The sequence below is a fragment of the Zalophus californianus genome, chromosome 17 (genome assembly GCF_009762305.2).
Source record: "Zalophus californianus isolate mZalCal1 chromosome 17, mZalCal1.pri.v2, whole genome shotgun sequence".
Classification (NCBI taxonomy): domain Eukaryota; kingdom Metazoa; phylum Chordata; class Mammalia; order Carnivora; family Otariidae; genus Zalophus; species Zalophus californianus.
Genome location: NC_045611.1, coordinates 42,028,893 through 42,317,250, shown reverse-complemented (window position 1 = coordinate 42,317,250; position 288,358 = coordinate 42,028,893). Strand labels below are relative to the sequence as shown.

General features: G+C 49.3%; 2 protein-coding genes across 9 annotated transcripts; both read right to left on the bottom strand.

Moving 5' to 3' along the window:
* Positions 1-114,899: 114,899 nt before the first annotated feature.
* Positions 114,900-131,391, bottom strand: KCTD15 (potassium channel tetramerization domain containing 15). 5 transcript variants are annotated; one of them, XR_003524301.2, is made up of 8 exons: positions 131,253-131,391; positions 129,492-129,590; positions 127,832-127,924; positions 127,022-127,197; positions 121,889-122,033; positions 119,077-119,382; positions 116,931-117,834; positions 114,900-115,121 (listed from the first exon to the last, which is right to left on the bottom strand). XR_003524301.2 is itself a non-coding variant. In XM_027620046.2 (8 exons), the coding sequence occupies exons 4-8, from the start codon at positions 127,895-127,897 to the stop codon at positions 117,676-117,678; spliced, it is 852 nt and encodes a 283-aa protein (XP_027475847.1). In that variant the 5' UTR covers positions 127,898-127,924; positions 128,283-128,440; positions 129,492-129,590; positions 131,253-131,391; the 3' UTR covers positions 114,900-117,675. The 5 variants fall into 5 exon arrangements, 4 of the variants coding, with proteins under 4 accessions (XP_027475847.1, XP_027475848.1, XP_027475845.1 ...); XM_027620046.2 differs by adding an exon at positions 128,283-128,440 and having other exon boundaries at positions 114,900-117,834; XM_027620047.2 differs by adding an exon at positions 128,283-128,440 and having other exon boundaries at positions 114,900-117,834; positions 129,492-129,587.
* A 26,226-nt stretch (positions 131,392-157,617) lies between these two features.
* On the bottom strand, positions 157,618-284,205 carry CHST8 (carbohydrate sulfotransferase 8). Of its 4 annotated transcripts, none has more exons than XM_027618526.2 (5): positions 283,765-284,205; positions 246,951-247,312; positions 221,382-221,597; positions 159,730-159,767; positions 157,618-159,163 (listed from the first exon to the last, which is right to left on the bottom strand). In XM_027618526.2, exons 3-5 carry the CDS (start codon positions 221,509-221,511, stop codon positions 158,057-158,059), a joined length of 1,275 nt encoding a protein of 424 aa, XP_027474327.1. In that variant the 5' UTR covers positions 221,512-221,597; positions 246,951-247,312; positions 283,765-284,205; the 3' UTR covers positions 157,618-158,056. The 4 variants fall into 4 exon arrangements, with proteins under 4 accessions (XP_027474327.1, XP_027474328.1, XP_027474330.1 ...); XM_027618527.2 differs by having other exon boundaries at positions 247,257-247,312; XM_027618529.2 differs by lacking the exon at positions 246,951-247,312.
* Between the last annotated feature and the right edge of the window lie 4,153 nt (positions 284,206-288,358).

Sequence of the window (288,358 nt, the reverse complement as noted above, 5' to 3'; positions counted from 1 at the left end):
GTTCACCGGCTTGGCTCTGCTGATGGGTAGAGCTCTTGGCTGGGCTAAGAATTTAGAGCATTTTACCGTGTGCTAGGCACTGTACCAAGCACTCTGGAGACATTACCTTATTGAATTATTTTAACAACACTGTAATTAGTCCCATTCTGCAGATGAGAAAACTGAAGTTGATAGTAATTAGGGAGCAGGAGTGAGAGGAAAGGAGGGATGCTGGGATTCAAATCCAGGGCTATATGATTCGAAAGCCCCATGTTCTTAGTCTCCATGCCTTTCTGTTTTGTTATTTCAGAGACCTCTGTCAGTCTCTTCACAGGTGAGATCATACAGATTCTTAGTTCTAATGGCTTCTCCTTAGCTTGGCATCCTTTGTCTTGGTCATAGAATTTACCATTTCTATGGGGCAGGTTAAAGGGGACATATCTGCTGTGCAGTTTCTGCTGTTACATACAAACATCACAGAATCACAGACACACTGTTACAAAAAAATCTTTAAATATGCCAGTATCTGGGGGAATCTTCTTTGAAGTATTCCTATTTTAAAAACTAGTGATAATTCTATTTTAATGAATTTTTCACTCTTTTTTTTTTAAATTTTGCCAGAGATTCTATCTACATGTCAAGCCTCCCAAAAGTCTATTAATGTCCCCAAATTGTAAGGGCAAGAAATCTCTCTTCTGCTCAAAGCCCTAGTATCTGGCAAATGTGTCAGACAAGTCAAGTAGGCTGTAGGGAGGTGTCAGAGATATAAATGAGAAATGAGTCTGAACTTAAAAAGCAGGGATCAGGTGCTAATTGTATTTAACAAGGCAGGAAAGATCGAGATGTTCCCTCCTAGACGTGGATGAAAGGGGAGCTAGATTAAAGGGATCACCTCCTATTTAGTAAGAAATTATTTAGTTATTTATTTCCATGATTGCAACTCCTCATTTCAAATGTTGATTTTAATTGGTTTCTAAGTCAGAGCATAATTCATATTGCTAATACTTGTTTGTCCCCAAATAATTATATTTTACTAGGCATATGTTACTGATCTTGGAATACGATTTGTTTTTTTTAAATTGTGTGTCTCGCCTTGTCATTCGGAAAAATCGGTGATTTTTTTTTAATATCTCCAGTTTCTCTTTATTTTCTCCAGCTTTATTGAAGTATAATTGACATCGGTGATCTATTTGAACCTTTCACATAGCATAAGAGGAATGATCTTGTTGAAGACCTTTTTTTCAGGAGCTGTCAATGTCCCAGTCCAAAAGAGAGAACTCTTACAGTGCTTCCTTAAGTCTTGTCCTATCTGTTTCTCCCCCAACCTCATGTACACTGCACTGAAGACCCGTTCCCAGGGCCGACTGCGTGGGTCTGGTTGACCTTGTCTGGTCGGCTTCTATTTGTGGGGAAGAAAGAACAGACCTTGTCCAGAAGGGGAACTGAATAGGAAACCTCAGTTAGAAGGTTGGGTTTTATCTATTTGTTTGTTTATTTATTTATAATAACTGGTCTTTTGTTTGTTTGTTTATTTAAAGTAATCTTTAGGGGTGCCTGGGTGGTGCAGTCGATTAAACATCCGACTCTTAGTTTCGGCCTCAGGTCATGATCTGACAGTTGTGGGATCGAGACCCACATCGGGCTCTGTGCTCAGTGCGGAGTCTGCTTCAGATTCTCTCTACTTCTCCCTCTCACTTGCTCTCTCAAATAAATAAATAAATTCTTAAAAAAAAAAGTAAAAGTAATCTCTATGCCCAACGTGGGGCTCAAACTCATGACCCTGAGATCAAGAGTCAACCAGTCAGGTGCTGTGGGTTTTATTTTTTTTTTTTTAAGAGAGAATTAATTAAGGCAAACGTGTTTTGGAAAGGCTGTGGGTGTATCATTGGGGACCATAGTGAAGTACCCCAAGAACTTGGAAATGATGGAGAGAATGACCTCAGGGCTAGGTGGTGAAATCTACAGGAATTGGATTAAAAGCTGAGTTCTTCAGAGGCAGCTTGTCAATAGGGAGGGTTCCTGGGACTAGCTCAAAAAAGACATGTCTCTTAGAAGCATGTCTGGTCCCCTCAAGGTTGTCAGGGATTGACTGTGAGAGACCCCTGGAGGCCCCTCATCCTCTGAGCAGGGCTGCCCCTGCTATGGAGATGGGGACCAAACTGAGTTGTCCTGAAACACGTGAATCCACACTCTCCCCACAGCTGCGTGTCCACCTCGGGGAGGGCAAGGCAATATGCAGGTCATGTAGACCCAAGCATCATTCTCTCATTCTCGCGGTGAGCGGTCTCTATCAATAAATGGGCACGCTGATTGTTTACAGTGGTCCTCAGAGCTTGCCTCACGGAACTGAGCTGCTGAGAGATGGATGTACTCTCCACATGCCAGCCACACCCAGTTTCCAAGCCTGCAGGGCCAACAGGCAGACGGTGGCAGTGGTTGTTCTGCCAGCAGCCTCCCGGGAGGCCTGGCAGCAGGAGTCCAGCCCCACACTTCAGCTCCCTGCCCAACCTCACCCTTGGAGACTTTACTTCAAAACCAGTGACTCTTGACAGTTTGTGTCCCAAAAAAGATGTTGAAGTCTTAACCCCCAGTACCTGTGAATGTTCACCCTATTTGGAAATAAGGTCTTTGCAGATGATCAAGATGAAGTCATCAAGGTGGACCCTAATCCAATTTGGTGTCTTTATAAATACGGGCAATTTGGACTTCACAGATGTCAAGGTACAGAGACAACACCATCAATAAGCCAAGGAATGGCTGAGACCACTGGATCTCGGAGAGAGGTGTGGGATAGGCTCACAGCCCTCCCAAGGAGCCAATCCTGTTGACACCTTGATTTAGAACTTCTAGCCTCAGAACTGGGAGATGGTAAATTTCTGTTGTTCGAAGTACCCAGTTGGTGGTACTTTAGGCAGCCCTAGGAAAGTAATATACCCCATGCTAGCCATTTCACCAGGGAACTCAGAATTAAGGCCGTTCATTAGGACTCCCCATTCAACCCCCATCCCTGACATTACCTGTTGCTGGAAAAGCGATGCCCTAAGAATATGAACTAACCATAGGCACGGTTGGTGTGGCCCCAGGAGAATCTCTGGCCACGGGGAATTTATTAGCAGGGATGGGTGTTCTACTGGGCTGGATGAGTGCTTTTTTATTTCTAAGTTCTTTTCAGATCAAATAAGTATTTCAGGCTATGCATCTAGAAGGCTTGAACACCAAAAGACATTCCTAAAGACAAATTGTAATTTACTTAATGCATCTTTACCATTCTGCCCCAAACATAGGTAAACTTACTCTGTTGATTTCATTGCCTTGCAATCCTTAAAAATTTACTTTGGAATTTTTACTTTTTAACTACATACTGACTTTCCAGACAGTTAAAACTATTTGCACAAAAATTATAATTTTTTAAATGAAATGTAAAAATTTGCATGTTTAATGTAAAAACAGCTTTCATGGGTTCCCTCAGGTGGCTTGCTTACCTCCACAGGTTAAAAAGACAAATACATTTGGTATCAAGCAAAAAAGTAACCATCAAATTTTGACCAAGTGAAAAAACATGGCTTATAATGAATGTCATATATATATTTTATCTATAATGGTCACTCCAATTGAATTTTGACCAAGTGAAAACACGACTCATAATGAATGTCATATATATTTTTTATCTGTAATGGTCACTCCAGTTGAAATAATTACCTAAGTTTCTGAAATAGTCCTTGTTTCATAATTTGGCATTACATTTGTGCTTACATTCGGCTAGGCTTTCATTTTTTATGGATTAATTCTGGAAGAAATCCAATGAGGTTGACAGATTTTCTCCCATTTTGTAGGTTGAAAATGCTGGGACCTGGGAAAGGCCTCTTGTCCAAACCCATAAAGAATACAAGCTGTAAAAGGAACACATATCACGCTTTTTGGCTTCTCATTCCTTCCACAAATGTTCATTGACTGAGAGCAACATTCATGTTCAGATTCTTCGTCAGGTTTGGGCTCGTGCAGATGAAAGAGACGAAATTCTTGCTTCTGGCTAACGTTTATCGGGTGACCCCTGTGCTGGGAGCCCCAACACCCACTACTTCATTAAACCACACCTGTGAGCCACGTATGGTTAACCCCCTATTATGGAGGAAACCGAGGCTCAGAGGGGCTTGGTGTCCTGCTCAAGGTCACATAGCTAGTTTGTGACTGCTTGGGGTTGGGACCATACATAAGCAAAGCTCAAATACATCATTAAAAAAAAATTATACTAGGCAGTCCCCAAAATTAAAAGAATTTTTGTTAAATTACTCCCTAGCACCCACAATATGCCAGATACCACATGGAGCCAGTACATAGCTTTATCTCATTTCCCCCTCTGCAAGGTAGGAGGTTATTTCTACTTTCTCCAGCTGAGAAAACAGACATTGAAGGATGTAAATATAAATAAAGTGGTGTGGCCGGAAGTTGGTAGAGGCAGAATTTGAGCCCAGGTCTGACTCAGCTGAAAGGATCATTTTGTTCTGCTGCATGGATAGCAGTATAGTCTGAAGCCAAATATGACAAGTCTCAAGAAAGTGCCTTCAAGAAAGTGCCATCAGGGACGCCTGGGTGGCTCCGTCATTTAAGTGTCAGCCTTCTGCTTGGGTCATGATCCCAGGGTCCTGGGATTGAGTCCCACATCGGGCTCCTTGTTCAGTGGGCAGCCTGCTTCTCCTTCTCCCTCTGCTTGCCACTCCCTCTGCTTGTGCTGTCACTCTCTCTCTGACAAACAAATAAATAAATAAAATCTTTTTTTTTTTTTAAAGAAAGTGCCATCAGATCCCCTTGGGATTCAGAGTTGGTGATGAGGGTGATCAGGAAAGCTTTGTGGAAGAGTGGGTCCAGGGAGGTGGGCTATAATGGCCTCTATGGGCAGAGCTGGGGGGGCAGTCTGGGAAGGCAGGGGAGAAAGGTTTGCCTTCCTATCCCCTTGGGCACTGCTGTCCTTGTGGGCCAGTCTGTGCTGGAAACTCCTCAGTGCTGGCTTTGTGCTTAGGATGAGAGACTACATAGATAAACCTGACGGTGAATGAAGAGTTGAAGCAGGAAAAGGGGGCATGTGGAGAGGGGTGTTTGCTTGGATGTGGAGAGAAGCCAGTAGAAAAGTTAAACTGGGAGCCACCATGACACATGGCAGGAAGGGAGCCCCAAACCGCAGTGGAGTGAAGCAGGTGCATCCTCCCAATTGGCCATGGTGTCCCTTTACCTTCTTTTACCTGGCCCCCTTCTCCTTACTGCTATGCAGATCTTTTTCATATCTGCCCTGAAAGACTCTTTCACGAGGTTCAGTCTTTCAGGGCAAGTGATGGTGTGGAGGAGGAAGGGCTGCCCTTACGAGGGTCCCCACATTGGCAAACCCACCACTCTTATTTCTCTCTAGAGAGGGGCAGAACGATTGTCCATTGCAAAGACCTGGTGGCTTGCTCAGCGGTCTTAGAGTTTACTGTTGTGACTGGCCTTCGTTTGAGAAATGCAGGGAGTTTTACAAAGGGACATCTTTTGGCCTGCCAGTCAAGACCCAGGGAACATGAATCTGAGGGAGGAGAGGGAAGAGAAGTGCAGGTTGGGGTATAAACCCAGAGTCCACTGTCTGCTTCTAGAGGCATTTTCTGAAGGACCCATGGCACCTTTTTTCACCCTCCTGATTGCCCTGTTTCTATGACTTTAAAACAATAGTAACCTCAGCACCTGCTCTGGAGGAAATGCCCCCCACGGTCTTTGGCACAGAGCTGGGGTCTGGTAGGTGTGGCATACAAATCAGAGTCAGTCAGTTCTCCACCCGCAAGACAACTTAACCCTGAAGCTAAAGAAAGTACCTTTCAAGCTACACTGTGGATGCTGTTAGAATAGAAAGAACACAAGCTCATTCACCATCCTCAGTGAGGTCAAACCCACCAGGCTGCCAGGTGCCATCGGTTAGGAGGTGAATGTGAATGGTGGTGTCCCCACTGACCCACAGTCACACTGTACCCATGAAGCTTGACTTGAGGCAGCAGGAAGCTCCTCCGGCGGCTGCCCTCCAGACCCCTCCCCAGTTGCTGGGCACCCTCAGAAGGACTAGCTAACAATCGTTGGCCATTAAGTAAAGACAGGTAAAACCAGGGCAAGGGGCTAGGGTGCCACCTGCAGCCGAGGCTCCCCTTGAGGCTTGAGCCAGTAACCAGGTGTGGCCCTGCGTGGGCTCCGCCCCTCTGTGGAGAGCGGGAGTTTCCATGTATTTCTGTCCCTTGGGGGCTCCTTGCTACGGGTCTTGCGGGACTGAGCAGCTCTGCGTACGTCTCCAGAGATGGTTTCCCATCAGCCATCTCCAATTTTGGGAAGAATCAGGAATGAGAAGTGGCACGTACTACCTACTGGGCTAAAACACACACAAATTGATCATAAATACCAAACGAAGATGTTGATTCTTATTTCAAGCAAAACAAAACAAAACAAAACAAAACAAAAACAAAAAAACCTGCCCGCTTTGCCTGGAAAGGTTGCACAAAGAGCTGAGGGGAACCCTGTCTAACCAAGGAGCTAGTAATCCCTGAGAATGAGCAAGGAGTACACATGAAACATGAGAATGAAAATGAGGTGTTCTTCCCCTCTACCCGCCGCCCCACCATCTTACTTTTAATAGTTATTTAGCAGAAATCTGCATTTTTTTCCCTTGGAATGTGCTGTGCCTTTGTTGACCAGCGATGTGTACCAGTCTGCCTGCCTGTTTCCGCCAGCTTGTCATGCTCACTAATTAGAGAGCTGCCGCCTGATTCACCTTGTTAATTAGAGGGACTTGCACACGGAGCCCTTCGGGCAGTGCGTGCGAGAGCCTCGCACCAGTGCCCCGAGAACGATGCGTCTGTGAAGTCATTCTTCTCATCTACCTTCTATTTTTCATTTGAAATGAATAAATCATCGAGATTTTCCTTGTGGAGCCAGAATACAAGAACTCACATCTTTGTAAGATGTAAATTACATGTGATCAATAGGAAGGCATGACTCATGTATTGTACGTACATGATTTCCTAATTTACTTCTTGTCAGTGTATGAAAAATGGCCTGGGATGTGTGTGTCTCCTCTCCGTGAATCAGTGTCCTTCATCTGGCGAAAGAGGGTGTTGAGTGAGAAATGCAGCTGCTTTATCTGAGCTGTCGGAGTCTGGTCTGAAGGTTTGTTGTTCGCTCGCACAGAGGGAGGGAGGCCTCTGAAATCCAGGCCTCCGAGGAGGGTGTTTGACCAGAAACTTCTCCCCAGCCTCCCCCAGGGCCCCCCCCTGCTCGGGAAGAAACAGGGCACAGCAGGTAATTATGACCGAGACATTCTTTTGTAAGAGAGAGCCCACTTATTAGGATGGGGGAGTTTAGATGTAGCATGTGTCTTTAAAATTTTTTTTAAACTGTAAATAATATTTTGGCTGGACTAGACCATGGACCCAATGACAGAAGCAGCAGTGTCTTTAAACAGCATGTTGCCTCCTTGTCCTACCTGCATAGGGTACGTCAGAAAGTAGTTTCAGTGGCTTCCTCTCCAGCTACTTGGTGAAAATGAAGTGTTCTAGTTAAAGGAGAGTAGAAAGAGGCAAGAACCCTCGTTGGTTGAAAGGCAGGTGGTAAACGGATAGCTTTCCCCTAGGTAAAGAAAGGGATGGGGCTCAGCCCAACCCAAACCTGAGTGTCTCTGCTGAGGAGCCTGATTAAATAACCCCGTTATCAGTTTTTGTGGTTAATTACTATCTTAAACACAGTTAACCTTTTTACTCATCTACAGCATTTGCATGAATCCTATATGCTCAGTTGCAGAGATTTAGGCAAAAGATTTTCAAATATTTCTTAGGAAAAGAAAAGACTTGTATACTAGCTCCTCCTGGGAAGGGCACGGACCGTGGTGGCTGTTTTCTAGAATGTTCTTCCCTCCGTTACGAATACCCAATTTTGTGCCCACAAGCACACATTGAGCACTTGCTGCATGCAAAATGCTGCCCCGGCCCCGAGGGAAACCCCAACACACAGAGACCATCCCTGTCCTCAGGACACCATGTGCAGATGGAGGAAGGAACCAGAGAAGAAGCAAATCATTACCACCCAGAGTTGGGGTGATCTGGAGCCTGCACAGAGGAAGGGAGGGGGGGGGCTGAGGTCACAGAGGGAGGGACGTGTGGAGGACAAGGCCGTGAGGGCTGCTGGGGAACCAGCAGAGCTTGCCAGGTGGAGAAGGCCTTGCAGGCAGGGAGCACAGCCCGCACAAAGGCATGGAAATGCACAGCCCGTTGCAGGGGTGCGAGTCGCTCCCAGGGCTGGAGAAGGAGTGAGTGAAAGAAGAGACTGCTGCAGGGGCACGGGGGGCACCAGTCAGGTCCCAAAGGCCAACATTCTACTCTGTTACTGGGGGTGTAGTATTACTGTTCACACTGTTCACCCAAAGTGTGGCTGCCCCACACTCACGTTCTGGCTCTGCAGGAGCCCAGGCAGGTCTGGAGGGCTCCAGAGGAGGACGCAGAACTGGGCTTGGCTTCTTGGGCACGTTTGCCCTCCACACAGCTCCAGCCCTCAGTGCAGGAACCAGCAGGTGTAGGGAGTCGGGAGGGAGGCAATGGTGGTTACAAGTCTGCCAGGAACTTCACAGGCGAAACCAGCCACCTCTCTTAAGAGCCTCAACCTGCTTGACCTTGAGAATTCTACTGAAGGTTTAGGTTGCCCGCAGCAAACGCTTAGTTCAGTTCCTCAAACATGATTTGAGCACCCGCCTTTTGCTAGGTCGGTGCAAATAACCAGAGAGGAAAAAGACACCATCTCCTGCCTTTAAGAAGCTTCCAAGAGACAAGCCAAGTGACGCATGTTTGCAGAGACTAAGTTTCAAAGCCGCAGTCAGCAGAGGGTGACATCACAGGGGAGGGGACACTGGCACCGAGATTTCTGGGATGAAGGGACTGAAGTGGCGCGGCGGGGTTTTCTAGACAAGGAGCAGCAAGTGCAGAGCCAGGAGATGCGAATGTGCACCGTGTGTACGGGGGCTGTGAGGATTCGTCCGGGTTCCAACTCAAGGCATGAGCCTGGGGAGTTTGCAGCAGGGCCCAGGGTGAAGAGGATGGAAGGATTTGGGGCAGGTTTGGATTTACAAAGAAGGCTTTTGCCACCCAGTTGTACACCGAGGGGCGCTTCTCACAATGCTTTCCAAGGTTTCGTGCCATGAGATGGCAGGGGCTCCTTTACCATCCAGGCAAGAGCCAGTTAGTGTCCGAACCAGCACAGACTGGGAGGAGGTTCTGAGGTTGAACAGTCGGGGCCTGGGTGATGGGCGGGCGAGGGCTGGCCAGGGGGAGGCTGCCAACTGGGGGACTAAGCATCAGCGTGAATTGATCCCTGCTATTCGGAGATCTAGGAGTTGCAGCTCGTAACTGTGGGAGACTTCCTGCTTCACAGTTACAGGGTTCCAGCCATGGGACGGTAATTCCAGCCACGTGCGCACCCACCATCCAGGTGGTGTTGGACACGATAAATTCATCACCACCAGAATACACTGCTGCTTCTAAATTGGTTGTAAAATGACAGTTGCAAGCTGTCCCATCCCTAACAACTTCATATGGTGCGCCCCTCTATTTTTTAGATAAAATCCCTCTTCCATATGTTGGGTGGTCAGGCTTGCGCCAGGCAGGAGACAGAACCAGGGGACCCGGACACCTTTCTAACTCAGGAATCCCCAGGCACCACCTCATCTCCATGGATGAAATCACCTTCTTCTCCTCCTCCTGTCTATGAAGTGAGCATTTCAGATCCTTGTACGAGGCTGAGGTTTACGGAGATGTCTAAATATTGACTTAGTGGAGTCCAGCAACCCCCATTGCTCAGTCCTCTCTAGCAAGTCCTCAAGAGGCACGACTCTGCTCCGTCTCCAGGATGCTCACAACTGCCATTAGGCTTTGCCGTTTCCAGGGTTAGAGTGGATGCTTGGATGAATCTGTGATCCATCAAGATTTAATCAGTGCCACTTATGTACGCCAGGAACTGAAATGGTCCTGCACAGAGCCAGGGCACTTGGGAGACAAGGCTTCTCTGGAGGGGCCCTGCGGTTGGGGTCTCTCACAAGCCCTCAGTGCTCCGATGGAAACCTGGGTCTCCCTGCATTTAAAGAACACACTCGTGCCAAATTTTGTTCCTTTAGCAAGTCATTTGCTTCAGTAACATGAGTGATAAGGAAATGAAGATGTGAAACACACACACACAGACACACACACACAGAGTGAAATGAAAGCAGTATTAAAATAGCAGCTGAAGGGGCGCCTGGCTGGCTCAGTTGGTTATGCGTCAGACTCTTGGTTTCGGCTCAGGTCATGATCTCAGGGCCGTGAGATCGAGCCCCATGTCGGGCTCCACACTCGGTGCAGAGTCTGCTTGAGAATTCTCTCTCTCCCTCTGCCCCTCTCCCTGCTGGCCTGCGTGCTCTCTCTCTCTCTAAAATAAGCAAATAAATCTTTAATAAAATAAAATAGCACCTGAAAGCGCCATAAGGTTTTCTCCTGGGACAGGAGACCCTCTCAGCCCACCCCACCCCGACTGGCCTCACCCTGTTGACTGCCCACTCACCATGGCCCCCACCGTGGCCTGAACCCCACACTTGGTGCTCCTATTTTCCAAGTGTGTGACAAATCCCTGCAGGGTCGTCCTGCCCACCTCCTATTGTCCCCCCACCCTTGCCACCCCCTCCCAACCCGAGTCCGACAGCATTGTGGGCTCTTGGGAAGCCTCTGCTCATTGAGTTAACAGTTCCTCCCCACACTTAAAAATTTCATCCTCTTTGCTGGATTCTAAGGGTAATGTGTGCTGATGGCAGACAATTTGGACCATGCAAAGCTGCTCAATTCTGTTTCAGGAGCGACTGTTCCAGCTTTTTTAGGCCAAATATATGCTGCCACCCCTCCCCAAAACCCACCTAGAACAATGCTCTGATTGATTTCACAATTTAATTTCTGGACTTGGGCTTCATTACTTTGTATTGGTTGTTGTAAAATGAACTCTTTTAATGGGCTTTTTGGGGGGATGAGGGAAACCTTCTCTGCTTTGTGGTGTTCCTTTACAGTAATCATTAATACAAGAGTACCAACTCCCAGCAGCCTGATTTTCCTAAAGTGGTGATACCTACCTCCTTCCTTGTAGGGGTCTGGGATGCTATGATGTTAAGTAAGGTCAAGTTAGTATACACAAGGCAGCAAAGTGATTGCCATTCACACTCATAAGAAGTGGTGCACTTAGGGACGCTTGGGTGGCTCAGTTGTTAAGCGTCTGCCTTCGGCTCGGGTCATGATCCCAGAGTCCTGGGATCGAGCCCCGCATTGGGATCCGTGCTCGGCGGGAAGCCTGCTTCTCCCTCTCCCACTCCCCCTGCTTGTGTTCCCTCTCTTGCTGTGTCTCTCTGTCAAATAAATAAAATATTAAAAAAAAAAAGAATTGGTGCACTTGGAAAAAGGGGTGTGCATACCTGTGTGCAGATGGGTGCAGGTGGTGTCCTGCCTGCTGAAGGCAGAATGGCCTGCTGAGTGCCCACAGCAAACCATGTACAAATCAGTGAATAGTGAATCAGCCGAGAAAATGCAGGCAGCATCTTTTTTTCCCCCCTGTCTGTCCTTTGCTGGAGTAGACCAAACAATCCTTAAGTCTAAATTTAAGAGTTCATTTTGGAACGACTTTAACCCATATTTATACTTCCAAATTTGGTGACTTCGTGGCTATGTTCTGAAAATAAAACAGTGGATATTTTCTTAAGGGCGAAGACATAGTCCTAATACTCAAATATCCGCTGAGCCCCCCGTTGGGCCAGATTTTCTGCCACTAGAGGATTCATCCTCATCTTTGAGGTGCTCATAGTCTGGAGGAAGACAGAGCCCCACAGGCGGGCACCATCCCTGCAGGGGGATGTGAGCTGGGGCAGGAGTTGGTCCACCAGAAGCACAAACTAAGAACAAAAGAGAGCGGGGGTTAGTCAGACTGGGAGCATCCTGGGGCTGGGGCAGGATGGTCAGGGAAGTGTTTCCAGCAAAGGGGTGAGAGCAGGCAAAGGCTTGGGGCCAGAAAGGAGCCACATGACCTAGCTGTGGGGCAGAGGTTGCAAAGGGGCAGCTTGCAGACTGCTTTGGATAGCCTGTGCTGTTACATTTTTCTTTTTAAATTAGCTGCCAACGTTTAAATATTGCAAGGTTTTACATTCAAAACCAAACCAAAAAAACCCTGGATTTTTGGGGTTTTCTTAAAAATCTGACATCTGCATTCCTGCCTATCAGCTGGGCTACTGAGCCTCCCTGGCCCCCAAGGCATCTGGGGCTGGAGCTGGGGAGCAAGGGGCCACGCAGGGGGCCTTGGCCTTGGCTAGGCCATCGGCACCATGTCCACAAGCAGCAGAAAGCCATCCGCGGTCTGTGAGCATGGGGATACCTGAGCAGGTTTGCCTTCCAGAAGGGCATCTCCGGTTACTGCCTGGAGAATGGATTTGATGGATCCAGAAAGGAGGCCATTTGCAATAGTCGTGGGAGGGGTAACGGTAATATTGTGATGGTGGAATAATGCCCCCCTCAAAAGATATCAGATTCTAATCCCTGGAATCTGTGAGTGAATGTGACCTTCTACGGCAAAAAAGGCTTTACGGCTATGATTATTCAGAGATGAGAGGATTATCCGGGATTATCCAGATGGGTCCTAAATACCATCACATCTATCCTTATAAGAGGGAGGCAGGGGGAGATTTGACACACACAGTAGGGGAGGAGGTGATGTGACCAAGGAAGCAAAGAGAGGAGTGATGTGGCCACAAGCCAAGGAACGCCAGCAACCACAAAAACTGGAAGAGGCACGGGCCAGATGCTTCCCTGGAGCCTCTGGAAGGAGTGTAGGCCCGCTGACCCCTCGATGTCAGCCCAGGGACCCTGCTTCCTAACCTCTGACCTCCAGGAGTAGAGAGAATACCTTTCTGTTGTTTCAACCCAGCGAGTTACAGTAGCCACAGGAAACCAGTACAGACAGTCAGACAGATCTAGGGGTGGAATCCGCTAGTCTAGGGGCTGAATGGATGTGTCTGTTGGGGGAATTGGCAGCACCTGGGAGGTCTCCAGGTTGGGTCTTGCCGCCAGCAAGCCTGAGACTCAGCTATGGGAGCAGGAGTGAGTCCAGGAAGCAGAGGCTGAGCCCGGCGGCGGCAAAGCAGAGAAGGGAGAGACTCCCAGACAGGTGCATGACTGAGCTGGTGACTTTGGCAGGCTGAGAAACCATGTGGGGTACTCCTCATATTGTCCCTCGGAAGGAACAGGAAGCAGAGGTGTTTATCCGCTGGCTCCCATTTCCCACTGGTTGATGGTTGCCTATATGAGTCAGGTTCTCCCGAGAAACAAAACCAATAGGATGGATATATATATAAAATAATGAATTGGCTCGTGTGATTATGAAGATCGACTATGTGAAATTCCAAAAATCTGTGGCCAACAAGCTGGGGACCCAGAAAAAAGCCAATGTTTCAGCTCAATTCTGAAGGCAGGAAAAAACTGAGGTTCCAGCTCAGATGGCCAAGCAGGAGGAATTCCTTCTTACTCACGACAGGATCAGGCTTTTTGTTCTATTCAGACTTTCAACTGATTGGATGAAGCCCACCCGAGTGAGGGAGGGCAATCTTCTTTATTCAGTCAATCAATGCATGTGTTAATTTCATCGGGGAAACACACTTACACAAACGTTCAGAAGTACTTTGACCAAACGTCTGGGTACCCCGTGGCTCAGTCAGGTTGACACATAGAATTAACCATCACATTGGCCCAAGGGCATTATCCCTCCACTTCCCCCTAATGGCCTCCTGGGGCCACTGCAGCGTAACAACGTTGTGCAGTGACAGAAGGTAGCTACACTCGTGAGCACAGCATAACAACAGCAATGTGGAATCACTGTGTTGTACACCTGAAGCTAATGTAACATTATGCGTCAGCTACACTCAAGTAAGACAATGTTTTTAAAAAGGACTTTTTAAAAACAAGATTATTCCATCCGTCAGTCAGCAAACATTACCGAGTGCCTAATGTGTGATAGTCCCTGAGGATATAGCAGAGATCAACACAAACTAAGCTTCTGACCTTGGAGAGTAAACAAGTAATAAAAAATAATTGTAGATATGGATGAGATGCATGAAGAAATACATCAGGACGATGTGATAGAGAGTGACAGGGCTACTTTAGCTGGACTGGTCAGGGAAAGCCTCTCTAAGGAGGTGACAACAGCACTGACTGTGGGTGATGAGAAGGACCCAGCTGGGCAGAAGACTGGGAGAGGATGTGTCAGTGCAAAGGTCCTGGGGCAGGTGCTCAAGGGAGAGGGAATAAGCCAGGTGCCTGTAGCAGTGAGAGAGAGGGCTGGTGGGAGGGATGAGATGAGGACGCTGCTGAGGCACATCCTGCAGGGCATGGGAAACCATGGAAGCTTCGAGGTGAGTCTGACAGTCGCCATGTGAAGCTTTTGGAGATTTTGAAGCAGGGAATGACCTGATCTGATCTAATTTACATTCTTAAAAGGTCACCCTGGCTTTCATGGGGGAGAATGAACTCAAGGAGGGCGGGGAGGCTAGTGAAGAGGCCCCCTGGTTGTTCAAGCGGGGGGTAGGAGGAGAGATCTAAGCAAAGTCAGGTTCCTGGGGCAGGCCTGTCTGGATTTTCTGTTATAATCATTTAGGATTCAAGTGATGCACAGAAGGACGAAATTGCCACTTGTAAGATGATTGTGCCACGGTAGTGATGTAAGGTGTTGTATTAAATGGAGTAGGAACTTGCTAATTGCCTAGCACCAGTTCATAGGTAATGTATTCTATCAGATGTGTGTTTTTAGCGGGTATTATACCTGTTTATGAGGACTCCATCAACTAATGAGCTCTTGTGACTGGGTCATGGAAAACATGCCTTTAACAGAGGTTGACTGTCCACAGATTCACCGGGGATGGAGGTGGAGTGTTTAGAGGGGGAGTGCTTCCCTGGGCAGGAGTCAAAAGCCGGGGCTAGGGGGGGCAGGCCGGCTCCTGGGACAGTGAGTCCTGGCTGTCCTGACCCTCACCCAGTGCCCCTGGAGGACTGATTTGAAGGGAGACTATAAACTGGCTCTTCTGGTGGCCTGGAGGGCAAGGCTGTCTGCTCACCTTATGTCCTCCAGTTGGGGGAGGAAGGTGTCAAGGCCGTGGTGCCAAAGAGCCGTGCCTGGGGAAAGGGCTGGCTGGGGGCCAGCTCCCCAGCAGGGTGGGAGTCTTGTATAAGCCCCTGGCCACCTGAGGCAAGCTTTTGGAATGTGCCATTTCTTCTCTGGATTTGGCGGTGTGTGTGTGCACACTGGGTCAGCTGTAGGTAACTCAGTATGAAGAGGCCAGATCGCTGCTCCTCACCTGACTCTGGACCTCTTAGGGCAGGTCTCCGGCTGCCCTTGGCGAGGGATGGTCTCCGTCAAACCTAAGAAAGGTCCCTGCTCTACCTTCGTGAGCCTCAGTTTCTTCTTCTGCTAAATGGGAACGACCGCTGATGTGCAGTTCAAAGAGGCTTCCATGGAGGGATCTCACGGTCCTAGGATTGAGACCAGACAGGGTCGGTGCTCAGCAGGGAGTCTGCCTCAGGACCCTCCCTCTACCCCTCCCCTGTGCTTGCACGCACGCATGCGCTCTCAAATAAATAAATCTTAAAAAAAAAAAAGTAAAATAAAAAGACAGAATAGCACCTTCTGATGAAACTGAAGTGGGGTCCCTGGGGCTGCTGTGGGCGTGGGGAGGAGGTAAACTCAGTGCAGACAATTTTGAAAAAAAACTGTTGGAGATGAAAGCAGAACCATATTCCCCGTAATCCTAAGTTGTCTAAACATTTTTTAAAAGATTATTTATTTATTTATTTATTTGACAGAGCACAAGCAGGGGGAGCAGCAGAGGGAGAGGGAGAAGCAGGCTTCCCGCCAAGCAGGGAGCCCGATGCGGGGCTCGATCCCAAGACCCTGGGACCATGACCTGAGCTGAAGGCAGATGCTTGACCGGCTGAGCCACCCAGGCGCCCCTAAGCATTTTTTCTTTATAATGTTTCATATAATTTTGTACCTGGCTTTTGTGGTAGTGGTTGTTTAGCATTGTTTCATAAACATGTTCTCCTATCTCTAGAAACCCTTTATATAAAATAACACTGCAATCGCCGTTAACATTCTATCCAATGCCATCAATCGCTTGACCGATCCCAAATGCTGGATGTTTCAGGTCTTCACGATTCTTTGCATTATAAACAACACTGTAGTCAACATCTTCGTGCCTAAATCTGTCTACACCCTGATTCTTTCCCTGGGGGAGATTTTGAGAAGTAAGCATCCTCGGGTATAACATGGAGCCCTCTTAGAGGTTGCCCCGTGGTGGCAGGTTGGTTCCCAGAGAAGGCTGCACCTTTGGCCCTTCCCTCAGCGCCCAGCCCATCTGCCGTGTCCCAGCACTGCTGATTGCACATGGGGAGAGGGGGACGTTGACTCCACATGCATCACTCCCGAGAGAGGGGCTGCTGGTCCCGCTAGTGGCGGTCATGGAGCTCCAGGACACCAAGCACAGTAGGCAGCAACCACGCAGGTGGGATTCGCAAGTGGGAGCAGATGTGAGAGCCCAGCTCCAGGCAAAACAGCCGCCAGCCCTTTCTTTTCTTCCTTCCTTCCTTCCTTCCTTTCTTTCTTTTTAATTATTTGAGAGAGAGGGAGATTGAGAGAGCACAAACTGGGGGGATGGGGGTGCTGAGGGAAAGGGAGAAGCAGACTCCCTGCTGAGCAGGGAGCCCCATGCGGGGCTCCATCCCAGGACCCTGGGATCATGAATGGAGTTGAAGGGAGATGCTTAACTGACTGAGCCACCCAGGTGTCCCTCAGCCACATTTCTGAACCTCAGTGTGCCTGTTTCCCCATCAGTAATGGGGGCTAATAACGCTGATTTCCAGGGGTTGTGGTGAGGATTGAGCTCATGGATGTCAAGGCTCCAGGCCTAGCCCCGCGTGACTGAGCAGCACCGAATAATGGGCCGGCCTCGCGCTCTCCCTCTGCCACTCACAGGACAAGCAGACCTTCCTCCTCCAGCAGGGGTGGGGAGGACCCTTGTCCCCAGTCCTCAGCACGGTGGACATAGGATGGTGTTTGCAGTGCCCACAGCAGGGAGGGCCTCTTGGAAATGAGAGCTGATGCTCTGGGGAGCTCTGCCTCCACCCTCTTCCCTGTCCCTCAGCAACAGGCTCTTCCTTTGTGCTTGTGGCCTGTGGAGCGCACCCAGCCCCCACATGTCAGCTCTGCAGAGTTCCCCACTGCGTTGGAGGCCTTTGCTTTCTTGGTGAGCCTTTTTAGCAAGTTAGACCCTCACCTTAATATATTCAGCAGACATCTGATAATTGTGATAACCCTGATGGGTGGTGAGCAGGGCAAATTAGCTAAAAGATGATTGATTTTTTTTATGCGCAATTTTATCTTCAACCTTTCCTAGCAACGTGCAATACCAGAGTAATAATTTCTTCTCCCAGGTATTTGCCAGTATCGAGACTGCACATCTATTTACAGTTGCCTGGAAGCCTCATAATTACAATACAGTCCAAGTGCCCATTTTCTTTCCTTGACTACAAATAGGGATCAATCGAATTTTAAATGACTGCTCCGGGGCTCGCTCCGATCGTGACCTTTGTAAATGATTAGAGCTCACCACTGTTGCTGTCTGCCCAGAAAGAGCATGTGGGTAGAGCTTTCTAACTGGCATTTAATCTGGATGTGGGCCAAAGATATTCCAGGTGAAAACCAGCCTGTAGAGAAAGGTCGTGGGGACTTTCTCTCTGCCCCCCCACCCCGGGGACACTTCCTGTGTGTCCCCCACACCCCTCTCCTTTGTCTGAGTCCCTGGTTTCTGCGGCTGGCTCTTTGCTACAGAGCCTCTGGACAGAGCTGCCCTCATCACCCCCCAGGGACTGGATTCAGCATAACCCTGTAAGTTTTTGACCTGCAGATAGAAATTGTTATTTGTCGGAAAGAAGTTTCTTTTCCTTCTTTCTTTTAGTCACTGAATTTGGTCACAAATGCTAAGCTTTGGATTGTGAAGCCCAAGGAAGCTGCAGGGTGAAACATTCTTCCAGAGGAGGCTGGGCCAGGCCTTGCCTGGAGCTCCCATGTAAGGCCCAGATCAGCCTCAGAGCCCGGGTTGCTCAATCAGAAGTCAGCTGCAGTGGTTTTAGTGCCACCGCCCCCAGGCCCCTGGCGCCGCTTGAGGGCGGACAGCCAAAGGCCAGCCACAGAGCCCCCCAGGACCTCAGGCCTCCCGCATTTCGGGGGTGAGCGGTCAGGAAGGCTGTTCCCACCCCCCCACCCCCACCCCCCGATGGCCGTGAAGGGCCGCAGGGATGGTGAGAAGGTATTGTCCTATTTGGGCGCCAACCCAACTCAGTTTCTTGAACCACTGCTGTTAGGAATGACCTTTGTCTGTGGTTAGGGTGCTGATGGTGCCACTGAAATGACTCTTGTTGGTCTTTCCAGTGTCTTATTCTAGGCAATAGCAGCATGTTTCCTTCAGCTGTCTGCCGCTGCCACTGTCTTGGGTTTCTTTGTCTCCCAGGCTTGGCACCCACTGGTTCTCTCTTGCACCCGCCTTTCCCTCCCCAGCCAGGCCAGTCTTACTGGGGCCGCCCCTCCTGGGCACGGGGGCATCAGCTGCTACCTATGCAACGCCCCAGAACACTCCATCACTACCCACTCTCCTCCTTCGTCCACCTCCGTCCAGCCAACCTCTGGGCTGGCCTCCCTGAGCCCTCCGGAGAGCAGGGATGGCCCTTGCTCAGGACTCAGCACTTGGCCTGCCCCTGTCCTGAGCACCCGAGTGTCTCTTTACAGACACTGCAGCTCCTCATCATCCGCTCCGCTACCAACCCACGAGAGTTCTCCTTGGCTCCTAGACACCTGAGGTCCCAGGAAGAGCAGTCGAAACCCGGGGAGGGGATAAGTCAATATGTGCTGGCAAGTCAGGCTTGATCCCATGGTTGGCCTGCTAGCGTCTCTCTGTGGCACCGTTAACAATTCCCAGAAGTGTGAAGTCCTTATCAAGAGCTTGAGATTTAAATCCGGGAAAAGTCTGAAGCAAACCACAGTGTTGGCCTGCTGTGGAAGTCTCTGGAAGGTGCGTGCTGAGGTGATGTCCCCGCCACGGGTCACGAGTACTCGTGTATTGGGAGTTGTACGGTACTTAGGAAGGGAATCTGGAGGACCCCTTTCTCTCTGCCCCAGACACAAAAATAGGAGCAAGCACTACTGAAGCCAAGACAGAGAACTGAACCACACCGTCAGCCTCTAGCCCTTGAAAACCCACGAGCTGAACTTACCCGAGCTCTCTCTCCGGGAGGAGAGGTCTGCACTGGCCTGTGTGAATGCATGATTTCTTCCATGGCCCACGCCTAAGCATTCTGTTTGGCCTTTGAAATGCAGTGAAAACAAAACACCACGTGTTTCTTTTGTCATCTCCTTTTATTTGTAGAACAAGAGAGTGTAATCTCAGAGGTTAGGCCTTTCCAGTTGCCCATAATTGGGTTTCAAGTATAAATCCTAGCAGGGCCCCGGGAATGCAAGCGTGGCATATTGCAAGATATTTCTGTTATGGTACATTCAAGGATTACAGTTCGAAGCAATTGATTTAATTCCCAAACACCATGTCAGTCTGGAAGCATGACGCGCGCTTTGCGTGCTGTCTGGGTGGGCTCTAAAATGCGTCCCTGGCCCCCCGCGGCAGTTCTGAACCCAGAGCCGGAATCCAGGAGCCCAGACCTCATCCGGCATCAGTCAATACACAATTTGAGCTGGTGAGCCATCTCGACTGTGAAGATAGCTCTGCATCTTGATTTGTTAGGTACCTTTTGTTCACTCCCCGAAGAGCAGCAACTTTGCTGATTTCAGTTTAGTTTATTTTCCCACTGTTAACATGTGTACATGTAAGTGTTTTTGAAGATGCTTACATTAGTGTCATGTTTTGCGGATGATGTATAACAGTAGGATTTAGGTGAGAATCTTTAGTGCAAAATCTCTTGCTCCCGGTAATGAAGGAAGTGCGTGGTCGTCACAGGGAGGCATGGTAATTGATCCCACCACAGGCAAATTGTATCTCTTGCATTTCACTTTTGTCTTGGCACAGAGAGTATTAGTAATTATTCTGATTAGAATAATGGTCTGCATTTTTAAAGTGGGTAATTTGCACTTTTTTTAAAGTCACCGTTCAACCTCCACGGTAATGTCATTTTTGTAGCATTCTGCTGATCCTACAGACACCCAAAAACAGCAAGTGAAGAAACAGGAGTCTCTGCTCATGGGCAGAAAGTGTTATCCCCACTTCTGGCATCTTCTGGGACAGTTAGGAATCTGTGTCTATAAATGATGAATACTTGATTGGGAATGGGTTAGTTTTCTAAATTCTTTTCTTGATTCCTTATGGTTAAGAAAGGGAAAAGCAGTGCCTAAGCACCCAAAGATTCTGGAACAATTGATTTTTGTAGTCAGGTAAATCTAATCTCGTGTCCAGACCACCCGGCATGGGCAAAACCAGCAAAGCAGATGGCTTTCATAAATGAGAATTGAGCCACAACGGGAGAAGCAGGCAGCCTGATTTCCCGCTGAGTGTTCTGTGAAACACAGGAGTAGTTGAAAGGGAGCTCCAGCATAAAAGGGTTTCATCATCAAGGATGTTTGAGAAGTGCTGGGCCGAACCGTGTAAATCAGGGTTCTTTACTAACTGACATTGTGCGTCTACAAGAGAGGGATGTGCTCTGCTCTATCCCCTCTCACCTGGACAAATGCAACGGGCTCCAGTGGGCACCCTGTCCTTCTTTCGTCGTTCTGCATACACGGCCAGAGGGGGCTTTTTAGATGATTTGGCATGTCATGCCCCAACTTAAAATCCTCCAGTGGCTTCCATCTTGCATTCAGTGTAGACCCCAGCCGGCCTGCCCTTACCCTGCCTCTCTTGTTCTGTTCTCCTCCTTCCCAAAGGCTTCAGCCGCCCTGGCTTCTTCCAGTCCTTGGAATTCCTTGAGCCCTTTCCTGCCTCAGGGCCTTTGCGCTTGCTGGTCTTGGTGTTCTTCTGCCTGGAAATTTCTTCTCTTTAACTTCATGCCTGCTTCTCCTTGTCATTCGGATCACAGCTTAAAACCGCTCTATGAGAAGTGCTTCTCCCAAGCACCAGCTCTGTCCTGGCCCCTAGCCCCTGTCACTTTGTATTCATATTTGTAATGTACGTGTAAATGTAATGGCCATTAACATTTATTATTTTCTTTATAACATCCATTGCTTTATTGTCTCTCCCTGCCTGGACGTGAATCTCACAAGGACAAATCCATGGCCTGGTCTCTCATTCACACGGATCCTTTATGTTTAGAACCATGCCTGTGACTTGGAAGACTCTAGAAATACTTGAGTAATAGCATGAATGGTGGGCATATGTTAGAACCACGAGGTGCGGGCCACAGGCACTCACTGAGATGTGCTGTGTACTTAAACCACGTGCAGGCACTGGCCCAGGTGAAACCCCACCACGTGAATGTGTTCAGTGTTTGAAGAATGGATTAGAATCCAAGGGTTCAGAGCCACAGCCATTCTGAAAGTCGCAAGCCCAAATCGGGGACCTCAGGGGTGGGTGTGTGTGTCAGGTGCCCCTTCAGTCACCTGGTCCTGATTGCAGATGTCCCATACTGCTGTTTGTGCTGCAGGCAGAGTCCTTTCTGGGTGACAGGGTCTCATGTGGTTCCTGTCTCTGGGATGTTGCCCCCCCCCTTTTGCTGCTCCCATGCCTGTAGGCGTGAGCTCTCATTTCACCCACATGGCCTAAGGGGTTTGGGAACTTGGGGCCTTGAGAGAGAGTACTGGTCAAGCAGAGCAGGCACAGGGACTCTGCCCGACCATGAGTCACCAGTTTTCCCAAACTGCTGTATCACCAGGCCTGGAAATTCTTCCAGTCCAGGGCCTCCCATGTGGCCACGAGACTGTGTCAGCAGGGTCGATGCGGATGGCCACAGTGGGGTAGGAGTCCTAGGATTCTTCACCAGAGAGGGGGCGTCAAATGATGGCAACCTCCCAGCCAAAGCCAGGACCCCAGCCCTGTCAGATAATGGGGCCTCAGAGGGTTGGCCTCCCCCCTCACTCGGAGGATGCCAGCCTGCCTCCCAAGCTCCCATTCTAACCCCTGCACATCTGTCTGGAACCTCTGCCCATTGTCCCCTGTCCCATCCTCTGTGCTGCCCCTTTGGCCTCCTGGGTCCTTCCTCTTCTAGACTTCCAGAGTCATCATTCACTAGTCACTAGTCAGGGATGGCTGGTCTTGTTCTTCCTCCTCGCTTCTTACCTCCCATGCCAAGTTCTCCAGCTTCTGGGGGCCATGCCCTCATCCATCTCTCTGTCACTTGTCTTGCTTCGCTGAGCCCCTACATGGCAACCAGAGAAGGCGTGGTGCGTTACGGCTAAAGTCAGACTGTAGTGTTCATCTGCAGAAGGGAAGTTTCTAGTCACACTCTCTAGATGCATGGTTTTTTAAATGTTTACAACCACCAGGCTGCAAAACAGGAACGCGGGAGTGCCAGCAAATCCATGAGGGAGACCCAATGTGTCTCTATGGTGTGAGAGCTGTTTCTTTAGCTTGTATGGAATATCAGTGGGGCAAGTGTTTGTCGGCCAAAAGCTGTGGCAGGAGGAAGCAAGAGATGTGAAATGTGAATGTCCTTATTCATGGACGGAAGCATCTTTCAGGACAGTCGCCGGGGCCAAGTGAAGGGGGAAGGACTTCAGAAACACTTGTGCTCACCTTTGGTATTTGCTCTTTCTCTGCGGACACGGGGGTCTCTCAGACACGGAGCTCTGACACAGGTGGCCATAAATGGCATCTTTGACAGGGGGTTCTGGTCGGCACTGAGAGGTGGCCTGCAGCATCCTGGGCGGGGGGTGTCACACCACTAGCAGAGGCTCCCGTCAGGCACAGGAGACTCCCTGACAGAGGAACCCCCCACCGAAGTTGAATTCACAATCATAAATTGCAAACCACCATGAGAGAGAGTCTGTGCAACAAATGGGAGAATTGGCCTTCCAAGAACCAGAAGTCCTAGGACAACAGGAAAGAGATTTTTGAATGTGTTTAAAATATTTAGAGATGGCTGAGTCTGGATCACTACTTTTTTTTGTATGTTTGAAACCCATGAGGACATTTATTGTTTATTTTTTTAAAGATTTTATTTGAGAGAGAGAGAGAGAGAGAGAGACAGGGAGAGAGAACAAATGAGCAGAGGAGGGGGAGGGGCAGAGGGAGAAGCAGACTCCCCGCTGAGCAGGGAGCCCCACGTGGGACTCGATCCCAGGACCCCGAGATCACGACCTGAGCCAAAGGCAGATGCTAAACCGACTGAGCCCCCCATGCACCCCGCAATTAGGACATTAAAAAGGAGACTCGAAGAAGGAAGGCAGTCAACAGAGTACATGAAAAAGTGACAAGAATTTTAATTAGAAATTAGAGCCTGCACCTGCCGACACCAACCCCTTTCATTCTGTCCCCTCTTCTTCTTGGTAATCCATGCTGGAGAAAGCCAGTTTGTAATGCAGGTCAGCGCTCAGAGCACTATGTGATTGTCTTTATTCAAAACTCCTGAAATAACATGGCATCTGTCTCATCAGACAAAACTATGAGGACTTATTTCTCTGGGATAGATAGAACAGGTATGAATTTCCATTTGCTCAACCAGAGGAAAGTAAATGGTTATGTGTGATTTCATATTCATTTCTTCTACTCTGTAGCAGCCAGATACTTAATTTCCCTGGAATGCTATCCATAAACAGAAGTTGCTTGTTGCCATGGATTTCTGCTCTCAAGTTGGTTTTTTTTTTTTTTTCTCGTTGCCTTTTCCAAGACTTGAGTAAAGCCAGTCTAGCTGAGAAAATAAGTGAGTTATTTTTAGTTTTTTGAATGGTTTTTCATGAACTCTTTCCTTCCTTCGGTCCAAGGCCCCCTGGCCCATCAAAGACATTTTAAGGTTGGAAAAGGAAAAAGGTCTTTGCTGGGCCACTTCCCTGCATGCCTGCTCCTTCACTCTGGGCTCTCCCAGGAGACAGAAGCCCTTGCTGTCATTTACTGTGTCCTTGCAAGGAACACATTGTTTTCCAGACATCCCCAAGGTACTTCAGACATTTAAACAGAGACTTCTGGGTTCTCCTCTTCATTGGAGAGGGAGGCCCACCAGAGCCAGGTGCCCTGGGGTCATCCCCCAAGCATCCTTCCCCAGCCACTCTTCATGCCATTTCGGTTCTAGTTCTCACTATACGCCAGATGGAAGGAGTCATGAAAAGACATGGAGGCACCTTTAAATGCGTATTTCTAAGGGAAAGAAGACAAGCTAAAAAGGTCACGTACTGTGTGATTCCAACTAGATCACCTTTTGGAAAGGGCAGAAGTGCAGAGAAAGTGAGAAGATCAGTGATTTGGGGGGGTTCGGGGGGACCAGGGTGAAGGGAGAGATGAGTAGGTAGAGCACAGGGGTTTTTAGCGCCCTGAAACTAATTCTGTGTGATATTGTCATGGTGGATAAGTGTGAAAACCCATGGAATAACGTGCAGCACAAAGAATGAAGCCTAATGCATACTATGTAGCTTTTAATTAACAATAATGGATCAGTATTGGCTCACTGGTTGTACAAATGTATCACAGTAATGCAAAATGTGAGTAATAGGGGAAATTGTGTGGGAGTAAGGGAGTTGATGACCCGCATCTCCCATGTTGATGGGCCTGGGCCTGTCCTAGAGATGGCCAATGGAGAGCCCCTGTGGTTGGATAGTGGGCTAGTCACCTGCCCTCCTGAAATCAGGTGTTCCTCTGTAAAAACAGGGTGACATCAGCTGCGTGGCCAACTCTCAGGAGTATTGAGAGAAAGGTGAGTAAAGTGAGAGTCAAGGGACTCCTCTGAGTGAACTTGAAACCACTGCAAACTTCCTACTGGAGATAAGAGGTGACCTTCTACCGCTCTGGTTGGGTGCACCTTGGAAGATTTGGTTTGCTTCATCTCCATCAGACGGCCAACCTTTTGAAGAAGATCCAAGGACAGGAGCCTTTTCTTTTTCTCTTGTGATTTTGACCTGGTGCTTTCACCAGTGACAGTCCATAGTACCCAAGCCAGGCTGGGACCAGACAGGAGCTCAGGTCCAAGACAAGAATGGGTGTTGTAGTCTGCCTTGCTCTGCATTTCCTCAAGGAAAACATAGGTTGGCCACTTACTCTATTTTATTTATTTATTTATTTAAAATATTTATTTATTCATTTGAGAGAGAGAGAGAGGAGGGGGAGGGGTAGAGGGAGCGAATCTCAAGCAGACTCCGTTCTGAGCATAGAGCCCCAGATGGGGCTCAATCTCACCACCCTGAGACCACAGCCTGAGCGGAAACCAAGAGTTGGATGCTTAACAGACTGAGCCACCCAGATGCCCCTATTTATTTTTTAATTAAGAGATTATTTTATTACTTTAAAGGCAATGCCGTTGATCCATTGCTGCATGTCTGCGTCTAAGGTTTCAAGGACATTTTCAGAGATGATTGTGTAAAGCAGCAAGCATGTGCAAAAGGTTTAGGAGAAAATATGCAAGCAAGGGATGCGTTCTGAAAGTCTACTTCTGAAGTATCAGAAGCATGGTTTGAGGTATTGCACAAAGCCTGCAGGACGCCTTCAGAGAAACTGCACCTTAGCAACGACTGATCTCTGCATCCAGGGATGGAGGAACAGATTAAACCTGAACCTTAGTTAAGCATTATTAAGGAAGAAGGATACCTTAGTGATGGGAGGGCAGCAGCAACTTCCCAAATGTATCCCACACTTGCATGCACTCTCTGTCTAGCAAGAGCATCTCCTGGTCTTGCAAAAGGACAGCAGAGTGACCATAGGAACCAACGGGCCTGACTAATGATTGTTTCTCTATCATAATATCAAGCTTTAAAAAAAATCCTAAAAATAGATTTTATTTATTTATTTATTTATTTATTTATTTATTTATTTATTTATTTGAAGGGGGGAGGGGTGGGGGGTGGAAATCTCAAGCAGACTCCTTGCTGAGCATGGAAACTGATGAGGGGCTCAATCCTGCAACCCGGAGATCATGAGCTGAAGAACCAAAACCGAGAGTCAGATGCTCAACTGACGGAGCCACTCAGGTGCCCCTAAGAGTAATTGGTAATAAAGATTTTATTTTTTATTAGTTTTAGACTTACAGAAAAGTTGGGAAGGTAGGACAGAAAGTTCCCATACCTGAACCCAGTTACTGACATCTTGCATCATCATGGGACATTTGTCACAATTAATGAGCCAATATTAAGTCAAGTCCACACTTGATTCACATTTCCTTATTTTTTCATCGACCATCCTTTTTTTTTGTTCCAGGACCCCCATCAGGATACCACGTTCTATTTAGCTGTCATGTCTCCCTAGGCTCCCCCTGCCTATGACAATTTCTCTGACTTTCCTTGTTTTTGATGACTTTGACAGATTCAAGGTCAGGTATTGTGTAGAATCTCCCTTAATTGGAATTTGTCTGATGTTTTTCTCATGGTTAGACTTGTGGGTTTTGGAGAAGGACACCACCGAGGTCAAGTACCTCCTCATCACATCCTAGCCTTGATCACCTGATAGAAGTAGTGTTTGTCCGGTTTCCCCACATAAAGTTACTCCCCCGCCCTGTCCATACTGTACTTTTTGGCAGGAAGTCCTGATGCTCAAGGGGTGAGCAGCTATGCCCCACCTCATCAGGGCAGGGTACATACATAAATTGTTTGGAATTCCTCTGCTGGAGATTTGTCAATTCTACCCCATTTGTCTAATCAATAATTTCTTTATATTATATGGACTCATGAATATTTTTATTATACTTTGAGTTATAATCCAATACTACGTTACTTATTTTGTTGATCAGATTGTTCCAGCTTTGCCACTGGGAGCTTTTTCAATTGGTTCCTGTGTCTCTTTGACAATTTCACAATTGTGCCTTTATGGAGCACTTTCTTACTCTCTAGCACTGTAAGATGCTCCAGGCTCATTTTGTATATCCCGGTCCTAGGCTCAGCCATTTCTCCAAAGAGCCCTAGTTCCTTTTTATTGGAGAATGATCGTACAAACTAAGATCTGGGCAATACGTGCATTCATTGCTACTGGGGTCCTATCGTTTCTAGGACCTCTCAAATGGCAGAGCAAGAAAATGTATCTGTGTATTCAACTTGCGTATATACATATATCTGTAAATACTTTGATATGTAGCCAGATGTGTCTATATGAAGCTGAACATGGATCATACTGATGTCTCCAACTCCAATGTATTACACTTGGATCATTCTAGCTCCCTTCCCTTGCTTATCTGTAAACTCCCACTTCAGAGTTATGTAGGTTAGCACGCCCTTCAGTTGTTTCATACATTTGTAATACAATTAAATTCTTTTGTCATCATCTGTGTTCCATCCTGAGATTCTCCAAATTCCTAAGGGATTTTAAAAAAACGTATACAAATTAAGGTGCATTCTGCGTGCCATGACATTCTATGGGTTTGATACGTGCATCGTGTCATCTATCCACCATCACAGCATCATAAAGAAGAGTTTCACTTCCTTAAAAAAGAATCACCTGTGTTTCACCTGTTTGAGCTTTTGTCCTCCTCAAACCCCTGGCAATCATGGATCTCTTTACTGTTTCTGTGGTTTTGCCTTTTCCAACATGTCCTATGAATGGAATCATACAGTATGTGGCCTTTTCAGACTGGCTTCTTTCATTCAGCCATATGCATTTAATATTCATTCACATTGTTACATGTCTAGTTTCTTTTTATCACGAAATAATATTACATGGAACAGATCTACTACTGTTAGTCCTTTCACTTAATTGGAGAACATCTTGGTTGCTTCCAGTTTGGAGTGACTATGAATAAATCTACTATAAATATTCATGTACAGACTTGTCTTGTGGACTTAAGTTTTCAATTTAATTGGATAAATACCTAGGAGCATGACTGCTGGGTGCGATGGTAAGTCTATGTTTAGCTTTGTAAGAAACTGCCAAACTGTCTTCCCAAGTGGCAGCCCCAGTTTGCATCCCCACCTACAGTGTGAGTTCCTGTTGCTCTGTATCTTCTCGCCAGCAACTGGTATTATCAGTTTTATGGATTTTAGCCGTTCTATTATGTGTGTAGTGGTATTGCTTTGTTATTTTAATTTGCACTTCCTTAATGCCTAATGATTTTCTTTTCATAGCCTTATTTGCCATCTGTATGACTTCTAGAGATATATTCTTTATTTTTAAATAACTTCAAATCAATAGAAAAGTGGCAAGGACAGTGCAAAGAACTTCATTATTCTTTAACAGTATGAAGATAAATTTCTTACTCGATGCCCTGTCACTCCCTAAAACTTAAATATGTATTTCCTACAAACAAAGACATTCTCCTACAGAACCTCGGTAGATAGCTAAAATTGGGAAATTAGCATGGATCTATTACTAACAGTCACTCCTCAGACCTCATTCAAGTTTCACCAGTTGATTTGATAGCATCCTTTATGGAGGAAGGCTTGAGTCCAGAAATGTGTGGTGTACGGACCAGGTAAAATGAAAGGCCTGGCATTTATCCAAGATCCCAATGGCTCCTGGATTGAAATTTTGAATCCTAACAAAATGACAACTATTATTTAGTTCTGTGAGAATACTGCTTTGCGATTTCAGTGAAGACCTTGTGGGAGGTAAAAAAGGAAATGGTGTGATTCAGGACATTCAGATAACAGAAACATCTAGGACTGAAGAATCATTGTCCCAATTTAAGATTATTCTGAAGTCCACTCCCCTTTCCTATTTCAGCTATGTTTTTCACCTAACTGTTCAGTCATTGTGATTTTAAAGTAGTGCTTTGTCTTATGTCCTTGAATTTAGTTAAAAAACTTTACTTTTTAAGGTAATAATTAGAAGAGTTCCCTTCAGAGGCTGCATTTGCCTTCTTTCTCCTAAATATGATTTCTCTACAAGTCTGCCTTTGAATCATCATTCTCAAAAAAAAAAAAAATTAGAAAAAAAAAGCAATGTGTGGTGCGTTGAATTGTCAAGTCTCTCGGTTATTTAATCTGGAGCTGTTCCTCAGCCTTTCCTTCCCTTTCATGACCTTGGTTCTTCCGAAGGTCACGGGCCAGTAGACTCTCCCTCAAGTTGGTTTGACTGATGTCTGCTCACATTTAGATTCAGGTTTTGTGGTTTTGGCCAGAATGTCAGAGGTGACACTGTGCTCTCCTAATCGCATCTTATCAGGGGGCATCTGACCTCCATTTGTCCCGTTACTGATGATGGTAACTTGACTAAAGTGTATCTGTATCTGCCATCCTTTTTTTTTACTACACAATTACTCTTTTTACTTTTGTCATTAATGAACATTTTGTGGGGAGGTGCTTTGAGACTCAGTGAATATCTTGCTTCTCATCACACGTCTATGCACTGGTCCTAGCATCCACCAGTGACTCTTGGATGAATTTGTTACCATGATGGCTGCGAGGTGATGATTTTCTCACTCTGTCGTTCCTTATACACTTGGCTCCCCTATCCTACTGCAGGGAAGCATTCTGTGGTTCTCCATTTATTGATTTGTATCACCATGGGCTTTATAGATTTCTGTTGCAGTCAGTGGATTCTAATTTCCAGTGGGAGCTCCTCCCGTGTCCTTTGGCATCTCCCCATCATTCTTTGAACACATCCTTATTTTCTGGTGCAACAAGATGTCCAGGCTCATCTTGGGCTTTCCCTGACCTGTTCACTTTATGGAGAATGATTTTTAGAAAGTAAGACCTGGATGCTAGGGGAGCTCATGACTTTTGGGGTGTCTCTGCTCCCGGGGACTCTCAGTCAACACAGATAGGAAGTACATGAATGCATAAACATACAGGCAGACATACACACACATATTTATATACGTATACCTATATTAACATTTATGTTTAGTTTTATATCTATCTTTATGTATCTTGAAGACCATGAATTGGTGCTGATAACTCACATTTTCATCTCATCCTAAAGCATTCTATATGAGTTTGCTAGGGCTGCCACAGATTGGGCGTCTTGAACAACAGAAGTTTAATTTCTCACCGTTCTGGAGGCTGGAAGGCCAAGATCAAGGCACCAACAGGGTTGGTTTCCTCTGAGGCCTCTCTCCTTGGCTTGCAGATGGCAACCCCACCCTCTGCCGTCTCTTCACATGAGCATCCCTCTGAGCACCTGAGCCCCTGACGTCTCTTTGTGTGTCCTAATCTCCTCTGTATAAGGACACCTGTCAGATGGGATTAGGGCCTACCCTAATGGCCTTATTTTAACTTAATTACCCCTTTAAATTACCCTGTCTTCAAATACAGTCATTCTTAGGTACTGGCAGTTTAGGGCTTTCACATATGAATTTGGGGGGAGGACATGACTCAGCCCATAACAGGCTGATGATTTTAGTTTTTTCTTCCTTTCCATATTTAAAACTCCCTTTTCTAACAGTGAGGAATGTGGCTCCCATTTTATCCATATATTTACATATTAGATCAGTGCCCTCTGTACATACCAATCTCTTGCCGCCGCTGCTTCTGCACACACACAGAAGCCCTCCTCGTCCCCCTTGGGGTCAGAAAACCCACACTGTGCATCCCCTACCCCCCACTCCACACAGTCGCCTGCCTCATCCCATGAAGCCTGCAGTTCCTCACTCTGGGCACCCTCCTTGTTCGGCTTTTGTCCACTCTCCCCATGACACACCACTGCTACTGCTACCCTCCCCCCCAGCCCCCCACATACCTCCTCATCACACTGGGGCTCCAAAACCCCACACCAGACTTCACCAATGCCCCTTTGCCCTGCTGGGCTCTGGTGTTCGGCTGCTGGTGCTCCCCACCCCCACACTGCAGCAGATGCTGAGTTTTGCCCCACCCCACCTGGTAGCTCTTAGATGGAGGGAAGGAAGACTGATTCCCGAGGGGTGTTGGGTCCTCCCAGATCCCAGGCGAAGGGCATGGCTGGATCAACGGGGGCTCTTTATTGCAAATGACAGAAGCCTACTCTGGCTAATGTAAGCAAAAGAAACGATGATTATGAAAAAGACATGAGACAACACAAAGAATCATATAACCCCTAGGCAGCTGCAGGTAGGCTGGGAAGCCAGGTGGCCAGAGGATGTGGGGGCTTAGGAAGGATTTGGGGGTTACTGCCATCCGAATGGCTGAGCACAAACCGTTTTCCTCCATTTAAAACTCAGATTCCTGGCAAGGGGTACGTGTCAGACCAAACTCTGGGCCAGGGAGCAGGTACTGGAGTTGACTTCCCACCAGAAGCACATGAAATAGGAAAGTCAGTTTCCCAAAGAAAAAGTGGGGCCTTGTGGCCCACGGCAGGGCAGGCCATGAGCACCTGAGAACGAAAGGTTTAGAGTGACTTAAACAACAGAAATGTATTTTCTCACGGTTCTGGGGGGTGGAAGTCTGAGATCAAAGAGTTACCTCCTTCTGACAGCTGGGAGGGAAGGATGTGTTTCAGGCCCTCTGCTAGCTGCTTGTAGTCTGGGGCGTTCCTTGGCTGTAGATGGTGTTCTCCCAAGGGCCTCATATCATCTTTCCCCTATGCGTGTCTGACTGTGCAGCCAAATTTCTCCTTTTTATAAAGACACGGTCATATTAGATTAGGGCCCACCATACTCTAGTTAATTACCTCCTCTTAGCTCATTGCATCTGCAGTGGCCCCATTTCTGAATAAGGTCCCATTCTGAGGTGCTAGGGGTTAGGAGGGGAACAAATTCCACCCATAACAGTCCTTTGGGGACATCCAATCCAGTGTCTCCGGAAAGACTATGTTCCAGATAGTACCTTTTCCCACCCTGGTGTATCTTGCTCTGTCCTGGAAGAAGCCTCTATCTGGACAAATTGGAAAACTGAAACTATCTTCCTGGTAAAAAAGAAATCCACTCTTATGGGAACTTCACCTGAATTCACGGCTAGAAGTCATCCCAGTAGCAGAAAAATGCATCAGGGGCTGATGCCTCCTTCTTCTGCTGGAGGATGCATGGCCATCTGTGCACAGCTGACTGATTTTCAGATATCTGCAGTTGGCATTCTGATTAATAAGATCCAGGGTAATTTTAAGGTGTTCACAAATGCTTTTAATATTTTGTCTTTGCTAAACTGACACACACTAGACAGCAGCTATTTTGCAGGTCAGCAATGTTTTGGATATTAGAAAGGGATCTTCTTACTCAGAAAAGAACAGGAACTTTAAGATTCACTATGAAATTGTAGTAATCAAGACAGTGTGGTACTGGTGACAAGATTGAAAAATAGATTAATGAAGAGGACAGAGGACCCAGAAGCAGATACTTGTGTGGAGCCCCGAGCTGTCAGTGAGAAGTTCAAGGATTGGTCCCTTGATTTCGACAAAAATGCCAGAGCAATCCAACAGGGAAAGAACAGTCTCTCACAAATGGTGCTGGGACGACTGGATATCCATATAGAAAAAAAAAAAATGAACCTCAACTCTGGTAGCAGTTAGGGTTTGATGAGAGAAGCGGAGTCACTGTGAACAAGGGTTTTATTATAGGAACTCGACCCTACCAGTTGTGAGAGCTGGTTAAACAGTCTATGTAAAACTGTTGCTTTTGCTTCTATGTTTGGCCTGAAATCAATGGGACTGGCAGACAGGAAGGAAAGACGTGTGTGAGAAACGGGAGGACAAGGGTAAACCGGACCCATGAGGACAAATTGACACCTGCATCTGTCTGTCAGCAACACTAACCTCAGTGATGAGGATGCCCTATGGAAGAAGCTGGTGCCCTTGACCATGGAGCTGAAGGCTCCTGGTCCAGGACTCAAGAGAGCAGGACGAGTGTATGCCTGGCTGGCTGCACAAAGTCAGAGGGACCCGACAGACTAGCGACCATGTGCCTGGCTCTGTGTGGATCACTGGAGCTTAGAGCTGGCACTTCCTTCACTTCCACTTTCCAAATATGACACACATTTCTCTTGTGCTCATCCCAAACCCAGAACCATACAGGGAAGGGAAATGTAGTTCATGCTGAGCTTCCTCAGGAAAAAGCTCCCAGAGCCCTTACCTCACACCACATTAAAAGATTAATTCCACACGGCTCACCCACCTAAGTATAAATGCCAAAACTTAAAGCTTCCAAAGGAAAACATGGGAGAATATCTTCACAACATTGAGGAGACAGATCGCTAATCTATCACTAAAGGAGCATACCATAGAAGAAAAAACAGACAAAGCAGACCTCCTCAAAATTAAAATCCTCTGGGGGCACCTGGATGGCTCAGTCGGTTGAGTGTCTGACTCTTGATTTCGGCTCAGATCATGATCTCAGGGTCGAGAAATCGAGCCCCGTGTCGGGTTCCCCGTGTCAGGCAGCCTGCTTGAGACTCTCTCTCTCCCTTTCCCGCTACCCCTCCCCCACCTCTCTCTCAAATAAATAAATCTTTAAAGAAAATTAAAACCTTCTGCTCGTCAAAATATGCCATCACAGGGTACCTGGGTGGCACAGTTGGTTGAACATCCAATTCTTGACTTCCACTCGGCTCATGATCTCAGGATTGTGAGATCGAGCCCCACATTGGGGTCTGCGCTCAGTGCAGAGTCTGCTTGAGATTCTCTCTCTCCCTCTCTCTCTCTGCTTCTCCCACTCATGCGCTCTCTCTCTCTCTCTCTCTCTCTCTCAAAATAAATAAATAAATAAATCTTTTTAAAATGCCATCACAAAATGAAAAGATAAGCCACAGACTGGGAGAAAATATTCATAAAACATATCATCCTTACTAACTCAATAATTAAAAAGTCCAAAAAATGGGCAAAAGATTTGAAAAGACACTTCACAAAGGAAGCTATGGTCAATAAGCCCATGGAAAAGTATTCGATATCATTAGTTAGAAATGCAAATGAACACCACACTGAGATACCACTACACGCCAACCCCAACAATGAAAATGTAAGACAGTTCCAAGTGTTGGAGAGAATGTGCAGCAATCACATTTTCGGTGAGGAAGCATAAGGATATCAGTAACTTACTTTGAAAGGCATCAAAATTTGGATAGTGAGGCAGACTTTATTTTCCAGAAGTGACCACAGCAACATCTTCCTTCCCACCTGCTCTCGTACAGCCGTGGCCATCAGGGGAAACTGGGCCACACCCCTTGGTGGACAGGGAGTCTAATTGCCCTCCCCTGGAATCTAGTGTGCATGTGACTGTAGAACCATCGAGTCCAGTGGGAATGATGCGGTAGAAGTTCCAAGGCCGGGTCAGGAACATTCGAGAAACTTCCACTTTGTCCAACAGGAACACCTGTGCTTGGAGTCCCGAGCCGTCAGTGAGAAGTTCAACTACGGTGAGGGCGCCGTGCTGCCGTGAGGCCAACTCAACTGAGTCTTAGTCACTCCATTCTGTTGTCTCAGTCTGCAAGTCATCCTAGCCCAGGTTCGAGACATGTGAGTGAAAGACCCTCCCGCTATTTCCAGCTCTGACCCATTTCAGGAGATTTCCAAGCAGGACAATGGAAGTACCCCCTGGTTTCTTTCAGCTGTGCATCCTAAGGAATGGCTAGAGAAGAGAGAGAACTAAAGAAAGAAAGAACTGGTTTCAAGAATTAAATTTAGAAGAGTGTAGAAGTCAGGAGTAGCTGGATTCAAAAACAACTTCTCATTCCAAGTTTCTCCCATGGAAGATTCTCAAAGAAAGAGCTTCAGAGAGAAGAATGAATGCAAGGTGCTGCCAGGAAGACATCTCAGGGTAAAGATGAAGACACCGGGAAGTTTTTAGGTGGTGCCTTGCAGCCCCTTCCCACCAGACAGAAGTTCTCTCTCTTTTTTCTAAGATTTTTATTTATTTATTTGACAGAGAGAGACACAGAGAGAGAGGGAACACAAGCAAGGGGAGTGGGAGAGGGAGAAGCAGGCTTCCTGCTGAGCAGGGAGCCCAGTGCGGGGCTCGATCCCAGGACGCTGATATCATGACCTGAGCCAAAGACAGATGCTTAAAGACTGAGCCACCCAGGCGCCGCCAGACAGAAGTTCTCTTAAAGATATTAACAGCATGCCTTGCAAACCCTCTGTGTTAAACAATACAATGGCTAGCGATCCTGAGGAAACTGTCCCACAGCAACCTCATGGAGAGCCCAAAGTAGAAAAGGGCTTAGTTTGAAGAGATTTGGAACTATGGCTTTTGTTTAATGGATTGGATTTACGGATTGATACAGAAGAAATCCACAAAGGTTTTAAAGGAAGTGAATTAGATTGGAATGAAAGGGAAAGAGACAATTCAAAATGAAAGGAGGCCTTTGAACTCCCATGCTTTTATGGGCAGGGAGCAGTTTCAGAAGGCTTACTTAACAATGCAGCTCATTTCTTATGGAAGAGGAAGCATGACTCAGAGGGCAGAGCCAAGAACCATGGAAAGCAATTCCCAAGGAATTGGCAACTGGTACCCAGCCAGATTTCAGAATTGTTTTGGTCCAGTGTCACCTGTGCCTCCCATTTTCTCCCTCTTTGAATAGGAGTATCTCTGGTGATTATCCTATTTCTGTTCTCATCTATGTAAAGGGGTGAGGAGGGTGGCGGGGGTTGGGGGGCAGGTAACATGTCCATTTATTCCACAGGTCTTCAAATAGAGTACCCAAGGGATCATACTTGAGGGGCCTTATGCATGCCTGGACCTGATTTATTAAAGGAAATCTTGGACTTTGAGCCCAAGCCTGACAGCTTTAATGGAAAGAGACTTTGGGGAGCTCTTAGGGTGGGCATTTTGAATAGGAGTTGTTATGACCAAGGGACAAATGTGGCATCTCCAGCGATGGCTGCAACAAGAGCTCTGGTCCATGGGATCTTCTACAAAGTGACCTTGCCACGTCACCATCAAGAGGGGGACTCTAATTCTCCTCTTCTTGGATCTGTGACTACTTCAGCCAATAGGAAATAATGTAACTTCCAGCTATGTAACTTCCACAGCTGGGTTACATAGGCAAAGCAACTTCTGCCTTGTTTGCAGAACTCACACTTAGAGCCCTGTGCTGCCATGTAAAAAGTCTGGCTATCTTGAGCCTACCATCCTGGCAGGAAGTCCAGGCTCCATGAGAGACCACACACAGGCTCTCTGTTGGCGCCACCCAGATATGGGAGTGAGGGTGCTTCCAGATGATTCTAGCCGCCAGGCATCAAGTCTTCCCAGCTGAGGCCCTAGACATCATAGAGCAAGAACAAGTCAACCCTTCTATGCCCTGTCTGAATTCCTAACTCATGGAATCCATGAGCATAGCAAAATAGCCGTTGCTTTAAGTCACTACGTTTTGGGAAGTTTGTTCCACAATAGTAACCAGAACAGATGGATTGCTGAATGGACAGAGGGCTGGATTGATAAACAGACATGCGATAAAGCAAATTGAATAAAATATTAATTGTAGAGTCCAAGTGAAGCATGCATGGGTGTTCCCTCTACAATTACTTCCATTCTTTTTTTTTTTTTTTGTATATTTGAAAATTTTTACAGTAGAATGTTGGTAAGGGAGGAGGAAAGAATAGAAAGCACTGAATGACAGCAAAAGCACTAGTTAGCATTTATCTTGTATTGCCATGTGCCAGGCCCTGTGCCAAGGACGTTTATATTCATTTTCTCATTTAATCTTCTCAACAGCCCCCATAGCCTGGTGGTGTAATTTTTTCCATTTTACAGATGAGAAAACTGGGTCTCAGAGACGTGAAGTCACTCACCTATGGTAACAATGCTCGTAAATAATAGAAGCAGGACTTCAGGTATGTGTGACTCTGTAATTGAGGCTAACTCCCTCAGATCCAGAGCACCCCGCATTCCTGTCCCCTCCACCCATTTCTTTGATAGAAGGTTAAAACCCAGCAAATGGCTTCTAAGGACTCCTTAATTTTCACACGTCTCCAGTACTGGATTGTACTTTTATAGAAGGGAAATAAAGTGCTTATTTCAGTTTTCTTCCTTCAGGGATGGGATTGTCTTCTTGCCAGCAATCTCGGCTGCTGCACATTCTTCTCCCCGTGCTGAGAAAACTTGCCCCACCTTTGGGGCTCCAAAGGTGGCAATGAGTTGTCATGTTTATTGTCCCCTCCCATTCCGACTGTACTCGGAAGGTAGGGCGGGCTCTTTTTATGAATGAGAACACTGTGAGGCTCAGAGATTTTAAGGTGACCAAGGTCACATAGGATTACAGGCTGGACAGACTTGCCCGGTCAGGAAAGGGCCCCTATTCTGCGGAGAGGGGGTGGTGCCTCGTCAGTCCGCGGGGTCGGCGGGGCGGCTGCCTGGGCAGGGGCTGGTCTCCCCGGTGCCTTGACACCCACCGGGGCAGAGCTGGGGACCCTGCGTGAGCCGGCTGACAGATGGCTCGTGCGCCCCCAGAGCCGCGCGGACGCGGCCCCCACCCGGCGAGGCCTGGGTCCTGCCGCCCTACAGCTCCGCACCAGCACCCCGTTTGGAGGCTGCGGCCTCCTGAGGAGGGGTGGCTGGGCCGAGGCCGTCCAGCTGGCGATGGCAGGGCCGCCACCCGATCTCCGGGGCCCGGAGGCGCGGCGGAGCTGGGGAGTGGCTGTCCCGCTTGCCCGCGGGCCTTTCATCCGCAGAGCCGCCGTCCAAGGTTCTTGTCTCCGCCTGGGGTCGCCTGAGCGCCGCAGCTCCAGAAAGCCCTTCTTGGACGATAAGGGGGCGGGGTACGGGGGCTGCAGGAGAGGCAGCTGCGCCAGGCTGCTGTCAGAGCCCGAGGCGGGGGTCCGGTTTCTTGGCAACGGGTCCCCTGTTCGGGTCGGGTCCTCCCCGCCCGGGGCCGGCCTCTCTCTCCCCTCCCCTGCCGAGGCTCCGCGGAGTCCCGGGCCCGGGGACCCGAGGCCGAGCCCAGGTGTGGCCTGGGGGGCGCGGCCTGGGGGCGGGGCCGGCGTGGGAAGGGGTGACCCTGGGCGGCCACAGCTGCCGGCCGCCGTTTCTCCGACCCCGGCGGGGGTGCGCGGGGTGGGGGGGGGAGGGCAGGGACCCGGAGGGCCCGCGGGGGGACGACAAGTCTGTTTCCGCCCGGCCTCCGCCGGCTCGGGCTGAAACGAGTCTTTCCGGTGGGGCTGCCCAACCCGGGCCGCCGCGCCCAGCCTCCCGGAACCCGCCCGGAGTCGTGCCTGACCCCGCCCAGGCCGAGGGCGAGACCAGGGTGAGAGGGAGAGGCGGGAGAGCCCATGGGTCCCAGGCGAGCTTTGGGCCTTTCACCCCCGCCCCGTACCGTCCCCCATCCGATCCCGTGGGTCCCCAGGGGCACCCTAATAGAGCGTTTTGGAAAAGCTTCCTGAGTGAGTCTGCAAATCAAAGCTCCCGTCCAACCTTATTACTTTACCTGCGGAAACCGAGGCACAAATAGATTGTACCAAGGCCACATGGTGAGTTAGCAAACCACAAGGGAGCCTGGTGAAAGCCTATGAGGAGCGACCGGACAGAGGCTGGGATTTTCCCAGGGCCTAAGTCCTGGGGTTCTGGATGCCGGCTGCTGGGACAGCTCCACCGGGTGGACAGAGCCAAACCTCAGCGGGGGTCCCGGCCTCACGAAATTTATGAGGGTGATGCCTTTCTTCCCTCAACCAAGGAGTAGACATGCGTTTAGCCTCTGCAGACAGCAAGACAGGGACCACTCTCCCTCCCAGCCTGGCGCCAGCAGGGACCCGAGGGCATGTTAACAGGAGCCAGGAGTTGGAGGCGAAGCATCCTTCATTTCCTCGGCGGTGGAAGGGGAGAGGTCTCTGATTGCCAGGGTCTGGTTTTTCAAAATCACAGCATGCTAAGACCCAGGAGGTGGGGATACCCTGGAGGATTCTTTTATCTGTTCAACCTTGAGTCAGACTTGCAATGAACATTTGATCAAGAAACTTGGTCAGTTTCTGAAAATGCAAAATCAATCGCTGATTTTACTTTTTTGCTTGGCATTTCCTTGGGATATTCCCAGTTCTGGGAATGAAAGATTATCAACTATTGTCTTAAATTCCGTCCTGATTAGGATCCTTCCTCAATTCAGGATTTCCCTGGAGCTAGATCTCGGCAGCTTCAGGATTATGACTTTTTAAAAATATAATTTTGATGAATTTGTATCTGTTCCCCAAATTAGAAACTTTCTTAATTATAGGAGAAAACACTTTCAAAGAGAAAGGGTAGATCTTTAGAGCAAGCCCTGGAGCAATGCTTCTAAAGAAAATCTCAGGGCAGGCAGGTCCTCAGCCGACTGGTGAGGGAAGAACCAAGCCAGACTTTCTTTTTTGCAGCTGTCAGGTCTACGGTCTTCCAGTTAATTCTTGGCCAGAAACTAAAGAATAAATGAAGGTTTCCTTAAAGTTGTTCATGCTCCTACTTAGGATTCTAACTTGAGAGAAAACTTGGGTTTAGTTAAGTAGTTTTAAAATTGGGTTTGGGTGGTGAAATGATAGATGAGGGGAAATTTCTCTCTCTCTCTCTCTTTTTAAGATTTTATTTATTTTTGATAGAGAGCGAGAGAGTGTACAAGCAGGGGAAGCAGCAGGCCAAGGCAGAGGGAGAAGCAGGCTCCCTGCTCAGCAGGTAGCCCAATGCGGGGCTCGATCTCTGGACCCTGGGATCATGACCTGAGTCGAGGGCAGATGCTTAACTGCCTGAGCCACCCAGGTGCCCCAAAATTTCTCTTTATAAGCACTTCCAGCTCAGGGGCACCTAGCTGGCTCAGTCAGTTGGGCATCTGACTCTTGATTTCAACTCAGGTCATGATCTCAGGGTTGTGAGATCAAGTCCCACAGCAGCTCTGTGCTCCATGTGAAGTCGGCTTGAGGTTCTCTCTCTCCCTCTGCCTCTGCCCCTCCCCCTGCTCACTTCTCTCTCTCTCTCTCTCAAAATAAATAAATAAAATCTTAAAAATAAAAGTATTTCCAGCTCCTAAATGAAGAGAAAGAATGATAGACATTACCATTTTGCATCCCTAATGAATTAATGGATCTAGGCAGATAAGCTAGCCTACTAACATCATGAAGAGAGAACCTGGTAGGGGCGCCTGGGTGGCTCAGTCACTTAAGCGTCTGCCTTCGGCTCAGGTCATGATCCTGGGGTGCTGGGATCGAGCCCACATCGGGCCCCCTGCTCTGTGGGGAGTCTGCTTCTCCCTCTCCCCCTCCCCCCACCACTCATACTCTCTCTGTCAATAAATAAATGAAATCTTAAAAAAAGAGAGAGAGAGTGAAAACCTGACATGATGTGCCTTCTAGTGGAAAAACTCAGCACCAACTGTGAAGTGGTCTTGACATTCCTCATGCTCCTGCCCCCACACACAAAATCAAACCTGAATCTGATCCAGCCTCATCAAGGTCAACTATCATCTTACAGGAAATACAAAGTGTAGGGATCGTGTTAAACAACACTATGGGAACATAATCAAAGCTATCCAGATCTTGTGACACTACAGGACAAGTGACCCACTTCTTCAGTAATTAATTATAAGGAAAAGAATCACACTTAGATTCCAAATCAAACAAATGGCAAAAAGAAAAACAGGTGACACCCATAGAACACTTGTAAATCTGAACACCAATGGAATATTTGATATTTAAAAAGTATTGTTACATTATTTCAGAGTGATGGTCTTACATTTTTAGATATTTAAAAAGTATCTTAGTGTATTTTTCGTGTATTTTAGAAATACATCCTAAAATATTTATAGATGAAATGATATAATATCTGGAATTTATTCCTAAATAGTTTTAGGTAGCAATGAGGAAAGCAGATGAAGGTATTGTTGGAAACAAGATGACATCAATCATGGGTATATGGGGGTTCATTATATTATTCTGTTTTATATTTAATATATTTGAAGTTTTTTAATCTTTTACTTTTTGCACTGTATTCTCAAACTTGGGAACTGGCATTGAAACCTGACCAGATTACCTGGGCTGGAGCTCAGGATGATTGGCCCATGTCTTCCTCTGTGACTTTGTGCACATTGATTCTCACTTGTCCATTTAAGAAACATTGAGGACCCTCTATTTGCTTGAGCTTCTGAAATTATGGAGCTCACACTCTAGATTAGAAAATGATAAGGAGGGAAGCCACCAAATGGAGGTGTGGAAGGCTTTGCAGAAGAATTGATTGACAGATGAAAAGGAGTTCCCTGGATGGTGTCAGTTCATCTTCTAGAAGATAAGATGGTGAGACTAGATCTGCAAGGAGGACCCATTTAGTCCTAATAGATCCTGCAGTTATAACCTGCCTGCAACCATTTTTTTTCCTTGTGTGTGTGTGTGTGTGTCTCTAGGGAGTCAAGAGACCCCTATGGACTTCCTGTCATCATCCTTTATCTTGTTAGCTGAAGCAGTCCAGCTTGAGCTTTTGTTCTTGAATCTCTCAGTTGTTTTGGAGACTAAAGCATTATCGAATTAGCCAATCTATAACCTTCTGAGGTAGTGGTCTCTTGGGCTCACAGATTTATTTCCATCCATCTAGTTCCCAAGGCATTTTATTTAAGTAACCTTAGCTTTACATTTGCTGGTAGTTATGCCCAGCGTTGGTAATAAAGACCATTTACTCATCAAAATGTGAGGGCTTGTGGTTGATACCCTTATCTTTCCCGACTGCTCTTGTCTCCCCTCTCTCCCTGTAGGACTCGGAGTTCAAGATATAGCAGCCTGGCCTTCACGTTCACTAGTTCATCCTGATCCTCTGCCATAACAGATTGTGCTTTGATGGCCATTTTGCCCATGTGACATGAGCCATCTGCTAGGGCAATGCTTGAAACAGCAGTCATTTGACAAGTAGTTCACTGTATCATGTCTATTATAGAAAATTATGTTTGTTTGTTTTTTTCCTATTCTTTTCATCATCTCAGTTTTTATGGGTACTTGCACTTTAAAAGAACAATTTCTGAAACTTTTAGAGAAGAAAAGAATCTTTTTTTTTTTTTAAGATTTTATTTATTTATTTGACAGAGAGACCCAGTGAGAGAGGGAACACAAGCAGGGGGAGTGTGAGAGGGGAAGCAGGCTTCCCGCTGAGCAGGGAGCCTGATGTGGGGCTCGATCCCAGGACCCTGGGATCATGAACTGAGCTGAAGGCAGATGCTTAATGACTGAGCCACCCAGGTGCCCCAGAAAAGAATCTTTAAATTTGGTTGCTAATATGTTTGCTGAATGAGTTTTCCTGAGTTATGCTGCAGAGTCAAACATATTATCTTCTTAGGGATCTAACAGACATCTTTTGGTGTGATTCAGAGCCTGGTGGAAGGCTGGCCGTGTTGGGAGCTTCTCTAATTTTTGCCGCTATAAACCAAAGGTACACTTCTCTGTAGGAAAAAATATTGGGAAGTTAGCTGTGATATATTGTATGTTTCCAATGACTGCTCAAAAGCTTCTTATACTAATTTAATTAAAATAATTTACCTTAATAGAAAACTATAATTTTCCACTTTTTCCAATCAGCTGAACTAATTTGTACTTTATAAATACCCATCCAGATGGAATTTATTACTCCAAAGCCAATACTCAAAACCTTAGTTTTTGTGCTAAACGTCATTATAGCTGGGGCATTATGGCAAAGGAATAGTTGAGACTTCTGCTTCTAGCTCTGGAACACAAGCCTGGTTCAAACCAACCCTCCTACCTCAAACAACTAGAGCAGCTGGAAAATTTTTAAAATCTGTCTTAAAACATCAGAGATCTACCTAGGTAGTAAGAACTTTAGAGGACAAGATCCTGGAGAGAAGGGAAGTATAGATAGTTGAGCCTGACATTTGACAGTTGTCTCAGTCAGTTTGGGCTGCTAAAACAAAATACCATAGGTTAGATAGTTAAACAACAGACACTTATTTCTCACAGTAATGAAGACTGGTAGTCCAAGATCAAGGTGTTGGAAGATTTGGTGACAGCTCTCTTCCTGGCTAGCAAATGTGTCTTTACATGGTAGAGAGAGGAAGCTCTGATGTCTCTTCCTTTTCTTACAAGAGCACTAATCCTATCATGGAGGCTTCACCCTCATGATCCCATCTAAACCTAATTACCTTCCAAAGCCTTCACTTCATTTTGGGGGTTAGGCATTCAATATATGAATTGGGGGGGAGGCACAAACATTCAGTCCATAACAGCACTATTATTCCCCTCAAGGCATTTACATCTAAGAGCAGTGACTTAAAGGCTAAGAAGATGAACAAAGCTTTGGCAATCTCAGAGAGAGCCTAGTAATGTCCTAGGCTTTTGGTTAGGACCTCTGAAGATTATATCAATAGTAAGCGTACACCAAAAAAGGACCAATTCTCATAAAGATACAACTTTCACCAGATTAAGATGATCTGCCTCCATATTAACTGCTTTATGAAAACAAAAGAAAATCTCTGGAGAAAGAGAGCATTACCCAAAATATCACATTGGTTCTATAATTTTCATATACCACATGTAGCATTTGATCAGAATTTACTAGGCACACCAGGAGACAAGACCAAATGATGCAAAACTGAGAGAAAAAAATAGATAATAGAAACTGACCCTAGGAAATCCAATTATTAGAGTTATCAGACAGACTTCAGGATAACTCCTGATTGATACGTTCAAGGAGATAAAAAACAAAATGGAAAATTCGAGCAAAGAATAGAAATTTATTTTGAAAATCAATGGAAAATTTATGACTGAAAAAATAATTAAAATTAAGAACATATTAGATGAATTCAAAGCAGATCAGACACAGATGAAGAGAGGATTAGTGAATTGGAAGGTAAAGCAGAAGAAAATATGTCTCTCTTTTTTTTAAAGTAGGCTCCATGCTAGTCCACCACAGGACTTGAACTCATGGCTCTGAGATTAAGACTTGAGTTGAGATCAAGAGTCAGATGCTCAATCAACTGAGCCACCCAGGCGCCCCAGTGCTATCTTCAGATATAGTCACATTCGGGCATTAGGGCTTCAACATATGAATTTGTCGGGAAGACACAATTCAATCCATTACATACTTTCTAGGGTATAGCCACTAAAGGAATGGTAAAAATATATAACTAACAAGCTAATAATAGAAAGTAAAATGAAATGAAAATAATGACTCCAAAAGAAGACAAAGAAGGTGAGGCAAATAGAAAAAGAAATAGAAACATTGTAGATTGAAACCCAAATATATAAGTAATTAAATTAAACATAAATGAACTAAATACTGCCATCAAACTATAAAACCTGTTAGGATAAATAACCAAAACCCAATTACATGTTGAGACATACCTTAGGCATAAGGATAAGAAAGGTAGAAAGTACAAAGGTGAAAAAAGATATGCCATGCAAACAATGACTAAAGACAGTAGGAGGCAGAAAAGTAAATATTTCAGATATGACCACACAAATTTGCCACTATCAATAGCAGTTAACGGAGAATGTACTTTTTTGACTTTCACTGAATCAAATCGGCTATTCCAGAATGCTTTTGAGGCCATTTTCTTTTTTTTTCAATAAATTTTTATTGTTATGTTAATCATCATACATTACATCATTAGCATGTGATGTAGTGTTCCATGATTCATTGTTTGTGCATAACACCCAGTGCTCTACACAGAACGTGCCCTCTTTAATACCCATCACTAGGCTAACCCATCCCCCCACACCCCTCCGCTCTAGAACCCTCAGTTTGTTTTTCAGAGTCCATAGTTTCTCATGGTTCATCTCCCCCTCCGATTTACCCCGCCTAATTCTTCCCCTCCTGCTATCTTCTTCTTTTTTTTTTCTTAACATATATTGAATTATTTGTTTCAGAGGTACAGACCTGTGATTCAACAGTCTTGCACAATTCACAGCACTCACCATAGCACATACCCTCCCCAATGTCTATCACCCAGCCACCCCATCCCTCCCATCCCCCACCACTCCAGCAACCCTCAGTTTGTTTCCTGAGATTAAGAATTCCTCATATCAGTGAGGTCATATGATACATGTCTTTCTCTGATTGACTTATTTCACTCAGCATAACACCCTCCAGTTCCATCCACGTCGTTGCAAATGGCAAGATCTCATTCCTTTTGATGGCTGCATAATATTCCATTGTGTATATATACCACTTCTTCTTTATCCATTCATCTGTCGATGGACATCTTGGCTCTTTCCACAGTTTGGCTATTGTGGACATTGCTTCTATAAACATCAGGGTGCACGTACCCCTTCGGATCCCTACATTTGTATCTTTGGGGTAAATACCCAGTAGTGCAATTGCTGGGTCATAGGGTAGCTCTATTTTCAACTTTTTGAGGAACCTCCATACTGTTTTCCAGAGTGGTTGCACCAGCTTGCATTCCCACCAACAGTGTAGGAGGGTTCCTCTTTCTCCGCATCCCCGCCAACATCTGTCATTTCCTGAGTTGTTAATTTTAGCCTTTCTGAGTGGTGTGAGGTGGTTCTCACTGAGGTTCTGATTTGGATTTCCCTGATGTCGAGCGATGTTGAGCACTTTTTCATGTGTCTGTTGGCCATTTGGATGTCTTCTTTGGAAAAATGTCTGTTCTTGTCTTCTGCCCATTTCTTGACTGGATTATTTGTTCTTTGGGTGTTGAGTTTGATAAGTTACTTATAGATTTTGGATACTAGCCCTTTATCTGATATGTCATTTGCAAATATTTTCTCCCATTCTGTCGGTTGTCTTTTGGTTTTGTGGACTGTTTCTTTTGCTGTGTAAAAGCTTTTTATCTTGATGAAATCCCAATAGTTTATTTTTGCCTTTGCTTCCCTTGCCTTTGGCGATATTTCTAGGAAGAAGTTGCTGCGGCTGAGGTCGAAGAGGTTGCTACCTGTGTTCTCCTTTAGGATTTTGATGGACTCCTGTCTCACATTTAGGTCTTTCAACGATGTGGCGTCTCTTTTTGTGTGTGGTGTAAGGAAATGGTCCAGTTTCATTCTTCTGCATGTGGCTGTCCAATTTTCCCAACACCATTTGTTGAAGAGACTGTCTTTTTTCCATTGGACATTCTTTCCTGCTTTGTCAAAATGAGTTGACCATAGAGTTGAGGGTCCATTTCTGGGCTCTCGATTCTGTTCCATTGATCTATGTGTCTGTTTTTGTGCCAGTACCATACTGTCTTGATGATGACAGCTTTGTGATAGAGCTGGAAGTCCAGAACTGTGATGCCGCCAGCTTTGCTTTTCTTTGTCAACATTCTTCTGGCTATTCGGGGTCTTTGCTGGTTCCATACAAATTTTAGGATTATTTGTTCCATTTCTTTGAAAAAAGTGGATGGTATTTTGACGGGGATTGCACTGAATGTGTACATTGCTCTAGGTAGGATTGACATCTTCACAATATTTGTTCTTCCAATCCATGAGCATGGAATGTTTTTCCATTTCTTTGTGTCTTCCTCAATTTCTTTCATGAGTATTTTATAGTTTTCTGAGTACAGATCCTTTGCCTCTTTGGTTAAATTTATTCCTAGGCATCTTATGGTTTTGAGTGCAATTGTAAATGGGATCGACTCCTTAATTTCTCTCTCTCTTCTGTCTTGTTGTTGGTGTATAGGAATGCCACTGATTTCTGTGCATTGATTTTATATCCTGCCACTTTACTGAATTCCTGTATGAGTTCTAGTAGTTTTGGGGTGGAGTCTTTTGGGTTTTCCACATAAAGTATCATATCATCTGCAAAGAGTGAGAGTTTGACTTCCTCTTTGCCGATTTGGATGCCTTTGATTTCTTTTTGTTGTCTGATTGCTGTGGCTAGGACTTCTAATACCATGTTGAATAGCAGTGATCACCACTGTGATCCCTGCCGTGTTCCTGACCTTAGAGGGAATGCTCTCAGCTTTTCCCCATTGAGAATGATATTCGCTGTAGGTTTTTCATAGATGGCTTTTATGATATTGAGGTATGTACCCTCTATCCCTATACTCTGAAGAGTTTTGATCAATAAAGGATGCTGTACTTTGTCAAATGCTTTTTCTGCATCTATTGAGAGGATCATATGATTCTTGTTCTTTCTTCTGTTAATGTATTGTATCACGTTGATTGATTTGCAGATGTTGAACCAGGCTTGCAGCCCAGGGATAAATCCCACTTGGTCATGGTGAATAATCCTTTTAATGTACTGTTGGATCCTATTGGCTAGTATTTTGGTGAGAATTTTTGCATCCCTGTTCATCAAGGATATTGGTCTGTAATTCTCCTTTTTGATGGGGTCTTTGTCTGGTTTTGGGATCAAGGTAATGGTGGCCTCAAAAAATGAGTTTGGAAGTTTTCCTTGATTTCTATTTTTTGGAACAGTTTCAGGAGAATAGGTATTAATTCTTCTTTAAATGTTTGGTAGAATTCCCCTTGGAAGCCATCTGGCCCCGGGCTTTTGTTTCTTGGGAGATTTTGATGACTCAATTTCCTTAGTGGTTATAGGTCTGTTCAGGTTTTCTATTTCTTCCTGGTTCAATTTTGGTAGTTGATACATCTCTAGGAATACATCCATTTCTTCCAAGTTATCTAATATGCTGGCATAGAGTTGCTCATAATATGTTCTTATAATTGTTTGTATTTCTTTGGTGTTTGTTGTGATGTCTCCTCTTTCATTCATGATTTTGTTGATTTGGGTCATTTCTCTTTTCTTTTTGATCAGTCTGGCCAGGGGTTTATCAATCTTAATTCTTTCAAAGAACAAGCTCCTAGTTTCGTTGATCTGTTCTACTGTTCTTTTGGTTTCTATTTCATTGATTTCTGCTCTGATCTTTATTATTTCTCTTCTCCTGCTGGGTTTAGGCTTTATTTGCTCTTTTTTCTCCAGCTCCTTTAGGTGTAGGGTTAGGTTGTGTATTTGAGACCTTTCTTGTTTCTTGAGAAAGGCTTGTATTGCTATATACTTTCCTCTCAGGACTGCCTTTGCTGTATCCCAAAGATTTTGAACAGTTGTGTTTTCATTTTCATTGGTTTCCATGAATTTTTTTAATTCTTCTTTAATTTCCTGGTTGACCCATTCATTCTTTAGTAGGATGCTCTTTAGCCTCCATGTATTTGAGTTCTTTCCGACTTTCCTCCTGTGATTGAGTTCTAGTTTCAAAGCATTGTGGTCTGAAAATATGCAGGGAATGATCCCAATCTTTTGGTACCGGTTGACACCTGATTTGTGACCTAGGATGTGATCAATTCTGGAGAATGTTCCATGGGCACTAGAGAAGAATGTGTATTCTGTTGCTTTGGGGTGGAATGTTCTGAATATGTCCGTGAAGTCCATTTGGTCCAGTGTGTCATTTAAAGTCTTTATTTCCTTGTTGATCTTTTGCTTAGATGATCTGTCCATTTCAGTCAGGGGGGTGTTAAAGTCCCCCACTATTATTGTATTGTTGTCAATGTGTTTCTTTGCTTTTGTTATTAATTGACTTATATAATTGGCTGCTCCCACGTTAGGGGCATAGATATTTACAATTGTTAGATCTTCTTGTTGGATAGACCCTTTAAGTAGGATATAGTGTCCTTCCTCATCTCTTATTACAGTCTTTGTTTTAAAATCTAATTTGTCTGATATAAGCATTGCCACCCCAGCTTTCTTTTGGTGTCCATTAGCATGGTAAATGGTTTTCCACCCCCTCACTTTCAATGTGGGGGTGTCTTTGGGTCTAAAATGAGTCTCTTGCAGATAGCATATTGATGGGTCTTGTTTTTTAATCCAATCTGATAGCCTGTGTCTTTTGATTGGGGCATTTAGCCCATTTACATTCAGGGTGACTATTGAAAGATATGAATTTAGTGCCATTGTATTGCCTGTAAGGTGACTGTGACTGTATATTGTCTGGGTTCCTTTCTGGTCTATGCTGCTTTTAGGCTCTCTCTTTGCTTAGAGGACCCCTTTCAATATTTCTTGTAGGGCTGGTTTTGTTTTTGCAAATTCCTTTAGTTTTTGTTTGTCCTGGAAGCTTTTTTCTCTCCTTCTATTTTCAATGACAGCCTAGCTCGATATAATATTCTTGGCTGCATATTTTTCTCATTTAGTGCTCTGAATATATCATGCCAGTCCTTTCTGGCCTGCCAGGTCTCTGTGGATAGGTCTGTTGCCAATCTAATGTTTCTACCATTATATGTTACCATATCTCTTCTCCTGAGCTGCTTTCAAGATTTTCTCTGTCTCTGAGACTCGTAAGTTTTACTATTAGATGTCGGGGTGTTGACCTATTATTATTGATTTTGAGAGGGGTTCTCTGTGCCTCCTGGATTTTGATGCCTATTTCCTTCCCCACATTAGGGAAGTTCTCTGCTATAATTTGCTCCAATATACCTTCTGCCCCTCTCTCTCTTTCTTCTTCTTCTGGGATCCCAATTATTCTAATGTTGTTTCATCTTATCATATCGCTTATCTCTCGAATTCTGCCCTCATGATCCGGTAGTTGTTTATCTCTCTTTTTCTCAGCCTCTTTATTTTCCATCATTTGGTCTTCTATATTGCTGATTCTCTCTTCTGCCTCATTTATCCTAGCAGTTAGTGCCCCCATTTTTTATTGCACCTCATTAATAGCCTTTTTGATTTTGACTTGGTTAGATTTTAGTTCTTTTATTTCTCTCAAAGGGTTTCTCTAATAACTTCCATGCTTTTTTCAAGCCCAGCTAGTATCTTTAAAATCATAATTCTGAACTCTAGGTCCGACATCATAGTAATGACCGTATTGAGTAGGTCCCTGGCAGACGGTACTACCTCTTGTTCTTTTTGTTGAGATGATTTTTCTCATCTTGTCATTTTGTCCAGAGGAGAATAGATGAATGAGAGAACAAAATGCTAACAGGGTAACAACGTCCCCAGAAAATATACTCTAAACAAACCAGAAAAGACCTGAAGCCAGGGGAAAAGAAAGGGAAAGAAAGAAAAAAGAAAGAGAGAAAAAAAGAAAAAGATAAAGATAAAAACAAACAAACAAACAAAAAAACAGAACAAAACAAAAAAAAAACAGAATATGATCAAATATGATCAGGCTGGTGCCACACACTAGATTTTGTGTGTATTTTGGTCTGTTAGAAGAAAGTGCCTCCTAAAATTTTAAAGAAAGAAAGACTTAAATATGTACAAAATAAGGGTAGATATGATGAAGGGATGGAATATGACTGTAAAGATGAAAATTATAAAAAATTTTAAAAAAGGAATTGATAAGAACTTGTTTGAAAAAAGAAAGAAGAGGATTAAAAAAAAAAGAAAGAAAAAAAAGGGGGAGAGAATGTGATCAGGCAGGAGACTGGAACAAAGCCATATACTAGTGATTTAGGGTATATTTTGATCTGTTAGAAGAAACTGTATCTCAAAATTTTAAAGAGAGAACAACTTATATATATATATATGCCAAAAATAAGGGTAACTACTATGAAGGGATAGAATATGACTTTAAAAATGAAAACTAAAAAAAATTTTTTTAAAAAAAAGGGATTGATAAGATGTTGGTTGAAAAAGGGAAAAAGAAAAATTAAAAAAAAAACAGTTAAAAAAATTAACTTTGAAAGACTAATGAATCATGGTAAAAAAAAGTCATGAATTCTATGTGCAGTATTCCCCTAGCGCTGGAGTTCTGCTGTTCTCATTCATCGGTAAACTTGGTCTTGGCTGGCCATTCTTGCTGATCTTCTGGGGGAGGGGCCTGTTGCCGTGGTTCCCAAATGTCTTTGCCGGAGGCGGAACTGCCCTGCCCTTGCCGGTCCGGGCTAAGCTAGCTGCTCAGGTTTGCTCTCGGGAGTTTCTGTTCCCTGCAAAATTTCCCTTCGGCTTTGGAGGACAAGAGTCAGAATGGCAGCCTCCCAATCTCTGCCCTGGAGGAGCCAAGAACTTGGGGCCCCCCTCCTCAGTGCGCCCCCAGAGAAAAGCAGTCAGTCACTCCCGTGTCCCCAGTCTCTGGCGGCACTCCGTGCTCACCTGGCCTGTGACCGAGCGTTTCTATCTCTGGCACCCGACTCGGTGTGGAGTCTGCAAACCCAGCAGATCCCTGCGGTGCGCTCCCACACCGCTCCTCCTGGGGGAGGAAGGGGAGTCTCCCCGGATCTGCCGCTTGTTGGGTCCCTGCTGGAGGAGCCGTGGCCCGACTGTCACCGATCACAGTTTATGGCAACCCCTGAGCTGAGAGCCCGCCCCTCGGCTCCATCCCTGCAGCCGGCTTCCCTGCTCCGATACCTGGGAGCTCTGCCACACTCAGGCATCCCCGGTCTTTCTGTGACCCCAAGGGTCCTGAGACCACACTGTCCCACGAGAGTTCCACCCCCTGCTTAGCCACTGGAGCGACGTCCCTCAGCGGAGCCAACTTCTAAAAGTTACGATTTTGTGCTCCGCGGCTCTAGCACTTGCCAGAAGCAGCCGACAGAGGCCCCCTCCCCTGCCATCTATCCTCCCGAATATCGCCTCGGATTCACTTCTTCGCATGTCCTACCTTCCATGAGAGTGGTCGCTTTTCTGTTCAGAAAGTTGTTGCTATTTTCTTCGATCTCCTGTTGAGTTCGTAGGTGTTCACAATGGTTTGATCCCTATTCAGCTGAATTCCTGAGACCAGACGAAATCCAGGTCTCCTACTCCTCCGCCATCTTGCTCCCTTCCCGCTGAGGCCATTTTCTTAAGGCAGAGTCATACTTACCCACTCTCTTACCCCCACTATGGCATCCATACTCACATGGTCAGATGCACAGAGCCTGGAAAACTATGCTATTGACTCTGGCAATCTATGTGTAAGGAGGAAACTCTAGGAACTAGAACAGCTTCCTTTCTGTCCCCCCATGTTGTAGAGCTTTGCCAGAGCTCAGGCTCAGTGTTGGGCTGTGCCTATCCTAGTGGAGCTCACAACCCGCGAGTGAGACAGACACGCATAGAGAGGGCCCCCAAATCGAGTATATACCATAGTAAAGGTACAGGAGCCTGACAAGAGAGTCATCCACTCTCCTTGGAGAGTTCCTTTGTTCCTTCCTTTCTCCCTTCTTCAAGTGTTTATTGAATACCCACTATGTGCCAGCCTAGTCAACATTTTTTTCTAAGACCCATATTCTTTCTAAAATACTATGGTATCTTATGAGAGACGATGGACCCTGAAAAACAAACTGAGGGTTCTAGAGGGGAGGGGTGTGGGGGGATGGGTTAGACCGGTGATGGGTATTCAAGAGGGCACGTTCTGCGTGGAGCACTGGGTGTTATGCACAAACAATGAATCATGGAACACTACATCAGAAACAAATTATGTAATATATGGTGATTAACATAACAATAAAAATTTAAAGAAAAAAATACTATGGTATCTTAAAAAAAAAAAAAGTAGGTCAGGTTTTTCTCCCTGCTCAGTGAACTTTGTGAAATACTGGTAAAAATAAGAGCAAATGGGCAAATACAGAGGCCAAGTAGGAGAAGGGGGAAAAGGAGACCAACCTTTACAGAGCTCCCATTATTTGTGATCTCACTGATCCCATAATAACCTAATGGGAGGGGTGTGGTTATACTTTATAGAAAGGAAATCAAGGCACAGAGAGGTTAAGGAACTTGCCCTGAGACCCCAGCTTATGGCCATATTGATGGGTTGAAATGCCCAGATGTCCTAGGTGGGTCGGAGCCTAGTGCTTCCTCTATCCCTGTCTTTGGGATTTTGTAGCAGCCTGTCCTCTGCAGACAAGTGATGAGACAGAGCGTGGGAAGACAGGTGAAGAAGACCTTGGTTCCTGCGGCTGATCCTCTCGTCATCAGGGTTCTAGCATTTCCTTGACAGTTTCCGGGAGATTCCATAGCCATTAAGAGCTCTGTGCCAGGCGCTCGCCTAGTCCTTTTGGCTTACTGTGTGGCTTTAGAGAAGAAAAGAGAAGAGAAAACCATTCATGAGTATTTTTTTCAGCTCATGCTGCTGTAACAAAATACCATAGACTGGATGGCTTGAACAATAGACATTTATTTTTCCAAAGTTCTGGAGGCTGGAAGTCTGAGATCAAGGTTCTGGTATGGTTGGGTTCTGGTGAGAGCTCTCTCTGGCTTGTAGACCACTGGCTTCTTAGCAACACCACCGGGCAGGGAGAGGGAATGGGCTCTCTGATATCTCAGGAAGCCACTAATCCCATCATGAAAATCCCACCCTCATCTCCTGCTTAACCCTAATTACCTCCCAAAGGCCCCACCTCCAAATACCATCACACTGGGGACTAAGGCTTCAACATACGGATTTTGGGGAACACAATCCAGTCCATAACTATTGGTTTTTTGTCTCTGGGCAAATCTCTTAGTCTCTTACCAGTGTAATGGGCATATTGTGATTCCGAAGGCTTAGCAAGTTAACCCTGCTGCCCTGCGGTCTATTCTGCCTGCCGCCCCCCACCCCGCCCCCATCTTTTCAGAGGTCCTTCGGTAGGTTCGCACCCAGAAACAGGAGGGACCACTCTCCCTTGCTGAGAAAAATGGCCTCAAGCAGGCTGCACACTTTCTCCAAGTGCTTTGGGGTGGAGATCACACGTCCCAGGTCGTAGAGAGCATGTGTCCAGACACCTGGAGGGCTAAGGAAGATGGCTCTTCTGCTCCTGCCTGAAGGTCAAGTCACCGATGAAGTGGCCTTTGTATCTTTTATAGCTTTCCAAGTTAACTTCTCCACCAACCTCCCACGTTTGAACCTTGTAGGTTCAGCAGCTGAAAACAGCTTATGGAGGTTGGTGTCCTGTTTTTCCCTCCAATGGACTTAGCTCAGTCCCAGCCCCCTTCCCTCTGTCTTCAGCGGACTCCAGCTACTAGATCTTTCTTTCTGGATCTCTGGTGGGACCTCACCCTGTGTGCTCAGACATGGTCTGAGTGGGGGTGCCCACGCCTCAGCACTTCTGACCACTTGAGGATTCCTGGCGCTTGGCTTGTGACTGCTCCTGACCAGGCTGGACCTAAACTGCTCCCTTGACTGAACTCCAGGCCTGGCTTCTGGTGGGTGATGCTCCTGCCTCGTCTCCTTGTGCCCCTGCACCATGCTGACTCCTCATGGCTTCCCTAGCTGTCCCTCGGCACACACCCGCCTCTCCCCAGGACGTGAGCAACGGCCCTCCCTTCCCACTCTGCGGGGGTGCCCCCCCTGTGACCACACCTGCCGGGTGGCCTGTGGGGAGGTCAGCAAAGCCTCCAGGGAGGGCAGCCGGGGTGGGCTGGGGTTGGCCCTGGGATTGCTCTGGTGTGGCCTCAAAGCAAGGTTTTATAAAACTGCCCTGTACTGCATGTTCTCCCAGGCCCCGAAGCTTCCCCGTGGGATGGTGGCTTCACACACAGCTTAGCAAGGAAAAGCAGCCCTTTGTGTTTTCACTGCGTGGCTTTGACAAAGTGGCACCCAAAACAGCTGGATCGAGCTGGCCTATGTCCGGAGGTAGTCTGGGGCAAATACAAGGGTTTCATGTATGCTTCCTTTTATAACTCTCGCAACCACCCCATGGGGCACATAGAGATGTCTCTCTGAAACCAAGGCTCAGAGAGGGTAGGTGACTTGGCCACGGTCACACAGCACATCCATAGTAGGGTAGGATTCAACATCAGACCTGCTGAGGACGAGGCTCACGGGGCACTCAGGCTGGCATCTGCCCCTTCTGTTCTCCACACTCAAAGCCTCAGGGTAGGAGTGGGGAACTGACATTTACAAAGCTATCTAATCTTTTCTTCAGTGAAAAAATACATCACTCTGCAACTCCCCAAATATGACTGTGTTTCACAACTTTGTAGACCCTGACAAGTGCCGAACACACAGGACAAAGTGCCACAGTGGGAGGTAAACAGCCTGACAGGTAAACAGCCCAGCAAAGTTGGGAGGTGGTGGTTCTCCCCCGGCCTTGGTGCCTGGAGCTGCCCAACCCCCACCCCAGATGTCAAGGCTCCGCTTTGATGCCCACCAGAGCTGTGCCCACCCTCAAGTCTGGGTAGCTGGCAAGTTAACCTTCACCTTTACCAACGTGGCCGTGTATCCCAAGGGATACTTCTGCTCTAACCAGCACTTTCTGAGTCCCTGTGCCCCATCCTGAAGGGATGATACTGAGTTTCAGAGAATCCAGGGGAATCTTCCTGGTCAGGCCCCTCCTGGGACAGAGCAGAAATCTTTGCTCTGTAGCCTCTGGACCAACTCAGCTCTCCCTCCCTTGACTGCTCAAATGCCCTTTCTTTTCCTTTTTCTTTCTTTCTTTCTTTTTTTCTTTTCTTTTCTTTTTTCTTTTCTTTTCTTTTTGTGCGGGAAGGGCCCTGAATCCCAGGCCCTCTGACTGCTGGCAGCCCTGTCTAGCCAGCCACCACTCCTAGCTTCCTGGCTGCCCCCGCATTGGGCGAGGGGCCAGGCTCTCTGACAGTGGCCTGCCTGATGAGGCAGTGGCCTGGGGTTGGTGGCTGTGGCTGATTGAAGTCCTCGTTTCCCTTGTACAAAGGCAGTATAATTAATCAGGCAGTAATGAATTCAGGTACCACTGGCTTGTCACCTCAAGAGATAGCCTATCTGAGAGGGCTGGAATTCAAAAGAGGGAATCACCATTAGTACTTTTCAGTATTAAATGTTAATACTGAGTGGAAGATTTATTAGAATTTGACCAAAATTTGGTCTGTTGGCCTTCGGAACCCATGGCCCCCCCACCCCTCTCTCTGTCTTGGGCTTTCGGGGCAGGGGCACCCAGGGTGGCTGGGTCTCTGGCTGACTGTGGGCCTCCACTGAAGGCCTTCTCAGCTCAGGGATGAGCTCCCCATGTGCACCTGTTACTCAGCATCCTCTGAGGTGGGGCCACAGGGAGGGGGAAGGCGAGGGATTCCCTTACTGAGAACTTGGACTCCCCAGGGCTCTGCCTACAGCAGCTCCGGTAATGGACCAGGGGTGTTGCACCGTGGAGAGGGTGTGGGTGCTGAGTGAGGGTGCCAGACGCTGTGGCTGGGCCCTGATCACACTGGTTGCACCTCAGCTTCTAGGGGCAACACTCCCAGGAGTGCAGATGGGGCTGTCAGCAAAGCATGGATACGGCAGGCGGGCTGATCCAAGTTCGGATTCCATTCTTCCCAGGGCCCCACTGGGAAGTTTGGAGCAACGTTGGTGGAATTCAGTGTTGGCATCTGTCAATGTACTGGGGTCAAACAAAGGGGTGATTGTGGGCCACCTTGCTTAGGGCTTGTACACAGTAGGCACAGTTGGGGAAGGCCCCTGCAGGCCCCCTAGGGCCCCAGACATTGGGCTGAGGCTAGGGCTGGGGCTAGCCCACTTGGCTGCACAGATCCTGGTGGAAGCCCCAGCTGGTTGTGAAAAACCCACGGGGGCAGGGTGGTGGGGCCGGAGGTGTGGCATGTTCTGGAGTCCCCCTGCCTTTAGGGGGCTCCTTGTCAGTGCTGTTACCTCCAGCTTCAGGATCAGTGATCCTCAAATGCCATGGAAATATGAGAAGTCCTCCCAGAAGAGGTGGCCTTAGATCCCCTTCAAAGGGATATGTCAGAGCCACAGGGTGGCCCAGAGCTGCTATGCCCACATACAAAGTGAATGGAGTGGCTTGAGACCCCACATGTCCTGAGTACCTTCTGTGTGCTCAAGCAGGGAAGCAAGTGTGAATTGGGGGAAAAGACAAAATACTCATTTTTTAATTTTAATTTTTTTAAGATTTTATTTATTTGAGAGAGAGAGTGTGAGCACAAGTGGGGGGAGGGGCAGAGGGAGAGGGAGAAGAAGACTCCCCGCTGAGCAGAGAGCCCAATGCGGGGCTTGATCCCAGGACCCCTGGGATCATGATCTGAGCTGAAGGCAGATGCTTAACCAACTGAGCCACGCAGTCACCCCAACTCATTTTTTTTAAATGGGCAAAGAATATGAATAGGCAACTCACAGAAGAGGCATGGAAAATGTCTTGTAAAAATTTATTACAAAAAGATGCTCAATCCTGCCAAATCTTAAGGAAAATGCAAGTTGAATGCGTTTGTCACTCCATCAAATGAGCAGAAATTTACAAGTCTAATGGTATCAGGCACTAGTGAGGATGTCAGGGTCCTGCCCTCAGATGCTACTGGACCATACATTTGTGCACCTGTCCTGGAAGGCCTAGCGGTGTCCTTCAGCCAGGTGCCTACCCTGCAGCGCAGCAGTTTTGTTTCTGCCATATCTGTCCTCAGGAAATATATATGTGCATAGAAGATCACTGTAGCCATCTTTATAGCAGCAGAAACCTACATGTGCATCAATATTGGAATGCCCTAGTAGATTGAGGCCTCTTTTCAGGGTGGAGTTTTATACAGTCATTTTTGAGTTGAACCTACATGTATGTAAATAGATTTCTAAGCTGTACCATTGAGTAAAAAACAAAAGACAAAAAAAACCCCCACAACAATCTGCACAATATATGTAAAGTTCATCGATAACAAATAATACTACGTAGTTTTAATGGAGTCCCACGTATGCTGTAAAAGCCTAGAAAAATTCAGAAAGAACATATAGTTGAACCTTCAACAATATGGGGGTTAGGGACACCGACACCCTCGTGCAGTAGAATGTCCATGTACCATTTCTGACTTCCCAACACCTCCCAGAAACTTTTGACCACTAATAGCCTGCTGTTGACTGGGAGCCTTACTGATGACATCCACAGTCACTTAATATGTATTTTGTATGTGATCTGTATTATATATTATATTGTATACAATAAAGTAAGCTAGAGAAAAGAAAACGTTGAGAAATCATAAGGAAGACAAAATACACTTACAGGACTGTACTGCACTTTTCGAGAAAGAAATCCATGTATCAGCGGGCCTGTGCGGCGTAAACCTGTGTTATTCAAGGGTCAACTGTATACAGACTGAGAGGTTACCTTTGAGAAGATTGAGAAGTAATCATGGATGATAGGAGTCCCAGGGAACTTGAGCCCTCTGCATATGCAATTGGTTTCTTTTGGAGGCACGTGGGTTAATATACCTCAAGTAGGATAAAGACTAATTTTCTAAAGAGGCTTGGTCAGGGTAGGGTGGGCGATTGGAACCAACAGTGCAGGTGGGGGCCCTTGGCAGAATATGAAGTGAAAAGCTGAGGGAGTGGCCAAGAAGGAATGGAAGTGAGCGTGCTAGGAGCACATACCCTCTGGGGCTCGCCTAGGGGAGAAAAGGGCAGGGAGCCTGGACACACAGAGGGGACCCACAGGGAGGAGGGGAGGGGAAGAGCCCAGGCCGGTGGCTGTTCCGATCGTGCCTGGCTGCCTTTTTGGCAGGCTGGGAGCGTGACAAACACACGTGCATTTCCCTATGCTTAAGTTCCTAGTTGTGACAACCAGTATTCCTCCCCACGCCCCTCCTGTCCTCCTTTTAAGCTGGAGATCTGTTTATCTTACTGCTTCGTCTTGATTATTATTGTGTAAGGACGCAGAATTAAAAATCAGTGCTCCTGCTGCTGGCCGCTCTGAAGATATCATCCAGAGGAAGTGGACTCTGGTCCTGGGCATGCCTTTGATGTCCAGGGCTGCCCAGTAGGGCAGAAGGGCCCACGTGTGCCCACGGCCATTTGGGTGGGGACATGGTCTCTGGCCTCTGCTGGGTGATGCTCAGGGGTCCTCAGCTGTGGAGCCTCAGGCTTACAGGTGGTGGTGGTGGAGAGCCTCAACTGACCCAGTTGGTCAAACGTCAGCCCTGGGCTCAGCATTCATGCCCAGAGTTCGGCCAGCAAAACGTACAAGAAAGAGTAAAATCAAACTTATCTCCAAGGCTCCTTAGCATGTGGGCTTCGGAGTCCAGTCTGACCTCACATCCTCGCTGTGCCCCATGAGCAGTGTATATAACTGTTTGCAACCTCAGATTTGCCATCAGCGTTGCTGGGAACTAAGCAAAATAAATGTGTAGAGTCCGCAGCTCCATGAATGGCACCCAGTAAGTGATGGGGGTGGTTGATAATAATAGTGCTAATCATACATCTCCTCCTGTCTTTTTAAGACCTTTATCACAACACAAACCTTTACTTACTGTGTGGTTTCTGGTAGTACTTAGAATAATGTATTCTTTTTTTTAATTTGAATTCAATTAGTCAATGTATAGTACATCATTAGTTTTTGATATAATAATGTTCAATAATTCATTATATTGGTATAGCACCCAGTGTTCATCACATCACGTGCCCTCCTTAAAGCCCATCACCCAGTTACCCCATCCCCCTGCGCCCCTCCCTTTCCACAACCCTCAGTTTGTTTCTCAGAGTCCAGAGTTTCATATGGTTTGTCACCTTCTCTGATTTCTTCCCATTCAGTTTTCCCTCCCTTCCCCTGTGGTCCTCCACACTATTCCTTATGTTCCACATATGAGTGAAACCATATGATAAGTGTCATTCTCTGCTTGGCTTATTTCACTTAGCATAATCCCCTCCAGTTCCATCCATGTCGATGAAAATGGTAAATATTCATCCTTTCTGACGGCTGAGTAATATTCCAGTGTCACGTACAAGAAAAGCTCTATTTTAATTCAGTAACGCTTTCCCATCCTGGATTTCTTAAAGTTGAAAGTTTTATTGTTTATGAAATCTTTATGAAGGGATGAGGCCTAAAAGAGAGATTGCAGTGAGCCCGGATGGAGAAAGACCAATAGAGAAGTTGCTTCCAGCCCTCTAGGGAGAGTTGTTGAGAGAAATGACCGCTCCTCCACCATGTTGGCTGGTCCAGGCAGGATTCTGCTCAGCTAGTGGGGCATCCATTCCCCTGCAGTAAGGCTAGGATCAGAGAGAGGTGGGCGAGGCACTTGTCTTTGGAAAAAATTTAAGAAAATGCCAAAATACTCCGTAATCAAGATAAATATTTTAACGCAAATTTTAAAAATAAGAATTAATGAAAAAAAAAACCTATAATGAGCAAGATGTCAACACTTTACACCCTGGCTTCTAGCCCGATCTTACTGACCCATCAGCAACCCTTGGGCTTCTAGCATCCTCCTTTCTGGGCTCTCTGGGGTAGCTCTAGGTCTGGCCTGGTCCAGGGGAAGGGAGCTGGGAACTGGGCTCTGTGAACTTGCCCTCCATCAGTGTGGGCAGGAGCTGGGAACCCTTTCTGGACGAGTATCTTTTCAGTGTGTGTGTATGATTTTTTTTTTAATTTATTTTTTGAGGGTGCCCGGGTGGCTCAGTCATTAAGCGTCCACCTCCGGCTCAGGTCATGATCCCAAGGTCCTGGGATTGAGCCCCGCATCGGGCTCCCTGCTCCGCGGGAAGCCTGCTTCTCCCTCTCCCACTCCCCCTGCTTGTGTTCCCTCTTTCACTGTGTCTCTTTCTATCAAATAAATAAATAAAATCTTAAAAAAAATTATTTTTTTTTTGGTGAACTTGTTGAGGAAATGAAAGATTTAAATGAAGCAAAGCATGGAAACAAGGGATAGGAACATGAGAGTTTACAGTAGAAAAAGCAGATTTGCAAACTGTTCTGAGAAAACCTTCTACTCTCTACTCTGATCTTTCAGAAAATACCCAAGGGTTTGCAAAACTGAGGAATTTTTCAGTTTTAAGTGCCTTCCTATCCCCCCCAACAATGCTGCTGCAATAAATAAAGACAAGTTCAAGTGTATATCATGTCTGTCCCTGTAGGACCTGAGCATTCTGTACACCTGACTTGAAAGCTCAGTTATTTGCTCTCAGACACACACCGTTCTCGATCTCAGGCACATGCCTCCATCCCTGGCCGGCAGGGCCGGGTGTCCAGCTGGTGAGGATGTTTCCACCCAGGAAGAGACGGGAAACACCACAATCTAGATGTTCTTTTGATGAGACACTCCATTCATTGGTTAAACCCCTCCCCAAAGGAATGGAATTAGGGAAGAAAAAAAACCCACAAAACCATTTCTGGAAGTTAGATGTCATGTGACGAAAACCATTTCTGTTGCGAGAAAATATATTTAAACCAAACTAAATGAATGATGATACTATACCATATGCATTTCTTCCGTCATTCTCTTACATATTTTTTTTTTTAATGAACTTGAGAATATTTAGAAATCCGGTAAGCTGTTTGTGGTCAATTATTTGTGGTATGTGTCTAAATGCACTGCTGAGGGGTCTCTAGTTCTTTCAGCAAGGACATGGGGTGGGTGATGCTGGGTCAGGAGGTGATGGAAGGGTCTAGGGAGAAGGACCCCACTTCCAAAAGAAAAGGTAGTGCAGGCTGGGAGGTGGGTTTTGTTTCAAGCTTTCAGGCAGACGCTGCTTTTGAAACACGGATTCTGTAATTTGTTTTATTAATGATATTCTGTAAATTATTGCTAACGATAAGGTAGAACCCTTTTTGTCCTTCCCTCTCTCTGTGGACTTCACTTGTAGACTCACTCTATTTTCAACACCTTGGTTTTGTTGTTTTGCCAGAAAGTAACTTTTCTGTTCAACAGTATATTAATGCAGAATAGAAATAAAGATGCTTTAAAAAATTCTTTCGAGCACAAAAGGAGATGGTTTTCAACAGATAATTTTACATATTTACATATTTTACCTTAAGCGTTTTGTAGTCTCTGCCTACTGGTGAATGGATCAGATTTTTACACTCTCTCAAAATGAACCAGTTTGGCTTTCTAAGCCGTTGCAAAAAGGACAGAAATGAATTCTAACTTTTTCTTTTCCACTTCATTTTCGCATCTTCACATTTCCTTATTTCACATGGTTTAAAATAAAGTGCCTCCGGCATTATTTTTCCTTTCTCAAGAGCAAAGTGAATGTGACTTTTCGGAGGGGTCACAGGATGCCTGGGAGGCCTGTGGGTGTTGTTGGACCGCTGCCTGCTTTCAGCTTGACTGAAGGGCTTGTCAGAGTTCTCATCTCCTAAGAAACGAGCCCCCGGCACTGGCCAGAAGCAGGAGAAGGCAGCACTGTGCGGCCCACGCTGGTTCTTTCCCACTGACATCAAATCCTGAGGTTTTAAAATTAATCCCACACAAAGACAACCCTTCACTGTGGTGCCTATTTGAAATCAGACCAGCAATAATGACCTTTCTAAGATGTCTTCTTGTTAAGATAGCCCCCTGGTGAAGCTGAAAAAGCCCCCCAGCGTGGGTGACGCCCCAGCAGCCCGGTCAAGGTGACCGTCTGGCCTGGCCCCGGGTGCTGTTGGGCGGCAGGAAGTAGCCGCTAGCCCAGATGGCCAGGCTGCCTTGGGCTCCCCCCCACCCCGACCTGGAGCCCCCGAGGCTTCCTAGGTCTGAGCCGCTGACTGTCCCCCAGCTGAGAACCGTTCTTCACCTCCGGGTCAAACAGATTCCTCGAGTTCTAACCAGTATCTGTGTTAAAGGGAACTAGAGACGTCAAGGGACTAATACTGAACCTTAGGCAGAAAAGCAAAGAAAGTAGTCATCCCTCCAAGGATGTGAAGCCCCCAAGGGGCACAGAAGGGGAACTGGGTGGTCCTGCGCAGAACCCCCCAAACTCTCCCCACCCCCTTTGTCACGCTTATTTTGCACACTGAGTTTTCTTCCCCACGGCACACTGCCTTGCCTGGAACGTGGCTGTGGTTGGGTGTGGCCAAGTGGGCCAACCCGGATTCCGGCGGCTGAATCGGAAGGGGGTTGGGGAGGGCAGCGTGGTCCCCTCTCAGCTGGGCACTGGGCACTCAGCTGCGGTGTCTGTGGTACCCGTGGGCTGGCTCTTCACACGGGGACTAAGGAAACATTTCTCAGGGAGCACAGACGTTAATAGCAACATCCCTGCACATTAATAGTAACCGAGGAGTATTTAGAGCTTATGTGGTTTGAATGTGACCTTCTTCCCAGACTAGACCGGAATAACAATTTAGTTATTCTCTATAACTGCCATGCTACTAAATAATTAGATATCATAATCACTTCCACCAGTGACTCTGTTCGAAGCCCTGTTTCAGTGAAAATGGTTACTGTGCCCCCGTGGCCTGCATTGGGGTTGGCGGTCTTCAGAAATAGAAAATGCCCGTTAAGCGTTCTATGATTTGTGCCGCACACCGGGAGAGGCTGCTATATTTTCTTCCTGTTCTTATCTGTGGGGTTGGATTTTGAGATTCCAAGTATAGCCTCCTCTGCAAAGGTTTTTATCTCATTTCAGTTGCTTCTTTTAACCCTTGGCAGTGGTTTTGAAGAGAAGAGGCATGTGAAGAACAGTCTGAGTATTTTGTAAACAAGGAGAGCTGATGTTTTTCAAGAGAACAGTTTTTTACAGCACGGTGGTCTCTGTCAACCTCCTTTCTCTATTCTGGGTGCAGGAGAATGTGCCGGGTCTGGTCTTTGCGTTGGGACAGTTAGAATGACGCCTCCTTCTCCGTTTTAATATATTTCACCTCTCTGAGGCAGGCAGATCAGAAGCTCACAAGGAAAACCGATGCCCTTTCCTGCAGTGAAATTAACCAGAATCACGTGGAAAACAATCCAAGCCTTGTAGGAAAGAGGAGCCATTAAAATGTGCCCTGAGCGATGGGCTGCACCCAATCTTGCAGCCTGGTGCTCGGTGGCAGCAGACAGGAGGCTGCTCCCCGGGATGGAGGGAGCCTTGTTGTAGTGCCACAATTAAAATCTGCTCCTCTGCCAAAAAATAAAAGGGAGGAGGGAAGAAGGAGAACATCAAAGACAGATTGAAATGTGTAGTTAGTAATAAGAGTGGTCTCCTCTTGAACCAAAGCCTGCAGCCATTCACGGCCCCCTTGTTAATGAGAAATTTTGACCTCTGGTTTGTAAGTTAAACTTGTAATCCCAGCTAATGAAGTAAATCACTTCCAACTTGAGTCTGTTGTTCCCCGGCTGCTTTGCACACTGGGTCTGAGAGTGAGGATCCGGGTCTGCACGCACGCATGGAGGGGAAATAGAATTACTGGGTGGCTGACAGTTTCTGGCATGGTGAGGCTGTGCTGGGGTTGGGCTGCAAGGCACGTATTGTGGACCTGTGCCTTGTTTTCCTGTAAGCTGGGTATGGATAAGAGACAGGGCCCCCGAGACTGGGTTGAACAGCAGGACTGAATGGCGCTGTGCAGGGAGGTAAGCTGGGGACCCTCCGCACTGCATTTCTTCATCTCTGTAGCCAACCGAAGCTCATCTGGCTCAGCTCCGCACCAGCATCCAAGCACCCCAGTCCAGTGCTTTGCGTCCGGCAGACGTCGAGGCGTCTCTGCTGAAGAGCTCCTGCTGCACGAAGGAAAGACTATTTGGGTGATTTGGGGAAGAAATCGCGGATAAGGCATGGGAGTCCAAGAGAGCCAGGGCTGCTGCAGGGTCTGTGAGCTGCCTGACTTCCGGCTGCACGGAGAATCGGTAGAAGAAAAGCCATTGTGTGAAACTGGATACAGCTGGGATGCTAAGGGCCTTTCTTCTTAGAGTAACAGACGATAGCTGAGAGAAACAGGCTAAAAATTTACCCTGTTTTAATTGCGTGAGGGCAAAAGGAGGCATTGGGCGATTGCTTCGTCTGAAAGGGATTTCGTTCAGATAGCTGTTGACATTCTGGTGGACACTCGGAGGGCCCTATTTTTATTAGATTCCATGACAGACCACCTTCTGTTCCTCCCGGCTAGTCTAGAGTCTCTCCAAATTTTCCAGATTATTTTGTAAATTATCTTAGCTCCTGACTGGGCAACAATCGTAGTAATTCTCTGCCAGGAGAAGACTCACCATCACAGTATGGCACCATCCGGGGGCAGTGAGCTCCAGGCATGAGCTGTTTGGAGGGGACTCTTCTGGTCCCCAGGGAGCAGTAACCCTTCCCACATGTAGAAGATGCCTCTTCTGGAGCTCAGGGTGCCAGCCTCCAACGGAGGCCGACCTTACCTGTGGCGGGGAGGAGGCAGCCCCTGGAACCTGCCGGGACCGAGAGGAATCGGCGGGAGTCCCCCTGGGGCACCGGTGGGCACTGCTTACCCTTTCCGCACACAGGATCTTTGTGACAAAATCCCACAGTGGGATATGGCTCTTGTTCAGAAAATGTGGGGAAGCTGGCCCTATTTTTCCTTCTCTCCTAAACTGGATACCATTGTCCCTCTCGTGTTCTTTGGCGGGTATTAGCCTAAAAGTTTCTGGAATCCTCTTCAAGCTCTCCCGGCATAAGGAGAGAGTCTGGGAGGGAGGATGTTTCTAAACCAGTGACTTTTGTTATTTCTGTTGGAGGACACTCGGCCCTGCTCTCCTTGTGTCTCTCTGGTTTTACATTAGCCAAAGCAAAGCATTTGGGCATTTGTCCCATTTGTATGACCCTGCCAAGAGCTCTGGGGTGACTGGCCAGGTAGGAAAAGTCACTGACCAGTGTCTGAAATTGGAGGACGTCTGGGGCCCAAGGCTGGGCCTTTAGATCGACTACAAACAACAGCACATTATATGTAAAGTGATTTGAATCATCTGATTTTTCCTCTAAATTTGAGCATGAATAAAATGTTAATTCCATCAACAAGAGGAGAAAATGCCACAGCGAATCCCTTCTCAGATGGTGTACCTGGGACGTGGAGAAACCTGTCGAGAGGGGCCGTGCACATAATCATGGTTTATTAGCTGCACTGGTTTTTTCCTTTGTTTCTCTTCATTGAATTCAAAGTGAAACAACTCAGCATGCAAAACTAAAATTAGCTGGAAAAAAAAGGTGTAAGTGAATAAACAGGCAGATCCATTAGAGTCGATGGGTTATCGGATCCCTTGCCACTCCTCAGACAGCAGCCCTATTAAAAGTGGTAATGTCTGCTGCAGGCAATGCCCCCAGCAAAGAAAGAAGGCTGGGGCAGGGCCTATTTCACATGCATCAGACAGAAGAATTAAATAGACCAATGTTCCCTAAAAGACTGAAGTACATCTCTTTCTGACGTTCATCTCAGGCAAAAATTCATTGATCTCAGTATGTCCCTTGGCAATTATAAAATATTAAATCCAAGTCACACTTTTCTAGTTGGCTTAATTTTTTTTCTCTTTTCACAGCTTTCTATTTGATCAATTTTAACAAGTTAGGAATAGCATCTAATAATAAAAAGTGCAGAGTTTAAAAGTTTGTTCTTTTGACATTCTCTCCTTTTTAGTTTGTTTTGGATTCGCATTAACTTTGTGTGACACAGGATGACTTGAATGGGATGTTAGCCAACAGAAAGAACGTGAGCGAGCCAGAAGGTTCTTTACTGAGAATGATATTCATTAGGAGGCACCCAATGATAAGGATGGCCTGATTTAAAGATTTATTTTATTTTTTTTAGCACATGCCCAAACTGCCTTCTTATTGTTTTGTACTCATTAATGCTCCTTATTCCAAAATTACCATGTGGTTTGAGCTGGGAGTATCTGGTAGGGCTAGAGGTTTGAGTGTGTTCCACTGAGATTTACAAAAGATGCATATCCCTTTCCCCATTTTTATGCATATGTAATTTTTTAGCGTTTGATGTTTGTTAATTCAGAATATAACATAAATGCTAGCACAGACACACATGATAAAAATGCAGAAATTTGGGAGCCCATTTTCATTTGAATATTAACATGGGAATTATTGGGGGGAAAAACATTGCATAATAGTAATTTTACTTTCCAGTTCGCCTGGCCATAAACCAGGAGAACATTCTCCCAAATTCCTAAGTTAATTTTTTATAATATATAGAATCATTTTATGTGAAATCATGAACACTTTTGAAATAATAAAATCTGTCATGATTTTTATATATGAAAAGTTATTCATTAATTGCCCACCATGTACCAATTCTTTTAGTAAATGTTTTGTTTTTATTATTTCATTTAATTCTTACCACAAACCCATAGAAGGTCAGATGAGGGGTCCAGGGGGCCCAGGATCATCCAGCAAATTCCCTCTCTGGCTGGCCAGGCCAGTCCTTTGGGGGTTTTGAACAGCAAGATCAGAAAGAAAGGGAAAGAGAGAGAAAGTCAAGGTCAAGAGGGAGAGGCATACATCACAGTATTGGGGAGTGTGAGAAACTATGCCAGGGAAGAAGCAGGAGAGAAGAGACAGATTTCAGAAGCAGTGCTGCGGTCTGTGCATCTCCTTCCGACCGTGTGAGAAATGTCAGGACTGAAGTTGGCTTAGTTTGAAATGACAGCTGACCCTTGAACAGCACGGGTTTGAACCACAAATATCCAGTTATATACGGATATTTTTTTCAACAAACATAGTACAGTGCTGTAAATGTATTTTCTCTCCCTTATGATTTTCTTAATAACATGTTCTTTCTTCTAGCCCACTTTATTGTAAGAATATAGCATACAACACAAATAGCATACAAAATATGTGTTATGGGATGTTTAGGTTATTGTTAAGACTTCCGGTCAATAGTAGACTACAAGTAGTTAAGGTTTGGGGGAGTCAAAAGTTATACCCGGATTTTTGACTGCCTCCAGGGGGTCAGCACCCCTATAACTCCCATGTCCTTCAAGGTCAACTTTACATTTCAGTTGGTGGATTGTGTTTCTTTGTCTGAGACGCTGCCCTGAGCCTGGACCAGATGGGCGATGGCTTTATAAGCACACGGTTGTTTTGAACCACCAATTACTAACAATGCTGCAAAGAGAATTCAGAATAGGGGTGGAGTATGGGGACAAGACAGCTCCAAGCCTGGTGCATCTGCGCTCCTAATAGGCCTTGCCTGGGTCTGTAAAGGGCCTCTGATGCAGAATGTTTGGGAGTCTCTTTGTGGCTGCCCTTGTCACTGTGCTCCGATTCCTGTTTTTCCTACATGCCTTCCCTACACTGCCATCTCTCTCCCCATGCAATGATCATGAATTGCATTTTCTTCTCTGAGAGGAGAGGAGACTTGACCCCTTGTGGAGATGATTAATGCCCGAGGGACCCAAACTGCGCTGTGAGCTATCTCTCATAGTGGTTCAAGCAACATGGGGGCCAGCAGGGTGTCCAAACATGGTGGCTCACCCACCTCTGGGTGATGTCCCCTCTCTCAGTCTCCAGCCCTCTCGAAGGTCTTCCCTTTATGCATGCTAGGACCTCTTATCACTCCAGCACCTAGAACCTGGCCAGATATGGAACAGGTATCTGGGAAGGATCTGTTGAACAGAAGGATGGATGGATGGATGGATGGATGGATGGATGGATGGATGGATGGAAGGATGGATGGATGGAAGGATGGATGGAAAGATGGATGGATGGATGGATGGATGGATGGATAGATGAATGCATAGATAGGGATGGGTGGATGGAACAATGGATGGATGGAAGGATGGATGGATGGAAAGATGGAAGAATGGTTGGATGGAAGAATGGATGTATAGATGAATGCATAGATAGGGATGGAAGGATGGAAGGATGGATGGATGGATGGATGGATGGATGGAAGGATGGATGGATGGATGGATGGAAGAATGGATGTGTAGATGAATGCATAGATAGGGATGGAAGGATGGAAGGATGGAAGGATGGATGGATGGATGGATGGATGGATGGATGGATGGATGGAAGGATGGATGGAGGGAAGGATGGATGGATGGATGGATGGAAGGATGGATGGATGGGAGGACAGACAGACTAGAGGATGGTTGAGAGTATCTCACAAACTCACATCAGGAACTGAATGTTACCCCTTCAAGGAGCATCAACATTTTTGAGAGACCAAAGAAGGATGCTACACACAAAGAAACATGACCCAAATTGGGATGTCTCAGGGTGAGCTCCTCTGACCACTTGATGCTGATCTGCTGGAGGGGGGCGTGGAAACTCTTACCTAGCTCTGTGGCTGAGACCTCCTTTCTGCTTTCTGTACCACCTGTTGTTAGACGGGCTAACACAGTCGCAGGATCTAGCCCAGCCTCCTGGGCACCAGGTGCCCTCCCTGCCACCAGGACTCATCTCCCTCAGCAGCAGGCATACGTACCCTGGAATCAGGATGGACTTGGCAGCTTCACCGGACCTCCCATATTGCCCACATTAAGCTCCTTGGGTCCCAGGGACCTTGTGTGGTGAGAGGCCCAGTTCCTATGGGTTAACTATAAGCATGTCCAATTTCCCCAGAGGAGGGAGCCTAGATCTTCCTTTGGAGATTTCATCCCCTCTGGGAGGGTTTCCTGGAATATAGCAGCTCTTGGTGTGGGCTAACCAAGCCGTTTCTTCTCAGGTGGAGCCTCAGTTATGTTATCTGTGAAATGGGTGTAAAAATAACCCCCCTTGCCTCACTCAGAGGCTGCTTCACAACTCATCAATGTGAGAGCCCTTTGCAAGTCTTTTTTTTTTTTTAAGATTTTATTTATTTATTCATGAGAGACAGAAAGAGAGAGAGAGAGAGGCAGAGGGAAAAGCAGGCTCCCAAGGAGCAGGGAGTCCCGACTCGATCCCAGGACCCTGGAATCATGACCTGAGCCGAAGGCAGACGCTTAACCATCTGAGCCACCCAGGCGCCCGAGCCCTTTGCAAGTCTTAAAATGTGCACACATAAAGCCTCTGTGCACATTTTAACCTTGAATCTTGAAGTATATTTGGGGTGATTTCCTTTCTCCATGAGCGGAGCTGGGGCAAGGCTCTCTTCCTCCCCAGAGCTGAACCCCTCTATGCCTCGGGGGAGCGGGGAGGGGGAGGAAGTGCCTCTTGGAGATGAGTGTGTAGTGAAACGTTGCTCAGGCTTTGCCCGCTGCCATATCTCCCACCTCCCTGTTCTCCAGTTTCAATGTTTGGGTCTCTTGTTATATTAGGAATGTGATCTGGTTTGTGATCACTGTACCCAAATACCTGTGAAAGACAGCAGGGGCCAGTACAGATGAACTGGCTGTTTTGGTTGTGCATGAATGCCTGTGTGTGTGTGTGTGTGTGTGTGTGTGTGTGTGTGTGTGTGGTGTGTATAATGTATGTTCGAGGTAGGCAAATGGTTTACATATTCCCAGCCCATGTTAACATGATGTTCTTTCCCGAACATAAAGTGTTTCTGAAAATCCCCAAATCCTTCTCTCGGAAACTCAACAATATCATTGTTAAAACGGTTCTGTTTAAAGAACACTTTGGTGAACTTTATCTCCTTCTAATGATATCCTCATTTTAAAGGTCACGGTGTTGAGCTGCCGAGCCATGACCCAAGAATAACCTCTGTCTGCTACCTGCATTTCTGATCCGTGGTCTTAGCATTCGGAAATGCTCCTTCCCTGCGAGTTTCAGCAGCTAAATAAGTTGCAGCCCCTTCAGCTATACTCATAAAAATTTGCTTCCAGACAACAGGGTCTGTTTATTGTGTAATAATCGAAATGGCACTAAATTGCAGTGATTGCTGAACGCTTAGGAATTGTATTAACCTCTTAAGTGCTAAGCGGTTTTCTGTCTTCTCCCTGCTCAGAGGTGTGGGCAGACGTGTTCCTGTCACTTTGCTTCCCTCGGTCAGTGTCATGGGGGACCTAGGTGTCCTCAAGTCCAAGTCCTGCCCTGCTCAGCGGGCCGGACCTTGCGCTAACCAGAAGACTGTCCTGCCTGGGCCTTGTCGCAGAGGCGGGAAGCTGTCCCTCCCGGGGATCCCGGGAGCCTGGATTGGCCAGTGCTGGCTCACCGGGTCCCACTTCTGTCCCCTGGCTTTGGCTATGTTGTGTGTCTGAGGATAGTTGCTTTACAGCTTGGTTGGAGAAGAGATTCTTTAAAAAGCAGAGGGGGTCACTGGCCTTCCTGCTTCCTGCCGGATCCTGGCCCGGCTCAGCCCGCCTGCCCTACGGGAGGCCGGGCTGCTGCCGCGGAGGCCTTGGTGTCCCTGGGCCCTGCCCGCCGCCAGCCCCCCGTCCACACTGCTCCTGCGCGTGCGGCAGGCCCGGAAAGGAAGAGTTAACCAGAAATGGAGCGGCGCTGCTCCGGGGCAAGCAGCCTTGCTGCAGAACAGAGCAGCGTTCGTGCAAAGGCAAGTCATTTCCCGAAACACTGCAGACACACGGCCTCGGGCAGCCTAAAACCTTTGGAGACCAAAATGGCTCGCAGGGGTTGGAAGTAATAAGGTGTTTTTCCCTTCTTTCTCCTTCACTGAAATTCTGCGAGGTTGCTCTGCCTTGCTGGGGAACAATGGTGCTGTTTTTGTGTTTTCTATGGGTATTAAGATCCATTACGCTGTGACATTTTTAAGATTGGTTATCCTGTAGTTTGGTGTTAAATTGAAGTTGTTTGTTTTGAATTTAATTCTTTCATTTTTCAAATGGAAAAAGGCAGCTCTGGGGTGCGGTGAGGCTGGCTCACCGAAGTGTGCCTATACTTGCTCTGGAGTGGATCTTTTCTGCCATCCCCAGACCTCAGCAGCCTTTGCCATGGAAGAACCCGACCTATTTCTCCATTGGAAAGTCTGAAAGGATCCTCAGGGACGACTTTCAGAACTGCGAGCCAGGGGTCGTCTCCATTGTATCTCGAGAGAGACCGGATATGAGCCGGTTTTCAACAGAATGTTCTACATCCAATCTGCTATGCCTAATGCAGCCTGCATATAATTATTACTACTCTCTGGTGGCAACAGCAACAGAATCAGCTTCCATCCCTCAAATGACCCAGCAACAGTGGGCCAGCAGCCTCCGAGATGACATCTGTTAACTCTTCGTCAAATGTCCTCTTGTTGTCCCCTTCTCTGAAACAGCGCTGTGGTTAATTACGACCTGAGCATATGACACAGCCTTTAGAGGGAGAAAGAGCGGCTTAGGGCTGGGAGAACTCTAGCTCCAACAAGAAAAAAAATTTAAAAAAATTTTTAAAAAGCCATAGCAAATTGTTTTAAAATAAACATTCATTTGTAGCACCAGCATAAGTTGTTGGAATAGGTTTTGATTAAATCCCAAGATTACAGGGTTACTGTATAGCATTGTGTCCAGAGGCCCAGCCCTTTGTGGAAAAAAGAATCACATCAAATTCTTGTCAAACCATAAAAAAGTTTCCATCAGAGGCACATGGGCAACCTTGGTGACCATGAGAAGGGGCGGGGGGGACTGGTACCCGGCTGTGCAGCAGTTATCAACTGTGTTAATGGTAAAAGGTAGTTTCATCTTAATTCGTCACTGGAACCTGGAAAGGCCAATCTGATAAACCAAAATTTAGGCCCAGCCCCAACTTAAGGAGGTAAAGTAACGTCTAAGATCTGTCGCCTGAGGTTTGTATGCTGGCTTTCCTCCCTGGAGCCCATGTATAGTGGCTGGTTTCCAGTACTGAACCTGGTCTTGAACTTGGGGCTTCCTTGCTTTTGCCTTCTGGGAGGTGAGCTTAAAGGTGCAATGTCCTCGGCCTTCACTTTGGGATCCGTGTGTCGGTGCAGGGTTGAACATGTGTGGATCAAGCGTTCTGGATCTCTGGGTTCTCTGCCTGCTCAGGGCCCTGGGTTCTTGCTAAGTGTTTCTGCTGTGACAGTCCACCAGCCTCTTGGCATGGGGGTTCATCAAAGGATTGGCCAGGGAATGGGCTAAGCGACCCCGCCCCCACCGACAGAACCAGAGCAGCTCAAACCTGGCCTGGACACCAGTCCTTGCAAGATCCGGAATGGCCTCCCTCCCTTTGCTCCTCTGGGAAGGGCACTAAGGGAAGGCCGCCATGCCTTAGGTGGTTCTCCCAGGCCCTTCCAGCCCTGAGAGCTGCATTCTGGCCGCCAGCTGAACCCCTGTGTGGAGGGTAGCCTGGGAGATTTCAAAGCTTTCAACGTAAGACCCCAGGGAGCCCTGCCCTGCCTTTGGCAGAGGGGACCCCGAGAAGACTGCCTGGTCACAGACATGAACAGGGGCCACCAGCCACGGTCATGAACAAGAACTGTTCTCCAGTCTGTGGACGGTAACTGCAAACCCAGTTCATGCAGACATTCTGAGAGATCACTTCCATTTCTTTTGCTGTTTCTGATAGAAATATACTTTTGTATATTTTGAAAATCCTATAATCGACCCCAATCCCTTCTTTCCAGCAGCACCCTTTGGGATGCCATCCAGGTGGGTTCTGAGGGCCGCTCCTGGCCCTGCCCTGCCACTGAAGGGCCTGGGGGCTCAACTTTTGGAAGCTACAAGGACGAGAGGGGTCCCCGAGGGTCACAGATGTAAGCTGCTTGCGTGAACCCTGTGACATCAGGCTCTTCATTTAAAAGTGCCTTTGCTCGGAAATCAAGGCTAGACCAAGTGGACAGCGAGTTTTGTTGTAGACGGAGGCACCCTGGAGGTGGCACAAGCTTGGGGAAGGAGGATCAGCATCTCCTTGTGACTTAATTCACCAAGAACTTGATTTGTTAGCCATCAAGAAGGCGCTAGGCCCTGAATCAAATTGAGACATTTTGGCTCTGCCCTTCGGTGCTGTGTCTCTAATCCCAGTCCTGAATAAACATCTGAGTGAGATTGGTTTTATTTTCTAAATTTTGGCAATCAGTTCCTCCAAATAATATAATTACGTTCAAAATAAGTTCTGGGACGGGAGCAGAATTGGTGGAGGGTATTGAAATGAGCACGCTGGCTTTGTTCCCTGCTGGATCTCTGCCAGCGAGGTGGGGCTGCGAGACAAGTTTCCGAAACCAAGCCGATCACGTGCACCAGGCGTTGAGGCGAGATCTCTCGTGGTCCTGTGCCACATTGCAGAGCCCTGGTCCTGGCTTCTCCCTGGTTTTTTGTCCTACAGGCAACATCTCCCCCATGTCATTGGATAAACGCCCCTCCTGTCCTCTCTGCTTGCTTCAGAGTTTTGAGACCTGGGGAAGGGGGTCGACGGCCCCTCCTGCACAGGCCCCATCCTTACGCAGTGCCTGCTGGCCTCCTCTCTCCAGCCCCCTGCTCCGGGCAACTGTAGAGGAAGCAGGCCGCGGAAGGTACCTTGCCAGCCTCCTTTCTCAGGACACCCTCTCCTGCCTGCCCCGGGACAAAGGTGGGGTGGGACTCACTTTAGGAGGGTCCCTGAAAGGAGGGTCAGGGCCTGTCCTGAGGCCAGGGCCTTCCCTGTCACATCCACAAGGCCAAGGACTCAGGACCCGACGTTTCCTTTTAGACTCTGTCCTGGGGATGCACATGTGGGTTAAATTAGAGCAATATGTTTTTCTAACAGCATCTTGGCTGAAAAGTCTAGCAGATAAATGGAAACAAACCCAGCTTTATGTGAATGAAAAGGGGATGTTGGGGGTTGTGCTTCTGCCTGAAGCACCCTAGCCTGAGGGGCTGTCCTCACCCCCCCTCCCCCTCTGCCTCCGGTCTCCCCCTCTGGCCCTGACCTCTCCGCCTGCCCCAGGAAGCACTGATCATGGGACTTCCCCTTTCTCTCACCAGGCCTCTGCTCTAGCCCAACTGACTTCCTGCCTCTCCCCAAACCTGCTCTGTGCTGCCCCACCCCTTGACACCCCATGGCTGTCCTCCATGCAGTGCCCTCCTGCTCTCAAGCCTGTCCTTCACCAGGGCACAAATACCCATTCCCGGGTCCCTGGGGGCAGGTCGCTTAGTCGTTTCACCTTTGGTTTCCTCCCCTGTAAGTGGGGATGGTGATGTCTACCCCACAGGGCTCTGGGAGGACCGAGTGACATGGTTCACGTGGGGCCCTTAGCACAGCACCCGGGACACCGCTAATACTTGCTGTGCGCACCACCCTCATCCTCACGGCCCCCTCTCCAAACTCCCCTCAGTCTCAGGGCCCAACTGAGCAGCTCTGCTGGATGGGATCATCCTCTCCCTGTGGGGTTATTTCTGCACCTTCAATGCTGGTTTCAGGCTGGCTGCAGGCAGGGAGCCCTCAGGGCAGGGTCCTTGCCAAGCTAGCAGCAGGGGCCAACGTGACAGGGTATAGGGGGATTATTGGTTTGTGATTATGGGTTCTGTTGGTTTTAATGGGAGGGAAGAGGGGTTGGAGCTCTCCCACAAAGGCACCAGGCAGCCTGCGTCCTTCAGTCCTGGGCCTGCTCACAGGTCCTTGGAATGGAGCTGCTCCCAAGGCTCCTGGGGAAACAGGTGGTGATTTCCTGGCAGCTGAACACCTCGTCGGGAACTGATTCATCACTGGATGACTCTGGAGTCCAGCACTAGTGTGTCATATTTTCTAAAGCCACTTTCATGGCCTTTCCCTAAAGGAGCCTCTTCCTGTGTGCCAAGAGCGTTAGTGAAATCTCTCCTCTGTGGCCTTCCCTTCTCTCCCTGGAAATCCCTCAGAAACCCTTCCCCATCAGACGGCCCCACTCACCTCATGTCCCCCAATAGACAATAATCTTTACGAAGCCAGGGAAGGGGTTGTCCCCAACTCATGCACCTGTCCCCACACCGAGGCCCTTGATACAGGGTTCGTGGGAGGCCAGAGCTCGGGAAATCCCAAGTGGCTGATATCACTCAGGAATGCCGAGTGATCTTCAGTCACTTTTCTCATTTAGTCCTTACTCTGCGGTAGAGAAAGATGCAGAGGCCAGCTTTCAGATGGTCGGGCGGTCAGAAACGCTCCTCTCCAGCTCTGCATCCCTGCATACCACATGCTCCTTGGAGGCAGGGCTGCGTCCAGCTCCTCGCTCTCATGCACACAGCATCCCCCCCGCCCCACCTGCCATGCCTGGTGCATCGTAGGTACTGCATAAACAGATGCTGTGAATGAATGAGCAGAGGGAGATGGAAATAGTCAGATAATACAAGATATAAGTGGGTCTTTGATACAAGATATAAGTGGGTCTTTGCCCTCTCAGCTCCGGAAACCCTGGGAATCTCCTGGGTGATGGGGTGTCTTTTGTTCTAATGAGGCAACTCCAGGTGGTCTCCCAGATGAGGGCCGGTCACCAGGAAGACCAAGCCATGGTCAGGAATTTGGCATTTTTCAGCCCCACCCCACCCCTCAACCTTTGAAAATGGAGTTAATGATCAATCGTACCTATGTGATGAAGCTTCCATAAAAATCCCCAAAAGTACAGCATCTGGAGAGCTTCCAGGTTGGTGGACACATCTGTGTATTGGGAGGGTGGCACACCCCTACTCCACGGGGACAGAGGCTCCTGCACTGGGGGCCCTCGCAGACCTCCCCCCCATGTAACTCTGGCTGTTCATCAGTGTCCTTTATCATATCCGTCTTTTATAAACTGGGTAATTGTTAAGGAACTGTTTTCCTGAGTTCTGTGAGCCGTTCTAGTAAATTAATCAAATCCAAGGTGGGGGGGGCGGTCACGGGAGCTTCTGATTTATAGCTGATGGGTCCGACGCACAGGTGGCTACCTGGACTTGTGATTAGCACCGGAAGTGGGGGGCAGCCTTGTGGGACTGAGCCCTTCACCTCTGGGTTTGGGTGCTCTCTCCAGGTAGGAAGTGTCAGAATGGAGTTCAACTGTAGGACACCCAGCGGGTGTTGCAGGATTGCTTGGTGTGGGGGACCCTCCACCCCCCCTCCCCCGCCTGCTGCTGCACACACACACACACACACACACACACACACACACACACACCTGGTGATTGGAAGTGTCAGCAGTGAAGTGTTCTGTGTAAAAGCACAAGAGAGAGACACGGTGGGGGGGAAGGACTAAGGTTTTTTTCCCTAATACAGAGAGAGAGAAGGGGGACAGATTGCTAAGGAAATTGCAGTGCAGGTTTGTTTCACTTTTAGGATGTTGTCACAAGAGTCTGGTGTGAGCATGCAGGAAAACAAGGGCTGTGTGATTGACTGGGCAGTGACCTTCAGTGAAGGTGGCCCCGGAGGGGATAAATGCCCTCCCCATTCTCCTCTCTCATTCCAGTCTTGAGCAGGAGGATCCCAGGGGCTGGCCCCAACCAGAAACCAGAGGCAAAGGACCCCCCCATTCCTTGGCCTGCACAGGCCAGCCCCGAGGGCAGAGAGCCCGGTTGGGGTGGGGGGTCAGGACAAAAGGAGCATATTAGACTCTTGCAGGAAGGCAGGGAAGCGGTTCCCACCAGTGTTCTCTAGTTCATACAAGAAGAGCCTTCCACAGTTTCGTTGATCTTGTCCAGCTCAGATACTGTTTTTTTAAACTCCCCATGGAAGACAGACAAAGACAGACTCAAGTAGGGTCATGGTCAGAGACAAACCTCAGACACAGCTACCTCCCACCTTCCCGCACCCCAGCCAGTCTCAAGCAGGGGATCGGAAGTCACAAGGTGGAAATCACAGCAGGGCTTTATAAGTGTGCCGGTTTGGGATTAAGGAGGTTGGCATGCATGAGAAAGAGGAAGCAAGGGTTTGCTTTCTTCATTCAGGAAAGAGGTTACAACCTACAAGCTACTCTTACACGGGTGTCCTTTTTGGAGACAAAGGGCAGGTGGAAAATTAGGAAGTAGATTTTGGAGGTGTCTTTTTCTTTTCTTTTTTTTTTTTTTAAGGATTTGAAGTTGTTGTCTTAAGCATCTGAGTTTATATTAAAAATGTGAAAATGCCAAACCTCAAAGTGAGCCCGTGGAGCCAAAGTGAGTGTAATGGTCGTGGAGAAGAAAAACAAGGCAAGTTATGATGTGGGCTGGAGCTGGAGGCCCTGGGAACCCACTCATCTTGAATTCTGCAGCGCTCAGGCTGTGGGATCACAATGCTTTCCAGCGATTGTTCATATCTTATCACCAAGGGTGACAGGGACGGCCAACAGCATCCCACACAGTCAAAAGACCTGTACTGCTGATAGAAAGTTTGTATTTGGGTCTCTTGGAGAGTCCTAGAGTCTGGGAGATGTCTTATCTGCAGGCAGTTTGCAGCTCTTTACTTGCCCCCTTCCATCTCCATAAAGTGGGGACCCCTCCCTTAGGGTCCTGCTAAGCACCCCCCTTTCTGGGCAGTAGGTATCTTTTTATAGCTTGCTTTTTTGCTTTCTCTCTCTAAATATGGATATTTAATGGAAAGATATATATACTTTCTAGATTGTCATGATGACATATAGATCCAGTTTATTTGTTTTAATGACTGGCTTTATTCCATTATAAGACGATAGTACATTTTATTTATCCATTGCTCAAGTAATGGAAATCTATGACATTCACACTTTGGGACTAAGAAACAATGCTGGGATCAATGGATTTTAATGTTTCCTTTTGCACCTAGACTTGAAGACTCTGGGGTATTCAGTGAATTGGGGAACTGGCAGATGATGGGAAGCGCACCTTAAACTTTCCTACTCTTGCCAAATTCATCTCCAAATTGCTCTAGGAAGATACACTCCAAATGGGAACACAAAGCTGTTCCCATTTCCCCACATCCTTGCCAACAGTTGGTGCTATCAGATGATCGCATTTTGCCATTCTTATTTATAATTTCCTGTTTAAGAGAGAGCTTGAATATCTCTTCACAGGTTTATGGACTATGCAGTTTTTCTTTTTTCTTTTTTTTAAAGATTTTATTCATTTGACACAGAGAGACAGAGCACAAGCAGGGAGGGGAGTGGCAGGCAGAGGGAGAGGGAGAAGCAGGCTTCCCGCTGAGCAGGGAGCCCGACGCGGGACTCGATCCCAGGACCCCAGGATCATGACCCGAGCCGAAGGCAGACGCTCAACCATCTGAGCCACCCAGGTGCCCTGCACTATCCAGTTTTTCTCACCTAGGATTTACCTGATGATATCCTGGCCATTTTTCTATTAGATTATTTGTAATTTTCTTATTGATTTGTAACAGTTTGTGAAATACTTTGGATACTAATCTTTTTTCAGTTATATGGGTTATAAATATCTTTTTCCAGTCTGTGGACTGTTTTTTTTTTTTCTTTTTAAACATTGCTGGTGGTGTCTTTTGATGTGCAGAGGTTTTGAATTTTAATGTAATAGAATTCTCCTTTTCCTTTGTGGTTTGTAATTTTTACATTTTATTCAAAAAATCTTTCTCTATCCTCAATGACAAAAATATTTTCCTATATTTTTTCTTCGTAATTCATATTGATTGAGGCATAATTTACATGCAGTAAAATGCACCATTCTATTTTTTTAAATATTTTATTTATTTATTTGACAGAGAGAGACATAGCGAGAGCAGGAACACAAGCAGGGGGCATGGGAGAGGGAGAAGCAGGATTCCTGCAGAGCAGGGAACCCAATGTGGGACTCGATCCCAGGATCCTGGGATCATGATCTGAGTCGAAGGCAGACGCTTAACAACTGAGCCACCCAGGCACTCCACACCATTGTATTTTTTAAGATTTTATTTATTTATTTATTTGAGAGAGAGTGAGCAGGAGGGAGAGGGAAAGAGAATCTGAAGCAAGTTCCGTGCTGAGCACAGAGCCAGATGTGGGGCTCGATCTCATGACCCTGAGATCATGACTTGAGTTGAAACCAAGAGTCTGGACTTAACCGACTGAGCCACGCAGGTGTCCCAACCGACTGAGCCACACAGGCACCCCAAAATGCACCCATTCTACCTTCCACACAATATATAGAATGTTCCCTCACCCCTGCCCAGAGATTCCATTTATCTTTGTTAGACACTTAGGTTATTTCCAGTTTGGGGCTATTATGAAAGCTGCTATGAACATTTGTGTACAAGTCTTGGTCACATATATACATTTTCCTTTCTCTTATTATTGAGTCCTTTGTAAGAAATGTGTATTATGAATATTTTCTCGGGGTTCCTGGGTGGCTCAATCAGTTGAGTGTTCAACTTTTAATCTCAGCTCATGTCTTGAAATGAGGGTCATGAGTTCAAGCCTCATGGTGGGCTCCATGCTGGGTGTGGAACTTACTTAAAAAAAAAAAGAGAGGGGGCAGAGCAAGATGGCGGAGGAGTAGGAGACCTAGATTTCGTCTGGTCTCAGGAATTCAGCTGAATAGGGATCAAACCATTCTGAACACCTACGAACTCAACAGGAGATCAAAGAGGAGAGTAGCAACAACTATCTGAACAGAGAAGCGACCACTTTCTGGAAGGTAGGACGTGCGGAGAAGTGAATCCGAGGTGATATTCGGGAGGATAGACGGCGGGGGAGGGGCCTCCGTCGGCCGCTTCTGGCAAGTGCTAGAGCCGCGGAGCACAAAATCGGAACTGTTCGAAGTCGGCTCCGCTGAGGGACGTCGCTCCAGTGGCTAAGCAGGGGGTGGAATCCTCCTGGGACAGTGTGGTCTCAGGACCCTCGGGGTCACAGAAAGACCGGGGGAGCCTGAGTGCGGCAGAGCTCCCAGGTATCGGAGCGGGGAAGCCGGCTGCAGAGACGGAGCTGAGGCGCGGGCTCTCAGCTCGGGGTTGCCATAAACTGTGATCCGCGGCCCAGTCGGGCCACTGCTCTTCCAGCAGGGACCCAACAAGTGGCAGAGCCGGGGAGATTCCCCTCCCTCCCCGGGGAGGAGCGGCGCGGGAGCGCACCGCAGGGATCTGCTGGGTTTGGAGACTCCACACGGGGTCGGGTGCCAGAGATGGAAACACTCGGTCACAGGCCGGGTGAGCACGGAGTGCGCCGGGGACCGGGGACACGGGAGTGACTGCTTTTCTCTGTGGGTGCACTGAGGAGCGGGGCCCCGAGTTCTCAGCTCCTCCGGGTGGAGATTGGGAGGCCACCATTTTTGCCCTGGTCCTCCAAGGCTGTACGGAGAGCTTGCAGGGAACAAAAGCTCCTGAGATCAAACCCGAGCACCTTGCTTAGCCTGGACCGACAAGGGCGGGGCAATTCAGCCTCTGGCAAAGACATTTGGAAACCACAGCAACAGGCCCCTCCCCCAGAAGATCAGCCCGAACATCCAGCAAGCCAAGACCAAGTTTACCGATCAAGGAGAGCAGGAGAACTCCAGCGCTAGGGGAATACTGCACATAGAATTCATGGCTTTTTTTTACCATGATTCATTAGTTCATCAAAGTTAATTTTTGTTAACTGTTTTTTTTCTCTTTTTCCCTTTTTCAACCAACATCTTATCAATCTCTTTAAAAAAAAAAAACACATTTTTTATTTTTCATTTTTAGAGTCATATTTTATCCCTTCATAGTAGTTACCCTTATTTTTGGCATATATATATAAGTTGTTCTCTTTAAAATTTTGAGATACAATTTCTTCTAACAGATCAAAATATACCCTAAATCACTAGTGTATGGCTCTGTTCTAGTCTCCTGCCTGATCACATTCTCTCCCTTTTTTCTTTTTTTTTTTTAATCTTCTTTCTCTTTTCAAACAACTTCTTATCTTATCAAGTCCTTTTATAAAATCTTTTATAATTTTCATCTTTACAGTCATCTTCTATCCCTTCATTCTATCAACCCTTATTTTGTACATATATGTCTTTCTTCCTTTAAAATTTTAGGAGGCACTTTTTTCTAACAGACCAAAATACGCCCAAAATCTAGTATGTGGCACTGATCTATGCACTAGCCTGATCATATTTGATCACATTCTGCTTTTTTTGTATTGTTCTGTTTTTCTTTTTATCTTTTTATTCTTTTTTTTTTTTCTCTTTCTTTTTTCTTTCTTTCCCTTTCTTTTCCCCTGGTTTCAGGTTTTTTCTGATTTGTATACAGTATATTTGCTGGGGACATTGTTAACCTCTTAGCATTTTGTTCTCTTATTCATCTATTCTCCTCTGGACAAAATGACAAGACGAAAAAAATCACCTCAGCAAAAAGAACAAGAGGTAGTACCGTCAGCCAGGGACCTACTCAATACGGACATTAGTACGATGTCGGACCTAGAGTTCAGAATCATGACTTTAAAGATACTAGCTGGGCCTGAAAAAAGCGTGGAAGTTATTAGAGAAACCCTTTCTGGAGAAATAAAAGAACTAAAATCTAACCAAGTCAAAATCAAAAAGGCTATTGATGAGGTGCAATCAAAAATGGGGGCACTAACTGCTAGGATAAATGAGGCAGAAGAGAGAATCAGCGATATAGAAGACCAAATGATGGAAAATAAAGAGGCTGAGAAAAAGAGAGAGAAACAACCACAGGATCACGAGGGCAGAATTCGAGAGATAAGCGATATGATAAGATGAAACATTAGAATAATTGGGATCCCAGAAGAAGAAGAAAGAGAGAGAGGGGCAGAAGGTATATTGGAGCAAATAATAGCAGAGAACTTCCCTAATGTGAGGAAGGAAACAGGCATCAAAATCCAGGAGGCACAGAGAACCCCTCTCAAAATCAATAATAATAGGTCAACACCCCAACATCTAATAGTAAAACTTATGAGTCTCAGAGACAGAGAGAAAATCCTGAAAGCAGCTCGGGAGAAGAGATATGTAACCTACATGGTAAAAATATTAGATTGGCAACAGACCTATCCACAGAGACATGGCAGGCCAGAAAGGACTGGCAAGATATCTTCAGAGCACTAAACGAGAAAAATATGCAGCCAAGAATACTATATCCAGCTAGGCTGTCATTGAAAATAGAAGGAGAGATAAAAAGCTTCCAGAACAAACAAAAACTAAAGGAATTTGCAAACACGAAACCAGCCCTCCAAGAAATATTGAAAGGGGTCCTCTAAGCAAAGAGAGAGCCTAAAAGCAGCAAAGACCAGAAAGGAACACAGACAACATACAGTAACAGTTACCTTACAGGCAATACAATGGCACTAAATTCATACCTTTCAATAGTTACCCTGAATGTAAATGGGCTAAATGCCCCAATCAAAAGACACAGGCTATCAGACTGGATTAAAAAACAAGACCCATCAATATGCTGTCTGCAAGAGACTCATTTTAGACCCAAAGACACCCCCAGATTGAAAGTGAGGGGGTGGAAAAGCATTTACCATGCTAATGGACACCAAAAGAAAGCTGGGGTGGCAATCCTTATATCAGACAAACTAGATTTTAAAACAAAGACTGTAATAAGAGATGAGGAAGGACACTATATGCTACTTAAAGGGTCTATCCAACAAGAAGATCTAACAATTGTAAATATCTATGCCCCTAACATGGGAGCAGCCAATTATATAAGGCAATTAATAACAAAAGCAAAGAAACACATTCACAACAATACAATAATAGTGGGGGACATTAACACCCCCCTGACTGAAATGGACAGATCATCTAAGCAAAAGATCAACAAGGAAATAAAGACTTTAAATGACACACTGGACCAAATGGACTTCATGGACGTATTCAGAACATTCCACCCCAAAGCAACGGAATACACATTCTTCTCTAGTGCCCATGGAACATTCTCCAGAATTGATCACATCCTAGGTCACAAATCAGGTCTCAACCGGTGCCAAAAGATTGGGATTATTCCCTGCATATTTTCAGACCACAATGCTTTGAAACTAGAACTCAATTACAGGAGGAAAGTCGGAAAGAACTCAAATACATGGAGGCTAAAGAGCATCCTACTAAAGAATGAATGGGTCAACCAGGAAATTAAAGAAGAATTAAAAAAATTCATGGAAACCAATGAAAATGAAAACACAACTGTCCAAAATCTTTGGGATACAGCAAAGGCAGTCCTGAGAGGAAAGTATATAGCAATACAAGCCTTTCTCAAGAAACAAGAAAGGTCTCAAATACACAACCTAACCCTACACCTAAAGGAGCTGGAGAAAGAACAGCAAATAAAGCCTAAACCCAGCAGGAGAAGAGAAATAATAAAGATCAGAGCAGAAATCAATGAAATAGAAACCAAAAGAACAGTAGAACAGATCAACAAAACTAGGAGCTGGTTCTTTGAAAGAATTAACAAGATTGATAAACCCCTGGCCAGACTTATCAAAAAGAAAAGAGAAATGACCCAAATCAACAAAATCATGAATGAAAGAGGGGAGATCACAACCAACACCAAAGAAATACAAACAATTATAAGAACATATTATGAGCAACTCTATGCCAGCAAATTAGATAACCTGGAAGAAATGGGTGCATTCCTAGAAATGTATCAACTACCAAAACTGAACCAGGAAGAAATAGAAAACCTGAATAGACCTATAACCACTAAGGAAATTGAAGCAGTCATCAAAAATCTCCCAAGAAACAAAAGCCCAGGGCCAGATGGCTTCCCAGGGGAATTCTATCAGACATTTAAAGAAGAATTAATACCTATTCTCCTGAAACTGTTCCAAAAAATAGAAATGGAAGGAAAACTTCGATATTCATTTTATGAGGCCACCATTACCCTGATCCCAAAACCAGACAAAGACCCCATCAAAAAGGAGAATTACAGACCAATATCCTTGATGAACATGGATGCAAAAATTCTCACCAAAATACTAGCCAATAGGATCCAACAGTACATTAAAAGGATTATTCACCACGACCAAGTGGGATTTATCCCTGTGCTGCAAGGTTGGTTCAACATCCGCAAATCAATCAACGTGATACAATACATTAACAAAAGAAAGAACAAGAATCATATGATCCTCTCAATAGATGCAGAAAAAGCATTTGACAAAGTACAGCATCCTTTCTTGATCAAAACTCTTCAGAGTATAGGGATAGAGGGTACATACCTCAATATCATAAAAGCCATCTATGAAAAACCTACAGCGAATATCATTCTCAATGGGGAAAAGCTGAGAGCTTTTCTCCTAAGGTCAGGAACGCGGCAGGGATGTCCACTCTCACCACTGCTATTCAACATAGTATTGGAAGTCCTAGCCACAGCAATCAGACAACAAAAAGAAATCAAAGGCATCCAAATCGGCAAAGAGGAAGTCAAACTCTCACTCTTTGCAGATGATATGATACTTTATGTGGAAAACCCAAAAGACTCCACCCCAAAACTGCTAGAACTCATACAGAAATTCAGTCAAGTAGCAGGCTATAAAATCAATGCACAGAAATCAGTGGCATTCCTATACACCAACAACAAGATAGAAGAGAGACAAATCAAGGAGTCGATCCCATTCACAATTGCACCCAAAAACCATAAGATACCTAGGAATAAATTTAACCAAAGAGGCAAAGGATCTGTACTCAGAAAACTATAAAATACTCAGGAAAGAAATTGAAGAAGACACAAAGAAATGGAAAAACGTTCCATGCTCATGGATTGGGAGAACCAACATTGTGAAGATGTCAATGCTACCTAGAGCAATCTACACATTCAATGCAATCCCCGTCAAAATACCATCCACTTTTTTCAAAGAAATGGAACAAATAATCCTAAAATTTGTATGGAACCAGAAGAGACCCTGAATAGCCAGAGGAATATTGAAAAAGAAAAGCAAAGCTGGCGGCATCACAATTCCGGACTTCCAGCTCTATTACAAAGCTGTCATCATCAAGACAGTATGGTACTGGCACAAAAACAGACACATCGATCAATGGAACAGAATTGAGAGCCCAGAAATGGACCCTCAACTCTATGGTCAACTTATCTTTGACAAAGCAGGAAAGAATGTCCAATGGAAAAAAGACAGTCTCTTCAATAAATGGTGTTGGGAAAACTGGACAGCCACATGCAGAAGAATGAAACTGGACCATTTCCTTACACCACACACAAAAATAGACTCCAAATGGTTGAAAGACCTAAACGTGAGACAGGAGTCCATCAAAATCCTAAAGGAGAACACAGGTAGCAACCTCTTCGACCTCAGCCGCAGCAACTTCTTCCTAGAAACATCACCAAAGGCACGGGAAGCCAGGGCAAAAATGAACTATGGGGATTTCATCAAGATAAAAAGCTTTTGCACAGCAAAAGAAACAGTCCACAAAACCAAAAGACAACCGACAGAATGGGAGAAAATATTTGCAAATGACATATCAGATAAAGGGCTAGTATCCAAAATCTATAAAGAACTTATCAAACTCAACACCCAAAGAACAAATAATCCAATCAAGAAATGGGCAGAAGACATGAACAGACATTTTTCCAGAGAAGACATCCAAATGGCCAACAGGCACATGAAAAAGTGCTCAACATCACTCGGCATCAGGGAAATCCAAATCAAAACCTCAATGAGATACCACCTCACATCCGTCAGAATGGCTAAAATTAACAAGTCAGGGAACGACAGATGTTGGCGGGGATGTGGAGAAAGGGGAACCCTCCTACACTGTTGGTGGGAATGCAAGCTGGTGCAACCACTCTGGAAAACTGTGTGGAGGTTCCTCAAACAGTTGAAATTAGAGATACCATTCGATCCAGCAATTGCACTACTGGGTATTTACCCCAAAGATACAAATGTAGGGACCCGAACAGGTACGTGCACCCCAATGTTTATAGCAGCAATGTCCACAATAGCCAAACTGTGGAAAGAGCCAAGATGTCCATCAACAGATGAATGGATAAAGAAGAAGTGGTATATATACACAATGGAATATTATGCAGCCATCAAAAGGAATGAGATCTTGCCATTTGCAATGACGTGGATGGAACTGGAGGGTGTTATGCTTAGTGAAATAAGTCAATCAGAGAAAGACATGTATCATATGACCTCACTGATATGAGGAATTCTTAATCTCAGGAACAAACTGAGTGTTACTGGAGTGGTTGGGGGTGGGAGGGATGGGGTGGCTGGGTGATAGACATTGGGGAGGGTATGTGCTACGGTGAGCGCTGTGAATTGTGCAAGACTGTTGAATCACAGATCTGTACTTCTGAAACAAATAACGCAACATATTTTAAGAGAAAAGAAAAAGAAGAAGATAGCAGGAGCGGAAGAATGAAGGGGAGTAAGTCAGAGGGGGAGACGGACCAGGAGAGATGATGGACTCTGAAAAACAAACTGAGGGTTCTAGAGGGGAGGAGAGTAGGGGGATGGGTTAGCCTGGTGATGGGTATTAAAGAGGGCACATTCTGCATGGAGCACTGGGTGTTATGAACAAACAATGAATCATGGAACAGTATACCAAAACAAATGATGTAATATATGGTGATTAACATAACAATAAAAAATTTTAAAAAAAGGGAATATTTTCTCTCAGTTTATGCCTTGGATTTTTATTTTCTAAACAGTGTCTTTCAGAGAGCAGAAGTTTTTTCATTTTGATGAAGTCTAATTTACTTAAATTTCTTTTTCTACAAAAATATGTGTCTTGTCTAACACATCTTTGCCTACCTCAAGTTCACAAAGATTTTCTCCTGTATTTACTTCTAGAAGTTTTATAGTTTTATAGTTTACATTTAGGTTTATTAATTTTTTCAAGCGAATTTTTGTGTAGATTGTGAGGTAAGGGTTAAAGCTCATTTTTTTCATATGGATGTCCAAGTGTTCTGCCACCATTTCCTGTAAAGACTGTCATTTTCCCAGTCAAATAACCTTAACCATGGTGTCAAAAATCAAGTAACCATATAAGTGAGGGTCTATTTCTGGACCTCTGTTCTTTTTTTAAAAATAATTTTATTTATTTATTTGAGAGAGAGACAGGGAATGAGAGAGAGAGAGCATGAGCAGGGTGGGGGGCAGAGGGAGAAGCAGACTCCCTGCTGAGCAGGGAGCCCGATGTGGGGCTCCATCCCAGAACTCTGGGATCATGACCTGAGCCGAAGGCAGACACTTAACCGACTGAGCCACCCAGGCGCCCCTGGACCTCTGTTCTGATGTACACTTCAGAATCTGTATCTACTGATCTGTCCTGACACCAGCACCCCATGGTCTTGATTATTATAGTTTTACCGAAAGTCTCGATATCCCTTAGGAAAGTCCTACAACTTTTCTCATCTTTTTTTCAAAGTCATTTTGGATGTTCTAGGTCTTCATACTTCTATATAAATTTCAGAATCAGCTTGTCAACTTCAACCCAAGCAAAAAAAGCCTACCGACATTTCTTTTGGGATTGTTTTAAATCTGTAGATCCACCTGAAGAGAACTGACATTTTAGCAATATTAAGTTTCCAATTTATGAACATGGAAGGAGACATATTCCACTTCTCGACTTACTTAGATCTTCTTTAATTTGTCTCATCAACTTTTTGGGGCATCTGGGTGGCTCAGTCATTAAGCGTCTGCCTTTGGCTCAGGTCATGATCCCAGGGTCTTGGGATCAAGCCCCTAATTGGGCTCCCCTCTCCACGGGAAGCCTGTTCTCCCTCTCCCACTCTTCCTGCTTGTGTTCTCTCTCTCTCTCCGTGTCTCTCTCTGTCAAAAAAATAAATTTCAAAAATCTTTAAAAAAAAAGAAAAACCTAAAAAAATTGTTTTTGTAGTTTTAAGTATAAGGTCTTGCAAATCTTTTGTTAAAGTTAGGCCTATATAATTTCATGGTTTTAGGTGCTATTATCAATTTAAAAATTTTTTTCTTTTCAATTCTTTGCTGCTAGTGTTCAGAGAAAACCTGGGATTTTTTGTTTTGTTTTGTTTTGTTTTGTTTTACATTGAGATTGAACTCTGAGGCTTTACTAAATTTACTTATTATTTCTAGAAGGCTTTTGTACATTCCTTAGGATTTTTTAAATGTACACTATATGTCACCTTTGAAGAAAGAAATATTTTTTCTTTCTATATAAGCTGTCTAATTTTTCAATTTCATTTTCTCCAGAAGAGAAGGGGAAATGGGCAAAATGAATGAAGAGAAGTGGGAGATACAGACTTCCAGTTATGGAATGAAAGGTACAGCATACAGAATGTAGTCAATGGTATATCATAATAGCATGGCATGCTGGCAGACCGCAGCTACACTTGTGATGAGCATAGCATGACATGTAGAGGTGTGGAATCACTATGTTGCATACCTGAAACTAATGTAACATCATGTGTCAACTATACTCCAATTTTTGAAAATAATAAATTTCATTTTCTTGCCTCATTGAATTGACTAAGATATTCATTGCAATGTTGAAAAGAAGTGGTAAGAATGGGCATCTTGTTATTCCTGATCTTAGGATGAAAGCTTCCCATCTCTCATCATTAAGTGTGATGTTGGCTAGAGCTTCCTTCAGATGCCGTTTCTTGGGTTGAAGAAATTCCTTTATAGTCCCAGATTGCTGAGAATTTTCTTTTCATGAATGAATGATGAATTTTGTCAAAGCTTCTTTTTGCATCTATTAAGATGATTATATGGATTTTTCTCTTCTATTCTGTTAATACAGTTAATTACATTGTTTAATTTTGAAATGATAAACCAACCTCTCATTTCTGGGGTAAACCTCACTTGGTCATCTATTGTTGGAGTGAATTTGCTAATATTTTGTTGAAGACTTATACATCTATGTTAATGAGGGGTAGCAGTCTGGAGTTTTCCTGTAAAGTCTTTGTTTGGTTTTATTTAACAGGTTAATATATTAGCCTCATAAAATGAGTTGGGAAGTATTCCCTCCTTCTCTATTTTCTGAAAGAATTTATGTATACTTATGAATGATTTCTTCCTTCAGTTTTTGAGAGAAGGTTCCCAGTGAAGCCACCTTGGTTTGGAATTTTCTTTGTTAGAAGTTTTAAAAGTTATTAATTAACAAAAATTTCAAAGCAGATGGAGGACTATTCAGACTTTCTATTTTTTCCTGGGTCAATTTTGAAGCTTTGTATTTTTCAAGGAGTTTGTCCAGTTCATTTATATTTTCAGATTTCTTGACATCAAAGTTTTTATATTTCCTTATTATTCTTTTAATGTCTATAAGATCTTTAATGATGACTCCTCTTTTATACCTAATGTTGGTAATTGTGTCATAATTCTTTTTTTGTGATCAGTTTAACTATGAGTTTATAGGTTTTATTGAGGTTTTCAAAGAATCTGGTTTTGATTTTATTGACTTTCTCTAGTATTTGTCCATTTTCTTAAGTTTACTTTTTTTTTTTTTTAATTAATCTCTACACCCAACATGGAGCTTGAACTTATGACCCTGAGATCAAGAGTTGCATGCTCTCCCGACTGAGCCAGCCAGGTAAAACTATTTGTCCATTTTTAATTTTATTGATTTCCACTCTTATTTATATTATTTCCTTCCTTCTTCTTCCTTTGGGTTTAATTTGCTCTTCTTTTTCTAGCTTCTTAAGGTGGTAGCCTAGATCACTGACTTTAGACTTTCTTTTCTAAATATATGCATTGAAAGCTCTTAGTTTTCCTAAGCACCATTTAGGTGCACTCCACTCCACATTAGCTGTGTACCAATAATTTAGTATGTTACATTTCCATTATTATTCAGTTCAACACATTATCTAATTTTTTGCAATTTCTTCTTTACTCGTGGATTATTTAAAACTGTATTACTTAATTTCCAAATATTTGTGAATAGATATATTATTGTTACTGATTTTTAATTTAATATTTTGTGGTTAGAAAACATCTATGATTTCAATCCTTTAAAATTTATTGAGACTTGTGTTATATAACAGCAATAGTTTATTTTGGTGAATGATCCATATGCACTTGATAAGACTATATTCTGGGGCACCTGGGTGGCTCAGTTGGTTAAACATTGGACTCTTGGTTTTGGCTCAGGTCATGGTCTCAGGGTCATGGGATCCAGCCCCAGGCCTGGCTCTCCACTCAGTGTGGAATCTGCTTGGGATTTCTCCCTTTCCCTCTCCCTCCATTTCCCCCTCCCCCTACTCACACGTGTGTGTGCACACTGTCTCAAATAAATAAATTTTTTTAAAAGAAAAGACTGTGTATTCTTCTATTATTAAATGTAATGTTCTCTGTCAATTATGTCAAGATGGCTGATAATACTGTTCAAGTTCTCTGTATCCTTACTGATATTCTGTTTTCTTATATTATCAATTATTGAGAGAGGAATATAGAAATCTCCAACTATGATTGTAATTTTATCTATTTCTCCTTTTAGTTAATTTTTGTTTCATGCATTTTGAATCTGTGTTATTAAGTACATATAATACTTATGTCTTCTTGATGGAGTGATCCTTTCATCATTATGTAGTGTTCTTTTTTATCTGCAATAATATTTTCTACATTGTATGATATTAATGTAGCTACTTCAGGTTTCTTATGTGTATTTGAATGATATATATTTTTCTTTTTTTACTTTTAACCTATCTGTGTTTTTGTATTTAAAGTCTTTCTTAAATAGCATATAATTTTATCTTGGTTTTTAATCCAGTATGACAATCTCTGCCTTTTAGTGTTTAGACCATTTATATTTAATTATTTATATGGTTAGGTTTAAGTCTACCATCTTACTATTTGTTTTCTTTTTGTTCCATATTCATTGTTCTTTTGTTCCTCTCTCCTGTCTTCTTTTCGATTAAGTATTTTTATTATTCTACTCTATATTGACTGATTAACTACACTTCTTCATTTTATTTTTTGTCATGTTCTAGGGTTTTTTTTGTGTGTGCATCTTACTTATCACAGTCTGGCTTCTAGTGATATTAAACTATTTTATGTACAGTGTAAGAACCATACATTGTGTATGCGTAATACATAGTTCAATATCATACTTCCTTTTTACCTCTTCATGTGCTTTGTGCAGTTGTTATCATATAATTTACTTCTATATGTGTTATAAACCTCAAATTCTGCTTTAAAATGTCAAATATCTTTTATTTTTTTATTTTTTTTAAAGATTTTATTTATTTATTTGAGAGAGAGAGAGAATGAGAGCGAGAGAGAGAGAGCACATGAGATGGGGGAGAGTCAGAGGGAGAAGCAGACTCCCCGCCGAGCAGGGAGCCCAATGCGGACTCGATCCTGGGACTCCAGGATCATGACCTGAGCCGAAGGCAGTTGCTTAACCAACTGAGCCACCCAGGTGCCCTAAAATGTCAAATATCTTTTAAAGAAATATTTTAAAAAACAAGAAAAGGGAAGGCTTATATTTATCAACCTGTTTACTTTTCTGCCTCTCTTTCCTCCTTTGTGTTAATCAGATTTCCATTTAGTGTCATATTCCTTCAGCTGTAGAACTTCTTTTATCATTTCTTGATGCGAAGGTCTGCTAGTGACATATTCTCTGAAATGGTGAAAGAAAAAAAAGATCAATGTATAATTCTATATCCAGCAAAAGTAACCTTCAAAATTAAAGTAAAATAAAGACAGATTTGGACAAACAGTTTTGAAGATTACTTTTCAGATGTAGAATTAGAAATTGAAATTTTTTTCTTTCAGCATTCAAAGATGTTAATGCATTTTCTTCTTGATCACTTGTTTCTGACCAGAAGTCAGCATTAACTACTATCTTTGTAATCTCCATATGTAATGTTGTAGTGTGCCTTTTAAATAAATAAATAATTAGTTGCCTCATTATTTGTTTTCAGTTATTTAAGTATGATTTGTTTATGCGTATTCTGTTTGGGGTTTTTGAGATTCTTTTATGTATGGGTGGACACTTTTCATCAAATCTGGGATGTTTTGGATCATTACTTCTCCCAAAAAAGTCCCTCCTCCTCTTCCTTATTTGTTTCCATGTCTGGATGTGTTAGACTGCTTGATATTGTTCCACAGGTGTCTAAGAGTCTGTTCATTTTTTTTTTAAAGTTTTTTTCTTTCTGCTTCACTTTGCTGCTATTCTATGTATTCAAATCTAATGTCTTCATGTTTGCCTATTTTTATCTTCTTTGTTGTCTATTCTGATATTAATCTCATCTAATGAAATTTTCTTTTTTTTTAAAGATTTTATTTATTTATTTATTTGAGAGAGAGAGAATGAGAGAGAGCACGAGAGGTAAGAGGGTCAGAGGGAGAAGCAGACTCCCCGCTGAGCAGGGAGCCTGATGCGGGACTCGATCCAGGGACTCCAGGATCATGACCTGAGCCGAAGGCAGTCGCTTAACCAACTGAGCCACCCAGGCGCCCTCATCTAATGAAATTTTCATTTCAAATCTGTATTTTTCATTTTCAGAAGTTGTATTTGGTTCTTTTATGTATTCCATAGTCCCATTATATTCCCATTAAATCCTTTACTTTTTAAAAATAACTGTTGAAATTTTTCTATAATAGTTTTATCATTGTTGTTTCTGTTGTATTGACTCCATTTTTCTCATGGTTCTAGATCACATTTTCACATGACTTGTAATTTTATATTAGATGCTAGACATTGTTTAGTGACTGGATTTTGTTGTCTTCTTTTAAAGAGAGTTAAGTTTTGTTTTGGCAGCCAACTAAGTAACCTGTGAACCATTTAAAGCATGTTTTTAAAATTTGTTAGGGTGGGTCTAGAATAGTCTTTATGCTAGGGCTAGTTTAGCTTTAATATCACACAGTGTTCCTTCTGGGGTACCTACTGAATGGCCTCAGTGTTCAATAAATTCTCTTCACTCTGCCTGTTAGAATTCTGATATCTCCCAGCTCTCTGTGAGAGAATTGTTCCACTTATTGCTCTCTGTATGGAATTATTCCATTTATTGCTTCCTGGAGTGGTTCTTTCCCTGGTAGTTGGTCCTTAATCCAGCCTCTTTGAGTCTCACTCCAGGCACAAGTTAGTTGCAACTGAAGACTGAAGAGGATACCTATGCATATTTCTAGGGATTTTTCTGTGCAAAGCTCCTTCCTCTCCTGTATTGTGCCCTGCAAACTCCAGTCCCCTTAGCCTCTCTGAACTCTGCTCTGTCTTCTCAATTGAATAGGAGTGCCATGCTCTGTTTGAATTCCTTCCCCTGTAGCAGAGTCCAGAGAGTGCCTCCAAGCAGAAAGCCAAAGTAATTATAAGACCCCACTTCATTTGTTTCCATTCTCTCAGACATTACAGTCCTTCACTGCTTGTTGTTTGATGTCAGAAAACAGTTGATTCATATATTTTGTCCAGTTTTCTAATTGTTTATAATGTATGATGACCAGAAGCAGAAATTCACCTATATTGTCTTTTGAAAAGATTTTACATTTTGCTTTATACACTTAGGACTTCAGTCCTTCTGGAATTTATTTTTATATATAGTGTGAAATGGTAGGGGAAGGTGATTTTATTTTTTTCTGTATGTGTAGCCAGTAGTCCCAACAACACTTACTGAATAGTTCCTTTTCCCCACTCATTGTAAAGTCACCTCTGTCATATACCAAGTTTTTGTATTTACATTCATCAGTTCATTCTGTTTTTCTCCTTTGGTTCTTCTTTACTACCCCAAGCTAGTACCTTATTGATTTAATTACCATAATTTTGTAATAAGCCTTGATTTCTGGTAGAGCAAGCCCTACTTCTCTGTTGTTGTTGGTTTTTTTAATAATTTTTTTTAAGTTTTTTATTGTTATGTTATAATTTTCTTGTCTATTTGTTACCTTTTGCTTTTCCATGTAACTTCTAAGATCAATGTTTCAAACTGCACACTAAAAAGTGTTGGCATTTTAATTGGAAATGCATTGTGTTTATATGCTTATATGGGAAAATTCAATGTTTTCATGATGCCATCTTTCCATCAGTGAACACTGTATATATCTCTCCATTTATTTAAGTATTTTATTATGTCCTTCTGTAAAGTTTTTCTCCATAATATTTTGCATGTGTTTGGTTGAATTTATCCCTATGTTTTGAGGGTTTTGTTGTGGTTGTGAATGGGATTTTTAAAAATTGTTTTTTCTAATAGTGTGTTGCTGGCATCAAGCCATGCCATTTTTGTATACTGAATAGGTTTACAGCAAGTTTGCTGAACTCTCTCATTAGTTCTACTTCTTTCCAGCTTTTATCCCCATGTAGATGATTATAATGTCTCCAATCCTTTTACTTCTTCTTTCTTTTCTTACTGGGGTGGCGGGAACTGCCAGTACAGAGTTAAATAGGATCAGTCATAATAAGCACCCTCATCATGTTTCTGATTTTATGTTTTTTAAGATTTTATTTATTTATTTGAGAAAGTGAGAGAGAGAGAATGAGCAGGGGTTGGGGGGGGGAGAAGGAGACTCCCCACTGAGCAGGGAGCCCAATGCAGGGCTCAATTCCAGGCTCCTGGGATCATGACCAGAGCCAGAGGCAGATGCTCAACCTACTGAGCCACCCAGGCACCCCATGTGTCTGACTTTAAAGGAAAAATTTCTGGGATTTTACCATTTGGTATAATGTTTGCTGTAGGTTTTTGGCTGTAGTTCTTTTATCCTAATTTTTATAATGAGTGCATATAGAATTTTATCAAATACTTCTGCATCTGTTGAGGTGATCATATGTTTCTTTTTTTCTTTGATCTATTTTTAGTTAATTGCATCAATATTTTTCTAATGATAAAGCTTTCATATGTTATTGGGTTAAACCCTACTTGGTTATGATGGGCTTTCCACGGCTTCACTCAGTTTGTAACATTTGATCAGTATTTTTGTGTGTATGTTAATGAATAAGATTGGCTTATAATTATCTTCTTTTTCAAACTTGCCTGTTCTTTTCTCATAGATTCATAGGAAAACAATCTATTTTTCATTTCCAAGAATATTTCTGTCTCCCGATTATTCTATTTTCATGACTTCTTGCTCTTCCTTTTTAGGTGAAATCACCCCTCAAAATTATGAATATTAGTTAGATCTTTACCATTTTTTCTGTTTCTTACCTATCTCCCTTGGGCCACTGTGGGCATAAATTCTAAATCCTAAACTGGGGATTCCAGGGCTGAATATATTTCTTAGAAGTTTTAATGACTGCCTCAAACTCACCCTCATCTTTAGCCCCTGAAATTCTGAGACGGTATCATTAACATCGTTCCACTCAGTTCTGCTCCCTCTCTACTCCTCAGATGAGATTTCTCTTCACAGGAAACTGAGGGTTGGTCTCACACTCTTTCCTAGTTTCTCATAGTGATGGGGGAGTTTTCCCTATTATGTTAGGCAGTAGATGTGTTCCTGGAAATCCACATTTACATCATGTTTGGCTGGCTAAACTGGGCCCATGACAATACTAGTGTAGATAATCCTTTTATCAGTCAGGACTCTATGTTGCAAAGCAGAAAAAACCCAGTTCAAACTGCCTTAAGACAGAACAGGAAATACGTTTGCTCAAATAACTGAAAAGCCCAGGGGCAGTGGAGCAGGCTGCTTCAGACATGGCTGGAGGCAGGAGAGACCCTCATCATGTCTCAGACTCCTCCCCCAGCCCTCAGCTCTCTCTCCTGGGCATCTGTTTCCTTTGTAGGCTTTTCCAGAGGTAAGGAAGTTGCCAGCAGTTCCAGCAGAAACAGATCTCCCATGCACATACTAGAATTTGTTCTGCAGTCACTTGGGTAGCATTTCCCTCTCTAAAAGTCACTGAGAGTGGAGAAGGTGAGGGTATGCTCCCTGTCACTGCCCCTGGCCAGAGTCAGGCCCACAATGGGTGCCAAGAACAGAGATGAGGTCTGTTTACAACAGAGCGGGTCTGTTTACAATTCAGGAGGTCCTGTGTCCTGAGCCCCTGTGAAAGGTCCACTCAGATCCTCTACTCTCATCTCCTCAATACCTGCTTGCATTGATTGCTATGTATGCACGGGAGCTCTTGTTTTGTAACTGGAAGAAGAGAAAGAAGGCAGTGTACGCCATGATGAGGGAGAAAGAAGATGGAGAGAATGAAAAAAAAAAAAAAAGACAACCCCTGCCCCCCACAGCCTTGGCATAAGCCCCTAGGTTCAGGGGATGGGGACTGGAAGCCAGAAGGCTGCCCCTCTGGGGATGTTGCCCACAGCTGGAACCCTAAAAGTGCTGTGTGTGCCAGAGCTCCTGCCTCTCTCAAGGCCATGTGGTGGCAGACCCCACCACCCCTTCCTGCTTCTCCTGATGTCCCCACTGCCCACCACGACTTTTCTGGGTCTTTGGCCTCACCTGGTTTCTGATACACTTCTTCAACAGTAACCCGTCCTTCACCTGCCCTCTAGAAAAATTGACAATGACCCCTCTGCATCCCCAGCACCTCAGCTCTGCGCTCCCGCACTTGCCTACTGAAAATGTCAAAGGGGTAGACTCCTGTTTGGTGTTCTTTCCATGTTTGCATCATGGGAGTCATGTGAGTTTCTTCAACAGACATTTATTGAGCACCTCATAGGTGCTATGCCAGGGGCATCGATAAAATGGAGAGCTCCTTTCAGAGCAGGAAACAGATCATGGAGACAAACCTCCCGAATTCTGAGAAGCCCCAGGGTATGCAGAGTGGGCCCAAAGCCTCAAGTTTTTGTTTTTGTTTTTTAAAAATGTTTATTTTGAAATAATTACAGAGTCATAGGAAGTTGCAAAGAAATGTATAGGGCAGGCCTGCCTATGCTTCACTCAGTTTCCCCCAGAGGTGATATCTTCCATAATTATATTTAACAGAACACTAGGAAACTGATATTGGTACCATTCAGAGAGTTGTTCAGATTTCACCAGTTATATATGCACTTCTGTGTGTGTGTGTGTGTGTGTGTGTGTGTGTGTGTGTGTGTGTCTATGCTATTTTATCACATGAACAGCTTTATGTAACCACCATCCCAGTCAAGATAATTAACTGTACCATCATCACTGGAACTACCTCTTTATAGACATTCCCACCCCTTCTTCCCCATTCCCTTCATCCCTTCTGGCAACCACTAATCTATTTTCAGTCTCTGTAATTACGTTATTTTAAAAATGTTATATGAGTGGGATCAGGCAGTATCATTCTTTCAAGATTAACTTTTTCTTTCAAGATAATTTCCTCAGTTCCATCCAAGTTGTTGTGTGTTCCAACAGATCATTCTTTTTTATTGCTGAGTAGTATTTCATGAGATGGATGTATCTAAGTTTGTTTAACTCTTTACCCACTGAAGGACATGTGGGTAGGTTCCCAGTTGGAGCTGTTATGAATAAAGCTTTTATGAACACTCACGTACGAATTTCTTCATAAAAATAAGTTTTCATTTTTCTGGGATAAACACCCAGGAGTGTAATTGCTGGGTTGTATGGTAAGTCCACTTCTAGTTTTAAAAGGAATTGTCAAACTAATTTTCAGCGTGGCTGAAATTTTCCCACCAGCAATTGTATGAGTCATTCAGTTTTGCCACACATTCACCAGCATTTTTATTTCAGGTATTTACACATTTTAGGTGTATAGTAATATCTCAGTGTGCTTTAAATTTAAATTTCTCTAACAGCCAATGGTGTTGAGCATTTTTTTAAGTTTTTATTTTAATTCCAGTATAGTTAACATACAGTGTTATAGTAGTTTCAGGGGTACAATAGAGTGATTCAACAATTCCATACATTATCCAATGTTGAGTTTTCTTTATGTACTTATTTGCCATCTGTATGTCCTTTTCAGTGAAATGTCTGTATAGGGTTTTCCTCCTTTTTTAATTGCATTGTTATGAGTTTTTAAACTGTTGAGTTTTGAGAGCTCTTTATATATTCTAGATAGTAGTCCTTTGTCAAATTAGTAATTTGCAAATATTTTCTTCCAGTCTGTAATTTGCCTTTTTCATCCTGAATTTTATGCAGAGCATAGGTTTTTCATTTTAATTTTGATGAGGTTTATTTTATCAAATTTTCCTTTTATGGATCTTGCTTTTAATTTCATTCTAAGAACGTTTGCTTCATTCTGGGTCCTGAACTTTTCTTCCTGTATTTTTTCTAGATGTTTTGTAAGCTTACATTTTACATTTAAGTTCATGATCCATTTTGAGTTAATTTTTGTATGAGGAATGAAATTTAAGTCAAGGTTTATTTCTTTCTCTCTCTCTCCCTTTTTGTTTTGTTTTTTTGCCTATGAATGTCCAATTGCTCCAGCACCATTTATTGAAAAGGCAAACCCTCCAATGGATTGCTTTTTCTCCTTTGCCAAATATGAATTGGGCATATTTGTGTGGGTCTATTTTTGTGTTTTCTACTCTGTTCTGCTATTTGTCTCTCCCTCTGCCAATAGCCACCCTATGTTAATTACTGTATCTATGTAGTGAACCTTAGCATCAAGGAGAATGTTTTCTCCCACTGTATTCTTTTTCAAATGGTTTCGGCCAAGCTAGGGCCTGTGTCTTTCCCTATAAGTTTTCAAATAATTCTGTCTATGTCTCAAAAAAACCTTACAGATAATTTGATAGGAGTTGCATTAAACCTATAAATTATTTTAAGGAGACCAGACATTTTTTCTATGTTGAGTCTTCCAATCAATGAACATAGTATGACTTTTCACATATTTACATCTTTTGATTCCTTTCATCAGCATTTTGTAATTTTCATCATACAGATCTTGTACATGATTTGCTAGATTTATATCTATTTAATTTTTTGGAGCAATTTTAAATGGCATTGCATTTTTAAATTTTGGTTTCCATTTGTTAGTATACAGAAATGCAATTGTTAGTATACAGAAATGCAATTGATTTTTACGTGTTGATCTTATCTCCTGCAACTTCACTGAACTCACTTATTCTAAACGTTTGTGTTTTGTGTTTTTTTTTTTTAAGTTCTTTGGGATTTTACTCACTGATGACATGTCATCTGCAAATAGAGAATGTCTTATTTCTGCCATCCCAATTTGTATACTTTTAATTTCTTTTTCTAGGTTCTTGAGATGGGAGCTTAGAGGATTGGTTTGAGACTTTTTCCTTTTTATTTTTTTATTTTTTTTTTAAGATTTATTTATTTATTTATTTGAGAGAGAGAGAATGAGAGATAGAGAGCATGAGAGGGAAGAGGGTCAGAGGGAGAAGCAGACTCCCTGCTGAGCAGGGAGCCCGATGTGGGACTCGATCCCGGGACTCCAGGATCATGACCTGAGCCGAAGGCAGTCGCTTAACCAACTGAGCCACCCAGGCGCCCAAGACTTTTTCCTTTTTAAAGTGTAAGCATTTAGTGCTATAATTCTCTTCTTATCACTTCTTTAGCTGCCTCTCACAAATTTTGAAATGTTGTGTTTTCATTTTCACTCAGTTTTGTTAATTTCTTTTGGGAATTCCTTTTTGGCCCATGGATTATTCAGAAGTATGTTGTTTAATTTCAAAGTGTTTGGAGATTTTCTTGTTGGACTTTCTGTTATTGATTGCTGGTTTGGTTCCATTATGGTCAGAAAACATACTCTGTATGATTTCAATTCTTTTAAATTTGTTAAGGTTTGTTTTATGACCCAAGATATGGTCTATCTTGGTGAATGCTTCATGGTACTTAGAAATAATTGTTCTGCTGTTGTTGGGTGGAATATTCTATACATGGCAAATAGATCCTGCTGGTTCATAGTTACGTTTGCTGATTTTCTGTCTAGTGTGTCAATTATTTGCTGAGTGGAGTGTTAAAGTCCCCAACTATAATTGTGAATTTGTCTATTTCTTCTTTTAGATCTGTCAGTTTTTGTTTCATGTATTTTGAGCCTCTGTTGTTTGGCGCACATACATTAAGGTTAGCTAGATCTTCTGGTGGATTAAGATATGTTCCTTTTTGTGCTCAGTAACTTTATTTGTTCTGAAGTCTACTTTATATATTATTAATATAGCCACTCCTGTTTTTTTAAGTTAATGTTTGCATGATATATCTCTTCCATTGTTTTATTTTTATTGAGATATAATTGACATTTAACATTATATTAGATTCAGATCTATAACATAATAATTTGATATTTGTATATATTGCAGTGTTCACCAGAAAAAAAGTCTAATTAACATCCATCACCACACATAGTCACAGTTTTTTTTCTTGTGATGAGAACTGTTAATATCTACTCTTTTAGCAACTTACAAATAAACAATATAGTATTGCTAACTATGGTGACCAGGCTGAACATTACATCCTCAGGACTAATTTATTTTATAAGCAGAAGTTTATAACTAGAAGGACCACCTTCACCCATTTCCCCCATGTCCACCTCCTGCCTCTGATAGCCACCAATCTGTTGTACCTATGAGTTTGGTATATTTTCTTTGTTTGCTTGTTTGGATTCCATATATAAGTGAGATCGTGTTGTATTTGTCGTTCTCTGTCTGACTTATTTTGCTCAGCATAATGCCTTCAAAGCGTCATCCATGATGTCACAAATGACAAGATTTCATTCTTTTTTATGGCAAAATTATATTCCATTGTGTAGCCATACCGTATTTTCTTTATCCATCTATCTATCAGTGTACACTTAGGTTTCTTCCATGTCTTGGCTAGTGTAAACAATGCTGCAATGAACATGGGGGTTCATATATCTTTTGGAGTTTGTGTTTTCATTTTCTGCAGATAAATACTCAGAAGCAGAATTTCTGGATCATATGGTAGTTCTATTTTTAATTGTTTGAGGATCCTCCATACTGTTTTCCATAGTAGCTGTACCAGCTTACAATCCCACCGACAGGTGAATTGTACAAGGATTCCCTTTTCTTCACACCCTCATCAGCATTGTTTTTCTCTTATCTTTTTGATGATAGCCATTCTAACAGGTGTGAGGTAACCTTATTGTGATTTTGATTTGCATTTCCCTGATAATTAGTCATGTTGAGCCCCTTTTCACGTACCTGTTGGCCATTTGTATGTCATATGTCTTCTTTAGAAAATGTGTATTCAGATCCTCTGCCCATTTTTTAATTGGATTGTTTGTAGGGTTTTGTGTTTTGGTTTGTTTTTAATTATATGAGCTCTTTATATATTGTGGATATTGACCCCTTATCAGATATATAATTTGCAAATATTTTCTTCCAATTCCATAGGTTACGTTTTCATTTTGTTGGGTGGTTTCTTTTGCTGTGCAGAAGCTTTTTAGTTTGATGCATTCCCACTTGATTAGTTTTAGCTTTGTTGCCTTGCTTTTGGTGTTAAATCCAAAAAATATTGCCAATTTTAAAAAAAATTAGTGTTTGCATGGTATATATTTTTCATCCTTTTATTTTTAACCTCCGTATGTCATTACGTTTGAAAAAAATTTCTTGTAGACAGTATATCCTTGGGTTGTGGTTGTGTGTGTTTGTGTGCACACGCGTCTGTGGGTATGTGTCTGTGGTTTTCTTTTTTTTTAAAGATTTTATTTATTTATTTGACAGAGAGAGAGAGATAGCGAAAGCAGGAACACAAACAGAGGGAATGGGAGAGGGAGAAACAGGCTTCCTGCGGAGCAAGGGCTCGATCCCAGGAAGCTGGGATCATGACCTGAGTCAAAGGCAGATACTTAACGACTGAGCCACCCAGGCGCCCCCGTGTCTGTGTTTTAACATACTCTGTCAATCTCTGTCTTTTAATTTGTGAATTTAGAGCATTTATTTTTAAAGTATTTATTGATATGTTAGAGCTTAAGTCTGCCATTTTATTATTTGTTTTCTGTTTGTTGCCTCTGATTCTTGTCCTTCTGCTTCTTTGTTCTTACCTTCCTGTTGGCTATTTGAGCATTTTTAGTTTCATTTTGATTTCTTTATGATTTTTTGAGTATATTGCTTTGTATAGTTTTCTTTAGAGTTGCTGTAGATATCACTATATACATACATAACATATCACAGTCTACTGGTGTCGATGTTTGACCACTTCAAGTGAAGTGTAAAAACCATCTGTTTTACTATCCTTGCTTTTTAAACATAATGATGTTAAGCATTTCCTCTCTCTATATTGAACACCACATCAGATAGTTTTATAACTTGTACTTTAACCACAAAATATGATTAAAGAAACTCATGAGGCAACGAAGAGTTTGTTGTATTTACCTTTAATTTTTACCCATTGCATTGTTTTTCTTTCTTTTCTGAATGTCTCAGCCTTCTTCTATTATCATTTTCTTTCTGTTTGGAGAACTTCCTCCAAGGATAGATCTGCAAGCAACAAGTTCTCTAAGCTTTCCTAAGAATGACTTTATTTTTTCTTCATTTCTGAAGGATAGTTTTACTGGATAGAGGATTGTGCAGTTGATGGCTCTTTTCTTTCAGTACTTGAAAAATATTATGCCACTTACTTCTGGCCCCCATGGTTTCAGAAGAAAAAAAAACATTCTCGTTCTAATTGATGTTCCTTGACAGGTAATGTGTCATTTCCTTCCAGCTTTTTAAAAGACTTTTTCTTTGTCTTTAGTTTTTAGAAGTTTGATTATGTTCCATCTTGGTATGGGGTTGGTTTATTTTTTATTATTTATTATTTTTTTTAAGATTTTTTATTTACTCAGAGAGAGAGAGAGTGCACACAAGAGAGCATGAGCAGGGGGAGAGTCAGAGGGAGAGGGAGAAGCAAACTCCCCACTGAGCAGGGTAACAGAGGAGGGGCTCCATCCTAGGATCCCAGGATCATGACCCGAACTGAAGGCAGACACTCAACAGACTAAACCACTCTATTTTGCATAATATTTCTTCAAATATTTTTTCAGTCCCATACTCTTTCTCTTCTCTTCTGGGACTCTGATTGTATGAATGTTACATCTTTTGTTATTTTACCACAGAACTCTGAGGCTCTGTCATTTTCTTTTTCAGTCTGTTTTCTGTCTGCTGTTTAGACTGAGTAAATTCTATTGATCTGTCTTCAAGTTTACTGTTTCTATCCTCTGTCATCTCCATTCTACTATGGAGTCCATCTAGCAGGTTTTTCTTTTCAGTTGTATATTCCAGTTTTGTAATTTCCATTTGGTTCTCTGTAATTACTGCTACTTTTTGCTAAGATTTTTTTTTTCATTTGTTTCAAGAGAATTTGCAAATGTTTGCTGAAGCATTTTTATGATAATGCTTTAAAATTCTTGTTAGGTAGTTCCGACATTGATTCATCTAGGTATTGGAGTCAGTTGTCTTCTCTCACTCAAACTGTGATTCTTTGGAAAGATGAGTGATTTTCAACTGTATCCTGGACGTTTGGTTATTATATTATGACACTCTCGACCTATTTAAATCTGTTTTAGTGGGCAGTCACTCTGTTTAGATTTAGTATGCAGGTTCTGGTATATATATACATTTATGATGGTTTGGTTATCAGAAATCTTCCATTGTGATTTTTGTCATCTAGCTTAATTTTTCTAGAACTGCTGGGGCTACTGCCCAATCCCTGTTGGTGTCATCTGTTGGGATCATTCCCAGGGCTACCTGGTGGGGTTGGGCCACTCTCTTCAGTGGGAGAGTTGGAGATGGGGGACAGAAGCTGCTGAGTCTTTTAATGCCACTAGATGGAGGGTAAGTAGACAGAGCTGACGCTGCTCCTGCAGTTGGACCAGCTGTTCTGTAGGTGCACCAGCCTCTACTCTGACTGTACCACTGCTGCAGGTGGATCAGACCGCCTGCCAATGCTCTGTCATGGGCAGCCACTGGGGCTCCCCCCTAGGTCTCTCTTGGGCTTTTCCTTTACTTGTCCTTTGCCCAGTGAAAGCAGGCTTTCCTTGTTGTTTTTGTTTTTGTTTTTGTTTTTTTATGCCTCTTAGTGGTTCTAAGTTGTCGGAATCTTCAGCACCCAGTCGTTGGGGAACTGACTACGCCGTTGTTCCTTAAGTCTTGAGGTCCCTCGCTGGTCCACCTTCTGCTTTCCAGCTTTACGAGTCTTCTAATCATTTTCTGTTCAGTAACTTCCAGGATATTTAGTTGTAATTAGAGGGCAGGGTTTTCATCACCTCTTCTTTACCCCCTTGGTGAGGGAGGGCTTCCTGACCTACGGTTGTGAAGATGGTTGATTACACAACCGCTGAGACTGGGCAAGTGAGATCAATAACATTTTAATAGTCACACATACTCATAGCCTGGAGGACACCACATGCCACACAGGGTCACATGGGAGTTGCACTTGGGAATAGAATGAACAAGCAGGGGCCTTGGGAGGCAGGCTCCATAGTATCAAGAGAGTGAGGTACCCCCCTGGTTCCTGCAGGAGGATGTGATTAGCTTGTTTGAATAATTCTGTGAGCTGGTAGGGCACTGAAATCAGGGATGAACAGGGATTGTGCGGGATCACTTTGATAAGGAGGGTTATCTGGCTGAGGAACTTTATTTATAGGAGCAGGGTGAGGAGGAAACTTGAAATTAAGCCATTTGAGGTCCTCCTGATGTCAAGGCAGCACATGATATTGAGTCTTACAACACAGGGAGAAGAAGGGAAAAGCATCGTTCCCCCCCCAAAAAAAAAACTGGAACTCAGGTCTTATTTTTAAAATTCATGAGAACTTTGTATTCTGGTCCCAGTTTGCTTTGATATAAAACTGCTCTTCTCCAGATCTTCTATTAAAATTGTGGGCATCTTCTTGGACTATTAGCATGGATCCTGAACATGCTGTATGCAGCTTGAGACAATTTAGAAAGTGCAATTTAAATTATGTTTTCCTTGAAATATTTTAATTGAAAAGTAATGTAACCATATTACAGATAATTTGGGAAGTATAGAAAAGAAAAAAAAAAGGCCTTCATAATTTTAACCCACAACCATACCAATGATAATTTTAGTATAATTTCTACATTTTTTCCATGCAAAATTTAAAGCTGTAAATATAGAATGTATAAGGTCTGTTCATCTGCTTTTTATGCTTGATGTTTTATCAGAGTTCTTCCTTTCTCTCTTTCGTTTCTGAACACTTCAGGCTAAAACTTATTAGGTAGAGCTGAGCAAGGGAGGAATCTGCGGTGGTCCAAAGTAGAGCTTCCACCCTGAGAGGTGAGAAGGACATCTGCACAGGAGAGTAGCTCAGTGCAGGGTGGGGGGGGGTGTGAACCTACACTGGATGAAGGGGAGCATCTGTGCAGGGGTGTGACCTAGCACATGTGTCAGAGCCCAAGCAGGATAAGGAAGGCATCTGAGGGCTTGTGGGGAGGGCAGTGACTGGATATTTTAAGGCTCTGGGAGTGATGTTTCTCACTGCTAGAAAAGAGAGTTTCAGATATGAGCAGGAGAACACTAGACTGAGACATGTGGTGTTGGGTTGGAATTGGAAGTATTGGTAAGAACTCATGATTTTTTTTTTTAAAGATTATTTATTTCACCAAGAGAGACACAGCAAGAGAAGGAACACAAGCAGGGAGAGTGGGAGAGGGAGAAGCAGGTCTCCCACTGAGCAAGGAGCCTGACGTGGGGCTGGAGCCCGACGCACAGCTCGATCCTGGGACCGTGGGATCACTACCCAAGCCGAAGGCAGACACCTAATGACTGAGCCACCCAGGCGCCCCAGAACTCATGATTTTTTATATGTAGAGAAATAATATGCATAAAAGCATGAGTATATATGTGCACATGCACACATAAATTCCCTAGCACTGTCCACTGAGAAGGTCTGGGAAAACCACCACCCCAATAGCAATGAGTATGCCTAGCTCTATATCTCGGTTTCTAAATATTAGTTCTCCATTAGGATGAACTAATTTTCTTTGCCAGAAGGACTGACTGCAGGACTGGAGCAGGGAAAATACAAGATGAGCTTGTTGTGCCAGTCAGCAAGGAGGTACTTGAAAAATGATGGGCCATGTCCAAAGAATGTCCAAAAACAACGTAGAGGGCCGCCCACTGGCCAAATCTGGGGAGGTTGCAACACCAAAATAAGTAATGAACTTAAAAGATTATAACACCTTGAACAGAATAGAAATGAATGGCTGGGAAGTCACTTCCCTAAACAGATAAATGAATAGATGGAAAATTCGATAAGGGACAGGCAATACCCAGTTTCAAAGTAGCTACCTGCAAAGTGCTATTAATTACGAAGAGAAAAGGAGTGACTTTTATGGAGGAGAAGCCTAGTAGACACCACCTCAATCTAGTGATCCAAGTAAGCACCGTAGAAAGCATGTGCCACCTGATAGGACATCATGGGAAGAACGGGAATATCCTCCTTGGATATTCTTGCCATAGACGCATGATCTGAATCTTTATTTATTTATTTATTTAAAAGATTTTTATTTATTTTTCAACAGAGAGAAAGCACAAGCAGGGGGAGCTGCAGAGGGAGAGGGAGAAGCAGACACCCGACTGAGCAAGGAGCCCGATGTGGGACACAATCCCAGGACCCCGGGATCATGACCTGAGCCAAAGGCAGACGCTTAACCAACTGAGCCATCCAGGCGCCCTTGAATCTTTTTTTTGAAATTGAGGTGAACTTTATATAGCATAAATGTAACCATTTTAAAGTGAACACTTCTGGGCCACTCACTATATTTACAATGTTGTACAACCACCACCTCAATGTAGTTCCAAAATACTTTCATTACTGCAAAATAAACCCCATACTCATCAAGCAGTTAATCCCCATTACCCACCCTCCCTCCCCCATAGCCAGTAATCTGCTTACTGTCTCTATGGATTTACTTATCCCGAATATTTCCTATAAATGGAATCGTACAGTATGTGGTCTTCTGTGACTGACATCTTTTCCTATACATAGTGCTTGTGAAGTTCATCCACATCATAGCATGTATCAGTACCCATTCCTTTTTGTGGCTGAATAATATTCCATTGCGTGGATGTACCACTCTTTGTCTTCTCACCCACTGGTAGATATCTGGGTTCTTTCCACCTATTGGCTATTGTGAATGGTGCCATATAAGTATTTGTTTCATCATCTGTTTTCAGCTCTTTGGGGGTGTATTTCTAAGAGTCGAATTGCTAGGTCAACATAACTTGCTCTCACCATGAAAAAAAAAATATCAGACAAGCCCAAGTTGAGGGACCTTCTACAAAATAACTGGCTTGTAATCATCAAAAATGTCAAGGACGTGAAAGGTAAGGAAAGGCAGAACTTTTCCAGATGGAGGAAGGAAAGAGATATGAGTGCTAAGTAAACACACGATCCTGAACTGAACACCTTGCTAATAAGGATGCTACTGGAACAATCGGTAAAACCTGAATGAGTCAGAGGAATATTGATGTACTTTCCTGGTGTTGGTGACTACGTGATGGTTACATAGGAGAATGTCCTTGTTTGTAGAAAACACACACTGAAGTATTTGGGGGTGATGGAGCATCATGCCAGCAAGTGACTATGAAATGGTTCATCAGAAAAATAATTTGCATACTTGCAACTTGTTTTTGCAGATTTGGGATGATTTCAAAATGAAACAAAATTAATTTAAAATACTTGATGACTTTTCCCTCAAGAGCCATCCAATGTTTGTTTTGACTTCTCTCCTGTTCTCTCTTGCATAATCTCCCTTTAGGTTCTTGCCTCCTCATCCCACTTGCTAGAGCTGGTGTTAAAGTCACTGTGAGGGGGCGCCTGGGTGGCTCAGTCGTTAAGCGTTTGCCTTCGGCTCAGGTCATGATTCCAGGTCCTGGGATCGAGCCCCGCATCGGGCTCCCTGCTTGGTGGGAAGCCTGCTTCTCCCTCTCCCACTCCCACTGCTTGTATTCCCTCTCTCACTGTGTCTCTCTCTGTCAAATAAATAAATAAAATCTTAAAAAAAAAAAAAAGTCACTGTGAGCCCCACGCTGCTGGATCCAGGAGCCCCAGGCTGCCTCTCACCTGCCTCATCAGCAGCATCTGGCAGGCTGATCCCTTCCTCCACACTCCATCTCCTGGCCTGCCTTCCCCATCTCTGGCTGCTCCTTCTGGATGCCTCTGCTGGTCCCCTCTTCTCCTGACTTCTGGATATTGGGGGCTTGGGACTCAGTCCTGGGACCTCAGCCCTTTCTCTTCCACACTCCTTCCCTTGGAGACTTTATCCAGTCCTCACTGTACATGCCATATATCTACTGATGACTCTCAACTTCTACCTGCAGCCTGGGCTCCTTCCTCAGTTCCCTACATGTGTCCCTGACCATCTGCCTGCTTGGCATCTCCGCTCACGTGTCTGATTGGCATCTCAGCTCAGCGTATCCAAAACTGCGCTCCCAGCCTTCGTTGTTTTGCTCTCCACAAAACAATCTTCCTCATCCCAGTAAAAAGCAACTCCATCCTTCCTTTGCTCAGGCCAAAAACCTTGAAATCACCCTAGACACCTTCCTGTTTCTCATATCCCACAGGTGATCAGGCAGCCAATCACATTGGCTCTTCAAAGAGTATCCAGAATAGGGCGCCTGGGTGGCTCAGTTGGTTAAGCGACTGCCTTTGGCTCGGGTCATGATCCTGGAGCCCCGGGATCGAATCCCATGCTGGGCTCCTGGGTTGCGGGGGAGCCTGCTTCTCCCTCTGACCCTCTCCTCTCCCATGCTGTTTCTCACTCTCTCTCTCTCTCTCTCAAATAAATAAAATATTTTTTTAAAAAAAGAGTATCCAGAATCTACCCACTCCTGACCACTTGCACAGCTTCCCCCCACCTTCATCACTCCTCTGAACTACTACGGTAGCATCTGGCTGGTCTCCCTGCTTCTCTCTTGCCCCTTTCAGCCCATATCACTCCTCCACTCCCTACACTGCAGTGGTTGCTCACCTCGCTCTCTTAGAGGCCCGAGGACTAATAATGGCTCACAGGGTATCTTACATTGGGATGCTCTAGAAGCCAATGCTGAGGCAAGGGCTTGAGTATAAGTAGTTCACTTGAGAGGTGACTTCTGGGAGCATGGGGAGATAAACAGGGAAGTGAGACAGGAGAAAGGAAGGAAGCCAATACAGGGTGTGTTAATAAGGGAATTACCACTATGACCCTAACTGGAGCTCAACCCTCCTGGGGATCTCTGAGAGTCTGCCTAGATCATGCCTCACACCCGTCAAACCCAAGAGGCAAGGCACCTAGGTATTTATTCACCAACTCCACATCGGTTGGGGGCTAACTCCCAGGATCATTAACTCCCTGGCCTGCTCCCTGCACAAGGGCCTACTGTATACCTGTGGCCAGCAAAGACCCTCAGACAGAGAGCTGCCAGGGCAGTAGGAAGCCATAGGGTCTGTGTGCATCCAACGGGGAGTTCTGAGGAGATAGAGGGAAAGCGCTCCCAGAACCTTCTTCAAAGACCCAACATGATCTGACTTCTGTCCTATCCCATGTACCCCAGTGACCACACCGGCCATTCTATGCTCTCTTACCCACTCCAGCCACAAAGAACCTCCTTGCTGTTTCTCAAACGCATCATGCATGTTTTTAACCACAGGGCCTTTGCACTTGCAGCTACCTTGCCCCAAATGCTCTTCCACCAGGTATCTGCATGTCTCCCACCTTATCTTCTCTGGGGCTTTATCTAAATGTTGCCAGCTCAGCAAATCCTTCCTAGGAAAACAGATGACAGCCTCTAGTTAGGAGAGTTTTATAAAGTACTATTTACAAAGGTTTGGACAGGGTATAGGGAAACTAGAGGAGGTAGTGAATTCCCCTGGGGCAGGTAAAGGCAGCCACAGTTGCCATTCGTAGGTCTGAAGGAAGGTGTTCTTGGAACAGGGTGGCCTATGTGGGAAAAGCTTCCTAATAGGGGCTGAGGCTTTTGGAGGAGGGATGAGGGATCCCTCATTTGGGATCCTCATTTGCATCCTTCTGGTCTTCTATAAGTGTTTCCCACCAGCCATGCCCAACAGGAAGCCAGTGTTACCCTTCATGTTGTTCACAGATATCAGCTGCAAGGCATAGGGCAGGGAGAGGAGCAAATTACAGATGTCCAGTACACTGACGAAAATAGCCATACAGACACACTGCCTATCCCCTTCCTTGATTTATCTTTCCTCTTAGCAGTTAGCACCATCTAACTTCTGATACATTTGTTTATTTATTTCATTTATTGTCTGTCTCCCTCCCCTGGAGTGTAAACTCCACAAGGTCAGGGATTTTTGTCTTCTTCATTCACTGCTGTATCCCCAGCAGAACCTAAACCAGTGCTTGACACATAGCTTGTGTTCAATAGTTTTTGAGTGGATAAAATTGCTATTCAGCTGTGGTAGGCAGGATAAGGCCCCAAATATGTCTCCATCCTAAACCTAGGAATCTGTGGATATGTTAGTTTACATGGCAAGGGGGAATTAAGGTTGCAAATGGAATTCAGGTTAATAGGTTGACCTTAAAATAAGGAGATTATCCCGGATTAGCTGGGTGGGCCCAACATAATCATGAGTCCAGTAGAGCCAGGATCAAAAAGATTTGATCTGGCTTTGAAGATGGAGGAAGGGGCCATGAGTCAAAGAATGTGGCAGCCTCTAGAAGGTGGAAAACACAAGGAGACACATTCTCTCCTAGAGTCGCCAGAAAGGAATGCAGCTCTGCCGACACCTTGATTTTAGCCCGGTGAGACCCACTTCAGACCTCTGATCTCCAGGACTGTATGATGATACATGTGTGTTGTTTTAAGCCACTAAGTCTGTGGTAACATTCACAGCAGCAGTACGAAGCTAATGCATTAGACATTGTTTTTCATGGCAGGAGCATAGGCTCTGAAGCCAGCTGGGGCTGCTTTTCTGGTCCTCGTTAGCTGAGGGACCTCACACCTTTCTTTTTCTGTGCAAATAATAGTATTGATTGCTCCTACATCATGGGTGTGGCTTACGGATTTGGTGAGCTGCCGCATGGCTCCGAGCCTGGTCTCCCGTAACTCCCCTTCTTGACCAGAGGCCCTGCAAGTGTAGGGCAGACTGTAGACTATATATATTTGTGGAAGGATAAAAGCATTTCATCAAATGATGTTCCATAAGAGACTTCATCGTTCCTCTCTGTTTAGGACACTGTTCTTTTTTTGCTATCGTAAACAAAATTTGAGAATCTTGGTGCATACAGCTTTAAAAAAAAAATAATCTTCTACTTCTCCAAAACCAGAGCTCCCGTTGGCTGCAAGAATGGTGCTCACACACACACAAGATGTGCCACAGACAGCTGCCTTCAGTGCAGGCTGGTTCAGCTCACCCAGCAGCTGGGCACCAACCGGGCCAGGGAGCCCACCACTTGGCCTTGCTGGGGCTGGAAGGTGGGGGGGGAGAGGAGGCGGACTCGAAGCTGTGTCCCAAGGCACTTTGCTGAATTCCTTTCTTGGGCTGTGCTTCCCCTGGGCTCCTCCACCAGGGCAAGAGGTGGCGGGGGTGGGGGGTGGGGGGGGTGGGGGGGGGGAGTGGGAAGGGCACCCAGGAAAGGGAGCAATGATACTGCAATAGTCTGAGCCAAGGAAGCCTCTCCCTGACGCAAGGGAAGCATCAGGGGCCAGTTCAGCAGCTCCCGGTGGTGCTGACCAGGGTGAGCGCATCCCAACCACCCTCCCTCCTGGCGCACAGCCCATAATGGCGCTGCGCAGGCTGTACCACCCATGCAGGGAGGTAGGGGCTGCCCCAGCTGTCGGGGGCGGCAAGAGACACGGCGCCATGAGGGCAGGGACACAGGAAGTGGAAAAGCAAGCTCCCGTTCTCTGCAGGGCCACCCCACTTTCCAGGTGGCATCCATTTGCCGGTGCCCCTAGAGCCCGCAGGACCTGAGTCTGCAAGGGAGAGGGGAGGAGAGGGTTGTGAAGTGAAGCCAGCGAGAGAACAAAGGAGGCTTTGCTGGAGAGGGAGGCACCTTCAACTAAGGCCTCGGGGGCTTGGGGAAGTGACTCACTGGGCCCCCCGGGGAAGGACCCACCCATGGGGTTCCTAGAGCCTGAGAATGCAGGCCAGCTGCTGGGCACAGGCCCCATGGGGTGGGGAAGGGGTTGTCAGTCTCAGCCTGAGTTGGGTGGAGCCTCCCCCAGGGTCCGCCCTCCCCTACCACCAGACCGGTGTGGGTCCTGCCTGGCGGCCTGGGGCGGGGCGGGGGAGGGGGGGGCACGCTGTGCTCGCTGGCCTGCCAGACAGGGCGGTTGCCACCACCACTGCTGCTGCTTCTGCAGCTTGGGGGGGGGGGGGTGGGCTGCAGGCAAGGTCCCCTCTCCCCAACTCACACTCCCATTGGCCCAGCTCCTAGACACCTGGGCTCCCCAACTCTCGGCAGAGCCCGCTGAAGCAAGGCCATGAGTGCGCCCCAAAGGTGGCCGTGTTGGCGTCTGGCCCTGTCTCCAGGCTCACTGGACACCTGTGATGAGAACCTGGAGAGCCCCGGCTTCTCGGGCAGTTGCACAACCTCCCCCAATTATGCTCCGTCGACTGTGTGGCAACCGGGCGAGAGTTCCAGGACCTTGTATATACTCGTACAAATCTGCCTTCCTGCTGTTGGGCTGCAGGGCGAGGCGTGTCTCTGTGGGCCCCGGGAAATGGGGGTGTGTTCGCGTCCAAGAGGGCGTGGCCCGCGTCCGGAGTGGGAGCAGCCGCCCCGCCCTGCCGGAGCAGACTCCTCGCCCGCCCCAAACCGCAGCTTCCTCGGGAGCCCTGGACCGGGTCCAGGACACAGAGGAGGAAGCTCTGGTGACATTGTAGACACAGGCTTCCAGCAGCAGGCTTGGCCGGGAGCAACTGGAGGAGGCGGCGCACCTCCGGCCGTCCAGCCAGGGACGCGGTGCGGGGGGGGCCGGGGGCTCTCTTGGCCGGGGAGGGGCAGGGCGGCACCGCGGGCATCCTCCCAGGCACTTGGCTTGGGCGTCCCGGCCCCTCCCTGGCTCCGCCTCTGCTCTTTAAGTCTGTCGGGGTCTGGGACGTTAGTGTGAGGAGGTCCCGGGAGTCAGGCCCTGGATGACCCAGCTGTTACCGTCCCCGAGCCATGGCTCTGGGGCCAGGAAGAGCATTGTCCAGCGTGGCCACCAGGCCCAGAGATGCCTGTCAGGACCGGCTGTTCGACGACGTAATGGAAATAAAGACAAAAATCCAAATGCAGCTGACCTCCAGCCCTCTCCTTTGTGTTTCCTGCGAGAGTGTGCCTGCCTTTGTCTCTGGGTCTCTTATTAGAATTTCGGAGAAGGCTTGTTCGCCATGGAGGTGCTAGCATTGAAGCCTGAGAGACTGTTGGCTCTATGCGCAAATCAAGGAATTTAGGGGTAATCTGTGTTTGATGTCATGACAAACTCGAAAACTGTAATACGGAAAATTCTCTCCCAGATAAATTTAGAGCCTCAAGTAAACAATCCTTGTGGAAAAACACATGTCTTCCCTCAGTCTCATGGGATGTCTTGTCCCCAAGCACCCACAGTGGCTGGCGCACGCTGGCCATCCAACAATGGCGCCCAGCAGGTGGTTGGGAAGATAAGGATCTTTGCAGTTAGCAGGGACCCTTTGGCTGGCCGATGTCCGAAGCCTCAGCAGCCTCACCACCCCACTCTTCAAGTCAAAGTTATATGACCCTAAAATAGCACAAATACTGTCCAAGACATCCTTCCACTGGGATAGGAGGGTAGGACTAGAAACACAGGGGCCTCTGTCCCTGTGAACAAACAGCTACCGGACAGGCAGCCACGCCCGGCTACACATCCCCAGCAGTGCTCCCCACTCTGCCCGCAGCCCTGAGGTTTGAAGAACACTCAGGCAGGTACCTGGTTTGTCTGGCTCTGGGGTTTGGGGGAAGAGAGCCGCCATTCAGTGTTCCCAATAAGATCGACCAGGGGGATGGGGTGGGGTTGGAGGGGCCACCTAGGGGCTGGGGTCTCCCTTCCACTGAAAGCTCACCGGGAAATGCCCTTGGACTTACAGGGCCTTGAGGACAGGGACTGAAGCCGGGGGCTGTGAGGTCCAGGGAGAGTCCCTCATTAGCCTTCCTTTTCTGGCCAACCTCACTGGGGTTGGGTTTCACTTGGGTCACTTTAGAACTCTGTCACTGCTAGTCTTGCTCCTGGCAGGAAGCTGCCCTTCCCTGCCACCAATACCTTTTTCTTTCTCTTGGTCCAGAAAGGCCTACCCCATGGGTCCCAGTCTCTGGGCAGGGCTTCTCTCCACATGGAGCCACCTCCTTTGGTTGGGGCTGGGTAAGCAAAGAGGGTCCGCCACGTCCTCATCACATTTGAGCCAAGACCAACATTGTGTAGCTGTCTTGAATTTGTGGTCCACCCACCTTAAAGCCAATGGAAGTTATGGCCATCAAACTGGACATTAGTTTCTACAACAGCCCACATTAGCCCAGGTATCAGGTTCAAAGTCAGCAGCTGCCCTGTCTGGACAACAGTTGTCCCTCTGTCTAGATCGCCCATTGGGTTGAACCAAGGGTTTTTCCCCAAACTGAAGATCCTCTGGCTGGTCCCATTTTTGTATGTCCCACCTTGTCACCTACTTAGGAGAAGCTCCAGTCTGTCTTGTGTGTCTTAGTGTCCTCCAGGGTCACCGGAGCTGTTTTCCTGTCTCTGGAGAGCCAAGAGGGAGGACAGGGCCCAATGGGCTGGGGCCATCTTAGTTGATAGTCCATCTGTCCAGAGAACACAGGTCTGCCTCCTGAATGGGAAAAAGGGTAGCCCCCCCAACCCTATGCTCATTAGGCTCTGCTGGGCTCAGCCAAATTAGTCCTCCCTCCCCCACTGCTCATATCTGTGCTTCTCTGCCCATTTTCCAAATGTACTGGTTTGGTTCAAACACACACACACACACACACACACACACACACACACACACACACACACAATCAATATAGTGCAAAGGGCCTACTGTACCCTGAACACAGGGACCAGGGCTGGGGGTTTGGGAGAGACGAAGGAAGCCCAGGCCTTCACTGCCCTCGTTCCCAGGTCTACCAGCATGGTTGCACGCTAGGTTGCCCGGGGACCATGCAGCTGCTTAGGGCCCGGCCCTCCATGGCAGCTCCTCAGATCAGGTCTAGGATTTGGGACTTGGGCTGCTCAGGGTCCCATTCATTGGCCAAGCCAAGTTCCAGGTGTGAGCAGTGATGGTTTCAGAATCATCTAGATCAGAGTACCTTCTTGTGGCTGCCTCCATGGATTAGAAACAAAGCACTAGAGCTGCGTGTGTAATTTATAAAATAGCCTTTATTTATTCTAAGGAACACAGTCAAGTGGTAACTTAAAAAAAAAAAAAAAAAACCACACTTTTTAAAAGATGTTGTGACCTGGCTTCAAGCCCCGTGTGAGCAGGACAGTGGCAAAAGCCATGTGCCGTGGTTCGGCCGGTTCTCCCCTGCCCTGGTGGAGGTTGGGCATAGTTGGCCAAGCTCTCTCTCCAGTTGCTTATCATAAATAACCAGTTTTGAGGCTCCTGAAGAACAGAAGAAACATTTATGCTGCTGGTATTTGATCAAAAGATTACTTAGAATATAGTCATTCCAGAAGTAGAAAAACGTTTTAAGGGGACCACTAATTTGTGCTGTTTATGGGGACTCCATATATTAGAATTTTAGCATTACTGTGGGAGCATCAGATATTTCTACAGATTCAGAAATTGCCAATTTATGTGAAATGGACTTCCTGATTTTACTTAATTAGTAAAGACATAGGAGTGACAGTTAAGGTAGTTACTGTTTTCGTTGTTTTTTTCAGCACGATGGTCTAATCAAAGAGTTTGTTTGAAAATGTTAGGGGATCTCACGGTCTAATCAAAAAGAGAGTTTGCTTGAAAATGTTAGGGGATCTCCAGCCACCAGTAACCATCCTGGCTATCATCAGAAAAACCCAAAACAGGCAGCACTGAGCTGTTTTCACAGACTTCCTTTCTAATAAGCACACCACTTTCTCCCCCTCTCAGACGTGAGCCTCAGATGCCAAAATGCAGATGTGCCAACCGTAGGCGCGTTGCTAAGCAAAGAAGGCTAGCAAGTCTGTCCTGCAAATTAGATTGTACAGTGGATGGCATCTGCTTTGTGGCCTCCGACGGGATGAGGCTCTCTGTGCTCCCGTCCTACAGGTTGAAGCTGGTGCCCCTTACCGGGCATGTAGAAGGGTCCTTGTGGGTTAGAACATAAGGGCTTTGAGGAAAAACACAGAAAGACTTATTAAAACGGGAGGTCTATCCCTGGAAAGAGGCACACTGAGGCCTTGTTCCGTGCCCTGATGGCCTGTGGTTCTCATGCTGGGGGCTGCGAGGACCCCGGGCTGGCCACCTTCTACTGCTTTGGGGGGTGCTAAGAGGACGCCGACCTCAACCCAGAGCCAGGGAGGGAAAAATCTCGAACATTTAAGACTGGGTTCAAAAGCCCCCGGACACCTTCTGTCTGCCTTCCCCCTGTATGGCATCTGGTTCGGGGCTGTGAATCAGAATTCAGAATCTGTGCTGCCCAGAGGGGACAGGCACAGCAGAGAGGAAACACCCAAATGTAATAAATAACGGCCGCTTGGGACCCTGCCCCTTCCCCTCCCCTAGCTAGGGCTGCGTGGGAGAGAGGGGTCTGCTGTTTCTTCCCAATTGGGAGGGACCCCACCCCCAAACCACCCCGCACTGCGCACTGCGTGCCAGGCGGGATCCGGCTGTCGCTTCTGCACAGGACAGAGCCTGAGTCGTTTGCTTTAGAGCATCATTTATGGCATGAACTAGGAACGTAATGTGTTTACACACACACACAATTGTACATCAGCATCTTTACAATATTAAAGGAGTCATATACAAGTCTACAGGCATCATACACAGCGCGGGGCCGGCTGGGGCACCCCTCCAAGACTTCCCCACCCGGGTGGAGCCAGTGTGGGGAAGGGGGACGGGGGGGGTGTCCATCTTTGTGCCTGTTGTCTGGGAGGACCCCTTGGGGCCGGTCCTTGTTGGAATCCGGAGCCCAGAGCCCCAGGTACGCCTTGTGTCCCAGTCACATCGGCAAGCTAGTGTAACAGTTTCATTCAAATTCAGTGTGCATATTAGTGTGGGAAAAGCGGAGCTGGGGACGGCTTCCTGAGCTGGGGACCCAGAGGATGCTGCTGACACATGGACCCCTTCACCATGGGGCCCATTCCTGAGGTAAGGATGCGGTGTGGCCCCGTGGCTGGTCTGGATGGGGAGAGACTTCTGTAGAAGCCCAGGTGTGAGGACACTCAGATAGAACTGGAAGTCCCCAGGGCATTGGTAGGTCAGGTGACTCACCAAGTGTGGCCTGCACCCTGGGTGGCAGCAAAGGCGAGGGTGTCAGATGGCTCCAGAGCCATCCGTCCCCCACACCCACACAGCCCTCCTCCCCGCAGCCCTGGGGGCCCTGCTTCAGTTCCTACGGGCATTGCCGTTCTTGCGTCTGTCTCTGGAGCAGGGACCAGAAGTCTCCAAGCCCCACTCTGCAGGCACCTGAGCCTCAGGGCCCAGGAGCTCCTCTGCTGCGTGGGGGGGCGGGGGGGGGGCACACTGCCCGTCCAGCTACGAACTGAGCACCAGATGAAGAAGCGTTGGTCCTTGTCAGCCTCTCTGGCTTGTGCAGTTAGTTCCTTCCATCCTAAATAGTGTAGAAAAATAAGCCATCTGTGACACAAGGAGACCCAGTGGAGACTGCCACGCGTGGAGAAGGATGAATGGCTCCTCTGGCATGGGCCCGGAGGCCTCTGCTGACCCTGCCTCGGAGCAGGCCGCGCCGGGCCGGGGAGCCGAAGTGCCCGGAGAACTGTTCCCACCGCAGCATCTTTGGGTCACATCAACGGTCCTTCGGTGGGCGTGCCTCCGGCATCCCACGCGCTGTTGCCAGGATACCTGCGGCTCCCCGGGCTGGCTCTGGACCCTCCAGCCCCACCCTCAGTCTCATGCCCACTGCTACGCAGGCAGAGGCAGAACTCCCCAGCACTGTTTCCAGGTCCCTGGGGTGTTCCCAGGGCCAGACGGCCTCAGGCGGGCACTGAGGCGGGGCCTAGTCCAGGGGCTCCTGCTTTATCCGGACCGCAGTGGGGGTGGGCTGCGGCCGCCGCTCCTCACGGCACAGCACGTACTCGCTGAACTGGGAGGAGTCCACGCCACCCCCACAGGATGCAGCCACACTGAAACCCCTCTGGAACAGCCTCTCCAGCACCTGCCGGGGAAGAAAGAAGGGTCAGCAATGCCCCGCTGCAAAAGAGTCTGCCTGGCTTGGCCTTGCGGGCAGGTGGCCATCAGCCAGGGCAAGCCAACCGTCCTGTTCAGATCTCAGGACAGACACCGCCCTGCAGAACCACCAGCTGTGCAACCACGGGAGGGATGGGAGCAGCCAGACCCCGGGTCCCCTTGAGTGACCAAACCTGGGAAAGGCTACCCCATCCTGCCCCTCTCAGGGGTCCACAGCCTTGATCCAGAGGCAGAAAGAGACTTGGGGCCCCTTCTCTCTTCTCCAGGGTGTAACCTGCCCCCGCCCCCCCCCCCCCCCCCCCGCCAGACATGTGGTCCCAGCCCCCCTCCCCCACCTCACTGAGGCCTGACTCAATAATAGAGACCCTGCCCCTGGCCTCTGGGCGGCCACCTGCTTCCCTGAGCTGTGAGTCCCAGATGGTTTGGGGCCTGGGGGCTTATCAGCTCAAGGGAACTCAGGATGGGGAGGAGGAGGAGGCCTCTTGGTGTCTGAGTCTCTACAGGCCTCCATGTCCACGTGGGTTTGTACCTCTGTGTGGGGGGGTGTCTCATCACTGTGTCTGACACCTGTGTCCCATGGGTAGCAAGTTCTGACTGACAGCCTGTGGAATGTGTGCATGGGAGGAGGGGGAAGGAGCACTTCCCCCCCCCCCCCCCCCAGTGTCCACTCTGCCCTAAGCCTGAAATAGGAGTCTGCTCCTGGGTCTGGAAGAATAGGCCCCATCCATCTGGGGTTCCCTAGCTCTGAGACCCATCTGAGGAAGGCCAGCTCAGAACGGCTCTGGGCAGCCGTCTGGGTGCCAGTGGCTACGGGTCAGCAGGGTGAGCAAGGGGGCTCCAGGCAACCTTCGCTCAGCCTCTGACCTGCCTCCTCCTACGGCCTGGGTTTAATTTGAATCCAAAGGCAGACTCTGGGTGTCAAATGAAGCACACTTTGTTGAAAATACTCTGGGCCATTTTTATAGAACATCCTTTTGGAAAAAAAAAAAAAAGCACAGATCAATTTTTTTAAGTCCATCCCCCAGGCGCCATCATTTAATTATGAGCGGGACATAAATTATGCATCGACACATTGTTGCCTTTTCTGTAAGATGGCACGGAGGGCTTCACCGTTTCAGGGACCGCGCCTCCCTGCACCTATCCCCGCTGCCCCCGGAGGCCCAAGGGGGAAGGCAGGGGGGAGGCGGGGCGGGGCGGGCGCAGCCCTCACCTGCACCGAGTTGAGCCGGCAGTAGCCGTTGAGCGGGAAGCGTATGACGTGCGTGGGGTCCTGGTTCCAGCCGGCGTTGACAGAGTTGCACATGACGTCCCCGGTCTCGGGGAAGACCTCCTCGATGAGGGCCTTCTCGCCACTGAGCGCAATGCGCTCGCCCAGGTCCGGCGTGACGCGCACGACGAGGCAGTCACAGGCGCGGCTGCGTCGGCGCTGCTCCTGCTCCTGCTGCCAGCGCTCCAGCTCGCGCACCATGGGCTGCAGCTGGTAGTACCGCGCCTCCTCGTACAGCAGGCTGAAGTCCTGCGGGCGCGCGCACACCGGATGGCGGCGGCCGGGGCTGCTCTTGCCCGCTCCGGCCCCCCCACGCGCCCTGCCCCCGCCCCCAGGGCTCAGGGTGGACTGCGATGGTCGTACCCATTGTACAGATGGGGAGAATGAGGCGCAGGTGAATGTGTGCAAGCCCCCGGAGTCTAGCCTGAACCCAAAGGCGGCAGCTGGTGTGCACCTTTGCCAGATAACCTTGTGCTCTTCCATCTGGCCTCAAGTCTCTGGAGCAGAGAGGGGCCTCTGCAAAGACCAAGGGGGCTGCACTAGGGGAGCCTGAGGCCGTGCCTATGGCCTGCGGACCTGCCGCCTTCTTAGAATCCCAGAGAAGAGAGGCTGGGCCAGGCAGAGGGGAGCAGCATCCTCACCTGCCCGGGAGGAGCTCATAGCCCAGCAGGGAGGCAAAGCAGACCTGCCTGGGTGGGATTTTTGGCACGCTGTCTACCAGCCCTGAGGCCTCTGATCGTCAGTTACTGACCCTGTCAGAGCCTGTTTTACCGTCTATAAAGCGGACATAAACACCCAGCTCAGAGAAGGGGGTGAGGTCTAAGGGGCGACAAATCTGCCAAGTGCCGGGCCCATCCTGCCCTAGCAGGCAGGTTGAGGAGGTGTCTGGGAGTGGGAAGCCCACCTCCCAGGCTGGCACGCTCACACCAACTGTCCCCCAAACACATGCACGCCCATATTTGCCTGGGTCCTGAGTAGCTTAGGACCCCAGGACTTGGGCCACTCACTGGGGGCTGAGCTCAAGGCTGGCTGGTGAACCTGGGGACCCCTGGGGGAGAGGCAAGGAGGCCCAACCCCCAAAGCAGGGCCCACCCCCAGGCCCTCAGCCCCTTCCACCTGTTGGCCCCAGCCTCTGGAACCACTCAGAGGGAAGCCCAAGTTCTAGCCCCGACGCGGGCCTGTCGTCGATCAGGGACCCATCCTGTCCCTCCACTGGGGCTTCCTCAGGGCTCCCTCCTGGGCGTCTGCTCTCATCCACTCTCGAGGTTTTAAATGGTATCTGCACACATTTTCCCTTAGAGCCCAGAACCTCTCCACCCGATGCCCCACCACCAATTCCATGCAAGAGTGAGGTACAATGCTCCCTCCAGCCTGTCCCACCCCTGGGCCTCCATGCATTCACTCAGGACCCAAGCCAAAGGCCAGGAGGCAGCCTCGAGAGTCCCCTTACCCCCAACCGATCCACACCACGGCCTTCCGTGGCCAATTCCTAAACAGAAATCTAATCTGCCACTTTGCTCTATCTTCGCTGCCTCCCACCTGGACCAAGGCCGTCAGGAAACCTCGCTTGGCCTCCTGCTCCCACCCCTCACCCTCACAGCAGCCTTCCCCATACAGCAGCCAGGGCTGTCCTTCTGACTCGCAAACCCGATTGTCATTCCCTGCTCACAACCCTTCCATTGCATGTCAGGTAAAATGCCAAATGCTGAGCTAGCCACCAAGGTCCCACCTCAAGGGGCAGCCTCCTTTCCCCTCCCCCTTCATACAGTCCCAGGCTGATACCTTCTCTCTGGTTCTGGAAGGTACCAAGCTTCTTGCCACCCTGCCCCCTCATCAAGGCCCTTACACTTGTTTGGCCCTGTTCCTCCTTCACCCAGAGAAGCAGCCTTCTCTCCAAACCCCCCTGGGGCCAGGTTCTCCATGGTTCCCCTTCACCACATTCTCTACTTCTATAGAACATTTGCCCCCCAGGGAACTCATGCCTTTTTTTTTTTTTTTTGGTTCAACACCTGTCTTTCACTAGATTATAAGTGCTATGGGGACAGGACCCAGGTCTGCATATTTCACTGTATCTTTGGCCTGACTTTGGTTGTTGGCACCCAGTATCAGTTGGATGGAGGACAAAACAGCCCCAGGGCCACTGGGTCTCTGGGAGGGGGGGGGGGGGGGGGAGGGAGGGAAGGAGGGAGGGAGGGAGGGAGGGAGGGAGGGAGGGAGGGAGGGAGGGAGGAAGGAAGGAAGGAAGGAAGGAAGGAAGGAAGGAAGGAAGGAAGGACGGGCATCGGCAGGCCTGAGCTTCCTTCCTTGGGGATCCCTAGTGCTGTGGAGGGGCACAGCATGGAGGTAGGCCTCTCGGAACCAGGTCGGCTGCCCTGGACAGGCCCGCCCCGGGACCTGGGGGTAACCTTGTGTTTAAAAGGTCTGGTTGGTTTGGATCAGGGTTTCCCCTGCAAGCTGCCAACAGGGAACAGATGTGGGAAAGCTCTAACTCCCGTAACTCTGGCATGCGACCGTCCTTCAAGACGGCAAACGAAAAGGGGTAAGCACCGCTGCTTAACTGTTGTTACACCCTGATAAATAAGCTAAAAATGTGAGAAAACAAAATTAGTTTAGAAAAACTGATTTAGCCCTCGGCTCCATCATTTAACTTTTTATGGTTGCCATGACGACCACAGGTCCATTTATTAAGTCACAGCGTCCCCTGTGTAATGCCACCACAGAGGCGGCTCAGGGGAGCTGCTGGCCGCAGACTCACCTTGAAGTCATCCGGGAGCAGCAGTTTGGATGTCCGCAGGAAGCTCAGGACGTAGCGGAAAATCTCCCCATCCCGGTCGATGAAATAATGTTGCTTCAAACTGTCCAGGACGATGGGCTCGGTGCCATTGAAGAGGCGGCTTATTCTGGGAAAGAGGGAGAGGGGGGCGTGTGATGGGAGGCCAGGCCTCCCCGCCAGCCCCCCCGGCCCCCTTCCCCCGCTGCAGGGGTGAGGGGCCTTGACATGCCTAACTCTGGGACTGTGCCAGGCACCACAGGTGTGTGCAGATACCGAGGGCCGTCAGGCCACAGCCGGGCAGGACACCAGCACATGCTCGGTATCCGGATGGCACCCACAAGCCGCAGCCAGAGACAGACACACCTGGCCGCTTGCACTGGCCTGCCAACACGTTCCAGGCCTGGAAAACTACAGTGAGACCCAGACACGGCAGCCTCCTTGCCCCACGCACACAAACCCTTGCCAGGCAGACCCACCCAGGAAACTCCTACCGGCCATCAGATACCCCAGCCCACGGCCCCACGCCCAGCGAACACAGGTAGACCGGGCAAGGCGTCTCAGGTCACACACATCCACCTCACCCAACCCACGTGAATGAGCATCAGATGGGACGCACTTGGGCAACGGGCCCAGCATCCTACGGTCCCCTCCCTTGCAACACGCGAATCACAGGCAGACCCAGACACACCCAGGCGGAGGTCACACCAGCCAACACCAACCACCCAGAGACACTGCTCGGTACGCTTGACAGATTCACAGACACACCACGCGCGGCCACTCCCTCGGGGGGCCCTAGGGGAGGAAGAGAGGCAGGCGGGGAGACAGCATGCGTGCCTCACACACTCAGCGGTGTGCTTGCACACGAGCTGCGGGGGAAATGTACGCATGCACCGCAGTCTATGCACATACACGCTCTCAGTATGTACCCACGTGCCTGTGTGCACACGCAGAGAAACAAGTGTGTACCCCGGCAGGAGAGACAGGTCGTGTCCCGGCAGCCTGTCCTCTGGAGGCCAGTGGTTCTGACAGAAACCCAGGACCTGCAGGCAGCTCGTGGGGAGCCCCTGCCTGTCCCCGTCCACTCCAGGGAGGAGGGGTCTCCAATGCCCGGGGCAGGCGGCCCTGTTTGGCTAAGTCTCCTGCTGACCCCAGGCCTGGCCGCGGACAGTGAGGGGCCCCAAGGAGGGGTGGGGACAGTCAAGAGTTAGGACTGAGGAACAGGTGGGGGGCTGGCAGGGTCCCCTCAGGCACGGCCGCTCCGGACACACCTTCAGCAGGTACGGCCACCGACCAGCAAAACCCTGCGGCGGCGACAGCGTGCGTGCATAGCCCAGGAGCGTGGTGGCCCCAGGGTGGGACTAAAGCCTTCTAGCCCAGCCTGCACAGCTGGTGCCTAAGCCCCCCGACTCACTGCCCGCACCAGCGAGGGCCCTCCAGGGAGGCTCTGCTCTCTACCCTGTCCTCTGTGCGCTCCAAGTCACCGCTCCTAAGGCCCTACCCTGCCCTGCCATTGTGCACCAGGGCACACGAGCTGGGCAGAAGCTGAGAGGTGAGAATCCCCGAAGCCACTCTCAGGGCCTCCCGTCCACACTGTCCTCCACTCTGCAGGCCCGGCACCCTCAAGGCGCTGGCCATGAGGGCCTGCCTGAGTGTGCATTAACCATGCACTCACCTATTCTCCCTCTGGGGATATGGCCAAGCCCTGGTCCCGGGGGGCCGTGTAGAGGGCAAGGCTGCCTCACGGGTAGGCGTGAGCAGCTCAGAGCTTAGGATGAGGTGTGGAGAGGCCTGGGCCTGTGGAACCAGGACTGCAGTCACCAGATACGACTCATCTGAGGACTCTGAAGGCCACTGAGCCCTATGAACTTCCCAGGCCTGGGGAACACAGCCCCTGCTGGAAAGCCTTGTGGGCTCCAAGGCCTGTTCCAGCTGCCAAAGCCCCCAAGACCTGGCCTCAGCAGAGCTTGGGTATTCACATGTCAGAACGAGGGCCGTCCAGCACTCGAGAGGCAGATGGGACTGAGCAAGGCTGCCTGGTCCCATGGGCAGTCCTCGCCAGACAGAGGAGGGCCCACACATGGCACTGGCAGGAAGAAGGAAGAACCACATCCACAGGCAAGCCAGACCAAAGCCTCAGCCTCCCTGTGGAACTTTCTCCACCCTTCCCAGTTGAGCTCAAACCCTCTATGCAGCAAACAATGTTCTAGGCCGGGCTCTGCTGCAGATCTCTCTGATGCCAGGGCTGGGTTCCACACCATCCATGTTGGTCTAGGGGACTCCTGGCCACCCCACATTCCAGGGCTGGCTGGGTTCTAGGCTGTCTTATTGGTCCAAGGCTAGAAGGTTCTCAATCGGCCTCATTTTAAGACTAGTTCTAGCTATTACCCTCAGTGTCTCTTCGAAGGACAAAGGCCTTTCATGCCCTCGGGGTCTGAGGCTAACAAGGATGTGAGTAGGTTGAAGGCAGGTTAGGACAATTGCCACAAGGGAACCCCCCCACCGCCCCCCCACCCCCCCGGCAGGGTCTTAAGAGCCAGCTCCTTCCCTGGGTCACCCTCTGACAGAGGCTGCAAAATTTGGGGGTGCCAGCTTCAGAAGCCCTTCATGGAATAATCTGGCCAGTTCTGACCCCAGCTGACGGAGGTCTTTTTTTTTAAAGCTTTGGCTCCAATTTCCCGCATGTTTCAGGGGAAGGTTTTATTAGTTCTGGAGCTCCTGGCTTAATTTGCTGCTTCCCACAGCCAGCATGGGCACCAGCTTGGGACTGTGATGGCAGCAGCTAATGGCTATCCGGCAGGGATGGGCGAGGTAGCAGCCGACGGGAGGCCACTTGCAGCCCTGGGCAGCCGTGCCCTGCTCTTTCTGGGCACGGGCTAATGGCGGCACCTGCTCTCTGTTGTCGGAGCACCCCCACCCCCCACCCCGAGGAGCCGAGAACCAGAAGCCCGGGCATAGTCCCGTGGGCTCAGGGACCCACGGCTGTGGGGCCCCAGCCCCCTGATCTCACGGCACTGCCCAGGTGGGACTTGCCTGATATCCAGAAGCCCCCCCACCCGGCGTGACCTCAGCACTCTTACTTCTCCCTCTCTTGGTGATTCATACATCAGTGCCACTGGGTGAGGGACTGATCTTGGTTTCCAGAATTGGTGAAAAAATGTTTTTTTAATTTTAATGATTCACTTAAAGAAGGACGAGAGAGATCTGAGGGGCTCTTGCACAGCTGTCCAACCCACTTCCCAGGCCCAGCCTGACCCACTGTCCTCTGACTGTCCTACGAGTCACGCCACCCCTTGGCCTCTAGGCCAAAGCTTCAGGCCCAGGGAGCAGCTCTGCCCCGAGCCAGAAGCCATCCAGGCAAGAAAGACGGATTCATCTCAGAGCCCCAGCCCTGGGGAAAGAATGCAGACCGCCACCCCCTCTGGGCACGTCCTGCTGCCGAGGGTCCCACATGCCAGATCATGGGGCCACAGGGGGCCTCAGCCCCCCAGTGAGAGGGCCTGCCCCACACCGCAGAGCGGGAGGACGGGCAAGGAGGAGTGGCACTGTGGGTATGGGAGTGGGGGGTAGGGCTGCCCCTGCCCTTGTTGATCCCAGGCAGCAGCCCTGAAGACAAGAACGAGGCAGCCGTTCCCCACAGGCCCGAGCTGTGATTACTCTAAAAAGGCAAGTGTCTGATTTCAAGAAACACTCTTCAGAGAGGTTGTGGGCAAGGGTTTTATGAATTTCACTCACAAACGTCGTCAACCGATTAAGGGATGATCTATCTCAAACAACTCGGGAATGCCGCAGAAGGCAAAATTGAAATTAAATAAGCAGAATCCATCTCCCATCCTAGACAGAGCTCTGCAAGCGAGCGCGCAGGCCGGCACTGCCGGTGGGGCCTTGTGGCTGCAAGCCCCAAGTTCACAAGCACCCCAGGCCTAGGCTCTGTTGCGCTGAGTGAGTCCAACTGCCATCTGTATCCCGGGCTCCCCAGATTCCGAACCGGACGCTATATCCACCTCCAGCACCAGCTCCTCAAGGGAGCTTTCCTGCCGCCGTGGAGAGCTCCACCCCAGCCCTCCTCAAGGTGCCATGCGCTCGGAAGCCTCGGCGCTGAGCCACTGCGCCGGCGACAAGGCAGACTGACGAGAAAGCTTCCCAGAGATGATCCCTCGGTGTCTGGGGGCTTAATTAGCTCCTCTTGTTTTTTTTTAAATGTATAAAACAAGGGCGATACCCTGCAGCCTTGGCCCTCCTGCTGCTCAGCCCTCCGTGGTGGCTGCCTCGCCGTGCCAGGAGCAAGCAGCACACTGCGTCACCTCCAGGAGATGCTCAGAGGCCCGTCCCAGCTCCGTCAGCCCTGCTGCTATGCCAACAGGAAACCACGTCTGCCCCTGGGAGGGTCATGCCCAAGCGGCACCTCCCAGCACCTCCCACAAATGGGCCCAGGAGCCAGGAGCTGCAGGGAACTGGGAGGAGAGCAAGGTGCCCTGTTGGGAGGCTCCTGGTCAGAGACACTTCGTCTGCTGATGGTGGTATGAGGCTCATGCTCATCCACAGCCCTGGATATGCCTGAACATCCTGGAATTCCTAGCTAGTCACCACCCACCCAAGGGAGCCTCTAGCAGGGGCCACTCAGACAAAGATGGCAAATTGCAACTCCCACTCCTCCCTCCCCTTCTGTACTTAACCGAGGGTTAGAGCAGGAAATAGGATTAAATACTTCTCTCCAACACCATCCCGAGGACGCAGCGTGGCTCACAAATGATCCTCTGCAGAGGCCAGGCCTGAGTCTCAGTCCCAAGGAAACTGAAGGCACTTAAGACTCCCCAGCCAGCTGCCGGCCAGTTTCAGGTGGGCCTGGCTCCGAGTGAGGGGCTTCTGCTGGTGGGTCAGGAGCTCCACCTGGCACTTTCGATGCCACCAACACAGGGTCACAAGTCCCTGTATAAAGCATCTTCCGAGAGGTGGCCTCGGCCTCCCGACCCCTAGGTGCCCCAGGTCTGGGAGAGCAGGTGGGCCCCGGAGAGCCTGCCTGGTGGCCCGCAGAGGAGACAGACCCGACTGGCAGCAGGTGGCCCATGTTGCCAGGAGCCACAGCACACCTGGTGCTACGTGGGGCTCGGCTCTTACCTGGAGTCGGGGTACTTGGTGAGCGTGGCCAGGCTGCTGGTGTACATGTGACCACCCACGTCGATGTGCACAGGCGCGTTGGACTTGGTGAGCTGGGCTGGTAGTGGGATGCCCTGGGCGGCCAGGGGAGACACGGGCGACCGGGTAAGAGATAACCGGGACATGCTTCCTCCCTCCTGGAGATGGAGACAAGGCGAGAACAAGAGTTTCTCCACCACAGAGCCGTGCACTCTCTTTATTGCCAATGTGATCACAGATCTAATCAGATCACTCCTGCCTGTGCCTGATCACATATTCAACTGACAAATTATGGCCACTGCTGTAATTAAGTGTATTTGCATCATTTTCTTCCCAGTACCAGAGGGAAAAAAGAAAGATGCTTATTAGCAATAAGAAATCAAGAAAAAAAAATTTTCAAGGTGTCAGCCTCCAGGGGCATAAAACAAACTGCAAAATTCTAATTAAAGGTCGCGGGCTTATGTGTTAGATGTGAAATATCCCCTGACAAACGAATCACCAATTTGTGAATTGGGATTCAGGGGTTTTTGCAAGTTTGTCTCAGTAACGAGACACCTCTAAATTAGTGACTTCCTCAGCACCTAAGGCGTTGAGTTTTATACATGTAGTAAATTTCACATCAAATTAAGAGCATTTTTGTTTCAAAAAATACATAATCGTACAGCCAGTCAACAGCCATCTCTCGAAGGCGGTGGCTGTGGGGACGGGCGGCCGGTGAGCAGGCAGGCGTTGGGGAAAGGGTCAAAGAGGGGGCCACTGGCCGCTGCCCCAGCCCACCCTGCTGGCTCTCACCGCAGTGCCGGCGCTGCCGTGGGCGTGAAGCGAGGACCCGCTCGGCCGCTCCTTGCGGTGAGGCATCTAGGCTTCCATCGCCGCCCAGAGTATCTGTGGGGAGCACCGACAAAACCACAGGGCTTTTACTCCTCGTAGTGCCAGATTCAAAGACGCTTGGAACCATCCTTTCTGCCTGTGCTCTCTGGGACCCCCACACCACACAGCCCTCTCCGGGTTCCACCCGCCACTACCCTGTACCCACGCTCCAAAGCCGTAGCAGCTTACACACACACACACACACACACACACACACGCATGCACACACACACTCACACACGTGTTTTCTGGGCAGCTCCATGTCTGCTAATTCGGTTAATGACAGTACTGAAGCATATGCTCACCATTATTGCCCCAAAATGTTTCAGAACAAATCTGATTTTCCTGGTATTTTGGTTCAGAGCCACATTACCAAGCGTGTCTCCTCTTGCATCAGCAGAGAGCCCCGTGGACCACAGCTCAGGGAGGATCCCCCAGCCTCCATGGGCTGGGGAGCCCGGGACCTCTCTGAACACCGTCTCCACCGTGGTTAAGATGCAGTTTGTGAATGGCCAGACACAGAGCAGCCTCCTTTGGCAGAAGCCAGGGGAAGAGCAAAAGTCACGCAGGGAAGCCACCTCTTCCCTAGGGCGCCCGAGAGAGGAAACTTGTCTTTGTTTGCCTAGCCCGCACCTCTGCAGTTTCTCCCCAGACCCGCAGAACGGCCTTGTCTGTGCCTAATGTATTCCAGACACCCTCGGGATCACACCCCCCCTCCCCAAGGCATTAGAGAGCTACCAGAAGGAAACAGACAGCAGCTCAGCAAATGGACCCTCTCCCCTACTCCTCCCCAGTCACTTAGCGACCTTCCTCTATGCCACGACCACCTGAAATAAGACTGTCCCTCAGTCGCTAGAAGCCACCCTAGGACACTGCGGGAGGGGTGGTGGTCTATGCAGCCCCTTGCATGGACTTGAGGCTGTCTCCTGGGGCACGGTGAACACCCACACCCACCCACCCACCCCACACACGCTGGTCCCCGCAAGCCTAACCTGGACTTAGCTCTCACAGGTCTGACTTGTGTCTTGAGATTCACCCTCCAATTTTAAAACATGGACCAAGGTCCAATGAGCATCATCAATCCTGCCAATTTAAGTAAGGTTCCTCTCCTAGGATTTGTTCTGCCCTGGGTGTCCTGGCCAGTTCCCTGACCCAAAACTGGTGTGGGGGTGGGGGGTTGCTATTAGACAGTGATGTTTAATTGATGCTGTCACTGGGGGCTACTCAGGGTCTGCTGCCTGTGGCATTCTTGACTTCTGGCCAGCTCAGAAGAGCAGGTCACTTATCTCAAGGAAGTTCTGAGAGACCAAAACAGATCTCAGGATGGGTTATCCAGCCCTTGGAGGCTCTGCTGGGGGAGGAGTCATAAGGAAAGCCACACTGAGGATAAACTGCTGGAAGGAATTCCGATGGAAATTCTATCAAAGCGGACTGCGCAATGTTTTCCCAACTACCAGGAACACGACTCAAGTGACATTTAACACCAAGTACCCATCACAAAAGCTCTTCAGTCCTTGCTCTCATCCAAGCCTCTTTTCCATCACAAGCGCAACCTGATGTTCAAGGCAAAGCAGAAACTCACCATTGGAAGCCCCAGGCTTTACGCCTCGACCAGAACCTCCAGTGCTGCCTCCGGCAAACGCATCTGTGCTGGACAACGACCTTTCCCCCGACACCACTGCTGAGGTCAGAAGCACAAAAGTGGGTGCAGTAAGAGACACAAGTTCAGTCCTTCAATGCCACCAGCAAACCCACGACCCCACGACCCAGCCCCAGCGCGCCGCGGCCCTCCCGAGGTTCGCCCAAACCGCCTGTTGCAGGGGTCTCCGCGGTGTTGCGTGTGCTCCGGGGGCCTGCGGGATTCCAAACTGGCTAGGTATTGACCTGCTTCTCGGAGCTGCGGGGGGGGGGAGCCCCGGGTCCCGTGCCCGCCAGCCGCCGCCGAGCCCCGCCCGCCCGAGCAGAGGGAAGCGAGCAGAATGCCACGCTCATTTACACACAAAATGATTTTGTGTCCCATTGTGCTCGCAGTTGTTCAGCTCTCTGGGGGTGATTAAACTGGCTGAGCTGCGGCAGCTTGAGACGATTTCACTAAATCGCTTCTTCGTGAAGTCGCTTCTTTGCTAAGCTGTTATTTTAACCATAAAAGGTAAACAGAAGGCGCCTCGCGAGCTCCCTTCAGCTCTGCGCCCTGAGCGCCAGCCGCGGGCGAGAGTGCCAGGGGCCTGCAGAATTGTCCGGGGTGGGGAGGTGGGGGGGTCCCGGAGGGGGGCGGACGTGCCACCTGGTGCGCGCCAGCCCCGCCGCAGAGCCCGCCGGCCGGTGTGAACTTCGGGGCGGCCAGAGCCGGCTGAGCCAAGGCCGGCGGCGCCGCGGGGCGGGGGTGGCCACGGAACCCGAAGTGCCTGGCAGGGCGGGGAGGGGTGTGCGGCGGGGGCGGGGCGGAGGGCAAAGTTAAATCAAGAGGCAGACACTTAGAGACCACAGATGGGAAGCTCGCCTAATTAAGGACGTAAAAGCGCTTTTGTTCTCAAAGTTTATTGTTGCCGGGATTTAAAAAAAATTAATTGAAACTAATGCTGTTATTCACTCGTGCAGTTAAATTCCTTCATGCACATTTGAGACACGGAGTGAAAACTTGAAGCTTATCTTTCTGCAGTCAAGGCGGGGGGCGCGGGAGGACGGAAAGGCGTTTCGGCTACGGGAGAGGGTCGTTTGCGAGTGTGTACCCCGTGCGCGCGTCCAGGTCAGGGACTACCCGCGGGCAGCCCGAGCCGGAGGCAGCTACCCGCGTCTCCGTGCGGCCCGCGCTGGGCCCCCGACCCCACGCACCTGGGACCACCACCAGCTCGCCGGCCCCTCCCGCCCCGTCTGGGACTCCCGGGGTGGGCGTCAGAGGACGCACATCTGTCCCGTTAGAGACTTTTTCTGAATTGGGCGCCAAGCCGGGCCCTGTGCGCCCCGAAGCCCCAGCTGCGTGAGCCCGGTTCTGACCCCGGAAACTCGCTGGCCCTGCAGGGCGCTCGGCCCTGCACTGAGGCCCGAGTGCGGGGACCTGCACCCCCCCCGCACATCCCGCCCCGCGCGGCCGGAAGCTCGGCGCCCGCCCGCGTGGGGAGGGTCCACCCGGGGCCAGGGCCAGCCCACGTGGGCAACCCCCCCTCCCGCGCCAGGCCTTTGTGCTGGGTGCCCCCGCGCCGCCAGCCCCCGCCGCCCGGCACCGGGACAAAGCAGCTGCCCCCACCCAGGTCCGAACCCCAGCCGAGCGACTTTCTCGGTATCGCCGCCACTTTGGGGACAGGGGTGCGCGGCGCTGAGCGGTGGCCGCCCGCGCGGGGCTTACCTCGGAGCCGGAGCGCCGGAGCCGGCTCGGGCGCAGCCCCCGCCCCCCGCAGCCGCCGGTCTCGGGCGCCGGGCGCAGCCTCGCCGCCTATGCTCGCTGCGCGGGTCGCTCCGGTCTCGTCCTGGAGTTACTTTCTCTCTCGCCCCCAACCCTCCCCCCACCCACCCCTCCCGCCCCGGCCCCCGCTTCGCGCGGCCCCTCGCGGCGCGGCGCGCCGGGGCCTCCCCTCCCCGCCCTCCCCTCGCCTCCTCCCCTCCTCGCGGCCGCCGCCGCCGCCGCCACCACCGCCGCCGCCTCCTCTTCGCGCCGCTCTCCGGCTGCCCTCCCGCCGCTCCCACCTCCTCTCCTCCCTCCTCTCTCTCTCTCTCTCCAGCGGCCTTCCCTGATTGCTGGCGAGAAAACCAGCCCCCCACCCCAGTCCGTAGCCCGCGCCCCGTCGCGGCCCAGCCCGGACGCAGAGGGCAGCGATCCGGCTCCAAATTACCCAGCGCGGCGAGCGCGAGCGGGAGCGCGCGGCGACTCCTGGCTCGGGGCTCGGCTGCGCCGCGGGGCAGAGGATTAGAGTCGCAATTAGCTCCGCGCGCCCGCGCCTGCCGCGCTCGGCGACAAAAATGCGCTGTTTCCCCTCCTTTCGTCGGGCGATCCCCACCCGCCTCTCCCGGAGCCCGCGTCTTCCCGCCGGGGCCTCCGCCAGGACCCTCCCGGGAGCGGTGTGCCCGGGCCCCCGCGCCCTCCGCCGCCCAGCCCCCCGCCCCCCGCCGGCCGGCCACGCGGCGCCCGGGCCTCCTCCGGGCTCGGGAGGGGGCGGGGGAGAAGCTGATTTTAATCATTGTCATTTCATCTGATGTAATATTTCCCCGGGCGCTTTCAGCTGGGCATAAATTTTCGGCTCCCAAATAAGTAACACAGGGCACGTTTCTCACATTTCTTGACTCTTCGGTTACAAAGAGGAGAGCAGCCGCCGCCGCGGCGCCCGGGGGTAGGGGCGGGACTTGGGAAGAAACTGGGCTGCGAGTCGGCCGGGGCTGGAGCGGAGCCGGGGGCCAGGGCCGCCCCTCCCCCTCCACGGCCTCCCTCCCCGGGTCTCGGCCCCGACTGCCCCTCTGCCGGGGAGCAGCGGCGCCCGTGACGTCTGCGGACACGCGGTCCGCCACCGCGGGGGAGGGGCGCGCGGGGGGCGCCCGGCCGGCCGCCCGAGGCCAGACGCGCCATTTCCTCTCCGCACCCGGCGCGGCGGAGACGTTTGCGGCCAAGACTCCCCCGGGCGCCCATGCCAGCGCCCGGGGCGTCCCTCCCAGGTCCCCAGGTTGGCTGCCCCTTCCTCCTCCAACCCCCGTTCCTCTTTCTCCTCTTTCCCGTGCGCCCCGCCCGCACCCCCCCCACCCCAACTCCATTTCCCGACTCCTAGGAAACGAAGCGCGGAGTCTCCAGTGCGCCTGGCCTGCACTGCGCCCCCGTCCGGCTCCGGGGACGCCCGGGCCCGAGGCAGGCTCGGGCTGGAGGGCGGGTGCGCTCCCTCCGGGAGCGGCGCGGGGCCCCCACCCGGAGCTCAGCCGGACCTAGACGCCCTCTAGCGGCCTCTATCACGGAGGGGGGGGGGTGCGGCCGGGGGCTGGGGGTAGGGGGCGGGGGCCGCTGGTGGCAGAAGGACAAAGTCCGGGCCTGCTTCCCTTCACTAGGGCACCTCGCGCGTGGAAAGAGCGCCCGGACAGCGCTTCTGTAACTTCTCCACGCGGGAATAAGCAGAAACTTTACTCCTAAGGGAAGGTTTTATTTATTTATTTATTTATTTTAGAGCTCGAACTACAGGAGAAGGGGGAAATTTTCTCATTAAAGTTACATCCCTGCAGTTAGTTCAATTACTTGATATATGCAGAAGATGTTGTAAATTTATAGATTTAAATAGCTTACAAAGATGCCGCAGGCCCCATCAGTTAATTTCCTTAATTTATGGATTTTTAGCTGCTCCTAGAACAGAAAGGGGGCCTGGAAGTAGGTCAGGGATCTGTGCAGCAGCTCCAGCGGGGCCCACGGGCTGCCCACTCAGCTCCCCACGCCCTGGAGCCTCCGGGCTTCTGGCTCCTAGCTCTGACCTGACAGCACCACTCTCTGCTCTCTGCACTGGGGCCAGCCCAGCCCAGGCACGGGAGGTCTACTCTCCTAGGTGGCCGACTGCCCCAGCCGCTCTGGAACAGCAAAGTCCCCCATCCACATTCACCCCACCCAGCACTGAAGGAATGGACCCAAATCAGAAGTGAAGCAAATATCCAAATACTTCGACCTCCTGAGTCCTCCCTTAAATATGGGACTGCGATCACAAACGGAGCAGGGTGTGGATACAAACTTCTTCGGGGACAGAGCCTACCCCATTTCCAGGTCTTTGAGTGTTTGAGGGAAGGGGAGCATGTGGGAAAACGCGCCAGGCTCCTGTTTGAGGAGCAGACCCACTGAAAACCTACTTGTCATGGCCCTTGGGGCCCCTAGCATCCCTCACTCCTTCCCCACCCTCTCCTAGGTGCCAGCTAGAATGGTTTTGTTTTGTGTTCAACATGGATGAATATATACATATACATTCATACTTAAAAGATTGGTATAAACCAAACTGTTTTAGGAAGCCACATGGTGATATGATTAGTATTGGTATTCATGATTTAACATTTCTTTTCCCACTAGATGAAGTTTCTAAGATTTGCAAGGTACATGTCAAGGACGGGTGTATAAATGGATTTTTATTTATTCACAACTCCAAGACTAATTGCTTCTCTTTGCCTCAAGGCCATGAGATTGGTTTTAATATAACACTTCAAAAGTATTCCTGGAACTAGAGATACTAAGTGTCATTGTTTAAGAGACAAATCTCACTGTGGTACTGGTGACCCTGAAAATAGGATGTTCCACTTTATTTTAAATTCCTACATGTTTTTTTAAGCGTTTCACTTTATGCCAACTATATTAAAAATGCACAACTTAATCGAAACAAGAACTGACCATTTTGCAGGACCTTTATTTCCTTAATATTGCTGGGAACTTTGTTTTCGTATTCCTGAATCCTTTTATTAAAGAGCTGAACTTTATACATGTCATTAAGAAGAGTAAGTTTGGGTCATAATTTATTCTCAAGTGTTTTAAAAGTTCCCGGTTAAATGTCAACCATCTTTTGCATTGAAAGACTTGGGCATGGATTGTGATAGGCATTTAATGATCTGTGGATATCATGCAATGGCAAGGCTTTTTTTTTTTTTAATTGAAGATGTATAATTAGGAAACATCTTGTGAAATACATCTTGTTTCATGACTGTGGTCTGAGAGACAAAATTGGATGTGAGTCTAATCAGAATGTAACTTGCTTTATCAGTAGATTTAAGTAGAGCTTATGCCATTACGGTTCATATTTTAAAAAGCGGGTTCAAACCTGTGTTTCCTTTGAGGCTCCTCTGCAGGTGCTCACGTGAAGCACCCTGCGGGTGCTGGGCCCTGCATCCAGGTGCTGCAGACAAGACCTTAGTCCCCAGATGTTTCATAGTGACTTCCGGTGCGCTTTTGTACTTTGTCATTGCTGTTTGCAGTGAGGACCTCAGTAAGGAAAGTAAATGAGGACCTCAGTAAGGAAAGTAAAATGAGCTCCAAATGAGATCCCAGAGTCTGCTGGACTAACTTGGCCTTCTCAGGAAGGCTTCGATCAGACTGACAGCAGACGAACAGGCTGAGACACGGCTGCTGCGGGGTGGGGGGGAATGCTGGGGTGTTACAGCCAGGCTGTCTCCTCTCCCAACCCCAGGCCCCCTGGGCTGAAAGCCTGGCCCTCCTAGGTCTGTGCCCCCATTGAGGCTCAGAGATGGCCCCTGACCAGGATAGGATGGAGCTGGCCTGGCTCAGAGATCAGTCTCACATCCACGTGGCCTCCACCCCAGAAATCCCTCCTGGTTAAGACCTCAGAGAACCTGGAGAGCTGAAATATGCGACTGTCAGCTGTAGACCCACTTCCCGGAGAGCAGAGGTCCAAACCTGTCCTGGGGTGGCAGTGGGGGGTCGGGGCAGATTACCCGTACCTGTCCTTGAAACGGATAAAATACGACCAGCCAGCTCTCATGGAGCTCTGCCCAGTCCCCAGCACTATGCTCAGGGGCACTTATGGTTTCTGGTGGGACAGAAAGCAGGGACTGCCTCTGGGTGCTACAGACCACCTCATCCTTCCTGCCTTCCGCCTGGTGGTCGGCTCAGCACCGAACCAACCTGCTTTCCCAGAGAGCCAGCATCGGGGGTGACAGTAATGACCGAAGACTGAGATCTCCTGACCGGGCATTTCTTACCTAGTGGTGGCCTGTGGATGGCCTCTGGGGGACCAGGAGATCCCCCCCCCACCCCGATTGCTCAACACTCTGCATCTGAGCCTTTTTTTCCAGGGGAAGTTTCAGTGTTTTTACCAGATTCGTCTATGTGAACATGGGTGCAAATAACCAAACCTTCAAGATGGGGAAAGCTGATTCTCTCACATAATGGCAAGTGGAGTCTGAGTGGCTTAGCAGTGTATTCAAGGACCCAGGCTCCCCCCTCACTCTCCTCTGCGGTCCTCCGCACATTGGCCTGTCCTCACACCCGTTCCTCTCTGGTCTGAAGATTCGTGTAGCTCCAAGCTTCACACCGACTTGGCGAGGCATGGAGAGCAGGGAAATGATCCCATTGGCCAACTTACAAGCCAGTCCCTGGGAAGGGGATTAGCTTGGACCAATCAGGTTTAGCCCTTGTCCTGTGGAGCCACGGTTGCTACCCTGAGCACTGGGGAGGAAGATGGACCCTGGGTACAGTCCAGGGGGAAGGAGGGGAGAATGGACTCTGTTGTGGGGGCTGCTGCCCAGGGAACACTGAGCTGGAAGGAAGGTAGAAGCTAAAGAGTGAAGAGAGGCCCCAAGCCCCAAAGGCACCTCCAGGGGAGCCATGCTACTCCAGGTCCTCCTTCCCAGGAGACACCAGACCCAAACATGGAGGTGGCCTGGCAGAGCAAGTGGCCTGGGGCCAGCTGCTTTAGTAAAGTCCCGAGGTCCTCCCAGCAGGCCGTTAGGGCGTGGGGGATGAGGCTGTTCCCTGAGCAGCACCTGTGCTGTGGCTCAGTAGGGCAATGGATTTCCACATAGGCCCTGGCACCCAATATTGGGAAGAAGCACAAAAGCAGCCCTCAGGGCCGCTCTCCCTGTGCAACACATAGAAAAGATTTCTAGAAAGCCGTTGCAGTCTCTGGGGGCCAGTGAGGCCCTCTCTAGGGTTCTCCAGGTCACTCAATGTAAGCATAGTCTGTATCCCTGGGAGAACAACCTTAAATGCCAAGTCTTTCCCCTAAATGACTTTGTGTGGCTGCCACTCTGGCTCCAAGGGTCTACTGAGGTGGCCTTGGGCTCACAACACAAAGGACCTTACAGCTGCACTTGCATGAGTCCAAGGGTAAAACAGAGATGAGACAGTGAGGGAAGCAGAGACCCTGTCCCGGGCTCCTCCCTCCGGCCAAAGCTCGGTACACCCACCCTCTTCCTTGTCACAGGCAATTCCTTCTCCTTGGGCCTGTCCTGTAGGGAGACAGTCTGTGCACCGCATGAACTTGGCAGTCTGAGTCCAGCTGGGTGACCTTGGGCTTAATCTCTCTGTCTCAGTATCCTCCAGTGTAACAAGAGAGCAATGAGTACCGAGCTGACGGGTCGCTGGGAGAATTCAGTGTGATGGCGTGGCAAAGAACTTGGCCCAGCCTAGTGTCAGTGCTCTTGAAATGATGATGGTTAGATGCTTCTGGCAGCTGACTTTCCAAGAGCCTCGGGGAGACCGCAGACCGTGGTTGCACCCTCACCCTGCCTCCAGCTGCACTTGACTAGGCACACACCCACAGGGGGTGCACAGGAGCTGGGGAGGGTGAGTGAGAGGGAGTCCCCTTGAATGGCCGCTTGACTCCAAGATTTGGGGGTTAAAACCTCGTGATTGTATAATTAAGATAAACATGTATACATTAAAGAGGAGAATGTAAAAGTTGCCTAACATTTAAAGATAAGACGCAAGACTTCAGAGAAATTTCATGCTTGCTTTGGGCCATGCCCCTGGGGTGGAGCTAGGAAGTGTCCTCAGGCTCTTCTATCCTCAGGGCCCTCAGGATAGATGGAATCCACCCCACCAGGTTGGGGCCCAGGTAGCAAGAGGAGCCCTGGAGGGCATCAGCGATCTGCTGGTAAATTCTTTTCATTTTTCAAACTGTGAATGTCTTCACTGTCTTTTTCAAAGTATTGAAATTTTAATAAAGAATACATTATCATTTAAAAAAAACTGCACAGGCATGTGTGTGCACGTGCATGCACACTGACATACATACACAGGAAAAATGTATGAAGGGGAAACCAAAATCCTGTTTCCTTTTCCCAGAGAGAAGTGTGTCCATGATTTGGTGTTTGTCCAACCAGTCTTCTTCCCATTCATACAGACAAAGATGCACCAAGCACACGCAGACACACACAGTCACACGGACTCACACAGATACACACATTCAAAGACACACAAACACAAGCACAGACAGACACATGAGGTCACAGGAACACATACCGTTGCACAGACATGGGCACATAATACGCAGATGCATGCACGCTCACACACGGTGGCACACACAAAGGGACACACAGCACACACACACACAGTATACACAGATACACAGAGTCCTATAGAACCACAGGCACAGAGACACGTGCACACACGCCTCGGCGCAGATATGCAAACATACCCGTGTGTACATTCCACAGCCTCTCTTTCCCGTACTGCGTATTTCAAAACATAGGAAATAATCTAACAGACACCCATATACCCACCACCCAGATATATGTTATTTTCGACTGCGTTCGGCTCAGGTCACGATCCTGGAGTCCCAGGATCAAGTCCCCCAGTCCCGGGATCAAGTCCCGCATCGGGATCCCTGCTCGGCGGGGAGTCTGCTTCTCCCTCTGATCCTCCCCCCTCTCATGCTCTCTCTCCTCTCTCAAATAAATAAATAAAATCTTTAAAAAAACCCCCACATTTTGAATATTTGCTTCAGACTCCTCTTTTATTTATATTATTTATTTATTTTTTAAAGATTTTATTTATTTATTTCACAGAGAGAGACACAGTGAGAGCAGGAACACAAGCGGGGGCGGGGAGTGGGAGAGGGAGAAGCAGGCCTCCCGCGGAGCAGGGAGCCCAGGGCTGGATGCCAGGACCCTGGGATCGTGACCTGAGCCGAAGGCAGAAGCTTAACTGACTGAGCCACCCAGGCGCCCCAGACTCCTCTTTTAAAAATCAAATGAAATGATACAGACCGGTTGAAAGCCCTCCTTCTCTCCTCCCTTAATTGCTACCCAGAAGTTGCAACATTCCTGAGCACATTTTTATACTTTTTGCAACATACGAATGTATTTATAAACAATGATAACATTTGTGTCAGGTTTAAACTTTTACATGAATGATATCCAAATGTGTATCTTCTTGCCTTTTGTTTTGCCACTCACTTTTGTCACAGTACTGGTGGTGGTGGGTGCCCTCCCTTGTCACTGCTTTGATCCACACCGGGCCTCCGCCTCCTTCCCCACCCCCTCCCTCAGCCAGCTCTTCTGTCTTATAAGCCAAGGGCCCCAAGGGGCCTCTCTTGTTGGAATTGGGTCTTTGATGCATTTGCTGAAAACAGTGGTTTCTGACCACCTCGATGTTGATGTCGATGTCGGAGGGGAGGAAAGACTCCTCCCACCTCTCACCTCCCACCTCCTACCTCCCACCAGGCTGCTTTTGGAAGAGGGCATTGCCTGGCAGGTGTGTGCATGGATGATGTCCACTCTTTCCGCCTCCTCTCCCCCTCCTCCCTCTCCCCAGCTTCTTCCTCCCCCTCCTCCCCTTCCCTGTTCCCTCCTTCCCTCCCTTTCTTCTCTCCCTCCCCTCCCTTCTCCTCTGCCTTCTTCCAACCTCCTTGCCTCTAGGCGATGCAAGCCACTGGCTGAAAAGCTGGAAGGTCACCCAAGGAAGTGCAAAAAGAAAAGACATCTTGATATATTTCAAACTATGATCTCCCTATGATGTTTTACAATTCTATTTTTACATTTAGGTCTCTAATCCTTTTATAATTAACTTTTGCTTGTAGTTTGAGGTCAGGATCTGAAACAGAAATTGTTGTTTAAAGATGGCTAGCCAGTCTTCCAGGTGAATCAATTAGTAAAAATTTCATATTAGGATTTTGCTTGGAATTGGAGAGAATTGAGGTCTTCTTATTTTTGCTTTATTACACGAAGAATATGGGGACGCATGTAAGCTGTAAAAAAATTAAAACATCTATTCTTTTAGTATGTAGAATTAATGACAAATTACCCCCCTTCCCTCCAGCAATCTCATTTTCTTCCTAAGGAAACTCAGTTTGGTATGTGATAGGTTAAATTATTGATTCCAATTTTTTCCCTGCCCTGTAGTAGCTTTAGACATCTATACACTTGCTATAGCTTCATGTTTTTGGCAAAATGTACTTTTCTGCTCTCTGATACTGGGCTTCACAAAAGGGAAGTTAGCTGACGTGGCATGAGCAGAGACTTGAAATATATTCCCGTGGCTGAGCTTGCCTCTTGAACTCTTGCCATTGCAGTAGGAAGAAATGCTGATCCTCCAGGCTGAGCCCCAGAATGAGCCACGTGGGGTGGGGCTGCCTGAGCCACCACAGATGCACGAGAAATAAATGCCTTTTGTTCTATACCCCTAAGATTTTTTTGTGTTTCTTTGTCACACAGCAAAAGCTGACCGATACAAACTGTATCCTTGTGTGCGTGTGTGCACATTTGTGTGGGAATGTGTGTAGAGTTGACTCTTGCACAACTGGAACAACATGGGCTTGAACTGCACACGTCCACGGACAGCAGATTTTTTACAGTATAGTAAATGTGTTTTTTCTTCCTTATGATATTCTTAAGATTTTCCTTTTTTACCAGCTGACTTTATTGTAAGGATACAGTATATTAGTAGAGATGACATACACGATATGTATTAATTGACTGTTTACGTCATTGGTAAGGCTCGTGGTGAACAGTAGGTTATTGGTAGTTAAGTTTTTGGAGGGGCAGAGTGATACATGGGTTTTTAACAGTGTGTGGGGGGGGTCACTCCTCCCTCCCATATTGTTCAAGGGTCAACTGTATATACCTGCATAATGATCTGGCAGGTAGGGTTCAGTTTGGAGTTCTTGGATTCTCTGGAGTGCTGTGCTGGAATGTGGCAGCATGGGAAGAGCTGGTCAGGGCCCACAGCTTCCCTCACCTCGCTTGGCTCCACCCTGGACTGTTGGGGGTTTCATCCATACTGTATGCACACACACCCCCAAGTGGCTACCCCTCGGCTCCCCCATGGACCTGGGGTCACACACACCGGTGGGTGCTGTCCACCCTCAGGGCAATAGACGTGAGGAAGAATCCCCAGGCAGCCTGGGCAGTACGCTCAGGGCTGTTTGGGCAGGAAATCTGAGGGTCTCAGGTGCATCGGCACATAGAGACCTGTATGTCTTGTTACTCCTGCACTCAGCTCATTCTGTCTTTCTCTTGCATAGCTAACCTCCCCCTTGCAGTGGATCCTTTCCATCGGCCTTAACACACGTTCAAGTTATCTCTCACTAAACAAACAAAACTCTTACTGTTCCAGGCATCCCCTTCCAGCCCCTTCCCGGCCTCCCTCCACCCATCCTAGCTGGTGTGATGGAAAGGGCGGTCAACACCTCTTGTTTCCTCCACACCTCCAGTCCCTCCTCAACCAATCCCAGTTACGTTCCAGCCTTTAGTCCCTTCAAGCCTCCAAAGTGCCCTCTTTCTCAGGTCACAAGGGATCAGAGGCCACTTCTCCGTCTGCAGGTTCCCTGGGCTCAGCGGCATCTGGCTCAGCCGTCACTCCTCTTTCCTCTCTGTGTTGGACGGTAGTGTGACCAAGAGTTCCCCACTCTCCCTCTGTGGGCTTTGACGTGTGACAGAGACCCAGGGAGCCAGTGTGCCTTGCCCGCGCCCCTTCCCTCCCTGGGCGATCGCGGCGGAAGCTGGTTCGGAGATGGAGCCCCTGTCAACCCGGTGCCTGGCTGACCGAGCTGAGCTGAGTCCCTGCTGACCCACGCAGGACCCTGTGGGAAGGAGAAATAGACTTCTCTCTTTCTAGGGCTTGGAGACTCGGGGCCGTAGTGTCTGCAGCCCAACTTCGCCTGCACTGCCGGAGGCGCTTGACGTCTACAGAGCAGAGCTCACATCTGTTCACCTGCCTCCTACTCAGCCCACTGGTTTTCAGTCTGGTTTGCTGGCTCATTCCTTTCTATTTGTCCACTCCCAGGCCCCCTTCTCTTCTCGCGCTTTCTCCCCACATAATCTCGCGCAGCTCTGCAGCGTCAATGACCCTCAGATCTACACCTGCAGGTCCCTCCGCCTGCCCGATGCCTCCCCCAGGATGTCTCAGGGGTTCTTCAGACTCAACAGGTCCAGCTCATGCTCTTGCCCGCTCCGGCCTGGCTGCCTCCTCAGTGTCCCCATCTCATCTTGGAACTCGGTTGTGGGAGCTGGAAGCCAGGAGTCCTCCTGGATCCGCCCCCTTCCTTACCCTCTTGCCCATTTCTCATCTCCAGCCCTCCAGCACAGTCTGTCCAGTTACTCTTCAGACCTACCCACATTCCTCCATTGCCTCTCATCTGTATGTCCACAGCAGCTGTCCTCCTGGACTCGCATCGATGTTTGTGAAAGAGAGAGCAAGGGAGGAGTGGGCAGAGGGAGAAGCTGAGCTCTTATGCAGTCTCCACAGTGGCTGTGTTTGACCTCACAAGGAGCACAGAACTGTCCCTCATTTTGGGGCGAGCATGCTGGGCCTCTGTGTCACCATATTGATCACTGGACGTGTCATGGATGGGGATGTGACCCTGAGCCCTGCAGCACTTTTCACCCTAGGCCATCTCTGAAGGGAACTGGTGGCTGGAGGCTCTCTGCAGATAGCACCCCCAAAAGCTGGGGAGATAAGTCCTTCATTACTGAAGGGGGATCTGGGTGGTGGACCACAGTGTCCAACACAGTCCATCTCTTGCATGATCAGGCTCGACTTTGTCATATAAATTCAAGGGGTGGGCCATCCAGGATTTTGGTGTGCCTCTCTCTCGGGGAGAGAAGACGAAGCTTAGTGGGATTAATGACAACCCTCCACTGAGTTGGCCTGAGGCAACAGCCGATACTCATTTCCTCTCACCTTGGTTCTCTCTTCTGAATTTCCCTCACTCTCAGCTAATGACTGTCCTGGCCTCAGTGGCTTACCTGGTGGAATAACCAGAACCTCATCCCTGAGGGGTCTGAGACCCTGGCCAACATGACCTCAGGCCAGAGTTGCTGTGCTTGTCTACTTACTGTCAAAATTGGACAAGGTACCCAGAGGCACCCAAGCGGATTAATTAACCAGGCACTAAATATATTTCTTCCTACCCCGTGTGTGTGTGTGTGTGTGTGTGTGTGTGTGTGTGTGTGTGTGTGTATCTCACAACTACCTCTTTCTGATGACCAGGGTCCTTTACCCCTGCCAAGATGGGGACTCTTCTTGCTCGCTGGTCCCTAAAGCGCCCAGTCAGCATCCATAGCTTTAAGAGTTCGTGAAACTCTTGCTGTGTTCATTGGCAGAAGCATTCCTCATTGGAACCAGGATCTCTAAACCCTTAGAATCCAGGGTTGTGGGAATGGGTAGTTCAAATTCCCCACGTAGGCGACCAGGAGTGATGGTAAGCAGGACACCCTTACTTCTGCTCCTTGGCTCCCAGACCTATCCTACCTACCTATGATTTAGTGTACTAGTTTCCTATTGCTACTGTAGCAAATTGCCAGGAACTTGGGGAGTTAGAACAACATAAATTTGTCATCTTATGTATAGTTTAGGATGTCAGATGTCGGAAATAGGTTTCACTGAGCTGAAACTCAAGGTGTAGGCTGGTCTGCGTTTCTTCTGGAAGCTCTAGGGGAGAATTCATTTCCTTGCCTTTTCCAGCTCTTAGAGGCTGGTTGCTTTCCTTGTCTCATAGCTCCCTTCTATCTTCAAAACTAGCAATGGCTGGTTAAGTCTTTCTCACCCTGGATCACTCTGACACTCTTCTGCCTCCCTCTTTCACTTATAAGGATGTTGGGCCCATCCAGATAATCCAGGATACTCTACTCATCTCCAGGTCAATTTAATCATGTCTGCAAAGTCCCTTTTGTCATGTAAGGGAACATATTTACAGGTTCTTGGAATTAGGACATGGACATCTTTGGAAAAAAGGGTCATTATTCTGCATACCACTGAGTAGACCCATGTCAACCCATATTGTTGATTTAAAGTATACACTTTGCTCCCAAGAGTGGGACCACATCTTTGCAAAATAGCACATCTGAGCTAGCACATTAGCTGTGCTGATAACAGTCTTCCATTGCTCTCTCTAGCTGGCAGATTCAGGGTGATGTCATAAGTGATATGACCTATCCTATAGTCGTGTGCCCACCCCCTCACCTCCTTTGCTGTAATCCTTTATCTGACACATGTTTTGGGGGGTCCTGTGTTGGTGCATCTGTAAGTCCTTGGAGGGTAGCCTGGCTCAGGCCCTGTGGGTAGGAAAAGCCAAACCTGTACCCCGAACATGTGTTCATTCCTAACCAAATGAATCACTGCTCCTTCCAGGATGAAAGGGATGCAGTGTGGGCAACTTGCCACTAGGTGACCAGTTGGTGTCCTCAAGGAATGGTGTTGGGTTTGGGACTTAGCGTTGGGCTCTGTTGCTGGAAGACTGCACTCGGCAGCAATAGCTAGATCAGCCTTGTGAGTGAGTCCAAGTGTTAGACCTTCCATAACCCCCATCCCTGCCACCACAGCTACTCCTTTCACGTACTCTTTGTGCCAACAGCCAAGAGGCCAATGACAGAAGCTGGTTACTGTCACTTGGTTAAGTCGTTCTGTTGATTTAGTTGTTTAGTGCCCTTCCTATGATGGATGCTGTACACTGAATGCTCACATGTGAGAGAGCAAGCTTCACACTTTGAGCCAAGGTCCCGTCCCATGACTGCCCCCCAGCCCTGTCCTTTCTTCTAATTGGTTTCCTTCTGGGCCCATGAGTACTTCTCTTTCTACCAAAGTGGCAACCAGGTACATTACTCAGAGCTCCACTCACTGGGGGGGGGTTCACTTCACCCCCCCATCTCTCAAGGCCAGCCCTGAGTGGGGCTGCAGTGTAGACAGTATACATTTTTTTCTTGCTTCCACACACCAAGCCAATACCCCTGTGAACCAAGTCAGGCTATTCCTTCTTCCATTTGCCCATCATGACCCCCACAATGTGGCTATAGGTGTGAGACAAAGAGAGGTGTTGGTGCAACCATGGTGAATAATAAGAGAGCCTGGGCTATATGCTTACACATCTTGTGTGTGGCTTCTCATCCTGTTCTCGCTTGGTCTTAGATGCATCATTTCTGTCTTAGGATGGCTGCTGCTGGGTCCACTTGATCCTGTGACTTGTGGGTCTGACAGAACTCAGTTTATGACAGGCAGTGCTATGTTCTGATGTTTGTGTCCCCCACTGCCCAAACTCCATATACTGAAATCCCAACCCCTAAACATAATGGTCTTAGGAGGTGGGAACTTTAGGAGGCGTATAAGTCATAAGGATGAAGCCCTCATTAAAGAGACTAGTGCTTTATAAAAGAGGTTCCAGAGACATCCCTAGCCCCTTCCACCATGTGGGGACACAGTGAGAGGGTGTCAGCTCTGAACCAGAAAGTGGGCCCTCATCAACCTTGCTGGTGCCATGATCTTGAACTAGACTTCCCAGCCTCCAGAACTGTGAAAAATACCTATTTTTTATTTACAAACTCTCCAGTGTATGGTATTTTGTTCTAGCAGCCTGAATGGACCGAGACAGGTGGTTACAGCTGCATTTCCACAGTGTCCCATGGCCATTCAGGCACTCCGTCTATACCAAAGCCCAGAGCATGCCAGGAGGTGCTTTTCAAAAGATTTATAACTTTCCACATGGCATGACCTGTGATGGAACCTTAAGACTCTGCATTCTAATTCCCTCTTTGGGGTTTGCCAAAAACTCTAGGTGATGTCTTTTCCTAATACTGCCACTCCAATGTCATAGGGTCCTCTGGGTCATAGAGCCCAAGACAGCATCTCTCATGCCACAGCCTGGACCTGCTGCCAAGCCCTTCCCTGCTCTGGACTCACTTAGAGCTGACAGCATTTCATTTCTTCTGATATGTGGTTTGAGGTATTCCTACATGTGAACTCTGCTTTCGGAACCCAAAGAGACCTACCAAGCATCACGCTTCTTTTTTTGAGGTTGGAGGCGCAAGATGCCACAATCTGCCCTTTACTTTGGTTGTCCTGGAATGCCCCAGGCCACTGCAGATCCCCAAATTTTTACTGATATGAGAGGTCCCTGAAACTTAATTGGGCTATCCTCCCACTCATTGGAGTGCATGGGTCTTCCTAAGACCACAACGTACTAGACACTTCTTGCCCATTCATTCTGATTGGCATGAGGTTATTGATATGGCAGACCAATGTGATATTCTGTAGGCTGTCCAGCCAGTCCAGATCTTTTGGGCCTGTACTTGGGCAGGGGGCTGGAGACTTATATTTCTGGGGTAAGATTATCAATGAATATTGTTATCCATTCCAACCGAAGGCGAACTGGTTTCGATCCTCTTTTCTGATAGTGATGGAAAATAATGCATTTTCCAGACCAATGGCCAAAGACCATGCACTGAGGTCATGATGATTTGCATTAACAAGGATACCACGTTTGTCATGGCGGCTGTAATTTTGACCACTACCTGGCAATAGTTCATTGTCTATCCTCCAGGATCTGTCTTGTTTTTGCAGGGCCCAAACTAGTCAATTCAATGGAGCTGTATTGAAGACCACTACCCTTTGATCCTTTGGGTTTTAAAGGGTAACTCCGATATCTGCCACCACTCCCTGCCCCCATCCCCGGATGCAATACAGTTTTTTATTTACTATCTTGGAAGGGGGCAGTGGACAGTTTCAGAGACTTCCTCTTGGCCTGCCCCACTACAAAAGCTTTACCCTACAGGCCAAAGAGTCAATGAGGGAGTTGTGACAACTACTAAGTATGTCTATTCTCATAACACATTGGGGAGTATAGACACGACCACCAGGTGAATCTATGGATCGGTTGGGTCCACCGTAAACCAGACTGGGGCCAGCATTCCATAGATTATCTGAGCCTATATGCCCCCACTGTAATGGAAGGGCCACCATGATACATCAGATCTCAGCATATCAATATCAAGTCAGATCCTGTCCAACGGTCCTCGGTTTGTTTGGGTATCCTATTTCTCCAGCGTACATTTTGGGGAAGAATTAGGATGATAATTACTAGACATATTTGCTTTGGTGTTATAGGCTCAACCTGCGGGCTTGACCTCTCCTTCAGTCACTGGGTTCCTGGACTGAAAGCTGGCTTACATCCAGAAACTGGGCAAAGAATCATGACCTTTTTTTGTTGTTGTTAGGAGGATTACCCTCAGGCTCCTGATTATCCATTCTTGATTTCTTTGATTGTACCGATTGAGTAGCACTGTTGTTGGCTACCCATCTATTTTGCCCCCAGGGAACACCCTGTTCTACGGACCGGCTTCTTGCCTGAGGAGCTGCCACACTGACCTGACCACTCGCCACCTTGCTTCTGATGGGGAAATATCACAGTAGACCTCTATGGTTGGGTGCTCTTGTCCTCATCGCTGCTGAGTGCCGCTCCTACCAGCAGCCCTGGCCTACGGAGGCAAGCTGTCACCTGCCCTTAGTGACACTGGCCCTCCTCTAACCGGCACATTCCCTGTTGCTTTGGTAAGTGCTGTCTCTACTGGGGCCTCCCAATAAGCATGGTCCTCTACTGTTTTTCAGGCCTTGCATTCATTCCAGTCTACCCAAGTCGCAGAGCCTGTTCATACCTTTTCCCACCATCTAACGCAGAAGTTTGGGCATTTCCAAGAGTATGAGGGGCCATTACTTTGTTCACACTTCTAGAACCCATCCCAGGAGCGTTCTGCCCCATCTCTTGTAGCTCTTGCTAGGATATTGAATTCTATATTGATAAGCTCACCAACCCTGTTCTAACCTATGTGCCTCCCCCTGCCCATCACCCCTCCCTGCCATGTGATCTTGGATGGAGCCCCTTCAGAATCCTCTCCCACCTGGGCTCTGTGGCTCCTGCTGGTGCCTATGGCCCACAGGTCCCAGAAGCTCCTTTGGGTTATAGTTCCTTTCCTCCCTTATCAAACCCAGCACTTCTCTGGCACAACAGTTACGCTGTGACTTGACTCCTTGACTACAAATCTGGTGGCCAGAAGGGGAGGTGGGGCAGATCCTGGAGGGGCTGCATGCTGGCTTGTGGAGCAGAGACCTCTGCATTTCTTCAAAGAATAGGAAAGACTGGACCACTTTCTGCAGGCTCAGAGGGTTCAAGGCAATCTTGGGATTTAAGATCTTGGGGTGCGTCAGCTCAGATGTCCCATCTGAAATGTCAGAGTGCCATTCTTGCCCAACCAGAGTATGACCTTGGCACAGAAGACCTGCTTAGGTTGTTCAGTCTTCTTTGGAACTTGTCTGCCCCGAGGTCCTCAGCTTTTTCCACCCTCTCACTACAGGAGACCGAGGACCCCCTCATGTTCTACAGGGGTCTTCTGGCTCTCACGCTTAGCTCTTAACTGCTCTCAGCCCTTTATCTTTTCTCAAAGTGTTAGTCAAATTTAACAACAGCCACCTAATTCCACTGATTTCACTTTTCCCTGATATTTCTCAAGTACCACTGCATCCCCTTCCATGAGTAAACAACCCCAATTCACCAATGGTCAAAGTGTTGACAATTGCCTGGTCACCTTATGACAGGGGCTACCATGCCCCACCTGCTCCTGGTGCCAGGCAGGCAAGACGGCTGAATCGGCTCTGAAATCCCACCCAGCATCTGTTTCCTCAGACCACTGGGCACTCACTGCTGTAAGGGGGTTTCCCCGGGAAGCAGATCCCCTTAGCATGCAAGAGGCTTATTAGGGAGGGTTCCCAGGATCCACATGCATGGAGTGGAGAGGTGGAAAGCAGGATAAGGCAGAGGGAGAAGTTGGGCTCTGATGCTGTGTTAGTTTCCCAGGGCTGCTCTTAACACTTTACCACAAACTTAGGAGCTTAACACAACACATATTTATCCTCTTACACTTCTGAAGTCGAGAAGTCTAAAATGGGTCAGCAGGGCTGTCTTCCTTCTGGAGGCTCTGGAAAGAATGTGTTTCCTTGCCGTTTCAGGTTCCTGAAAGCTTCCTGAATTCTTGGTTCATGGTTCTTGGAGTGATGGTTTCCATCACTCCAACCTCAGCCTCTGTTGTCCAATCTCCTCCCTGACTCTGACCCTTCTGCCTCCATTTTATAAGGACCCTTGAGATTGCATTGTGTCCACCTGGATAATCCAGGATCATCTCCGCATATTATGGTCTTTCATTATAGTGGAAAAATTTCTTTTGACATGTAAGCCAACACATTCACCAGTTCTGGGGACTAGGACCCAGACGTCTTTGGGGAGCCATTGTTCTGTCTACGCGTGGGGGGCCATGAAGTTGGATGACTCTTCAGAATTGTTGGGAGGGGACACTGGGCCTTTCTACTTCCATGCTGATTTGTCGTTGGGTGTGAGGTGACCTTTGGCAGGCAGTTGTCTTTAGCTGGGGCTAGCCCTTAAGAGTCTTGGCAGTGGTGGACTGTCTTCCAGCAGCACTCCAGTGACTGGAAGTCTCTCTTTCCTGAAGGGGACCTGGGGGGTACATCAAGACATTTACCATAGCCCTTCTGTTCCAGGCCCAGCAACCCCCTTCTGTCCCTTGCCTGGCCATGGAATTGTTTGCCGCAGGACAGCTGCACATACTCTTCTCATCCTCTCCCAGTTGCCCTGATCTTGGCTCCATTGCCACTTCCTCCAGGAAGCCCTCCCCGACTTCTCTCTCTGGGTTGTCTTCATAGCTCTTTGAAGGTCATGGTGCTGCACCTGTGGGTACTACTGTTTCATTAAAGTCAGACCCCCCAGGTAGACAGAGCTGAGGTTTGTTACGGCTCACTGTGGTGTGCCCTCCACTGAACACAGCAGGTCTTACCCAGTAGGTACTCAGAAGGTATCTGTGCAATAAATGAATGCAAGGGACTACTGCTTCCTTAATTAAATGGGGGATGTTGTATTTGGTAGCACGAGCGGGTCACACTTTGTCCAACCATTTCCTTGTTCATGGATGTTGAGGCTGTTTATGATCCTTTGATAGGTCATGTCATGCTTCAGTGAACATTTTCCACGCACGGGCTTGTCCCCTTGCTGGGAGTTTCTGCAGGACAGATTTCTGTTGGGCCCATCAGTCTCCTGGGGTTGGGACTGGGAATGAAGGGGCCATGTCCACCCCCCCCACCCCCCCACTGAGCAGCAGGACCCACAGCGAGCTCTCTGCCTGGGTGTTTTGCCATGGGTGTAGAAAGAGCAGAGGAAGTGGGTCCCCATTGGGACAGAGAAGCATGAAACATTCCACAGAGGGAGTAGAGGTGAGCCCGATGGCAAAAGCCTTCGTGGCACTCCGGGTCCCAGGCCCTGAGACCCTGTGGTCCAGCTGTGTGTGTCCCCACATAAAGGAACCCTCGAAAGGGCCTCCTTTATCTAAGCTGGTCCTCCTGATTTGTTATACTTGCTACCAAAAGGGCCCAGCTGTTAAAAGTTCCAATTCTTGTCATTGTTGTTTAAACATGTGGCTTTTACATTCCTTCCTCGAAAACTGAGATGAGTGTGTGTGTGTGTGAGAGAGAGACAGAGAGAGAGAGAGAGAGAGAGAGAGATCTGTGATAAGCTTTTGTATATATTCCAGAGGCCTCTGAAAAGATGGTGCATCCTCTGTGGGTTGCAAAGTTATATTCACTCTAAATACAAGCATAACAGCATGAGCCCCTTGTTGGCCCTGGTGGGGGCCAGGGTGGGTACCTGGGCCTGGCTCTGGGTCACAGGTGGGAGGACAGGAGGTGAATTGGGTAAGTGCATCTCGCGGCTCAGTCCTGGTGCCAAACACTGTGTCCAGGACCTGAGATGTTTGTGGACATCACGGGGTGGGGTGGGAGGTGGGTGACGCTGCACAAAGGGGCCTGAGGGACTGAGTCCTGGCCGCATCTGGGATTTGTGGGAGGGGGGCTGGCAGCCGACTGGTCCAGGAGAGTCCTTTGTGACCCCTTCCCCTCCCAGTGTTTCTGTCTGAGTGGCCAAGGGCCACGTGGGGAATCCCTGAGCCTCACTGTCGTCCCTGACGCTGGGCCCTGGTTCTGGGCCGGGAGCACACTCGAGCCATCACTGCGCCCAGAATGCCTAGCACAGCCCCGGACACGTGTGACTGCCCAGAAAATGTGGAATGGATGCATGCTGATGGCCTCCCGGCCTCATGATTGGTCTTCCCTGCTGTGGAAATGCCATTATGTTTCTCCCCTTCGCAAAGCCCATCAGCCTTCAGCGCCACCCTGAGCCCCGCCCATCGGTTACCTCCCACCTTGGTTCAGCCCTGGGGACCCCATTAGGCCAGCAACCCTGGCTGCCAATTCCGGGAGAGCCCAGCCCCTGAGAAATGATGGTGAGCCCTTGTCCCCGTGTCATTAATTCTCTTGTGACCGAGGCCTTTCCCCTGGGGTGGGCACGGGGCTGGGGTGACTGATTGCACCTGCTTGGCCTATGAGGACTTTGGCCAGTGGGAGGTGTCGACGGTGTTTCCCAAGTGAAATGCCACATGGAGATTAATGACCCCTGGGCCGTGGGCTCTGGGTGCGCGAGGGTCGAGCCACGCCGGGCAGGGCCTGCCGGCCTGCGGACCCCCTGCTCCCCCCATGCCTCTTGATGGAGCAGGGCTGCGGGTTCTTCTCCTTCACCCCAGTTCCCAGGATCTCCCAGAAATGGTTGCCTCAGCCTCATGCCTGAAACCTCAAACACAAATAATTTTCAATTTGCCTGGGAGTTTCAATCGTACAATCCAATGTTAAATAATAGATTAGGTGCCTTGGGGAAAGAAACAGGATTTAAGAAGAAGAAATAAATAAAAGGAAAAGTAAAATTCAGCACATGGGCTTGCAGAGTAAGAATGTAGCTTCCCCTCCTGGCCTGCATTTGCCCGCCCTGCCCGCCCTGCCCCTTCCCTTCTCTGGTCTGTGGGAGTCTGTGGGGGTCTCCCTGCGAGCAGGTTCCAGGTGTCAGCAGCCCAGGGTTCTTCCCGTCACCCCCGGCTCCCAGGCTCTGCACCCCATGGAGAGGCCTGACTTGTAGCCCTGGCAACTGCCACCAACCCAGGCGGGCAGGCTGACTCCCACCCTCAGGCACACACGAGCTGTCCCAGGCAACAGGCATCTGATCGGGTTGGGAACCAACATGGGTGTGGGATGATGGTGTCTTCAGACCCCCTGAGGAGCCTTAAGAGGGTATGTCTATAGCGCATGACTTGTCTGCAAGTTCTGGAACTAAGGTCATCTCTGTCCGGTGGCCATTCCCTCTGTCTGTCCTGGCCAGCCACGGACCCCCACCCCTGGCCACAGTCTGCCTTTGTTGCTACAGGAAGCCACATTGTCTCCAAGCTCACAGACTCCCCACCCCCGCCCTCCCTGTGCCCAGCAGCACTTCCTTGTCTGCTCTAGATCCCTCGGGCCACCGTCTGTCTGTCCCCTTCCTTCCAGCCACCACATATGTCTAGGAGAGCCCAGCTCTGACCTCCATGCCGCAGGAAAAGCAGGAAGGCACGTTGGTGGACTCCGGGGCCAAACTGCCCGGGGTTTGAGTCCTGCAACATCCTCTTAATAGCTGTGTGAGCTTGGGCAAGTTACTTAACCTCTCTGTGTCTGTTCCCTCATGTGGAAATGAAGAGGCTAATGACAGTATCTGTCTTACAGGTTTGTGGTGAGGATTAAATAATTAAATACACATACAATGCTCAGAGCAGTCCCTGGTAAACCAGTGAATACCACGATCGTTTATTTTTGCTTCACGAGCCCAGGCAGGAGTTGTTAAGATGAAGGCGCTGGACAAGGAGAGGAACACATGGTCTCAAGACTTGGGGGCAGAGACAATGAGTGTGAAGGGGGAAGTCCAGGCTGATCCAGGGTTGGGGGGCCGAGACAGGAAGCCTGGGGCAGGGGAGGCCTGTAGGGGCGAAATTCAAGGCTCTGACGGACGGACGGGCCCTTATACCTGTTGACAGGGGTGAGGGCTAGGCTGCTGGTGGCAGGGGTCTGCAGGGCAGGGATCATGAAGGTGTGAGACCGCTGAGCTCATCCAGGGAGTGTGTAGACAGTGTCTGTGGAATTCAGAAGGTGGGGTAGTTGAAGACATGGAAGCGAGCTGCTTCCACGGTGGGGGAGCGCTGAGGGGTACTGGAAGGCAGCAGGTTCAAGAGCCAAAGGCCAGTGGAGGCAAGGGGCACGAGGGGAAAGAAACAGGGCAAGAGCTGGGGGGGATGTGGGGCTATGGCTTTTTTGTTTTCAAAGATAGGGTGCTGACAGGGAAGCCTGATGACCCAGGGAAGGGGGGTGAGTGAGTCAGCGATGTCTCCATGGGGGAGACAAAGGGCTTGGGGTCCCAGAGTGCGTAGAGGGCTGGCTCTGAAAGGGCAGGGAGGAGAGATGGGCAGAAGGAACGGAAGGATGCCTCGGTGGCTCAGTTGGTGAAGTGGCTGCCTTCAGCTCAAGTCATGATCCCGAGGTCCTGAGATTGAGCCTCCTGTCGGGCTCCCTGCTCAGTGGGGAGTCTGCTTCTCCCTCTCCCTCTGCTGCTCCCCCTGCTTGGCTCTCTCTCTCTCTCTCTCAAATAAATAAATAAAATCTTAAAAAAGAAGGAGCGGAAATAAATATGATGGAAGACAGCAAGAGCCTTTCTGCTCCTTCCTGTCGACCTCGCCACAGGGAGAGGCACTCCATTAGCTGTGTGTGTCTGCCTGTGTGTGGATGTGTGTCTGTGTCCCTGTGCATCCGGGTCTGTGTTTGCCTGCAGGTGTGCGTGCACAAGCACATGTGTGTATCTGCATGTGTGTTTGCATCTGTGTCTGGGTGTGTATTCGTGAGGCTGGGTCTGTGTGGGTCTGTGTGGGGGAGCACGTCTGCATAAGTATGTCATGTACATGCGTGTTGAGGTCATAGAAGGCCCGAGGTCACCCTCACGGGGAACGGGGGACAGAGACAGCAGGTAGTTAATGGCCCTGTGAAGTTTGTGATCATTTCCTCCTGCAGTGGGGGATGGGGGCTTGGCTGGCTTGGGGTTTGCCAGGGCAATGAGACAGAGCAGTGTTCAAGGTCGGCAGGCAGGTCAGGATCCTCCCGCAAATCTAAGCCTGCCGCCAAAACCAGGAGCGGAACCAGCAGGGGTGGTGGACACGGGGCCCTCCCACGCTCTGTGTCCTCCCTGTGTCCGCACTTTGGCGACAATCCTGGGACCTTCCTGCCCCATTAGGCCCACGTGAGGAGGCGGAGGAGTGGGGTGGGCTGGGGGTGGGGACTCGGCCTGTTTTCCTGCTTGGAGTTAGGGCAGGTGGGTCCTTTGGAGCTGGCATATTGAGAATGACTTTTGGGTCTGCCTAGAGATATCTGGAGATGCAGGACCCCCATGACTCCACGGAGGGAGAAAGGGCAGAAGACTGGCTGACTCCGGGGGCCAGGCTGGGGACCCGGTCTCCCGTGGGCCTGGGGGAATCCGCCACCCAGCCTGCAGCTGCACACTCGGAGTGTTACTGCCACCTCGTGGGCCGGCTGGGGAAAGCCCGGGCCCTGCTCAAGAGCGAGGACTTGGCGCCCCCTGGTGGCCGAGTGCCGCCCTTGCCAGCGGAGACCGGCGTCCGCCCGGCGCCCGCCCGGCGCCCGCCCGGCGCCCTCCAGGCCCGCCCAGCGCCCGCCCAGTACCCGCCCAGCGCCCGCCCAGCGCCCTCCAGGCCCGCCCAGCGCCCGCCCAGCGCCCTCCAGGCCCGCCCAGCGCCCGCCCAGCGCCCGCCCAGCGCCCGCCCAGCGCCCGCCCAGCGCCCGCCCAGCGCCACACAGATGTGGAGGGGGCGGGGCGGAGACGGCACATAGGGAGGGGTCCCAGCCCCACTGCCCGGGGCGGGGGGGGGGGGGGCGCGATCCCAGCTCCAGGTGCTGTCGCTGTGCAGCTCTGTGCTTCAGTCTCCTCACCTGTAGGGCGAGGCACACGGTCAGCGCTGCTGGGAGGGGTCTATCAGGCATTTACTGGGGAGGCCAGCACAGCGTGGCCCACCATGGCGCTTGATTCAGGCTGGCAGACCCTAGGCCCCACGGTTTGGAACTACTCACTTCTGACCTCTGACCCCTGACCCTTGCCACTTGCCCTAGGTTTCATGTGCTTTGGGAAGCAGCCCTACCGCCTACTCTCTCCCCCTTCCCTTCAGGAGGCAGGCGCAGAGGCGAGGGAGGGGGGCCAGGAGCATCCGTTCCCAAGTGGTCCCAGCCCAGCCAGACTCCTGGATACTGTCTGCTGCCACCTCATAGCTGAGACTACCCTTCTGAGCAGCATGAAGTCAGGGTACAGCACCAGCCTCACCTCCAAGCCAGGCCAGGCCGACAGGAAGGATCAGAGCTCAGGGCTCTCCCATGCTCTCCTCCCCTCCCCCTGCCTCTTCCTTCAACCCCCCAGCCCTGCGGCAGGAGCAGCCCGGGCTAACACTGTATCCTCTCCCCTACCAGGTGAGGCTCCTCTCAGGCTACCCCAGGGTACCTGTTTATTCTTCATGCAGCATCATTGTATCATCAGCATGGGTCCCCAGAGATGGGCCCTGTTCAGCCCCAGACTACCTGCCCCCAGCTCCTGGAGACAACCTGCTCCATCCTGGGGCCCGAAGTCTTCCTGAGCCCCCAGTGCCCAGCTCTGGGTGGGGTGGTGGGGAGATACCAGGAGGCAATCCCCTTGATCAGCCATGGGTGTTCCCCAGAGAGGAAAGGCCCAGGAAGAGATGGGGGGAGTGAAAGCAGACCACCTCCTGGTCTCGGGGTTCTCCTGGGACTCCCAACCCCACCAACGGGCTCAACCTGGAGGATGAAGCTGGCAAATGGGCCCTGCCTGGGAGGGGAAGTGGGTGCTGGAAGCCTGTCTCTCGGTCTAGGGCCTGACCACATCTGTCCTGGGCCCCTGTGTGTGTGGCCAGCGGGACAAGGGAGAAGTAGGGTTTGGCCATGTGTCTGAGGCCAGAAACCACCAGGCTGGACTTGACATCTCACCTCCCCCGGGCACTCCAGGGCTTCTGGGGTTCATAGGCCCCAGTGGAAACCCCAGATTTTGGGGATGAGAAGGCCTGGCAGGGACTTCACTGTGGGCTGCCCCAGAGAGGCCCCCATTTGGAGGACGCAGCTGGGGAAGGACACTGGGGATTGGAGTTATTTCCCCAACTTCATGGGCGTGCTTGACCCCTGGGAAGAGCCTGGGGCGCTCTAGACTATCCCCACAAAATGGTGAGCAGATGAAAAGGGGCAGAGATGGGTCAGGGACGGAGAAGCACAAGATGGTTCCAGAGAGGAAGGACTGTCCGCGGTACCCTCCCCCACCCCGACACATACACATGCTCACGCACGGTACAGACCACCTTCACCCCAGACACCGACACTCAGCAGACAGACACCTACCACTCACACACACACACACACACGTGCACACACAGGCACACATGCACTCACGTGCACACGCACACAGACACACATGCACATGCACTCACACACACGCACATGCGCACACAGGCACGTGCGCACACACACTCACATGCACACGCGCACACCCAGGCACACGCACACCCACGCATGCACGCATGCGGTGGGAGGGTGGTCCCATGGCAATCCAAATTGTCTCCAAGCAGCAGCAGTGGGTGAAGGGGCCCCACAGGCTGCCTAAGCTGGGCTTCCAGGTGTCCCCCTGGCTGATGGGATGACATGGTGACACCCAGCCTCAGGCTTCCGCAGATGCATCCCTGCCCGGAGATACTAGTTGTGCATGGAGGCTTCCCTCTCACTCTGAGAGCACTGCAGCCCAGGCGCACCCTTTCCTGGGCTGGGCCCCTCCCTGCCTCCTCTCACACGGACCTGGCCTCAGAGCATCCACACCCAAGAGCCCCTCGGGCCCTGACCACAGCCTCCTTCCCGCCCCTCGGAGCTCCCTCCTGCCAGATGGCCAGGCCACTCCAGCTGGAACCCAGGGAAGGGGGGGCCCTCACCCTGCTCGTGGTTCCTGGACACCCGTGACCCCAAGCAGGTGGGAGGTGGCCTCCATTCGTTGTCCCACCTTCATACGTTTCCGGAGCCCATGGCAGAGGCAGAAAGGGCGATGGAGCGGCACACACGCCAGCATGAGGCTGGCTGGGAGCCAGCAGCATGGCCACCCTGGGACCAGCAGGGTCTCTGCCTAGGGCCCAGCAGCACCTCCCCCAACACGTGGGGACAGACTGAGAGCAATCTCCTGGGGAGGTCCGCAGAGGGGCCCACAGAAAGATACAGAAGGGCATGCAGCAGACACAGGCTGGTGGAGAGAGGAGGCCTGAAAGAAGGCAGACAGACAGACCTTTAGAAACAGGCAGCACTTTCCATTACAAACGAGACCCGACATACTGACTGCCTCAGCCACACTCAAAGCTCCAACACACTGTCTCTGGGACATTTCACAGAACCACACTGACTTTGGACAATTTCAGAGCCATTACTGCATGGGAACAGGTACACTTTTGGAGAGGTTCCCCCTATGGGCTTCTCTTCCTCCTCCCCCAAGGGTGGGCAGTCCTGAAAGCTTTAAGGTGGTCTCGTCAGGTGAATGGAGCCAGGGCTCAAGGCCAGGGGTGGGGGTGTGCTGATGACAGCTTCAAGAGAAAGCCATGCTGAGAGAGAGGGAGAGCATTACTCCCCACCTGGAAATGCCACACCCACTGAGAACCCTGTGCTGTGCCCCATGGACCCCCACATGGCAGCTTGCCCAAGGAGCTCTGGCGGGTGCTCAGAGGGCCCCTGGCAAAGCGACTAACAGGAAGGGACCCCACTGGGCCTCCACAGGGACAGGTAGAGCTTCTCCTTTCGGGATAAATGGGCCAGTACTGAGACCAGAGGCCCCAGGTGACTGAGTGCTGGCCCCAGGAGCCTGAGCCAGGGCTGCTGCAGCCCCCGGGTCCTCCGCTCCCCCTCCCACATAGGCCGCCCCCCCCTTCCTGCAGCCGGACCTGCAGAGGCCTGGCTAGGCCATCCTGGGGAGGGAGAAAGAGCCCCCACAGCACAGGGAAGGGCCCATGTGTTCCCATTCCAACACAAAGGGTAGACACTGCTACTCTGGAAACCATGTGCTTTATTTGGAACCTCCTTCCGAGGGAACCTCCCCCGCTGGGTCATAGAAAAGCTGCAAACCATGTGGTTTGGTACAAGGCAATGGCGAAGGGACCGCAGGAAGTCCCTCACCGCTGGGGCCCTCGTCTTCTGGGCCTCAGAATTCCCTGGTCATCCTGACTCTTAGCTGAGCTGGGTGTCTGCAGCTGGGACTCCTGGGGTCCTGCTCAACCCCTGGCATCTTCCTCAGCTGAGAAGTGAGGAAGTGGGGATGGGACAAGGGCCAGAGGCCCCCATCCAAGGCCCGGGCCTCTGCCCCCCACGTAGGGCCCGCGGCACCGAGCAGTCACGGCTCCTCCTGTCCCCAGAGCCCCTGTGGACAGGTGCGGGCACGCGGGGCTGGGCTGCCCGTGGCCAGCTGCCCCCCCCCACCTCCCCCCCGCCGCCCATCAATACAGGTCCGCAAAGGGCTTGGAGTAGTTGAACATCAGGTAGTCCATGTAGTAGAAGTCGTAGGTGCGCTGCCGCTGCAGGGCCGAGAGCTGGGTGAAGTACTGGTGGGCGATCTGTGCCGTGGTCCGCGCCTCCTGCGAGTGCCGGTCTTTGAACTGGGGGAAGGTCAGGTTCCGCGGCGCCCGGATGAGGCTCAGGAAGAAGTTGGCATCATCCTCCATGCTCTCGAACTTGCCCACGAAGTCATAGTCGATGAGGCAGGGGCTGCAGAGCCGGCTGACGTGGTCCCAGTGGATGTCCATGCCCACGGGCCGGTGCACATCCAGCAGGTACTGGACGAACTCGGGGAAGCGCACGCCAGAGCCCGTCCGCAGGGCCTCCCGGGAGGCGTTGGCCCGGTACCGGGCCAGGATGGCCTTGCCGAACACGGGGTGGTAGTAGCTATTGGGATGCTCGAACTTGTCGCGGAAAGCGGAGACCAGCCTCTCGAAGGGCTCGCGGACGAAGAGCATCTTGGTGTAGGTGCTGAGGCGGTGAAGGATGCCCTGGCGGTCGAAGGTGTCCAGCCGCTTCAGGGCGCTGCCGTAGTGCACCGTGTTGTGCTGGATGTCGGCGGTGGATGAGGCCAGCCCCGCCAGCACCATGAGCACCCGCTTCCAGTTGGAGCAGCCCGCCTTGGGCACCTCGCAGTATAGCACGCGGTGGCGGTCCTCCACGAAGATGCGGGACACGTGGCGGGGGGTGACCGCCCTGCGGCTGCTGCTGGCCCGGTACTTGGCACACGCCTCCCGCATCACCCGCTTGCGCTCCTGCTGGCTGTGGTGCAGGGTGACCCAGTGGCCGTCAGGGGCCCAGGGTGCGGGCCGCGCCAAGGCACCAGCAGAGCCGTTGGCCGGGATGGCGGCCGCAGCCGGCATTTTCTTAATAAGCAGCCGCCGGCGGCGCTGCCGGGGCCGGAGCCGGGACCCTACGCTTAGCTGGGCTTGAGGCCGGTCGGGCACCAGCAGGCGGGAGCCCCTGGGGGCCTGGCTGGACAAGTCTCCAGGGACCTTCTCCGTAGGTGCCTTCAAGTCACCATCCTGGGAACTGCCTGGTGGGAGGTCCTGGGGCAAGAAGAGAAATGGTTATCAGGGGGGACAGGGCAGTTATCAGCGGGGCACTGAGGGTCACACAGGTCAGGCCCTCACTGTGGCCGGGGTCCCTGCCCCCTCTGTGGCCTGAGATTTTTTTCCGGGTGAGGGAGAAGGAGTCCAGCTGACCCTGTGGGATGGGACCCCTCTGGCCTGAGCCCAGGTCCAGTCCCTGAAGGCCCCCACCCCTCGCCGGCCATGGTCTTGAGGCCAGAGGTGCAAGGGTCTCTTGAGCCACGAGATGGCGCAGGCCTCCCAGGAACCTCCGCGTGGCGCGGGGACCGGGCAGGGAGCTGGTAGCCTGAGGAGGCTGGCTCAGATTTACCGCCTCTATTAGCACAAGTCCAAAGCCGCCAGCTAACAGGAAGGGGACATTCATGGGTCCAAAGCCCTGGGCTTTGTTCCCAAGGCTCCTGGGAAGGACTGGGCATGTTTTTCTTTCCAAGAATGGATTCGACATCAGCTCCAGTTTCTTCCTTGCCCTCCCCAACTCTCCCCAGGCGGCCGGTGCTGAGATTTATCTGACTCTCAGAACTCACGTTGTAGGGCTGCTGTGGCCTGATGCTGAACTTTATTCCTGAAAAGCAGAGAGGACAGTATTAGTGGCAGAAGAACCACGTGGCTCCTGAGGACCTGCTCATGGGCTCTTGATGGTTGGGCCCCTGGGCTGGAGGGCACTTGGGTTGGGCTCAGTTCAGGGAGGCACGGCTCAGTGTGAGTGCCCCTCCACCCTCCTAGCCATATGGAAAATGGGAGTGCAGCAAGATGTGGTCCCACTGCTTCCGAGCTGATGATGGCTTCTCAGTGTCTCACCTCCTGAGATGACCAGGAAGGTCTCGAAAGGTGGCCACCTGCTCCATTGAACAGCCAGGAACCCCACAGCACCGCCCCTCACCCCCGTTCAACCTCACTGTCATTAAGTCATGGGGACAGGATCCTCGGAAAGCTCTGTCCATCCTCTCTCTATGCCCCGTTGGCTCAGCCCTTGCTCTAAGCAATGTGGACTTTCTGTACTCAGAATACGACACACTCACACCCACACCTTTGCATGCACAGGCCTGGGAGTGGAACACACTCCTTCCCTTGGACTGGGGTCTCCCTACTTGCTCTGGGAAGTCCCCTAACCTAAGCACCTACTTTGAGATTTTGGCCAACTCAGCTGGCCCTGGGACTCTGGCATGAGCTGGCCACCTCCTGTTCACCCTGGTCTCCTGCAAAGGGCTAAGCAGAGCCCAGGCACAGAGTGACTGTCCGGCAAGCGCTTGTCACTTGGAGGGAGGCGGAGACAGATCAGTGCATTGCTGACCACACTCCACGATGTTCCCTCTTCCCCGCAAGGAGGCCCTTTAGCTAGGCTGGGGCCGAAGTCACCCAGGATAACAAGCTCTGGGAAGTGAACCTTCGGCCAGATGGGAGGATTCTGCTTCATACTCTGGTTGGTCTTGGGGGAGGTCCTAGTAAAACAAGACGATTTCCTTTGGGGGAACCTATTTAGGAGTTTTGACCTCCTTCCCCCATCCCTGCCTGGCCCCTGAGGCACCAGGGGCTCTTCCTGCTCTGGTACCTGTAAGTGGCTGCTTCTACTCTGAGGCTTTGTTGAAAGCCACTGTCACAATCAGCACCAGCTACCCTTTAAAGAAGAGAAGGCTTGAACTTCCAGTTGGCAGGACAGGGCACACCTGACCAAGTTCTGGCTGTTCCTGGGCTGTGTATGTGAGATGTTCTGGTGGCCCTGCCTGTCCCCTGCTGTCTCTGTGTACTTGGCGTAGGTCCAGTGGCTGGAACACAGTTGGTGAGAGGACATCCACTCCCTGACCCAGGGGGCCCTGGCAATTTCTCCATGAGGTCCAGTTTTACAGGTTCAGCCGTTGCTGTGACCCTGGCCTCATACTGGTCAGTCTGAGGATGCGCCCATACATCTCCTTCACTCACCAGCTAGTGAGGAGGTAAGGACGCGAGGTCAGCCCTGGGTTGGAAAAGGCTAAAGTTCCCTGAGCCTCCTGGGAACTTCTTCGAGTTCCAAAAGTGAAGCAAAGGTGGAACTTGGGCATGTTGCCCCTTTCTTCTGTTGCAATATTTTTCTTGGATCCCTTTGGGCTGGGAACAGGGGTGTGCCTTTCTCGAGGCAGAGGACAGAGTGTCCATAACTTCCTGGGCATTCCCAAGCTTATGGGCAATATGTGTGTACATATGGAGGAACTCTGAAACAAGCCTTCCAGACTCTTCCACGAAGACTGAGGGGAAGCTCCATGTAGAACTGGCTGCCCCCCTCAGGGTATGGGGTGCAGGCAGTGGGTACTTGGCCTGAGACAGGAGTCTCTTAGAATGGAGCCCCTCACCAGGGTCCCCCCTCCCAGCCCGGAGCTTCCTTCCTTCCTGCTGGCCACCCTCCCCAGCTCTGCCTCATCCCTGCATGAGCTTCTTGAGCCCATTTCTTTCTGGCATGTGAGGGTTTCCTCCTGCAGCCAGTCATCACAGATCCCTTCAGCAAAAGGGACCCGCTACACACTCAGTTTTCCCTCCACGCTGCTGGGTTTCCTTAATTATTTTCTTCTGGTGATGGCAGCTGGCTCTGCCAGCCAAATCACCTCTCCTCCTCAGAGTCTCAGATACAGGAATTTACTCTGCTTGTCAATCCTGTCAACTTGTCAAGGTACGGTGGTGCTTATTTATATTCCTTTTCTGGAACAAATGAGTCATGCCAGATTTGGCCAAGAGTGGGACTCAGGAGCCACTCACAAAAGGCACCCTGCCAGCTGGTGGAGCTGGGTGAGGATGTGCTTAGGGAGATGTCAGGCCCTACAGCTGTGACCTCCTGCCTGGAGGGTGGTGGGCTGTGGGGCCTGTTCCATCTGTGCAGACTGGACAGAAGGATGCTGCGCCTCAATGGGTTTTCCAGGTTGGCCCACTTGAAGGCCGGAGAGAACATTCCTGCTGGACAGAGCCTGGGGCTTGGGGCATCTCTGACCTCTTGGCCACGTTTACCCAATAAAGCCAACCTGGCTGCAACTGCCCCCTTTGAAAAGAAAAAATTGTCTTGTGGAAACCCAACAACAGACCTTAGGTGGAGGCTCAATTTGCCACAAGCTGTACGCTCCCGGCCTTTAAACTTATTATAGCTCATTTGGCAAAGATTGACCCTATCCCATATGCCATTTTGGAATAAAGACAGAAACTTAATGAAGGAAATGTAACATGCTCTCCCCCTTGCCAGGGGCCCACTGTCCCTACTTTTTCTGTGGAGGAAGCTAGTCCTCGATGCATTGCTTGGATAAAAGCCAAAGCAAAGCCCACCCCTAGCTCTGAGCAAGTGAAAGTCTGCAGCCTTGGGTGCCTTGAGGACGGGGCCTGCGTATCCCGCAGTGGGCTGCACTTCAGCACTCTGGACAGCTCTGTGGAGTGACCAGGGAGGGGCAGCTAAGGTCTCCCACCTCTGCGGCACACATGAAGACACAGGGCCACCAGGAGCCACCAGAATTGGTACCATGGAGGGGGGAGGACTTATGGGGTGGTGGGGACTCGGCTTCGATATAACCACCACCAGCCCCTCCCAAGTCCTCAGATGAACGTGCAACCTAGATAGAAACAGTGGGCTTGCTGAACAACATAAACCACAACCCCTAGCCTCTTTTTCCATCTGATAACACCAATACCACCATACATCTCTGCTGTTTCCCACCCCCTTCCCTGCGACAGGGGAATCCCAAGGCCAGTCATGTACATGCTCCATGTTCAGCGTCTGAGTTACCTGTCTTCTCCTTTCAACATAATGTTAACAATCTGTAAGGGAGCTCCATCCCCTGCACGGTAAGGAAAAAACAACCGCTTTCTCTTTCTGGACAGATGACATTTGCAGAGTGGTTGAAACACATGCTGTATGATAAGAGTGAGCATTGGTGAGAATAAACAAGGCGTGAGTTATTGGGACTGCCAAGTGGGCGCCACACTGTGAACTCTTCATTGGCTCAGGGTTTTCTTCAGTGTTTGGCTGAAAAGCTTACTGGTTACCTGCCAAGGGGAGGAAAAATCTGATGATGGTGTATGTGGCCAGTTTCTTTCTTTTTTTTTTTTTATAAATACGGAAAACTGACACATCACCTTTTTTTTTTTAAAGATTTTAATCTATTCATTTGAGAGAGAGAGAGAGAGCGCACAAGCAGGGGGGAGGGGCAAAGGGAGAGGGAGAAGCAGGCTCCCCACTGAGCAGGAAGCCTGACCCTAGGCTCAATCCCAGGACCCTGGGGCCATGACCTGAGCTGAAGGCAGATGTCCAACCAACTGAGCCACCCAGGTGCCCCTCTTTTTTTTTTTAAGATTTATTTATTTATTTGCGAGAAAGGGAGAGAAAAAGAGTGAGCATGTGTGAGTTGGGGGAGGGGCAGAGGGAGAAGGAGAGAGAATCCCCAAGCAGACTCCCCGCTGAGCATTGAGCCTGACTCAGGGCTCGATCCCAGGACCCCTGAGATCATGACCTGAGCCGAAATCAAGAGTCAGACACAACCAACTGAGCCCCCCAGGAACCCCTGCACGGCCAGTTTCTTATAATTCGGCTGTGCAGCCTGGGTCTGGGGCAGAGCTGTGGAGGGGGCTTCAGAGGCATGTGGGCTGTTGGGGAGAGGGTTGCTGCCTACTCCTCTCCAAGTCACAGGAGAGAGACCTGCTGGGTTCAATTCAAAAGCCCCAATCATTGATGCCTAGGACCCACTGAGGGTCAGGCTGTGTAAACTGGCGACACTGACATGGGTCAAAAACAGGACCCAAGTTCCTAGAAAGGGCTGGAAGGTGCCACATGAGCCCTCGGTTGACCATGTTTGAGGAGTGTGACTGCTATTCTGGCTGCTCAAATCCCAGCCCCGGGCCCTGATCATGGAGAGAGGGTCCTGCTGCTCTGAACACTGCGGCCTGGGGGCAGGTAGGACTGTCCTGAAGGAGTTGGACCTGCAAAGGGAAACAAATGGGAGAGAACGGAAGGGGCCAGCATGGGTCATGAGGCATGGGTATGAGTCTGGCAGCCCCAGACTTTCCCTGCTTGTGGCCGCTGAGGCCCAGCTCTGTTCCCCTCTTCACATGGCTGTCCTCCTTTGTGGGCCTTTTCTTCTTCTTCTTCCAAGGATACCAGTCATTCTGCTCTAGGACCCACCCTAATGACCTCATTGGACTTGATGACCTTGGCAAAGGCTCTATAAGTTCACAGTCATTGGTCCCAGGGGTTGGGACTTCCAACATAATTTCGGTGAAGGGACACAGTTCAACCCATAACACGGTGGTGGCAGTGGGTGGGGGGTGGTAATGTGACTTCAGAACACTCTGGAACCAGCCTGGAAGAGGTAAGAAAGTATTTCCCCAGCTGGGCTGGGTGATCTGACCAGTAGTGAAAGATAGTGTTAGTTCTTGATGTTCTGGGGCAGGGCCCACGTCTCGTCTGTCTGAGTCAGACAGTCTGGCAACATGCCTGGCACACAGGAGGAGCTCAATAAATGCTCTTGGAAAGACTGATGCTGCCTGGACGAAGAGCTGTCCCTGGAGGTGAGGATGGGGATGGGCTTCTCCCAGCAGGGGCAGACCCAGGGTCCAGGCTGGAGCCTGCCAGCCCCTGGAGGAGCTTCTCCAGCTCAGCCTGGCAGCTGGGGAAGGGCCTGTGTCTCTGGGCAGCAGCTGCCAGCCGAGTGGCAAGATGCAGACGGGAACTGCCCGGGCTGAGGGGTCTGTCCACCCCCCACCCAGGTGGTGCAGTCAGATCTACAATGCACCCAACTGGCTGCCTCCCATGGCCACCTGTGGGGCACCAGGATGGAGCCTGTGGCCTCCATGTGGCCACACCTGCTCTGGCTCTTTTCCCACCAGCTCAGGCTCTGCTCTTTAGAGGGGCAAACCCCACCACCACCCCACCACCCCCATCGGCCTCTGATGCCTCATCGTGAGCTGCTCCCTTCCTCTGGGCAGGTTGTTAATTTATGCAGATGAGATGCAAAACTGAAGTTTAAACACACTCAGCAATTAGCGGGCAGCCTGGACTCCAGGCGCAGAATTCAGATGGAAGGATCCTCACCGAAGGGTCTTAAATTCTCACTTGTGATTGCAGGAAAATCCAACTCATTAAATTCCCTGCTTGGGCTCGTGCATGGCCTGGAGACCAGCCGCAGTCACAGCCATGGCCACCTGCTGTCCCAGGCCCAGGGGACAGCCTCTGCGGGTGGGCTTGGAGACAGACTCATGGTGGTGTGACACAGTAGCCCCTGATCTTTGGCCCAGACCAGAGCAGAAGCTTTCCCTCCCTTCGCCTGGAGACTCCTCTCTGAGTAACAGCTTTTAATGAGGGGTCCTATATTTTAAAAGAACCACAGCAAGGGCACAACTGTGTGACCCTGGACAAATCCCTTGACTTCAGCAAACCTCAGTTCCCTCATCTGTAAAATGGGATAAAAAGACTCAGCTTGCAGGTCCATAAATGTGCAAATGAAACATGCACAGTGCTTGGCAGAGAGAGAGAGCCCATGGGAGGGAAGCTGGGGGCTCCCCGGGTTCCTATCCCCGGGTCACCTTCAAAGCAGCTAAGTGTCTCTGAGCCCAGCTCCCTCACCAGCTTGGGGACTCTGGGACCTGTCTGCAGAGGAGGGAAGTGGGAATCTTTCCGTCTCGGGCTGATGGGCTCCTGACGGCTCTGACCATTACTTGTTTTGTTTAGCGATTCCATTCCCTCGCCTCCGTGATTAGGATCCACGATTCAACCGGGTAGTTCCCTGTCAGCTCAGCCTTGGCTGTGAATTCCCTTGCAGCTGTCAGAGTGGAGCGTTGGAGCTGCCTGTCAGTCAGCCAGCCAGCCAGTTAGCTGGTCTGCAAACCCAACAGCTGTCCTGCTGCTCCACGCCCCACATCTGCCCATCACTTGGGGGGTGGGATGTCCCTGCGCATCCCCCCTGCCCCCACAGTATGCCTGCCTATGCACAAGGGAGGGTTCCCCAGCTCCTGCTGCAAAGCTCTCCTCTGTCAGAGCCTGGGGGTGATTCCTACCATATTCGGGGGGGTTGTGGGGCCCCCGCACACAGGTGCCATGCACTGCACTGTACCTCCACATGTGCATGTCACATGGAACCGACGTGGTACACCATGCATACAGAGAGGAGGCATCACCCTACTTCTCTGTGCCTGCATCCTGCTACGTGATGTGGCGTGCGTGCTCTGGGTGGGGAGCGTGTGTGTTCATGCCTGTATCCAGTTTCTGAGAGCACATGGCACATGGCTTAGAGCAGGTCATGCCTTTCCTCCTTTCATGTGTTCTTTCAGCGTGTCGGCAGGAAGACCAGACAGCAGAACTCAGTCGTGCTGGCCAACTGCGTCTGTCCATTCGCTCCACAGATGGAGCACATGCGTGTGCCTGGCACCGTCTTACACACTGGTGACAGTGTCTTGGCCATGAATGGGACAGTCATGGCCCCTGCCCTCGTGGAGCTTACGGTCTAGTGGGGAATTGAGGCACCGGACAGTAATTCCATGTGTGGTGGCAGCAATGGGGTGAGCAGCAGCCAGCGTGGGTAGGGATGGCAGCAAGCCCAGGGCACTAGGGGAGGTCTCCCTAAGGTAGCGACCATTAATTGGCACGTGGGGGTAATGAGGGCATTCCTGGCAGAAGTTGGTGGCCTTATGGGATAAAGGGACATACAGACTGAAGAGTGTCAAGAAATGGTGGGACCATTGAGGCCGGCGGGGGTCAGCAAGCAAGGGGCCCTCTGGTCCTGACAGACACTGGATCTTATCTCCTAAGGCCCACAGGAAGTCTACAAAGGCTTTGAGCTGGGAGCTGTTTTGAATTTAAGGACCACTCTGAGATGAAGAGCTGAAGACAGAAACAAAAAGGCTGGTCGGTCAGCAGTGGCTGCCACCGTCCGGGGAGGAGAGGTCTGAGGCCCAGGCCCAGCTGCTGATGGGGGAATGCGGAGGAAGACGTGAAGATGATTTCAGGAAGAATAAACAGGGTGGTGTGCTGGTGGATGTTTAACACTACTGATGGGAAATGGGGTTGGGTCCTCATGGGCTGCTACCAGCCAGTTCCTGCATTGCCCCTGGGCCAGTACCACTTGGGGACTGACTGCGAGGGAGATTGTGGTTTCTGGGTTAAGCAGCGGGATGCTGGTGCCATGTCCTGGGAAGGGGAGCAGATCCTCACTGAGTCTGAGATGCCGGTGGGTCTCCGAGTGTAGATGTCCAGACGGCAGATGGAGGATGCGGGAGAAGGGGGTGAGCTGGGGCAGACATATGTGTGTGCAGGAGCACGGTCCGTGGCCCGTGGCTGTCCAGGGCCTGCTGAGGGGGGAGGACCAGCCCTTCTCAGTGGAGAGGAAGCAGGCCAGCGGCAGCCAATCACCTGCAGCCCCAGCAGCAGGCCTGGCCTGAGTCTGCCTTTGTCCAGAGCCCACAGGGAGCCCCCGCTCAGGCTCTGGGCTACTGTGGCCGCGTCAAATGGGACTCCTCCTATTCGGCCGTCAGGGGCCTAATTTGGCTTAAGTATTGGTGAATTCCTACCAGAGGTTTCCAAGAAATAAAACATGAGTGGGTCATGCTGGAGCCTGAGGCTGAGGTGGCCCCGCCGAGGGGCAGCCTGTTTGCAGGGAAAGAGCCAGCAACACCGCCTGGCCCAGCCTCGTGACAGTCAGGCCATTGGAGGTCGCCGGTGGGGTAGGCTCATGAGTGTGGTGGCCCAGGCACAAGATAATGATCGGTCCACCTCCAGCTGGCTTCAGGATGTGTCATTCCGGCTGGGGCGTCAATTACTGAGCTGGCCTGTGGCTGTCAGACCTGTCCCAGCTGCTGCTTTCCATACCCAGAGAGCCACAAAAGTAAATCGATTCTAGCCGATGTTTCTTTGAAGCACCCCAGTCCCCAGCAGCTCTGTTCCTGCAGCCAGAGCTGCTCTGTCCTCAGGGAGGCCCTCCAGGCCCCCAGGGGAGTCAGGCTCCTGGAGGTAGGACTGCAAAGGGGCTGCCCAGGGGCTCAGGGATGGATGCGCTGATCCTCAGAAGAGCGCCCCAGAGGCCACGTATGGGTGGTCACCACTGTCCACGGATTGTACCCAGAGGGGCCCCAAGACTGGGCAGCAAGCCCTCCCTCCCCGTCTGGCTTGAGCTTTGTGTATAGGCAGCTGCAGCCCCAGGCTCTCCTCCAGTACCACAGAGACCTCTGAATGGCAACTGCATTTCAGGGGTCATCCCGCATGCCCCTGAGCAGAACGGAGCCTCTAGTAAATCACAGATTGCAAGGGGGAGGCCTGGGGCTGCTTGGAGCACCCGGGAGCCCCTGCCACAGGTCTGGGTAGCTGCAGTCCACATTGGAGAGGAGAGGGGACTCCCTGCCCCTTGAACGTCAAGTCAGATCCAGGCAAGGACTGGGCCACCAGCAGCTCAGGAAGCCTCTGGCCAGCTTCTCTGAGGGGTAAGGCCTGGAGTACAGCGTTAATCTTGGCCTTGCTGGATGCTGACTGTGGGGACACCACTGTTCCTGGACATCTAGCCAACACCCACCTCCTCTCCCTTCTGGCTTGCCAGCCCTTGGCTCTGCCCAGACCGGTGCCCTGGGATTTGGACAGCAGAGGGCCACAGTGGGCTGGCTGTGGCCTGACCACAGCACCCCCAGGCCATCCTGGGGACCAAACATCCTCTCCTCTCACTGCCCCACCACAGTGGGCTGGGCTGGGTTCCATATCCGCATCACACACTCACTCAAAGACTCACAGTTCCTGTGCACCTAGCCCCACACCCCCCCCCCCCCGCCCCTGGCAGAGGGGCCTGGCAGCTTTATATTCAAAGGTCCTTCTGGAGGCAAGTGGGGAAGGAAGGGCAAAACTGGGTAGGGTTCTTACATCCTAATGCAGGTGAGGGATGGGGCGCCTAAGCTCAGGCAGCGCAGGGAGATGAGAAAGGGAAGGAGGGCTGCAGGGCTTGGTGAGTCGGGGTGTGAGGGGGAGGGCAGGAAAATGTCTGTGCCCCCACATGCTGTCAGAGGGAGGTCCAGGCGGACAGAAGGACCGATAGAGGACAAAGACCCAGCCCTGCGTTAGGCCACACGGACCCAGAGACACAAGACTTGGGTAAGGCTTGCAGCGAGAAGCTCTCAGCTGGAGACAGTGCAGAGTGTGGGTAGAAACTGTCCAGACACAAGCCATGCATCCCAGCCCTGTGACTTCCAACATCCTTGAAACGCTCAGCCAACATAACGCCGCATAACAACACCCTCATTAGCTCTGAGCACAGGAATATTAAGTAGAACTAAACCCTGGAAATGTCATCTGGAATTTTCACAATTGTCATGTGTACTGAGAATTTGCTAAAGCCTTTAAGGCGATCCCTCAGCTGAGACCCTCAGTCCCCTCCCCTCTCCAGCATTTTGGGGATGCCTCCTTAACTATGAGAGGCACCATGTGCGGGAGCCCGATACTGTTTGCCGGGGCAGGGTGGGGGTGCAGGGTTCCCAGAAGGCACTCTCCGAGGTCCCTGAACCTCCCCTTCAAGCTCAGCAGGTGTCTTCTGGAAATTAGACCCTCCGGTCTCGCATATAGAATATGGTCCCGTGTAATGGCTCCTCCCAAGTGGTGGGGGTCTCTGTCCAAGGAGAGCTGAAGACAGTTCTGAGCTGTTTCCCTGCTTCCTTTGAAGTCCGACCAGCAGCAGGTCTCAGGACGACACGAGCCATCACAGGCACAGAAACAGCCCCACCCGGCTGCGTGCTTCTCCTGTGGAATTAAGACTCCCGTCCGGATTCCCAGGCATGTGTTTGGGGCATCTCTTTGCAGTCATGAATATGCTATTCCAAGAAACAAAGGCAGCTCGGCGTGTGCCTTCGGCTTGCCGCGCCTGTGTGTGGTGCAGATGCGGAGCTGCCCATGGAGGTGTGTATAGGGCCGGCCTCTATAGAATGAATGATTCGCTAGCCGGGTGAGGGCTGCTCAGCCCACCAAGGCATCTTCTGCAGGATTAAATGTCATTCTTTCTAATGACTTGATTTATGTCTGGAGGTTTACGGCTCCAAACAAAATATTGTGATGATGGCCATAAATCACGCCAGGGATGCTTACAAAGGCAACAAGCTTGTTTTCTGTTTGTTGGGGAGGTGGTTACAGAGTGAGGGGTGCTGTGTAGTGACACATGTAGGGCAGGGAGAGCACAGGACACATGGGGGTATGGGCGGTGGGCAGCGTGAACATGGTGCAGCAGGTTTTGAATGCCTGAGGCTTTTTGCGAGAATTTGTGGTTGAAGATGGCAGGGATTTTGGAAGCCCTGGAAGTGTACAGAAAGGGCACTATCCTGGGTGCTGGGGATGGCGCATGGGGGGTGGACCTCCTGGGAATGGTATTTTCAGCTTTCAACCACTGTCTGCCCTGCTGCACCCCTAATTAAGAGCGTGAGGTCAGGGCAAGGAATCCTCCCAAGGATTACACCTTTCCTCTGTGCTCGGGACAGCTTCTGGAATACACTGAGGCCATTTTCCAGTTGGCAGCCCTGTCCTGGGTGGAGAGAGACCTGGACGGGCCAGGTGAGGGCAGCTCTGCCAGGCTGAGCTCCTCAGGCGAATGAGGACCCACCTGGCTGCAGACAGGTGCCCCTGGGCTGGCATCTCTCACTCCAATGATCAGCACAGAGGGAACCATTTCCGCCGAGACCTCGCCCAGCTGAGAGGAGCTCAGAGGAACACTGACATCAACCTCAAAGTTCAGGAAGAAACTGGCAACTCTGCTTCCCCAGCACCCGCGCGTGGCCGAAGTATTCTGGCATGCATGTCCTGTCACCCATGCCCCCAACATCTGGGACCAGCCCATGTTCTCTCCTCTTCAGGCAAAGATGTGTTCTTACAAGAGCCCATGACCAAAAATGCCACATCAGAGACACTGCCTCTAAGAAGTCATGATACAGGGTGACTCAGGGATGCTGGGCACTAGGGGAAAGTGAGCCATTATACCAGGCGTGTGGCCCCGGCCCCTGCTCATGGCACATTTACTGGGAGGTGTGGGTGGGGGGATCTTGTGGGGGGGGGTCTTCCATGTCAGATGTGATGGGGAGATGGCCTGTGGGGGGCACAGTGATGGCAGCTGGGCTGGGTGGATGGATGGATGCTGAGAGGGTGACAGGTGGATGGCGGGTTGTGGGTGGATGGTTCGAAGTCCAGAGGAAAGGATTTGAGATGCAGGCCAGGCAAGCGCTAGGGCTGGACAGGTGGGTGGCTGGAGAGGAGACTGGGGCGGGGAAGCCACATGCCACAGACAGGCTCCAGTCCAGCCCCACTGGCTAAAGGTGCAGCCTCTGGTAATGCCTTCCCCGTAGGCAAGAGGGACAAGATGCTCAGGCTTTCCTGTCTTTGGCTTTTCTGGAGGTGGCACAGGTGACAGCTCCAAACTGAAGGTAAGCCAGGGTCCCTAGTGACCCACTTGAGCCCTGAGGTACCTCCTTGGCTTTGGCGAAAAATGGCCCTTCCCTTTCCACCAAATACCAGAAGCAATCTCCGATGTCAGAAGACAAAGAAAGCTCTGTCCATCTTTGATTAAAACAAGGGCAAAAAAAAAAAAAAAGTTTGTTTTCTAAAGTCTGGCAAATTTTGATAATGAAAACTTTAGAATGTATAATATACAAACCTTTCTAATTCCAGGCAGATAAGGAATAATGGTAACGTATTTCAACTTCAGAAGCAAGAAATAACCTTTTATCACCTAACTTAACAATGTTACTGGGAAAATATGTTAGGAGAATGGAAAATGCTATTTAAATGATAAAATATGCTGTCTTGGATGGCAAGGATTTTAATTGCCACAATCAGAATCCAAACACACTTCCACGCCAGCTCTGACAGACACCGCTGACGGTGTCCATAACGAGGTGCAGTGGAGGGGGTCAGCATTGACTTCTGTCATCTCCCCGGGGAAACTGCCAAAACCCGACAGCTGTCGGGGCTTTGTGGCGCTCATCAACATCGTTGCCTTGTGAAGTACGAATCGGTTCGGTTATTAATATTAATCGGCCAACACATTAATATTAATCAGTTAATATATACTTCCCATGACAACAAGAGATAAAGGAATCTTATTATGCGGTGGATCCGGAACACGGAATATCTAAGTGTATTTCCTTGGGACACGTGGCATAAAGGAGCCTAAGCCTCTTAGGCATGTCATCTCTGCCGAGAACAGACCTGGGGTGCACGTGTGGGCCAAATCACAAGCAGGTAGGGTGAATTCCTCTCCACGGGGCGGGGAGAGGTTGCTCCCCCAGTCGGTGCGCAGGGTGGTGGGATGGTGGCGGGTGTGGGCGACCCCTATAGCCCTTCCTGCTCAGGGTGCAGCAGGCTGCCCAGAATGGGGCCCCTGACTGCCCACAACAGGACAATTCTGCCCTGTTGTGGAGGGGTAGCATTGCTTCTGTAATTGTTCATGCGGGACCTGGTGGGTGCTTGAGGACAGAAGGCCAGATACAGACAAGTTCTGGGCTGTTACGCATTTCAGCTGGGCTGGTGTGACTACCCCTGTTTGCGTGAGGGCAATGAGTCTCAGAGAGGTTGGCTGTCTTGCCCTCGTCCACACTGCCGGCTTGGAGGGTGGCAGAGCTGGGGTCCAGGCCAGACCTGACTCCGTGGGCCCTCGTTCTCACCATGACTGCCCCGCCAGTGCCTGGGGACCCCTGGGCTGGCCCGGGAGGCGATCATGCAGGCCTCATGCAGCCATCACCGGTGAGAACGGGCACCAGGTTCTTGGCCTCGGGCGGCCCACCCTGGGGTTCCCGAGGAGGCCAGCCCATTGGGTGGTGGCAGGGGGTGCAGGCAGGGGTGCAGAGGCAGAACCCTCTCCGCACAGGGTTGCCCTCCTGCATGCTCCCTTGCAGACAGCCTCCACCGGCAAAGGCACATCTGAGCACAATTAACATTTGAAGCACTAATTACTTTCCTTGGGTGTCTAAGTCTGAGGATCCTTCAATTTCAGTATAATTGGAGAAAAATGGTCATCAGTTATGGAACAGCAGGGGGGCGGCTCCATGCTTCCCCAACCCGAAGCCAAGCCGGGAAGCATCTGAACATATGGGTCCCCGAAGCAGCCACCGGGCAGCCGTGCCAGGCAAGGGTGCAGTGGGCGGGCCTTGGGCACCCTGCCCCGCTGTCCCTGACATCTGCTGGGAAGGCTTTTGGGCCCAGTTAATTACTCGTCTTTTTATCTTTTCCATTTTGTTCCATTTTCTGCAACAGCATCTGTTGCAAGAAAACCAAATGCAAGAGGAAATGTGATTCCTTATTAAAAGGAGAGCTTACAACGTCCCCTTCACTCCCCCTTGTACTTGATAGTAATTGGAGCTCATAATGAAATCCTCAGGCCCACCCCGGCATGGCTAGAAGGCTGCAGGGGCTGCTGGGGGCGCATCTGCCCACTGCCAAGGGACAGGTGCTGTCCTGAAAAGGAGGCTCGGTCCGAGGGGCTTGGGCCGGTGCCCCCCACTGCCTTTCCTCTCCCTGGGGGCAGGGGTGGGGGTGGACGCCTGGTGTCCGGGGTTTCATGGGAGAACCGTGAGGCTTTGGTGCCCAGACTTGTGGAAAACTACAAAGCCTGTTTGATTTTGCTTTGCCTGTTTTTTTTCCTTTGGTCTCCTATGAGCAACCAATTAAGAGAATCAATAGTTCTGGACTCTTGACAGGGCGACTGAGAAGGTGGGCCTTTAGGAGCCTGACTGCTGGTGCAGTGGGGATGTGGTGATCTCTTTGAGGAGCCTCTGTGCTCTGGCCGGCCTGGCTGGAGGCCTGGGGGCGGGGGGATACCGAGAGAGGAGTGGCCCAGGACACGGGGAGATGCTGACTCCAGCTTCTCCCCGGGGCCGGGCCCTCGGGCCCGGATAACCCCAGAGGGGAATGACCAAGAGACTCTGAGGAGAAAGGGTCTGTCCCCATTCGTGCCTTTGCTGGGGATCAGAGCCCCGGATGAGGGCATCTAGTTTTGCAGGCAGCTGGAAAAACTGAACTTAGCTGTGACCCTCCCCACACACCTGACAGGCCCCTGCTCAAGAATGCATCCTCCTGACCCTCGCTGAGCCCCGTGACCCCACTCACGGACTCCAAGAGGGTCTCCTAAGTGCCACCATCCCCTTCAGGACACCCCTTTCTTGGGCATTTCTCTCAGGGTTCCAGACCTCTCTGCCTCTCCTTCTCGGGGAGGGTTCCCACTTCTCAGGCAGGCCTGACACAGAGTCTGGGTCCTTCCAGGCCTCACCCCACTGGCCTGTCTCTGAGCACTGTGTCCCTCAGTCCCATCAGGGAACCTGGGACCTGGGACCACCAATTGCCCCAGCTCCAGGCTTCCCAGGGGGCCCTCAGGCCCTACAGGACTCCCGTGAGGTAGCTGGGGAACAGACGGAGGTCAAGAGTGCCTGCCACAGACCCTCGCCTGATGGGTGTGATGCCCCCGACCCTTCTGTGCTGTGTGAGCCCCTGGCACTGTACCTTCCACAAAGGGCCACGCTCCCCTTCCCGGGAGTCTGACCCTGGCCTAGAAGGCTAGGTGACCTGCCTCAGCAGCCTGGGGCCTCACGGAGGTGCGCCCACCCACAGCACCCCCCCACCCAGTGCCTCCACGGAGAGACGTGGGTGGGCTGGCAGAGGAGGGGCTGCAGGACCCGCCCGAGGGACAATCCCCAGGGGCCGCTTGGGGACTGGGCGGCTCGGCCCTCACACTCACCCAGCTGTCTTCCTCGGCGAGGAGATGGATTCCAGGTCCCCACTAGCTGCAAAGAGCCTGCAGCACTGGGCCCTTACAGAAGCCCATGGGGTCAGTGCCATTTTGACCCAACTGGACACGTGAAGAAACCAGGAAACACACAGGTTAAGCCACCCAAGGGTGCAGAGCTGGTCAGTGGCTGAGCCAGGATTTGAACCCAGTTGTCCTTGGCCCCAGGGTCTGTTCTCTACCTGCTGCTTTCTCGTGGTGCTTTGCTGGTGGTGGCAAAAGGGGGTCCCACAGGGACCTGCTGAGCATGGGGTGGGGCTGCCCTTGCCTCCTCTACTCAGTGCTCAGTACCCCTCCTCCCTACATGTGCCCCACTCAGGGTGGTACTCTCCTCATGGATCTCCCTCCAGCCTCAGCCCAGGACTTACCAGAAACAGCTTCTGGAACTTCTCTGATGCCCTCAGGTGTCTGTGCACCTGTGGGACGTGAGCTTCCTAGCCTGACTTCTTTCTTTAGACTCTCTTTGCTCTCTGCCTTCAGTCCCAACAGCGGTTGCCTGAGCTGGGGTCCCTCCTCCCATCCTGCACTGGCCACCCCCCACCTCCCCCCCAAGAGCCGGTGACCAGCAGTGAGTCATCTGTCTGTAGCCTTGGTTTCACCATCTCTACAATGAGAAACCCGTGGCTTTGTACCCAAAGACCACTGTGTCTCCCAGATGACAGGACGGTGTGAACCACGGAGCCCATGGGCCTGGTGAAGGTACACATAGGAACCCCCGGTTGTGTTCACGCAGTAAGAGCCTCTGGGTGCCCGGGGGTGGGGGCCAGATGCTCTAGGCCCCCCTCCCCGTCTGGGAGTCCGGCCCAGGCTGCAAGCAGAAGAGGAACTTCAGGGAAGGAAGGTTCTGCTGAAGGGGCACCATCTGGTGGCAGAAGTCCACACCTCCCGTGGGCCGTGGGGCTTGCGGTGGGGCCTGGCCAGTTCCAGAACCACAGCCATCATGCGTGTGGAAGAGGGATTGGTGATGAAAACTGGGGAGGGCGCAGCAAGCTCACCCACAGCCGGTGGGAAGCAGAGCAGAGTGCCTGGGGCAATTTAGACTGTGATTTTTCAAGGCCCAAATGCGAAGTCTCCAACAGTGGCCTGGTGTGGATTTAACAGCCCCCCCAGGTCCAAAGAAGAATTGCTTTGGGTGAGGTGGGGCGGGGGCGGTGGGGGGGGAAGGCCTGGCGTCAGGCCTGAGGGCAGCTCTCCCCTGTGTTCTTGGTGGGAGGGGATGCCACACAGGGCAGTTTTCCCATGGCCCCTCATTCACTTCCTCCTACTGCCCCTCTGAGGAGAAGACATCCAGGGACCACACTTCTCCCCCACCCCAGAACCCCTTAAGACTGTGAACTTGGTAGTTGCACCCAGCTGGTGGATGCAGGCAAAGCCCAGAGCAGCATTCACTCTGCTTCTGCAGTCTCCGCCAAAAAGCTGTGCCCCGTATGTGTAGGTGACATCAAGTTCAAAGCTTAAAGGGTTTCCTTAGAATTATTTTTGTCATGAAACATTTCACTCATGCAGAAGAAGATACATAATGTATAAAATATGCATATAAAAAGAAATATAAAGTATACATATAAAATATACATATAAAGTATATAGAATAAGTACACAAACACTCAGGTATTCATCACCCAGTTTGAGAAACAGAGCTTTATTGATATCACGGGGTCCCTCTGTGCCCCTCCCAGACATTCCATCCGACCCTGACTAGGGATAGCCACTATAGTGAATTCTGTGTTAATCATTCTCTTGCCCTTTTTCTTTTTTTAAAGATTTTGTTTATTTATTTGAGGGAGAGAGAGAGAGCACAAGCAGGGGGAGGGGCAGAGGGAGAGGGAGGAGCAGACTCCCCGCTGAGCAGGGAGCCTGATGTGGGGCCCGATCCCGGGACCCTGAGATCATGACCTGAGCCGAAGGCAGACGTTTGACCAACTTAGACACCCAGGTGCCCCAAATCATTCTTTTGCCTTTTTAAATATTATTATTTGCATGTGCCTATACCCCTAAGCAACTTATCTATTTTTGCTATGTAGCTTGGAATTGACCACAGTGGGAGTATTTACACTAGAGAAAGGAGCGAATGCTACCAATCAGGGCTTTGTCCCTTGCCTCCAAAGCATATTTGCCATTATGTGTCTGGTGGTAGACCACCGCCAGGAGGAAGGCATCACCTTACAGAGGCAGCTCCTGTCAGTGGAGGTCAAACCTCTGATGAAGGGCGCAGCTGTGAGCCATCAGCAGCCTGCACCGCCTTGGGGCCCGGGCACACCCACCAGGAAAGCAGGTCTGGGCGGCGCACCCGCAGCATCTCCTACAAGGACTGATACCAAGGTCCACACTCCAACTGACCCCACAAATCTGTCCACTCATTTTTTTATTCTGGGACTCACACTATTTACAGGCCACTCCCTGGAGTCAAGCACATACTTACCAGAGCTCTTCCCAACCTGAAATTATTTATGACTTGGCATTCAGGGAGGAAAAGCAATTTTCTCAAAATGTCTGATGTCATGATATATTGTCCATTTGACATGCATGTGCCAAAAACAATCGCTCTGCCGCTCAGCCCCTCAATTGCGATTACCCTGAATTAAAAAGGAGGATTAATACTGCTTGGCAGGATGCTACCTCAAATAGCATCCAAAGAAAATGCCTAGAGCATTTTCTAGAAAGTAATACATGCCTTGGAAGAAATTACAAAATGCACCAGTGATCTGGCTAGATCATTGTTTCCTAGGGTTCTTTTGCTAAGTGATGCTGGAGTGCGGGGTAGTTGTTGGCCCCACCACGCCTGGCTGCACAGCCGTGTACGGGTCCCACCTCCTGCCTTCACTTCACTAAGGACAGCGCTGCCTTGTCCAGGTGTGCTGGGATAAGAAACTCTAAGAACATGCCCACCATCAGGGGAAGAGATAAACCAAGGATGGCATTTCCATACAACGGAATGTACCTGTCCACAAAAAAGAAACAAACCACCAATACACCTGACAATGGGGATGAAGCTCACAAACATTCTGAACAAAAAGAAACCATAGTGTACATACTGTAGGATCTCACTTATCAAATTCTACAATAGGCAAAACTAATCTCTAGCGACAGAATAAGATCGGTGGTTGCCTGGGGGATGGGGACAAAGGGGGGGTTGTTGAGTGAGCAGGGGCATGAGGGAATGTTCTGGAGTGTGAGAGATGTTGTTTATCTCAATTGGGGTGATGGTATACATTTGTCAAAGCTCTCCATGACTGTGTTTTCCTGTATATAAATTATACCTCAATTAAATCACTAAAAAATTGTGAACATATTTTAGAACTCTAAAGTGCTATGTGGGAAAAAAAATGCTATTTCAGTTTTGCAGAGATCGTGCTCGTATCTCAAAAACCAAATGGCAATACCTGGAAGGAAAAAGCTTTTATCAAACTGAAAAAAGAACTGAATTCAATAGCATCAGCTACAGTTAACTTTCAATGATCCTGGAGTAAGCAAAGCAATTTGGAAAAACTGTCTCCCCCCACCCCCACACACACGCACAAACTAAGCCTCAGACAATCCTTGTCATATGGGGCGGAGGGGCCCAGTGAGTGGGGGCTGGGAGCCAGAGGTGAAGGCTGCAATCAGATGAAATTTGGGGGATGATGGGGCACTGTGGCCACCGTGGAAGCACAGTGACACGGCTCACAACCCAGATTCTGTCCAGAGATCACTCTGGGCTACGGAAGGTCACCTCACCGAAGGCTGCATCTTCTTCCTGGGAGCTGCCCATAACCAGTAATGGGCTGATGTGGAATAAAAAGGTTCAGACCTCTTGCATCAATTCAGAGTTGTCCTGAGTTGTGGCTGGCTACGTCACAGTCTGACTTCTCCCCCTGCCCGATTATGCTCCCTTCCCTTCTCCCCATAGGTGTCAATCCTCTAGGACCTCCTCCCATCCCTGCCATACACTCCCTGCACCTCCTCTGAGTCTACTCCCCAGGAATGTGACAGTTGGTGCCAGTGGTCAGAGAAAGCAGATGCTAAGATGAAATGTTAGACTCGAATCGCCTGGCAACCAGCCACCAATGAGGACCCCAGAACTGGCTGTAGGTGGAGTGCAGATAGCCCCTGGCAAGACGCAGTAATGCAACCGTTAAATTTTTTTACTGGGGGTGAACTAGGATGTCATATGGAAGGAAGCGCACTGGTGTGTACCAAAATGTATCAAGAGGTTGAGAAATATGGGGCAAATAGTAATTTAGGGACAATGAAATTGGTTGGCTATGCCTCTTTGGCAGCTTATCAAGAGACTCGTGTCTTCTGCAGCAGGAGGGCAGTTCCAGGTCCAAATGGTAGGAGTAGCAGAGCTGCAGAGAAGGTTAATTTTCAGCAATGTCAGGCACCTGATGAAGAAGGAATGGGACCCTGAGAAATGGGATGGGGACATCTGGGTTGATGCATTTGAAGAGGAAGGGGACCACACCCAGAAAGAGGTGAAGGACCCATGAAATAGGTCCTGGTGGGAGCCAGGGGTATACACCAAACTTGATTCAAGGATCTTAAATAAGACAGCAGAACATAAAATTTCATAAGGAGGAATAATTTATAAGGGAGCATTCTCCTGGGATACAGGATTTAACAGTATGGCAAGGACCCGAGATGATGATGCTAACATGCTGCTAGGATGCTCTCAGAACCACAGAGAAGGCTGTGGCCCACACCAAATGAAGCAGAAATGACAGAGTTGCTGTGGCAGACACTGGAGGAAGAGATCAAAGGGCTCTCAGAGGTGATCGTGCTAGAGTGATCTATGAAAGGCTGGAGGACCCACCACATGACTATGTTTTGTGGGAGGGCCTGGAGGCTACTCCCTTGTCTAAAGCAATAGAGAATTCATTGGTAGGAGGGGCACCAGCATCAATGGAAGCTCAGACATCGCTCTCCTCTGTAGGACAGGGATGAATGTGGGAGATGCCATTACAGACCTGGATTCCCAGATACCAATGGGAAACAATAGGATTTTGAAACAATAGAAGTCACATGGTGGTATTCAACCATCATAAATGAATCTCAGTGAGCAGCACTGTCAGTGTGGCAGCCAAGAAGAGCTGACCTGCAGCGAGCGATGAGGATGGTTACTAGAACAAGACATTCCTAAGGGCAGGAAAGATGGGTGGCCAACAAAGGTACTGACCCATATAGACAACTAGAAGAAATCAGGGGTGGAGAATCAGAAGGCTAAGGGCAGCTGTCCTAATAACAGGGCACAATCCCTTGGCCAGTTTTCAGATCCAGAACTCAATGACTGAAGGACAGGTTAAGTCCCCAAGTGGTAGAACTCTTATCACATCATGGCAAGTGTTAAGTTTCCCTGGTCCTTCCCCAAAGTGACCTGGAGTCATTTATTTGGTTAAATGTACACTGTGGGGGAAGGGAACACCCAAATATGTCTAGATTTTTGTCTGAGTTGACGTTTACACGTGGGGATTTGATCCTTGGCAATCTGAAGAGTCACTGTAGCCTCCCTGGTGAGGACATACAGAGGTCAGGTCATAAATAGCCCAAGTCTGGCTCAAGTTGGGTTCAAAGACTCCCCCACCCCAGGGATCATTTTTCCCCAGTCTTTGGGTGTACAGTTGGCAGAACTTCCATGTCCTTGACCCCTGGGACAAGAGATATCATAGTAAGGATTGCCTAGTGGAAATATAACCTATTACCACATCACCTGAACCAAGATACTGAATCAAAGGTAATATTACTGGAAGAATGGCAGAGATTAGTGCTACCTTTAAAGATCTAAAATTTCAGGACTAGTCATACCAACAAATGCCCATGAAATTCACCTGTCTTGTCCCTACAAAAGATGAATGGGTCCTGGAGGATGGCAGGAGATGACCATGAACTCTATCAAGCCGTGGCCCTAATTGTGACCACTGTGTCAGATGTGGTATCTTAGCTAGAGAAGATTTATGTGGCCCCAGGTATGTGACCACTGGTCTGACAAATAGGTTCTTTTCCATCCCTGTCAAAAAGGAGTATCAGAAACAGTTCACGTTGACTTGGAATAGATAGCAGTAGATGTTCATAGTTTGCTCCAAAGCTAATTTAACTCTCCTCTGTTGTAATATCTTCCCAATAAACTTTCTGCACACAAATCTCTGTCTGCTTTCCCAAGAAACCCAACATGCAGCAGGCTGAAATGGAAATATAGCTTTGTGGTCAGAGGCCAACCCTCATTCAGGGGCCGGCAGCCCTGAGGTCATAGGCACAGACTTGATCTGTCAGGATCACGTCGGATTGAGGAGCATGATGGAAGCAAAAGGCCAGATTCTGGCTGGGATCTAAGCTGGGCCAAGAAACAGAGCAATCAGCAAGGAGGTGATCAAAACCAGACTGAGACCTGGCACCACAGACATCTCTGAGAATGGGACCCCGTGGTGGCATCTCAGCCAACTGGAAGAAGGGAGGCCGCTTTCAGGACAATGGACAGCACGTAATGTTACTCTGCATGGGTTTAGCGCCAGGCTCTGTTCTCCTGGATAACCTACGTGAGGTCCTGGCCATCAGCATGTCCAAAAGCGAGTTTTAACACTGAGGACAGTTCCTCAAGGTCCACATCTAAGCTCAGAAGCTAAGATCTGTACATGTACAAGATACCAGTCTGGGAGCTGATACCAAAATAAATCATGTATCTCTAGAGAAGGTTCACTGTCCAAGGATGTGAACGTGTAATGGTCTTTAAGCGTCCTTGAATCTTTTCAAACGGTGAGCAAAGTGTGAGTGTGTGTGTGTGTGTGTGTGTGTGTGTGTGTGTGTGTGTGTGTAAGAGAGAGGGTGAGCAGGAGAAAGAGAGAGGCCCCAAAATGTCAAGATCCACTGGTCTGGACCTTTGGCTGGGGTAGGAGTTTAAGAGTGTGTCTTAAATGACCAGTCTTGATCAGTTCCAGTGTGATTCTCTCCTTCCTGGGAAGACTGTTCCACTAACTCTCTGAGCTGACTGGGTCCAGCAGCTTATCTTTGTCCCAGACCCAATGTCCCAAGGCACATGGCCACACTGGCTGAAAGCCCACAGGGAAACCCCGAGTCTTCTCAGTCTGGCAGGTACTCAGATTTTGAACTTAGTATGGCATGTGGTTTCCATGAGACAGTTCTGCAAATATACCAACAGACTTGAGAAAAGTCCCTGGGGGTCACTGGAGGGGTCCCCTTGCCTCAGGGATTGGGGATATCCACCAAGGAATCCCACCACTCATTGTGAGGCACTCTTGGAGGGAGCTGTGTGAGATTTGCTCCTATGCACCAATTTGAGCTTCTCCATTTGCTGGATGGTTCCAGCACAGCCTCCTTTTGGCATCTAATTCAGGACAAGTTACAAGCATCTATCGCAAATTGATTTAGAAAACACACTAGAACACATTCTTGCTTTTTAAAGGCAATATGTAAGGACTTATAAGGAAAATGACAGGATCCGCATTCCCACCCCTGCTTCTGAGAGTTGGCCTCCTCTAACCAGACTGCACCAGACCAAAGCCTTTAGCGTGAGGCGCCACTTGCCAGGATGTGGGCATGTCTGGCTCTCTAGGGCAGCTTGTCTGTCAGCCAAGACCTCATCAGATCCTTTGACCTTCTCTTTCTGAGAGATGCCCAGAGCGTGGATGTCAGAGAAGAGAGATCTCATTTTCAACTCTTACCTAAGCATTCAGGGAATATTAAGAGACAAAAATGTGCTTTTGTAAAAATCCATAAATATACGTGAACTCCTGGGAATGGTGCTTTAGGGGTGATGGAGTGAGTCTTGAATTCCATTCAGCACACAAGCAGATGCACAGTGTCACACCCGTGCATATTCACAAACCGAAGTGCCACTCGAGTCTCTCATGCTGTGATTTGCAGCAAAAAGTAAATGAATGATTTAATTTCTATTTATTAACCAGTGCTGAGCACACAGGCCAAAACAACAGTGTTAATTTGGGATGAACAGCTACAAACACTGTGTGGGGTTTCTGAGGATGATCTGATCCTCTGGGGAAGAAAGAGCTGGTCACCCAGCCCTGATGGAAGGGGAGGGAGGGAAGATTTTCTGCTTTGATGATTTCTGGGGGATGGGTGAAGTCAGGTGGGGTAACATTTCTCTGTTTGATGGTCCTCCACCTTCTGGAGGTGGAGAGAAGAGTCAGCTCAGGCTGCTAACAGTCAAGGCTGGGGAAGAGATCAGGTGTTCGGAACCAAGTTAAAATGAGACTCTAAATCTCCATGAACTTACATTTGCCTTGGGCTCCAACGCTCCCTCTCTCCCTCAATCTCTCTCTCTCTCTCGCAGATGAAAATGGAGCAAGGAGCGTCAAGGCAAACTAACTTTAAGTGGTAAATGGATTTCTGAAGCAGGGCAGGTTTGGGGTAGAGAGCTTTGCCTGATCTCCTCGGACACAGCCCATATCAGGGAGCCCTTCTGGAAGGCAAAGGAGGCAGGATTCTCGTGGCCTTAATTAAGCCTGGCAATTTCCCCTCCTCCCACTGTCTCTCTCCAGCCAGGGACAGGTCTGTGCACTTGGTAAGGAGCGTGCCTTCCATCTCTCCGGATGTCACAGAGAACTAGTATTTACATCAGAATAACAGTACAAGAGCTCCTTGCTGTCTTCCTGATTCATCTGGAGTCAATTTCTCTTTGCTTCCAAGACCACTGGAATTCTGAAGGAATATGGGAATGTGTTTCATTAATCCCACCAACTAACTGGCTGTTGGCATTTTGCTGAAAGCCCAGGGATGGGGAGCTCGGAATGACCACAGGCTCTTTATAAAGGTTGATGAGAGTCCTCCTGCTTCTATAGTTGTTCCATTTTTCCCAACTAATGGCTCAGAGAAGGGCAGGGGTCAAATGCTGCCCAAATTTTTCAAACATTACCAGGGCCTGGGCTCTTCACTTGACAGGTCCATGACCTTACCCTCTCCCACAGGCTGATGGTGACTGGCAGGGGTGGGGGGCGCAGGCTCCCCGGATCAGCCCTGGGAAGTTTTGAGCAGTCAGAGAATATGATATATTTATCTAGCAGAATGTTCTCTAGCTGCATGTCATATCCTCATCAAGAATGGGAAAAGGGTAATTGGATTTAAATGTCAAGATGTTCCCAGCGTAGAGTAGAAGGCACATATCTATTTTCTCAGCTACATTTTTTTTTTTTTTTTGTCTTATGATAATGAAAACTGCAACCACTTGTTGCTGAAGATGACAGGAGAAAATTCTCCAGGACTTGGAGATAAGCACTGAGTCACAACCTAGGGACAGGTACATGGCTCTCAAAGGCCAATGCAACATTACAGGCAGTCCCGGGGAGAGTGAGAAGCCCAAAATCAGGCGAGGGGACTGGGCTGGGCAGAGAGCAAACTGGAGAAGGCCCAGGGGAGCCCAATGGAAAAGTTAGCTGAGGCACCCATCCTGGGAGGGCAGCCATACTTCAGGAGAGTGTGACCAGCCCAGGCACTCCCTGGGGACAATTGGTTCCCCAGAGTTCTGTCCTAACACTGCTTCCTGGGTTTTAAAAAGCATACTGTGATGCCCAACAGCATGGGGAAGCGGACTGTCTCCTCCATTCGTCTTGGCTCTAATCATGGCCACAGCGAGTCCTACCCCAGCCAATTCCCACGGCTGGGGACCACTCTGAACGCATGTCCCACTGGTCCTGCACTTGGATGTGTAATGACAATGACACAGCACATATCCATTCTTTCACATGTGTTGGGGACTGGGCTGTGGGCTGTATTCCGCATGGCCACAGACCCACACCTTCTGTGGAGTGGGGTTGGGGGCAGGTGGTGATGGCTGGTGTGTCTGCTGGTACTAGCCAATCTCTTAAAGAACAGGAAGGGAGGGGCGCCGGGGTGGCTCAGTCGGTTAAGCATCGCCCATGGTTCAGATCATGATCTCCAGGTCCTGGGATCGAGCCCCGCTTCGGGAATCCCAGCTCAGCGGGGAGTCTGCTTTTCCCTCTCCCTCTGCCTCTCTTCCTACTTGTGCTCTCTCTCTCTCTCAAATGAATAAATAAAATCTTTAAAAAAAAAAAAAAAAGCACAGGAAGGGAGTTTGGACAGGACATTCTCACAGCCCCAAGGACATGGGACCCCCTGCAGTGCCCCATGTCCCCAGAGTTACCCCTACACACTCATCTGCCAAGGAAGTGGTCATCCTGGTTGGTCTGAGTATCCAGTCTGAGCTCAAGCAGACAACCAACAGCACCCCAGAGGGGCCCTCAGAGGGGCCTTCTCTGTAAAGGTGAGGTCTCGCTCTCTGGAGACCCCAGAAGCATCCAGGTGCCAATCACAGGCAGGGCAGGGAGAAGGGAGAGCGCCACCCCACCCCAGCCCTCTGTTCTGATTGGCAGGGTCTGGGAGAACCCCATGTGATCCTGGCGTGGCCTCCTCCCCCACTTCATCCATGCTCACAGCTGCGAAGAAAGGCAGGTGGAGTGGGGAAGACCAGGAGGGGCATCCCAGAAGACACTGGGGAAAGCATGTGGGACCCCGGTCAGTACCTAGCTCCTGGCTAATTCCTTCCTGCCGACTTCCAAAACACACCTCGATTTCGAAGCACTCTCTAGCGGGTCCTCCAGCCTTCTTTCCTGTCCCTAACTGATGGGGATAAGAAGGAAGAAAGCAAACCACGCAGCCCAAGGGCAGAGCCTGGGGTGCTGCCAGACTCCCCAAACTCAGTGGAGCACAAACTCAGGCAAGGATTCAAGAGACAGGCTCCGAGATTGTCCCCAGCTGAGGGTCCACGCAGGGGAGTGAGGCAAGAGACCCCCGCCCCCCAGAGAGAGCCAGGCCCACAATCCAAGCACATCCCCAGTGTCTTCCTGGGTCACAAGTTCTTGGCTTTGTTGGGCTGAGGCTACTTGTGGCTCCCCGGTAGGGAGCTGTCCTCTTTGTAGGTGGAGGGATGGGACCTGAGAAAACACTACCCTTGTGGAAACAGGTGCAGAGGACCCTCTCTTCCATTTAGAGGTGTGAGCGATCCTTCTGGCGGAAGGCAGAGAGGATGATTTTGTATGGCTGCCGTGGAAAGCGAAGCGCGTGTGTGAGTGTGTGCGCGTGCGTACGAGTCTGCATGTATATGTGCACACCCCATGCTCCAGCACAGGGTGGGTGGGGACGGAGAGAATGCACGAGAGCCAGCCCTCTGGCGGCCCACAGGCTGGGGAGTCCGAAGGAAAAGCGCTTGGCTGGAGGCAGGCACAGTCCCCTCTCCCGTTCCAGTTCTCCTGCAGCCAGGGGCACCTCTGATGCCTTTCCCATCAATCTGAGTTCTCTTCTCCAGCTCAATTGCTTCCTCTGTGTCTGAGGCTTTTAAGCCTGGTCTGGACGTGCCCCATGCTCCCTGCTGAGAAGCAAGGCGGCCTCTGCGATGGGAGGCTGTGTGTCAGCAGGGGAGGGGGTCTGCAGCTATCCCCACCCCTCTCTTCCATCTTCCCCCAGCCAGGCTGTTTCCAGGGATTGTCTCGGTTTCTGCCAACAGCTGGGATTTTCTGATCTAAAGCCAGGCCTAGCACTGCCGCCTGCCAGCAAGCTCATGCCTTTAAAGGATGCCTCCTTCTCCCCTGGGGCCTGGGACTTCCTGGCCTGACATTTGCTATAGTCTCTGGCCTTGCTCGGGACATTGCATGAAGGACCCTCAGACAGAGACCCCGCTCACCCTCTGCTGGGCTTGATGGGGCGGGGGGATGTTTCGGGAACCCACTGCAGAATATTCATGGTTGTCTTGGATCTCACCTCCAACTTAACCAGCAGGGTTTTCTTCTCCCACTTGCCCACCCCCCAGGCAGGGAAGGTACTCCAGGTGAGTCAGGGCTCCCAGGGTGGTGCTCTGGGGCATGGCAGGAGGGGGCAGGCGAGGCCCAGCTAGGGGCAGCTCTGGGTGCAGGAAGGTGGGTCCCCACTCCCAATAGACTCCCCTGCTGGTGCCTTCCTTGCCTGGGCTCTGAGCCACTCTGGTGCTCTTCCTCCTCCTTCCTGTCCCCTCACAGAGCTCCTGCAGTTGGGGTGACAACGGAAAGGTATTCTCTTGGTAGTTGGAGCCTGGGGTTTGGCCTGGCCACACCTGTGTCATGTCAAGAGGGTCGCGCTGCTGTCTGCTCACAGAGAAAGGAGACTTGACTTGGAAAATGCACAAGCTCAGTGACTGCAGTGTCTGCCTCAGGCTGCAGGTGCGGAGCGGGGCCCCGGAGCGCGGCGCTCCCAGGCATTAGGTGACACACACACAGGAAGTCTCTGCTCTTAGGTCACATGTTCTTTTGGGGCTGAAGCTGGAACCAGTGATAATTATCTATTCTACTCCACCTCGCATACAAGAAATGATAGCATAAATTAAAAACGGGTCTGATGGAAGAAGGAAAAACCAGGGGGGTATAAATGGATCCGGAAATAAGGCTGAAAGTTGCATTTCACCAGGACCCATCCACCTGGGACCGGACTGTGGTGTAACAAAGAGTAGAACCTGTCTTTGTCTCCAGACTCCCAGACCCAGAGCTTCCAAACCCTTGGCATTTTCTGAGTGACAGGTGTCTTTGTTATGCTAACGAGGTGACTGGTGGTGGGCCCCAGACAGTTTCAGGATGGGAGCTGGTTACAGAAAGGTCAACCACTCGATTAGAGGGATGGAACTTTCAGCACCTGACCGAGGAGGGGTGAAGTGCTGGAGACTGAGTTCCATTATGTGGTCAATGATTAATCAATCATGCCTACCCACTGAAATCTCCACAGAAACTCCAGACAGCGAGGCTCCCCTGAGGTGCGCACGCTGAGGTACTGGGAGAGCGATGTGTTCGGGCTCCGTGGGGGAAGGGCCTGGAACCTCTCTGTTGAGGACCCTCCCAGACCTGGCCCCATGTATCCTTTATAATAAGGCTGTTCTTGTGAATAGAGCATGCCCTGGGTCTGTGAGTCATTCTAGTGAATTATCCAAATAGAAGGGGTCGTGGGAACCCCTCAATTTGTGGTCTGCTGGTCAGCAGTGCGGGTGGCCTGGAGACCCCACCTATGGCTGGTGTCTGCAGTTAGCACCTGTGGGGTGACGCGGACCGCGCTCGGTGCTCAGGGCAGTGGTAGACCGGGCTGGGCTGAAGTGGAGGCTGTCCCAGCAGGTGGATAAGGGACCCCCTATGCCTGTGTCCCAGTCTCCCAGAGGTGCTGGGCCGGCCCTCCTGCTTCCCTGAGGTGAGCTGCTTCAGATGGAAATGGGGCGTTAGGGAGCCCTCGAGGAGAGCACGTCATCACATCTGTCCTCTGCCCAGGCTCTTCTTGGGCCAACCAGGGAACCTGGCTGCACCCTCCTACACAGGGCCCGGAGCTCCCCAGAAAGAACCCGAACCTTGTCTCCAATCATTGTTTGCACTCATGTAGACAGAGAAAGACACCCCCAGTGAACAGGAGGGGGCCGCGGCCAATGCCAGACCCTAGAGGAGGCAACAGCAAAGCCCATGTGTCCACCCGGCCCCGTGCCAAGCATGGTCCTGTATTATCTTCCTTAATTCTCGGAGGAAGGCTCTACTATGAGCTCTACACCCACCTTGCCGATAGGGAAGCTCCCAGTGAAGTAGAGTTTCTCCCAAATGGTCCCCTGGCTTCAACTTTCTCCACAGAGCAGCCAGGGTGGTCTCTTTGCAACTGTAAACCAGGACACACCATTCCCCCCCTCCAAAAGCCCCTCAATCACAGCCCACCTTCGGGGGCAGCCTCCCAGCTTCCTGCCGGGTGACTTGCCCTTGTTACCCGCCCTCTGTGAACATGGGTCGGCCACAGCTAACGGGATGGCATGTCACGTCTGAGGGCGAGTTACAAAGACGCCCAGGCTTCTCTTTTGTCTGCCCTCTCTTGCTTACTCACTCTCAAAGAAGCCAGCTCCCATACTGTGAACTGTTCCTGGGAGAGGCTCGCACGGCAAGGAACTGAGGGAGTTTTCAGGCCAAGCCTGATAGGAAGGAACCTCCCAGCAGCCATGTGGCTGAGCTTAAAAACGGGTCCACCCTCGGCTGAAGCTTTAGATGAGACTGCTGCCCCACACACACCTCGACTGAAGCCTGTTTCCCCTTGGGCTTCTACTGGCTTTCCCTCTAAGTTCCCCTGGCAACTGAGGCCTGGAGCTGGAGGGATGGCCAAAAGGCAGGGCATCCTGGTATAGCACAGAAGTGGGCCCATCTCCCCTCCCTAACTCCTACAGCCCCCTCATGCCAGAATGCTTTGTTGGCATTTGGTGAGATGCCTTCTCGTCTGTTCCCGGCCCCTCCCAAAGGACTCGGACGCGGTCCATTGAGGGTGAGCCCAGAAGCTGAACTGGTGCAGCCAATACCCTGTGGTGTGTGAGCTGACCTCTGCCCAGAGGCCCAAGGCTCCCTCAGTGGGGCAAGCCTGCCTCATGGTGCATTCTCTCCCAAGAGGTCCCAACTCCTCTCGCCCCCAGCTCACAGCCACTCAGGGAGCTGTCAGGGGCGGGGTCTGCCTCCCTCCTTTCCTCCGCCCCTCCCCTGCTCTGGGCTCTCCCACACATCTCCCCCAGCGGGCTGTGAGCCTATTGAGGGCAGGTGCACATCTGGATGCCTGCAGCCAGCCCAGGGATGGCCAGAAGAGCATCTGGGATGCCGGTCAAACCCAAGTATCAGGGCTGGGCTAGGAGCTCCCTACTGGGACTGCATGAGGTCTGCGGGGTACACTGATGGGAGCTTTGGCCTGAACTTGCCCCTCTTCCTCACTGGGCACCCCCACCACTTTTTGGATCTGGCAGCTACCCTGAAGAACAGCCATTGTTGAGGGGTGTGACATGTAGTCCTAGGAAAAGCCAAGGGGCAAAGCAGCTGCTACCCAGAAAACTTGAGGGCACCACCTCTGCCCCCGGAGCCACCCCCAGAAGCAGCAGCTACATCCAACCAGGAGAAGGACATGGATGCCACCGCTCACCCAGGCTCGTGCCAGGAGAGGCTTCTAAAGCGGATGGCACTGTCTTAACTACCCTGAATTTGTCCACGAAATTGTGGGTTGGACTGAATTTACCTGAAAGAAGGGCTATGTAGTCCGACACGAGGTGGGCTGGGGGTCTGGAACTGAACAATTAAAATCTATTCTGGAAATAAAAGCAGTTCTGCCTGCTCTGTTCTGCTCTTCCGGGATGAGTGTGGATGGGATGGTCGCAGGTGTGGCTGTGAACCTTGCTGGGGGGGCAAAGGTGCTTGCTCGTCCCCCAGGCTCCACTCACAGCATCCCCACATCGGTGCTCGGGCAAGAGCACCCACTGTGGGGCATCTGTCTACATCCCACCCACGGGTGGTATTGCCTGGCTGGGTTTGGGGCTCAGTGAGGCAGTGGGGTCTGGAAGGGAAGACACACAGGTTTGTGCAAACGGCACACAGAGGCTGGCCTGGAACACAGCCACCAGCCCTGCTATGGCAGAGCCTTCCCTGGGGAGCAGATTCACTTGGCACCTGGTCACGGTAATTACTGCTGAACTTTAAAACCTAACGCAGCAAAACCGCAAATATTTAATATGTGCTCCTCCTCCCGGGGGGCATGGGGGGAAATGGGAGCAAATGGCCAGACTCACAATATGAACTCCTGAGTCTGCTCACAAAAGGGATTAATAAAGAAGTCAGCCGTGACAAGATGCACAGCCCCCAGCAAGTGGCGGGCCCCCGGCCCCAGCTCTGCTGTCACTGTTCTTCATGCTGGGAGCAGAAGCCTGCCCGGCCACGGACTCTGGGCCCCCCTGTGGCCCACGCCGGGACTCTGGGGCACACACACGTGCACAGACACACGTGGGCATGGATGCACAAGCCCCAGGCTTGTAGAAGCCCATGCACATGTAATGCATACACAGACACAGGCCCACCGCCCAGTCCCCAGCTCCCACAGAGTGGACACCCCTTGGACGGTGCTGAGAGCTGCTATGGGAACTGGTCCCGCCTCCTTGGTTAGCACGAGGTTGTCCACCCTGGGCTCTACAGATGGAGGGCTTCCTGGGAGTGGGGATGCTCCAGATACCAGGTTTTTCCCCTGCAGGGAGGTGGTGGTGAGGCGGGGGGGCGGTGATCATGACCTATGTTACACCTCTGGGGAGGCAGACACATGGCCATGCATGGTCCCCAGGTGATTCTGGACCAAGTGCATCATCTCAGCTTGTGCTGGAAGGGGGACTGTCGGGTCAGGGGCAATCAGGGATCGTGGACGGGCTGGAAAGCCAGAATAGGGTGGGAGCAGCGGCCCCGAGGCTGGGCAGGCAGGAGCCTGAAGTTTTCCTCCCCCTGCCTCTGCTCACAGCCCTCATCTTGCTTGCTCCTTACCAGGGGAACTCCCTCCTTTGCAGCAGCTGGGATGAAGAAGCAGGGCCAGACCTTTCCCTGCCCAGACAGGGTGCTCGGCACTGTCGTCGAGAGGCACCTGGTTGGTGGCCTCTGCTCCAAGGAAGCAGACCCAGCTCTGTCCTGTTTCCCATTCAGAAGGGAGCTCTAGGATCTGGGCCTCACCGCCACCCCCAGGCTGATGCCTCACATGTAAGCAGCTTGATGCTCCTTTCCAGCGATCTGGAGAGCAACTGGCTTCGTCCCCTGCCCCATCTTCCGCTCCCAGCAGGCAGCATGGTCACCTCAAGAGATCAGTGGTCCCAGGGCCCTCTGCCCAGTCCACAAAGGCCTCGTGGCAGAGCTGGGCTACTCCATGCCCAGCTGACCACCCTCTCCAGGTCCAAAGGGGAAGAGAGAGTGTGGGACACCTCCCACCACAGCAAGCAGTGATATTCGTACCCATTCTGGAGGCTTCCTGTGGCCTCACGGGGACAGAGCCAGGCCAGAGCCCAGGCCACTCTGGTCTGAGTCTCTCCAAAGGATCTACCATTCCTGGATGATGGGACACAAGGGGACACAAAGGGACAGGGAATGGCAGGGCCAGAGGTGAGAGGTGACCTGCAGCTGAGCACTGAGCCTGGTTCTCCTGGCTCCCCTACACAGACCCCCTGAGTTCCACGTCAGGATGGGGCAGAGCTGTGGGGAAATCCTGTCTCCCGCTTGTGCGGCACTGGGAACAAATGAGGTAGAGTCCCCCCTTTGTGCTAATGAGAAAGGAGGCTTCTCCCCGTGAGCGGAACAGCCAGGAGAAGAGCCGTGTGTGGCCTCTGAGACGCCACGCGGGGCCCGGCAGGGAGCTGGGCTGGCCCAGGGCCCAGAGCATGTGGCAGTCGGTTTTTAATTTTCACCTTTCATGAATGTCATTACCAGGAATTCCAGGTTGGAGGGATTAGGGTGTCAGGCTCAGCTCTCAGAGGGTCTGAGAGAAGCCCCCGACGGCAGCAGTGGACAGAGGGCTCCGGGACAGGATGCCCTGGAGTCTTGGGGGTTCAGTCTGGAGCCCAAGGCAGCTGCCCTTCTGGGACCGCTCAGTCCTGAGCAGACGTGTGACATGCAAAGCCACAGACGCGGAGGCCCAGGTGTGTTCCCTCAACCCCACGCACAGCCGCACAGCCCCCGCCGCACCCAATGTGACACGCTTGCACACACAGGCTCATGGCCCTCATGACATCTGCCCCCATCAGCGTGCGTGCGCACATACATGCATGCACACGCTCATGCACGCGCGCGCGCGCGCACACACACACACACACACACACACACAGCTCCCTGGAGCTCAGGACAAGCACTACCCACCTGCCCCCTCGACCCATCACCTGCCAGGTCCCTCCTCCAGGGAAATGCCTTGGGGCAGGTGTAGGCTGGCTATGCTTTAGCCTGGCCCCTAGTGGGGTCTGCTCAGGTGTGGCACCTCCCTCTGGGTGCTGCCCTGCCCAGGGATGGCCCTGAGACAGTCCCCCTGGAGTCCGATCTCCCTGGTCCCACCACCGCACTCACCCCAAAGCAAGCCTGTCGGTGCACCTGTCTCCTGAGCCCTTGGGGGATGGGGGCTTGCCATGCCTGCCATCTGCAGCAAGCCCTCCCAGCTGACCCTTTCCTGCCCTGGGAGCTCTGAGGGTAGGGAGGTGGGGAAGGAGAGAGGGCAGGGGCAGGGGGCAGGTCCAGGAGAGGCAGGCCCAGGCCTGGTCTCTCCTGACCCCAGTGCCATTGCTGGCAGATGGGGCCCACCTGGCAGCATTGTCTGAGCTTGCTCCTGCACACAACGGGGGAGGGGGCGTCCTCCAGGCTTCGGGCGCACATTTAAGGGGTTTTCAATTATTCATGGAGACTTGGAAGAGTTGCCGGCCTGCCAAGCAAGACTGCAGCCACACTCTGCAGAACGGCTGCTCGTGGCCCCTCTGGCTGTGACCCAGAGGGAGGGGGGTACGACTGTGGAAGGTGAGTCCCTCCCGCACTGTACCTGACCCCACGGCGGGGGGCCTGGCCCAGCGCCTTCCCCCTCTTGTGAGAGGCTGCTCAGGGCTCGAGGCCCCACACCCAGGAGATACTGCCCGCGGGTCGGGGTCTGTCAGGAACGTGGGGCAACAGTGGACCAGACAGATGGGGCTTGGCCAGGGTTTGGGGTTTTAAGGGCAGGAGCCAGCTCAGGGCCTGGGTGGCTGGAAACCACCAGTGGATCCTGGTCGGAGGCACACGGTCAGAGGCCAGGGTCGTTGAAAGCCTGAAGCCAGGACAGCTGACCTCAGCCAGGGCCTGTGTAGTAGCTTCTGTGAGCCCCCGGGGGGTGGGGGGCGCTGGGGGCACCAAGGAAGCAGGCCCAGGGCCCTTTTGGATGCAACTGTTCATGCCTGGGATGCGAGACCTCAGGCAGGGAGAAAAGTACCCCTACACGGCTTCCACCGACCAAATCTCCCATTCCTGTCCTACTGCAACCACCTTCCCCTCCCCTGCTCTCAGACCCTGCGGTACACACCATAGGGGCATGTGATCCTGCAGTTTAGTCCATCCCTTAGCCATAGGAATTGGCTCAAGGAGCATCAGGTGATGAAGCTAGAGGGACAGTGGAAGCATGGAGACGTGACGGCCACCCCTAGGGGCTCGGCTGCCTGGCAGTGAAGCACATAGGGGAAAGTAGAGGCGAGGAGTGGAGAAGCTGAGTTTTTCTGATGCCAAGACAGCACCTGAATACAGCCCTACCTGATGCTGTTCCTTTCAACTGAAATGTTCCTGTCAGATGAATGGATAAAGAAGATGTGGTATATATACAACGGAATATTACTCAGCCATCAAAAAAAAAATCTTGCCATTTGCAAAGATGTGGATGGAACTAGAGGGTATTATGCTAAGTGAAATAAGTCAATCAGAGAAAGACAGTTATCCTACGATGTCACTCATATGTGGAATTTAAGAAACAAAACAGAGGATCATGGGGGAAGGGAGGGAAAAATAAAACCAGACAAAATCAGAAAGGGAGATGAACCATAAGAGACTCTTAATCATAGGGAATGAACTGAGGGCTGCTGGAGGGGAGGTTGGTGGGAGGATGGGGTAACTGGGGGATGGGCATGAAGGAGGGCACGTGATGTAATGAGCACTGGGTGTTATATGCAACTGATGACTCACTGAACTAATAATACCCTATATGTTAATTAATTGAATTTAAATAATTTAAAAAAAGAATAAACACACTTTAGAAACTTTAAAAAGAAAAAGAAAGAGTCTTGTCCACCCAGGACCTTCATCCCTTCAGGCTCCCCCCCTCCCTCTGGCACCTGCTTTCCCCAGCAGGAAAGGAACAGTGAGTGAGCACAGGGCTCCAGGCACCAGCTAGGGCGGGAGTGACAGCGAGATGGCCCAGTGTAGGGCATCGTTCAAGCACTCCCCTCCCCAAGAGAGGACTCAGGAGTACCCAGGGGGGGCTGTAGCTTCTGGAATGTACAGCAGCACCTGGTGACAAGCACGGGTACTGAGCACACACCTTTATTAGACAGTGCCACATACAGAGATGTGCGTTCCTATATGCCTGTGTGTGCACATGCTCACACGGACCCTCAGAGATCTGCACGGACGTGCACGCAGATATACACACACATGCAGACATGCACACAGTCAAACCAATACAGCGACACACTGGCAGATGAGCCCTCAAGTGTGCCCCAAAGGCCAGCCATGCACCCTCCAGGTATGCTCACACTCACAGGCTCACAAGCCCCGGGTGTGCACACATTCCCACTAAGCTGTACCCTATGCGGGAGGGCATGTGGGGAGCGGGAATGTGACCCGGGAGGGTGCCCTCAGACTGCAGGGGAGAGGGGCAGGGTCTGTCAGCCTCCTGGTCTCCAGCAGGCCCGGCAGCAGAGCCCACAGAGGGTGCAAGGGTGAACACCAGGTGAAAAATGATTAGCTGTCACTCAGCCCTTGATAGATGCAGGTTGCTCTCAGCAAAGGGCTGACATGCTATTGATCCACTTAGTGTACTCCTACCGGCAGCCTGGCTAACGACCACAGGAAGCAGGGGAGGGAGGGGGGCAGGGGGTGCCGCCAGGCTGCTCCACGCCCACAGCCTTTGCTGGGCCTGCAGTTACACTTGGGTGGGGAACGGTCGTTGCTCCCCAGAAACCTCATCTTGGCAGTCATGCGCCTGCCAGGTTTGTGTCTCCGGCTGTGACTGCCCAGTTCAGGCTGGAGAGGGGAAGGGGGGTAACCAGGGCACAGCGAGGATGGAGGGAAACCTGATGACAAGACCACAGGAGCACTGGGCACGGAGCCTGCAACTATATATATCAACACCTGGGCCCTTTTCCTGGGATGTTGTTAAGCTTCTTCTGTCTCCTAAGAGAATTTCATCCGTAGCTGGGGCTACGGCTTCAGTCTGTCAATAAGCCTTTATTGACCTTTTGGTGCCTTCTTATGGTGCATTTACTTATCCATCTGTCCATCCATCCAGCTGTCCATCCATCTATCATCTTCCCATTCATCCATCCACCCAGCCATCTGTCCATCCTCTGTCCGCCTGTCCATCTACTCACCCATCCAACCATACTCTGTCCATCTGTCCAAACACCCAACCATCTGTCCATCTACCTACCCAGCCATCGACTCACCCACCCATCTGTCTGTTTATCCATCCATCCATCCAACCATCTGTCCTTCCCTCCCTCCCGCTCTTTCTTCCTTTCCTTTTCATCCATCTGTCCATCCATCCATCTATCCCCACAGGCACCCAACAGACATTTATTAAGCACCAAGCATGTGCTGGTCCTGCATCCATTATGGTGATGGGAGGTGGGAAGGTGGCTGGAGGTGGACAGGGACAGGAACAGACCTGAGTCCTGTCCTGGGGGTGCTCGGTCTCAGAGGGCTGAGGACAGACTAGAAGGTCGTGAGCTGGCTCAGGGCACCCTCTGCTGGTGGCGAGGCACGTGCACACCTCTAATGCTGACACTGGTTCTGGGGACCTTAGAACTGGGTTTCCAAGGAGTGGCCATGGGGACCCCAAGGAAGGTCTCCAAAGACCGCCAGCCTTCTTGCCAGGCCCTGTCGCTTCCCACAGGGGTTTCATTTGTGGATATGAGGGCTCTCGACTTGCTGTTGCCCCAGACCGGCATCTCCGGGACAAATGGCCTTGAACCTGGGGATGGCCAGAGGTACAGGCCAAGGATGGGCAGAGAGCATCTGGTCAGACGGAGCTTCAGCTGCCCGGGCTTGGGCCTGCTGTATCCACGCACCATTCCTCCCTGTGTCCAGGTGAGGCCAGAGCACAGGGCTGGCCGCCTCTGCGTTCAGCAACCACGGGCATGATCATCCTTGATGGGGGCTCCCCTACGGGTGGCCCCAGCTCCCAGGTGAGGTTGGACCCTGCGGGGGATTCAGGATAAGTGAGCAGGGTCCTGCCCGGGGAAGCTCCTACACTACACTCCTTTGCAGCTCCCTGTCTCTTGCCTCCTCATGCCTTTGGGCTGGATAAGTTAATCAAGCACCAGCCTAGGATGCTTCAAACACCGTGGGGGCCGCAGAGGGTGAAGGCGGGGAAAGGGCGCCCCCCCCTTCAGTGAGCACGTGGCAGGCTCGGCAGAGGAACTTTAGCTGGGTATGACTTTGGCTGGTGAATGGGTGCCAATGGGATGGTGTGTGTGGTGTGTGTGTGATGAATGCGTGTGGTGTGAGCAGGTGTGGTGTGGTGTGCACACCACAGGGCCCAGTCCCTCCCTGCCACTCCCCAGTGTCCCGGGAACCTCTGGTTCTTCTCCCTCCTCCGACTGGGTTCTCGAGTCGGGTAGGAGTGAGTCTCGAGTCCTCTGCAGCAGTGAGCCACGGAGGCAGACAACAGGATTGCCCTGCCTCCCAGATGCTGCCCATGGAGAAAGCAGACAGTGCTGAAGCCCTCACGATGGGAAGTGGCCCTTGTGGCCCTCAGCCTCCCTACATTCACCCAGCACTTGACACACACGAGTGCTGCACCGGGGACACGGGCACAGCACAGGCTGGCCATCACTCACAACCCAGGGAACCCCATCTCTTCCTAGCCTCCAGCAAATCCCGTTGCTCTCAGCTTTGGTCATTGGATCTATCTCGTATCTTTCAAAGACATCCTCTCTGTCCCTTTTCCCTAGAACACCTCCTCAATGAGCTCAGACCTTCCAAAACGGAAGCCAGAAGTGGGGGCGGGTGTAACCTCAGATATAAAGCCACACCCCTGCAAGGACACAGAGAGGCCTTGGAATTTCACCAGAGCCAAACAGATCACTGTCAATGCAGATTGTCTTGTAACAGCTGCTCGGCCCTTCTGCCCATCCTGGAGGTCCCCCTCCCTCACAGACACAGGGCCCATCCCTGCCCCCCCCACGCCCTGGGTCTCCCCCAAGACCCTCTCATGTCCTGGGGAGCCCCGAGGCCCAGGGCTGCTCCGAACTGGCATCTCCAGTCTCAGGCGCCCCCACCCGACCCACGCCCGGCTGACAGAAGGTATTTGCCTTATATCAAGGGAAGTGTAAATGGTTTTGAAAAACATTTTAGCAGCTTCAGCAACAGTTTGGAAAACACATATTATTTTGGAGGTGTCAGACACCCACCTTGTCTCTGGCTCGAGAGTGTCACACCTATGACATCACTGGGGGAGAGGAGTCTGGCAGGCAAGGCAGGTGCCAGGCCCTGGGGACCTGAGCCTCTGAGGGAGGCTCCTTCCCTCTCTGAGCAGCAGTAGGGATTCAGGATTCAAAGGGCAGCTCCACAGGCTGTACCCAAGCCCCAGGCAGCTACAGCCCTCCTCACCGGATCCTGCTTCAGAGCCCTCCCTGGCAGGCTGGGGCTTGTTCCCTCTTCTTCGGGGAGAAGCCAGGAGGCTTTGGGGAGACAAAGGGAACTGAACGCATACATTTGTCTCATCTTTCTCCCAAGATCTCAGTGTAATGAAAGCACTGGAATAAAACAGAAGGCCATGGGAACAACAGCACAAATTCCAACACATTTTTGGAAGTCAGAAAGTGGATGGAGGGTGGTGACAGATTCCACGGGAGGAAGGGGACATGGAGCTGAATGTCAAGAGGCAAGGAAGTGAAGATGACGTCGCTGGGGTGGGTCCTAATCCAATATAACTTGTCCCCCCAGGAGGAGGATGTTCGGACACGGGGAGGGACAGACCAGGTAAAGACATAGGGAGAAGACACCACCTATAAGCCAAGGAGAGAGGCCTCAGAAGAAAGCAATCCTGCCGATAGCTTGCTCTTGGATTCCTGGCCTCCAGGACTGATAGAATAAATGTCTCTTGTTTGAGTCCCCCCCACCCCCCAGGTCTATGGTAATTTGAGACAGCCCTAGCAAACTAACACACTTGCCCTCGAAACTCTCCAGCGAGATGGCTGACTCCTCCCCCCATGCTGCAAAGGAAAGCCCTGCCCCCCCCCACTCCACACCAGTCGGGCGCTGGGTGCCCCACTCTCAACTAGGATTCGAGGGCTACCAAGCATGTGAGCCACCAAGCATGCAAGGATAGCCTCCAACACCAGAGAGACCAAGGGAAGCAAATAGAAGAAGATGACTCCAGAGGAAATAGAAACGATTCAGGAACTAGCCCAAAATTGCAACAGCAGAAGCATAAACCAATAGGGAGCTGGTTGGACAAACCAATGCTACATCTTTACAATGAGTACCACGAAGCTGCCTTTGAGCAGGGGCAAGAACAATCTCCAGGTATCAGTATAGAAAGCTGTCTACCATGCAGCAGTAGGTGCAAGAAAACAGATCATAGTACATGGAGTGTGATTGTTGTTTATGCAAATTATGCATATATATGAAGGGTCTGGCAGAAGGTGGTAGGCAGGCCTGCAGGGTACATGTGTTGAGAGTATCTTCTAAATGGGCTCACATATGTGCCGGTAAAAAATACCCATGGATCTCCTGACCTCCATGCTTACCTAGCTACCTCTGGACCCACAGAAGCATTCCTGTTTGACCTAGAGGGCCAGGAACACCTGCCCGGAGAAGCCAGTGTGAGGCCAGCCACATAGCAGGTGCTCAATGACTGCTTGCTGGATGGATGGATGGATGGATGGATGGATGGATGCAAGGATGGATGGATGGATGCACAGATGGATGGATGGATGCAAGGATGCATGGATGGATGGATGGATGGATGGATGGATGGATGGATGAATGGATTGATGTTTGGAAGCATGGATGGATGGATGGATGGATAGATGCACGGGCGGGTGGATGGATGGATGGATGGATGGATGGATGGATGGATGGATCAATGGATGGATGTACACATGGATGGATGGATGGATGGATGGATGGATGGATGGATGGACGGATGGATGCACGGATAGATGGACACACGGATGGATGGATGGAAGGATGGATGGAAGGAAGGATGGATGGATGGATGGATGGATGGATGGATGGATGGATGGATGCACGGATGGATGGACGGACAGACGGATGGATGGATGGACGGATGGATGCACGGATTGATGGATGGATGCACGGATGGATGGCTGGACAGGATCCTATGATCGTGCAGGTAGCTGGGTGAAAACCAAAGCCAGTTAATATAGCAAGAAGGTGAAGGTCATCCTGAGTGCCAAGTTAGCCCTCTGAAGATCAGCACACCTCCAGGGGTCCCGTCACAGCCTGCCTGAGTAGACACAGATGCGGAAGTTGAACTTGTTGAATTGCCAAGGCAACCAGAACTGTGCTGAGATGCAGGGCTGACAGTTGCAGGAAGTACTATATTCTGTTTCCTAAACCACAGCCATACCAGTGCTCCCTCAAGGCCTGTCCCTATCAGTTTAGAAACCGACCCTCTGGGTATACTTTCCTTTCCTGACCCTAGTTCCAAAAGAAGTTGCAGCCAAGATCCCCATGTTACCCACATCTGGGAATGGGGCCTCTTGTAGGGGCTCAGACCAGATCAGGGACAAGGCAGGGGATGACAGCCAGAGGGTAGATTAGGAGTTTCAGGCCATTCACAGCACACCCATGGTCTTGAACAAACAGCAGCCCTGGGGTAAGTGGACAAAGCTGGGGCTCTTTACTGGCTGGAGAAGCAGGGTGCAGCTCAGATGGCAGTTGGGAAAACATGAAAACAGAGCAAGCATCCTGGATGAGTCATCTGGAGAGAAGTGGGTGTATGGGAAAAGGTGACAGTGGCCTTGATGCGGGGGTCAGGTGTCTGCCACAGGGCGGGCCGGAGGCAGGTCAACTGTGCTGGAGAGAGTGCTATGTGGTCAGGAGGCTGCATAGTCCTCCCCATGGGCTGGACTGCTTTGCAAAGCTGAGTCAAGTTCAGAGGCAAAGTTCAGAGGCGTGGGCAAGCCCAGCATCAGGATCCCACACCAGGGTGGAGTAAGGAAGGAGGGGTCAGGAGCAGGGTGCTTGGGGAAGGCAAAGGGAGAGCCACACTCAGCTGCATCCTAGTCCCTAAGGAAGAAAGAGCTGCCAGCAGCTAAAAGGACCCGAGTCCAGTCTTTGTCATCTGGTGACGAAGACATGTTTGCTTGGGATCGCTGAAGAAGCTGAAAGCATCCTCTCTCTCTCTCTCAGGCTTACTGGGCCATTAAAGTCGCCTAAACCAGCATTTCTCAGCCTTCATGTGCATTCAAACCACCCAGAATCTTGTTAAAATGCAGATTCTAACTTAGTAGATCCGGGGTCAAGCCATGAAAATCTGCATTCTTAGGAAGCTCCCAAATGTTACTGAGTCTACCGGCCTACAGAGACATTAAGTAGCATGATTCTAAATACAAACCCTTGCTGTTAGAAATGCAGGATCTTGGGGAGCTGGGTGGCACCAGCATCCGACTCTTGATTTCAGCACAGGTCATGATCTCGGCGTTGTGAGATTGAGCCCTGCATCAGGCCCCACACTCAGTGGGGAGTCTGCTTGAGATTCTCTTTCTCTGCCTCTCCCTCTGCCGCTCTCCCCAGCTCTCTCTTGCAAATAAACAAATCGGAAGGAAGGAAGGAAGGAAGGAAGGAAGGAAGGAAGGAAGGAAGGAAGGAAGGAAGGAAGGAAGAAAGAAAAAAAGAAAGAGAAATGCAGGGATTTGGGGCCCCACCCAGATCTACAGAATCAGAATCTGGATCTTCACAGGGGATCCAAGTGATCTATAGTTACACTGAAGCTGGAGAAACACTCCCAAATCCAATGGCTTTCACACTTGCTTGTGCAATGGCGTTGCCTGAGGGGCTCTCCCAGAGATTCAGATTTGCTTGGTCCAGGGGGCAGCTCATCCATCAGGCTCCGATGGCCTGATTAAGAAGCACTATATAAGTAGCAGCTGCCCTTCCAGGTTCCAGGTAGATGGAAGCCGAATGCCCTCATCTGGCTCTGCACTCCCCAGCCAGGCTCTGTGGGGATTATGTGGTTCAAAATAACTGGCAGGTTCAAAACCCCAGTCCCAGCCTCTCCAGCAGTAATAACCTGAACTGTCTGGGTTTTGCCTGGTCGCTGCATGCCCTGAGGAACGGAGACCCCAAGGGAGGGAGTGGGGAGAGGGAGAGCAAGCAACTGCTTTGTCCGCACATCTGCCCCTACCCGCAAGGTGCCATTTGAGACAGTGCCTCAGAGACGGCTGGGGTGGGGAGGGGGGGCGCCGATACTCTTTACTGCTGACCTGTATGCCAGGGCGGCTCCCAAGCACTGGTGCCTGCCAGCGGGGCCCAGTCATCATTCCTACAAGCGGGGGAGCAGATACTAGACGTGGCACGTCTGCAGAGCCGTGGGCTGGGGAGAAGCCACAAGTGGCCCGTGGAACCTCACTTCACCCACCCGTCGAACTCCACTGTGGTTCTGGAAACTGCAGTGAGTACTGCCAGGCTCCAGGCCCCCTGTGTGGGGCAGAGGTGATGGGGCCTGAGCCAGGTGCCCTGGGGTGACCTATGACAGGTTACCGGAAACACCAGTGCTGGGCTCAGGTCACATGGCTGGCCAGTCTCCATCGATGCTGTTTTTTTTTTTTTTTTTTAAAGATTTTATTTATTTATTTGACAGAGAGAGACACAGCAAGAGAGGGAACACAAGCAGGGGGAGTGGGAGAGGGAGAAGCAGGCTCCCCGCGGAGCAGGGAGCCCGATGCGGGGCTCGATCCCAGGACCCTAGGATCATGACCTGAGTCGAAGGCAGACGCTTAACGACTGAGCCACCCAGGCGCCCCATCGATGCTGTTTTTGAAGGAGACACAAACTAGGCCCCAGGGGTTTGGGTTTATAGCATGTCCCTATGAACAAAAATAGACAGACAGCTAGTAAAGAGACAGATGGATATGCAGACAGGCAAGGTGGAGGGGCAAAGGGTGACCAGGGCAGGAGCCGGGCCGGGTCCCAGCACCCTCGCTGCGGCTGGGGGAGTCCTGAGACTGGGGCAAGGAGCTCCTCTCTCCAGCTTCCTTTGCCTCAAGGCGGCCCCCACTCAGAATGACATGTTTTCACTCGGGCTGCTGAGGGACAGCCTGCCACCATGCTGTAAGGCCTAAAAGTAAGGCCCTTGATATCTGGTAGAATTGGGAGGCCCTCAAAGGGTGCCAATGTAAGTTCTCTCTCCAAGCTGCTCCTGCACGTGAGGTCCAGTAGCCAAACAACCATCCTCATCAAGGGGACCAACCACAGTTCCCACTGACCTGAGCACAGGTGTTGATGCCCTACCAGCCCATGGAATTATTCAAATTAAGCCAGTGACATCTTCCTGAGAGAACTGGGGAGCAGCCCCTCTCCATACTACTGGTCTGCCTCCGACAGCCCCTGCTGTTCACTCCCCCTGTGACCCGGCGTGCTATGGCCCTCCTCCTCCCTAGGCTGTGAGCACATGTGGTTCATCGGTCCAATGTTGGGTTGTTGGCTATCCCCATAAGCACAGGCTGGGAACCCCTCTGTCACCAGTGAGGCAAACAGGAGGTGATTAAAGAAGCACCCAGCCCTAGGAGTGGGGCTACCCTGAAAGGGGCCAGGGCGGAGACTCAGGGGATATACGTTATACTTCCAGGGGTTAGCCATATTTTAAAATAAAGTCCAAAGTTTATTACGATCCCAGCGTTCCAGTGTTTCCGGCACTAACACCCCCTCCCAGTCATAGGTAACCCCAAGCACCTGGCCCAGGCCCATCACCTGACAGACTTAAGCTCCCTTAGACTTCTTCTTTTTTTTTTTTTTTTAAAGATTTTATTTATTTATTTGACAGAGAGAGAGACAGCGAGAGCAGGAACACAAGCATGGGGAGTGGGAGAGGGAGAAGCAGGCCTCCCGTGGAGCAGGGAGCCTGATGCGGGACTCGATCCCAGGACCCTGGGATCATGACCTGAGCCGAAGGCAGACGCCTAACGACCGAGCCACCCAGGAGCCCTCCCTTAGACTTCTTGACCCCAATTACTGCCCCCATCTGAACTTCCACATCATCGCAGTCCTGAAACCCCCGCAAAAATGAATGCTTCTGATTATTTTTAAAGACTTATTTATATTTATCTACCTACTGACAATGGTATAATCTTACCATAATGGTATTATCTTACCGTTATTTCTTGCCTCCCACTCCTGGTTACATTTTCCTCTTACAGGATTACGTCTACGCTATGGTTTGTCATCGAAATTAAGCCACCTCTAAGAGTGGGAGGGGCACTGATAACATAATTACCCCTGACCACGGGTGTAAACTGGGACCATCTCAAGCAAACTGGGCCGGTGGGCAGGGATTTTGATGCCTCCGGCAGGTGCTATTTACAGAGCGACTGCAGTCCAGCTCAGCACCTTGGTCAGGCCGGAGACCTCATTTCCTATCTGTGTAGACATCACGACTCGGTCCGGAACGTAGGGCTTCTACAACGACTGATTGAAGAGGTTGGCAAATTCTTTCCCCCAAAAAAGAAATGACAGAACAGGAAAAAAAATCAGAATAAAAAATTTTAAAACCCCACCACTTAAGAATTCTGAAATTGGCCAGAGGTACAGAATATAAGAAGAAGCATTTAGTCAAGAAATTCTACTGAACCTCAGGAGGAAGAAAGTAAGCCTATGATGTGTTAGCCTGTTGTCGGCTTCTGTCACCCCCACCCAGTTCCCCCGTTGACTGAAGTTCTACCAAAATGTAGGGCAGGCCACGAAGATTGAAAAATCCCATGTCCAGGAATGTTGTTGAAAACACTAATTCCCAAATCTCAGCTCTCTGAGGTTGTGATACAGGTTGGTGGGAGCAACAGACCAGCAGACCAGACAGATATTTAAAGAGAGCTCTGGGACCGGAGATCACTAAAGTGGGACATGGATAAAGCAGTGCTTGAGGGAAATTATAGCGGCAATGTCTCTTCAAAAAGAAGTAAACCTAATCAGTCACTTAAGAAACTAGAAACTTAAGAAACTAGAAAAAGAAAAATCTCAAAGCAAGCAAAAAGAAGGAAATGATGAATATTAGAATAGAAATCAGAGAAACAGAAAATAGAAGAGACAAAAGCAATGAAATAAGAATAGAAATCAAAGAGGGGCTCCTGGGTGGCTCAGTTGGTTAAGCGACTGCCTTCGGCTCAGGTCATGATCCTGGAGTCCCGGGATCGAGTCCCGCGTTGGGCTCCCTGCTCAGTGAGGAGCCTGCTTCTCCCTCTAACCCTCCCCTCTCTCATGTACTCTCTCTCTCTCTCTCTCTCATTCTCGCTCTCTCAAATAAATAAATAAATCTTAAAAAAAAGAATAGAAATCAGAGAAATAGAAAATAAAAAAGACAAAAGCAATTAAGAGTTGGTTCTTTGAAAAGAGTGACAAAATGGATAAACTTTTATAGTTTGACTTGCAAACAAAAAAGAGAACACACAAATTACTAAAATCAGGAGGGAAAGAAGGAACGTCACTAACAAATACAGGAGAATACTAACAGCACCTTTTTGCCAGTGAATGAAACAACTTCAATGAAATGAATAAAGTCTTTAAAAGACATAAATTACTGAAGCTGACTTAAGAAGTAGAAAATCTGAATAGACCTATAGTAAAGGATTTGAATTAGTAATTTAAAAATCTTCCCACAAAGGAAAGTCCAGTCCCAGATGGCTTCAATGGCAAATTCTACCCAACATTTAAAGAAGAAATAATGCCAGTCCTACACAAACTCTTCCAGAAAAACAGAAGAGGGGGAGGAAATACCTACCAACTCATGCTGAGACCTACATTAATCCGATACCAAAGCCAGATGAAGCCATCGCAAGAAAACTACAGACAACTATTCCTCAAAAAATCCCACAACACAACCCTAGTAAACTGAATCCAGCAACGTATAAAACGGATTATACACCATGAGCCTGTGGGATTTATCTCAAGAATGTGAGGTTGATGTAGTACTGTAATACACCATATTTACAGAATAAAGGATAAAACCACATAAGCATCACAATAGATACAGAACAAGCATTTGACAAAACCTACATTCATGGTAAAAAAAAAAATTTTTTTTTCAACAAACTAGCAGTAGAAAAAAACTTTCTCAAATTGGTAAAGGTCTACAAAAATCCTACAGCTAGGGCGCCTGGGTGGCTCAGTTTGTTAAGCGACTGCCTTCAGCTCAGGTCATGATCCTGGAGTCCTGGGATCGAGTCCCACATCGGGCTCCCTGTTTGGCAGGGAGTCTGCTTCTCCCTCTGACCCTCCCCCCTCTCATGTGCTCTCTCCCCATTCTCATTCTCTCAAATAAATAAATAAAATTTAAAAAAATCCTACAGCTACCGTTATAATTAATGGTGAAAAACTGAAAGCTTTCCTCCCAAGATTGGAAACAAGGCAAGGAAGTCCACTCTCACCATTTCTATTTCTTATTGTACTAGAGGTTGTAGCCTGTACAAATAAGCAAGGGAAAAAAAGGCATTCAGATGGAAGATGAAGTAAAATTTGCAGACAACATGACCCTGTATTTTAAGCATCCTGGAGAAGTCACACACAATTAAACTATTAGAATTAATATGTTGCAGGGTGTAAGATTAATATAGAGAAATCTATTGTATTTCTATATACTAGCAATGAACATGTCTATATATTAGCAATAATATCTAAGATACTAGAAATGAAATTAAGAAAACAATTTCATTCACTATGGCACTGGAAAGAATAAAATACTTAGGAATAAATTTTTTTTCTTTTTTTCAAAATTTTATTTTATTATGTTATGTTAGTCACCATACATGAATAAATTTAACAAAAGAAGGATGAGACTTGTCTACTGAAAGCTATAAAATATTGCTAATCGGAACTAAGGAAACCTAAATAAATGGAGAGGCATTCCATGTTCATGGATTGGAAGACTCAGTATTGTTAAGTTGATTGATGGATTCAATGCAACACCCATCAAAATCCTAATAAGCTTTTTGTTGGCAGAAATGGACGAATCCTAAAATTTACATGGAAATTTACACAGTCTTTACAACGACCCAGGATAACCAAAATGATCTTGAAAAAGAAGTACAAAGAGGAGGACTTATATTTCCTGATTTCAAAACTTATAAAGTTACAGGTAATCAAGATATTGTACTATTGGCATAGGATGGACATAAGGCTCCACAGAATAGAATTGAGACCCTGGAGATAAACTCTTATATTTGGGCAATTTATTTTTGGCCAAAGCACCAAGGCAGTACAATGGGAAAAAGATAGTCTTCAATAAGTGGTGTTGGGACAATTGGATATCCACAGCAAAAAGAGGAAGTTAGAACATTAGCTCACACAAAACACAAAAATTAACTCAAAATGAATTGTGGACATAGATATAAGAGCTAAAACTATACAACTTTTAGTGGAAATCATAGGAGAAAGTCTTTATGACGTTAGGGCTAAGCAAAGATTTCTTAGACCACAACATCAAAGGCATGATCCCCCAAAAGAAAACAAATTGATGGAATGAACTTCTCCAAATTAAAAAACTTTTGCACTTCAAAAGACACCATCAAGAAAATGAAAAGACAAACCACAGATGGGAGAAATTCCTTGCATATTTAATAAGTCCTTGGGTCTACAAAATAAAGAATAACAACTCAGTAAAAAGACAAATAACTCAATTTAAAAGATGAGCAAAGATTCAAATAGACATTTCTCTAAAGAAGATATTCAAATGGCTAATAAGCACATGAAAATATGCTCAATATCATTAGTCTTTAGTGAGTGCAAATTAAAGCCACAATGAGATATCACTTCACACCCACTAGATTGGCTATAATTAAAAAGACAGATCATAACCAGTGTTGATGAGGATGTGAAGAAATTGGAGCCCTCGTGCATGGCTGGTGGGAATGGAAATGGTGCCATTTTGACAACAGGCTGGCAGTTTCTTTAAAAATTCAACATAAATTTACGATACAGCCTAGCAATTCTACTCCTATGCATCCGTCCAAAAGAAATGAAGACGTGTTCACACAGAGACTCGAGAGCATTCATAGCAGCATTATTCATAATTGCCAAAAAAATATAAACAACCCAAATGCCCATCCACTGCTGAATAGATAAACCACGATGCCATGTGACGGAATATTAGTCAGGGATAAAGAGGAATAAACTACTGATAGATGCCACAACATGGATGAATCTCAAAAACGTTAGCTCAGCAAAAGAAGGCAGATGTAAAAGACTACATGTCGTAGGATTACATTTACGTGACATGTTCAGAAAAGGCAAATCTAGAAAGACAGAAAGCAGATCTGTGGTTGCATGCGGGCAATGGGGGGTGACCGTAAATGGGCATAAGAGATTTTGGTGGGGGGGGCGAATGGAAGGATCCTAAAATTGGATTGTGGGGATGGTTGCACAGCTCTGTAAATTTATTAAAAATCGCTGAAGTGTACACTTGAATAGGCAAATGTTAAGGCACATGAATTATACGTGAATAAAGCAGTTTTGGGGAAAGCCTGAGCTAGCCCCAGGAGCCATGGCAGGCACCCCTGGGGCTCACAGTTTCTCCTGAATCCCTCTCATTTCCTGGCTCCTGGGATTTCTCTCTCCTTCTTGGGTTTTAAACAAGTTTTAGGTGCTATTTTATCCAGGGCAGTGGCCACACTGCCGAGGCTGACCACACGGTTGGTATTTACTTTCATGGGATTCTGGCATTTTCTGCTCCCCGAGGAGGGCTGTATGCATTTGCTCCCCTCAGTGAAGCAAATGGAAGAAATTAAAAAACAAACAAACACAAAAACTGGCTGGATGGAGGGATGTTCTGGTCTTGGGTGTGATTCTGCTGTTGGGTCTGGCTCCCCTGGCCCTCTCTCTAGGACACAGGACGGGTTAAGTGGGGGTCGAGCCACACCATCGCCCTTCCTGTTCTTTCTCTGATCAGCAGGAATCCTAGAGAGTCCCAGCCTCAGACCTTAATTTGCAAGCCCTGAAGTGGAACAAGGATCAGGCATCCCAGCACTCCTGGGACACTGCTGAAGGAAGGGCCAGCCTGAGAAGGAGTCGGGGGGCGGGGTGCAGACACCAGGAGCTCCCCATCACCCTACTCACTGTGAGTTCTGTTCCCGCTGAGACCTCCTGGTCCTGCTCTTTGCAGAATCCCAGTGCTCAGCCAGGCTGGGGCTCAGTAAATATTTCTGAAATAACTGAGTGAAAGTGGAAAAGTGCCCCCAGCCATTAAGAACCCCCTCTCCTGCTGGCCTGTAGGCTTCTTATGCTGGCTCGTGCTCCCCGGGAAGGGGCAAGGCCCAGCCCCATCTTGCCAGCCCCGTATAGTATATTGTACATGCCTGATGAGCAGACTTGGTATAAGCCCACAAATCCTTTAATTACCACCACTCCTTCTGGCTTGGTTCTGGGAAGGAACTAATTCGAGCAGTGATCATTCAACTTGAGATATTATGAACGTAATTTCATTATTTGGTCTATCCAGGTTGCATCGGGCAAGAGGGTTACAATAACTGGTTTCGCCGAGTTCCTGCTGGAACCGCCATTCCTCACCCACTTCTGTGGCTGACTTGCCCCAGCCTGGGGCCCCACCGGCTCAGGGCAGCAGGGAGCCTCAGTGTGCCCTCAAAGCAGCCAGCCCCAAACTGTCCCACGTGCAAATGTTTCCCACGTGAGTGGTGAGCCCCAAGCACACATTCGTGGACCTCAGCGTTGTGCACAAACACACTTGGACATGCTCTTGTGGACGGGAGCCAGCCATGCACACACATTCACAGAGGTCCCATCCCTGCACCAGCGTAGACATATGCACAGACCAGAACGTGTCTGCGACAGACAGGAAGGAAGCACGCCCCAACATCAGCATGGCAGTGTGGCACAGGCCCCCAGGCTGGCCCTCCAGCACGGGGTCTCAGCTCTGAGTGGCTGTCAGAGTCACCAGTGAGGTCACAAATCATCTCGTTTAGGTACCGCCCAAACGAGATCCTCGTTTGGGATCTCGTTTAGATACCGCCACTTCCCGACTGTGTAACCTTGGACCCATGACTCTGCCTCTCTGTGCCTCAGTTTCCCCATCTGTTACAATAGAGACCTCGTGCTGTGAGGCTTCAGGGAGAGGGTACTGGTATACAGCAGGCACTCAGCACTCATATGGTCATCACTCATCACTGCTCAGACCACATTCCCCGGTGTTACCTCCCTGGATGCCGTTAGGATTCTCTAGAACTCTCTGGTCTCACTCACAGCCCTGATGGCACCATTCTTGCCAAGGCGACAGCAGGGAAGGAAGAGTGCACAGTGTCCCTTGCTGGGCCAGGCTTGGTCCCTCACCCAGCAGACCCCGGACAGATGTGACAACCACAGACAGTATCCCAGGCGGGGAAGAAAGAAGACCAGTGTGGCCAACCTTGCCATCCCTATGGGAACTGGGATCTCCATTTTAACCCAAGCTCACCCCACAGGGAGCCCACAGCCCACTCCCAGCCCTTTGGTTAAAGGGCCCACCCTTGCAGGAAGGTTTGCCCAGGAATGATCCTTCCTTTATTCATAGCAACCAAAGCTTGCTGCTGCTAGTGGTGCAAATATTTGCATATGAGTAATTGTGTGTGAATGAAGGAAGGTTTTCATTGTGTGCCTCCCCAGACCCCGACCCCTGGCCCTTGTCTCCCCCATGCTTCTGCTGACTAGTCACTTTCTGGGCCCCCCAGGCCCCATGCTGAAATCATGACAGCTCTCTGGCAGGGCTCCTGGCCTCCTGAACCAGACAAGGGCCTCTCGGGGCTCCAGAAGGCCACTGTCGGGCAGTAGGCACCTGGAGAGGCTCCGCTCATGACTCACTTGGTGTCTGGCTCGACGCAGTCCTGCCAGGGATGGAAAGAGTTCACGAGTCCCCTCCCCACCAGGGAGACCCACCACCTCTCTGTCCTGGGTGGTGGGGGCTGCACAAGGAGGGCAGGAGGGGGCAGTTCTCAGCCTGAGGGAGCTTTGGGATATGGGACAGACCCTCTCTTTCCTGTCCATCCAACCGATAGGACGTACCCATGTGAACTGTTGTCCGACTCTGAAACCGTCTTCTAAGTTTCAAAAATTGAGCCGCCACTTAACAGTCAGGAGAATTCACAGAAATATATTACAGACCCCAGCTTCTTTGGAAAAAAATAAATAAAAGGGAAGGTCTGGGCACCCCGGGCCCACATTGCACAGAACTCTTGGCTAGAGCTAAGGAGTGACCCAGGCCTGTCTGCTTTCCTCCTCCCTCCCTCCCCCCCCCACCCCCTCCCCGCTTCCCTACGGTCTCCCTGCCCTGGACGCATCTTCTGATCCACCTGGTGACCCTGCACACAGCTTTCCCTGACATCGCACTCTGTCCCTTCCCCTCCCCATCTCCCTCCTGCCGGCGCAGGCCAGACCCTGAGGGCAAAGGTCAAGTGCATTCACAGATGTCTGTAGCCTTCTCCTTCCCAGGATGAAACACATCTGGATTCACAACCAAACTGTGGACAAAGGTTCACAGACCACCGCCTCAGGCCAACCCAGGTTGGGAACCACTGGGCCAGGGACTGGACCCTTACTTGACCTGCTTTGGGTACAACCAAGCGAGGGGGAAAGGGGAACTTGGATGGGGGCTAGTCGACGCTATAGGTGGTCTCAGAACCTCTGAGGAGAGCAGGGAATGCCAATGCCATGGCCAGGCCCCAAGGCTTGGCGAGAAGCAGCCCTCAACTTCCTGTCTGGACCCCACATCGTGAGAATGGGAAGACCTCCCCAGGGGCTTCTTATCCTTCCATTAAGGGCCAATGGCTGTGCAGGGGCTCCCAAGCAGCAGCTATTGGGGGGGGGGGGCAATGGAACCCATTGCAGCTGGGCTACTTTTCCCATATAAATAAAACATTTTCAATGAGAGAACTGTCCACTGAGTTTCACCATGACTCAAGTTAAAACTGCAGAACCACACATCCCAGAAATAAGCTTTCTAATGAAAACACCAGCACATAGGTAATGGTGAGCTCCTGGCTTAGATTGGGTCTGCCTGAGCTCCTAACTTGCTGCAAATATTTCAGGAGGGAGAAGACACACACTGACCCTCAAGCCATAAGAAAGGAGTCACCATAAACAGGAGGGGCCAGCAGGCCTGGTGAGAGCCCCACCGAGGCCTGACACAAGGCACGCAGGCCTCAGCCCCCTGCCAGGGCACCCCTGATGGGCTCACTGCACCGCCAACCTGCATCGACTTTCAGAACCAACTCTCTAGCACTGCTGTTGTCATAACTACTACCGTGACCTTTTTGGGGTTTAAAAAACCAAGAACCACCCAGTGGCCATGGAGAAGGACAGCAACCATAGCAACAGGCCTGTCCTTAGACCCTCTTCTGGCACAGAACCATTTCTCCGCTGCCCACATTAGCAACTTAGGCCTTCAGAAAGGCTAGAGGGCCCTCCAAAAGCACATGTTAGGACCCCACTGGGCTCTTCCCCACACTGGCAGTGAATACAGCATTCTGATTCACTGTGTGTCCTGAGCTCCCCATCTCCTGCCACAACACAGACTCTCCAGGCCAAATGTGGCTCAGGGGGAGACAAGCCAGGCAGAGGGGGCCGCCCTGCCGACCCCCCTGCCACTTTGGGATTGGAGTTCTGCTTTGCCCTCCTGCTCCTGCTGGAGGATCTCATGAGTCGAGTGCGGGGCTTGGCTCTGATGTTGGTGACCCTCCCCCACTAAAGATGCCTGGGTGGTGAAGGGGGTCGGGGTAGGGCCCACGTGGAGGGAGAGAAATCTCAGGCCTGGGAGTAACCCCTCCCCGACACCCAGGCCTAAGCCCTCCTGGGGCCCAACCATGGCCCAGGGGCAGTCACAGCCTCCCAGACCAGATGTGATTCTGGGGCATCGCCCATGCTGATCTGAGCCCCTCCTCCGTGGGTCTCTCCAGTTCATTCTGAGCCTGGCAGAGTGGGAAAGGGGTCACCCCACACCTGAGCCCCACTCTGGGCCCGCCAAGCTGTGACTCACATCACGGATGAACAGAGCCCAATTCACCCGCCAAGTGAGGGGCCTGGGGGAACAGTAGGCGGCCGTGGCCACACAACCTGAAACCGGGACTTCCGCGAGCCGGCACGGGTATTGGAACTGGCGGCCCCGCTTGGCCCCCGCCTAGGCCCGGACACAATAGGAGACCCAGTTTTCCAGCCGGACTGTAATTTCAGAAGGGGGCTTTGTGTGGGCTTTATTAGCCACACCGCCAGACGAGCCTTGGGGCTGGGGTCAGGGTGTCCGGCTGCTGCTGGGCATCGGCAAGAAATGCACTTTGAGGAAATGGCAGAAAAACATCAGAATGTACAAGAAATGCAGACCATGACATCAACCAGTAGCCACAGGGAAGGAGGGCAGGGTGAGCCAAGGAGGGGCTTTGCAGTCAGGCCCATCCGGGTTCGAATCCCGGCTCGGGCCACTCTGGCCGCAGGACTTTGGGTCACCAACTTACCCCCTCTGGAGTCCGAGCTGAGGATAATTGTACCTGCCTCCCAAGATAGAGGAAAAAGGGAAGGCGCCGGGGTTGGTGCCAGACGTCAAGGAACATGACTCTCACGACGTGTCAAGCACACTGAAGCTTAATTACATTGTCTTGTTTAAAGAATTATCGGACATGCGTGTGGGGTTCTGTGGCTTTCTGAGCCATGTTCGTCCAGGACTCGGTTAGATCCATGCGGTGACCCCATCTCCTATTTTTACCGTTTCCCTTTAGTTCCTTTAAAACTGAAGTCTTGCTCTTATTGGATCCGGTGCCCCAGTGTTCTGTTCTGCTCTCCTTTTTAATTTCCCCCACCCCTAGGAACCTTTAGCATAACGATTCTGGGACCATTTTCTATTAATATCAATTTCCAGATTACAGCGATATGATGTCTGTTTCCTAATTTAATTAGGTGATTCCTGTTATTAGTTCCTACATGTTCATTATTTTTCATTTAGCATATTTTAATGCACCAAAGGAAAGTGAGATTCTGGCTGGAGACCCCCGGGGTGTCTTCTGCAGGGATGGGGGGAATGTTTGAGGCCCGAATCAGAGAAGCAGATGCTGGGGAGCTGAGGATCAGGGGTGCCACTTGGAATGGCCCGGTTGCAGTGAGAGAGGGTAGGGACAGGGAAAGTCCCGCTGTAGAGACAGGGCCCACAGGGCCTCCCAGGGAAGGCAGCGGTGAGGGTCCTTCACGAACCCCACCTCCCAAAGCAGACTCCAGACAAGGCTCCAAAGCCAGCACCCCAGGGCCCACCAAACCAGGGCCCCCCACACTCGAGGGCTGTGTGTTCTGACACCAGTCTCCATTTTTGGCACCTTTTGCCTGACTACCATGTGGGGAACCCATGTCTGTCCCTTCATCCGTATTGCCCTCTGCACTTCCAGGGGGCACCCTTTTACCCTAGAGTCTAAGTCAACACTACTCCGAACTAGCACAGAACACAGTGTGAGTGGTGCCCCCGAACTTCACGAACCCCACCTCCCAAAGCAGACTCCAGACAAGGCTCCAAAGCCAGCACCCCAGGGCCCACCAAACCAGGGCCCCCCACACTCGAGGGCTGTGTGTTCTGACACCAGTCTCCATTTTTGGCACCTTTTGCCTGACTACCATGTGGGGAACCCATGTCTGTCCCTTCATCCGTATTGCCCTCTGCACTTCCAGGGGGCACCCTTTTACCCTAGAGTCTAAGTCAACACTACTCCGAACTAGCACAGAACACAGTGTGAGTGGTGCCCCCGAAATATGCAGCCTCTGCCTCAGTGCACCCACCCATCAAGGCGGGCTCAGCCATAATGCCCCTCGGCTTCTGGCCACATGGGTCTCCAATCCCGCAATTGTTAAACCCACGGGTTTCCTTCTCTCTGCCGGCACAGTGATAACTGGGCGACCCCAGCTCACTGCCCACCTCGTGGCCCCAGAAGGAACCCCACAGAGCCGCTCTGGAGATTACAAGGATGAAGGAGGCCAGGAAGCCCCCAAGGTAAGGGGGACCATTACAAGGATCCTGACCCACGGCCCTCACTTGGAGCCCAGTGCATTCTGTGACAAGGAGAGGGCTCTCCAAAAACTAGTAGGAAACTCAGTGGGTGGTTTTACCTACAGTAGAACTTTCTTTGCTCTGGTCACAGAAAAGCGAGGTACGGGAGGGTGAGGCGGCCCTCGTGAGCCCTCAGCGGTGTTTGGAGAGTTTGAACACGCTGCAGGTGCATTGTTCAGAAACACCAGGTTCTGAGAGTCCCAGCCCTGCTGATTCCGCAATGATATATTGCCAGCTACTTAACAGGATGGATCACTGCAATTACATGTCACTTCTGATATTCACAGTCACAACAAGGATGTGTCAGCCTCGCAAGGTTTGTAGAAAATATATATGGTGCTCTGCAATGCTGGTGGAAAATGGTTTCAGGAAACAGACTCAAGAGGATTCCAATAAAACCCACCTGCCCGGGGAAAGCAGATGGCTCCACAGAAACTGGGGGGAAGAGGGGCTGGCTCCCCTGGCCCAGAAGGAGCATGAGCATATACACCCTGGGGCCAGCAGGCTGTCCCTCTCCCGGGGCCAGTGGGGGCAGAAGGACAGCCACCACGCCTCTGGTTACTCCATCAGCGCCACCCGGGTGAGCTACTGAAAGCCCCTGGAGTCACTGTGCTATTCTCATCTCCTCTGGCCTGGCAGTTCTCAGGGCTCCAAGTGGACATCTCGGGGCAAAGAGTTGCTGTAGAAACAAGACACACGAGCCAAGTGTAGGCTCAGCACTGGCGCAGGCAGGGCTGTGTGTCCCTGGTAACCATGGGACCAAGAGTGAGGGCCATATTTTCTCCGGCCAACACAGCCCTGCCCCCAGGGGACAAAAGCAGGAGCCCTCGAGCTGGTGGGGCCCCTTGGCAGTGGAATTCTGGCTCCATGGATTTCTAACTGTGAGAGACTAGGCAAGATGCTCAGGGGCATGCACTCTGGAGAGAGGCCCCAGGCTCCAAGAAGTCTCACCCAAACCTACTTCGCTGCTTCCACGGTAGGTCAGCACCTGGTCACCTCTTGTGTGCTACAGAAGACAAAGAAGTCACCCACAGCTCTTCTCCTCCAGGCAGCCCTCCTGGCTCCTCCAGCCACGACTCTGCCCTCAGGTGTAGGAGACGGAAGAAGTGAGTGTGCGGCCTGAGAGCAGAGAGGCAGATGGAGGAGGGGTGGGGAGGGGTGGGGGCTTTCTGCTTCTCTCGCTTGTTCCTGCAGTCTGTGAGTCTGGGGTCCCGGGTGGAGACTTACAGAGCAACTCTGCCCAGCAACTCAGATGCCATCTGCCTAAAATAGAACACGTGGTCTCCAGCCCCCTCCCCCAAACCACTCCCCGTCTGGTGTGTCTGCCTCAGTGAGTGGTACCCTCGTCCCAATCTGTCAGAGCCAGCAGCCCTCCTCACCCTCATCATCGTCCCTGGTCTTCTGGCCACATGGGTCTCTGCCCCGACCCCCTGAATCCACCCTCTCCAATCTCTGCCTCCCCAGGTCCTGCCTTCTCTCCTGCACCGATCTGCACCTCCCCGCTGGGTTCCTTGTGCTCTTGCCCCCTCCCATGCTCCTGCCCACAGCCCCAGACCTGTGCCTTCTAACGGCCACCCCCACCTCAGGATCTGGGAGCTCCCCTCAGCCTGTAGCGAAGGCTCGCTCTTCTGAGATGCTCCAAGGAAGGGCTTGTGGGCCCCGGGACTGGCTGTATTTGCAGCAAGAGTCTAGACCCACAGGTCACACTCCAGCCCCTAATCCACCGGGAGCTCCTCCCATGCCAAACTCCCGCACGCCTCCAAATCTTGATCCAGGCTCTCTCTGCCCAGGCTCTGCTCTGTTGTTAGGAGGGGAGCAGGTACGTGGCAACAGCCTTTTGCCCAAGGACAGATCCCGGCTCTGAAACCCAAAGTTGTGTGGTCTCAGGCCCACCTCTTCACCTCTCTTATCTCAGTAGTCTCATCTGTCAGATGGCGTAAGAGTGCTTAACTCATGGGGGTTTGAAGGTATTCAATGAGTACTAAGTACCTGTAAAGGGCCTGGCACTGTGCCCAGCACGCAGCGAATAACGCATCAAGAACAGTGCTGCTGTGTGCTCACCCAGCCACTACTCAGCACTTCATCCGTAAACAGGAATAATCAGTTATTAGCAGAATTATATGTACTGGGGCACCTGGTGGTGCAGTCGGTTAAGTGTCCAACTCTTGATTTTGGCTCAGGTCGTGATCTCAGGGTTGTGAGATCGAGCCCCAGGTAGGGCTCCATGCTCAGTGGGGAGTCTGCTTCTCTAACTCTCCCTTTTCCTCTCTCCCTCCCTCCGCTCATGCTCTGTCTCTCAAATAAATAAATAAATCTTCAGAAAACAAAGCAAAACAAAAAACACAAACAAAAAAGAATTATATGTATTGAAACATGTAAAGTGCTTGGCACAGGATCTGGCACATGGTAAAAGCGGATTATTACCACCATCCTTGAATGCCTTTGTGCTGAGTGTGTTAGCAATAGAATCTGTATCATAAGGTCATGGTTTTTTATTTGCCAACGAATAAACCAATCAATCCACCATCACTTTGGCTGCTTGGGTCACTAACGACTCACCTCACCCCATTAAAACAAAATCCCACTTAAAAGAATGAAGGAGGAAAGGTAAACTCAGAACACTGCATTGTGCAGCCCTGAATGAATGGACGGATCCACGTGCATCCTCAGTGGCTAACTGGCATCATAAGAGAGAGCCAGGCAGATGTGCGCCTCCTGATGGAAGAACATAGAATCACATATGCATGCTTGTCCCCCAAAAAGAAAAGAGGATCACCTGGGTGGCTCAGTTGGTTAAGCATCTGCCTTTGGCTCAGGTCATGATCCTGGGGTCCTGGGATCGAGACCCCCGTCAGGCTCCCTCCTTAGCAGGGAGTCTGTTTCTCCCTTTCCCTCTGCCCTTTCCCCCTACTCATGCGTGCGCACACATGCGCATTTTTTCCCTCTCTAATAAATAAAATCTTCAAAAAAAATAAAAACCCCAAACCTATATCTGATCAAGCTGCTAGATTTACTTAATTTACAGGAAATACGAAGAGCAGAAAACGATGTTGAAATACACTAAACACACACAATCGACAAAAACCCCAACGGTGAGAAATTCGGCAGGACCTGGGACCCAGTTTCCTCCGATAAAGAGCAAGAGAAAAATAAAGATGAGGAGAGACTCTTACAGATTGAAAGAGACTTAAAGACTCAATCACCAACTGCCATGTGTGGGCTTAATCTGGATCCTGGATAAAACAAAGTGGAAATAAAGGTATTGATAATATTTGTGATTCAACCAGAAATTTGAACACTGGATATTGGATGTTATTAAAGAATCGTTGGATGTTTTAAAAAAAGAGTTCTTATCTCTTAAATCAAGCAATACATTTAATATTTATGGCTGAATTGATATGCGATCTGAGAAAGTCAAAGGAGGGAGGTGCCAGTGGCTGTGGGTGGGGCCCGCCTGACCATGAGGGAGCCCGCTGGTACCAGGTGCCTGGAGTCACTGTGCTATTCTCATCTCCTTTGTGTGTGTTCCAAACCCTCCAAAATAAAAAGTTCATAAAGAAAGGCCACTCATAACATTTCAGTTTGCCCAGCCACATGTCTGGAGTCTGTCTTCTGTATCCCCAGGGCCAGCAGGCTAGGATGTGTTATTCCTGGTTCTGGCCTCTTCTCTGCATCTTCCACCTAGAGAAGGGGCAAGCCTAGTCTCTTGGGTCAAGGAATGAGTTTCCTGAGTCCACAGGGCCTGGCAATACTGGAGACTGGAAAATAATTGGATAGGTGAATTCTCCGATACACACTACACACCAAAATCTCATCTTAGGTGAAAGATACGTTAACCAGCAGCTATTCACATTTCAAAAGGTTTGACTGATTTAAAATATAGCAAACATTTTTGTTTAAATGGCCTGATTTACAAAAGTTGGCAAGCCCTTAAGATTCCATCTGATGCACAAGTCAGGTGAGGTTTGCTGACTGGTCCCTGAGAGGTGCACATGCTGTTAACACCTAATAACTTAACTGCACGGGAGAAATCTGAGCAACACCCTGAACCCTGAGGGACCACAAGCAACTGAAGGCTCCTTCTCCCACTCTCAGGCTTGTTTCTGGATCTTCACCTGCCCACCCTCCCCCTCCCACCTTGGTCAAGGCCACCAACGGTGGCTCTCAGACACTGAGTTCCCAGAGAAGTTGCTGCACTGTGAAAGCCACAGGAGCCTGTGTGGAATTTCCTCTCTAGGCGGCATCCCCAATGGCCTTACCCAATCCGGATGACAGGGCAGCCTCCTGACTTTGTACCTCCCACCAGCAGAAACCCACACCGAGAAGGCTTGTCCAGGCCCTTGGGGCCACCCACCCATGCAACTGGATACACACACTTTGTAAGAACTGGTTTCCAACAGATAAATGTAATCAAGGTTTATATGCTCAGAGAAGCCAACAGGATGGGATTGTTTCACTTGAAAGATCAGAAGAAAATTGTAACTAATGTTGTGGAAAATTACTTTGATATTGCTTTCTTGGTACCGAATCACAATTAGGCTGCTGTGAGAAGTACAGGGAAAGAATAAATGAATAGTAACAAATCAACACAAACAGCCTGTGTCAGGAACACTTTGCTCAGGGAAAGTAACATAAGCATTACTTAAAGTTTTATGACTGTGTTCCATGTGATTTACGCAGAACGTCAAGGTTGCCCAAACCCGGCCACGTGGTGAAGGGGGTCCAGCTCCATTTACAGCCAGAAGAACACGGCTCAAGCCTCAAGTGTGCCCATCGCACGAGTCAGACAGGTCCACGCCGTCCCCCCTGCAGGGGGATACGTGCCTAAGCTTCGTGCCATCCTCTACGCCCTTCGGAGGCTCGGAGCTCCTTCCCCAGCTCGCCACTCCATCCTGGAAATCCCAACCGTCCTGTGGGGTCTGGCCCTACTGGTAATGGAAAAGATCCACATGCGCATGCGCGGGGGCAGCTGGGCAGGGGCGCATGCGCAGTAGCAACTGGCTGGTGTGAGGGGCAGGAAGACACGAAGCGGGAGCGATCCGCTGTGCTGGCTGACTGCGGCATGGCGGGGCGCACGTCCTGGCCTTCAGGTCCCAACTCTACCCACGTATATAGCATCTGTCCCTGCAGTGTACCACGGATGAGTGCATGGCCCCTGCCCAGACGGACACAAACTCCTGCCTTCTCTCCCAGGCTCGTCCCACGGAACGCAGACCCTGGACACAAGGACCCTCTGCCCATGGCGTGCACCTCAGCCACACACACACACACACCAAAATGGGCACCAAAGATCCATGGGTCACCCCGAGGATACACCATTCACCCCAAGCCACATTTAGGGGCCCTTGTTCAGGACCTCATTTCCACACAGACACCGCACACGTGGGGGGGGGGGGTGGGCAATCTGAGCCCGCCTGACAGCCCTACCCTCCGGGGCCGGGTTCTGCTGACAGAAGGCCGCCAGCCACTCTAAAGCTCACATGGGGCTGCAAGTCCCCACAGAGGAGCCAGCTCAGTCACATATCCTTGCTTCTCCAGAAGCCAGGGAGTAGCCAGACCCACCTCTGACAGCCACTACCCCTGAGGGCCCGGCCCAGGCGGCCCAGGCGTGAGTCAGTACCAGTAACTCCCCTGTTGTCTCCTGGGGTCCCACCACCTGGCTGCCTCTTGCTGATTCTTGATGAAAGAATGAACTCATTGGCCTCCCCGCCCGGGGCCTCTGGTAGGAGCTGCCAGGCCAACAGTCCTCATTCTAGCCTCCTGATGCTCCTTCCGACTTTCTACCTGATGCCGCCAGGCCTTCAGTCTATGCGTGGGATGACTGAGCCAGCCAGAGCCGAGGGTGGGGCTGGGGAGGGGGCTGCAGGCCCAAGTACCCGGGGTCCCCTCCCTGAGGGCCAGGTGCCTTACGCTGGGCCCTGCTCTTCTGTAGGATGGTACAGGAATTTCTCTCCCTAAACCCATAGCCTCTACTCCTCCACATTGTCCGTGTCCTGGAGCTCATGGCTGTCTTCACAGACTTCCCCGCTAAAAGCCCCCAGGCCCGCCGCTGAGAGATGAATGGAGCCTGTGTTTCAGCAGCAGGCATTCTGCCTGAGTTCCCCCTCTCCATATTCTGCCTGCCTGAGGCTCCAGAACCATCCTTCCCACTTTCCCCTTGCTGGATCCCACCTGTCCTCAGCAGATCTCTCTGCAAGTCAGGAAGGGTGCTCCCCTCCGTGGCTCACAAGGGACACATGGGATACAGGCAGCAGGCGGGGGCCAGCAGGAGCAATCTCAGCTTCGCAGAGACAGGAGGTACCTTGACCCCCTCTGCCCAGGCCAGAGGGCCTGGATTCGAGGAGTCCCAGGGCTGGCAGAGAAGCAGAGTCCCATGGCGGGGGGGGCATGGGCTCAAGGAGAAGTCATTCACCCTCTGATACCCCAGACCATGTGGGAGAGGCCCCACGAGATGGCAGAATCCTCCTTAAGCCTCAGCTTCACCAAAGGCAACAAGTGGATGAGAGCCTGGCTATCATTTCAAGAGGAGGGCATGGGCCAGAGACCACAGGCTAGAGGTCAGAGGCCAGAGGCTGATGCCCGCCAGGAGAAGGCCAGGCCCCCTCCTCTGCCTGCCGAGGCTCTCGGCACAGACTTGGCACCAGGGCAGCCACGGAGGCCTGCACTTCGGACAGGAAAGCTGGGGCAAGCGGGCATCAGGGCCGAGCGCAAGGGCTCACCTGGCAGCTGTCGAGGGGCGAGCTCCGTGGGGTCCTGCAGGCTGATGAAGAGGAGGAGGCCTGCGGCTCCAAACAGCAGGATGGATGAGAACATGCAGGCTAGCCGCATGGTTCCGGCTCGCGGGGTCATCCGGGGCTTGCTCCGGGGTCACCTCTCGGGTGTGGGAGGTGCGTTCTTCCCTCATCATCCACACCAAGCATCCATCAGGCCACGGTCTGCAGGGCAGATGGGGAGAAAGGGGGGTCCATCACTGAGGCACACAACATCCTGTGCGGGCTGAGGCCCCAGTCACTGCCTGCGACCAAGCATAATCCCCGATCCCTCCATCCTCTAGAACTTACTCAGGTATGTCCCTTCAACCTTTTCAAGCCCAAGGAGGCTGAGGGAAGTCTAGTCACCACCTGTAGCTGGGACACCAGCTTCCCAGCAGGGGTTCCTCTATTTGCACCCCCAGAAAAACCATGGAGACAAACACTCTCTGGACTCTGCCTGGGGGAGCCCAAGGTGGAGCCCCAGAGACCCACAGCCAGTAACAGCCCCTGCACTGTCCAGGCCCTCCGAGCTTCCAGAAGAACTGGTGTGCTCCCTATAGGGGGCCTAGGTACAGGGCCAGCAATTTGGGTCCTTGTCCCTTACAACTGGCCTGGTGGACAGAGAAGTTCTTGGATCCCTCTGCCCTGGCTCCTCTCTACAGAATGTTGGGGACAAGTGTCTCCACAGAGCAAGAGGCTTTGGGAAGGAGTCTCCTAGGCCCAGTGGCTACCAGGGACAGAGAATCCCCCACCTGGTGGCTCCTCTCTCCAGCCAGAGCTGTGTCTCCCTGACAGATGGGTGGGCTAGCGGAATAGAGACCCCACTGGCTAGTCAGCGGCATCAGGGGGAACAGAAGCTCTGGCCTATTCCCACTCTTGAGGACCTCAGGCTTGGATGGAGGTAGCCAGACCTGCATTTGACAGATTCCAGGCTGAGGCTGGTGACAGCATCCCTTGTGTTCCTGTGGATGGACACCTGTTGCTCTGGTCACTGCCGCCCCAGAGTATGCCCAGGTGACTTGCCCCTCACCCTGGTTCCTCCTGAAGGGCAGAGCAAGAAATGCCAAACACCCCAAATACCAATGAGTGACTCCAACTGGGCCAAGCTGTGGGTCAAGATGGGGGCACCCCGAGGCCATTTGCTCATAGGAAGGATGTAAGTTCCTACAGTGGGATGAGGCATGGGTGGAATGGGACAGGCGCTGAAGAGGGATCTACACAGCTAGACGGGCAGGGATTCCAGAACTCCCCCTTTTAGAGGAAGGCTGCTCTGTCCCCTTGGCTTCATCCATTCCTACTAGTCCGGGCGCAGAGGTACCACCCTCTCTCTACCCAAAAGGCCTTGCGGGAGCTTCCCCAGCCCTGACATAGGACAGCACTGAGGGAGGCTGAGGCCAGGTGGGCAGCTTCCAGTAGCCTCTGAGATCACAGGTGGGTGGCTGGGACCCCAGATCAGATGCGCTGCTTGGCACAAGGACATTTCCCTGCCTGGGGTCTCCTTGGGCACAGTACTTTGGTCGGGGAACCCATTCCTGACCAGGCACCCAGGCGGTGGGGGAGGAAACCCCAGCTCCCCTCCCTCTGTGTCCTCATGCTCCTGGGGGCACGAGGCAGGAAGTGGTAAGACACGTCCTTCCCTCCCCAGCCCAGACAAAAATTCCCAAGGTCTAGACTGTTCGCAGCAAAGCTCTGGGGCTGAAGAGTGTTAAATTGCAGGTTTGGGTTTCTCCCCTCTGCAGTCTCTGTAATTATGTTTTCACTCAGTTAACTTGAATTAACCTGCCCCAGGCCTCTATGCATGGGAACACGCCTGAGCACAGGGTTCTCTGGGTTGTGCTGAGCAGGTTGTTCCCACGACCTCCCAGCTTTTATGTTTGGGAGGCAGCACGGAGCAGGGCTGTTTTGTCTCGAGCTGGCTCAGTTTGCCATCGGCCCCGACCTCACTGCAACGGCCCCTGCCCCAAGAAAGACAGCTGTTCCTGCCATTGCCGGGGACACCCCTGCACAGGGCTTGCAGTGGGTAAAAATAGGCAGCTGCATGTCCCCAAAGGCTCAGACCCTGAAGTCTCTCGTGGGACCCTGTGGCTTCTCCCTCCTCTTGAACGTGCCCTCCTCTTGAACGCACCTCCCACACCCCACCATGGCTGCCCGGGATGGGACTGCCCTGGGGGCCTGGCTCATCATCCTGCAAAGACACAGACACAGTGGTGCAGGCACCAGGCCCCATTGAAGGACAAGGTCACTCTCAACACTGTGTCCTTTGGTCTCCCAAGCCCTTCCCTCCATGATGACAGGAGTTGTGTGCAGGGGCTGCCAGGGCCAGTCTCGAGGTCTGAGGGAAGGTGCGGGGGGGGGGGGGGCGTGCCACAGAGGTCCTCCTGCCCCAAAGCAGTTGGCTTAACCCCCAGGGGTGCCCAATCACGGAAAGGAGTCAGGAGAGTGGAAAGAGTGTCACGTACATGGATTCAGCAGGGACGAGACCCTCAGGGAGCAGGGAGGGCAGCTCGGGGCCCTTCCAGAGCAGATGCACAGGCTCTAACATGCATACACACATGGATGCACACACAGCACACATATACCATCGACAGTCCCCAGCAAGGCCCCAGCTGTAAAGAAAGTGCCACAAAGCCCTGATATGTGGGCTGTGGTGGTCGCACACTGCCTACAGCCTCACCGGCCTCCTGGGTCAGACCTGAGGCCAGCAGGCCAATCTGACCTAGGGTGACGGAAAGAGAGAGGAAGGAGGGGAAAGAGAGCAGCAAGTTTATGGCTACGGCCCACCGCTGTCCAGTAAAACAGCTAATAAAGTGCCACCTGATCTCGGCCCAAAGGCTCTATTGGATGAAAAAAACAGGGGGGCTCAGGAGCACATGCAATCCAGTCCCCTCCTCTCCACTGTCACCATCCAAGCCAGTACAGACTTCCCCTGTCCTGCAGCAATGACCAGTCCTCACTTGCTTCTGAATCTACCCCAAACCCAACCCCCCAGGTGCAGCCAGGCTCCATTAGCCCTTGTGCCTGGGAGCCAGGATGAGGACCACATCCTTGCCCCCAAATCTGGGGGCGAGGGCAGGGGGAGAAAACCAGCCTTAGGACCTGCACCTTCACTGCAGTAGGAGCATCAACCATTTAAGTGTCTGCTCTCAGAGACACTCCTTTTTGTTGACCCCCAAGAGAACAGCACTGTCTCCATTCTCCATGTCCAGGGAAGCTGGTGTTAAGAGTCCTGCGTGGCTCTCCCTGACCCTCCTAAGTATCAGACCCCAGCCTTCCCCTCGGACGCCCCCCGTTCAGTGTTTGTTCTCACTGCAGACCATCTAACCAGCCAACTCCCTGCTATGTGCAAATGGAATCAAAAGGGAAGCGTGCCTCCTGTCCTGGGTAACTGGCTGGCAGTCTGGCTGGGTTCCCCTCAGGAGGGGGCCAACATCACAGAACCCGTAGGAACCTCCTTCCGTTAGAGATGGAGGATAGATAAGAGATCACCCGACACTCCAGGCAGTGTGTGCATCTGATCCCCTATTGTTCCCGTGAGGGCCCTTGTCTTCAAAGTCACATGTTATTTTCAAGACAACAGGGAGATGCTGGTCCAAAGGCTGCTTGTCTCTGTCTCCTGGGAGTCGAGCTGCTGCCCGGGGAGTGGACTCTATGACCTGTCACAGGCCAGGGCCAGGCTGCCCAAGGCCCCGTAAACACACTCATGGGTCTCCGCTCCCACTTGGGACTGTTGCATCCTCACTGCATGCTGCATCACACTCGGCTCCACTGACAAGAGGGGGCCCCCCCCTTGCCTCCCTGCCTCCCTTCCAGGACCAACAGGCAATATGAAAATTCAAATAACCAGGGGCCGAGCCAGGAGGAGTAAGGCAACAAAAATGAACAGCCCACTTAGTTTCCAGAAGGTCCTGTCCTCACAAGCCCTAGTTTTCCCAGTGGCTTGCTCTCCCTGAGGCCTGAATGGTATCACCAATTTTTACTGTAAGAAAAAAAAAATGCAATTAATCTTGTAAACACCTCCTGGGACACAGGTCAGAGCCAAGGATTCCTCCCATTTTCTTATTTATCTGATTTAAAAATTTGTCTCTTGGGAAAATTCATTTTAGGGCACAAGCAAGTACTTGGGAATTCAGCCAAAATGCACGCACCTCCAGTGGCGACAGGCCGGCAGGCGGATGGACGGATGGCTCCAAGGTCACGCTTGGCTGCAGCTGCTGCAAGGCCTGGATGCTTCCCCCAATCACCCAGAGGACCCCTCTGGCTGTGAGGACCCACTCCCATGCCCCACTGGAGGCAGCTGGAAGCATCCGGCCACGTGCCCATGGGAGCACCCACTTGGCGTGTGGACCCCGGGCCCCAGAAAGTTCTCTGTCCAGCCAGTCTCCTCCTTGCACGGGCAGGAGCGAACAATGACGTCCCTCCCGGCTGAGGGCTCCAGGAGGAGCTGCTCATCGGGAGAGAGGCTGCTATGGCAACTTGAGGAGAATGGAGCCAGGCACTGCCGTCACCTTGAATCCGGCACCAAGCATTCCACCGTGGCGGCAGAGGGGGCTGCACCTCTACTCAGCCCCTGCTGAGGCTCCTGCGATGGCGCTGACCTCCTGCCTTCCCTGCTCAGCCTCCTGGCCTCAGTAACTCATTTACTCCTCACTGAAACGGAGCACACAGCCCGGTCCCCCGAGAACACCACCTCCATCTGTTTTGTCAGACGAGTTCTTCCGTGTGTCTGGCTCCTGCTTGCTTCTGAGATGGGGTTCTTCTTGATTTCAGCTCATTAAAATCTTGCAGCTAATTAAAACCGGTTCTAACAGCGGCGGCGGCGGTGGCAGCAAACTCTGGGATGAGTCCCTCCAGTTTTTATGCGTAGGCATAAAGTTGCAGTGCTCTGTGAGGGTGACAAATGGCTGCAAGTGCTCACTGAGGCGCGGCTGCGCCTGATGTGGGAGAGCGCTGACCTGGGTCCTGAAATGCCCAGGGCCCAGCCTCAGCACACCCTAGCCAGCATGGGTACGCCCCACCTGCCATACTCCTCCCCATTACAAGGCAGGGACTCCCTCCAATTCCCCATGCTTTCTGCTGGGTGGGAGAAAGGGAGCCCCAAGGCAGAGGCCAAGGCATAAATCAGGCTTAAACAGCCCTGAAGCCTTGTCCCCACAGATGCACTAGGCTACAGCCCAGCTTCCCACCACTGCTTACACAAAGAGGCTGAGGGGAAGCCTGCAAACACACAGTTGCAGTAAGGGGTTCCTGAGAGCCTGGCCAAGGTGCCATAAGCTATAATGCCCTTGATTGCTTTCAGGGGTAGGACCATACCATGGATACCATCTCTGCCCAGGACTTCATTTTCAGGGCATTTTAGGAGGCAGGGTAGGGGAGAGTAATTCTGCAAGGAGAGAAACTGAGTCTCCATCATTGGGCCCAAGAGCCAGCACAGAAGCAGCAGTTTAAAAAGTGTCTGGGGTATACCTGAAGGGGATTTATTGACTAATTCTAGGATACGTGTTGGAAGGTTAGGGATCTGCAGGAGTTTTTTCCAGGAATGGGAAATGTTGGCAGGTGCTATTTCTCTAGCCCTCCTTCTGCCTTGGCCAGATTCTTTTGGGGGAGCCAGTTCTGACACTCTCCATCTACCTTGCTCTGCCCCATAATTCCTCTGAAGACTAGCCCCACCCAAACCAACCCACCAGCAGGCACCCCTCCAAAGTGGCTCCCACACTGGCAGTCCAAGCCAGGACCTATGCCCTGCCAGAGTGACTATCAGCTCCCATACCCAACAGGCAGCTCTGGTAAGAACTGGCACATCTCCAGAACAAATCCTGACCCAGGGAGTTGGGGAATGAGCCCTACCAACCAGCACATGCTGTAGCTAGCTGGCCCTTTTAGCCAACTGCATGTGAGGCAAGCCCAGCCCACCAGTGTGCCTACCGACAAGTCAGGCTGAGAACTGGCTCCACCCACCAGTGCACCCTCAGCACTCAGGCCAGTCATAACTGGAGGGTGCTCCCAGCCCACATAGTGGAGCACCAAATATATACATACGGAACAAACACAGAGTCAGACAAAGTGAGGAGGCAGAAGTGTATGATTCAAACACAAGAACAAGACAAAACCCTAGAAAACAAGCTAAACAAAACACAGATAAGGAATCTATCTGATAAAGAATTCAAATTAATGGTTATAGACACTCACCAGACTTGAGACAAGACTGGAAGAACTCAGAAAGAACTTTAACAAAGAGATAGAAAGTATAAAAAAAGAACCAGTCAGAGCTGAAGAATACAGTAAGTGAAATGAAAAATACACTAGAAGAATCAACAGCAAATTAGAGGATGCAGAAGAACAAATCAGTGACTTGGAAGTCAGGGTAGTAAAAAACAATTAAACTGAAATAAGAAAAAAGGTTTTTTAAAAAAATGAAAATAAGTTAAGGGGCTTCTGTGACAACATCAAGCAAAATAACATTCACATTACAGGAGTCCCAGATGGAGAAGAGAGAGAAAAGGGGATAGAAAATTTATTTGAAGCAATAATAACTGAAAACTTCCCTAACCTGGGAAGGAAACAGATATCTAGGTCCAGGAATCCTAGAGAGCTCCAAACAAGATGAACCCAAGGAGGTCCACATCAAGACACATAATAATTGAAATGGCAAAAACTAAAGATAAAGAGAGAACCTTAAAAGCAGCAAGAGAAAAACAGTTGCATACAAGGGAAACCCCGTAAGGCTATCAGCTGATTTTTCAACAGAAACTTTGCAGGCCAGAAGAAAGTGGCATGATGTATTCCAAGTATTGAAAGGAAGAAACGTATAACCACGAATACTCTACCCAGCAATGTTCAGAATTGAAAGAGAGATAAAGTGTTTCCCAGACAAAAGTTAAAGGAGTGCATCATCACTAAACTGGGCCCTATAAGAAATGTTTAAGGGAATTCTTCAGGTAAAAGAAAAGACCCGTAACTAGAAGTAAGAAAATTAATGAAAAGAAAAAAATTTAACTGGTAAAAGCAAACATACAGTAAAGGTAACAGATCCATCGTTTATAAAGCTAGCATGAAGGTTAAAACATAGAAGCAGTAAAATCAACCATATCTACAAAAATTAGTCAAGGGATACATAAAGTAAAAAGATGTAAAATATGACTACATAAAATGTGGAGGGAGGAGTAAAAATTTAGTGCTTTTAGAATGTGTCCAAACTTAAGTGACCATCAACTTAATATAAACTGCTATATACATAGGATGTTATGTATGAACTTCATAGTAACCAGAAACCAAAAACCTATAATAGATACACCAAAAATGAAGAGAAAGGAATGCAAGTATAATACTAAAAGTGATTAAACACAAGGGAAGAGAGCAAGAGAAGAAGAAAGGAACAGAGAACTACAAAAACAATCACAAAAATAATTAACAAATGACAATAAATACATACCTATCAATAATTACTTTAAATGTAACTGGGCTAAATGCTGCAATCAAAAGACACAGGTGACTAAATATACAGAAAAACAAACCCATCTATATGCTGCCCACAAGAGACTCACTTCAGACCTAGGACACAAACCGACTGAAACTGAGGGAATGAAAAAAAGATATTCCATGCAAATGGAAGCAAAAAAAAAAGCAAGGGTAGCAAACAATCACAGAAAATGGACTTTATAACAAAGACTGTAGCAAGAGACAAAGAAGCGCATTGTATAATGATTAAAGGATCAATCCAACAAGAGGATATAATAATTATAAATATCTATGCACCTAACATAGGAGCACCTAAATATATAAAGCAAATATTAACGGACATAAAGAGAGAAATTGAGAGTAATACAATAACAGTGGGGGACTTTAACACCCCACTTACATCAATGGATAGATCATCTAGACAGAAAATCAATAAGGAAACAGCAGTTTTGAATGACACATTACACCAGATGGGTTTAACAGATATATGCAGAACATTCCATCTAAAAACAGCAGAATATACATTCCTTTCAAGTGCACATAAAACATTTTCCAGGATAGATCATATGTTAGGCCACAAAACAAGTCTCAATAAATTTAAGATTGAAATCATATCAAGCATCTTTTCCGACTACAATGGTGTGAAACTAGAAATCAATTACAAGAAAAAACTGGAAAAAATGCAGATGTGTGGAAGCTAAACAACATGCTACTAAACAACCGAGAGATCAAAGAGGAAACAAAAAACACATGGAGACAATAAAAACGAAAACACAATGGTTCAAAATCTCTGGGACACAGCAAAAGCAGTTCTAAGAGGGCAGTTTATAGTGATATAGGCCTACCTCAAAAAGCAAGAAGAATCTCAAACAATCTAACCTTACACCTAAAGGAACTAGAAAAAACAAACAAAGCCCAGTAGAAGGAAGGAAATAATAAAGATCAGGCAGAGCAGTAATAAATGAAATAGAGACCAAAAAGCAAACAAACAAACCAACCATAGAGAGGATCAATGAAACTATTAGCTGGTTCTTTGGTGAAAAGATAAAATTGATAAACTTTTAACTAGACTCATTGAGAAAAAGAGAGGACTGACATAAATAAAATCAGAAACGAAAGAGACGTTACAACAGAGAGCATAGAAATATAAAGGATTATGAGGGACTACTACAAAAAAAATGCCAACAAATTGGACAACTTAGAACAGATGGATAGACTGCTAGACATATACAATCTTCCACAACTGAATCAGGGATAAACAGGAAATTTGAACTAATTACTAGTAATGAAATTAAATGAGTAATCAAAAAACTCCCAACAAGCAAAAGTCCAGAAGCAGATGGCTTCACAAGTGAATTTTACCAATTAAGGAAGAGTTAATACCTATCCTTCTCAAACTATTCCCAAAAATAGAAGAGGAAGAAATGTTTCCAAATTAATTCTATGAGGACAGCATTTTTTTTTTTATGAGGACAGCATTACCCTGATACCCAAGCCAGACAAAAGACATGACAAAAAACAAAAATAACAGACCGATATCTCTGATGAACACCGATGCAAAAATCCTCAACAAAATACTGAATTTGAAAATGCATGAAAAGCATCATTCAACATATCAAGTGAGATTTATTCCAAGGATGCAGGATAGTTGTTCAACACTCACAAATCAGTCAACACAATACACAACATAAACAAAATGAAGGGTAAAGTCATATGATCATCTCAAGAGATGCAGAAAAATCATTTGACAAAATTCAGCATTCATTCATGATAAACTCTCAACAAAGTGGGTATAGAGAGAACATACCTTTGCATAATAAAAGTCATATATGTCAAACCCACAGCTAACATCATACTCAATGATGAAAAGCCAAAAGCTTTTCCTCTAAAACCAGGAACAAGACAAAGATGCTCCTCTCGCCACTTTTATTCAGCTTAGTATTGGAAGTCCAAGCCACAGCAATCAGGAAGAAAAAGAAATAAAAAGCATCCAAATTGCTGAGAAAGAAGCAAAATGTCACTATATGCAAATGATATGCAGACAATACTATATAGAGAAGTATACATATATAACCCTAAAGACTCCACCAAAAAACTATTAGATCTAATAAAGGAATTCAGTACAGGTGTTGGATATGAAATCAAGATACAGAAATCTGAGTGTTTCTATACGCTAATAACTCACAGGAGGAGAAATTAAGAAAACAATCTCATTTATAATTGCATCAAAAAGAATAGGATACCTAGGAATAGATTTAACCAAGAAGGTGAAAGACTTATATTCTGAAAACTATAAGACATTGATGAAAGAAACTGACAATGATAAATAGGAAGATATACGATGCCTATGGATTGAAAGAATTAAAATAGTTAAAATGTCCATACTACCCAAAGCAATTTACAGATGCAATGCAATCCCTATCAAAATGCCAATATTATTTTCCACAGAACTAGAACAAATACCCTAAAATTTATATGGAACCCAAAAGACCCCAAACAGTCAAAGCCATCTTGAAAAATAACAAAGCAGGAAGCATCACAATCTCAGATTCCAAACTATACTACAAAGCTATAGTAATCAAAACAGGATGTTTCTGGCACATAGACACATAGATCAATAGAACAAAATAGAGAGCCCAGAAATAAATCCACAATTATATAGTCAATTAATCTTCAACAAAAAAGGCAAAAATAAACAACAGCAGAAAGACCATCTTTCAATAAATGGTGTTGGGGCAACTGGAGAGCTACATGCAAAAGAATGAAACTGGACCACTTTCACTATACACAAAAATAAACTCAAAATGGGTTAAAGACCTAAATGTAAGTCCTGAAGCCATAAAAATCCTAAAAGAAAACATAAGCAGTAAATTCTTGGGCCTTAGCAATATTTTTCTTTTAAATTTTTTTTATTTTTTAAAGATTTTATTTATTTATTTGACAGAGAGAGATAGCAAGAGCAGGAACACAAGCAGGGGGAGTGGGAGAGGGAGAAGCAGGCTTCCTGCGGAGCAGGGAGCCCGATGCAGGGCTCGATCCCAGGACCCTGGGATCATGACCCGAGCTGAAGGCAGACGCTTAATGACTGAGCCACCCAGGCGCCCCTAAATATTTATTTATTTGATAGAGAGTGCGAGAGAGCATGACCAGGGGAAGTGGCAGAGGGAGAGGGAGAAGCAGATTCCCTGCTGAGCAGGGAGCCCAATGTGGGGGCTCGATCCCAGGACCCTGGCACCATGATCTGAGCCAAAGACAGATGCTAAACCAACTGAGCCACTTAGGCACCACTTAGCAATATTTTTCTAGATATGTTTCCCCAGTCAAAGGAAACAAAAGCAAAACAAACAACTGGGACTACATCAAATGAAAAAGCTTTTGTACAATGAAGGAAACCATCAACAAAATGAAAAGGCAACCTACTGAATGAGAGAAGATATTTGCAAATGATATATCTGATAAGGGGTTAGTATCAAAAATATATAAAGCTCTCATACAACTCAATACAAAAACCCACAAATAATTCAATTTAAAAATGGGCAGAGGACCCACATAGACATTTTTCCAAAGAAGACATACAGATGGCCAACAGACACATGAAAAGATGCTCAACATCAGTAATCAGCAGGGAAATGCAAATCAAAACCATAATGAGATATCACCTCACACCTGTCACAATGGCTAAAATAAAAAACACAAGAAACAGCAAATGCTGGCAAGGATGTGGAGAAAAAGGAACCCTCATGCACGGTTGGTAGGAATGTAAATTGGTGCAGCCACTATTTGAAACAGTATGGAGTTTCCTCAAAAAATTAAAAATAGAAATACTATATGACCTAGCACTTCTGCTTCTTGGTATTTGCCCAAAGAAAATGAAAACAAGTCATTCAAAAAGATAATATGCATCCCTATGTTCATGACAGCATTTTTTGCAATAACCAAGATACGGAAGTAACCCAAGTGTCCATCAATAGATGAATGGATAAAGATATTGTGTATACACACATAAACACACACACAAGCACACAATGGAATGTTATTCATCTATAAAAAAGAATGAGATCTTGCCATTTGTAACAGGGGTGCAACTAGAGGATATTATGTTAAGTGAAATAATGCAGACTAAGAAAGACAAATACCATATGATTTCACTTACATGTGGAATCTAAAAACAAAACAAATGAACACACAAACAAGTCAAACACAGCACATGCTACAACATGGATGAGCACTGAGGACATTGTGTTATGTGAAACTAGCCAAGTGCAGTGGGACAAACACTGTATGATTCCACACAGTCAGATTCAGAGGCAGAATGTAGAATTGTGTTACCAGGGGAGGAGGGATAAGGTGTTATTAATTAATGGGTACAGAGTTTCAGCTGGGGAAGTTGAAGGAGGTTCTGAAGATGGATGGTGGTGATGGCTGCACAACAATGTGAATGTAGTTCATGCCTCTGGACTTAAAATGATTAAAATAGTATATTTTAGGGGTGCATGGCTGGCTCAGTCAAAGGTGCATGTGACTCTTGATCTTGGAGTTGTGAGTTCGAGCCCCAGGTTGGGTATACAGATTACTTAAATGAATAAATAAATAAAAACTTAAAAAAAACAGTAAATTTATATTATATATATTTTACCACAGTAAAAAAAAAATCAACAAAAGCAAACTAAAGGTTTAAACTGAGCAGAAGCCACCCTCTGCCTGTTAGTTTCTCTCATCACACAGACGACTGCAAGTGGGTCCCGGAGCTGAGGACCAGAGAGGGGTCAAGTTCACGCCCGTGTGAAACGTGACCATGACATACGAGAGCTGGGTTTGTGGACCAGGCAGCCTGAACAAAGTAGTCAGATGTCATGAGATGGACACCAGGCTCAGAGTGGGGAGCCCAGGTTCTAGCCTGGCTGTACCTCAAAGCTGTGGGACCCTCACGACTTGATTTCCTAATCTCAGAATCAGCCTGCACCGAAAAAATCCATTGTAGATGGGTTCCCAAATTCCTTGCAGTCTGGTGTGAGACAAATGTCAAAACAGAAAGGTGTTTTTGTGAATTTCATTTGCACAAGGCCATTTTCAGGCAGAGCAGGAGGCCTTTCAGCTAAGACATCCCTTATGCACACCTACCACCCATCCCTTGCCACAAATCTGGATCACTGCTGGGCTCCTACAGACCAAATCCGTCAAGCTCTTTCCCTTTAAGACAACTCTGTCCTTGTGGAGGAAGCAAAGGCCTCTGATGCAAGTGTAAAACTGGAAATTGTGTTCTCAGGTTCTTTCTGAGCCACAAAGCCTTGCTCCCCTGAGGCCTGTTGGGCTGAGGTGAGCCCCCCTGAGGCCACTCCCTCCCTACATGACCATTGCTCTCTGTTTCAACATCTACACTGAGCCCAGCTGAGACCGTGCCTCATTTAGTGATACAATTCATTTCAAGGCAGAAATCAACCATAGGGCTAATGACGGGGATCCCAATGTACCCACAGTCACCTTTGTCATTTAAAAATCTTCCATTTGGGGGGCACCTGGATGGCTCAACAAGTTAAGCATCTGACTCTTGGTTTCAGCTCAGGTCTTGATCTCATAGTTTGTGGGACTAAGCCCCATGTTGGACTCTGTGCTCCACAGGGAGTCTGCTTGAGATTCTCTCTCTGCCCCTCCCCCCACTCACATGCGCTCTCTCTCTCTCTCAAATAAATAAATAAATAAATATATATATATAAATAAATAAATATCTTCAGTTTTTAAAGAACTTAAAAGGGCAACATGAGGAATCCTTGTGGTGACGGAGATGTCCTCTATCTTGACTATCAATGTCAATATCCTCATTGTGATACTGTACTACAGTTTTACAAGATGTACTGGGGAAAACAGGAAAAAGGGCACATTGAGATTACTCCGTATTATTTCTTACAACTGTTACGTGAATCTAAAATTATCTCAAAATGAACGGTTTAATTTCTTAAAAATCAAGAACTTAAAAGTAACTGATCTTTCAACTCATGCATAATGGAAGCAAATTCTAATGTTGTGCACGTAAATAATAGATAACCATTTTCATGGATCAGCACCATCCTTTGTGTATAAGAAACATTTTAAAGTTAAGGGACTATGCCTTTAATAGGAAAATTTGATGTGTTAGCAACTACTGGTTGATCTTTGTGCATTTTTCAATTGCAAATTGCACTTTAAAAATGCAAACAATTATTAATATTGATTTGGACTCAAACAATATTGAATTTCAATATATTTCCAGCTCTTTTATGAATTACCCTGTGGATACATGGTGATTATGATAAAAGAGCATTTGCATGCTCAATTTCTTTTCAGTGAGGAACCTTGAAGAGGGCTGATGTGATCCATGGATAATGAACTTCACAGGGACAAGACTGGCTCCAGAGTCCTCTGCCAGGCCCTCAAACTTAGGCAGCACAGACTTTCAGGGGCACTTTCTCCAAGCCAATATTACAGAGCATAGGCTATGAACGACTGCTCAAGGCCTGGATGGGATTTAGTGTCATAGTTTTTAGGGCAGGGAAAAGGCATAGATATATATCATGCTTTGTTAACTTTCCAGGTAGCATGCTGGATACTATATAAACATCCCATTTAGCTTTTGAACAATAACCTCTTGAAGTAAAATCATTATCCCTATTCGACACAGGTTTGGTTCTCTGTAAGGAGATGTGGAGATGGAGTTTAGGGTACAAAACGTTTATTCAGGATCAAAATCTGTGAAGGGAAAAGGGAGGAAGCCAGAGCAAGCAGAAGAGGCTAGACAGGGATGCAGGTCCAACCCAGGCTGGGTGGGGAGCACTGAAGTAGGTGTAGCCCATGGGAGTGTCCCCCTAGCAGGCAGAAATGGCTGCACCTTCATGCATCACCCTACTCAGTCCCTGGATGTGGCATGCCCAGGGAAAGGCACGACCCCAGAAAGGACACTTTGTTGCAGCCAAAGCAGATCCTGAAGTAGCTGACAGCTGGGAGATGGCTGCTGACCACATGTCCTGTGGGTGGTCAGTGAGTCCTTTCCGGAGGGGATCTGGACAGCACATCTCCAAGTCTACCACCATTTTACAGACGATGAAATTAAGACCCAAAGAGACTAAACATGACTAAGGTTACATTCCACATACGCCATCCCAGATCTACCTGACTCAAATCTTGCCTCTCCGCACCCCATTCATGCCTTCTCCCAAACAAAAGCATAGGTCAGACTGTCCTGACCTTCAGGTATTGAGACATGAAGGTCTGAAAGTCTCCAGAGGAACACATGGAAAGTCTGACTGCGTAAGCAGATACCCTCACCTCACCTCTGCCAATACCCCTGCAACACGCACACATGTGTGCACACACATGCTTAGTTCTTGGCGATTATCTCATTGCTAATGGAAGGCGGGGGCATGGATTATTTGGGTTAAAAGTCCCCTTGACAGTACAGCCTGGAGAGCATCCCCCCCCCCCACCAAGCAGAGCTGCTGGATCTTGCCAAGAGCAGAAGACGATGTATGATGCCACACAGCCTCCTTTTACTTTTAGAAAGCACTGAGCTATTCACATTTTCCAGCTGCTTTGACATCCACAGCCACAGCCGGGAAAATTACAGGGAGGAAAAAATTGCATATTTACTTCTCAAAATTGAAAGTTGGGGTATAATATGGACAGAAAGGAGTGTATGAGTAAACCCAGAATGCCCTGGCCCCTGGCAGGGTGTAGCTGCCTCCAAGCTGCAAACGGCAATCCATAGACTCCAGAGGAAGAGAGAATGGCAAGGAGGTTTGGCTTTCTTCCACGGAATCCCCCTCCTTGTGGCTGGCACAGGGAGGCCCCAGAGGACTTGCCTTTGTGTTCCCAGCTGCCAAGAATGCCTGGGACAGAGTAGGTGCTCAGGCAATGTGTGGTGAGCAAGGACAGAGCTAGGAAGAGGAGGGAGAAGGGGAAGGGATGCTTGCACATTGGGACCAGTTCAGTCCTTTGGGTTGAGGTCATGTGGAGTCCAGCAGGTGTGCCCTGGGTGTCCGCACAGTGTGCATGCATGGCCATCCTCTTTGGGAGTGGGCTGGCCTCTTTAAGATCCATGGCTAGCCATCACATTCTTGGTCCTCACTACTCCAGCATGATTTTCCCTGGAGCTCTCCTCAGAACACCTGGTGTCTTCCATCCTGAGGGCTCAAAGACTAAGAATATGGCAGAGCGATCTGGGCCCTATCCTGGTTGTGGAGAATTGGGTCTCCCTCAGGCTGCCAGGAGGGGGCTAGAGCTGTGAGTAACCTGGAAGTTCTAATGAGTGGCTATGCATGACAGGAGCCTGTCTTCTCCCTGAAGCTCTGCCTCATGTCTCCCTCCAGCGGACATCCTGTGCTTCGAGTACCCCACTGACCCTCCAGTGCTTTCCCGCTCTTTCACTACAGGGTGTTGGAAAGCCAGAAATTTGGGCCCACCCACTCCAGCTGTAGACTTGGCCTCTTGGGTACTTCCTGTCCATCTTTTTTTCCCCAGCCCCTCAGTGAGGCTGATTCAGCACCGGAGGCCTGGACAGCTCCCTATCTCCACTCCAGTCCCCATAGGACAGTTGCTGTCACTCCCTTGTTCCAAAGGGTCTGAGGGCCCCCAGTTGCCCCGTGGTCCAAGTTTGAATGTCTTAGCATATCCCACAAGTCCCACTGAGTATCCAGTGTCTGCTGTTCTCCTATCTTCAGCCTCATTTCTCATGATTTCCCGATGGCCCCCAGGCCAGGTGAGGCACCCTCCTGTGTGTTCCCAGAGCCCCTGAGCTTTCCTCTAACACAGGTGAGAGGCTAGTGTAAAGGAAAAGAGCTCTGGGCTCTTTCTTGCTGTCCTTGGTAGAGGGAAGAGGTTCAGGATGGGTGGGGTGGGCCACTGGGTCCCAGTTCTCTCCCAGCAGGGCACATACTCCTCTACAGGTAGTCTTGCTCTGATCTCCAAACAGTTTTGCTGACTTCATTGCTTACCTTGAACAACACAAAAGGGGGTCTGGTTTTTCTTTCCCTGAACCTTCCGCCTCTTTTCTGCTGTCCCATGTCCCTGAGTTCTCATCTCTCGACCTCAAGGACACAGATAAAAAAGGTGCTAAGTCTTTATGGTCCCTGGACATGCTATTCTATGGTATGTTTGCTGGGCCAAGGATGTAGGCAGCACTCAGCTGACTGGGAGCACCCTACAGCAGAATGGCATCCATGAAGGTCCTACCCATGCTCTTTTGTCACCGTGTCAATGAAGGGGCACTTAAGCCCTAATTTCTTGCATGGTTGTTTCAAGGAGAAAGACACAGGTAGAAATACACATTTTCATGATGAGATCCAGAGTGGCCAATCATTGGTCTTCAGTGAACGCACTTGTTGGAAGCAGTCCATTTCCTATACTAACTATATGACACTTTTATAATGAAAACTATTTTCAGAATGACATAGCCAATGACCCTTGGTAGCCTTCAGGTCTTCAGATCATCCAATTTGGAAACCCGGATTCTTAAAAAGATTTTTATTTATTTATTTATTTGAGGGGGGGAGGGGGAGAGGGAGAGGGAGAGAATCTCAAGCAGATTCCCTGCTGAGCAGGGAGAACCCAACACAGGGCTTGATCTCGTGACCCTGAGATCCTGACCTGAGCTGAAATCAAGAGTTGGATGTTTAAAGGACTGAGCTACCTAGGCTCCCTGGAAACCTGGATTTTTAACTTGAAATTTCTCAATTCTCAAACCGGCAAGCAACACACATTTTTCAAACCTACCCGAGCCAATATAAACTCATGTCCAAGCTGCATTTGGCCAGGGCTCCACCCATTGCCACTGCAGCCACAAAAAGCATTGCCCAGACTGGAGAAAGGCACCTGACCTCTGGATAAAAATGATTCAAGGAATTTCGTGCAAAAGCAGCTGAGAGGAGAAAAAGCCTGTGAGTCAGCTGGTGTGGAGGGAGGCTGCAGCAACCTCACTGGTCAGGAGCTGCTCCCTACAGCTCTGTAATAGGCTGGCACTCACGCAGAAACACGGGCTTCCAGCACAGGACATCTGCCCCTGCCTGGAGGACAGTCACTGCAGTGGCACAGGATACACGCACGCATGCACAGTCACACTCCTATGCACCTGTTATGGGTTGAACTGTGTCGCCCCTGCCAAATTCACACGATGGAGTCCTAACCCCTGGTACCTCAGACTATGACCTCATTTGGGAAAAGGGTTATCAGAGGTAACGAGCTAAGAGGAGGTCACACTGGAGTGGGCTGAACCCCTAACCTAATATGACCGGTGGTGTTACAAAAAGGGGAAATCTGCACAGACATGCACACAGGGAGAATGCCACATGAGGGTAAAGGCAGAGATCTACAAGCCAAAGAATGCCAAAGATTACCTGCACACACACCCCCCTGCCCCGAATCTAGGGGAGAGGCCTGGAACAGATCTTCCTTCACCACCCTCAGACGGGGCCAGACTTCCAGCCTCCAGGACTGAAAGGCAACACATTTCGGCTGCTGAAGCCCCCTCGTTTGTGGTATGCTGTTACAGCAGCCCAAGCCAAGTACCACTTGGAATTTCTTGATTCTCAAACTGGCAAGCAATACACATTTTTAAAACCTACCCGACCCTGTGGAGAAGGCTCAGCGCTGTTGTGAACGGCACCATCCTGGGCGGTGGGGTGGGGAACATAGCGAGCCTGCTGCCAGGAGCCCAGCTCCTGCCTGCCTCAGTGGTTCTCATCAACTGTGTGTAGACAGTGTCAGGCCAGCATTTGACACAAGGCCTGTGACAAGCAGGTTGTTTGTGCTGGGAGATGAATAACAGAAACCCTATCTCAGTGGGAATCCTGTAGTTCCCCAGAGCCACTGGGACCCAGATCCTTCCTGAGGCTCCATTCCTCTGTCCTCGGGCAGCTCTTATCCTCGGATGGCTTCTGCATGGTAGTTTGATGGCTTCAACCACAGTCCGGCCTATGGGCATCCTCGCTACATCTGGCAGGAGAGGGGGAGCCCTGGTCCCTAACCGTGGAACAAAGCTCCTGGACCCTGAGCCGATGGCACCTCCCTGACTCAGTGCCTGGGGTTGGGGGGATGCCCCACACTGGTGGGTGCAGGCCTGGGACCAGTGGGATGAAACTGCCCTTCTTGGAGCCAGGAGTGGGGTCAGCGCCTCCAAACTCAAAGCCCAGGAGACAAGGGGAAGGCGTGACACAGAGTTGGCCACCGAGTCCCCTATGGACAAAAGCTGCATGAAAAACTAGGACCCCCATTTTACAGATGAGGAAACAGGCTCAGGGAGGCTGGGTAACTTGCTCAAGGCCACACTGTGGGGAAGTGATGAAGGCACATTTGAATTCAGGTCTAGGTCCGAGAAGTGCTGTCTGCCACTCGCCGCCCTGCGTCCCAGGATTAACCCTGCCGCCTGTGACCGAGGGAGCCGCACTTTGGACCTGTGATGGCACAGACCCAGTCTGTCAGCGGGCAAGGGCTCAGGGCCACTCCGTCCCTCTCGGAAGCCCTCCCTGAGCCCACTCGGTTGGCCTGGCCTCCCAACACAGCCACGTCCTGCCCGCAGCAGTAGCCTGCTGGCTCCCATGCGGACCCCGGCCTCTGCGAGAGCCCTCAGCTCACCTGTGAGCACATGCGTGTGGGAGCATGCAGACGCACCTGTGACCCCAACCTGCGAATGAAGAGAGTGAGGGCTCATGTCTGTGTGTCTGGGTGAGCATGAGTGTGCGGGGACATGAGTTCTCGCACGTGCACAAGCTTGTGGGCATTTCAGGAGTTCCCATCCCTTTGCCCTGTGGTCACAAGGATGATCACCAATGACCGTCACCCCCAGCTCAGAGGCGCTCCCCCCCACCAGCTGCTGCCTGGGGTCAGCCCTCCTTCCTGGCAGGGGCGAGCAAGGCCCCCTTTTCCACAGGGGAGGGGGTGTTGGAGGGCAGGCGGGGGTGGGGGCGGGTAGGCTGGAGAGGGGGTCCAAAGTGGCAGGCCAGCAGGGCCATCTGCCATCTGTACCTCCCGCTCTGCTTCCCCCTCCGTCCCCTCTCCGCCTCAGGGTGCAGCACTCTGGCGACCCCTGGGAATTGGAAGCTAATTTTCCACGATCATTAGTGATGGAAAGACCTCAGGTTCTGCCTTTAATTAAAGTCAAATGTGGGGCTGAGGAGAAGCACTGCACGCAGGCACCCTCTTCTCACTTGTAAAAGCCATATGCAAATAATTAAGCCAGGCATGGAAGCCATAATTAAAAATTTCACAAACCCCCTCATTAGCTAAGCAGTCTGCGCAGAAAAGTGGGACTGCGGCCCTCCCCCATGCCGATAGCAGCTCCTGCAGACGGTTAATTGGCTGGGGGGGGAGGGGCAGAACACACCCAGGGGACAGTGCACCTGACAACAGGCTGGCCGGGGTCCTGGCTTCCCAGGCCAGTGGCAATGACCTCTCACCTCTGCTTAGGATGCTTCCAGCCGGGGACCAGGGCTCCTGGGGTGAAGTGGGTGCATCTAAACATCCGTCCAACCCAGCGCAAGGAGAGGAGACAGGATCCTGGTCCCAATCTCCCAGCCCCCCCTGGCCCCAGGCCCGCAGTGCGCCCAGGAAGGAGGTGGACCCTCGCACTGAGGCAAGCTCAGCTGCCCCTTCGCCCCCAGCAACCGTGTGCTCTGAGGTCCTTCAACCCCTAGCCATGCATACAGGTGTCCCCAGGCCTGATGGCCACTGTGCGGCAGGGTACCCACACACCCCATAAACACAGGCAGCCCCAGCTTCAATCAGCATCTCAAGATCTGTGAGGAGGGGCGGGACAGCCGCGAAATGTCTGACCTCGCCGCTCCAGATGTTCTCAGGCCCCCTTTCCCCCACGCTCCCCAGGATCCCAGGCCCGAGCCCTCAGCCCTTGGAGACATCGGATTCACCTCAGGTCCTGAATCGATCCTGCCAGGCAAGTCACCCGCAGACATAATCTCCCCTTGTGCACTGACATTTCCAAATGAATATTCACTCATCCCAGTCCTGGCCACTTGTTTTCCTGTCTGGCCTGATCATTGGTGCTCCTCTGAAGGAACGGCACTCCTCAGGGGCCCTAAGGCTGCCCGGTGTGTGTGGGGATGAGATGTGTCCGCCCCGCTGAGAGCCTGGACAAACTCGCCAGGCTTGTACACCCATACACCACAGGCCCTGCGCTGGGCCAGTTTCCCCTGCAGCCAAGACGCTCGCTCCTTCAGTGTCACGGACGTAAGCCAAACGTGATGAAAGACAAATCCGGAAACTGGCTTTCCTTTTGAGGATGTGGGGATCTGATGGGGCCACAGGATGTCACTGAGCCAAGCTCTGAGTTCTGTCCTGCTCAGGTGAATGCCGACCCAGAGGAGCCCTCCATCTGATGTCTTTGGCCAGATTCCTGAAACCGACACTTTCCCGTTCTGGCCTCGCCCTTCCTGGTGGCTCGGGCAACAGCATTCCTCTTGCCAGCTCTCCTCTGGCAAACAGAGGGGGCGCAAGCCTTTTTGACCCTGTTTGATTCTTCAAAATGAAACATTTCAGATATAAAAAAATATAAAGAATCTGAAGGGGGCGCCTGGGGGGCTCAGTCAGTTGGGCGTCGGACTCTTGATTTCTGCTCAGGTCATGATTTTAGGGTCGTGAGATCGAGCCCCGTGTTGGCTCTGTGCTGGGCATGGAGCCTGCTCAAGATTCTCTCTCTCCCTCGCCCCATCCCCAATCCTGCTCGCATGCGTGTGTGCACTCTCTCTCTCTTTCAAAAAAAAAAGAACCACCAGTGCACTGTCAACTTAAAGAATAAAATAAGGACCAATGGGTGGAGTCTCCTTTGCACCCCTTCTTGTTACTTACCCCTCCCCTCCCCTCCAGAGGTAACCAGACGTGTGGTAAACATTTAATGAGCACCTACTAGGTGCCTGGCACTGTTCTAAGCAATTGGGATCCATCGTCAACAGAACAAAGATCTTGCCCTCATAGAATTAAATTCCGACCAGCAGAGAGACAGTACTATAAGTACTATAAACAAATTAGCAAATTATTTTAACATGACAGGTGATAAATGCTATGAAGAAAAGAAAAACAGAGCAGAATGAGGGGGACTGGGGGGCTGGAGGCTAGAGGCAGGTCTCAAGACCTAAGCGTGTAGAAGGAGGCCTCACTGAGAAGGTGATATTTGAACCATGTGGCTATCTAGGGAACAACCTGTGCAAAGTCCCTGGGGTGGGAGCATTCCTGACACCCAGTGTGTCTGCAGAGGAGTGAGCATAAAAAAGAGGGAAAGGAGACACAGAGAAGTAACGCAGGGCCTGTCAGGTGGGCCACTGAAAAGAAGTTGACTTTTACTGTGAGTAAAATGGGTGCATTATCTGGCTTGGATTGCAGCAGAACCCCTCTGGCCACATAGGTAGACAAGGGCAAAAGCAGGAATGCCAGGGAAGAAATTAGTCTGGGTGAGAGATTTCAGCTGTGATGTGAACATGCGGGTCTGCCATTCTTACGAGAATTGGCACTTTTACCAGAGGACTTTATTTTGACATTGAAAATTACATGTTTTTACTTTAATGCTCTGATATCAGTATGTGTCTTCGGTCTACTTGCTGGCCATGAGATTTTCTGACGTGAGTGTTCTCGATCCTGAAAAATCTGTAAGTCACTCTTTTTTTTTTTTTTTAAGATTTCATTTATTCATTTGAGAGAGAGACAGAGACAGAGAGAGCACAAGCAGGGGGAGCAGCAGAGAGAGAGGGAGAAGCAGACTCTCCACTGAGCAGGGAGTCTAATGTGGGACTCGATCCCAGGACCTGGATGGAGATCATGACCTGAGCTGAAGTCAGATGCTCAACCATCTGAGCCATGCAGGTGCCCAGGGAGTTTTGTTTTGTTTTTAAGATTTATTTATTTATTTGAGAGAGAGAGACACACAGAGAGAGCGAACACAAGCAGGGGGAGTGGGAGAGGGAGAAGCAGACTGCCTGCTGAGCTGGGAGCCCGACATGGGGCCCGATCCCAGGACCTGGAGATCATGACCTGAGTTGAAGGCAGACACTCAACCATCTGAGCCACCCAGGCACCCCTGTAAGTCACTCATTTCCAGAGCCAGAAGTGCAAGGGAAGTCAGCGGCTTGGTACACGTGGGTGAAATGGACATGGGATATAGACAATCGGGAGGACTGGGAAGAGGGCTCTGGAATCGTCTGGCACCCTGGTTTCCAAATCCTGGCTCCATGAGGCATTGACCATGTCACTCTGGGCAAGCTGCTTCAGCTCTTGTGCCTCAGTTTCCCCACCTGCAGAATGGGGGTAATAATGGCTACCTCGCAAATTGTCCTAAGGACTATCGGAGCAATAAGGAGTACCTGGCACACAGGGACTGCTCCATCGTGTTAGTGACTACTTTAGGAAAATGACCAGAGCTCCTCGAAGTGCTTCTCTCCCAGGCAAGTCTGTCAACCTGGAGCTGGAGGCAACAACCCACTCTTGGACATCGCCTAGCAAAGCCTGAAGGTCAACAAGAAACAGAAGCCGTGGAGGCTCCTAACAGGGCTCTCCAGGGAATATCTCAGGAGCTCAGGCTACAGGCAGCCCCAAAGAGGACGGTGACCTTTCTGGGAAGGGCTTCCATGAAACTGGCCCTTGAGCACTTCATCAAGAAGGGAAATCGAGCAGCCTTTCTCGGCACATCCGCCTCTGCCCCCAGCGCTGGCCTTGGGCTATCTCCGCTAGTGTGTGTCATGCCCAGGAAAAGGGTTAGTATTTATTTTGACATTCCGTGTTTGCTAAACTATTTCAGTCTTGTCTGCTAAGTATACCAAGCATGTCAGAATGATCAATTTTGAAAGTTGAATGCAGTTGGTCTTTTCCCTGATGATTAAAAAAATATGGTACCTTCTGTCTTCGGCCCATGTGCTCACCATGTACTCCGACGACTTCAGTTCAGACCAGAGTTCAGGATGTGCTGTGAGCTCACTGGCGGTCAGATGGTCGCAGAATTAGGAAAACAGCATGGCATTTGAGGTCTTGGGTTTCGGTGGGTGATTTTTTTTTTTTTTGGTTGGTTTCTTTTTTTTCTTTCCTTTTCTTTCTGTACATAATTAATTACTTTGCAAGCAAGGTTGAAGTCTTCTTTAAAAAATTGGCAAAATTGTCAGAAGCTGAAGCTTGCCAAGGAATGATGGAGCATATTCTGAAAATATTTGTGAGGTTTTTCTCTATATTCACACAAACAGACACATAGACACACACACAGTCCTTGTCTTGAGTTTGGCATTGCAAGAACACCTATCATGGAAGTCTAATATTACTTTCCAATTAAGCTCATTTGCTTTGAAGAAATCTGACTCCACTTCAGACAATAATCAATTCTATCAGTGGTCTCAAAGGCTCAGGAAAACCACAGTTCCTCTGATCCACCTTTTTAGCCACAGGTCACCTCTACCCAGGTAGTGTGCAGGGCGTCCTTTGTCATCCATTCATAACAACTACTAGCCAAATAATACATTTGACTTTTGGCAAAACTTTCAACCTGCTGCCCTCCCTAAGTCGCTGGTTTGGCCTTTGCAATGAACTTCACCAGGCTGTGTTTCTGTTTCTTCTCCAAGGCAAGGTCTGGCGGCCCTCGGTGTAGGTTTTGTGGGAGTTTCCAATAAGGCAAGGGTCTGTGTCCTTAAGGATACCAAGGGGCTTGTACCCACAGGTGACAAGCATTTCAGATCCTGATGATGTGTTACACTGCAAGTTTCTTTCATGTGAAGCAGAGAACGATGTTTTGTAGGCAAAAATGAAACCCACAGGTTTTAGAATAAATTTCATGTCATCTTGGTCCAACACTATTTAAGGGATGGGGGCGGTTTGGCATCGCTGCCCAGAGTTTGCCAACACCTCAAGGAAGGTGTGCCCCATCTTTGCAATAGATATAAACTGCCCTTGATCTGAGCCTCGAGTATCATCAGCTACCCCAAAAGAGACAAAAAAGCAAAATCAGGAGTCCTGGTGCTCGATTTTGGTCTACAGATGGCAATGTGACCTCCATGGCCGGCGGCCAGAGGGTGGTGTGGCAGGCCAGGCATCTAGCCATGCCCAGGCTCCAAGAAGCATGATGTGTCTGTGGGTTTGTTTCACACAAAAAAAGTCATGAGCACAGTGTACTGGTGCCTGTGGCAATGGAAATGATCCGACTTTGATTTCCAGCTTGTAGTGTTAGGACCAACTTTGCCTCTTGGAAAGGATAAAACCGGAGGTGTAAGAGGCTCACAGTCCCTCTTCTGGGCTGCTCTGTAGTAAACAGAAAAATCAAACACTCCCTCAAAGCCCATCCTCACGGTAAAACAGGAACCGCTTCTGATGTTCGTGACATGGACACGTGGCAACGCAAACACAATGGCAGTCCACAATGTACCTACCATGGGTGTCAGAGAGCGACACTGCCAACTCTCTTTTCTTTGACATTCTGCAGAACCCCACCCACCAGGAAAATTGTGAAAAGCTTTGTTTTCTTGTAGCTGGAGTATGAGAATAAACTTTTATGCTTTGAACCACCCCTCCCACAAGGAAATGTCTCCAATCATGAAGTGTTCTTTTTCAAGCCTTATAAATGCTCCTCTCCTTCCCCAGAGATGGATACACCTGCCTGAGGCTCACCTGACCTGTTCCTCCTCCTCTGTCTCCCTGGAGAAGTCCTGCTGTCGACCAGCACCTCTGGGGAAGGTGGTTAAGACAACGTCACTTGTTTTTCCAAGCCCTAATTGCTCGGAGACTTTTCTTCCCACCACCGAGAGCCACAGCACCCTGTTCCCCTTGCAGACATCTTGGTGGGAACCCGGCCCCAACATCCAATATACCAGAGGGTAGAGTTCCTGGAGGCTATATGTCCTCCCAGGCCAGTGATGAAGGAGACCAGGGAAGGCTCTCAAAAGGAAGGCAGGGTTTGAAGCAGCGTGCTAGCATGGAAAACCCAGGGTCCCCAAGCTCTAAGCCTCCATCCCCTGGCAACAATCACCCAGATGCAATTCAGTTAATTCCCTTCCATGCCACCTCAACGCTTATGGCAGCCTTCCCACACACAATAGCAGAGGCGGCAGAGTCAAGGGCATGAAGGGACCTCAGACTCACCCTTTCTCAAGCGGAGATAATCAAACACCAAGCAGCAGATTTGCTCCTCGACACGCGTGGGGTTATGGTCACTCTCATTCTTTCCCTCAGGCCCTGTTGTTTTAGGATCATATGAAGTGACTCGAAAAATGGCCAATATTTCTCCTCTGACACAAGGGCATAAATCACTATATCTTCGGTGCGTTCTTTGTGGTATCGATTCTTTTGAGAATGAAGGCAGATGGTTCCGATATGGCATCATCTAATATTCGCCCAGCTTGATTTATAGATTTCTTTGTGCATTACCAGAACATAAACTGGTCTTACCTTATTTCTTACACACTTGTCAAATTAAGGTAAGATATTCTTGTTGACCTTTAAACCTAAAAAAAAAAAAATTAAACGTGTCTGAGACATTTTCCTGCAAACATTAAAATGAGCTGGGCTCTCAGATGCCAATTAAGAGGATGTAATTATGAAAAGGATCGTAGTCTGTGCTTCGGGTAATGATTTAATTTTAGTTTTAATGCGTTCACTCAATAGAGGGAAAGAAAATAAGCTGGTTACGAATAATCTTGTGAAAGAGACGAGGACAATTTGGCACCATTTGTTCCTTAATTTACCAAAATGGGAAGGAGCTGGGGGAGCTTGGCACCCCAGTCTTCCAGTAGGAAGGAACACTTCTTGAAAGGTGCAGAAAGAAGCTGCAGTGGCAAGAACCAAAATAGCAACGAAGCAGCCGTTTGCTGTGATGTTACCAAACAGAGCCAGCGCCAGCCTTCAAGCTGCGCGAGGGTGTGAATTGGATCTAACTTCTAGCAGGGGAGGAAATTCCGTTTGGGTGCTGCATTAAGGCTTTCTCCTATGTCATTTCTCCCACCGCCCTTCCCACAGCCAAGTCCAGACCCAGGGCTCTGGGCAACATCCACATGAGGATGGCCATTGCCTGCCAGGACTCAGAAAAAATGAAGGTACTCTTCACCCTCCTTCTGTGAACACCATTTCAAGGTGAAATGATGCCAGCTATACCCATTTGGGCTAACATCAGTATGTCCAAACCTATATACACACACGCACACATGCACGCAAGCATGACTGTGACCACATAGGGCTTAGTCCATGTTTCCTTTCAGAAAAATACCCACTTAATCCACTTTAATCACTCATAAAGCTAGTATGAAGGTTAAAAGACAAAAGTAGTAAAAATAAGTACGATTACAGCAATTAGTTAAGGGGTACATAAAAAAAGATGTAAAACATAAAACACTGGGGTAGGGAGAATAATAATGATGAGCTTACAATGGGATCAAACTTAAGTTGTTATCAACTTAAAGTAGACGATTATAGATATAAGTTTCTATATGTAAGCCTCATGGTAACCAAAAAGCAAAAATCTATAGGAAATACACAAAAGATAATGAGAAAGGAATATAAACATCCCACTTAAGGAAGTCATCAAACCACAAAGGAAGAGAGCAAGAAGAACAAAGAAGAACTCCAAAAACAATCAGAAACCAGTGAACAAAATGTCAATAAGCATGTACCTGTCAATAATTACTTTAAATGTAAATGGACTAAATTCTCCAATCAAAAGACATAGAGTGGCTGAATGGATTTAAAACAAAAAAGACACATTTATATGCTACCTACAAGAGACTCACTTCAGATGTAAGGACACATGTAGGCTGAAGATAAAGGGGTGAAAAAAGATATTCTGTGGAAACCAAAAGAAAGCCAGAGTAGTTATACTTACACCTGACAAAATATACTTTAAAATAAAAGCAGTAGTAAGAGAAAGAAGGGCATTACATAATGATAAAGAGGTCAATCCAATAAGAAGATATAACATTTGTAAATATTTATGTACCCAACACAGAAGTACCTAAATATATAAAGCAAATATTAACAGACCTAAAGGGAGAAATAGGCAGCAATACAATAATAGTAGGGGACTTTAATACCCTACTGACATAAATGGATTAGGTTTTCCAGACAGAAAATCAATAAGGAAACATCAGCTTTAAGTGCACATTAAACCTGATAGACTTAGATATTTATAGAACATTCCACCCCAAAGCAACAGAATAGACATTCTTCCCAAATGCACATGGAACATTTTCTAGGACAGATCATGTGTTGGGTCAGAAAACAAGTCTTAATACATTTTAGAAGACTAAAATCATATCACACATCTTTCTGACCACAATCACAGGAAACTAGAAATTGACATGAATAAAACTGGAAAATTCACAAATATGTGGAGATTAAACAATATGCCATGGAACAACCAATGCGTCAAAGAAGAAATAAAAGGAGAAATTTTAAAAAATGCCTTGAGATAAATGAAAATGGAAATATAACATACTAAAATAAATGGAAAGCAGCAAAAGCAGGTATAAGAGAGCAGTTAATAGCAATAAATGCCTACCTCAAGAAACAAGAAAAGTCTCAAATAAATAACCTACTGTTATACAAGGAACTAGAAAAAGTGAAACCCAGAGTTAGTAGAAGAAAGGAAACAACAAAGATTAAAGCAGAAATAAATAAGAGACTAAAAAGACAATGGGAAAGATCAACTAAGAGCCAGTTCTTTGAGGATAAAACAAAAATAAATTGATGAACCTCTAGCTAGACTCACCAAGAAAAAAATAAAGAAGAAAAAAATAAAAAATAAAGAGGACTTAAATAAATAAAATCAGAAATGAAAGAGGAGATGCTACAACCTTACCACAGAAATCAAAGGATCTTAAGAAACTACTATGAACAATTATGTGTTAACAAATTTGACAACCTAGAAGAAATGGATAAATTCCTAGAAACATAAAGCTACCCAGACTGAATCACAATGAAACAGAAAATCTGAACAGACCAATAACGAGTAAGGAGAGATTCAATCCGTAATGGAAACCTTCCCAACAAACAAAAGTCCAGAACCAAATGTCTTCACTGGCGAATTCTACCAAACATTCCAAGAAGAATTAATACTAATCCTTGTCAAACTCTTCCAAAAAATAGAAGAGTAAGGAACTCTTTCAAACTCTTTTTACAAGGCCAGCAATACTCTGATACCAAAATGGACAAGAATGGCACAAGAAAAGAAAATTACAAACCAATATCCTTGAGGAACACAGATGCAAAAATCCTCAAGAAAATATTAGCAAACTGAATTCAACATACATTAAAAGGATCATACACTATGATCAAGGGGGATTTATTCCAGAGATGCAAGGGTGATTCAACATTCACAAATCAGTTAATGTAATATATCACATTAAACAAAACAAAGGAGGAAAATGATATAATCATCTCAATAGATGCAGAAAAAGAAATGGATAAAATTCAACATCTATTTATGATTTAAAAGACTCTCAACAAAGCAAGTGTAGAAGGAATGTATCTATGCATAACAAAGACTGCATATGACGAGCCCACAACTAACATCATACTCAACAGTGAAATGCTGAAAGCCTTTTCTCTAAAATTTGGAACAAGATAAGGATGTCCACTCTTGCCACTTTTATTCAACATAGTATTGGAAGTCCTAGCCAGAATAATTAGGCAAGAAAAAGAAATGAAAGGCAGGCAGATTGGAAAGGAAGAAGTAAAACTGTCACTCTTTGTAGGTGGCATATGTTTTATATACAGAAAACCCTGAAGACTTCATCAAAAAAATGGTTAGAGCTAATAAATTCAGTGAAGTGGCAAGATACAAAATCAATACACAAAAATCTGATGCATTTCTATACACTAATAATGAGCTATCAGAAAGAGAAATTAAAAGAACAAGCCCATTTACAATTGCATCAAAAAGAATGAAATACCTAGGAATAAATTTAACCAATAGGTTATAGACTTGTATATTGAAAACTATAAGACAATAATGAAAAGAAATTGAAGAAGACACAAATAAATGGAAAGATATTCTATCCTCATGGATTGAAAGAATTAATATTGTTAAAATGTCCATATCAGCCACGGTAATATATAGATTCAATGCAATCTCTATAAAAATCCCAATGGCATTTTTCCCAGAAACAGAACAAACAATCCTATAATTTGTATTGAACTATAAAAACACCCCAAATAACCAAAGCAATCTTGAGAAAGAAGGACAAAGTTGGAGGTATCATGCTCCCTGATTTCAAGCTATATTACAAAACTATCGTAATTAAAACATTATGGTATCGGCATAAAAACAGACACGTACATCAATGGAGATTCCAGAATTTAACCCACGCATATATGGTCAATTAATTTATGACAAAGGACCCAAGAACATACAATGGGGACAAGACAGTCTCTTCAATAAATGGAGTTGGGAAAACTGGACAGCCATATGCAAAGAATGAAACTGGACCACTTTTTTATACCATACACAAAAAATAACTCAATGTGGATTGAAGACTTGAAACCATGAAACTCCTAGGAAAAAACATAGGTGGTAAACTTCTTGACATTGGTCTTGGCAATGATTTTTTGAATCTGACACCAAAAGCAAAAACAAACAAGTGGGATTACATCACGTAAAAAGTTTCTGCACAACAAAGGAAACCATCATCAAAATGAAAAGGCAACCCACTGAATGGGAGAAAATATTTTCAAATCATGTATCTGATAAGGGGCTAACGCCCAAAACATGTAAAAAACTCATACAACTCAATCGCAAAACCCCACCCAAATAATTCAATTAAAAAATGGGCAGGAGATCCAAATAGACATTTTTCCAAAGACACACGGGTACATGACAAGATGCTCAACATCACTCATCATCGGGGAGATGCCAATCAAAACCAGAATGAGATATCACCTCACACCAATTAGAATGGATATTTTCAAGAAGATAAGAAATAACGAGTGTTGGCAAGGATGTGGAGAAAAGGGAGCCCTCATATACTCTTGGTGGGAACGCAAACTGGTGCAGCCACTATGGAAGACAGTATGAAGATTCTTCAAAAAATTAAAAATAGAACTACCCTATGATCCAGCAACTCCACTTCTGGGTATTTATCCAAAGAAAATGAAAACACTAACTTGTAAAGATATCTGCACCCCATGTTCACAGCGGCATTTTTTATAATAGTCAAGATATGGAAACAACCTAAGTGTCCATCGATGGGTGAATGGATAAAGAAGATGTGATACACACACACACACACACACACACACACACACACACACAGTGGAATATTTTTCAGCCATAACAAAGAATGAAATCTTGCTATTCATGACAACAAGGATGGACCTCAAGGGCATAATGCTGAATAAATAAATCAGAGAAAGACAAATACCATATGATCTCTCCTATATGTGGAATCTATCATCTATCTATCTATTTTTTAAAAACAAGCTCATAGATACGGAGAACAGATTGGTGGTTGCCAGAGGTGGGGGTGTTGGGGGGTGTGTGTGGAAGAAATGAACTGTTTCTGTTTTTGTAATTTAAACAAATTGAATTTTAAAAATACCCATTTAACAACCAACCTCTAATTAAATCTATCCCCCAAAGCTCACTAAGGTAACAAAAGGGATTCCCATTGGTAATGCTCGGCTGCCCGTTAGAGCCCTGTCCCCATCTTGCCTCGAAATCTCCTGTGTATGCACAACAGCCAACCCCAAATCCCTTCTGCTCCCAGACCCAGCTTTCAGCCTCCTTCTTCCTTCCAGGACCAGCAGGATTTGTTTTTCTTACTACCCTAACAACACAGAGGCCCAGGAAATGCCAGGCAGGCAGAATTCTCCTCGTGAGGCTGGGAGGAGGGGATGTGCAGGTCCTGGCCTGTTAGTGATTATTTCACTGTCACACCCACCTGCACGTGAATGTGCACACATGTGTGCACATACACATACTCCTTCACCCTGGAAAGGCTGCAGAGGGTGTGGACAAGAGGAAACACACTCCGTAGGGGTCCCCTGACCTTCCAAGTCACGTGGGGTGTGAATTGCTCAATGCCGGACACACAAGCGTTCCATCTCTAGCAAGTCTAATGAGCGTGGCCTACACAGCAGGGTGCTAATGAGTCCTTCCTGTCCGGTAGCCCACGGTGCTTAACCTCAGCCCTCTGACCCTGGGGAAAGCTGAGGCAGAAGGGTTCTGACACCCCATCCAGGACGGTGAAGGCTAGCCTGGGAGAGGCCTGGCTCTCAGCCTCTAACTGTGGCGATGCTGCTCATCTGCCCCAAGTCTGACCCTGTCCACCACCTTCTCAGGGTTGGCGGTGGGGGGGGGGGGCTGGGCCACTTGGAGCCCTGTTCACATTACCAAAGCTTACTGAGGACCAGCCATGTGCAAGATCAGGCACTCACAGACTCGCACAGGATCAGACAACTGTTGGAACATTTTCCAGAGGGCCTGTTCCCCACAGAGCCACAGCAAATACACTCATGGGGGCCTTTCTCCTGGGTTCTGGCAGCCCTACCTTCACCCTGGTCCGGCTGGAAAGGCTGCAGGACAGTACTTGAGAAAAGCAATACTTTTTTTTTTTTAAACTTTGTGGCCCCTCAAACAATGCTTTCAACATGATAGTTCTGACTAAACTCCTAAAATATTTCCATTTGCCATTTTTCTCTATTTTCATACCTATCTGTGTCTTAAGATTCAATTAAACCTCTAGGGGTCAGCCACTTTCAGTCCACAGGCCAAAACCTACCTGCCATTGGTTTCTTTCTTTCTTTTTTTTTTAATAGGTTTTGCTTATTTATTTGACAGAGAGAGACACAGCGAGAGAGGGAACACAAGCAGGGGGAGTGGGAGAGGGAGAAGCAGGCCTCCCACGGAGCAGGAAGGCCGACGCGGAGCTTGATCCCAGGACCCTGGGATCATGACCTGAGTCGAAGGCAGATGCCTAACAACTAAGCCACCCAGGCACCCCCTGCCACTGGTTTCTATAAATAAAGTTTTACTGGGACACAGCCATGTCCATCAACCTCATATCATCATGGCTGCCTCATGGGTATTGAGGAGGGCACGTTCTGCATGGAGCACTGGGTGTTATGAACAAACAATGAATCATGGAACACTGCACCAAAAACTAATGATGTAATATATGGTGATTAACATAACAATAAAAAAAAGGAGGACATCATGGCTGCCTCACATGAAGGTGGCAGAGCTGAGCAGTTTCAGCAAGAGACTTTTTGGATCACGAAGCCTAAAATATTTACTATCTGACCCATTAGGAAAAAAGTTTGCTCATCTCTGACCTACACTATAAATGTGATTTCTTTATCAATCATCAAATAAACCTTGGGGATGCCCAATAAACTTTGGGTATGCCATTCAAGACCATCACTTGAAGAAATAAAAATGAAAATCCCAGAAGCTCAGGGTAAATCATGAAGAGCCCCAACTCCAAAACCACACATCTCTTTAAATTACACACACACACACAGGAATACATTCTCACAGGAAAAACACCCCAAACGGTAAAATGAAAGATCCCTTCGAAAGCCACCCCAATCCAGTCCACTCCACCCTGGGGGGAAATTTGGTGTAATCGCTTCCAGACCCCTCTCTAGATACGTACTTACAAATGTGTAAATAATGAATATATTCTTGTGGCTTTTTAGCCATACATGTTATATGTGTATGCATTGTTCTCACTTGGCTTTTTCACTTAATACATTTTGGATGTGTTTCCCAGGCCGTTCATACAGATCTACTTCATGCTTTTTAATGGTCCAGAATACTCCAACGTGCAAGTGTTGCAAACTCCAATCTCAACGCACACAAACATTTGGAGGTGGCAGCACCAGCTCTCCTTCCTAGGAGAATCAATAACCACCAGTCACCTTGGAAAGCGACCTTCAGCGGATGGCCTGCAGATGCCTGGTGCCCACCCCATTTATGGAAAGATACCCCCCACCCTGGGGGTCCCTGGGTCCTTGTCCACAATGAGCATCCTGTCAATGAGTCTTTGTGCGACCCTCAGCCTCTCCTGGCAGAGCCCCTAAGATCCAGGACTCCAAAAACCCCATTCAAAGAAGCTACTTGAAAGGAGAATCACTGTGAATTTAAATGACTTTCTCAGAAGCTTGACTTTTTAAAAAGGAAGATGAATCTGGCCCTTGCAAATAAAAAACAGATTGAGAAGCTGAGCTTCGTGGAGTGACTTAAACAGGCATCCAGAGCTGGCACCCTCTGGGAATGGTGCAGAAAAGGCGGCAGGCGTTCGGAACAGGCAGAGCCTGGAGCTTGGCTCAAGAGCATCCTCCCCCACCTTTTTATCTCCTTCTCTTCCCCCTGCCTTCACTGGCTCCCCCACCTTCCTCTCATCTCTTTGCTGCACCACCCTCACTGAGCACCACTCCCGCTGGGTGCAGACCCGTACATCCCTCCCTCATGGGGTTCCTAGGGATGCAGACAGTCCTGAAGCAAGGCCCCATGGTGTGCAGCCCTGGTCTGGGCAAAGGAAGGCACCTGTGCCTAGGATGTGGGAGGTGAGGACTGAAGGAGGGCCAGGTAAAGGATGGGGGCACCCCCAAGCAAAGGTCTGGTAGCAGGGGCATGCCCCTCTCCCACCAGATGGATGCAATTTTCTTGTTCAAAAGACCCACTCTGGCTGGTGGTAGAGAAGAGATCTGGGGAGGGGAAGGCAGCTGTCCACCTGTCCATTCCTCCCCACCCACAGGCAGCCTGAGTAGCGATGGGTAAACAACCTGGCCAAAGCGGGGGTTCCCACATGCGGCTGGGGCAGGGGCTGGGTGTGGGCTGCAGGGCAGTGTGGCTGGGCATGGGCATTGCCTCTTCCCTGAGGGTCCAGCCATGGCAAAGGGCTCCAAGGACCCTCCCTTTGGGAGAGAAAGTGGAGCTGAGGGGAACTGAGCTCTGACAGAGCTGAAATTCACGAGGTGGCCAGGAATGGAGGCCCCTGGTGAAAATCCCACCAGACCCCTGGCTGGCTGGAAGACCACACACACGTTAACCTTGCGTTCCTCCGCATTAGCGGTTCTCAAGGCTTTGCTGTTTGAACAAGGTGAGGTCACACAGTACTGTATCCAACCAAGTGCTGGGCCTGACCGGAGGTATTCAGCGGATGCCACGTGTGCTAACTTCCCATCAGCAGAACGAGTTCCCGGGCCTTGTTAACAGGCCTCTCTCCCGGAATCAAGCCCAGGCTGTCCGCCCCACACAGCTTCTGTGTCCCCACGCTGCAGCCAGGGGTGCTGGAACCCTTCCTTCCTGCCACGAACACGTGCACACGTGGACAGCGTTCACCTGGACGCGCAGGTAGACTGGAGCCCAGGCAGGAGGTCAAGCTGAGTAAGGGAAAGAACTTTCATGCTTGGAAAGCAGCAGTCAGGAGGAAAGGGGGTGGCAGCAGGCACAAATAGCCTAATTCATTTCCCACCCAGTTTCCTGTGAAAGGACCCAATCAATATAAAAACGGGGTGAGGGCATGGAGCCTATATTCCTGGAGAAAAGCTGCGCAGGGTACATCAGGGAAGCAGATGCCACCAGGAATTCCTGCAGACCTAGAGCGGCAGGCGCAGGATGGGTGACTGGGCAGCCAGTGGGAGGTCAGGGCGCTTGGCAGAGCCTGAGCACCCATGAAGGAGGTCCAAGAAGGCTTCAAGAGAGGGGCGCCTGGGTGGCTCAGTGGGTTAAGCGTCTGACTCTTGGTTTCAGCTCAACTCATGATCTCAGAGTCATGAGACTGAGCCCTGGGGTGGGCTCCCCGCTGAGCGGAGATTCTGTCCCTCTGGAGAGAGGGAGAGAATGTTGGAGATTCTCTCCCTCTGCCCTTCCTCCCTCTCTAAAATAATAAATAAATAAACTTGGAAAAAAAAAAAAGAAGGCTTCAGGGGGACACTCAGGGGTCAACCCTGTGGAGTGACCTCTCCAGACAGGCACTGATACATCTCACAATGTCTATAAAGAGTCTATAAAGCAAATGATTAGGGCAAAAGGAGACTTAATAAATCCCCAGTCATAAAGGTTTTAACACTTTATAATGAACAAATTATGCAAGCAAAATTAAGTGAGAAGATTAAAGATCTGACTAATAAAACTCTGGCACTCCCTCTTACACCTTTGCACTCAGCAAACAGAATACAGTTTTCTCAATCACTCATAGAAAATTCAGAAAAATGGGCTTATATTACCCTACAAGAAAAAAAAAACTCAATAGAAGTCATTATCTAACAGAATGCAAAAAAAAAAAAAAAGAATCTAAGAAAAAAGAAAGATTAAAATGTTGGCTACAACATTGTTTTTAATAGCAAAAAAAGGTAGAAAAATATAAATTCCCATCAGTAGCTGAAAGTTTAATTAAGTTTTGGTCCATCCCGGGGTGCCTGGGTGGCTCAGTAGGTTAAGCATCTGCCTTCAGCTCAGGTCATGATCTCAGGTTCCTAGGATCGAGCCCCCCATTGGGCTCTCTGCTCAGAGGGGAGTCTGTTTCTCCCTCTGTGCTCTCCCTCTTTCTTTCTCTCTCTCTGTAATAAATAAATACGATCTTAAAAAAAAAAGTTTTGGTCCATCCAAACTCTGGAATCCTAATCAATCAATTGTTGGAAAAATCACCCCATTCACTGAATACAGAGTTTCCAAAGAAGAGAATGGGGCACAGGTAAGAAAAGCAATAAACTGAGGAGATATGGCTAAGAATGTTCTGGAATTGAAGAAACACATGATTTCTTAGGCAGAAAGTGTATACACAGTGCTAAGCAGGGTAAAGTTAAAAAAATTCACCCATCTTGGTAAAACTTCACAATAAAAAGCAAAAAGAAAAATCTTAAAGTTTACCAAAAAGAAAAGACAGATTACCCACCAATGGTTTGAACAACAGCAGACAGTGAAGTATACATTTTTTTCCAAGTGCTATAGGTAAATAGGGGTCATTCTAGTTTTTAATGAAAAACAAGAAAAATGAAAAAACAACAAAAGGATACATTTCTGCAAGAGAAATGAACCCAGAGAGAAACGAGCAGGATTTTAAAAACAAAAGCATTGATAAAAATTTGTTAGCAAGTTGAATTAACCATTGACTCTACATATTGATAATACCAGTTTCGTATTAAGGTCAAAAAAAAAACCCCTCAACTCTAATAAGAGGGAAGATGGAGGGAGAGACTATTCAGTGTGCAGTCCTCATGTGTGAAGATCCTTGACTGTTTGAAGGATGACCGTGATAATAACTTTAGACATGCTAAAAGTTTATAGTTAAATATGTATGTTAACATTTTAAGGGTACTCAAAGGAAAGGGGAAAAAAATCTACCATTTTCAAATCAACAGAGGAAAAAAAGAAAATGTTAATCGATTAGACTGAGCATAAGAGAGGAGAGTAGTAAACAGAAGCCACAAATGAGGTGATAGAAATAAATCCAAAGGGACGCCTGGGTGGCTCAGTTGGTTAAGTGTCAGCTTAACCGGCTCAGGTCATGATCCCAGGGTCCTGGGATCGAGTCCCAGATCAGGCTCCTTGCTAAGCAAGGAGCCTGCTTCTCCCTCTGCCTGCCTCTGTCTCTCTCTCTCTGATAAATAAAAAATCTTAAAAAAAGAAAGAAAGAAAGAAAGAAATCCAAAATATCAGTGACAACAATAAATGGTTAGGGATTAAGTTCATCTAACATTCAGCGATGCTCGCTCTATGTGAAGCCATGGTCTAAGCGTTTTCCATGTATTGTCATATTGAATGCTCAAAACAAGCCCATGAGCGAGGTACTGTTATGATCACATTTTCCAAATGGGGTAACTAAGGCCCTGGAAGGTGAAGGAATGTGTGCAAGTGCCTACCACTGGCCGAGCAGAGCCAGGATCCAGACTCAGGCATGCGGGTTCTCCAGCGTGTGCATTTCCCCGTGCTCTCTGCTGCCTTCAGAAACACGTGCTTAGACACAGAGAGAGCCTACTGCCAGCCAGATGAAGGCCATCAATCTTGGTGGAAAAGCCTTTCAAACGCAACAGAAATAAGTCCATGTTAAGTGGAATGCCAGGAAATAATAACCAAAGGAAAGTTGACGTTGTGATGTTATTATCAGATCAAGTTGATTTCAAGGCCAAAAGGAATTGGCGGGGGGCTGGGGGATAAGGAGTTGGCACAACATAATGAAGGAAAGGACAGTCTGAAAAAGAAGACGTAGCAATTAGGAACTTGTAAGCATCTAACAGAAGCACTTCAAAATATATGCAATGGACGTCTGAACTATGCAGGGCCCCTCACACACTAATATGTTGCAAATAGTCTATTAGGAAATCTTTAGAGATCTGTGACAATTTGAAATAACTCACAGATGAACCACACAGCCTAGAAATAGCAAAAACATCAGGGAAAAGTTAGCGACCCTTGTAAGAATACAGTATATAATACACGTACAAAATATGTCCATCGACTGTTTATGTTATCATCTGACCAGTCAACAGTAAGCTGCTAGTAGAGTTTGGGGAGAGTCAAAAGTGTTACTATAATGTTCAACTGAATGGGGATGGGTGCCCCAACTCCCACGTTGTTCAAGAGTCAACTGTAAAGCAAAAAGTGGCAATCACGAGGAAAACAAACAAATCTGTACATTCCATATATATATATATACACATTCACACACATGCATATATAAAATCAATCTTGAAACAGTGCTTTTCGAATTTTCTGTATCCTTGCTAGTTTTTTCTAGTCACTTGATCTTTTCCATTTCTAAATCACACCTGTTATATCTGTAAAACATTTATAAAAGACTGACCACATACCAGGTTCAAATCTATTGCAAGGAACTAATACAATACAGGTCACATTCTCAAACCACAATGTACTTAAATTTAAAACAAATCAGGGGCGCCTGGGTGGCTCAGTCAGTTGAGCATCTGACTATTGATCTCAGCTCGGGTCTTGATCTCAGGGTGGTGAGTTCAAGCCCCGGGGTGGGCTCCACACTGGGCATGAAGCCTACTTTAAAAAAAGAAAGAAAAATGAACAATAAACTCCACCTTTCAGACATTCTAAGATGTACTTTTTTCACATCATCTCTGAAACCAAGATACATCTTACGAATGATGGGATGTTAGAATTTAGCGGTGGATTTTCTTTTCTTTCTTCATGGTACAGAAAATAATGGTATGTGTTACAATCAAGATCATTCTAATTTCATGAAAAAATACGGTAGTTTTGATAAAATGTATGGGATGCAATACTACCTAACTAGAAATTAACAACAAGAGGGAAACTTAGATGCTATGAAATACTCAAAGAGGAGATAAAAATAGCAATTTTTGGCTATCAAAAATTATGACGGTGACAACTTATGCACACCAAAACTATGGAATGTGGCCAGAACTGTACTCAGAGGAAATTTTATTGCCTTAAGTGTTTTATTCTCAAAGAAAAAAAAATAAATGGCCTAGACATTCAACTTAAAAAATTAGAAAAAGAGCAAGATAAGAAGCCTTAAAAAGAGATTAAAGATGACAGGAGGAAGTACTGATTTTTAGGAATTCAATAGTAGGATGAATAAATAAACTCAACAGCTGTTTCTCAGAAAGGGTCAATAAAATATATAAATCTCTGGCAAAGTCCAATCGAGAAAAGAAAGAGAGGAAAAAACAGCATTAATGTGAAAGAGATGTAGCCAGAGATGCAAAAAAAAAAAAATTATTAAAGCATAAGAATACCACGTGGAATCTTTATGCTAATAAATTTTCAAATCTTGATTAAATGTATGATAGTCTAGGGAAGCAGAAGTTATACAAACTGATTTAAGAAGTAGAAAAGCCAACCAGAAAATAAGTATGGAAAACAATCATTCCCACCCCCAGAGGCGTAGTCCTCAGATTTCACTGGAAAATTTCAAACCTTCAAGGAACAGAAATTTTCTATGCTATTTAAAATGTTCCAGAGGATAAAGAAAGGAGGAAAACTTCCTAATTAATTTTATGAATAACGCATAACCCTGGTACCAAAACCTGCCAAAGATGAAACAAAAATAAAATCGCAGGCTAATCTTGCTTGTCACTCTAGATGTAAAAATCCTAAATAAAAGATTATGGCCGACATGCACAGCATGCCCCCCCAACCCCCACTACCACCCCCAACTCCAAATGCATGGAAATGCTGGATAAAAGACAATATAAAATAATTAAATACATACTTGAGCTTGAAGGAAAGAAAAGGAAATCCTCAGGTGCACAAAATGAAGAGATGTGAGAGCAGAGCCATAAATTGTCAGCTGGTACCCCAGAGGCCTTGAGTGACAGACGGCAGACCCCAGAGGCCAGGACAGGGACGCCGGTGTCCACAAGGGGCAGGGATCCAGCCTGGGCTCTCATCCCTCCTGTGACAAGGAGCTGGACCTGAGGTCCTGCACAAAAACTCAGGCTCTAGAAAGCATCCCATTCAGTGAAATGGGGGCTGGGACACTCAACCCCAGTCTGAGGAAATACAAAGAATCTTGGGGGATGGGCAGTTTCCAGAAAGAAAGGAAGCACCATGGCCGTGGAAGTCCAAATGTACACCATCTAGGTGGTGTAGAATCCCCACATACAGAAATAATGGAAAAAACAGGTCCCAACTGATGCATCCATGGGACTACCGGCAGAAACAATTTTTGAAATGTTCCGAAGCAACACTTGTACAACCCAGGAAGCACAGGGCTACCATAAAAAAGTTTAAAAAAAAAATCACCAATCTTAAATTAGTTTGGATAATTTTTGTTTTCCTAGAATATCATATAGAAATTATAATCTGGGGGTGCCTGGGTGGCACAGTCGGTTAAGCATCCAACTCTTGGTTTTGGCTCAGGTAGTGATCTCAGGGTCGTGAGATAGAGCCCTGCATCTGCCTCTGAGCTCAGCATGGAATCTACTTAAGATTCTCTTCTCCCTCTGCCCCTCTCCCCTCTCTAAAATAAATAAATAAAATATTTCAAAAAAAATTATAATCTGCTCAAGGAAATGATTCACCAGGAGGAAAAAATCAGCTGACAAACAAACAGAATGACTAGTACTCTATGAACCTCAATAAGGAAAAACCTGAAAAAGATAATATAATTATGTTCTAAATTATTAAGTGAGCAAAAGGACTAAAAATAATGAAAGAACAGGAAATTACTAAAACACATAGCGCAAAAATCTTAAAAATCTCCACGGACTTCCTAGAAATAAAAAAAAAATAGCGTGATTGAAATTCAAAACGCAATACGAGAGTTTAATAACAGATTGATTAGTTAAGCCAGGAGATGTAGTGACCAGGAGATAAACCTGACATAACCACCCAGCACACATCCATGGAAAATAGGAGATGGGGGTTACAAGGAAGAGAATAAAATAAGAAGGTCCAAAACGATACTAATAATCATGGAGACTGGCAGAAATGCATCCCCAGGGACTGAAACAAAGTCAGATCCATCTAGAAAACTTACAATCACGTTAAGTGTCAGTGTAGGGTCTCTGGAGCATTTCAGGGAACACTAATCACTAAGACTCACATAGCGCCAACCATATGCCAGGAGCCATTTTAATCACTCTACATATATTAACTCATTAAGTTATTACAACAACCTAAGAGTTTATTATTATGCCCAATTTATAGATGAGAAAACTGAGAAACAGAGTTTAAGTGATTGTCCTCAACTCTTAAGCCCTGAAGTACAGTCATATCCATGTAGCTATCCCCAGAGTCCATTTTCTTACCCACAATGCCATGCTGTCCCTCACACATGTGGCTGGCATTTCAAAGGCTAATACATAATGTTAAATAAATAAAAAATTTCAAAGGCTAATAAGGAAAGGACCTATTGAAGAGATGACGACTGAAGACTTTTCAGAACTTGAGACAGCCATAAGACTGAGTAAATAAGTGTTCAACTTCCAAGCGGGGGAAATAAAATTATATACCTAGGGATACCCTGAGTGAAGCTGAGGAATATCAAAGCAAAGAGAAAATCACAAAAACAACTAGAGAGAAAGATATTATCCACAAAGGAATGGCAGGCTAACTCCAGGCTCCTCTGATGAATAGTAGAGGCCAGAAAATAATGAACTAGGTCTTCGAAGGGCTAAAGGAAAACATCTATTATCCCAGAATTCTAGACCCAGCTCAACCATTCAGGGCAAAATCATACTTAAATGAACAAAATCCAAGAGAGTTTCCACAAGCTTTCCCTGGAAGAACAAAGGAGAGTTGTTATGTGAAGCAGTAGGAATTAGAACCCAGAGAGAGGGATGCAAGAAGCAGGAGTGAGCAAAGAACTTGGAAAACAGCTATCAACTGAAATAACCATTAATTGTAAATATTAATGACAGTAATACTGATTTAAAAAATTAGGGAGCTTATTAACCATATAGTGCTAAAATTAGACAAAAGATATGAGATGAGAATATGATCAAAACTGAAGTGTTCCGGGGTCGCCTGGATGGCTCAGTTGGTTGAGCGACTGTCTTCAGCTCAGGTCATGATCCTGGAGTCCCGAGATCGAGTCCAGCATCAGGCTCTCTGCTCAGCAAGGAGTCTGCTTCTCCCTCTGACCCTCCTCCCTCTCATGCTCTCTGTCTCTCATTCTCTCTCAAATAAATAAATAAAATCTTAAAAAAGAAGAAGAAGAAGAAGAAGAACTGAAGTATTCCGTCATCATGGTGTTGTTTTGGAGGAAGGCAGAAATCCTGGTGACATTCATACTGTAGTAAGCCAAGTGTGCACACTAAAAATGTGAAAGTAATCACGGAAAGAATAAACAGTAGAATACGTAGTTTCCAAATCAGGAGAGGGAGCAAAATAGGAAAAAAAGAAAGTACAATCAATCCTGTAGAAAGCAGAAAATATTTTTTAAGTTTTTATTTAAATTCCAGTCAGTTAACATACTGTGTAATCTTAGTTTCAGGTGTACAATTTAGTGATGCGACACTTCCATACAACACCCAGTGCTCATCACAAGGGCCCTCCTTAATCCCTATACCTATTTAACCCATCCCCTGCCCACCCCCCCCTCTGATAACCATCAGTTCGTTCTCTATGGTTGACTCTGTTTCTTGGTTTGCCTGTCTTTTTTCCCTGTGCTCATTTGTTTTGTTTCTTAACTTCCGCATATGAGTGAAATCATATGGTATTTGTCTTTCTTTGACTTATTTATTTCCCTTCTCATAATACACTCTAGCTCCATCCACATGATTCCAAATGGAAGGATGGATTTCATTCTTTTTGATGGCTGAGTAATATTATGTCCATCAACTGATGAATGGATAAAGAAGATGTGGAATATATATATAAAATGGAATATTACTCAGAAAATATTTTTTGAAAAAAGAAGAAACAGTGAAAAACCAAGGAAAGTAGAAAACACAAAATAAAGCAAAACAAAAGAATGCAAATACAGCAGTAACCACACAAAAAAAGATTAACTTGTTTTGAGAGACCCTTCCAAAGCATGATGCAAAGATGCTGAAAGTCAAGAGATACTAAAAAGATATATCAAGTAAATGACAAAGCAAAGGTCGTTTTTATAATAGTAATATAAGGCAAAATAGAATGGAAGGCAAACAAGCATCAATAGGGATTAAAAGAGTCATTACATAAAGAAAAAAGGAGTAATTCACCAAGAAGATATAATAATCTTGAACTTATATGCACCTAATGATATGGTTTTTAAAAAATATTGATAAGATTATAAAGATCAAAACATTGATAAGATTATAAAGAAAAAATAAATTCATAATCATATTGGGAGATTTTAACACATCTCACTCTGAAATTGATAAATTAAGCATCAAAAAATTTAAGGATATAAAAGATACAAACAATACAAGTAACAAAACTGAGCTAAAGATTGTATATAGATAGGTATATATGATATAGATGATATAGGTAGAATTCTGCACCCAACAATTAGAGGGTATGTATCATTTCAAGTATAATGGGGAAAAAAAAAGACCATATACCAACCAGGACACAAAGCAGTTCTCAATTAAAATTAAAGAATCAGGGGCGCCTGGGTGGCTCAGTCGTTAAGCGTCTGCCTTCGGCTCAGGTCATGATCCCAGGGTCCTGGGATCGAGCCCCGCATCAGGCTCCCTGCTCGGCAGGAGGCCTGCTTCTCCCTCTCCCACTCCCCCTGCTTGTGTTCCTGCTCTCGCTATCTCTCTCTGTCAAATAAACAAATAAAATCTTTAAAAAAAAAAAATTAAAGAATCAATAGCATGCAAACCACAATCTCTGACTACAGTGTAATAACTGAAAAGCAGAAAAGAAAAAAATGCCCTTGAAATGTTTAAGAGTCTCAATAATTCATGAGTCAAAGAATCACAAAGGAAATTATAAAACTTCTGGCTATTAAACAGTAGTATAATAAAATAATTATGTACTCCCAACAAATTAAGATTAATCCAGAAACACATTACAGAATTGCTCAATAATTAATAGATATTAGACATCTATTAATATAACTTATTACATCAATAGGTCAAAGGAGAAAAACCATGTTTATCTCCATAGAGAGATCAAATAAATTTGGGGAGAAGTCCTTGATTATTTATAAACACAAATGTATGTGGGATACTTTGTTTTCTTAAGCTCTAAAAATCTTATTCCTTTGACAGCATCATGATAAATAGTGAAACATTAGTGTGAGGAATAGATCAAAGAAAGCCTGCTAGTACTTAATATTATCCTGGGAACACCTGCCAATACAAAGAGAAAGGAAAATTAAATAAAAAACATGAATAAACAAAAAAGCAGAAAGGGGTAAATCTTGGGGCACCTGGGTGGCTCAGTCAGTTAAGCATCTGACTCTTGATTTCAGCGCAGGTCAGGATTTCAGGGTCATGAGATAGAGCGGCATGTTGGGCTCTGTGCTCAGGGGGGAGTCTGCTTGAGACTCTCTCTCTCCCTCTCCCTCTGCCCCTCCTCTTCCCCTTGTGGGAGTGTGCACATGCACATGCTCGTTCTCTCTCTGTCTCAAATAAATACATAAATCTTAAGGAAAAAAAAAGAAAAGAGTAAATCTTCATGACCTTGGGTTAGGCCTTTTTGGACACAATACCAAAGAAACAAACAACAAAAGAAAAAAAAAATAGGTAAGGCAGACTTCATCGGAATTAAAAAACGTTTGCACTGCGAATGATGCTATCAAGAAAGTGATAAGATAATACACAAAATAGGATAAAATACATGCAAATCATATATCTGATCAGGAACTTATACCCAGAATATATAAAAAACTCTTACAATTCCATAATACACAAAACAAAATTAATTTATAGGCAAAGGATCTGAATATTTTCCAAAGATGTACAAATGACCAATAAGCACATGAAAAGCTCTACATCATGAGTCATTAGGGAAATGCAAATCAAAACTATAATGAAATCAAACACTAAGTGCAAATCATAGACTACTTTGCACTCTCAACGATGGCTATGAACCAAAGAATAGACAGTAACAAGTATTGCTGAGGAGATGAAGAAATTAGAGCACCCAAACATTGCTGGTGGGAATGTCAAATGGTGCAGACATTTTGGAAAACAATCTGGCAGTTCTTCACAAGGTTAAGCACAGAGTTATCAAAGGACCCAGGATTTCCACCCCTCTGTATATATCCAAGAGAAATTAAAACATACATTCCCAAAAACCTTGTACACAAATGTGCACCTAGCAGTTTTATTAATAATAGCCAAAAAGTGGGAACAACCCAAATGTCCATCAATGGATGAAAGGATACAATAGTAAATGTGGTATATCCATACAATGGAACATTAATCAACCACAACAGGGATGAACATAGAAACCATTACGCTTAGTGAAAACAAAACAAAACCAAAAAAGAGGATCACCTATTACATGACTTATTTTCATGAAATCCAGAATAGACAAATTTATAGGGACACAAAGTAGATTAGGGGTTGCCTAGGACTGGGGAGGTATAAATAGGGAGTGACTGCTAACATGGACAGGGTTTCTTTTTGTGGTGATGAGAATATGGGTTCACAACTCTGAACATAGTGAAAAACACTGAATTATTCACTTTAAATGGGTGAATGGTATGTGATTATATATATGCGGTGGGGGGTGTGGAGAGGGAGAGAACTTCCAGATTCCAGTCGCTATATTTGCACCCGCTATTCTGCCTTCTTAGCTCTCACCAGAGCTGAAGTGTCTGTGCTCCTAGGGCCAGTCCCTCTACTTCCACCAACTTCAATTCTCTCTTACCTTCTCCTGGACTTTGCTCCAGCAATTCTCTCTTCTACCTACAGAATTTTCCACCTTCTATTGGATCATTCCCACCAACATAAAAACATGTTATTTCTCCCATTTACCTAAAAGCAAAAACAGAAACCTTCTCAACCCTCTTCTCTCAGCAGCAACCTTCCCATTTCTTTGCTCTCCTCTGCAGCAGAGCATCTCTTTACCCATATTCTCAACTCTTCCCGTTGTCTATAGCCCCACTTAAATCAGAACATCGTTCCCTCCACTCCACCAAAGCCACTCTTCCTAGGGCACACTGCCGAATCCATTGGTCAATCACTGGTCCTCCACCAGCGTTGACACAGGTGACCAATGCCCTCCCTGAGGCACTTTCTTCCCTTGGCCTCTAGGATACTATATTCCGCTGGTTTCTTCCTACCTCACTGGTCACTTCCTGGCCTATGTTCTTGGTCCCTCCTCATCTCCCTGACTTCTTCCTGTTGGACTAGTCTACGTGTCAGCTATTGGTCTTCTTTTCTTCACTTTCTACGCTCACTCCTTTACAGACCTCAATCAGTCTTATGGTTTCAGAAACCACGTGCTGACTCTCAAATTTATATCTCCAGCACTAACCTCTCTCCATTACTCCACACTTGTATATCCAACCAAACGTCCAACATCTGCAGTTGCATGTGGGTTGGACATCTCAAATACAGTATGTGTTAATTTAACTTCCGGTCTAAGCCCCTCCAACACCTGCTGTGCCCACTGTCTTTCCCAACTCAGTTGGGGGTAACTCCATCCTTCCAGGTGCTCAGACTAAAGCTTTCCTTTCCTCACACCCCATCCAATCCATGAGGAAATCCTGTTGGTTCTGCCTTCAAAACCGATCTGGAATCTGACCTATTCACTCCACCTTACCGCTACCATCTTGGCTCAGACCAGCATCTTTCAGTGTAAGAACCCACCAGCTCTTTGCCCCTCAGCATGTTAGCAAGAAGAGCGATTCTCTCAAAACATAATTCTATCATGGCACTCCTCTGTTCAACACCCCACAGTTGCTCCCCACCTCACTGGCAGTAAAGTCAAATTCCTCACCCTGCCCTACAAGGCCCAGATGATTGGCCCTCTTCCCATTCCCTCCGAATCCCAACTTTGTGGCCTCATTCACAGCTGCCCTCGCCCTCCCTCTCTCCACTTCTTTGCTACTCCTTACTCCTGCCTTAAGACCTTTTATTAAGTGTCCCCTTGCCTGGCAGATACTCCCCTGGATCAAGATTTCTCAACCTTGGCACTATCAACATTTGGGGCCAGACAATTCTTTGTTGTGGGGACTGTCTTGTGCATTGTAGGATGTTCAGCAGCATCCCTGGCCTGTATCCACTAGATGCCAGTAGCACCCCCAGATTCCCTTGGGGGCACAACTGCCCCAGGCGGAGAACCACTGGTCTGGATCATTTGCATGGCCCATGTCGACATTCCCCTCAAATATCATGTTTGCTCATGTCTCACCTTCTCAGTGGCGCCCACCCTGACCACCCCACTCAGTTCTTCCATCAGTTCTACCCCCACCCCACACTTCCAATCCCCCTTACCCTGCTTAGCTCTTCAAAGTAATTATTATGTTGGTTTTATGGGAGCTGGGATCTTCCTCTGTTTTGTTTCCTGATATAACCCCCAATGCCCAGAACAGTGTCTGGCACATAGTTGGCTCTCAATAAATATTTGTTGAATAAATGGATCACAAGACTCAATATGGCAAAACATAATAAATATATTAAAAGGTCAATCTATCTACAAATTTGTCCTAAGTTTATCTAGAAATGAAACACAATCCCAACACAAATCTCTATGGGATATCATTGGAAACTTGACCCAAGATTTTTTTTTAACGATTTTATTTATTTATTTGAGAGAGAGAGAATGAGAGATAGAGAGCACAAGAGGGAAGAGGGTGAGAGGGAGAAGCAGACTCCCTGCTGGGCAGGGAGCCCGATGCGGGACTCGATCCAGGGACTCCAGGATCATGACCTGAGCCGAAGGCAGTAGCTTAACCAACTGAGCCACCCAGGCGCCCTTGACCCAAGATTTCTAAAAGGCACCTAAAAGAATAAAAATGTGATATCACACAGAATAACGAGAGACACTTGCCCTGTACAATATTAAAACTGTGTTCAGGCGATACATTAATTAAAATAGTGGGTTCTGGTTTTAGCATAGGCAGACTAAACCAGAAAAGACCACAAATGGCCCCAGGAAATATAAGAATTAAGCAAACGATGATGATGGCATTTGAAAATCAGTCAGCTAAGGGTGAGTGCTTCAGAAATGGTGCTGTGATAGTTGGTTGGCCATTTTACACCTGCAGAATACACGCTATGCAGAAATATAGAGGTAGTAATACACACCGGCCAAGTTGCTCAAAGAGTCCTAGGTGCTTGCCTCTGGGGAGCAGGCCCAGGACACATGGTGAGGGATGAAGCAGAGGAGTGCTGGGTTTATTATAAGCCTTTTATTACCTATGCTTTTTAAACTACATATATGTATTACTTTAATGAAAATTCAAGTTGTTTTAAAAAAGCACTAAGCATGCCCCCTCTTTAACCTATCAAATTGACAAAGATTTAAAAAATGAAGATTCGCCCGTGTGAAAAAGGCACACTCATGCACCGCTGGGTCTTTCTGGAAGGTGATTTGTCGGGAAATATTAAAAGTCTTAAAACCATGCATACCCTTTGAGCCAACAATTCCACTACTAGAAATTTATCCTGAAGTGACACAAAGGAATACAGCAAGAATGTTCGCTTCACCATTCTTTCAAACTGAAAAACAAAAATGAAAACCACTAAAATGTCCAACAGGGAACTGTTTATATAAATTATGATAAATTCATATGAAGCAACGCTGTGCAGGTGTCAAACACGGGATGGAAATAGATCCATTACCCTGGAAAGGCGTTCGTGATATATAAAGTGATTAAACAGGTTATGTGCAGGAGGCATAAAAATTATTACATTTTTATAAAATGAATATGCTTATGAGTTTATGTACATAAAGAGATATAAATATAAGCTATTCCCTCTCCGTAACAATGTATGGGAACCCCAGCTCTAGAAAACACACCGAGTGGGTGCTAAGACTTTTATTTTCTTATTTTTACTCTTTTTCTTCTTATCTTATTTTTACTCTTGTTAAAGCACTTTTGCAGGGGTTTTCTAGGACTTGTGAAGGAGGAGACAGGAATGCTGAGGTGAGGTCCATCAGATGTAGGATGGGGGTCCACAGGGGCTCTTCTGCTGCCCACTCAGCCACAGAACCCCAAGCTGAGTGGCCCGACGGGGCAGGGTTAAGCTTGCCAGAATCCAACCTTACTCAGGCCCAGCCAGCAGCCTGGATGCCCAAACCCCACTGGCTAGGACCCCCTTCCCAGCAGATGGCGGGGGGAGGCAGGACAGAGGACACATTTGGGCAGGCCACCATTGCCCTCTGCACAGCCATGGCCCGTGGTCTCGGCAGTTACTGCCCCTGGCCTTCGCTTTCCAGGTGGGAAACTGTCCACCTTGCCAATAAAGATTGGGGTTCCAAATTCTTCCAGCCCAGAAGCCAGATGCAGGTCACAGACATATCGTGTGGTCAGGGTGAGACTTGGATTTTAAATTCTGAATTAGTCTCCATACTCTAAAGGAATAGATTTCATACAAAAATCTGCCTGTTCTTGAATGTTCGAATATCTGGCCACCCTGGGCCCCCATCCCTTCCTGCTAGGACAGCTGGTGCCCAGGATCTGCTGCTTCCTTCCAAGGGATAAGGTTCCCGGCATCCCAGACCCCATTTCTCTGTCGCCATGCGTCCTAAGTGCGGGCTGAATCCTCCACCTAGGCTGCTCCGGGTCTGGGCTGTCTCCTGCTCTCTGCTCACTTTACCAGGCCCCTCCTCCCTCCCACCATCAACTGTGGGAACGGGTGTCCCCAACCCAGTGTCCTCCGCCCCCGTACAACCCTGCCCCTTTGGGACATGGGAGTTTTCATCACAGAAAATCCCTCCAAGTCTGCCCCCTACTCAGAGCCAGGCAGTTTGGGGAGTCCGATCCAGGGGAGCCCTTTGGCCCCGCCGCTACTGTCCAAACCCTACCAGGGGGACCGGAACTGAGGCCAAGACCCAGTCAGCGCCTCCTCCAGCCCTGGGTTCAAGAAGGGGACACAGAGCAGAAAGACTGAGCCTGGTCCTTGGGGACTCTGATTCCAGCAGAAGAGACTCACCTGGCAGAGGTCTGGTGTAGGAAATCTGAAATCCCTAAAAGCCAGTGTGGTGGGCTGAGTTCCCTGGGGAGGCTTCTTGGGAGACCCCAGTGAGGAAATGAGGGCGCAGGAGCCCGCAGAGGGAAATGCAGTGAGGCCTCAGCTGGTCCCACAGGGTGCTCTGGGGCTGGGAGGACACAGTGGGGGACGTAACCTTGGGCAAGGAGCCCTCCCCAGGCCAAGCGCTGTTCTTGTTGGGGGGAGAGCGGTTTACTTCTGGGAACAACGGCAGCAGATTTTCTCAGCAGCCCCACGGTGGGCAGGCCAGGCGAGAAGGCTATCCCATGAAAAAGGCCAGGTGTCTCCCATTCTCTCTCCCAAAAGGCCTCACAGGAAGGGGCCAGACGCTCAAGACAGGAGAGTACACTGAAAATTCACTCACATCCCCGGCATTTATTTGAAACAGAACATTAATTCTGACTGTCATTAGAGTCCATTTCAATTCTGTAATAACATAAAAAGTTAAGAGTCTAATTTATTCATACAAATCTTGTTAGCATCCAATTTCCACATAATGTAACATATTCCTTAAAAAGCTGACAAAGCAGGAGAAATTAAAAACGTAAAAAAAAAAAAAAAAAGACATCCATGGGCACTCATGGCCACAGAGCCAAAGGTGAGGAGTGGGGAGAGCATGGCGGCCCCTGAAAGGGCTGGAAGCTTGGAACAAGACTCAGCCGAGGCTGGGGAGGCAGGCTGCTCCACCTTGAAGGAGCTGTGGGGCCCGTGTGCCCACTGCCCCCGGGCTGCCCCCACACACAGGCTGTGTGGCTCCCCATCACCACCTCCCCAGCCATCCTGCCTCCTCCCCCTGGCCCAGCGCCTGCCCCTGTCCTGCCGGCTCCCCAGACAGCTCCCTAACACTTTCCTCAGCAAATCCATCCTGGAGAGCCTGTAACTCCTCTTAATTACACGTCTGCGCTGTTTGCGTTAGATAGCTGTCACCCTGTAATTTACCTGCACATGGGTTTTAATTGTACATTAATCTTCCCTACACGCCACTCCCCTGCTAGAATCTGTAACAGCCGCACTTTGGGCCATTCTGTTTATTCCCCAACCAAAAATAGCTGATGAATGTAATTGCACGGAGTGTCCCTCCCCTTCTTTTCCAGGATTACCTGCTGTGTGCTGGGGCTGGAGAGAGGCTCCTGTCACCTGCAAGCTGCCTTTAAACACAATATTGGACTGTTTCTCGTGGCCGACATCAATTTCAGAGGAAAGGTCACAAGCAAACAAGCAATCTTCCAATCCCTGGGTGCCCCTGCTCACATCCTTCTCTCCAGCTCCAGGCTGATGGGTGCTGGAAGCGTGCCTGGGGACCAGTCTCACAAGAGAGGATGACGGAGGGCAACGTGTGGACCTAAGGAATCCACCAGCATGGAGGTTCCAAGGTCACTTGGAGAACCACGAAGGAGAACTATAAATTACAAAGCCCTGGATGGCTGCCAGGGCCCTAGGAAGCTACATTTAGCATATCATTCTCTCGGCAGCAGGAGGAAGGCTTAGCTCCCTTTCCGAAGGAATTTGAATGGAATTTGTTACAAGAACATTGTGATTGAAATATCACCAATTGGCTTTTCATGACAACTCAGCAATAGATTGCAATCGCGATCGTGTGTGTGTGTGTGTGTGTGTGTGTGTGTGTGTGTGTGTGTGTGTGTGTGTGTGTGTGTATTGGGGGGTAGCTGTTGTGTTCTCCAGCTGGCTGAGGTCCCTACAATATTTATGAAAACCAGATGAAGCCCTACACTGGCAATGAGCTGATATCATAACACAGATTTCAAAGACGTCTTGACATTTGCCCAAGATCAAATTTCCCCCTGCGAAAACCCACGAGGCTCTTGGGCTGACAGCGGTCTGCACACCACGCACCCCCTCCCCGCAGGAACCTGCTTCGTTGGAGGCTAGGTAATTAACACTGGGCTGGGAGGCACTGGGGGACTAGAGCGGGGCAGAGGAGCTGAGGACCACTGAAGTCCACTTTTCCTTTGTGGAAAACATGAGCTGTGGTTTTCAGTGGTGAAAGACAGGAGTTTCAGCAACTTTTATTGTTAAGCACTTTCCGACGAGCAAAACAGAAGCTCGGTGATCTCCTTATTGACAAGGCTCTGACGCGTATTTGGACCAAGAGAGACATGCGGTGATCATCCATGACACATCAGCCTGGGAAACAAAAACGAAAGCAGGAGATGTATTTCCTTGGGGCCACAGATCTCATTTAGGTGCAACCTTCGATTGGTTTTAGGAGACCCCGGTAGAAAGAACGTCACCGGCTTTCCCATGGCCTGGGTTACAGGTTATTTCCAAAGTGGTCCCTCAGGGCACCCTCCACCCCAAAGGATTGCTACCCGTGGCTTTTGGAGACAAAGACTCCCCACATACCAGTACCCAGAGTGGCGAGATACTGCACAGGAATTATCGTCTGTGATTGGGGCCTGAAGTCCCTGAAGATTGTTTACGAGTAAAAGGCGAGGGCGATTTAGTTAGTTTTTGATAAACACTTCATATTGCACATCCTAAGAGAAGCAGAATACTTGTCAAGCATGCATCTTTATGAGCTGCCCGCCTATAAAGCTTGCACGAAGGGTCCGTGCTTAATGTTGGTTTGGCAGTAAATTGGCATGATGTGCGGGTCTGCTGCATCAAATTAGCATCGACCCATAAAACGCTACTGAATGATTCTTCAAATCTGCCAAGACTTCAAATCAATTTTGGAGAAAGTGTCAAGGTTTTTTGTTTTTTTTTTTAAGTTTGATAAACCTTTCATATTAGTTATCACAGAAGAGCATAAACCTTTCTAATCTGTCTTTCCACCAAAACAAAACAAAACAAAACAAAAAGGTGTTGTTTTTCCCAAACTGCTTTTAGCTCTTCCATTTTGCACACTGCCTCCACACCGCATAAACAATGTGTGTGTCATGGATTCTTTCTTGCCCTATTTTAAAGCCAATGGTATGTGGCTCCCACTGCCCATGCCCCATGATCCTGCAGTTTGGAGAGAATTTCTACTGGCACCAGGAGGAAGTTTTTGCTCTTGGTGTTTGACATGCAGTCCCCAGCTCACCTCCTCCAGGAAGCCTTCCATAACTCACCAGTGAACTCTGATCATTGCTCTGTGCCCTTGTGTGTTGGGTAAATGAGACTATGTTCTCGTGGGGGCTCAGTGCACTTCCTTCCCTGAGAACTCCTTTCCCCTTGGACCCTCAGGGGTGGGGCTCACACTGAAGTGGTCCGTGAGGTGTCATCTCTCACCTCAGCATCTTTGAGGACCAGCCCAAGCCTCCCTCCTACACATGCCCCAGCCAGAATCCCTTGTTCTCACTCTTCACCCTCAGAGATCTCGGCCACCCTAGCCATACCCTGCTGGTGGCATCAGGCTTGTGTGTGAATCAGCCTCTCTCCCCTGGGGGCAAGGGCTGAGTCTCAAAACCAAACAAGAACAGAACCTTGATTTGAATCCAATGGGTCTGATCCAGAGCTCTCACCCCCCAGGCCATGCTGCCTTCCAAGTAAGTATGTCAGACTTGAGGACAAAGGGGACAAGCCACACCCAAAGAAAGGAGGCTTTATGCCCTTTTGATGAGAACCACTCCTGTGATGGGAAGGAGTGGATACGGTGGTCGTAGACATGGCCCTCCTGCCTTCACTTGACTCAAGGCTGTGTCATCTGTGAAACAGAGGATGGCACAGGGACGGAGTGCTGCATTTGGGGGGCTTTTCACGCTTCTCCACAGGGACCCAATGACAGAGAAGACCATCAGAGATAAGGTCACCCAGGGGTTGTTCCTAAATGGCCAATACCCGGAGCTCTGGAGGTGAACAGGGCTTTGGGGGCACCAGCACAGAGCCTGGGGCCTAGGACCCAAAGGCCTTGGTCAGAAGCTGGCTCTGGAGATGAGAAGGTCATTTAGAGGGGACAGAGCACCAGAACGGGACACCCTCGAGGCCCAAGAGCCCAACTTCCAGAGACCTCCCCATAGCAGCCGAGGCTACCGACAAATCTCCACCAAGGCAGCTGGGGTGGGAGAGGGCAGAGGTCAAGAGGCAGGTCACTGGGGACTCATGGGGCCCCGCTCTATGCCAGGACTGTTTTAGGTCCTAGGATTACAGCAGTGAACAGGATGGACAGGTGATCATGCTCATGGAAATGTGTGAAGGGAAAGCAAGATGAGCCACAGAGAGATGGCTAGATCACAAGGGTTTATTCGGTGATTGCAGGCTGGGGCAGGGGCCCAGAACCCACATCTCTGACAGCTCCTGGGGTGATTCTGAGGCCAGTGGCTGGGTCCCCAGCCTCATCCAGAGAAACACCTGTCTACGGCACCCATTGCACTCCAGTGGGAGGATTCAGACCCGCCCCACAGAGGGACTCACCCACAGACATTTAAGATAAAAATTTAGGAGATGGAAATGAATCTTCAAATTTGATGAATAATAGTGTTAAGTTCAACAAATCCTTAGCAAAAGAAATAAATAATAAACTGTATTAGTCATCTCGGAAATAAAATTAAAACTACAGTGTGATATCTCTACATACTCATGGAATGGCTAAAATGAGACCCACTGGCCACACCAAGTGTTGACAAGGGTGTGGAGCATCGGGGACTGTCATCTAACTGGTGTCAGCGCAGGATGGTTACCACAACCACGTCAGAAAACCGACAGCACCCACACAGGTGAACCTGTGCGCATCCTGAGACCGAGCAATTCTCTTCTCGGCAGACGTTCGTTAAGATGTGCACCTGTGCGCAAGAGACACGTGCGGGTAAGTCCGCAGCAGCACTCTTCATCACAGCCCCAGACTCTGAGCAACCCCGATGTCGGTCAGCTGGAGAACAGAGACATAAACTGGGGTACGTTCACACGATGGCATCCTGTGCAGTCACAAGAATGAACCAACAACATGGGTGAATCTCACACACGATGCAAAGCCAGACCCCGAAGCGTACAGACTCTTGATTCCACTTACATCAAGTTTTTGAAACAAGGATAACCCATCAGTTACAGCAGTTACCCGCAGTAGAGGGGAAGGGCCTGGAAGGGGACCCAGGGACCGCTGGGACACTGCTCTGGTGCTTGGTGTGTTTGGACATGGGTGTGTTTGGCTTGCGGATTCTCACAGCATGGTGCACACGATCTCTGTATGCATACTCTGCTTGGAGTAAAAAGTTTTCAAATGGACTGAACGCGGGATGGGGAAGAGGCGTGGATGGGAGCCTGCCTAGAAGGGGCGAGACTCAAGGGGGCACAAGCCAGCGGGGCCACATGCCCCCTAAGCCTTTGTCACGTTACCAGGCAAGGCCCCTATCAGCATGCTTCCTTGCACCTGAGATAGAAAGGGACTAACAGACCACACACAGGAAATAATAAGAATAATAATATGGCCACTGTGACGTGGATTCTACTTGTCATCCGCATTTTACAGATGAGGAAACTGAGCCTCTAGCCCACATGGTGATCAAGTGGTGAAGCTGGGATTTGAACCCAGACGGTCTGACCCCAGGTGCTGCTTCGTTCAGAACCCGGGGCTGGCTGCACGGAGCGGGCCGAGGGGTGGAGCTGGTGGCCATGGCTGTCCCTTGACACTTGAATTCATGGCAGAAGAACTGAGAAGAGATAAATAAGAGGCCTAGATCATGCCTTCACAGGGATGAACGGACAGTAAATTAAATGTGCAGATGAGACCAACTCTCGGGAAGTGACATAACATCAGGGGACAAAGACCCCCAAAATCTAAACAGAAGATGGCAAGACAGACCCAACCCGAGTGAGCCGCACCTACAGGACGTCTGTGAGAGAGAGGCACATGTATGGCTGTGGTGCGGGACAGCGACGAGGCAGTGGCCACTGAGTACAGGCAGCGTCTGTACCCAGAGCACCACAACGGGGGAGGGGACATCCAGGGGACCTCACGATGCATCACCAGGCCCCACATCCACACCGCTCCTGGGCCTGGCACCAGCCTCTGCTGAAGAGTTTGGAATCAGATGTGGGAAAGCGGAGGGAGCCGAGAAGAAAAGCTCCTTGGACGTAGCATTCAAATCGGACCCAGACGTATATAAGGGAAGGGGTTAAAAAGAGGATTCCTGGTAAAGGAGTAGAAGGAGCCAAAACAGGCTGGCTGCACCCCCCTCCTGCTCAACCAGTAGAGACAGAGTACCTGCTTTGAGCACTGGCTCAAATACTGTAGACAGAGAGTTTGCATAATGCAGTGACTTGACCAGGGTAGACAGACTGCCTGAACTGTGTGCTGAGCTCAGCCCGTATAAACACTGTCTGCATCACGAACTGGGCTCAACTAGTACAGACGGATTGCCCTGCACCGTGGGCTCAGCCCCCTCAGCTCTGGAAGCCAGGGCCCGATGGACAGGGTCCATGTCCTCAGGGGAAGGGTTGGAGAGCCCAGGCACAGGGACCGTGCCCAAAGCCATGGAGACTTTTGAGGGCTCTGAACCTCGTATAAAGTCCTGCAAGGAGTGGGGCTGGCCCAGACTGAATGGAAAGTCCCTGTGCTCCCACCCTAGACTCAGCCGGTATAGATAGACCACCTGCACCAGGCACTGGCTCCGCTGGTATAGACAGGGTGCCTGCATTACACCCTGGCTCCCGCAGTGTAGACAGACTGTGAAGTTTAGCGCACTCTGCCAGCCAGCAGCCATCACCAAGTCCCTTCTCCCGAGCTCATCATGGCCCAGACAGCCAGAGCGAGCGCTATTTGCTATATGCCCTGAGACCTGCTCGTATATTCACTCAGCCTCCTCTGGGCCTAGCAGGCGGCTCTACACACGGAAGGACTGCGGTATTTGCTGGGTGCTGGGGGTGTTCCCCTCAGGAGCATAGGAAGCAAAACCCCCACATCTCAGGGCTGGAGGGTCTCTGTGCTCACAGGCTTGGGCAGATGGGTCTTGTCCAGGGAGATGAGTCAGCCCCCAAGAAGAGGCAGCCTTGAGCGGGGGGATGACTAGTTGGCCAAGTGTGAGTCAGTCTGGACTAGGGGCTGCTGGTAGAGGGCTCCCCTGTGTCACCTTCCCACCGGTGAGCACCTGGGCACTTCGTCCGGTGGTGTATGGTGGTGAGGCAGCCACCAGGGTACAAAGGAGGGCCAGTGTGGTGAGGCTGCCCTCCACACAAGGGGTCCAGGCGCTGGAGGAATCAGCTCCCGAAACACCTGGGGCCAGAGGAGTGATCTCTACCTCCTAGCATCCTCTCCTTGGCTCTCATCTCTCCTGTCCCCGAGTCTGGCCCAGCCGGGAAGGAGCTGGCTCAGTCCCAGGCAGAGTGAGGACAAGGTGACAGCGACCTGGGCTGTTGCTTGCAGCTCAGCGGCCGCTCGGCTGAGGGCCCACAGCCAGCAGCGTGGGCACAACGGAAAGCGGGGTGACTCATAGACCTGCTCCCCCCAACCCCGGCTCTGCAAGACAGAGCTGGGTGGACCAAGTTGATTGTGGGGATGCCGAGCCAAGCTGCAGACAGCCACAGGGAAACTCGCTGACATCCGAGGGAGTTGGGGAGCTGTGAGCCTGGGGCAGAGCCCCCAGCAGAGGGCACGAGCAGGTCCAGAGTGGCTCCCACAGGAAGGAGGGGAGGAGAGAGGGCTGGAGTAAGGGAAGGGCACGGGAGGGGAGTCCTTCCCAGTGCTGGCCAGCTGCCAGGTCAGGTACAAGTAGGTGGCAGGTAAAGGACCTACCAGGGCCCCATGAAGCTAAGTGGGTGACACACAGGCCAAGGCCACCTCTGGCCAGCAGCCCTCCGGGCAATCAACTCTAGAGGACAGTGGGCATCAGAACTGCCTGTCCTCACTGGAGAGCATGGGACGCTGGACTGTCACTTACTGAGTCTCACTCCCTGCTGGGGGGAAGGTAGCAGAAAGCCCAAGAGCTTAGAGGAAAGCTGGAAGGTGGGCCATGTGGGCAGGGGCACAGAGGCGGCTGCCTGAGCCCCAGGCCTGGAGCACATGACCTGACCAGAGGGGACAGGGGTCTGGAACTCCTGGTCTCGGAGTGGGGGTGGGGAGGTTGCCTCAGGGAACTGACAGCTCCCAGTGGCGCTCCAGAAGTTGGGGTCCCAATGGCACTCCCTACCTCCCTACCCGCACTAAATCCAGCACCAGGCCCCTGCAGAATCCCGGCAGATTCCCATCGGCCTGCTCCTCTTTTTAGGACCTGGGTCACCTTCCTGCAGGATTACTGCAGCTCCTTCCTCACTGGGCTCCCTCCACTACAGCAGCTGGGAGGGCCAAGTCCCAAGTTTCTCCCTGGCCTTCAAGGCCCTACATGGCCAGGGCTCTGGCTGTGTCTCCAAATGCATCAACCCCTCCACTCTGTGGGCCACATGGGCCCTCCACACTCCCTCTCACTCCTGTGCACGCAGTGCCAGGCAAGCTCTCTCCCTCCCTCTGGCCTTGCCCCTCCTTGCTTCTTAGTTCCAGGTTTCTTCCTTCAGACCTCCGCTGAAGTGTCACCTCCTCCGGGAAGTCCTCCTGACCCTCAAGTCCAGGTCAGGTTATGCTATGATGCATCTCCGAAGCACCCAGATGTTTCCTTTATATGCTTATCACGGCCTAGAAACACACATGCACCGGTTATTTGTTTAGTAACAGGCGGAGGCGTCTGGCAGAGCATCAATCAGTGAGTGATGAATCAGTGATGAGGGAATGGCTATCCACCAGGGGTAGGGGCCACTCTTAGTTTTGTTTACTTTCTGTCCCTGGAGCTGGCCCAGAGACAGACACCTACTACCTGCTCCACAAGCATTCACTGATGGAGAATGAAGGACAGCCATAACTGGTCAGACAATGGGAATGTGGGATGGAGTCCTCTGGCTCCAGGTTTCAATGCTGACAACTCCCATTTACTTCAAATAACTTGCTCACCAGGGCCACCTCTGTCCATGGCTTGGCAGAGACAGGAGCCTTGCCCTCGGTCCCCAGCAGCAAAAAGCCCTGATTTCCCAGAAAGGTATGGCCCACCTTCAAGCTGGGGAGCAGGGATGGGGAGACGCTGCCCCTTGCCTGCATGCACTCTCTGACTTCCTGGCTTTCGAGATGGAATCAGAGTTGCTTCTTGCTGTCACCTCCCTAGACGCAGGCTCCCCCACTCTGCTGGTGGCCAAGGCTGTATTTGGGCCAGCAGGTGCGTGCTAGAGCTCCAGATCGCAAATGACAGGTAGCTTTGTACAGGGTAAAAGTCACAACTTTTTCCCACCACCAATTTGTAAGTCTCATCCTCTGCCGCAGTGATTTACCGACCACAGGGTCACACACTTTCCGGCTGGGAAGAAATGAGATGGCATCTCCCGTGTCCTCTGCCACCTGAGTTAATGCAGCCCTGTCCCCTGGCTGTTTGAACCCAGGGGTTCCCTCTGCCGTGGGGCAGGCTTTTCCCAGGAGGGAGGGAAAACAGCTGCTCTGGAGTCAGACTAGTCCTGGCTCTGACTCCAAAGACAGTGCCAGGGAGCCTATTGTCCCCATGCTGTCACCACACAGGCTGCCTGCTCCCAGCAAACTTCCTGAGGCTCCAGGACACCATCTCCCGCATTCACATCCAGACAACCATCCTCAATTTTTTTTTTTTAATTTCTCAGGGTCCCACAGGAGGGCCACAATGATCTTGTTGGCCCAGCACTCCATAAATCTCCTGTTTCTAACTCATTACCTTCTGATTAGCTGAAAGGCAGGGCCCTTGTTTCACACAGTGTTTACTAGCGCTAGTAATGGCCACAGCTGTTCATGAAGGCACTGCCATACCCTTGGTCCACTTTCCTGCCCACAGGCTCCCTCCCTGCTCCACACTTTCTCCAATGTGGCTGCCACACCCACCGGGGAGAATCAGGGAGGTGCAGCAGGGGCGGCTGAGACAGACATCTCCCACTCCAAGCCAGGCAGCAGGCCAGAGAAGGGGGCCCCGTACCTCCCACCAGCCCGCACAAGACTCCAGCACCCACCACAGGTGCCTCCAACCAGATGCATCAGCAAATCACAGTAAAAGCTTTCAGCGCCCATCACTTCGATCAGCAAAACCACAAAAAGCCTATCAGGTCGCCACTGGCACAAGCTCTGAGTGAAGAGCAGAGAAGTAGTCTGCCAGGGTGTTTCCAATCAGGAGTCTCTGACTTCCCACCTTCCAAGTGAATCCCAGGCAAATTCCCCAAGGAGCTCACCAGCATGCTTTCCCAAAGACCATTTGGCAAAAAAGTAGCCACCGAACTTTCCCAGACTTATTAGCTTACGTAAACAGACATTTGAATAAATGTTTAAAAAATGAAATTCCCTTGATACTCCATAATCAGTAAATGTTCATTATGGAAACACAGCAAATATCCATGAAATTTCCCAAGTGGTATTCTGGCTACAAGATTAAAAAGGCGTCTCAGACAGCAGGCTGAGTTACAAAGACTCCTCCTCTGGTCACAATCCAGCGAAGATTTGCCAAGCCCAGGAGGTCAGACAAGTCTGCTCCTCTCCCAACCAGAGCCAGTGAAAATCAGCCCATGCTCCTTTTGCCTGCTCTGGCATTTTATAAATGAGCCCCCACGTCAGCTGATTGATGTCTCTCTATAAATAATTAATCCTTGACCTTGTTTTAAGAAAGCCTTGACTTTTTAATTTGGGGTCAAAAATCAATACCAAGGAAACATAATTCACTCTGTGGAGTTTGATTCCAAGTAAATAAATAAATAAGCCATGCCACTGGTGTGTCTCAGGGTGAATGGGCTAAGCGATGGGATGGGGTCTGACTTTGAGGTTGTCTGTGTTCAAATGCTATTAAATTATTGATCATCCTAAAAGACTCAACCTCTTCAGGGTCTGCATTTTATTCCTTCTGTGGGTCATTTCACAGAGGCAAGTCTGATGAGGGCTCCACTCCCCGCAAGGGCTCCTCCCTCCCTGTCCTTCCATATGTGGTGGGCTGCCTGGATTTTAAAAGGGTCTCCTACAGGGAGCAGAAGGTCACTTCTTCCTGCAGCCTGTCAGCCTTGCCTTTGGGACAGGGACAGAGGGTGGGCAGAAGAGGCCATACAGCTGGGAAATTTTAAAGAGGGTTCCGCCACTCCGTTCCAGAGGCCGCCCAGTTCTAGGGCAGGACTTGAGAAAAGTTCCCCACCCGTAGGCAAGGGTCAAGGTGAACTCGGATGTGAGAGGTTACCCAAAAAAGTGAGCGTGGTAGTGCAGCTTGGAAGCATCCCAGAAATGAGGAACGGGCCAGTCTGTCCCTTACCGCCTGCCACCTCCTCTCCCACCATGCACCCCCCAGGGGCTATGGTCCCTTCACTCAACCGCCTCCCGCTCCGGCTGGGCTGCGGGGCCAGACACGGACCGCCCTGCCGCCCAGTCTCCCTAGCATAGCCAATCACTGAGCAGGGTCCAACAGGGAGGCGCCCCAAGGACCCGAGACCCACCCGATCCCGGAGACGGCTTAAGACGGGGAGCCCCGGGAACGGCCCCTACTTCTCGGTTAGAACAGCCCGGCAGCGAGCGCTCACAGCCCAGGGCGTTGAACGGCTGCCGCGCCAGCTCCGGGTCGGGGGTTACGCGGGGCCTGGGGACCAGATGTAGGGCGAAAGTTAGGGCGGCAAGAGTCCTGCGCCTGGAAAGGGAGAGGGGACCCTCCGAATCAAGCGCCAACACTGGCACTACCAAAACCCGCCAACGCACCTTCGCCTGGCTGCGCCGGCCTCTGGCGAGGTCAGAGCTGGCATGCAAAACTGGAAGCTAGCAGCTGGAGTTGCAGCCGCAGCCAGAGCTCGGCTGGGTCCCACCGCGAAGCAGCTCCGCCCACCCGAGCAGCTCCAGGCTCGGACTCCCGCACTCCCGGACATTTGCACGCGCACACCTTTACACATCACTGACGCACACACATTCGCCTCAAGTACAAAACAGGCCGGTGCCCTGGAGAGTGGCGGGGTGGGGACGCGCGCGACGGAGCGCGGGGGCACCTTCCGCCGCTCGCTGGGAAGCCCTGGCAGCTCCGAACTCCTCCCCCGCCCCTGCCCGCCACAACCCGCCCCCGAGTCCCAGACTGGAGCGAGCGGGAAAGCCCCGGGCGCCCCGGGCGCTCCAGCCCGGCTCTCTCCGAGCTCAACACCAACGCTGCTTCCCCGCGCCCGGCACCCAAGGCTGGGAAGAGGAGCACAGCATCCGCGGGGACCGAGGGAACCCGAGGGGCGGCAGTGCACAGACGCGCGGCGGCAAGTGAAAGCCATGGAGCAAAAGTCTAATTAAAGTTCCCGCTACTGGAGCCGGTCCCCAGCGCGCGGCCGGACCGGAACCCCGCGCGCCCTATCTCCGCCTGCGGCTTCGAACGCTTAACGGTGCAGGTTCTCGGCGCCGGGACGCAGTGCAGTCCCGGGTCCTCCCGGGACCCCTCGGGGCGCCCTTCCCGGCCAGGAGCCGGCACAGGGCGGGGACAGGGCTGGGGCGGGGGCGCAGCGCACTTACCTGGCGCAGCCGGCGCTCGCGGGGCCGCGGGCGCCTCCAGCCCGGGCTCGGTCCTCCACGGCGAATCCTCGGCTCCCGGGGGCCGCGCGGCAGGGAGGACCTCCGCCCCAGCTCGGGCCCGGGGCCTCCTCCCGCTCGGAGCGGAGACCGGTGCGGTGGGTGAGGCTAGCGGCGCGGGCCGGCGGCCGGAGCGCGCAGGAGAGGGAGCGGGAGAGGGTGCGGTGGCGTGTTCTTCCTCGGCCCCGAGCCCGGGTCCGTCCCCCGCCTCCCACCTCCAGCCTCCCGCCGCCGCCCTCTCCTCTCCCCACCGCACCGCCAGATCCGGCTAGAGCGCCGGGAAGGCTCCCAGCGAAGTGCGAGCGGAGCCTCCGGCAAGGCTGGAAATAACGCCGCGCCCGCCCGGCGCCCCGCCCCCGGCCTGGGCCCCGCCCCGCGGTGGCGGTGGCGGTGGCGGTGGCGGTGGCGGTGGCCGGGCCGGGAAGGGGATCACTCCCGCGATCCGCCGGTCCCTCCCGGGAGCTCGCGGGCGCCGCGCCCACGCGCGCTCTGCGGCTCCCGCGGCCGGCCCCACGGGCCGCGCGCTTCGAGGGAGCCGCCGCTGGGCGCGGTCCAACGGCCGTGGGGGTGGGGGCGGTGGTGTTGGGGGCTGCGCCCGTCTCCCGGGTTCCCTGAGAGCAGGCCTCAGGGCTGCCACTTGGCTCCAGAGCGCGGCCGGAGTGCTGTCACTGCCTCGGTGGGTCGCACGCCGGCGCCGACCTGGGAAAATGACTAGGCGTCACCGGAGCGGGCCGTGACCACAGCTGGGCAGGGGCGCGCGCTCAGGACCCGACGCTGCGAGGGCGCGGGGCTGGGGAAACGCAGAGGCGTGGTCCGTAGCAGCATTCTGAGGGATCCCTGACCTACAGCCTCAGTAGAGTTTGGTCAAGGTCTTGGGCGGCCTTGGTCCCAGGTGTCTGCACCCATCCCCAAATTCCTGGGGCTCTGGATTCTGCTGAAAGGACCCATGACCCAGGCTTTTCCTTGAGGGCTACCTCCTAGAAGTGCTTGTTGGGTCACGTCCTGAGATCTTGGGGGGGGCGGGGTTCGTGAACCAGGTCAACCTGGGTCAGCCGACTCCTCCCCATACACACCCTCAACAACACAGCAGGGAAGTGGCAGAGCCACAGCCACGGAGCACCAGGACAGAGCCCGGATGGGCAGGGGGAGAGGGGGGGCTCTGACTCCAGTCCTGTTTTTCCTGAGAAGACGCAGCCCCCACCTGCAGGGGGCAAGCAGGTGCTGGGAAGGAAGGCCGGCTGGCTTCTCACCGGAACTTGATGAAGCTGTAAATGAGTCACCTCTTAATCTTGAGGGGACCCCAGTGTTTTCCAAAACCTGCCGGGAAAGCTTTAGTAAAAGAAAGGATGTTCACCCTCCTCTCATTTTATCTGCTGTTTGGTTGGCCTGGCGACTCCACCCTGCTAATTCGGAGGGTAAGATGGAGAGGTGGGGAGTGAGGTGGACTCATGGCCTTGGGTTGACCAGAGAGGGGAGGGCCAGGGGCAGCCCTGGCAGGGAGCAGAGCCGCTCCTGAGGAAGGCCAGGGAGTCCCCAGCAGTAGGGCTCCAGAAGGCCTAGGAGGCACCCAGACTGAATGCTTAAGGCGAGCTCAGCACAAAGAGAGAACAGCAAAGGAGAGAAGACAAACTTTAGCAAACCAGCAGTATCATGATTTTCCTTAATTCCTGCAACATCAAAGTAGGCTCTATTATTTCCATTTTCCAGGTGAGGAAACCAAGGTACAAGGATGCCCCCAGGGTGCTGGAGTCCACACATCCGGAGGGTGGCAGAGCCATGTTTGAGCTGCTGATTCCAAAGTGGAGTAGGTTCGGTGGGGTTTCCTCTCCAAGATCCCGAGTTCAGAGACTGTTCCAGACCCAGGCCTAGCTGGGTTCCACTGGCTCTGTGTTACTTGTGTTTGTATGTGGGCGGCGGGGGGAGTATGTATGGGGCTGAAATCGCCCTACTCCTCAGTCAGGTGCAGATCTGATGAACAGTATCAGGGACAAGGACGCAAATGTCAGGACAGACAGGGCAGTGGCATCCTTACCCAGCCCATGACCAAAAGCTAGCAGAGCAGAGCAGGAGGAAAGATGGTGAACAACGGTGAAGTTGGGGGGTGGCGGTGAAGTGAGCAGAAAGCTACTTGCCTGGTGAGCCCAGAGAGCACTGACCCTGTACCTCCCCGCCCCTCCCCTGCCTTGTCCCCATACCTCCAGCCGTCTCTCACCACCCAGGGTCCTGGCCACAAGTTGGCTGGGCACCTGCCAAAGAAAGCTGGTGGTCCAGGGAACCTCTTCAGTACTAAGCACGCTCCTGCAAGAGAATACACACACACACACACACACACACACACACACACACACACACACACACACTCAGCAGGCAGTGCAGAGGGAATGGGGAGAGGAGCTCGCATCCCCTGAGCCCAGCCTCACACCCAGGAGGAGGCTCTGAACCACAAGTGTGTCCACTGGATAAGTCCACACAAGCTCTACTTCCACGGGACAAGTCTACGCAGGCTTTATGAGAACCAAGCTAGCAGCAAGTGGGGCCGGTGAGGCCCTCCCAGGTATGGCGTGCGGCTGTGTGCAGTGATCCTCCCGGGAAGGACTGTTTTTCCATTAGCGTTTCCAACTGTACTTATTAGCACTTATTTGCATCTAATATTCAGGCAGGCATTGCTAGGCATCAACAATGCTGCATTCCTTTGACATCCGCGAGATTTTCAATTTTTTCACTCAGACTTCCTTCTTGCTTGGAGAGGCCCTCGGGGAAATCCCCAAACCGGGCTCCAGGCCCCTGGCACCAACATGCACTGGGTTTTCCTCCCCGGGATTTGCCAAGGGCTGCGTGCCCTTTTTTGAAAGTCAGGCTCGGCCTCTGCAGCGAGAGAGGCGGAGAAACGCTGCAAATTCCCGGCATGAAGCCCTGTGTGCTCACTTGCAGTTTTTGATACGTGTTTCTCTGCTGAAAGATGAGTGGCAAACTTCTCCCTTTGCATCCCAACGAAGGTACAAGGACATTTGCATCAGATCACACCAGGAGTCCACGACCCATGCCCCAGAAGAAGTCACGGAGGTTCAGAAGCCACTCTATTTGCTGCCAAAGAGGCAGGAGGAGGGGGCCAGGCCAGGTTTGGGGGAGGATAGCAGGCAAACCACCCCCCTCCCCGGGCTCTGGGTTCCCGGAGCATCCCCTGGAGTGCAGATTCTCGCCTACCTTTGGGTGCGGAGCTGAAGGCAGCACAGTGGGGGAAGGACCTTGTGTTCCAGGAAGGGCACGTAAGCCCCTGTGGTAAGACTGCATCCTGAGTCTTCAACTTTCCATTCTGTGAGAAGAACCAGAGAGCTTTTCTGGGGAAGAGAGGGAAGCCATCTGGAGTGGTAGATCCAGGAACACCAGCATCCCATGGGAGAGAGAAGAGAATGATGGCATAGACCAGGGGGTGGGTTTCAGCTCTCCAAGGCACAGGCTGGGTGGCCTCGAGCAGGTCTGCTAGCAATCCCAGCCCGATTCCTTATTTGGGAAATAGGCTCCACCTGCTTCTTGCGGCCAGGATCTGCAGAAGTGAGGGAAGGGTGTGAAGACATTTTGGAAAGCAGGGTGGCGAGGCTGGCCTGCTCTGAGTCACTCAGATTAGCCACCTCAGGACCTGGGTGTCAAGCGTCTGGCCCTGTGCTGGCCTCTGAAATATTGTGACCACAGGGTTTCCCAGAGTTAGTTCCCCACGCTGTGACAGGCTGAGCACAGCGTTGTCCGGATGGGAGCCCCTTTTCCAGGAACACAGCTGCCTTCCCCAGCTGCCTCTGCGGTGGCCTCGGTGTGGGACCGTGGCCAAGCCTTTCCTCCCCATTTGAACAGTAAGGGGAGGGTAGCCCAGGCTCTTGAGACCCCCACCGGGCTTGTGCTGTAATGTCACAATTCCTAAAAATTCCTCACCTAGAGAGGAGGCCCAGGGAGTTTCCCTTGGCCACCTGGGACCATATTGGATGAACGTCCCTTCCCTGCCACTTTTCCTCCACTCCCCATGTCCCTTCTCCTTTTCCGTCACCCCTTGGGTTTTGGAGAAGCTGGAGGGAATGGGTCCCTCTGTTCCCTTCTTTGTTGAGTCACCTGCAATCTCCTGATGCCATCATGCCTGGGGGAGAGCCCTCTACCCTAGCAATGCTGCTGGCTTCTGGGCAACCCCACGTCCCCCCATGCCTGTTGCAAATTCTGAAGTTCCACCATCATAAAAATACTTCCCGAGGCAGGTTAAGATGACGCCAGTGTCCATCCTTAACACGAACGAGGGTTGGTGAACAGATAGGGGTTTCTGAATAGCACGTAGTAACAACTGTGGCTAACTTGAGCAAAAAGGGAGGACTCCTGGAAAGGACACTGGAGGGGTCTCACAGAGCGGGGGGGGGGGGGAGCCAGGCATCCAGGAGGGAGGACGGTAGCACTCAGGGTGGGGGGCTAGAGGACCTCTGGGGTCTGCAGGAAGGGATGTCCCCCTCCCCCGATCTAGGATGAGCGGGTCTGCAGACGCACCCCTGTTGAACCCAGAGCC

Coding starts and splice junctions, on each gene's coding strand:
- CHST8 (XM_027618526.2), bottom strand. CDS start 221,511: ATGACCCCGCGAGCCGGAACCATGCGGCTAGCCTGCATGTTCTCATCC. Junction 159,768..221,381: donor CGCCCCTCGACAGCTGCCAG/GTGAGCCCTTGC, acceptor TCTGCTTTTCAG/GAATAAAGTTCAGCATCAGG. Junction 159,164..159,729: donor GGCCACAGCAGCCCTACAAC/GTGAGTTCTGAG, acceptor TTCTTGCCCCAG/GACCTCCCACCAGGCAGTTC.
- KCTD15 (XM_027620046.2), bottom strand. CDS start 127,897: ATGCCTCACCGCAAGGAGCGGCCGAGCGGGTCCTCGCTTCACGCCCAC. Junction 119,383..121,888: donor TGCTCCCGGATGACTTCAAG/GTGAGTCTGCGG, acceptor GCGCGCCCGCAG/GACTTCAGCCTGCTGTACGA. Junction 117,835..119,076: donor GCCGGCTCAACTCGGTGCAG/GTGAGGGCTGCG, acceptor CTTCCCCGGCAG/GTGCTGGAGAGGCTGTTCCA.